This window comes from Gopherus flavomarginatus, chromosome 14 (genome assembly GCF_025201925.1).
Source record: "Gopherus flavomarginatus isolate rGopFla2 chromosome 14, rGopFla2.mat.asm, whole genome shotgun sequence".
NCBI lineage: Eukaryota > Metazoa > Chordata > Testudines > Testudinidae > Gopherus > Gopherus flavomarginatus.
In genome coordinates, this window is record NC_066630.1 from 27,692,445 (window position 1) to 27,919,926 (window position 227,482).

The 227,482-nt window shown below is 41.3% G+C and overlaps 2 protein-coding genes across 6 annotated transcripts; one reads left to right on the forward strand and one right to left on the reverse strand.

Annotated features, from left to right (window-relative positions):
- The first annotated feature begins 30,679 nt into the window (after positions 1-30,679).
- ADCY7 (adenylate cyclase 7) lies at positions 30,680-153,487 on the forward strand. 4 transcript variants are annotated; one of them, XM_050922531.1, is made up of 28 exons: positions 30,680-30,713; positions 89,720-90,270; positions 91,452-91,661; positions 93,703-93,867; positions 102,360-102,509; positions 106,992-107,140; positions 110,526-110,637; positions 115,393-115,520; positions 117,257-117,415; positions 124,285-124,417; positions 128,901-129,086; positions 130,238-130,281; positions 131,544-131,597; positions 132,789-132,869; positions 133,940-134,012; positions 135,482-135,579; positions 137,209-137,293; positions 139,372-139,509; positions 140,498-140,560; positions 141,396-141,458; positions 144,017-144,189; positions 145,644-145,725; positions 147,567-147,722; positions 148,491-148,637; positions 149,168-149,275; positions 150,663-150,777; positions 151,477-151,601; positions 151,721-153,487. In XM_050922531.1, exons 2-28 carry the CDS (start codon positions 90,100-90,102, stop codon positions 151,865-151,867), a joined length of 3,315 nt encoding a protein of 1,104 aa, XP_050778488.1. In that variant the 5' UTR covers positions 30,680-30,713; positions 89,720-90,099; the 3' UTR covers positions 151,868-153,487. The 4 variants fall into 4 exon arrangements, with proteins under 4 accessions (XP_050778488.1, XP_050778492.1, XP_050778491.1 ...); XM_050922533.1 differs by lacking the exon at positions 30,680-30,713 and adding an exon at positions 31,440-31,522; XM_050922535.1 differs by lacking the exon at positions 140,498-140,560.
- Positions 153,488-157,908: 4,421 nt separating this feature from the next.
- Positions 157,909-193,720, reverse strand: BRD7 (bromodomain containing 7). 2 transcript variants are annotated; one of them, XM_050922545.1, is made up of 17 exons: positions 193,597-193,720; positions 186,549-186,757; positions 186,018-186,147; positions 185,516-185,573; positions 184,299-184,443; positions 181,263-181,373; positions 176,389-176,570; positions 174,854-174,977; positions 173,744-173,819; positions 169,963-170,070; positions 168,050-168,182; positions 165,780-165,891; positions 162,541-162,597; positions 161,313-161,421; positions 160,998-161,141; positions 159,342-159,485; positions 157,909-158,132 (listed from the first exon to the last, which is right to left on the reverse strand). In XM_050922545.1, exons 1-17 carry the CDS (start codon positions 193,643-193,645, stop codon positions 158,068-158,070), a joined length of 1,956 nt encoding a protein of 651 aa, XP_050778502.1. In that variant the 5' UTR covers positions 193,646-193,720; the 3' UTR covers positions 157,909-158,067. The 2 variants fall into 2 exon arrangements, with proteins under 2 accessions (XP_050778502.1, XP_050778504.1); XM_050922547.1 differs by lacking the exon at positions 169,963-170,070.
- Positions 193,721-227,482: the final 33,762 nt, after the last annotated feature.

Sequence of the window (227,482 nt, forward strand, 5' to 3'; positions counted from 1 at the left end):
ACTCTTCAGTTCCCGCTCTTTGGGTACTGGTGCCAGGGCATGCCTCAGACTCCAGACTTCAAGCCTCACAATGGAGGCAAGAAGCCAGTGCTGGTTAATGACAGACTCTGGGTGCATAGGAGGAACTCAGATCTGGGATTGGTGCTAAACCTACAGGAACTTTAAACCAAGAATTAAAAAGGACAGGGAGATCATGTTGAAACACTTTCTGATGGAGGCAACCCTATGCCATCATCAGAGCCTCCTTGTCTTGGGCATGCACTGAGCATGTTCGCTTTGAGTAGGAGCACTCCTCCGGTCTTGGCAGAGGCTCGACATCAATCTTTTCCAGTACCGAAGAAGAGGCACCGGAAGACGGCATCAAAGAACACAGTATCCAGAACACTGGGATCCCCAGCACTGAAGTCCAGCAAACATGCTGGAAAGGAGGGTAGAGTGCATTTGATACTGCCAGATAGCACCTCACACAGGGTAGCTGACTCTGGCCCTTGTAGAAATCAGCCTCTAAGGTGAAACCATTTGGCTCAGCTGTGCTGTCTTCATTAGCTCAGCAACAGCAAGAGACTGTCCCAATGCATTCAACACCTGAGGCCATATGCCATGGCACGCAATCTGCCAAGTTTCAGTACCAGCATTGTTGGTGAATCAAGAATCATTTTAACCTACTTTGGATGGTCATTCATGAGGATTTGCAGACTACTGAAGTTTAGCACCTGGTACCATGGGCATCTCTGGGCACTCTAGTACCTTGTACAGTGTTGCTGAAAGACAAGCCAGCAGTTATTTCACCAATGACATCCTCTCCGGACCCCGGCACCAACAGGAGCTGCACTTCCTTGGTCAGATGAATCTGGTTCATCAGAGTTGGAAGTTGGCACTTGTGCCACAGCTCCATCACATTAGCCATGTATTTCAGTAGCAGCAAGAGGCCCTATTCAGGACTGGAGCTCTCTGTGCTATGTGTTGTAGAAAGATACAGTACAAATCCAGAGATGGTCCTGTAGCAGAGATTAATTTTGATTGGGACCAGGGCAACTGAACTTCAGACTTTTTTCCTAAACAGATCAATGTACTGTACCAATGCATGATCCTACAATTTTAAATACAAAAAGAGGAGAAAACCAGCCACTAGGTAGGTAGATACTTTTTGAAGATACTTCAATGCCCGTTCTTTTGTGAACCTTCCAAAATCCAGAATAACAAAGGTCTTTCTGTTTTCTTGCTGCTTCAGCTACCAAGAACATCTAAAGTATTTAGAAGAAAAAATAAAACATTTATAAAATATTCTTTCATAGGATGTCAGACTATTGTTCCTTTAAGTTTATCTTCCATACTGATCATTTTAAAAAAAGTTTGAGTATTTTTACAAGGATAGAACTTATGTAAACTGTTTGTTCTCATACTCATACCATTCTTGTAGTGTTATAGAAAAAAGCGTGATTCTTTTCCATGGAGAGTTCTTACCTTATAATGAAACAAATTAACCAGCCAGTAAACAAACTTTCTTTGAGTGATGGTCCCTGTTGTGTCCCACTGAGGGTTTTACAGTTGTGCACAATGCATCCTGACCTGGAGAATTTGAAAGTAGCACCCAATGATCTGCGCATGCACGCTGGATCGCCTCATGATTTCATCTGAGGTGATAAGGATGGGGTGGACTGCCTGCGTCTCCAGTTCCGTCTCACCACCGCATTCTTCGGATCAGAACTTTCAGTGTCCTAGTTTGTGACTCACCTTTTAAAAATTATTGTACCTAGTTTTAGAATTTTGCAATTTTTATAGTGTGTTAAGCTTTTTTTATAGTAGTTTTACTGAGTAAGGTAGACAGTGGTTTTTTGTTTTTTTTTTTCCCCAGTACCCCCCACACACCCATGCAGACTATGCTGAAGACCCCAGGCTTTAAAATCTGTGCCTGCTGCCCATGTTCCTTCTCTGTCAGCGATGAACATCAATGCTGCGTCTACTGCTTGGGAGAAGCCCACATTGCATCCAGGTGCTGTATCTGCCAGTCATTCCCCAGCTGTACCTGAGAAGGCCAGGCTCTCCACCTCTGGAACTGTGGTGCAAGATCTGTCTCTTCCTGAACTTCACATTCTATGCAGGCTCCTGAGGATTTACAAGGCTTGCTTCTTATTTTAACGATTTTTTTCCTAACACCTCTTTTTGCTAAACCTTGTGGGAGGTAATTTGTAGAAAAACAAATGACTTCAGAAAATATCCCTGTGTCAAGTTCTTTGCTACATCTGATATTTTAAAAATGGACTCTTCCCATGTGTATGTGGGGCATTCCTTATGACCCTGAAACAGATCACAAAACTATCAGAAGTTACTCAGCCACATTCCAGTGATAAACTGAAAATAAAAAACACCCAGTAATTTAAGATGATTGACGTTACATAAATACAGTGTTTTGACTCCAGCTTGAGTCTCAATAGATTGACTCTTCTGCATAAAAGTGAATAACTCTAGAGCCAAAGGTCTTTAACTGATAATTCTGCATTACCCTTCCACTCTGCTCTGTGCTATCTCTACAGTACTATGTAAAATCTTTGTTTGACATTCTTTGCTATACTTAGTTTTTCCATAGACTGCTGTATTTTCTGCTTTTCCATTTTAGTCACATCATCTCTTATTAGTGCATCACTTGCCACTCCTACAGCTTACTCATGTCTGCCAGCCCCACTGTGGTTACTCTGTATCTAGTCAGACTGAGAGGCAGAAGCATGCCAACCATTTAATCTCGGGTCATGTCAGATCCTTCTGCTTCCCTCAGCAGCGAGTGGGCAGGTCTAAATCTCTTCTGTATTTCAAAGTCCAAGTATTGTAATTTATTCTTAAGAGGGGCAGATGGCATTAAGTTTCCAAATGATCTTTTGGTATGGGATCTGGGTGTTGCATTTCTGAGAAACCTCTGTGGATATGTTAGGCTGCTAAGAGACACGATTAGGTGAAGAGACCTAAGCAGCACCTCAGGAAGAGTTCAGCCTGCAGAATCCCCTCCGTGTAGCTACTGCTTTAAATCACAAAGTAGGAATGTCTGCCAGGCATATGCTAGAGAGAGATTTGCATTACTTAATGATTTTTTTTCTAATGTGCAGGTTTGGCACACGTGCATATTTTCTGTTCAACTTGCATTGCTGATGGAATAGCTGGATAGATCTTCAAATGCTCTGCTCTGTGAAATCATAAACACCAACATTTATTTATTTAGCATTATAGCTCTGGGTGAATTCAAGAAAAGATCTAAAGAAGCATGGCTGAGCCCCAGATTTTTCTGGTTGTGCTCTCCAAACTACGTGGAGGGGAGATTGGATACATCTGTTGCATCTCGGGCGGAGCTGAAGATTTGGAGAAAATTATCAGGTAACGCACAAGTTTTGTTTTTCAATCCTGCTGTCAAAGCTTTTAAACACTGCATATTGGACGGAAAGTCTTGTGTGTCACAACCTAAAGAAGCTACGTTACGTGGCATAGGCCTGCGCTTTGGGAGCCAAAGGTTATGAATGCTATTCTCAGTGCTACATATGTGATTTACATTACAGGATGCCTGAGAAGGTGTACATTATACAGCACTGGCTCATTAAAGATTACTCTGGGCAACTCCCAGCATAAGTTTAGAATACAGGCCAATGATGAGGTCTACACCCCACTCAGGCCCTGAATAGGTTAATGTGGATCTGTGAGGCCAGTTGTGTTACCTGGCTGCACCTGAAGGGAGAGCCATGCTTACCTGGGGCATGAAACCCATCTGGGTAGGAGCAGGCCAGTTACTGTAAAGAGTAAGTTCGTAGCAGAAAGGAGCTGCAGGGAGAGTGTCTGCAGTCACTTTTTGGCAACAGAGAGGTGAGGAGGACGAAGCCCAAGGGAAGGAGAGGACAAATAAGTTCAGGGATTCTAACCCTGAAAGAAGCGTCAACCTAGGGAAACTGCAGGGAAAGCCTGAGAAAGTCTGGGTAGGAAGGAGCCCAGGGAGACTGCAGTGGGGAGTGGGACTGCACCAATGTTGGTTGCTGGTTACAAGGTCCCTGGGGTGGAACCCACGGCAGTTGGAGGGCCTAGGTTCTCCTACTTGCCACTGGCAAGGTGGCATAAGTCTGGAAAAAGGGACAAGGACACTAGAAAGCCCTGAGGCAAGGGTCTGAGGAACAGAGGCCTAGAGTTGGGGCCAAAGATCCTCTGGTGAGGACACTGGACTGTTTTTATGTGGCTGTTCTGTTCCCACAGAAGAGGTGGGCTAAATTGTGACTTGGCTGGTGACCCAAGTTATTGAAGAGACACCATCGCAGTGAAGGCGTGACTGTCACCAGGGGGAACCTGAGTGGAAGACAGCTTCTGTGTCACACCTGGCCATGAGGAGACGCTCCTGCAGTGAATGAATTCCTTTACAAGGCTATTTAGGATCACGGCAAGTGATCTGACATCTTCAGACAATGGTGAATAGCACATGAAGAGCTCTTATAGAAGCCCCTCTCCTAAGCCCATTGCATGCTAAATTTTCCCTCTTCATCTTTGTGTCAATTTTTTAAATACTGGTGTGTGTTATACTGGAGCTCCCTTTCCTCATCTGTTAGATCCAATTGCGGATTATTATATTTTCATGTACTTACCTTTATTTTATTAGTGTTGATTCTCAGTCTATCAAGTGCAGAATCCTTTGAAATATGACAGGTCTGAAATACCTTGAAAAACTCCTGTTTCATTGTAACTACAGAGACATTAAGCAATAGGGAAAGCAGACTTCTTAATTAAGAATAAGACACAATTTCTTGAAGCCACATCACTGGGCACTAATAGTGCACAGACCTTTTGTTTGGTCTGTAAGCTTCATTTTGTAGCCAAATAGTGCTTCCACAGAATTGTAAATAGTGTATCTCAAGAATATTTTCCAGTTATCAATGACATAAACATTGGAGTTTTTTACTGTGTTTCTATGCAAGTCATTTTTCAATGGTTCTGATTCATAGTTTAGTCTATAAGTTTAAAGTTCTGGTGCTTTGATGGTTTTTAAATATAGTCCTAGGCAAACACTGAGAGTGAATTGGCTAGGATTTAAAATCCAAATAGCCGTCTTTACTCTGTATCCCATTGTACCTAAGCAGCTCAGCCCAATGTTTGTGGATCCAAGAGGCTCAAAATTGGATCATCAGCAAAAAGGGGCTTTGAGCTGCTAACTGTGCTGGTTAGCATTTCAGCATTAGATTTTAACCAAATCCATTTTAATTTGAACTGATGTCTGTGGTAGCGTACATTAACTGGTAGAGCACGATTAGCAGAAAGACCCTCAGCCTAGAAGCCAGTCTTCTTCACCATTGGCAACTTTTCTTTATCAACTGCCATCAAAGCTGTTCAAACTAGCAGGGGCACTCTATACTTAGGCAAATTGGCTTGCCAAAGAACCACATACTGAGGGACTGAGCAATTAATCTGCTCACTTCCCAAATTCTGCAACAGATTCAAGGAGCTGGAAACTCCTGCCATAAATACCTTCTCTATAGGATTGGCAAAGAGCCTGAAATCATGAGTCCTTTTAAAAGATTTTTCTTTATAAACTCAGGCAGTCAAAGTACTCATTGCCTCAGCATGACTTCTGTGGTCCTTGGTGATACAGCCTCCAGCACTGCATCAAGTCACTTCCCAAAAGCCTGGGATGGGGTGAGGGAGAGTTTGATTGTGCTCTGATAGAAAATCTCCCTCCACTACAACTCCAATCACCTCCATCTTAGAATTTTTCAGGCAGATTTTGAATTTTGGGTTGTAAATGGGCATGCTCAAGGGACAAACGTCTGCTCTTGAGGTAATATATCTCTCAGGACCATGGTCAGCTACTCCATCGGAACCTCAGATCCCTTCACCTGACCAGCTGGAAGCTCTATGGTTAAATCCTGGAGAGCTGGTTTGCTCAGAGCAGGTTCATCAGGTCCTGTTAGGGAGCAGGAAGCTCTCCATCAGGGCTACTTACCTCTCAAAGTGGAAGCAGTTCTCTCTCTCTCAGCTTCCCAGTGCGAAGTCTTCTCGCTGCAGGACATCCTTGAGTACTTACTACATTGAAACAGCAAGGTATAGCTGTCTCCTCGATCAAGCTTCACCTTGCAGCAATATTGGCTTCCCACCCTTAGCTGGACAACCAGTCAGGCTTTTTCATGAAGTGTCTATCCATTTCCTCAAGGGCCTAGAAAGATTATACTTCCAAGTGTAAGAGCCTGTCCTTCCCTGGCACCTAAACCTGATCTTATTGAAACTTATGGGTCCCCCTATTTGAGCCATTGGCAATGTGCCCTTTTATACTTTCATGGAAGGTGGCTTTCTTAGTGTCCATTACTTCAGCTAGAAGGGTCTCGGAAATCCATGCCCTCATGTCAGAACCTCCGTAGTCATCCTTACGGATAAGGTGCAGCTACGTCCTCACCGTAGTGTCCTTCAGAAGGTGGTTTCCTGCTTTCATAGCAATCAGGCAATCTTTTTCCACTTGTTTTCTACCTGAAACCACATGCAGATAGGGAAAAACAGCAGCTTTTTTCATTGGACATGCTCTAATGTCCTATATAGAAAGGACCAAACCATTCCGTAAATCCATCCAATTGTTCATAGAGGTAGCTGACAGGATAAAAGGTCTCCCCATCTCAGCTCAGAGAATTTAGTCTTGGATCACATTGTGCATTCGCACATGTTACAAGTAGGTGGGTGTTCCGCCACCAGCCATCCTGACTGCCCATCGAGAGAGAGGGAAATCACCCCCATCCCTCTATTACTTGGGCCTTCTAAGATATAAAGTGTAAAACTGGTTATAGGGGTGTTAATTTCCTATTGTTTCTGTGAAGGGACACCTTCCGTGTCAGAGTAAACCAACAGAGTATTTATTGTAGTGAATATACTAAAAAAAGATAGAGATGAATTCTCTATTTCATATTAAGAGTGTTTAAAAGTGAAGAAAGGGCAGGAGTAGAGTCTGTTGGAGTTGCCAGTAGTCTGGCTTTAGAAAACTTTGCCAGGAAATATATTCAGGAACATGGAGGAGGTTTAGAACAGCTGAGAAATAAAGAAATTATTTCTGAGCAGAGAAACCTATGGGGTTTTGTGAGCAATGTATTTGAGGAAGAAACGGAGCAGAAAAAGAAAAGGGCTAAAGTAGTGAAGGGAATAGCTGTTGAATACTTGCTTGTGGCTTGTAGTTCATTGGGAAAGAAATTGGATAAAAAGATGGAGTTACTCAGGGAAGTTCAGCAAATGCTGGTGGCCTATACAGTAGACCGTGATCGGATGTTGGAAAAGATTAAAGAACTAGAAAGGGGAGAAAATATAGTAGAGGAGGATAAAGAATGGATTCCCATCCCTATTAGTATGGTGGAACTGACTGAGGTAGAAAAATCTACTGGGCCAATAACTAGAAGTAAAACAAAAGAATTAGCTCAGGCTGACGCAGCACCTTTAGAAGCAGAGTTGGAGATTAAATCTGAAGAGCCACGAGAGGAGTCAGAAGAGGAAGTTAACAGTGCAGAAGTTACTAACAATCTGCAGAAAAAAGGAGGAAGTCCTGAGGTGGCACTCCAGGAGGTGAAGACAAGTGTCATAGAAAAGGCGGTTAGTGACACAAACGAGGAAATAAGTGAAGCAAAGGGGGAGGAAAAATCCTCTTCTTTGTTAGTGCCAGCTTCTGATAGTGAAGAAGCAGTGCCTTTTAGAATCGGTCATTGTTCAGGGATTGGAAGATGCTGTATCACAGGTAACACGCGTAGCTAGTGCTTGTGATGTAGTAATCTCTAAGTTACAACAGAGAGAGCTACAACAACCAGGGAATAGAATTCCTGCTCCTCCACCCAATACTACCTTAGCACCACATAGAGTAGAAGATCCAGTCCCTTTGGGTGGACATTCTAAACTTGACACACAATACCAAGAATTTCGTGGGTCCCCTACACCCCTGTGGTATATGCTGGTATCACCTGGTGTACCGGTAGAACGCCCTACTACACCAGACTTTTAGCGGACTAAGGGATGTCCTGCGTCAATGTGGAGATGCTCCGAATGTAAGACACATACATTTTATGGAAAATTATCCTACATATCCAGGATTATCTCCAGTGGAAAGTTTTGATGGTTCAGATCAGGAAAATGTGAATCTAGGTAGAAGGAGTCAAGAAATAGAAATTGTAGATTCAAGCTCAGATGAAAGCCTAGATCCTGATCCAGAAGAAGGAGCTTCAGGTTCTAATTCTGATTGTCCTGTAGCAGTTGTTCCAGATATTAAGACCTTAGACCTAGTAGCTAAGCAAGTAGGAATGATGGAGGATTCTTCAGTTGCAATGCATGCACAAGGTGTGCAAGAGACAGCAAAACTGTTTGGCTTACCAAGGGAAGATTGGGTTAAAATCTTACAACTCACAGTGAATTGAGCATTGTGGAGTACTTTGCCACTTGAGTATAGGATAGGAGAGAGAACTTTTAATGAAACAGTAGCCCTATTGGAACATAACCAGCACCCAGGGCAAGCTGGAATAGCAATTCTGTCTAACTTAAAGCAGAAAACTAATGAAACTCAACAGCAGATGAAACTGATGTGAAGTGCAGCCTGGCGGAGTCACATAAAAGAGGAAACAGATGAACTGCCATACATCAGTTTGCTGGTTAATAACTCTCTTCTCCAATTAAGGGAAATGGTTAATATGCATATAACTGATGAGATTTCTTTAAAGAGAGCATTAGCTTTATTGGCTAAGGCATATGCACAGGGAGGCTATAAATTAGGTCGGCGTGGAGCCCCTGTTGCAATACTTCGGGAACCACAAACTAATCCCACGGTGAGGATTGAGGGACCTCGACCTCAACCAGGGTTAGGACGAGGAGCTCTGAAATTCCCTAGGTATCAACACTGGCAAAATGACCCTAACCCATGTAATAACCCTGGACCTTCGAGTGGCCAGGCCCCTTGACAGGGTTATGCGTTTGGATCCTATGTAGGGGCCCGGGACCATGTTTCTTTCTTTTCAGATGCTGCACAGAACAATTCACGTCTGCAGAGACCTAAATCACCATCTCTGCATAAAACTGAGGACTCAGTTGTAAGAATGTTTAGGACAGTGCATCAGATGCTTGAAGCTCAGCGACGGGATATCCGAGAACTCCAAGCCTGTGTGAATGAGCTGATGATGGAAGGCCAAGGCCCAGCAACCTTGAACTGTCCAGTGGCCTCCGTTGATCCATCCCCTTTTCCCCAGTGGACAGCCACTCCTCCAGAATTGGCTGCCTCTGAGGAGATAGAGGAAGAACCCCTAGACTATTTTTCTGCATATGCTGCCTGACTACAAACAACCCCAAGTGTAGTCATAACCCCTTTAGGCAGGGATACAAGTGGGAGACCCACAATATCTGCAGTGATAGAGGGCCTCAACAGGAATCTTCTTATAGATACTGGAGCAGCAATTCGTATTCTCCATGTCGAGGATCCTAGATCCTCTCCTCTGTCATCAGGGTGTACCAAAACACTTGCAACTTTTGCAAGTAATCAGGTTACCACCACACTTTCTATACCCTTTGAAGTACAAATAGGTCACCTAAGAAAGGATCATATCTTCGCATTGATGAAATTAGCAGATCCGAAGAATTGTCTATTGGGAACTAATTTCTTATACAAACGAGTGTGTTCTTGATTTGTGTAACCGATTATTGTGTCTTTCAGTAGAACAGGCAAAGGATGACTCTCCAGTAGTCATACCTGAGTGTGGCATGGTATCTCCAGTGGAGGACTCCGAACCTGAGGGGTATGATTTGAACAAAATAGTGGCTAAGCATGCAGACCAACCTGAATTACAGACGTTAATTCACAAGCATGCAGATGCCTTTGCTAAACACAAACATGAGTGTGGATGCATGGCAGTCACTATTGTTGTAGAAGGAGGAGAAATTTCAGCCCAAAGACAGTATCCTTAACCAGAATAAGCAAATCCATACATAGAAAAGACTATCAAGTCTTTTCTGACACAGGGAGTACTATGTAAATGTGCTTCCACTGCAAATTCACCTATTTGGCCTGTCAAGAAACCAGATGGTTCGTGGCGCCTCACAATAGATTACAGATGCCTAAATCAGGTCACACCCACTTGTGCCCCCACAGTGGCTAAAATGCCAGATCTAATCAAATCCTTTGATCCAGAGGCTATATGGTTTACTGTATTAGACATCAGTAACAGCTTTTGGACATTGCCATTGGCACACATTTCACAGTACTGTTTTGCATTTAGTTTTCAGGGAGTGCAATATTCTTGGACACGTTTACCCCAGGGATATAAAAACTCTCCAGCTTTATTCCATGCACAAATGAGGCGGATATTGTCACAATTTTCTAAACCAAATGTTCTATTTCAATATGTAGATGACCTGTGTTTAGCAACACAGACAAAAAAGGAGCATTTAGAAAGACTTGACGAGCTCCTGCAAATGCTAAAGGAAGCAAGGTTAAAGTGCAACCCAGCCAAGGCCCAGCTAATGGCTAATTGTCTCTCTTTCTTAGGCCTCACCCTGACAAAGTGGGGTAGAACACTAGCGCAACAGAAGGTGGATGCAATCCAAACATTGCCTTTACCACAGGAACCAACGGCTTTAAGAGCTTTTCTAGGTTTAACTGGGTACCACAGGGATTTCATCCCTAATTTTGCTTCTATTGCAGGTCCTTTGTACCAACTACTAAAGAAAGATGTACAGTGGAAATGGTATGAGCAACACACGGAGGCAGTATCCCAACTAAAACAGGCCATTATCAAGGCTCCAGTGTTGATCACTCCAAATCCTGAAATACCCTATCACCTGGAGGTAGCGGTGGGTGTTAATGCATTAGTGGCTGTGGCTTCACAAGAAAGGCATGGGAAAATCAGACCTGTGGCCTATGCCTCATGTTTAATGTCATCAATTGAACTTAAATATAACAATTGTGAAAAGTATCTACTGGCAACCAGTTGGGCCATACAACACTTATCTTTTCTTTTCTAAATGGCCTCAGCCTGATCATATTACACTCATCGCACACTTCCCTTCATAGGGTAAAAAAAATGGGCAAGTCTCAAATGCTCGCCTAGTCCACTGAGCATTGCTACTGCAAGGGAAAGATATTGCAGTCAAACCTATTAGGACACCAACCTTGTTACCAACTGCTCTATTGTATCAAGGAGAGCCACACAAGTGTCCCAGTTTTGATCAATTGGATCTAAGGGGGGAGGAAAAACAAAAGCTCTTTCAACCTTTGATCCAGGAGACAGATTCAATTAATAGGTATAATTTCTTTGTTGATGGTTCTAGTTATTACCATCAAGGCAAACCCTATACTGGGTTCGGAATCTATGCAGTTCCCCCTGAGGGGAAAGGAGAGCCCTGGGAGAAGGCATATTCGTGCACTCCCCATTCGGCTCAATATGCTGAATTAGCTGCAGTGGCTTGTGTTGGAGTACTGTGTGCAGTTCTCCATCACCACCACATACCAAAATATCTGTCTGTTTTCAGACTCTGCATGAGGATGCAATTCTCTCACGGAGTTTCTACCATACTGGGAAACAAATGGATTTACATCTTCTGATGGCACACCTATTAGGTATGCATTACTGATGAAATATATCCATTGGTTAACAGTAATAGTTACTGTTTCAGAGCAGCCAATTAAAGTAAAAAAAGTGAAAGCTCACTGGAAATTGGATCCTTATGCTATGGAAGATGAGAGAGCTGATAAATTGGCTCGAGAAGGAGCCTGATCAGGAGAATTTTGGGAAGGAAAGGATCAGGAGTATTCTGTTTTTACCCCTAGTCCTAAATGTCCTAGAGCTGCAACTTAATTGGTACAACCCAATATACCAGATCTAAAAGAGATGCAAAAATTGGATAAGGATATAATGAGAGTAATCCTAGAGCTTTCCAAAATAGGTAAAGAAGGGTCATTAACAATAGACCCTTTGTACTAACGACATCAATGGCATTTACAACTAGTAGATGGAGTTCTCATGTATACAGGAGGTCCTTTCCCTGTGTGGGTAGTTCCAGCTCACCTTCGGAGGGAAATGATGTACATGGTCCATGACACTCCTACAGGAGGACATCAGGGAGTGGACAAAACTGTCCAATGTCTTGCATCTGTAGGATGGTGGCCACTTCTAAGGATGGATGTGCAATAATATTGTGAAAACTGTCTGGCATGTGCCCAAGCTAATCCTACTCCATCCAAAAGAAATGCGCCACTAAAATCCCAGGTGTATGAAGGTCCTTGGATGGCTTTGCAGATTGACTTTGTAGGTCCTTTGCCAAGGACTCAAAGAGGTAACCAATATCTATTGGTTGATTATTGATCCTCTCTCAAAGTGGATAGAGGCATTTCCTCTTAAAGCCAATACTGCAAAAACCATTGCCAGGGTCTTAGTAGAACAAGTCTTCTCTTACTGGGGGATCTCTGCAAAGGTAGAATCAGACCAGGGATCACACATTTCACAGGACAGTTCTTTAGGGACTGTCTTAAATTAATTGGAGTCCCGCAGAGACTACACATCCCATACAGACCACAGTCATCTGGGATGGTGGAACGAACCAATCGGACTATAAAAGTGATGTTGAGGAAACTGGTTGCTGCCAATGGACGTAACTGGGACATCCTCATGCCTTTAATTTTAATGGCATTGAGGGTGACACCAGCTGCATTTACTGATAAAACACCTTTTGAAGTGATGACAGGCCGAACAATGAGATTACCAGAACATTTAATTTGGCACACTAGTGGCACTCAATTAGAGGGAATAAAAACGGATACCTACCTGCAAAATCTGCAAAAACATTTAAATCACATCCACTTGCTGGTAGCTGCCAAATTGGGAAAATCTAGATGTAAGGCAAAGGCTTACTTTGACAAAAACCAGAGAGAAAATACTTGGGAGGTAGGAGATCCGGTAATGTTGTGGTCATATAAGTCACCAGAACATGGGTTGTGTAACCGATGGATCGGACCTTTCCGAATCATTGATAAACTCAGTTCAGCAGTATATAAGATCAGAATAACAGGAGGAAAGCATATTAAAGACCAAATTTATCATGCTAACCAGTTAAAGCTGTATCGATCGTCCACGTCGCAGGAGCAACTTCCTCCTCAGGACTTAAGTGAACAGCATCAGATGAAATCGTAACAACTGGAGCCCAGCAGATTGCAACCATGAAATGGACATTGATATTTCTGACTTACTACACCCTTATTGTTGCTCTAAGGGTAGGACCAAGCCAAAATCTTAAGTATGAAACTGAACTATTGCAACCCCAGGAAACCAGCCGACCCAGTCATGCTCAATTGCCTGAGCCCAAGCAACAGAACGTACCAATAAAGAAGGAACGGACTATTATACTTAATCCAGAACTTATCAACAACCCGATTCAACAGGTTAAGGGAATTAGGGGCAAGGATATTACTTTTGAATATCAATTGGTGGAAGTAACTGCATTACCCTCTAGTGGTTGGAAAAAGATGTGGCCCTTAGATGAAAATTCTAAGGGAGGAGGATGCAAGACATTTACAAATTCAACTTCCCTGAAACATGGTATATTTTATGGAACTTGGAAAAACAAAGCTAGCTGTAATAATTTGATAACAGGGGGAAGTTTAACCTTGTGTAAGCTTGAATATGAGGATCAAGAGCGATATGAGGTACTCATTATAGCTACCTTTCAAACCAAAACAGGAAACAAAAGATATGTCCAAAATATTACATTTGAACTTAAGGTTCAGGACCCAGTTATTGATTATGATTATGATCAGTCAATAACAAATGATGTAAATTGTCCAGTGTTAAACCCAGGAACTGCTAGTGGTCTTACCACAACGCCCATAGTGGGGAAAATAATTAAGTTCAATTTATGCATATTCCTGTAGTGCAAATTTATCCAATTGGTACTTAGGAGAATTTAGCTATTGACAGCATACTAAAGTAGCTTCCTTTTTCTCAGTACGACGTGTGGATAGAATTGTGGCCTATCAGCAACGAGTGCGAGATATTGTTCTGTTGAAGGATGATAAAATCTCTAAGTCATAGACTCCTAGGAGAAAGCATAGCTTGAATCTCCTTGGAGGTTTAGGATCCCTAACAGGACTATTTGGTGCAGGAATGTCAATTTGGAACCAAGCGGATATTGGGAAAATCCGCAAGCATATAGATTGTGTTAAAAGAGGAAGCTAACCGAGTAGTCAATCCAGTGTTACAGGGAATAAAGGGATTGGCACAGGAAGAACGATTTACTGTCTATAATATGCATGATATAAACCAATTGTTTAATGAAATTCAACAGAAAATTAATCAGTTAATTGCTTTAAACAATGATCAGAAAAGGGAGCAGCATTTGGGGAAAGAAATTATATGCTCTGCATATGGAGAATATGTCATAAGTACAATTACTGATGCATTACAATCCTTAAAATTAGGAGAAGTTCCTAACTTAATTAAAGATGAGCAACTGTTAAGTTGGTACTGTCCTAAATGTTTTCAAAAGCTGGAAAAGGAAAGATCCACTTGTTTGGATGCAAGCCAGCATTTGTCAGTGGATGCTATGAGAGAAATAGGATCTGTGACACCTCACTCCAACCGAGACAGTTGTTCTCTTGCAAAAGATAGTATAATGACACGATCTTTCTATGTTTCATTCACGGTCTCGTTACCAGTGTTTGACCCAGACAAGGATGTGTATAATGTGAATACAGGGGTACATTCTGTCACACTCGCCCAATATTAACCATGAGGAACTGTAATTTTCATGGGAAATGTAGGGTGCATTGCGGGGCTGACAGCCCAAGGCCCAACTGCCCAAACTGACAGCTCAAGACTTGTCATGCCAGGAGCTGACAGCTCACAAACCCCACGTAATAACCTCACAACCCTCCGTTTGAGAACCCCTGTGTATTAGAACCTGCTCCTGTATTCCTTGCATGTTCAAACATCCCTGTGATGTGTTCACCCCACATTTGTCCTGAAGGGGTTAATTAAGCTAAGAAAGGGGACAGGCCACAGCTGAGGGGAATCAGGTGGTTTAAGTAATCCCCTGACTGAACAATGAAGGGAGCCTAGCTGAGGAGGAATGAGCTGGGCTGTGTTTATGAAGACAGGAAATTGGAAGCTGGGAGAAGGGAGATGGGTTTGGGGGGTGGCAGAGACAGTCACCTACAGTTACTCCCTAGGAGGAGGAAGTTTTGGGGCTGGCAAACCCAGGAGGGTTGGGGAGAGCTAGAAGGTTAGGAAAGGCTCAGGGAAAAGGCAGTAAGGTCCAGAATGGAACAGACCGTGTCTGCTGATAAGAGGGTCCTCGAACTGGAACTAGGAGAAAAGGGTAGGCCTGGGTTCCCCTACTAGCCACTGGGGAAGTGGCACCATCTGGGCAGCAAATGGGAAGACTGCCTGAGCCTGTTTGTAAGAAGGGGATACCTCAGAAGGGGAGCAAATATGTGACTTGGCTGGAGGGCTAAACTGTGAACCCAGAGCATCTTGCCTTGCTGAGAGCCAGGAAGAAAAATAAACAGTGTGCAACAAGAGGTGGAAAAGAGGTGTCAGACCTGGATCAGCTAATCCACAGAGGAACCAGGAAGAGGCGCACTAGAGGTGAGTAGACCCCATGATAATCCCACAGATGTTTGGCACTACAGTGTATGTTAATTGTAGACACACATGCTTCATGGATGATGAAAAGCCCATAGTGAAAGTACAATAATAATGTGGAAAGCAAAAGGTGTAGAACCACCCCAGACAATAAAAATCCTGAAATACTTCTAAACTGGACACACAGTATCAAGACAAACACCCCTCACTGTTACCGTAGACTGTACCTGAAAAAATGCAACTTCTGAACTAAAAGATGGCCTAAGTGATGACAAAGAAATTGTAGCTGGGTTGTATAGCTGTTACTGGTTCAGACTGGTCTCTAAATTTGCAGGAAAATCTTTTGAGGTTTATCTGTAGGTGGAAGATAAATACCCCTGTTTAAAAATATTAAATCTCTGAAACTCTTGAGTTCTGAGCCATGCTGATGAATCATCCATCAACCACAGTGCAAACTTCTTGGACAGTATATTGAAATATAGAGGTTGAGAACATGGAAGCTGAAGAGTTAGGAAAAAAGGGAAGGAACTCAGTTTTTTCCAGTTACTAATGAAAAAGTGATCTGCTTATCTTACGCACTGATAGTTTATTTAAAAAAAACAACTTAGTGCAATGATAGCATTTAAAAATTATTTCTGTTGAGTAAAAGTAGTAATGTTTTACATTACAATAGCGATTTGAGGGTTATTTCTGAAGTACAAAACAACAGAAAATAATTGATTCTTGGAATAACACTAGTTTCATAGCTTTTCCTGCATCATTAATTTCTCTTGTTATCAGCACTCAGAAGTAAAATTTCTCTGTGGGGGGGAAAAAAAAAGTTAGCCATGTTCTCCACACTAATTAGAATATTTGTATCTTTAAAGACTCTGTGCAATGTTACTTATTGAAGCAAAATTACCACCATGTATTTGGGAGAGCAGTCACTAGAAGGATTATTTATTAGGATATGGTGTTCCAGTTTAATTTTATGGTCCCATTATTCATTATTAGAAAGCGAGTCACCTTTCATTTTTTGTCCATTGTGAAATCCTGATTGCTTCCTCTCTCCCCCCACTTCAAGACTTCATGGAAAATCACACTGTTCACACCCATGTTCTAGCTGGCCATTGGGCTGTGCTTCAACTCCCAGACAATATGCAGTTTAGACCTCATCGCTGGGGCTGGCTGGAAAACACGAATTCAGTTTTGCAAAAAATCTTGGGGCTTTGACAGTTGTTTCCAATCCAAAGTGGAACAAACCTAAGACCTTTTCAATTTTGGGAGGGTGAGATGGAGGAGAGAAACCCCCACTGCACAATAACCAGTAGCACATTGGTGAGGGCACTTACTTGGGCTGTGGGGAGACAGGTTCATCCCTGCTCCGAATCAGGCAGGATACCCCTTTTAAAACTTCTCCATCAGTTTAGACTAAACTTTCAACTGGAAGTTCTCACTGGTTTTGACCAGAAATTCCATCCTAGACCTGAGAAAGAGACTACCAGCCCCAAATAAACAATAGCTCAGTAGTTAGGGCACTCACCTGGGCTGTTCCAGTATCTGTTTCAAATCAGGCAGAATGCAGGGACTTGAAAACACCCCACACATACACACCTGCCCACACACATTTCCATTCTGCTCCTCAGAAAGTTTAGTTCAAATCAATGCTTCTATGAAAAGTTTTGGTTTCGATGAATAGGTATTTACCAACAAAAACATTTTGCCAAAGTGCATTAATAGCTCTACATCTTTAAACAGCTCTTAATGAACTGGAAGTATCTATGCCTTGGTCTTACTTCCAGCAAGACAGTTCCACCCCCAGTTTCTCCTCCTTCTTATGCCTTGTCTAAATAGGAAAGTTCTACCAGTTACACCAACGTAGTTACATCAGCATAACCCCTCACAGATACTCTTATACCAATATAGGAATCACTTTTTTTCAGTTTTGCTCAGCCCCTTTCTTGCACAACATAAGATAAGACCAAATAAAGACACTTTTATATTGGAAGAATGTCTATGGGTGAGGGTGGTGATCATATTGGTAAAACTGTATCACTTTAAATTCACTCCTTAGCAAAGGTGTTTATATATAACCTATATAGACGGGGGCTGTGAATTACCTCCTCTGGAATTGCTTTGCACACACAAGATACACGAAGAGCCAACAACACTTTTCTTATCAGCTCAATGCCTGTCACTGTAATTTCAGAGACACCTAGCCCCTTTTATTTCTCTAAGAACTATGGGTGAAATTCTGGCTCTGTTGAAGTCAATAGGAGTTTTGCCATTAACGTCTATAGAGCCATGATTTCATCTCTTTTTTTTTCTAGCATTATAATTTTTCAATCTCTGTTTTTCAGTGCTTTGAACACTTGTAATTTGTTGATAAATACAACTTAATGGACAGTAGGAGGAATAATTTGAAGTACTCACACTCTACATGAACCGTAACCACTCAGGAAAGAAGACTGAGGTGTCATATGGGCCATTCAGTGAATACTCAGTAAGCAGCAGCAATCTAAAAGCAAATAAAAATGTCAGAAGCAATACCAGAGCCAGGAAATGAAATAATCAGAAGCATGGAAAGATGTCCATATGAAGAGAGGATGTAAAGATTGTGCTTCAGTAATATCTAGTGATACTAAGTTCTACAGGTTAATTATGTATTGTATACATTATTTTTTTATCAGTATTCAATTCTATGCTCTTCATTTTATGCGCCCTTGCTCTTGTATTATAAGTAAATAGAAGAGGCTGATCTACCTCATTCATAGTATTAATCTCTTTGTATCTCTCTATCCTATTCCCTCTTACTCTTGATTGTTGAGATTTTTAAAAGAGTGCAGGAGATTTTGCCACACTTCTTCCATGCACAGCTGAATCTCTTCCCTGGCTTTGAAATTTAAATATACTTGGGCCTCCAGCATCTCTTTTTGCCCAAGGACTGAATGGAGACTTGAACAATCCTCTTATCTTTGGAAGCGGTCTTTTCATGTCAGGTTTGGGGCACTTCCGTGTGTTTGATGATGGACATGGCATAGAGGCTATAGAGTCCCTGCTCAACAGAGGCTGGAGGATAGGTGCAAGCCTACACCTTGTTGTATCTATTATTATCTTTTGGGATTTTTTTAAAACAAAAAAGGCTAAATTAATCTCCAAGAAGCCAGAACCTTTCATAAAAAGAACAAGAGTACTTGTGGCACTTTAGAGACTAACAAATTTATTTCAGCATGAGCTTTCGTGAGCAACAGCTCACTTCTTCAGGTGCACAGAATGGAACACACAGACAGGAGATATTTATACATACAGAGGACATGAAAAGATGGAAGTATGCATACTAACAGTAAGAGTCTAATCTTTCATGAGCACTATAAATTCACACACAGGGCCAGACTGCCAGCTGATATAAAATCAGTGTCATTCTGTTCATTTGATTTTTGTAATGGAACTATGTTGAGGGATACCAGCTGAAGATCTGGTCCACTTTTTTTAAATGATTTAAAATAAACTAATCAAAGCTTGGTAAGTTCATATTATCTAGTAAGGAGAGATTTCACCAAGAGCTTTCTGCAATATGCTAATTAGATCTAGGTTTCTGCAGCTCATCTGACTCATGATTAAATAAAAGTATTTTCCACTGGAAAAAATGTAGACAACCACTTTGTTTCTTTCTGATTATTCTACATAGCTGCGAAAAAGCCAGTGTTTTGTTTTAGTTTCTATGATGTGTTTCTGGCTGCTACCTCAAAGAAGATTTTAGAAGTGTAAATCAAACACAGTTTGCAGTATAATTTTGTCATTCTGTGTGAAAATAAAGAAATCTATTTGGTTCTCTCTCTTGCTTAAATCCCTAACTTCTTTCATTTTATAATAAATTTAGCCTCAGTGTTAGGGAGCCAAACAGAAGGTTAATTTTTCTCTTCTCATTTCTTTCTCCTGACTCTGTGTCAATTATTCTCTTGTTCAACAGGGGCTTGCTTTAAGGAAACTAAAAAATATCCTTTCATAGGACCTCATAAGAGTTTTTTTAGACAGGGAAGGGCTAATTCTTCAGCATTTAGAATTGCTGACAAGTGTTCAGATTTCAGAAGAAAATGTTACATTTTAATACAGTCAAAATAGCTTTAGAGTAGTCAATTACTGTAAGAAAGGGATAACATACTATTTGCAACTCTCTCTATAGAATGAATACTAATTTGTGATCACTTTGGATCAAATTATGTAGTTCTTACCCAGGCAAAAATTACATATGTTTAAAAATAGAAGGGATTATGCAATTAGCCAGGCAGCCTCTCTCAAGGTACAGCCCATGAAAGAGCAAAGAACCAGTTCTTGTTTTACCTTTTAGCCTGCCCATGACAAAGAATGTTAAGCATGAGTGGGAGGGAAGATAGGGAGAGATTCTGGTTCTTAAGTCCAAGAAAGTCAACAAAACATCCCAGTCAAGGCCACGGTTAGAGAACAAAATTTTAAGATCCAAATATGACCCACATGCTTAACACTGTCTCATCCACTTTATGGTGTGAAAATTGATTCTTTCTAATCAGCACTATAAATGTGTTGTTTTGTCTTACTGTAATAATCATTAGTGCACCTTTGCAGCCTCGAACAGATCCATCATGCCCATGGCCCATCTGCCACTCTTCATGATATTAGGCACACTACAAACAAAGAGGGGGGTAGGACATGTCTTTCCTAACATGCTTTGCTGTGAGGCTGCATGACTTCAGATGAACACTATAACGGGATGTCTTGAAAATGCATTGTGCATTTAAGAGCACATTATTGTACTTATTAAATAATAACCACCCCACAGCAAAATATTTCAATGCACAATCAGTTTTCAAATCACCTCTTTGGCTTTGAAAAAGTTCTCTCAGAAGTTGCAGCCCCGTTCCTGCTGTGCCAACAAAGTGCTGCAGCAGAGCAGTCTGCAATCTAGGAACATTGCCTATGTTTATTTGCACAGCAGCACTTTTCAAAATCCTGGTATAGATCTGTTTGTATGTAGAGCAATCAGAATAATCTAGGGGAAGCGCTTTAAATAAAATCTGCATATAAAAAAGTCTGCAAATAAAATAATGTGGAAGTGGACTTGTTGGGACCAAGTTCTCCTCTCAGATAAGCACTGATTACTTTTACTGAAGTCAGTACCTCAGCTGTGCCTGTTCTGAAGGCAAATTGAACCCACAGTGATTTAGCAGTAGGGCCTGGTCTACACTATGCATTTATACCGAATTTAGCAGCGTTAAACCGATTTAACCCCGCACCTGTCCACACGAGGCTCTTTCTATCGATATAAAGGGCTCTTTAAACCGGTTTCTGTACTCCTCCCTGATGAGAGGAGTAGCGCTGGAATCAGTATTGCCATGTCGGATTAGGGTTAGTGTGGCTGCAAATCGATGGTATTGGCCTCCGGGCGGTATCCCACAGTGCACCATTGTGACCGCTCTGGAAAGCAATCTGAACTCAGATGCACTGGCCAGGTAGACAGGAAAAGCCTCGCGAACTTTTGAATTTAATTTCCTGTTTGCCCAGCATGGAGCTCTGATCAGCACGGGTGGCCATGCAGTCCCAAATCCAAAAAGAGCTCCAGCATGGACCGTACGGGAGATACTGGATCTGACCGCTGTATGGGGAGACAAATCTGTTCTATCAGAGCTCCGTTACAGAAGACAAAATGACAAAGCATTTGAAAATCTCTCCAGGCTATGATAGACAGAGGCCACAGCAGGGACTCAACACAGTGCTGTGTGACAAGCGTAACAGAAAACCAAAGAATCAAATGGATGCTCATGGAGGGAGGGAGGGGAGACTGAGGACTCCAGCTTTCCCCCATCCCCACAGTCTCCGAAAAGCATTTGCATTCTTGGCTGAGCTCCCAATGCCTGTAGGGTCAAAAACATTGTCCAGGGTGGTTCAGGGTATATCTCATCAATTTACCACCCCTCCCTCCCATGAAAGAAAAGGGAAAAAAATTGTTTCTTGCCATTTTTCAATGTCACCGTATGTCTACTGCATGCTGCTGGTAGAGGAGGTGCTGCGGCACTGAACAGCAGCATCCCCTCCCCTTCCTCTCCTGATGGCAGACGGTACAAAATGGTGGAAAACTGTTGTCATCCCGTGAGTGCTCCTGGCTGGCCTTGGTGATGTTGGCCGGGGGCGCCAGGGTAAAAATGGGAATGACTCCCAGTCATTCCTGGCAGACGGTGCAAAATGCGAGGTAACCGTCCTCATCCTAACAGTTGGAGCCTGAGCTCCATCAGCACCCCCCACCCTCCTTTGTGTCTAAAGAAAAGATTCTGTACTCCTTGGACTACCATAGCAGCTGGAGGCTGCCTCCCCATCATTTTATCTTGCTAAAAAGTCTGTTTCTTATTCCTGCATTCTTTATTATTTCATCACACAAATAGAGGGAGACTGCCACGGTAGCTCAGGAGGGGTGTGGGAGGAGGGAAGCAACGGGTGGGGTTGTTGCAGGGGCACCCCTTAGAATAGTATGCAGCTCATCATTTCTGCAGGATCTCTGGGGCTCTGACCCAGAGCGGCTGTGCTCTCTGGCTCTCTAGTAGACTTGCCCCATATTCTAGGCAGGACTGACTCTATTTTTAGACAAAACATAAAGAAGGGAATGACCTGGGGAGTCACTCTCATTTTTGTCCATGCGGCCCCGGCCGACCTCAGCGAGGCCAGCCAGGAGCACGCATGACAGCAGCAGACGGTACAAAATGATTGATAACCGTCATCTCATCGCCAATTTACAATGGCAGACGGTGCAATAGGGATGGTAATCATCTCCGCTACCTTGCAAGGCAAATGAATGCTGCTGTGTAGCACTGCAGTACCACCTCTGTCAGCAGCATCCAGTAAACATACAGTGACAGTGACAAAAGGCAAAACAGGCTCCATGGTTGCCATGCTATGGCATCTGCCAGGGCAATCCAGGGAAAAAGGGCGAGAAAAGATTGTCTGCCGTTGCTTTCACGGAGGAAGGATTGAGTGATGACATTTACCCAGAATCACCCGTGACACTGTTTTTGCACCATCATACATTGGGATCTCAACCCAGAATTCCAATGGGCGGGGGAGACTGTGGGAACTATGGGATAGCTACCCACACTGCAACGCTCCAGAAATCGACGCTAGCCTCGGTACATGGACGCACACCACTGAATTAATGTGCTTAGTGTGGCCGCATGCACTCGACTTTATACAATCTGTTTTACAAAACCGGTTTCTATAAAATCGGAATAATCCAGTAGTGTAGACATACCCTAGGAGAGGTTTCCTTTCATCTGTCACTCACAGTTTTGATGATTAATATATTTTGCCATTTCAGCTTTTTAAATTATGGACCTTTGTCTCTTCCATATTTTAATCTTTGTTGTTTGGCATTCCAACAGTTTAAATTTGAACAGAAATGTCTGTAAAACTGAGAGACTTTTTGCATTTTTTCCATTCTGATTTTTTGAATGACAATTTGCATTTGGAATAAAACAGCATCCAAGAAACCTAGTCTGAATTTTAAACAGTAAAACTTGCTGCTGTTTACTGTATTTATTATAGTACACTAATAAAATAAATTTATCAATTTCAAAGCATTTTTAAAGGAATTATAATTTTTAAAATCATTAGTTACAGTTGCTTTTAATGAACTCTGGAAACATGAATATTAAATTTGTTTCTCTTCTATTTGCATACTGATTTAATTATTGTAAAGTGAGACTGTCTTAATTTTTAAGATACTTGGTTAGAGAAACAAAACTTGCCAATAATAACTTTGTTCACAGATGCAAATTAAAAACACACACACCACTATATCCAAAATATGGTCCATGTAATTTCAGATGAGTTCTGATGACTAAGGGCCTGCTATTTAAAATAAACACCTACGGCCAACAACTGCACTTTGCACACTCAAATGCACAGTTACATATCTATATGACTGTTTGGGAGTGGAATGCTTTTCCTATGCAAACTAAAGGCTAGATTCTGCCACCCTGCTTCATTTGGGGTAGCCCCTTATTCTGAGTTCAATGGCACTACTGTTACTTGTCAGTGTTCTTGGGGAACCAGGGCACAGTATCCAGCATTTCTGACTCACATACCGGCAGGGCTGCCAATGTGGGGGTAGGGGGAGGGGAAGGAAGGGGCAGCAACGTTAATGTGCTGCCCCTTCCCCGTCAGCGGCCCTGTTGGTACGGACCCTACCAGTAGGGCTGCCGCGGGGGGGGGGGCGGGCACAAAAGGGGCAGAGAAATTTAATTATAATAAAATTAAGCAGGGTCGTTTAACATTGTTGCTGCTTTTTCCCCCCGCCGTCAGTGGCCGGGAGGGGAAGGGGGCAAAAGGAGCAGATGCCCTGGGCGCCAGTGATTTTAAAGGGCCCAGGGCTCTGGCTGTCACTGCCGAGGCAGTGGCTTGAGCCCCAGGCCCTTTAAATTGCCACTGGAGCCCTGGGCAGAACAGGCCAGGGAGTGTGGAAGGGCTGGCTGGGGGTTGCTCACCCCTAGCCCCGCCCCTTCTGCCCGAGGCCACCCCCCCTCCCCCAGGAGCCAGAGCCAGAGCCAGCTCCTGTACCGCTAAGTCTTCGGAGTTACTTTCATACCTGGTGTGTGTGTTTATCTGGTTCTGGGGCTGGAGGAACCCAGCCCTGCGGAACCTAAATCCTGCAGGACAGCTCCATTGGGAAAGAACTTGCACAAGGGAGAAGTAGAGCTCCGTATGAGAACACAAGTGACACAAGCAGTACACTGATAGAAATACAAACTGCCCCCCCCAGAAGAATAACCCTAATAAATGAGCATACCCCAAAGTACCGGGCAAATCTGGTAACACTACTCATCGCATGATGAGATAACTGGCTCTCTGGATGTGGGGAAAGCAGTGGATGTGATGTATCTTGATCTTTAGCAAAGCTTTTGATACGGTCTCCCACAGTACTCTTGCCAGCAAGTTAAAGATGTATGGACTGGATGAGTTAACTAAAAGATGGATAGAAAGCTGGCTAGATTATTGGGCTCAACGGGTAGCGATCAATAGCTCAATGTCTAGTTGGCAGCCGGTATCAAGTGGAGTGCCCCAGGGGTCAGTCCTGGGGCCAGTTTTGTTCAACATCTTTATTAATGATCTGGATGATAGGATTAATTGCACCCTCAGCAAATTTGCAGATGACACTAAACTGGGGGGAAAGGTAGATACACTGAAAAGTAGGGATAGGAGTCAGAGTGACCTAGACAAATTGGAGGATTGGGCCAAAAGAAATCTGATAAGGTTCAATAAGGACAAGTGCAGGGTCCTGCACTTAGAAAGGAAGAATCCCATTCACTGCTACAGGCTGGGGACTAACTGGCTAAGCAGCAGTTCTGCAGAAAAGGACCTGGGGATTACAGTGGAAGAGAAGCTGGATGAGAGTCAGCAGTGTGCCCTTGTTGCCAAGAAGGCCAACAGCATATTGGGCTGTATTAGCAGGAGCATTGCCAGCAGATTGAGGGAAGTGATTATTCCCCTCTATTCAGCACTGGTGAGGCCACAGCTGGAGTACTGTGTCCAGTTTTGGTCCCCACACTACAGAAGGGATATGAACAAGTTGGAGAGAGTCCAGCAGAGGCTGATTAGCAGGCTGGGGCACATGACTTACAAGAAGAGGCTGAGAGAACTGAGGTTATTTATTCTGAAGAAGAGAAGAGTGAGGGGGGATTCGATAGCAGCCTTCAACTACCTGAAGGGGGGTTCCAAAGAGGATGGAGTTAGGCTGTGCTCAGTTGTGGCAGATGACAGAACAAGAAGCAATGGTCTCAAGTTGCAGTGAGGGAGGTCTAGGTTGGATATTTGGAAACACTATTTCAGTAGAAGGGTGGTGAAGCACTGGAATGGGTTATTTAGGGAGGTGGTCGAATCTTCATCCTTCAAGCCTTTTAAGGCCTGGCTTGACAAAGCCCTGGCTGGGATGATTTAGGCCATGTCTACATCTAAAATTTTGCAGCGCTGGTTGTTACAGCTGTATTTGTACAGCTGTATAGGGCCAGCGCTGCAGAGTGGCCACACTTACAGCAACCAGCGCTGCAAGTGGTGTTAGATGTGGCCACACTGCAGCGCTGTTGGGCGGCTTCAAGGGGTTTCGGGGAACGCAAGAGCAAACCGGGAAAGGAGACCAGCTTCGCCGCGGTTTGCTCTCGCGTTCCGCGAACCACCCTGCAAACCGGAGGGAAGGAGACCTGCTTGCTCGGGTTCGGGGAACGCGAGAGCAAACCGGGAAAGGAGACCAGCTTCGCCGCGGTTTGCTCTCGCGTTCCGCGAACCACCCTGCAAACCGGAGGGAAGGAGACCTGCTTGCTCGGGTTCGGGGAACGCGAGAGCAAACCGGGAAAGGAGACCAGCTTCGCCGCGGTTTGCTCTCGCGTTCCGCGAACCACCCTGCAAACCGCAGGGAAGGAGACCTGCTTGTTCGGGGAACGCGAGAGCAAACCGCGGCGAAGCTGGTCTCCTTCCCCGCTTTGCTCTCGCGTTCCCCGAACCCCGAGCAAGCAGGTCTCCTTCCCTGCGGTTTGCAGGGTGGTTCGCGGAACGCGAGAGCAAACCGCGGCGAAGCTGGTCTCCTTCCCCGGTTTGCTCTCGCGTTCCCGGAACCACCCTGCAAACCGCAGGGACGGAGACCTGCTTGCTCGGGGTTCGGGGAACGCGAGAGCAAGCCGGGGAAGGAGACCAGCTTGATTACCGGAGGCTTCCTCAGGTATGCTGGGATACCTGCTTATTCCACGGAGGTCAAGAAAAGCGCTGGTAAGTGACTATACTTGATTACCAGCGCTGGATCACCAGCGCTGGATCCTCTACACCCGAGACAAAACGGGAGTACGGCCAGCGCTGCAAACAGGGAGTTGCAGCGCTGGTGGTGCCCTGCAGATGTGTACACCTCCTAAGTTGCAGCGCTGTAACTCCCTCACCAGCGCTGCAACTTTCTGATGTAGACAAGCCCTGAGTTAGTGTTGGTCCTGCTTTGAGCAGGGGATTGGACTAGATGACCTCCTGAGGTCTCTCCTAACCCTAATCTATGATTCTATGAGGTGCCAACCACTAAAACTGGCAGAATGTTGCCGTTTGAAAATCAAGCCCTAAATGTACATCAAGTATAGTGACCTTTGCCTGGAAGATAAGCTGGCAACAATAAACAAGCAGAAAAAAAAAGCATGAGGGGACAATCTCAGAGTAATATCTACAATGAAATGGCTTTTGCATATTAACTAACATGACTCTATATCTAGCATTTCCCCTTTTATATTGGTCAGATCTGTCTGGCTAGCACACTTTGTTATAGAAACTAGTAGCAGACACACTCAACATTTATGTATATATAGTTTTTGTTTATAGAATGGGTTAATACAATGATAGAACTACCCAAAGACAACACTATATTGATTGCATTGGCAAGTACAGGGCATTTAGATCTTAGTTTATGATGGTGTATAACAACAGTATATATATATGGCACTGAATAGTCTGTCCATTCTCAAGTGCCTCAGAATTTTGTTGAAGTGGTAAATGAAGTCCATCTGTTCTGAAACAAGGCCACTTATGATCTCAGCACAGCAGTATACTTTCCATTTCCCGCATTTCTTTAATCTTGTAATCTAATCCAAGTTTCAGTAAAAGAAAGGAGTCCTTTTTAACAACTTCTTCACTGAGAGATTTTATTTTTCCCTTGCAGTGATCAGGAGACTATAAAATGGATATTTTTCATTGTTATTGAATAATGTGCACTTATATAGCGCCTTCTGTCTGATGGTTTTAATCTTTTTCTAATGCTTTTTAGATGTGATGTATGGAAGTATAATTAATCTCATTTTACCAATGGGGAAGCAAGATACAGCAAACTTAAGTGGCTTACTCCAGCTTGCATATGTAAACTGTAGCAGAGCTGTGAATATAACCAAGCTTATTGATGCCCACTCCTAGGCTTACGCCACAAGATCACTCTTTCTCCTCTATATCCTTTTTAATATTCCCCTAAATAGGTAAAAGTGGATTGTAATTTCTTTCCAAGACTAATTTAATTCCAGAAATTTTTTAATCACTGGGCAGCCTCAGAAAATCCATGACTTTATTTGCCCACCAATCTTCAATGAGACTCAGAATTCAGCCAAAATGTTGTGTGTGTGGTATGTGAGTTCTGTATTAACAGATTCATTCTTTTGATGATAAGCTCAGATAAAAGTACTGTAGACCAGTATCATGTATCTGCTGGCTAACATCAAGCGTACTCTTCAAGAATTCACTATTGAGTGACCCAATTTCTGCAACGTGGGAGGCATAAACAGAAAAGATACTTATTATGCACTAAAAGTACAATTTTACCTTACTAACATGGTTTAACAAGTCCCACTGTCTTTTGTGGTTTTCTTATCTCTGGCGGGGGGGTTGTCTATAGCATTTCTGCTGCCTTAGGGAAACTTGCAAATATCCTCTTTTCATAGTCTGAGTGCAATCACTCCTGACTGGTAAATATTCTGCTACTCTGTATACCCCCCAAGGATCTGATCCAATGCCCAGTGAAATCAGTGGAAAGACTCCCATTATGGCAAAGCCAGCCTTGGTCTGAGTCAGTTACCAGATGTACAAAGAGCTAATTAGAGCTGCAAAATCCACTGGAGCACCAAAATAGTGCCCACTGACTGGACACCTTGTGAGTGAACAAGCACTCCTTTGGCTACTAGAATAGGAAAGCAGGCTCTGATTACATCACAACCCACCCTGATGATCTCATTCTTATCTCTCGGAGAGATCCCAGAGGATGTTCCACATGGATGGCTCTCATCATGAGAGTCTCATGAAGGGTTCCAGCTTTCACTCCTCCTCTTCCAAGTTTATATATGGAGCTACTAGAATGGTGAGGGAGGAGGCCTGGTTTAAAGTGCTTTCAATATATTGATGATACTCTGCTCTATTTCTTCATTTTGTCTGATTCAGAGGGTGCATTTGTACACCTTTCTCAAGTGTCTGGAGGAAACTGGGGACTGGCAAGTGCACATTGGCTGAGGCTTAGTCCAAAGACTGAGCTGATGGAAGATTACGAGAAGCAAATAGGGGACAGGGCATTATCACTCCCTTTTAGCAAGAATGTCTGCCCACAATTATTCAGTTGAGTTTGCATTTTACGCACTTAGTTTGTCTAACAGAAGAGTGGAGCCTATAGCACAGAACTAGTTACTAAAGCTGCTTTTTTTCCTTCTGCATCTAGTCAGGGTGTGTTGCAACCCTTTCTCCCAAATGCTGACCTCACTTACAGCCATTCAGCCACTCATGCTCTGTCACTTCAAGTTTAGGTTGCTACAATGTGCTCCAGCCAGGGCTACTCCTGAAATCAATTGCAGAATGTGGCAGTCACTTGATAGGAGGTATATATTACAGAGCACATGATGTCAGCGCATCAGTTGTCTGCACTGGCTGCCTGTCGGTTTCCAGGGAGGTGGCCCATTGATTTCAATGGGCTTTGGATCAGGCCCTATACTGGAGATTAACAACTCAGTGTAACTATTATTTTATTATTAGTAAAGCACAGGCAACATGATTGGCCCTGTGCAAGGCAAAATGAAAAGAGTCCCTTAAATCAATATTGTTTCAAAAAAATGAAGAAAAGAATTCATGATAAGAAATAAAAAGCCCAATTTAGAAAGGTTTATTTCTATGATCCTTGAAAAGTCAGGAAGCATTGCATTGCACAAGGGTAGGGTGACCAGATAGCAAGTATGGAAAATCTGGACACTTTTTTTTTTGGTGGGTTATAGACCTAAACTCATAGTGTAGACCCTGCACAAGGGCCCCAGAGGCTAACACGAACATTAACCTACCTGTCACTTTTGCAAGCCCAATACCCCCAGACTATACAGAGGAAGGTGGTACATAAAGATTCACATTTGTTATTTTGTGACCACATGGCACTCCATGGTGCCCAGTCCCCTTTTTTATTTTCACTATAAAATACTTACCTTTGCTTTGAGGAATCTTCCCTGGACTGCTATGATGCCCAGGTGCAGGGAGTTTGTTAATTTAAAAGAAATCCAGAAATTTTTAGTTTGTGGAGCAACACTAAATTGGTAAGGGATCAAATTAACATGTCCCTTTTCAGGAGTCTGCTCCCTGCTCCCACACAGACTCACTGTGTGCACTTGAGCAAATCTCTAAGGGCAGCATTTTCACTCCTTTCTAAAGTTAATTATTCTGCTTGAGCCTATTTCAGAGACACTGTGCATCGTCCTCCAGCTGAAACCAATGGGAGCTGTGGGTGCTTAACACTGCTGAAAAAGTAAGAGCCACAGAGTCTGGGTACACGCAATCAGTGTCCAGTTTTGAAAACATTGGCTGTAAAGTCTCTGTGCTTTCAGGATGTGCTCATGTATTCAGTGGGAGTGAATGTCCCCAGCCCTGGACAGGATTAGTCCTTTGTTTTCCCAGCTGTAAAAGGAGTGAACAAAATATTCAATGTTTTCACAAGGGTGTCACCTAATTTATTGGTAAAATGCCTTGACACCCTCAGCTGGACATCACTAGAAAGGGGCCCTGCTTTACTGTTTCCATCTCTAATTTCTGTGACTCTGGGCATGTTTCCTGAGCCATCTGACTTCTGTAATAACAAAGCAGTTTTTGAGAAGCCCAAGCTGATGAAATTATATATCTTATCCCCAGCAGAAGAGTCTGCAGAAACAGGAGAGGGAGAGCAGGTTGCAAAGGTCAATAGATAAAGGAGCCTGTGTTTAATGCACTCCAGCCCTGGTGGGCAGCAGGGGAACAGAGTGGAGTGGAGAGCAGGCAGCACAAAACAGCATTCAGGCACTTCTAGTTTTATGTGTTTTTAGAAGTGATGCAAATCAAAACAGAAAACAAAGCATTTGGATGCATAAGGAATGGGACAGTAAATAATGTTGAACTATAATACCCCATATAAATCTAGGGAACACAGTGCTCAGTTCTGGTAACTCTCTGTCAAAAAGGATCTGGCAGAATCAAAGGAGATTCAAAGACGAGTGAGGAAAGCAGTTAGAAGCCTGGAAAAACTACCTATGAAAAGGCATGGGATTGTTTAGTTCAGAAGGCAGCTAATAAAAGGAAGATATGATCAAGATATACAGAAAAGGGAATGGCATGGAGGTGATGAATTGGGTGTCCTGTTCGCTCCACACCACATGAACAAGGGTCATTTGGTATAACTGCAAAGCAGCAAATTTCAAAGGGAGCCGAAGAAGAACTTGTTCTTCTACACATTGCACAGCTAGCCTGTGGGATGCCTAGCAACACGGCATCGCTGAGACCAAGAATGCAGCAGGCTTCACCACTAGGCCACTGCCATGGATAACAAGGCGATCCGGGGGGCGGGGGAGAGACCGGCAGGGCACAGCCAGAGCGGGTGCCTGTTTGGGAAGAGAGAGAAATCTCTACCCATAAACCAACTTCTAGCCCGGACTGCTGGGCTGGCACGTCCCTTGCGGGCAGGCCCTTTGTGAATAGCAGGCTACTGGCGTTCCCCTTACCTGCACTGGCTGAAGCATGCGGTGCTGGCCGGGGATCTGAGCCAGGGTGCTGAGTCCTGGGCTGCCGTGAGCAACGCCTCGAAAGAGGCCGCTCCAGTGTCTTCAGTCTCTCTCCTCAGCAGGCTCCCAGCCAGCTCGGGGGCTTTTGCCGTTCCCCGCCCCTTGCTGGCGCCACCTGTTCCTCTGTCCCCTCCAGCCCCGCGGGCAGGTCCCCGGGGTCCTGCGCCACCCAGGGCCTCCTGCTGCTCTTCGCACGGTACCCGGCGTCCGCCCCCGGGAGCGAGCCCCTCCGCCCGCCCCGTGCTGCGCTCACCTGGGGGAGGCGGCGCCGCTAGGGGGCAGGGAGCTCGCGGCGCCTTTCCGCCCCGGGGAGCCGCGGCTCACCCAGGAGACTTCCCGGAGCGAGGCGGGAGGCGCGATCCGCCGCAGGTGAGTGGCCGGCGGGAAGGGGCTCCCGGGTCCCCAGCCGCGCCGCTGCCCGGCCCCGGGGCTCCGCGCGGGCTCGCCGGGCGGCAGCGCCCCGCCGCTTTCGTGGGTGCGGGCAGGCGGCTCCGGAGCAGCCCGCGAAACTCGCTTCCTCGAGCGCCTGGCTCCGCTCCGCCCCGCCCGGGCAGCTCCCCTGGCGCGTGAGCTGCCCCCTGGGGGGGACGGGACTGGACTCTGCCCTTCCACAGCGCCCCGCAAGCCGGCCCGTGCCCCCCTGGCGCGCCTGGGGCGGTACCGGACCCTGCCCTTCCACAGCGCCCCGCCGCTGTCCCGCAAGCCGGCCCGTGCCCCCCTGGCGCGCCTGGGGCGGGACTGGACTCTGCCCTTCCACAGCGCCCCGCAAGCCGGCCCGTGCCCCCCTGGCGCGCCTGGGGCGGGACCGGACCCTGCCCTTCCACAGCGCCCCGCCGCTGTCCCGTGCCCCAATCCCCTGGCGCGCCTGCGGGTGTGAACTGCCCTGGGCCGGGGCCCTGCCCTTCCACAGCGCCCCGCTGCTGTCCCGCAAGCCGGCCCCTGGCCACTGATCCCTGGGTTGGGCCAGCCGGTGGAAAGGGGGCTGTAGCACCGTCGGGCTGGAGCCGCTGGAAGGGAAGGCGAAAGGGTCTTTTTTAACATCTGCCAGAGCTGACCGGTGCTCTGATCTGTTCTCTGTGCAGCTGTGTGTTTCCTCTGCTTTACCAGCCCCTCTCCCCCTGTCATGTGTTCTATTCAACTCATCCTGGGGAATAGAAGTTAATTTTGGGTAATAGGGCCAGTTGTTAGTTGGACTGAAAGTCAGCCTCTCCCTAAAGCAAGTTCAGTTTGAGACACCTGTGTGTATATTTGTCTAGTTTCTTCCATTCTCCTGTTCCCCAAATGTTAAAGACAAATCTTCCAGTTCTAGGCCTGGGTTCTCCAAACACACCCAAGCCTAATTTTACTATGCTGAGTAGTCCCTCAATGGGAGTAAAGTTAAGGAAGTATGTAAGTGTTTGTAGGATCAAGGCCCTAGAAATAAGACTTTTAGCTGACCTATGTCAGAATCCTTGTGAATTTCATACAGTTTAAAGATAAAAAAAGTGGTAATGACCAACATGTAAAATATTTTAAAACAATTTATTGCTTTACAGTAACCCAGGCATACATGGAACTTAGTGAGTCAAGATGTCTCACTGTATGACAAATAGCAGACAAACTGCACCCAAGGAAGCTGAATAGAGATGATGTAAGACTTGCCAGAACCTGTTTCTGAAGTTGATGCACTTGATGTTAGCAAATTATAGTAAAACCAATTGTGACAAAAATATATGGCGAAGTATGATTGAGAACAGAAAAATTGAGTGAGCCAGATCATACGTTCCAATATGCGTGCAAAACTTCCATTGAAGTCGATGGGAGTTTTATGTGTGTGCTGGAGAGCAGAAGTTGTCCTGTGTGTTTAAATATTTTCTTAACAATAGAAATTCTCAATCCATAATCAGTGATTGATGGGCCTTTCTCTGCAGAAGAGAACAGCAGCAGACAAACAGTATTATCAGCATCTGAGAGTGGAAGTTATGGTTCAGCTGGTAAATCTTACTTGGGTCAGGAAGTTCTAATAAAACATTGAAGATATAGAACCTTTTGGTCCTGATCAATGTGTATTTGTAGGAGGTTGGTGTTAACTGAATGGAGATATTGAAATCTGTGGCAGGTAGTTCTACCAACTACTTTCTGCAAAGACTTACACATGTGTTTAACTTGATTGTATTGTGAGTAGTCCTGTTGAAACTGCTTGCAGTGTGTGAAGCTAAGCAGCTGTGTAAATCTTTGCAAGATCAGGGCTTTCAGTTAATGTTGGCTCATTTAAGGTATAAATGACTTTTCATTAAAAGTAGTCTTCTTGAAGGGAGTTACCACTAATTGCATTTTTCAAGCTATAGCAATCAAAAAGCCTACATGCTTCTGATAATAAAAATGCCTTGCTTTTGTAGATGTGAGGAGATCTGGTAAACTCAGTGGTTGATGATTGTTCCTTGTTTACACAGGCCAGATGATTGAAAACATAACTTACTGGCCTTGTCTTTTGCACCACCGAACAACATAAAGTCAGGAAGTTGTCTTAACAGTAGAGGAGTCTTCTGGATGCCTTTTTCTAATATTTCTACATAATGTGGCCTGACACATCACTGAAAGGGGTATTAGGAAATCACAGAGAAAACTTTTAAACATTTCTAAAGAGATTGGTCAATGCTTGGTAGGCCAAAATAATCATATATCTGTGATTCACTACCAATTTCAATGGGAAAGTTTTACACTATGGAGACTTATGTGACAACTTCAGCTTAATAACAGGATAAAAACATTCTAAAATGTTTACCATGGCAATCAAATGCTATTATTGATACTTTCTATTTGTTTGAAATAAATCAAGTACAACATTTTGTAATGTCATATTGTTAACACTGAAGACAAGGATCTCTCCAAAATCTATCAAACCTAATGCTTATTTCATAAGTAAGTCTCTCTATAACTCTGTGGTCTTTGGAAGTAATTTAGAATCTACTGAAGAAACCAGGACTTGGTCAGCAGGAGTTCTGACCATTGGAAAATACATTTGAAAGCAATTTTGAACTGTTTTAAAGTAAATACTAACTACAATATTTGAATTTGTCTCAGTAAGGAAGAATCTGCTGTTTTCTAGTCAGATGTAAATACTAAAAACATTTAGACAGTGTTTTGTGATTATGATTCGTTACAGGAAAAAAGTGTCCTGTCTTGTAACAGGGACACTGGAAGACATGCAAGCATTTTGAAGATCATTGATTAGAAAGAGAAATAACGAAAGTCTTATTGTGTATACACACACAGACTAGCAGTCTTAATACCCTGTTCTGTATTTCAAAATACTGAAATCAACTCTAAAGAGCGGATATGCACTTTAAGGCCAGCACCAAAATACAAATTTAGAAGACCTACAGCTATTACAATAAAATATCTTTTGAAGAAAGGTAGAAACTGACAATATTGTAATATTCTTATTTATGTTTTAATAACGTAAGTACTGAGAAAGAGAAAAGAAACTTTCTAAGAGACTTAAATTATGTCCAAAATCAAAATGCCTTTTATTTAAGGCATGCTGGTTTAAGAGTATTGGCTCATGAACTTTTTATTTGCTCTTTCCATCTCCTTTAATCAGAAGATTAGATTGGTGTTATGTCTGCTGTAAAAACCCATGATGGATTACACTTTGTGTGTGTGGTGACACAAGTGCTTAGGTTTTGAAGATATTTACTTTGCAATGGTTGCCATTAAAGTCAGCAAGGGCCAACAATCACCATGTGTAATACTGCAATTTTCCATTGTACTCAGAATAGAAAATAACAGTGGTGTCCAGAATACGACTGTCTGGTCATAGTAAGTTAAAGTTGACTTTTAGTGGTTACCAATGTATGTCATGTAGGATGCCAGAGGCTACGGATAACAGAACTCAGGATCCATGGGCATTCTTGTGAAACAGCCATTGCATTTTTTTAAATTGTTCCTAGTAGGGCTGTTGATTAATCACAGTTAACTCACATTAACCAAAAAAATTAATCATGATTATTCACAGTTTAAATCGCACTGTAAAACAGTAGAATACCAATTGACATTTATTAAATATTTTGAATGTTTTTCTACATTTTCAAATATATTGATTTCAATTACAATACAAAATACAAAGTGCACAGTGCTCACCTTATATTATTCTTATTACAAATATTTGCACTGTAAAAATGAAAAACAAAAGAAATAGTATTTTTCAGTTAATCTCTTACAAGTACTGTAGTGCAAGCTCTTTGTCATGAAAGTGCAATTTACAAATATAGGATTTTTTTTGTTACATGACTGCACTCAAAAACAAAACAATGTAAAACTTTAGAGCCTACAAGTCCACTCAGTCCTACTTCCTGTGCAGCCAATTGGTAAGACAAATAAGTTTGTTTACATGTACAGGAAATAATGCTGCCTTCATCTTATTTACAATGTCACCTGAAAGTGAGAACAGACATTCACATGGCACATTTGTAGCCAGTATTGTGAGGTATTTGTGCCAGATATGCTAAACATTCGTATGCCCCTTCATGTTTCGGCCACCATTCCAGAGGACATGCTTCCATGCTGATGATGCTCATTTTAAAAAAAAAAGTGTTAATTAAATTTGTGACTGAACTCCTTGGGAGAGAATTGTATGCCTCCTGCTCTGTTTTATCCAAATTCTGCCATATATTTCATGTTATAGCAGTCTCAGATGATGACCCAGCACGTTGTTGGTTTTAAGAACACTTTCACTGCAGATTTGACAAAACTCAAAGAAGGTACCAATGTGAGCTTTCTAAAGATAGCTACAGCACTCGACTCAAGGTTTAAGAATCTGAAGTGCCTTCCAAAATCTGAGAGGGATGAGGTGTCATAGAATATTAGAGTTTGAAGAGAATTCTGGAGATCATCTATCCAATTCCTTTCTCAAAGCAGGACTAACACCAACTAAATCATCCCAGCCAGGGTTTTGTCAGGCTGGGCCTTAAAAACCTCTAAAAACCACCACCTCCCTAGGCAGAGCTGTAACAAAGAATTTTTGTGCCCGAGGCAAGGGCCGGCTCCAGGCTCCTCGGCGGCAATTAAGTGGCAGGTCCCGCAGACTCTCTCAGAGGGATGGGCCTGCCACCAAAGAATGAATGAAGCGGCGGCGGCAATTCGGCGGCAGCTCCTTCCCTTTGAGAGGGACTGTGGGACCCGCTGCCGAATTGCCACTGAAGACTGAAGCGGCGGCGGTAGGACTGCCGCCGAAGCGCTGTCGATCGCAGCTTTTTTTTTTCTTTTTCCTCTGCCTGCTTGAGCGGTAGAGGTACACCCCTCCGCTTTGCGTGCCCGAGGCAAGTGCCTCGCTCGGCTCACCCTTGTTACGGCACTGTCCCTAGGTAACCCATTCCAGTGCTTCACCACCTTCCTAGTGAAATAGCGTTTCCTAATATCCAACTTGGACCCCCCCCCCACTGAAACTTGAGACCATTGCTTCTTGTTCTGTCATCTGCCACCACTGAGAAAAGCTGAGCTCCATCCTCTTTGGAACCCCCCCTTCAGGTAGTTGAAGGCTGCTATCAAATCCCCCTTCACTCTTCTCTTCTTCAGAATAAATAACTCCAGTTCCCTCAGCCTCTCCTTGTAAGTCATGTGCCCCAACCCCCTAATAATTTTTGTTGCCCTCTGCTGGACTCTCTCGCATTTGTCCATTCCTTTCTGTAATGGGGGGGACCAAAACAATGCAATACTCCAGGTGTGGCTTCACCAATGCCAAATAGAGGGGAGTAATCACTTTCCTCAATCTGCTGGCAATGCTTCTACTAATACAGCCCAATATGCCATTGGCCTTCTTGGCAACAAGGGCACACTGCTGACTCATATCCAGCTTTTCATCCACTGTAATCCCCAGGTCCTTTTCTTTAGAACTGCTGCTTAGCTAGTTAGTCCCCAGCCTGTAGCGGTGCATGGGATTCCTCCTTCCTAAGTGCAGGACTCTGCACTTGTCCTTTTTGAACCTTGTCAGATTTCTTTTGGCCTAATCCTCCAATTTGTCTAGGTCACTCTGAATCCTACTTTTCAGCATATCTACCTCTCCCCACAGTTTAGTGTCATCTGCGAACTTGCTGAGGGTGAAATTAATCCCATTATCCAGATTATTAATAAAGATGTTGAACAAAACCGACCCCTGGGGCACTCCGCTTGATACCGGCTGCCACTTAGACATTGAGCCATTGATCACTACCTGTTAAGACTGACAATTTAGCCAGCTTTCTGTCCACCTTACAGTCCATTCGTCCAATCCATACTTTTTTAACTTGCTGGCAAGAATACTTTGGGAGACCGTATCACAAGCTTTGCTAAAATCAAGATATATCACATCCACTGCTTTCCCCATATCCACAGAGCCCGTTATCTCATCATAGAAGGCAGTCAGGTTGGTCAGGCACGACTTGCCCTTGGTGAATCCATGTTGACTGTTCCTGATCACCTTCCTCTCTTCCAAGTGCTTCAAAATGGATTCCTTGAGCACCTGCTCCATGATTTTACCAGGAACTGAAGTGAGGCTGACTGGTCTGTAGTTCCGTGGGTTCTCTTTCTTCCCTTTTTAAAATATGGGGACTATATTTGCCTTTTTCTAATTGTCCTGGACCTTGCCCCCTCTCCCCCATCACTACGAATTTTCAGAGATAATAGCTAATGGCACTGCAATCACATCAGCCAACTCCCTCAGCACCCTTGGATGCATTAGATCTGGACCCATGGATTTGTGCATGTCCAGCTTTTCATAATAGTCCTTAACCTGTTCTTTTACCAGTGAGAGCTGCTCACCTCCTCCCCATACTGTGTTGCCCAGTGCAGCAGTCTGGGAGCTGACCTTGTCTGTGAAGACCGAGACAAAAAAAGCATTGAGTACTTCAGCTTTTTCCACATCATCTGTCACTATGTTGCCTCCTGCTTTCAGTAAGGGGCCCACACTTTCCCTGACCACCTCCTTATTGCTAACATACCTGTAGAAACTCTTCTTGTTACCCTTTACATCCCTTGCTAGCTCCAATTGTGCTTTGGCCTTCCTGATTACACCCCGTCTGCTCTAGCAATATTTTTATACTCCTCCCTAGTCATCTGTCCAAATTTCCACTTCTTGTAAGCTTCCTTATTGAGTTAAAACTCACCGAAGAGTTCATTGTTAAGCCAAGCTGGTCCCTGCCATATTTGCTATTCTTTCTGCATATTGGGATGGTTTGTTCCTGCGCCCTCAATAAGGATTCTTTAAAATACAGCCAGCTCTCCTGGACTCCTTGCCCCCTCATATTAGCCTCCCAGGGGATCCTGCCCATCAGTTCCCTAAGGGAGTCTGTCTGCTTTTCTGAAGTCCAGGGTCCGTATGTTGCTACTCTCCCTGTCGAGCATCCGTTCAGAAGTCTTAAAAGAGCAACACTCCAATGTCAAAACTATGAAAACCAAACCACCAAAAAAGAAAATCAACCTTTTGCTGGTGGCATCTGGCTCAGATGATGAACATGAGTTGGTCTGCACTGCTTTGGATTGTCAATGAGCAGAAGCTATCATCAGCATGGACCCGTGTCCTCTGGAATGGCGGTTGAAGCATGATGGGACATATGAATCTTTAGCGCATCTGACACATAAATATCTTGCAAAGCCAGTTAAAACAGTGCCATGTAAACGCCTGTTCTCACTTTCAGGTGACATTGTAAACAAGAAGCAGGTAGCATTACCTACTGCAAATGTAAACAAACTTGTTTGTCTGAGCGATTGGCTGAACATGAAGTAGGACTGTGAGTGGACTTGCAGGCTCTAAAGTTTTACATTGTTTTATTTTTTAATGCAGTTATTTGTACATAATTCTACATTTGTAAGTTCAACTTTCATAATAAAGAGGTTGCACTACAGTACTTGTATTAAGTGAATTGAAATACTCTATCTTGTTTACAATGCAAATATTTGTAATAAAATAGTGAGCATTGTGCACTTTGTATTCTGTGTTGTAATTGAAATCAATATATTTGAAAATGTGGAAAACATCCAAAATATTTAAATAAATGGTATTCTATTATTGTTTAATAGCATGATTAATCACACGATTAATTTGTTTAATCGCTTGAGAGCCCTAGTTTCTAGTGAAGCTAACGACAATGGGATTAAAAGAAAACAAGAAAAATACTTAAGGACTGAGTTATTGGCATGTTGACACCCACATGGCTTATGCTAAGTGAAAGAGCAGGTGATAATTTGGAGATAATTAGTTTAGATGCTAACCTAAATAGAAAACAGACAGCAATTTCTCCACTTAATATCTATGTTTGTGTGACTGGGAGTTGTACATTCATCAAAAAAGACACTCTATCTTTGGGAATTATAGAAAATCGTGGGGCCTCCCACTCTGCCTGGCTACAGATTTATTTCTTGAGTTACATCTTTGATTTAGGAATAATATAATAGATAGTACTATTATGATCATCTAGTCTGACCTGTATAACACAGGCCATGGAATTTCACTTAGGTATTCCTTTGTCAGTTGCGTACTCCTGGCTGAGCTGCAATTTTTCTTTTAGAAAGCCAGGCAATCCCTTTTGTAGTTGGGAATGGGTTTTTTTTGTTTGCTCGCTTTGGTGTTTTGGATTTATATAATATAACATATATGTATATCTATATAATGCATATCAGACTTCACTAAGCACCTAGGGAACTTTTAAGTTGAAAGTCTGTTGTGGAGCTTTTGATGTAAATGCTTGTATTTTTTACTCTGATTTTATTTTTAAAAAGATTGTTTTATTGATTATAGATGTCCAGGTACCTGCCACTGGGCAGGGATATAAAATTATAAATAAACCAATACTGGAGAGACAGGTTTCTTTTCTTGTCATTTGCTCTTCAGAATATCAAGGGCTGTCTGTGCTGCACAAGCACGTAGACTGATTAAGGAGTGATAGCGGTATATAAGTAAGCCCCTGCGTTTGCAGACTAAACCATTTAAAAAAAAAATCCTGGGTTTTACAAAAAATATTAATTTTTCACTTTACTTTTGTACCATTCAAATATATACAAGAACCTTGTTTTATTAGGAAATTACAATACATTGCATGAGATAATGTAGGGCCCTACCAAATTCACGGCCATGAAAAACACATCACGGATCGTGAAATCTGTTCCACCGGACCCTCCATGAAATCTGGTCTTTTGTGTGCTTTTACCCTATGCTATATAGATTTCATGGGGGAGACCAACATTTCTCAAATTGGGGGTTCTGACCCAAAAGGGAGTTGCAGAAGTGCACAAGGTTATTTTAGAGGGATTGCAGTATTGCCCCCTTGTGCACTGCCGTCAGAGCTGGGTGGTCAGAGAGTGATGGCCGCTGATTGAGGGCCCAGTTCTGCAGGCAGCAGCGCAGAAGTAAAGGTGACAATACCATACCACCCTTATTTACTTCTGCACTGCTGCTGGCAGCAGCTCTGCCTTCAGAGCTGGGATCCTGGCCAGCAGCTGCCACTCTCCAGCTGCCCAGCTCTGAAGGCAGCGCTGCCACCAGCAGCAGCTCAGAAGTAAGGGTAGCAGTACCACAACCTCTCCCATAATAACCTTGTGACCCCCCTCAACTCCTTTATGGGTCAGGACCCCTACAAGTACAACACCGTGATACTTCAGATTTAAAGAGCTAAAATCATGAAATTTATGATTTTTAAAATTCTAGGACTGTGAAATTGACCCAAATGGACTTTGCATTTGGTAAGGACCTAGATATATGTATTACAATAATATATTAGTCTGTGTGTATATGCAAAGCTGCCTGTTGAAGTAAGGCTATGTATTAGTCTAAAAGATGCACACAATGAACAAACAGGCACGCACGCAAACTCTGAAGTGCGTGTGCATCTGAACGTACTGATGAATCTCACACCCACCATGTGCGTATTTCAAGCTGTTAGCAGATAAAGATTTAGCATACTAAAATGGGAAGAAAATGAAAATGGATATCAGAATATGTTTCAGAACTCAAGGAAGTACACCTTTATCTCGATATAACACTGTCCTCGGGAGCCAAAAAATCTTGCTGTGTTGTAGGTGAAACTGCATTCTATCAAACTTGCGTTGATCCACTGGAGTGCACAACCTTCCCTCCCCGCCCCCTTGAGCACTGCTTTAGTGCGTTATATCCGAATTCATGTTATATCGGGTTGCATTATATCAAGGTAGAGGTGTATTCAAAAGTTTTCAAACAACAAAAAAGGAGAAAAGGGTGAATTTGAGTATATGCGCTACAAATGGTGTGACCCAATTATTAGATGTAAATATTTATAGGCTAATACTTCTGTGTCTACAACATTAAACTGTTTATTCAAACAAAAAGTTTTATTTGGGGATTAGAGAGATATCGTTTTCTTAAACTCAGAGGTGGCATTGTGTTTTGAGTTCTGTTTTAGTTCTACCACAAACCACACTGATGAACAGAATTCAGAGCATTAATCTACTGAACAGTCCCCCTCCCCCCGTCTTTCCATCCATCAAAATAAATCCTGATATTGATCCAGAAAAATTATTAATAGTTTTCTGCACTGATTTTTACCTGTTTGTTGTGGTGGTAATAAACACTGATAAGTCCTTGGGGGGAAAAATAAATACAATTAAAACTGAAAATGAAGGGCCCCATATATAAGAAGCACTGCATACCAGCTGTGGGTATTTTCTGGCTCTTCTTAACTAGTATTGAAAATGGTTTGGTTATTGTGGAGATGTAACACCTGATATAATGCTGATGCTTCATTCTGGGTTGACATGGAGGAAGGTTTTCCAAAGGTGGGTTATTTTTCTATCCACATGGGGATGTGGATCCAAAGGAGAGAACATGAGTAGAGATGCAGTGGTTAGGGATTTTCAGAGGAGATTGTAGGTGTTAGGTGCAATTCCTTGAGGCTTCTTCTGAAAATCCCAGTTTATGGTTCTGATTCAGCACACCTTTACTTCCACGCATAATGCTTAATACTGCTACTATTATTTAGAACAAGATTTTGATACCTGTACTATCACTCATTTGCACCTTACTTCATGAATTCTTCCATTGACTTCAGTGTGGTACACTTTTTAACATGGGTTAAGATATTAGAATCTGCCCTTCAGTGAGTAGTCCCAGTTGAAGTCACACGAGGACTGGACTCTCATTGATCTAAACCAGCTTTACTATCCTCCTCTCCTTCCTGGAGAAGGTGCCCGATCATTACTGAAGTTCTTCAGGAAAGTCTCTTTAAACGTCTGGTCTACAATATATTTCATTTAAAAAACTGAGTATTTCTTCTAGGGATTATAAGTGGTGGACAGTAAATATTAATAAAAGAAACAGAGGTTCTGTTTTTTAAAGGAGATAAAAGCTGCAAAGATTCAAGATAATTATTTGGTAGGTAGACAGGATATTACAGCTGACAAGCTTGTATTTTTGCCTGTTAGTCAAATCAGATCATAATATATTAAAATCAGGAAGTGCACTTTCATCCTCAGCCTAATACATTTTCAGAAACAGAGTAATTTGTAAGTAATACCTCCATGAAACCCCGAAATCTAGTATTCACTGATACATACATTTTACTGTTTGAAATGGGAAAAAAGAGGAAACATTCTGAGTATTTCAAAACTACTCAATAGGGTTCTTAATGGAAGATATGTAGCAACATACTTTTTAAAAATGCACCATTGTAGCTTTTCCTGTGCATACAAGTGATACTGAAGATATTAAATCTCTATCATACTTGAATTTACTGATCTTATTGCTTAGTAACCATATTGGAGGAGTCTTTTTTTTCTTCTTCAGGAAAGCATTAAAATCTGTAAGTTTGGATATTTTTGTAGATTTTAGATCCAATCCTGTGAAGACTTATGTACTGCTTCTCTTTGCGCTCTCTGAATAGCCTCATTGACTTGATGTGTCCAAACTAAGCGTGCATGCAAGTCTCTGTGTGATTGCGGACTTTATAAGGAATATATCTGTATTTTGACCTTCATCTTCAGATGTATTGCTTATCTTCTTTCCAACTGTCAACTTGCAAAGAATGGAGCTTTAAGTAACCAGGTGAACAATTTGAGTACGCTAACTTTGAAGTATGTGGTGAATTGACGTAAAGACATTACAAGCGTTCATCTATTGAATGTCAGAATCCTTTATGCAATAGTTTGCAGATCCAGGCAGCTGCCAGTGCAAATTATGACTTATGCTGATGGCCTGTATTCAGATGGAATTTAACTTCAAAGTTAAATTGTTTAAAAAGACAAATTTTCAGTCATAATCCAGTGAAAGTTCATGGTGAATTTCAGAATTTATTAGTATTATCCTAAGTATCCAATTTTTTAAAAAAAAGTGGCACAACTTAAACTTGACTGTGCAGTGTACACTAAAACTGATATTTTAAAATTGTGCATATGTTCTCTTACGTAACATAAAAGGTTGAGCTTTTGAACCTTATAGTTTAGGTGAGTGGCATTTTGATTGATATTTTATTAGGGTTGACTATAGTGTTATCAGTTGTTTTGTTGAATTTGAGGAGTAAATTTCCTTTATTGAAATTTTAGTATGTAAGTGGTTTAACACACCTGAGGTATAAATGAAACTATGAAACTGTAGTCCTGATTCTGCAGTGAACTGTGCATAGGCAAAAACCCAGGGCCGGCGCTACCATTTAGGCAGCCTAGGCAATCACCTAGGGTGCCAGAATAATTGATGGGTGCCGTTTTGCCAGAGGGGGCGGCAGGCAGCTCCAGTGGAGCTGCCGCAGTGGTGCCTGCAGAGGGTCTGGAGCTCCGCAGCTCCGGTGGAGCTGCCGCAGTCATGCCTGCGGACTGTCGGCTGCTCGCACGGCTCCGGTGGACCGCCCGCAGGCATCACTGCGGCAGCTCCACCAGAGCCATGGAGCACCGGACCCTCCGCAGGCACCACTGCGGCAGCTCCAGCGGAGCTGCGGGACCAGCACGTGGGGCGGCGAAATTGCCGTCTGCCTAGGGCGCTCAAACCCCTAGCGCCGGTCCTGCACAAACCTCTGTCTATGCAGAGCCCCATTGAAATCACTGGGGAATATATTGGAGGATCAGGGCCTTTATTGGTAGGTAAAGTACAAAAATAGACTCTCTTCTGATTTGATAAAATAATGTGAAGCTCTTTGTGATCTAGTTTGGTGCTTGTGGCAGTTCTTAGTTGATTTTCAGTCTCTTGGTGCTTTAGCTAAAAGAAAAGAGCTTCCCCCATGCTTACTGGATCATTGTGGTTAATTTCTTGATCAGTTTGGAAGTTCATTGTTAAAGTTCCATGTGGGAACTTGTACTTTTCTGTCATTGAAGAATTCCAGAAGAGGTACTTCGCAAAGCATTTGGAGAGGGGCATGTTTCCAGAACATATGAAACGTAAATGGAAAATAATAGCAGTGTTACCATATATATCGCAGTAGAATTATAGAAAATAACCAACTGATATTGGTTAGATGCATGTGGCAAATAGACATTACTGTTATGGTTAATATTTTTGTTTGTTTACACCTTTAAAAAAATTGACTCAAAACTACAGACCGTGCAGATAACTTAGGAATCTGTGGCTATGTGCGCATTGCTGTGGTCTTTCTTCTAGCTCCAGTCTTTTTGGGCAGGTCTACACGTAAAAAGCTGCAGCTGCACCTCTGTAATGCGTTAGTGAAGATTCTGCTATGCCGATGGGAGAGCTTGTGTCCGCACCAGGGATTAGGTTGGTATAACTGCATCGCTCCGAGGCATGGATTTTTCACATGCCTGAACGACGTAGTTATACTGATATAAGTTCGTAGTGTATACCTGGCCTTACTAAGCCCACTTGTTGCATTGCCTTAAATTGGACAGAAGGCTCTTCAGAATATAAACTCTTTTATTATGTGTAGGGTCCTACCAAATTCTTGGCCATGAAAAACAGGTCACAGACTGTGAAATCTGGTCTTCCCCCATGAAATCTGATCTTTTATGTGATTTTTACCTTATGCTATACAGATTTCACAGGAGAGACCAATGTTTCTCAAATTGGGGGTCCTGACCGAAAAGGGAGTTGCAGGGGGGGGTCACAAGGTTGATTTTTGGGGGTCACAGTATTGCCACCCTTACTTCTGCACTACCTTCAGATCTGGGTGGCTAGAGAGCAGCAGTTGTTAGCCAGGCACCCAACTCTGAAGGCAGCGCCCTGCCCGCAGCAGCGCAAAAGTAAGGGTGGTAATACCATACCATGCCACCCTTACTTCTGCGCTGCTGCCTTCAGAGCTGGCCAGCCAGAGAGTGGCGGCTACTGACTGAGCAGTGCAGAAGTAAGGATGGCATGATATGGTATTACCACCCTTACTTCTGCTTTGCTACTGACTGCGGTTCTGCCTTCAGAGCAGGGCTGGCTCCAGGCACCAGCATCCCAAGCAGGTGCTTGGGGTGGCAATCTGCCAGAGATGGCAGTCCCTATGTTTTTGCCCCCAAGCAGCGTGCGAATTGCTGCCCCAGCAGAGGGCGGGGGCAACCCATGTGCCTTTAGGGCGGCTCATGCATTTCCACGGTGGCTGCAATTTGGCGGCAGCTTCTATGTTCAGCTGTCCCCTGCGGCGCAGCTTCTGTCTTCCTGCTGAAGAGAGAAGCTGCCTCTGAATTGCCACTGCCGCGGAAACGTGCGTGCCGCCCTAAGGGCACAGGGACTGCTCCTACTATCCGTGGCAATTCGGCGCGCTGCTTGGGGCAGCAAAAACAGTAGAGCCGGCCCTGCTTCAGAGCTGGGCTTCTGGCCAGCAGCCGCCACTCTCCAGCTGCCCAGCTCTGAAGGCTGCATCACCACCAGTAGCAGCGCAGAAGTAAGGGTAGCAGTACCGCAACCCCCACCAACAATAACCTTGCAACCCCTCCCCCCCACAATTCCTCTATGGGTCAGGATCACTAAAATTAAAACACTGTGAATTTTCAGATTTAAATACAACTCTTCCTTGATATAACGCTGCCTTTGGGAGCCAAAAAATCTTACTGCGTTGTAGGTGAAACCGTGTTATATTGAACTTGCTTTAATCCACCGCAGTGCGCAGCCCCACTTCCCCAGAGCACTGCTTTACCGCGTTATATCCAAATTCATGTTATATCGGGTGGTGTTATATCGAGGTAGCGTTGTAGCTGAAATAATGAAATTTATGATTTTCAAAATCCGATGACCATGAAATTGAACAATACGGACCATGAATTTGGTAGGGCTCTAAGTATGTGGTTGTAAGAGCATTGATTGGGGCCTCTGGGTGATATTATAGGCACATTGAATATATACTAATGTGCCTGATGAACATAAATATGTGTGATTGGTAGAATTGTTTTGTTCAGTAATACTTCTAACACTTTTCATGTGTAGGTGATTACCAAGGCAAGTATCATCTCCAGTTCAGGCATAACATGTTAAGTAACTTTCCCACACTCATGTGATGATGAAAGGCAAAGTCAGGATTAGAACATGGGTCTCCCAACCCTCAGTTCATGCCCTATCCACAGGATTGCTCTATCTCATAGCTTGGTAATGGAGTTAAGATATATGTGTTTATGTTGTAGAGTATCCTTCAAACAGAAACCTCCTTTGTTTTCAATAGTTTTAATATAAACCAAACATTCTCTTCCATAATATTAGCCTGTGACAATTGGATTGCAGTATCACTGGGTTATGTTGGAATCCGAATAGTTTACTGTGCCTGGATTTTTCAGTGCTTTCAAACAAACAAAAAGCAATCTGATTCAAGGCACTGTTTCCTTCAGAATCAGTGGCAAAAACCCTTCCCTCCTCATGCCACTGTGCACTGGCTGCTGTTCCCCGAGTCAAGAGATGGCTGTGTTTCATTTCTACTATGTGTACATATGAGTAGCTGTAAGGCATTTCAGGATAAATGTAATTATTATTCTGTAACTAGAAATGAGGATCAAACACAATATGTTGCATTTAGCACATTCTTTTCTTATGTGAATAATGGCAGATTTTGGGTAAAAATAAAAATAACAAATTCCACCAAAATTATAATGAAACAGTTAAATAACAGATAAGAACTAGTTGTTCCTGTGAACCTGACTGAACATACTCCTGGCAATGAAGAATCAATACTGCACTGAACTTTCCATATGCTGGAGGTTTATAGGGTGTATTTGCTGGTCATAGTTAAGCAGCTTTCTGTGTCCTTCTGCTAACAAGTTGCTGAAGCTGCATCTGAAGTTGACCTTGCTATGTATTCATTCTCACTAATCTGTGTATTGCTTTTTGCTAAAAAGTAATACAGGGCCTTGTATCTTTTCTGTTACAAGAGTAATGTAGACAACTGCCAGTTAGCATGTGAATTGTACAAGCCAGAGTTTTCTAATTCGCAAGATTATAACACTTTCTACTAGGGAATCAGATCATGGCTTTGTCAGTAATTTAATAGGACAACACTGAATCTTTTCCTATGCATCTAGATATATTGCACATGTCAAGGCACCAAGTCTTGTTACCCTGCTGTATAACCCAGCCAAACCTGTGTGGTTCTACTGCAGGAAGAGTGGGCAGGAGCTGGCAGAGGTGTGCCTGGAAATTAAGGGCATCTGGTGGTGGTGTGTAGAGACAGATGCCCTGATGGATCTATTCTGTCATGAATCCACTGGAGATTCACTCCCATGGAGTGGGAGCATACCAACAGCAGGGGGCTGTTGCATGCCTAGGACTGAAGAAGTGGCTTTAAAGTACCTCCACTGCTGCTTCTCAGCCAAAGTGGTGGGTGAAGGGAGGATTTTTTCATGCTACTGTGCAGAAGGCCAGTGGAAAGCCTGGTCCCTCTGGGGTGTGGCTTGAAATATCTACCATACAGTATACTTGTTACAAATTTACTGAAAAAATATCCCCTAAAATGGCTTGTCTAATTTCCTGAGACTTTACGGAAAAAGTCTCCTGGACAAATGACAGGCCAAAAGAAATGTGTGTGTGTGTGTGTGTTGGGGTCAAAAACAGGGCTTAAGTGTGTGAAAGAGTACAAAGGGTCAAACCACATAGCAAGCTGAATCAGCAGCCACATAAGAACAAGAACACTTCTGTGCACACCTAAACATCAGACTTTTTTCCACTCATTGGAAGTGCAAATAAACTGAAAGGTGGTTGACTAAACAAGGCACGTTGTTAGCGTTTCCTCAGCGACATTGTATTGTCAGGAAACCTGCCAGATGTCTCTTGGCAATACATTGTGGCATCATTGGAATAGCAGAAAGTGCTAATGAGACAGACATGTATCAACAGCCTTTTGTAGGTGTGTGAGTCACCACGGGACAGTAAAGAATTTACAAGAGTGAAGGAATCATCCAATGCACCATAAAACACTCTGTATTTCTCTGAGACACTTAGTTAATAAAGTAATACATTCCTGTTTATAATACTCTCTTTGTAAAAGGCTGGTGTTCAGAGCCAAGGGCTTTGCATCTAATCGCAATAGAAGTAATGTAAAGAGGGTTTTGTAAAAGCAACTTTGATTAAGTTGGGAGGTCTTAGAGTACGTGTCTTGTATCAGGAGTAGCCTTATCATAAATGCCCAAGATAGGCAGATAAACTTGGAATGAGAATACATATGACTGATGACTATATTGGTAGTGATTTTAATCTGTTTTTTTTAACCAGTTCAAGGGTTTATTGTAATGGTATTTAGCAACTCATGGTCTTCATTTGCACTGTATTTGCTGGATGCTGGGAGTTTATTGTGGTCCAAATTATTGTTAGTTTTGATTTGATATGGAATTCATTTTAGTGATTCTGGAGGCTTATTTTCAAAGAATTTTGGTGAATGGTCAGACGCCGCCTAGTGATGACTCACTTTAACTCAGACATATAGTTTTCTATCCATATAACCTGCATGATGAAGAAAAAAATAATTCCAATACAATGGCAAAGTAAACCACAAAAGATTAGATAGGTAGGCAGAAGTCAGAGGGTTGGATCCAAGCCCACTGAAGACAACGAGAGCCTGTCCATTGACTTCAGTTGGCTTTGGTCAGGCCTTATCGTCCTGATTCTTCAAGGTGTTGAATACTTCATGCAAGGCCCCAAACATAGTTAACTGCTTTTGCAGTTAATTGGAGTGGAGGGCACTCAGCACCTTGTACAGAGTGAGCCTAACAGCTCACAGGATCAGGCCCTAAAGGAGGACTTTCATGCTGAAGCAAACTCGAGTTGGAGGCAGTGAGAGGAGAAAAACATTTATACAGAGAGAATAGTTGGCAGGTTGCGTGTGTGTCTCTCTCTCCCACCATCCAGTTGAAGTTAGATGGGGTTTAATAAGAAATGTGTCCTAACAGCGAAACACAGATCCAGCCTAAATTTCCTCAGGTTGAGGGAGAGTTTGGATCTGGGATTTGGATTACATGCTTGTTTCTAGCCCAATAAAATACCTGCCTGGTTTTGCACTTTTTCAGTCTTATTTTATAATAGCTTCAGCTGTTGCCATGAAAGTGAGTGAAATTTCACTGCATGGTCAGATAGGAGCAATGATCTCTTGGCAGTAAAGGTTTGTTTATACCAACAGCTTTAGTATTTAGCAAATATGCAAAGAGAAAGGTTGGAAAACATGTGACAGGTGCATATATTTGTTTAATTTTGATAGATTTGAAAATTTTGTTCCAGGGTAAAAGCCTTTCTTTAAAACAGCTTTAAAAGAGGAAAATCACATGGATTGAGTCAGATACTTTTTACTTTAATCTATGTAAATTCTTAGCTCTACATCTCGAGATCAACACTGGTACAGCTACCCCCACTGATGGCTGAATTGAGGCTATTTCTGAGCACAGTGTCTCTTCCTCTCTGAAAGTGGAACCTAGATGTGAAGAAATTCCGTTTTTCCCCAGAAATCAGCAAGATCTAAAAGTAATTTCAGATGTTCACGAACTTGTTTAAGTTTGGCCTCTTGGGGCCCAAGTCTGCCCTTTTATACATCTGATGTCAGGCCATGTCTACACTACCACTTTTGTCAGTATAATTTATGTCTCTCAGGGGTGTGAAAAAAAATACCCCCCTGAGGGACATAAGTTACACAGAGAGAAGCATCTGTGTGAAATAGCTACCACTACTCATGGCAGTGGCTTTATTATGTCGACGAGAGAGCTCTCTTCTTCCCACATTGCTTGCGTAGTCCCTCTATTGCACAGCTGTGCTGCTGTAAGCTCGCTAGTTGTAGACATGGCCTCAGTCTCACGGAAGTCAACAGGAGTCGTGCATGTGTATGAATGGGCAGAACTGGTTCTCTTTGAAATAGCCTAGAAGCATAAATGTGGCTTTGCTATGAGAAGTGACTATGTAAAATGACACCTTTTTTACTCAGGTTTTGTATTCAGAGCTACACCTGCATGTTTTAGTGACCAAAGTAAGGTTTTATGTCTGCTGGCACTGCAGAAATACTACTCTGAGCAAGTGAAAGTGAACTGGATTGTATTCTGGCTCAAGTATCATCAACAGAATTGTCAGCAAAATTCCAGTTCTTCTGACAGATAAAAGGATTTGTGTATTTAACTCTGCCTGTACAGCAGGAAACTAAATGTAAAACATATTTCAGTGTAGCCTTTCAAATATGATCTGTACTTTTTTTATAAGTTCCTGATGAGTATCCTGTTTCAGATTTAGTCATTTTTATTTTTTTACTTTTAGACTGCGCTCTGCTTAGCATTTGCACAGTAACAGCTGCAAAAAAAAAACAACCAAAACCAACCCCTAAGGATAATACAAACAACCCCCCCCCATCTTTGTCCCACTGCAGTGACAAATGTGTTGGTTCATATTGTGATGCAGGTTAATGAAATGCATTTTGTGTTTGGATGTAACATTCACTTTTTCAATGTTCTTTGCCTGCATGCATTTGAGATTTCTACATTTTGGAAAGTTAATTAAATTTAGGAGTTACTCTGAGATTGTGATTTTTAACTTTACTTTGGTGCAGACACCACTTCAACTTCTAAGGGAAGTGGAAAACAATGCAATTATCTGAAAAATCAAAATGAGATTCAATGGAATATTTTTATTTATAGTCCCACAAACTTGCATAGTGCTGGACAGACAAAAGGTCCATTCCCCAGAGAGCTTACACACCATTCAATTATTTATGTATTCAGAACTCACTTAGGTTTTTAGAACACCCCGTGGCTGTATGGTAGATTCCTCCAACAAAACTGGTTGAGGGGATTAGCTGGATGATTCTGGTATGATGATGACCAGTGAGACAGTTTCCATGCTGGTATGTAAATTGACTTACACTGGAATTCACAAATAATGTACAGTAGAACCTTAGAGTTACAAACAGCTTGGGAATGAAAGTTGTTTGTAACTCTGAACAAAATATTATGGTTGTTCTTTCAAAAGTTTACAACTGAACATTGACTTAATACAGCTTTGAAACTTTATTATGTAAAAGTAAAATGCTGTTTTCACTTTATTTTTTTTAGTAGTTTACATTTAACACAGTACTGTACTGTACTGTATTTGCCATTTTTTCCCCCCATCCCTCCTGCTGCTTGATTGTATACTTCCATTTCCAAATGAGGTGTGTGGTTGACTGGTCAGTTCGTAACTCTGGTAATAGTAACTCTGAGGTTCTACTGTACTGAAAAGGATGGTTGGGGAAATCCTATGTTTCTTCATGCTAGTGTTGCAAAGCTCTTGGTAGATTTAAAACACATTTGTGGGTTGATTTACACTGGCCTTGTCTTCATTTGCCATGAGCGCTTACAAACCATATTCAAACAGAGTTCAAACGTGGTTGCAGCCAAACTGGTTTCTCAGACTAGCCCTAAATACTGGTTTTGAGCATGAGATTAACCTAGTTTGGTCTCCATCCACACAGGCTGGCCAAACCATTTTATAAACTGGTTATTAACTAATGTCTAACCCCAACCTTATGTGCTTAGAACAGTTAGAACAGCAGAACAATTAGACCAGGGGTCGGCAACCTTTCAGAACTGGTGTGTCCTGTCTTCATTTATTCACTCTAAGGTTTTGCATGCCAGTAATACATTTTAATGTTTTTAAAAGGTCTCTTTCTATAAGTCTATAATATATAACTAAACTATTGGTGTATATAAAGTAAATAAGGTTTTTTAAATGTTTAAGAAGCTTTATTTAAAATTAAATTAAAATGCAGAGCCCCCTGGACAAGTGGCCAGGACCCAGGCAGTGTGAGTGCCACTGAAAATCGGCTTGTGTGCCACAGGTTGCCTATCCCTGAATTAGACAATTAAGGAAATAGTAATATTGACACAATAATTGGATAGATAACTCATTCAGGTGTTAACCTATGTTCTCTTTCCAGTGACATTCTTAAAAAATAACTCTAACATCTGGATATCTTGGACCGATTCCTTTGTGCATCTAACATATTGCTCTTGTATGTCCTTCTAGCTTGAAATCATGCCAGTCCCCCTGTATGTAAAACTAAATTTTTGGAACCAGAATACATTTTTGGAGTCATGTTTTTCCAAGGTATTTCATTATGCTCCCATAGTTCTGTATAGATGAGTAAAGTCCCTACAGTGTGAAAATATAGCCTTGCAGATTTCAGGGCAGAAAATTAGGCAACAGTAATTTAGTATTGGTTATTTATATGTTTTTCTATAATGGAGGAAATGTTTTACAAAGCAGTGACCTGGGAGGAGAGTGAGTTGAATTACTTTGTTGAAAAAATCATGAGTCAGGACCCCAAAATCATGAGATTATTTTTTTCTAAAATCTCATGGATTTTAAGACAATGTTGGTACTTATTTACCTTCTGTTTTTTCTGCCCTTTAGGGAACACTTGGCCCTCATTCAAGGTTTTCTCCACTGTTCTGAGAACTAGAAATTTACCTTTTTTTAAAGTAAAAATTTATCTTTAAATAATTATCTTTAAATAATCACTCCAGGAGCTTGTCCTGTAAGAAAACTGCCACATATTGCAGGATGCACTATAAAATCATTTGATTCTCCAGCACTGACCTTGTGAACAATGTTAATGTATTTTGTGTTAATGTATTTTCGTCACAGAGGAGTCAACTGATTTACAAGACACGTTGGTGTGACACAACACTGCTAAATCTTTTAGCATATGAAAATATCTATGCAAATATATACAACTTGAGTGGTGCATGAAATAGAAATATTTGGCAAGGGACATATACTCTGTTTTCTGTAGCATGTGAGATGTCATGGTATTGATATTGCTACTCTTTTGTACTTGTAACGTAGCTCATAGTGAGAGTCGTTTATGAGAGTATCTGAGCTCTGAACAGGAACTGGGGCTGTGGCTTGTCATGGGTTGTAGTGCAGAAACTAACATCCGTTTGTATCAGCGAATTTCATGTCTAGCATTTTGCAGTAGTTCCTCCCAGCTTAGTGCTGTTCTTTTATCCTGGATTTACCAGCCTGAAACAGTGAAGTTATTCTGGGCTCAAAAAGATTTCCATGCACTCCATTTTCTTTAATGTGGCTTCTACTGAATCTTCTCCAGCCTCATTGTACTTGTATCAAAGATAATTGCAGAAGTTCTTTCAGTTTGTACTATGGTAGATCAGACCTACTTCAAAACCCAGAAGCCCACAGAGAGTGATAATGAAAAGGTAAAATGGGAAATAGTTTCATTGTTTGCGGTGGGGCTGGTCACGGAGCAAGGTTCTGCATAAAGCTAGGAGGATCAGAACCTAAGACCTGGAACTTGCATTGGACAGTGTGAGGTTGGATGTTGCCCATACTACGAGGAGCCCTGTTGAAGTCAGTGGGACTCTGGAGGGGTTCAGTAGTAACAGTTGCAAGATCAGAGCCTAATCTCCATTCCTCATGGCACAAACCACATGCAGAGACTGGAGTTATAAAGTTATCTACAGGTGTTTATAGCTGTGAGCAAAAATGCCCTTTTAAAAAAAGTCTGTTTATATATTATATTTAATAATAAATGATATATCATTTGTATTATTGTTTTCTGCTCATCTCACTGAAAGAGAACAGATTTCTCATATTTTCAAAAATATTTCCCTCTGGGCTGAGATTAAGCATGGAAATGCCAACACAAAAGGAGAGGGGGTTTTCTTAACCCCCCCCCCGGGCCCCCACAAACCTATGAGCAAACAAAAATTAAGATGAAAGTTGATTTGCTCCCTTAACTATAACATTTAGTACTGTAAAGGTTATATCTGTAAATCTTTAATAATTCTATATTTGGTCTGGATCATTAAACATGTTGATTTGTATTCATCGTGATACATCATGATTAACTTTTAACCATGACAACTGTAGTGTGTCGTCATTATCTAGTTTCCACAATACATGCAAATATATTGTGGAAATATATCTTTATCTTTTGTGCTTGGAGATTAGGACATTGCAACACAGCTTTTACTATCATGCTATCTAGTAAGTAGGGTTGCATAAATCTATTTTTAGAGTGGAGATCCCAGTTTGATTCTAGTTTATGTATGTATATATATGGTACCATTATTGGTTGTATAAAAATTAAGCTTTTACTTCATATAGCTTCCTTTGCATTTACTATCCTGTGCTGATGTAGTACGGGGTTTTTTTTCTTCTCTTTTCAACATACCAATTTTACTGTACTGGTTTCTGTAATATTGCCATTGTTTTTAGTAGAGTAATTCTTTCAGATCTCCTGCCACTTGTTTTTGGCTTTCATCTCCATCTGACAGTCTTGTGTGAAAGAAAATATCAATCTTTGGTTGTCATTGAGCACATTCAGACATTTTAGTGTGTTGCTTTAAAATTAACAGCTAGTTTTAAAATCATTAAGTTCTTTGTAATTTTTATATATAATAAAACAGGTTTTGAAAGTCCAGTTGGATTTAATTTCCATTTACTTTTTCAAATGTGTCTTATGCCTTAATATGCTTAAATGGATTCTTAAACAAACTTTCATGAGGTAATAGCACCATTTGTGTCTATGTACGTATAGCAAATGGTAACCCACTTTCAGTCACTTGACGAGCAGGTCAGAAATTGTTGACAAAATAAACAAACAATGGAAATGAAAATGTCCCTAGTTGTTTATGGATTTTCCCCGCCATTTTCTGTTCTGCTTTATGCTATGCTAATATAGGCCGGTTTTAAAATAGTGTTCGAGAAATAAAAGGCTGAGTGTCCCATTACCAAACTCCTGAGACATTCATTTCTTTTAAATGTTTACAGTTTTCTTTAGTATGTATAGTTAAGAAGGTCGTTTTTACTGGTTTGATGTAATGAGTTAGGTAACTGAGGATTGCTTATGGATTACTTTTGTCAGGGGCGGCTCTAGGGATTTTGTCGCCCCAAGCACAGCAGGCAGGCTGAAGCCTGGAGCCGCCCCTGACTTTTGTCTCTCCCTCTAGAGCACTGGGTATTTGGCTTATTGCGGAAGCAGGATGGTCTGATGCACCTATGAGCATAGGATTTGTCATACTGAATACAGTGGTTTCTGCTTGAATTGTAAATGTTTGCCTTTGAGTCATCACTTTTCTTTTGGGTACCACTGAATTTCCTAATGTTGCTTTGTCATAGATTATGGTTAAATTGTCTAACTTAAGACGAGGAAAACATTCAAGGGACACCATCAATTTGAATATTACATTTTCCTCTGAAATCTTTTATGTGTGTGTGTATGTGAGAGAGAGACACTTAGAAACAAATGAAATTTCAATTTGATGGAACTATACATGACATCTCATGGTAGGCTGTGAAGTAAATGTAAAATTCTTGTAACTAGATGCTTGCCTAGGGATGCTATATGCAAAATAAATGCTATAAGATTTGAAATCATATTAAAAACTGTTGATAACTTCCACTTTGTGGGCAAAACTTCCATTAACTTAAATGAGAGCATGACGTAGATCAGCTTTTCTCAAATGCGGCCACCATGGCTGCATGCGACCACCAGGGACTTTTCTTGTGGCCACAACCTCATGGTGCTGTGATGGAGCTGAGGGGCAAAGTAGTGCACCCCCCCCCACCTTACCTGTTGCTTCTGGATGCACCGCCTTGGTGTTGGTTGCTGGGGCCACCAGCAGGGTGGGCCCTGCTCCCCTCTAGAGACACCTGAGGCACAATGCTGGAGGAGCAGGCAGTTGGTGAAATCCCCACCTTCCCAGGAATGTTGAGACCCAGGCTTTGGGCTCCAGCCCCGGGTAGGGTGACCAGACAGCAAGTGTGAGAAATTGGGATGGGATGGAGGGTAATAGGAGCCTATATAAGAAAAAGACTCAAAAATTGGGACTGTCTCTATAAAATCGGGACATCTGGTCACCCTAGCTCCGGGGCGTTGTGGTTTGGGCTCCAGTGGTGCAGTGGCAGGCTCCTGGCTCTGGCCAGGCAGCTTCATGGCCCATCCCCAGGCCCCATCCCTCAGCTGCAGGGCTTCGGGCTCCAGCCCCCCGCTGCCTCCCATTGCCTCCCGCCCGGTCCCCGCTGCCTTCCCCAGCCCCTCCTCCCCCCAGCCAATCCAGGGCTTAATTTGTCTCCAGGCTTGCCAGGGCTGAGTAAATCTGCTGTGAAAAGTGATACTTGTATGTTTGGTAATATCACTTTTAATAACCAACTTATTAGCTAGAAATAAATACATTAGAATGATTTGGATGTGTTTGTTTTTCCTAAAGGTTATTAAATATTGTAAGAGTGTCCACCAGCAAGAGTCGATGGTCACACTCTGAGGCCACCAAAAGAGTTGTCCTGAGAATCCCTGAGTTGAATAGCACTGTTTAGCTCAAAGGATCCCAATGAAATTTTACAAACTAAACAGGGATCTCTGTCTCCTTCGTACTGAAATGCAGATACTTCTGGAATGCAACACATGGACAATTTGACAAGTCATACCATCATACTGCAGTTTAGGACTGGAAGTGAAGAACACTCTCCACTTGGAATTGCAAATATAATTTCAGGTGGGCAGTAGAGAGGAAGCATTATGTAGAGGTGAAAGTGTAAACTTGGCAATCAGGAGACTTAAGTTCTGTTCCTGGTGTGACTTAAGACTCTTTGTGTTCATCTTTCCTTATCTAAAAAACAGGGACAATAATTCGCCGTGTGTCAAAGGAGTCTTATGGGTCTTTATTCATTGATCTTTGAGATCCCTGGATAGAGACAGGTGTTATAGAATGAAAATATTATAATTTGCTAGAGGTGGAATTTATCCAGGATACTGGCTTTGTGTCCTTATTCTTTGTGAAAAATAATGTGGGATTTTTAACAAGCACAAGTGGTCAGGTGAAGTCTCAGCTTTATGTGCCATGTGAAAGTCACCACCTATGGCAGCACAGTGCCTCTGCTCTAAGGCACTGATTTAGTTCCTATTCAGAGGGAAGAGAGCTACTCCCAGAATCATGAAGACCACTCAGGGCTGGTCTATACTTGGGGGGGGGGATCGATCTAAGATATGCAACTTCAGCTACGTGAATAGCGTAGCTGAAGTCGAAGTATCTTAGATCGAGTTACCTACCGTCCTTATGGTGCGGGATTGACGTCCGCGGCTCCCCCTGTCGACTCCGCTACCGCCGTTCACATTGGTGGAGTTCCGGAGTCGACAGGAGCACGTTTGGGGATTGATATATCGCGTCTAGATGAGACGCGATATATCGATCCTCGAGAAATCGATTGCTACCCGCCAATACGGCCGGTAGTGAAGACGTACCCTTAATGTAGAAAGGTGACCTAATTCTGATTCTGCCTCCCAGACTGTGGATTATCCTCATTCACAGCTTTCACAACTGAGGACAAGTTATTCTCCATTCAGGAGCTCCCTCTGTTCACTCCCCTTTTTGCACTGCATACAGTATATCCATCAGACTCTAGCTTGTTTTCAAGGCTGTACGCAGGGACTTTTCATTTGACTCTGCTGATCTCTGACATTTTTTCCCCCATCCCTTTCCCATCATCTCTCCTCATTTAAGTTACTATTTCTTTTCCTTTCTTTGGCAGAGCGGTCTCCTTTTGTCTGAGCCATTGAGTAACTATTTTTGTGTTCTGAGTTAAAATAGGGAATTGCAGAACTACCCTGACAGCATGCTTGGCAAATCCATACTAGAGTTTTCTCGAGGAGGTGGGAGGCGGGGCTGGTCCTTGTTGCTGGTCTTTGTCCAGCAGCTTTTTGAACAATATCTGGTCTCACAGGGCAAACAAGGCCTGTGGAACTGGTAGACAGATTCTCCTGGAGAAAAGCGACTGATGGGGAGGTGACAAAGGTTTCCTCTTTAGATTTCTGTTAAATTAAAAAGATCAAATCACACAGGTTTCATTTCCCACCTTATCACTGAATCAACATGCATTCACCACAGTTTGAATACTTCTTTAACTGAAGGTCCATACAAATGAAACTGTCTCTCACTTCATTAGCAGGCTGCTTTTAGTGTAAATTTGAGCAATATAAAGGGATGAATTATTGATGATGATTCATGTGGTGGCCAGAATTGTACCTAGCAGAACCGCTGACAGCAATTCCGGGCCCCAGGGCAGAACAGTCAATGGCCCCCCGCATGCACAAGCCGTGCCCGAATGGATGCTGTCTGCCTGACATTTGGGCAGTGCTGGGCGCACTCTTCCGGCACGGCCCGGGCTTCCACATGCCTGCCCAGTGAGGTTGCCAACTGTCTAATTGCGCAAACCCAAAGCCCTTGCCCCACCTGCTGCCCCATCCTTGCCCTGAGACCATGCCCTGTCCCGCCCCTTCTCTGAGGCCCTGCCCCTGCTCGCTCCATCCCCTCTTCCTCCGTCACTCACTCTCCCGCATCCTCACTCACTTTCACCAGGCTGGGGCAGGAGTTTGGGGTGCGGGAGGGATGTGGGGTGCAGGCTCTGGGAGGGGGTGAGGGGTCCAGGAGGGGGTGATAGGGTGCGGGCACTGGGAGGGGGTGCCGGGTGTGGGAGGGAGTGCGGGCATTGGGAGCTGGGGAGAGGATGCAGGATGCAGGTGCTTGGAGGGGGTGAGGAGTGTGAGAGGGAATGTGGGCACTGGGAGGGAGTTAAGGTGTGGGCTCTAGGCTGGGGCAGGGGGTTGGGATGCAGGAGGGGGCCAAGGGGTTAGTGCTGACCTCTGGCGGCTCCCGAAAGTGACCAGTGGGAGCAGCAAATTTGGTGCTCGGGTTGGGGGCAGCATGCGGAGACCCTGGGGCTGCAGGGATGTGCCAGCTGCTTCCAGGAGCGGGGTGGAGCGAGGGTGGGCAGGAAGCCTGCCTTAGCCCTGCTGCACTGCCGGCAGCGGCCAGGTGCCCCAGGCCCTTTTAAATCACCTGGGCCCCTGGGCAATTGCCCCCTTTGCACTTCCGCCTGCCCACCCCTGTTGGCGGGCCTGATATCTAGAGAAGTTGTGGCTTCCATGTCATAAGGTTGGAAGGAAAGTTCTAATTGTATCCCTCACCCCAGGCTACCTACATGTCCTATTAAGTTGTACTGATTTGCTTTGCTGTTGCAAAACCAAACTTTATTTTCCAAAGTACTATGTAACAAACCCCAAATGAAAGAACTTGGATGTCCTGGAATAGCATTTTTGATGTAGGCTCTGACATACTGCTATTCCATACGTAAAATCCTCAGCTCTTGATGTCATAATGTCAACAGGAGAGCTGCATGCACAGTAGGGATAGCAGAATATCAGTCAACAGCCTAGTGTAGAATGTTTTAATTGTTATTTCACATGGTATTTTAAAGGCCAGAATTATTTTTTCATGAATTTTCCTCAAGGGATAATTTGCATGAGCCAAAGTAAGAGAAATTGAAATGCAGTTCAATGCAATTATAAAAGTGCCAAAAATGATGTTTACTATTGTGTTAAGAACAATCTAAATTATCTGTGCATAATAGATAATTATTTGAACTTCTATGCCCCTCGGAAGTGTCTTATGAATATTAAGCTCGCCTATCAACACCAGTATGGAAAAAGTGGTGTTACCCCATTTTACTGCTGAGGGTAAAGAGACACTGAAGCTGGGACATGTCCAAGGCCTGTGGCACTGGCAGGAATTAGAATTTAGCTCTCTTGAGTCCTTTGATTTAACCACATGGGTCGTTCCTGCTCCATGTGGTCTGGTGGCTTCTGAGGTTGTCAGACCTCATGTGTGTGTCCAGAATGGAAAGACTGGATTACCAAGAAGTTCATTTGGGAATCAGTTACACACTAACCACAGGATGTAATTCTTTAATAATTTCTTGAGGCATCTGTGTGTGCTTGTTTTTGGGAAGGGTGGTGGTTTGGGGTTTGATCATGCATGGTGCTGAGCAGTTTCATGTGGGACATTAAATTGTGTACTTAAACAGTGTCCCCTTCCATGAGAGGCTGTATGGTGTAGTGGATAAGGCAATGGACTAGGAGTTATGCAAGTGGGTTCTGTTCCTAGCTCTGCAACTGATCTTATGTATGACCTTTGTCAAGTCACTTCACCTCTCTGTGCCTCTGTTACCCCACTCTTTGTGTTGTCTGTTTTAGATTGTAAAATCTTTGGGTCTTTTAGGAACACAGGAATTACCACACTGGTTCAGATCTGAGGTCCATGTAGTCCAGTATCCTGCTTCTGACAGATACTTCAGAAAAAACAATAAGAATCTTGCAGTAGTCAGATGTGGAATAATCTTCCATAATCATTAGGCCACATCCTAATCTTTTCATAATAACAGAATGATTTAAGCCTGAAGTTTGAGGTTTAATATCCCTTCCAGAATGTTTGTCAAGCAATAACAACTATAACTCTGGGTATTCTTGTTATCCACAAAAAGAGCCAATCTGTGTTTTAAGCTTGCTAAGAATGCACTATGATGTCTTAACTACTTCCCATGGCAATGAGTCCCAGAGTCTAATTACATACCATGTGATAAAGTGTTTCCTTTTATCAATTTTGAATTTGCCATCTTTTAATTTAATTGAATGTTCCCTTTTTCTTGTGTTGTGAGACAGGAGGCCAAAACTCTTTATCTGCCTTCTGTTATATCCATCTTATTTTAAATTCTTGAATCAGAACCACTGTTGTTTGGTAAACAATCCTGATCTTTTTAATTTTCAGATGATAGATTTTTTTCCTTAGTTCTAATAATTCTTGTTGCCCTTCTTCGTCTGATTCTGTGGTATCCTTTTTGAGATGGTTGGGGTGGGGAGTACATAACATACTTTCAAAAAGAGGACAGAGCATTGGTTTATATTATGGTATTATGAGACAGTTAATCTAGAGTTTTGTAAGGAGTATGACTACTTTAATTTTTCCTTCCATATCATATATATGTGTTCATATATCAACATTTAACTTCATTTGCCACCATATTACTCAGTGACCTAGCTTGGTTAGGTCTCTCTGAAGTTCTTCACAGTCCTTTCTGGTTTTGGACAACATAAATAAATCTGTATCATCTCCAAATTTTGCTAGCTCATTACTCACTCCCATTTCTAAATTACTAACAAATGTATTAAACAACATTGGACTTGGTATGGAACTTTGAGGTACCCTACTGGTAACCTTTTGGCATGGTGAAAATTGACCATTTAATCCTATTCTTTATTTTATATCCGAGCTGGTTTTTGATCCATGACAGTACTTTGCCTCTCACCCCATGACTGCTTAGTTTCTTTATTAGCGTCATGGGAGAGACCTTATCAAAGCCCGTTTGAAAGTCTAAATAAATTATGTCAACAATTTATTTTATCCACTACTGTATTGATGTATTCAAATCAACTGTAATAGATTAGTGAGGTGTTTTTTTTTATTTGCAGAAGCCATGCTGGTTAGATCTTATCATAATCTTCCAGGTGCTTCATTATTCTATTTTTAAATATTATTTCAAACAGTGTATCAAGTACAGATGTAAGGCTGGCTAGTCTGTAATTCCCTGGGTCACCCCTTGTGTCCTCTTTTAAATACAGGGACAACATTTGCAACCTTCCAATCCTGTAGAACAGCAGCTGATTTTAATGAGAGGCTATATTGTTAGCATCTCAAATACTTCATACCTGAAGTCTTTCAAAATTGTTGGATATATACCCCTACCCCCACTGCCTGAAAGACTGAGGCACCTTGACCAGGAAACAAGGGGCCCGAAGTCAGGTGAACCAACCACTAGGCCCTCGAAGCACCCAGTTACAATCTGTACAGATTCAATTGCGTGGTCCTCTCCACTCAATGTTTTTTGGTATGCATCTATACAGCGTCTCACACATTGTGTCCCTGATCTCACTTGCAGCCTCTGTGCCCTACGGTAATACAAATAATTAACAAGAACAGTATGTTAGGTGAGGAAGGGTTGGGCTTCAGTAATTCTCACACTAAGTTTATAGAAAATGCTGCCATGAAATCTGTGAGGGTGAATAATGTATTTATTTCTTAAAATAGCCTAGACTGACAGTGTTGCTTAATTGTTGGTGTTTCTTAAATAAAAGCATAGCAGTTCATAACCTTTGGAATGTGAGCTAAGTTTTGCTCACTAAAGGTTTAAAAATGAACTCTCCAGTATCTAACCTTAGACATAAAATTGCAAACAGTAGGTTGAGTGTAAACAAAGCTCTGATTTCAGTTCTTGTGCCATGTGGAAAAGCAATAATCATTGAGATTTAAAAGCATGTCAGCAGTGCCGGATAAACTGAAACCTACCAGTGCACTGGAGATAATATGAGAAAATCACAGACTGTTCCTGATGTCACTCTGAGGTTGACTATAAAGGAAAAAACACATTCAAATTTAAACTTCCTGTGTTTAAGAGAATGGATCAACAAAATATTGCTCCCAAGTGACCTGTACTCTGTTCAGGGAGTCAAGTGATGCAGATGTATCTAGGAGATGAGCATATAATATATTACATTTGTGGGCAAGAAAATAAATAGCTCAAGGAGTTCAAATGGAACAAAAAATGGAAATGAAGAAAGGAAGATATTGAAGGCTTAATGAGTTACAAGAAGTGGGAGTAGGGTTGCTCCGTAATACTGTGCCGATCCTTTTAAAAATAGCTTAAATTGTAGAATGTGATGGTCCTTTGACTTGTCTTGTTCTGTCTTGTGCACGTGTAGTGTGTACAGAGCAACATTCTATAGATGCAGTTGTAGGTGCAAAAGCCATTTCAAGGCCACCTCTGTGACGTTGTGGATATCCTTCATTTCAGCTCTGAATCCATATATGGGGCCCCCACTAAGTTCCCTCTATGCTGCACAGCCACACAGCAGGCTGTCAAGGGCCACACAGATGCGCAGCCACGAGCCTGGAGAGGAGAGAGTAGTGGGGTGGACAGGGAGCAAGTTGGGGCATGCAGGGCTGCGGTGGGGAGAGGAACCCTGGAGCTGCCTGCACCCCAAACCTCTCATCCCTGGCCCCACTCTAGAGCCCGCTTCCCTAGAGTGAGAAAGTTGCAGTGATGTAAAATCCGGTGTAGACAAGCCCTGAGTTTTTCTTTTCAGTTTCAAGTTGTTTCAGTGTTTTTCTCATTACTTTTAATGGTCAACCATTGTCTCTACCTAGCTGGACAGTGCTAAGTTCTTGGAGCTGATTTTGTGTAAACACCTGGGCTGGGAGGTGCCTTCCCTGCCAACTGACTCACCACGCTGCTGTGAGGTGGTGCAGCAGTTGCACTACATTTACAATTTTCTACGCCTATATACATGCATACATTCATAACCAGAACATATATACATCTCTCTTAATGACCATCAAGTTCAGGGCATTACAGCCTTTCACAAAAGATCTTATTTGGCATATTTTTATAACATTGTCTACAGTTGCTTGATTCAGTTGTTTATTTTTGGGATTCAGACCACCCTGTTCTCCCATTGAGGTGACTGGACCTTGACTGTCATACCTCCTCTTGTTAGTTTGTTGCTGGAGTTTTGTTCATTGGCCATGACGTAAGCTTCACCTCCGTCCCCTCTTTTCTGGACAGTGTGTCAGGTACCTTGTTCTCCAACCCTCAGTAAGATTAATTTCCATATCATATTCCTGCAAAGCTAGGCTTCAGCGTGGCAATCTGAAATTGGTTCATTTTGTTTCATGCAGAATTCTTTTGTAAAATATTTACAATTACTGTTGCTGAGAATAATTTTGTATAGATAGTTGAATGGGAAAGTGTATAACTTTATCAGGATATGGAAAAAGTATGTTTTTGAGAGCCTGCTTTGGATGCTGACCAATGTGTGTCATTAGTGTGCATATTTAGTATTTTTTTGTTTTCCAAAATGTTTTGTGATGTATATAATTTGAAAATACTGCTGAAAGAATAGCATTTATTTTTTTCAGTGTTAAGCTTGTTATGGTAAAATATACTACATACACCCACGTGCAGGCACACACATTTACACTTGATAAGAACAATATGCCCTGTGCTGTTCCTGATAAACCAAATGAAAAACAATGTTTTATCATGATAGAGACAGACATAAGGTAAATATCAACATTTTTATTCAGAGTAATTTTTTAATGAGCGCTAGTTCAAAAGCTACTGTTTCTGCAAAGACTAAAGAAAAGCATTCTTCTTTGAACTCAGTGTAAACCTTACAAGTCTCAAGCCAAAATGATGGGGTGCTAAAATTGGGATTTATCACAGAAGTTGGCTGATACCACAACTATACAGGGGTAGCTGCTTCTCCATAATACTGAAGATAGCGTTTGGTATGGGAGTCCTGTTATTGTACTATTCCAGTGTTATGTAAACTGTCCATACATACTTTCTTTGTGACTCAATCCCAACTTTTATATATACTGGTTTAAAAAAAAACAACAACCTTGTAGAACTGAGATCAGTTCTGAAGTAGGCTTGAGGGGAGCATGCTTTGAACTAATGGGAAGATTCCACAGCTGGTAGCCATGCAGTGCCTGAGTAATCCTATTTGTATTTTTTTTATATTTTTAAACAGTTATTACAGCAAGTATCTTTCAAGGATCATTCATGTTTTGAATAAAAAATGAACTTGCAGGTCAGGATAGCAAATACATCTCATAACTGGTTCTGTTTGACTTTACTCTTTCCTTTTTTGCCATTTCCTATTCCCTTTTTCTTCCCCTCCAATGTATTATTAACACTATTGACATAAATACCATATAATGAAATTTGTGTTTCCAAAATTTAGTTAATACCATGCCAGTGAAAGTTCAGTCAGTGACCTGATGTCTTGATTAGGTCTGGTAAGGATCAAATAAGTTTGGAAATGTGTATTGTGAATCAGACAGATGTTATAATGGTCCAGTATAAGACTAGGGTTTCTTAATACAGACAGTATCTATCCTGTATTCAGTATTGTAGCTGTGTTGGTCCCAGGATATCAGAGAGACAAGATAGGTGAGGTAATATCTTTTTTTGGACCAACTTCTGTTGATGAAAGAGACAAGCTTTTGAGTTTAACAGAGCTCCTCTTCAGATCATCTGCATAGTTTGGGATTTCTACAGATTTTGGATATTAATGGTTATGTCAGATTTGTTCATTTCTTTGGCTAGTAAAATATCCCTAAAGTTAACATATAATTGCTGTGTTGTCTTGTCTTGTTCTTTTGCTATCTAGTCCGATTCTTAAAGTCTCAAATCTCGATGGACAAAGGAAAGGTTTGCTCTAATAAGTAACAGACTAAATGTGCTGTTGAAGATTAAAGAGAAATCTGCTTTATATTAAAACTTGGCTAAACAAAGTTTGTATCTTTTAGCTTTATTGTTTAATATGGATTAGTCACTTTTATTTGTAATTTTTTGGCTTAGGTTCTGTAATTGCAGCAAAGTATTGGCCCATTCAATACTATGTAAATAACATTTGGTAAGTGTGAAAAGCAGCTGCTGTTACAGCACAACATGCAGTGCTCCTTATGTAACTTGTTAAATGTTCTTCAGTCAAAATGAAATTGGCCTGCAAACTGTTGCTAAGGAAATAGGTGCCTGTGGTTAGTGCTGAAAGCAGAGGGGTTTGTGTGACTTGCAGATCAGAAAGTGGTTTAAAGTACACAGGCTGCATGTCACTTTATTTCCTGAAACTCACCTCTCTTGTTGAGCAGCAAGAGACAAAATGCTAACGTTTCTTTGACTCTTGAAAGCTGTTCTTCACAAACATACATAAAAGCTTTTTTTCTGTTCTGTCCTGTAAACCAAAATATTTTGTGTATACTGCTCACACTTGCTACCTTTTTCTTTTCAGTGTCTTTATATGCTGTTAAATACTTGTTGGGTCTGATCTTGCAAACACTTTTAAGCACATGAGCAACTTCCCCATTTGAACATAAAGTTGTTCACATGCGTAAGTGTTTGCTAGATCAGAGGAGCCAGTGAATATTGTATTTTCAGTTCATCATAAAAATTCAGTGTACTGTAATGAAACTGGGTGCAATCTTGGCCCTACTAATATCATTGAGAGTTTTGCCATTTATTTTAATGGGGCCAGGATTTCACCCAATAATATCCTTTTCCTAGAGGTAATTTAATGTTACAAGTAGAGGTTGCTGCATTAGCTCCCTTAGGAAACTTTGAATTTTTCAACCTTGGGCTTGGTCTACACTACCAATGTACGTTACGTTGGTATAATTACGTAGCTCAGAGGTTTGGAAAATCCCCATCCCGAGTGACGTAGTTGTACTGATCTAACTCTTGGTGTAGACAGTGTCAATGGGAGTGCTAATGGGAGCTCTCTCGTTGGTGCAGATAGCATCTTCACTAAGCCCTCGTCCAGACTAACCCGCGGCATCGGCGGGTTAAAATCGATTGCTCGGGGATCGATATATCGCGTCTAGTCTGGACGCGGTGTATCGATCCCCGAGCGCGCTTACATCGATTCCGGAACTCCATCAATCCGAACGGAGTTCCGGAATCGACACGGAGAGCCGCGGACATCGATGCAGCGCCGTCCAGACTGGTGAGTACCTCGATTTTAGAAATTCGACTTCAGCTACGTTATTCACGTAGCTGAAGTTGCGTATCTAAAATCGATTTTAATTTCTAGTCTGGACGTGGCCTCAGTGCTACAGCAGCACCAAGCGGGGATGCTGTAATCATAGACAAATCCTTAGATACCAGCTCTTTTAGGATGTTTTGGAGAGCCCATACTAAAGTGTTACACTGATTTGGAAAGATTTCTTGTTCCTGGAGTGACAGAGAAATTTATCACTGAAGCTTTAGCAAAATGCCTGAAATGTGGTTAGCCAAATAATGGGCCACTTCACCTTGGATGGTCAATTGAAATATGTGTTAACTACTTATGCTAAACAATCTGTTCTATCTTGTATTTCACTGTGACACTCTGTGTAAGTTCCCCAGACCTGAAGAAGAGCTCTGTGTAAGCTCAAATGCTTGTCTCTTTCACCAGCAGAAGTTGGGCCAATAAAAGACATTACCTCACCCAGGGCTGGTGCAAGGATATTTCATGCCCTAGATGAAACTTCCACCTTACACCCCCCTTCTAGCCCGGGAGCTGGGGCCATCCCTAGCCATTTTGGTGCCCTACGCAGCCCCACAGGTCTCCACAAGGGGAAGGGGGGGCCCAGACCTCCATGGGGGTGCTGTGTGTGGCCCTGCCCCAGGCCTCCATAGGAGTGGGTGGACTGGTCCCAGGCCTCTGTGGGGGACGGGGGGCTGGCCACTTCCTGCGGGAAGTGGAGTGATCTGGCCCTAGCTTGGTCTGCTCCCCTGGCTCCCAGCTGCTCCCCCACATGGAGGCCTGGGGCCCCAGCCTGCTCTGCTCCCCTGGCTCCCAGGCTTGGAGGGAGGGGGGACCGCCCCTCAGCATTCACCAGCAGCGCGGCTGGGAGCCATGGGAGCGGACCAGGCTGGGTCTGGGTCGCTCCACTTACCATGCGGTGAGTGCAGGGTTGGGCCTGGCTGCAGTCTTCAGGGGGGTGGGGTTGGGGCAGAGTGGGGGTGAGGCTGGATAAGAGCAGGGGCAGGAAGAGGCGGGGATAGGGCAGAGCAGAGGGGGGCCATGGAGAAGAGCCGAGGAGTCTCCCCTGCGGCATCTCCCCGTCCTGTGGCTCTGCCTCCGCAGCAGCTCCCCCCCACTCCGCCCGGGCAACCCCGCTCTGCGGCAGCTCCCTGCCCCAGCTCACGTCCGCTCCACCTTCTTCCATGAGCACGCCGGAGCCGCTCCACTTCTCCCACCTCCCAGGCTTGCGGTGCCAATCAGCTGTTTGGGGTGGCAAGCCTGGGAGGGGAGGAAAATTAGAGTGGTGGCAGCCTGTTCAGGGGAGAAGACGGAGCGGAGGTGAGCTGGGGCGGGGAGTGGTTACCTTGCACCCCTGCCCCCCTGTTACTTGCTGCAAGTGGCCCTCCCCACACCCCCCTGCCCCAGCTCACCTCCACCCCACCACCTCCCCTGAGCGTGCTTTTTGGTGCCCCCAACCACTTGGCGCCCTAGGCAGCTGCCTAGTTTGCCTAGTGGTTGCACTGGCCCTGACCTCACCGACCTTGTCTCTCTAATATCCTGGGACTGACTCAGCTACAATAATACTGCAAGCAGTTAGCCAAATAAACATTCTTAGCACAGCTCAGTGAGTCCTTTTGCAGTAACAGAACTCAGAAATAATTTTCCTCTAGGGAAAAAGGTTAGTCCCATGAAGTCTAATTTCAGAAGTTCCATTTAAAAATAAAAAATCAGGTTCCTACCTGACTGCTACAGGGGTTAATTCCTAATCTGTTCATCCGGATTCTTATACCTTTAATGTCAGTACATCTTATATACTCTGCTTAGGATGCCACAGTGTCTATTATACCTTGACAGATTTTAGCAGTGGAGAATCTACAGCCTTTTCACCAAATCTTAGTTCCATTGATGTTAGTGGGAGTTTTCCTGTTGAATTTAGTGAGATCAAGATTTAGTCTGTTGTGTATACTGCTGACGTTCTGCCTGATTTTACATTTAGAGTCCACAGGCCAATGCACTTAGGTAGGCTTTAGATTTCTTTATCCATTACCATGCTCATCTCACTACTGTTTTGTGTTTTCCCTACTCCTCCTGTTCATGTGATATTCACCCTCTTTTGCAACCTGTAAGCCATGCTATGTGTGCTGGCAGGGAATTTACCTTTACTGAAATCTTCCGGCCTGAAGAGGCAGAACCTAGGAATGTAGAACATGGGCTTTTAATAAATATAAATTCGCTATCAACACACGAAGCAGAGTGGCTCTGCTGTGGAGAGCAACCTGAGAAGGTAAATCTGAATAAAATATCTCAAGCAGACCTTGGGTATCATGGGACTGGATATTACGAGTTACTGGAAACACGGGGGAATGCCACAATAGTTAAGTAGAGAGACAATTGGAGGTTTGAAGTAATATCTTTTATTGGACCAACTTATGTGGGTGGGAGAGACAAGCTTTCGAGCTTACACAGGTATAAATTTGAAAGCTTCTCTCCCACCCACAGAAGTTGGTCCAGTAAAAGATTTACCTCATCTCTTGTCTCTTTAATACCTTGGAAACCAAACAACTACAGCAGCACTGCATACAACAATAGTTACCATTCAGATGCCTATTCACAGTGTCTGACTAGCTAACCGAAGTCTGAGAGCCAAGGATTTAGTCTGTGGGTATAATTAGCATGTGAGTTCTTTGGCTGCATAGATGGAATTGTCTTTTACACACTATCAAGTAGCTCAGCAACACAGTATTTTGAGATTTAGAATAAATCTCAATGGGAAAAAGCCAAACGTGGGGAATGGTGGGAGTTAGTTTTTGGTAGAAGAGTCTGTCTAACTTGTTCAGTGTTAAGTGTAAAATTGCAGGGAGGATAATATTTGGCAGCATTGCCATGACTGATCCTACTGAACTGTAACTGGAGTGGCCACAGGGACCACAACCCCAAAGGGGAAATGGAAATGTTGGTGTGCTACGTACTGCATGTGTTACAGTGCTCCATGGAGTTTATCGTGAGACGCTGCTCTGGAACTGGGGACTGACAACTTCTGTGTGAGGTTCTCTCCACCTTCATCTTGGCCTTGCCTGAGCATGTTGCTGGTTCTGTCCTATTAAAGAAGAAACTGGGGCTCTATCTTCTGTTTCACTAGCTCTCTTTGTAAATATACCTGCCAGTTGCCTCTTGTGGGCTTCAGTCATGCTTCCTCAGCTAGCATAGGAGTTTGCAGCTGGCAGTGGGGCAAAGCAAATTGTACATTATAGTTGGGTCTTGCAGTGGGTAGCCCAAGCAAATGGATTCAATGAGGGCTCCAGAGATTCTTGAACTGCCTGGGCGTTTAAATAAATCTAAAAGATGTAAGGTTACCTCATCATCTTGCATACAGCAGGAGAGGTGACCATATACTGGGTTTACTACACAATTATAGGAAGAAGGAGGATCGAGGAGAGGCAGAAGGTAGTTTTGTTATGGCCACTGAGCCTAAAATAACAGTGCCATTAAAAGAATGGTGCCAAAGAGAGAGTGTATCCATTTTCTGTGGGATTGGGATGGGCGCAAGGCAATTTTTAACATTTGATGTCAAGTTAAAACAATGTTATTTAAAATGAAAAAAAGCTAGAATTAGAAAGGAAGAGAGCAGGTGCATGGGTTACATTGTGGTGGATGTGTGAATACCCACCCTTAGCAATTATATATACTTCTAACGTTTCTTTGGTGCTAATTCTAACATTTCTCACTTTAACTGGCACTTATGTACACCTCTATGTTAAACTGACACTAGTGATATGCTGCCATGTAAGAATTGTGATATGACCAGTGAATAAGTCATATACAAAGCCAATCTTTGGCTACAGTGAGATACCACTGTTCTTTCTTTCCTTGAAGTATAGGAAATTTAATGTCTCAGATACCTCTCCTGGTAACTGTTGGTAAATACTTTTGAATATTTACTTACATGCTATATTTATGCTGCCTTCAGAGTAACTAAGCTTGGGAATCTAATCTTTCAGCGAGAATATTCTTGTTGCCAGAAAGAGTTGTCAATACCAAGTTCTTACAGTTCTCAAATTAACATTAGTATGTGAAGTTAGGAAGTATTTTGAAATAACACTAAATTTAATGTTTTACTGTAAATCTTCACAGCTATTAAGTTTGACTGAGAAAGTGGGAAGTGCACAGAGCTTTGCATCCTGTGGCCTCTGGGTTTGTTTGCACCTACTGGGGGGAAAGTAGCTTTCCAAAAACACGTTATGTAAAATTTTAAAATCAATCATGCTGGTTTGGCTGTTATGCTATGCTGTGAAATCATGTTGAACTGCAAAACTTCTGCTCCTTAGCAGAATAACTCACTCAAGAAAGCATGCTCTTGTGCCACTTGATTTTTTTTTTCTTCACCTAAGAAAAGAGAAATACTTGCTTAAGCGGAGGTTGTAGTTTTAGTTTCACTTTTTAGTTTTGACTGTAGAGTACAGATGTTGTGGTGTAACATGTATTGCATGGTTGTGCTTTGATAAAGGAGCTTGTGGGCGGGGGGAATTAAAATGTCGTTCTAAATAAACGCTACTCGTTTACAAAGCATATTAAAACCACACTTCAAAAACATTTACTTCTTTTTTTTTGGTGTTTGTAACAGTTTACCTCAGAGGTGATTGTGTTCCATGGTGATTGAGGGATTCTTTTCGTATATTGGAGTATCTTTTTCTTTCCTGTTTCAGGAGTGTATAAATAGCAATCAGGCTTTTTTCTGTCGGGAATTGGAAGGTATTTAATACCTTGATGATACAAAATATGTATCTGAGGGCCTCCTTATGCTAGGAAGCTTTTTGGTCCCTGCCCCAAAAAGCTTACAACCTGATTTGAGATAAGATGCAACAAGTGAGTGTGACTGGCACTAGCAGTGAACAAGCAATGGAGGGCACCGATAATGATTATGTGCTTACGGGATTTCATAGATTATTCACTATGCAATGTGATGGCTTCAGATAATTCAAAACTACTTTTAAGGGCGAAAAGTTATCCCCATCAAGATCCTTTCTCAGCAAAGTGGCATTTCCTTGCAGACACAATAAAATCATGTTATACTGATTTACCATGATTTCTCTTTTGGGGATGTCTTCACTGCAGCAGGGAGCAAGTCTCCCACCCAGGTAGACAGACTAGCACCGGCAAGGCTGGAGCTAGCATGTTAAAAGTAGCAAAGTTCCAGTTTGGGCTGGAACTTGGGCTCTCACGCTATGGGGTTGGATGGACTTGACAGTCTGATCTTCTGCTCAAGCCTCAATGTCTACATTTTGTTATTTTTAGCACACTAACTTGAGTCCTGCTAGTGCGAATCTGTCTACATGTGCAGGGAGACTTGCTCTCTGTGTCAGTGCAGGACATACCCTTTATGGTTTATGGGAGTTGTTGATTCATCTTGCAACTGACTCATGTTTTGCGCTGCATAAACCACATTATTGCCAACACCAACCATTCAAAAATCAAATTGTGGGGTCAGGCCTCCATAAATTATGAGATTGACTAAAAAATCATGGAATTTAAAAAAATAAACACATTTTGGATTCTTTTTATTTACCTACCGGTTTTTTAAACTTTAGGGTGTGCATAGTCATGATTTTCTTTGCAACCATGAAATTCACCTTACTTTTCATTTGAAAAAAGATTTTCATACATTCACATGAGTCCGGGAGCTGAGGCTTTATGAAAAACACCAAATATTCTGATACTTGTGATTAAAAAGTAAGAATTGGCAACATTTTTTCAGTATAAGAGACCAAGATCTGGACAACCCAGAAACTGGCTCTGTTGGGTAAAGAATAGCTAATGTAGACATTGCAGCAGCTGTGGGACTGTCCCCTTTCTGTTGTCTATCATATTGACCCTTGGCTATGGCTGATTTCCATTCGTGACTCATTCCCAGCATAACTTGTCTCCCCAGGTTCCTCTGGCTAAGCCACTGGTGAAATAGGATGCTTTGCTGTAGTACAGATACTGTGATAGTATAGCCTAAACAGAAATTTAAATTGAAAGAATTATTTTTGCGTTTGGCAATAGACTTGGCTTATTGTTCAGCTTTGTTCCTTTTTGTTTTGCAAGTTAAATTAATGTATTGTGCCTGAAAAATGACTTGTAAAAATGCTTGGTTCTGCGGTAGCAGTTGGTGCAGTGGCAGAGATGAGGTACGGTGCTGTTTTACACTCTGGAGTAGTGGCCAGATTAGGCCACTTTACTCCTGAATGAGAGGGTCCATGTGGGCAGGGAAGTTGTGCATTGATTTCACATCTTTAGTTGATTCACCTTAACTTTCCTGAGCGTCCCCATGTAAACATTCCCTTTGTACTGCAGCTTCAGTGGTCAAAATGCCTGCTTTTCAATGTCCATATCACCTACCCTTCTTCTGAGTACCCTTCCTTTCAGTGTGCCTTCTCCCTTCATTTTTCTTTCAAATTATCTTATCCCCTTCTAACTAAAGCCACCTTTTAAAAAAGAATCTTGGCACTAACATAACATTTGCTTCATCACATTGTTCGCTGGGCTTGTGTGTTCTACCCCTGCTCTTTGTCTGTCTTGTCTGTTTTCGCTTGTAAGCTATTCAGGGCAGGGACTATCAACTACTCTGTGTTTTTATCGTGTCTAGCACAATGGGGCCCCATTTTTGGTTGGTCCTTAGAGAAATACTACAGTATTACTCCTCTAATAAACTTGGTTGTTAATAATAATAAAAGTCCACTTGTGGAAATTTGGGGACAGATCTTGAGAGGTGGCAAGCAACTGCCCTCTGAAGTCATTGAGTTGTGGGAGCTCAGTTGTGGAATATATTGCTATTTATTTATTTTGATAGTCTGGAGGTATTGTAGATAGTGAGAGAAGGTTTTGCATTTGAGCACTTCCCTGTTCTCTTGCTCTTCTCAGCCAGACCAACAACAAACACCAAATGATCTCTACTTTGCCTCAGGATAAGATTTATCTTCTCAATCCCTCATATGTACCCCTATTCCTCTCCCACATTACAACCACACTTCACTAAATAAATACGTATTCAGTTCCACCTGAAGCTGCAATGGTTCTCCAAAAATAGCTGAAATGTAATGAGAGATTGGTGTATGGTATGTGCTGCACTCTTGCTCATGGAGACTTTTTTAACGTCTCAGCCATGCTCTCATCTTCTGGCCACAGGAGGAAGAGTCGGGTTACTTCTGCTTTGTCTGGGTCTCTTATGGTAGAACAGTGGTGCCCAAACTTTTTATCTCATGCCCCTCCCTGCCCCCAGGGGTCAGGAATAGGGTTGCCAAGCCTCCAGGATTGTCCTGGAGCCTCCAGGAATTAAAGAGGAATCTTCAATTAAAGATTATGTAATGTGATGAAACCTCCAGGAATACATCCAAGCCAAACTGGCAACCCTAGGCAGGAGCAGGGGCCACGACTCCAGGAGGGAGAGAAGCAGACAGGAGTAAGGGGATTGAGGTGGGGGCAGGACTGAGGCTGGGGTCCCAGGTGTGGACCTGGCAGCCAGGAGTGGAGCTGGGTGGCGTTCCCTCCCTGCCCTTCCCAAACCTTCCTCTGTGACCCCCTAAGAGGGCTGTGCCCCACAGCTTGGGGACCTCTGTGGTAGAAGGTTGTGCTTCCGGTTTCCATTGCTGAGAGAGGGAATCCTAAAGCCTGCTTACAAATCAGAATGGGGTTGGGATTTACTGAAGCAGTATCACACGAGGAGAGAGAGAGATTTATTCCAGATGCATTTTGGGGCATTGTATTATGTTAGTCTTAATTTTCTGGTTTGCTGTATCCTTAAGACTCAGGCTATGTGTACACAGCTGTGCTGCTAAAGCCTTGCCACTGTAAGGCATGCAGGGTAGCTGCTCTTTGTCGGCAGGAGAGAGCTCTCCCGCTGACGAAATAAAACCACCCCCAATGAGGGGTAGTATCTTTGTTGGTGGGACGAGGCACTGTCCATACCAGTGCTTTTCATCAGCAAAACTTTTGTTGGTCAGAGGGATGTTTTTTCACACCCTTGAGTGACAAAAGTTTTACTGACAAAAGTGCAGTGCAGACATAACCTAAGGCTTGGTCTGTGCTAGCAACTTATGTCACTATAACATGTCACCCTGAGCAATGCAGTTATTTGGACCTAACTCCTGGTGTAGACAGTGCTACGCTGACAAGAGGGCTTTTCCCCCAGCCTAGCTACCGCCTCTCGGGGAGGTGGAGTGCCTGTGCGGATGGCAGCAGCCCTTCTGTCAGCATAGGTAGCATCTTCACTGAAGCATTACAGTATCAGTGCTGCACCAATGCAGCAGTGCTGCTGCGGCCTTTTAAATATAGACAAACCCTAAGTGTACAATGTGCAAAACCACCATTTTATTGGTTGAATATTCCTGTCCCAAAGTAATTTTTACCAATTAATGTTTCTAAATTAGGAGAAAATGTTGGCATTTTTCTCCTAATGAATCCAGTTTTTCCTAGAGAAAATGAAACACTTCTCTGTCAACCTCCTGGAAAAAGTCAGGGATTATCAAGTGTGTTTTTTTTTTAAACTTAGAACTTTCTAATTGAATCTTGGTGCCACAGAACACATTTCTGTCCTCCTCCCCCGCCCCTGCGGAAGTAAGAGTTTTTTTCGTATCATTCCACTTCAGTGGATTCTGTATTTCAGAGTTCAAGGAAGGGAGTAATTATGTTTTTTTATTAGATTGGTTGATCACCAATATAAGGCTGATTGACTATAACTGGCTAAAGTGGCATTAAAACCAGTAAGCAAACTTGTGAAGAGCATCTTTGTGACAGCAGTAGCTATTGACTAATATAGGCAATGATTGAGGGCACAATGTTCAGCCAGTGGAAGACCTGCATCTTTGGGCCCAAGTGTTCTGAAATATTGGACCAATGGGGGAGTAATCAGGAAGAGGCAACAGTATATTTCAACTTTGTGAGTTAATCTCCGTTTCTGACAGCGTCTCATCTTCATTACCTGAAAAGAATGGAACCGAGGTGGATATTTCCCCAACATCCTCTGTTGTATGAACTGATGCAACAACTCATTTGTCTTCTCTGCAATATGCTTATCTTCCTTAGTTGCTCTCTTTACTCCCAGCTAGTCAAACAAATCCAGCAATTCTCTCTCAGGCATTCTGCTTTGGATAAAATAAACTATGACTAGATTTGGAAAAACCTATACAATGAAAAGTTGGCTAACTATTAAGGACACTGTGTTTGAAGAAGAGAATTTTAAATAGGTCACTGAAAGTTTGAAAGAATAAATTGGATATTGATTTGTACAGTGGTAAGATCCGTTTCAAACTAGCTGTGGACAGAAAAATCTATCCATAAGGCCTGATGGGAAGTCTGATAATCATGAATTAATCGCACTCATGGGCTTTGAAAGACAAAAAAGCATAGCTAAATTTTCCCTTTGGTGTGAAGTTTCATGGCAGCCTAGAGTTTGCTTCTTATCAAAATCAGTATTATGAAAGGGGTATTTTTCTGCTGGGATAAAAACTAAAGTTAATTATAAGGCTGAACAGACTTATCATTTGAATTGTGAAGTTTATGCCCAAGAGATGCTTGGATTGCATGGGTTGTTTCAATAATCCATTCCAGTTCAGTTTATGAACTAGTTGTAGATTACAGGTTTTCTTCGCAGTTTCCTGACCTACCGTCTAACTCCTATTCTATCCTGCTTGTACTTTAGAAATTTTGTCATGACTGTTTGGTTCACCTCACACCCCAAGCACATCACCAGCTTTGTCTGTAATGCAGCCATGCCATGGTTCCCCTCTATATTTCTTAAGAAGCTTTCCAACGTGGTAGTAATGAGGGAATTGCCACTGAGGCCCTTAGTGTCAGATTCCTGTTGAAATGGAGATTGAATTCTGCCTTCCGTAACTAAAATGTCCCTAAAGGGAGCTGCAAATCCCCCAGTTTTTCTTCCCTCATTGGAAAATATTTGCCACATAAGGGCACTGTTTTTACCCCCCCCCACTGCTTACCCTAAGATGATGATCAAGTTTAGGGCCAGTACAGGCACATAGTCCCTTCTCCTCCCCTTCCCCTTTGTGGGTGTGGGGAGGGGAAGACTAGAATACACAAACTTAGATTTGTGATGTCCTGGAAAATACTTGTGAGGCATTGGATGTAACGTTTCCCAGGATCACTATATAAAAATTGAGTCAGACCAGTGGGTCTTATTAGCTTGGTCTACATTAGCAATTTACGTTGGTATAACTACATTGCTCAGGGGTGAAGAGCCCACTGACTTCAATATTGTGGTTGCTTTTTTAGAAATCTCTTTCCTTTAGCCTGTCTGAAAATAATTTATATCTACTTCCACCGAGGAACCCCCATATTATATTTTGTCCCTTATTCATAATTATCAGTTTATTTAAAGCCTATGATGTTAAATACAAAAAATAGGAAGTGGTTTTTAAGTAAAGATCATATGCAATAGAGAAACGGACCATTTTTGGGTTAATGACCATAATATATTGTGGTGTTTAGATGTTGCTTGTGATTATTAGAACTGGGAGCACTGGCTGTTAGGAGTCTGAAAGGACAGGAAACAGGAAGGAGAGGGGAGGAGTTGAGGAGGCAGAGTGAGAGTTATAGAGGGTGCAGCAGCAGCTTGGTAAAGAGGTTTCCACTTTAAAAATAAAGCCCTGTTGAAGTTTGTTAGTACCTTGCCTGGTTGATACAACGTTTTGGTGATGAAGATGGATCTTCTGGCTCTGAACCCACCTGCACCTTTTCTGAAAAGCCCAGGTGAGCCTCCAATTGCTTTTACTGCCTGGATCCATATGTTTGAGACTTATTTGCTTGCAATCAGTGCTACAGAGATTTCTGAAGTAAGAAAGCAAGCTCTGCTAATCCACTGCCTTGGAGCAGAAGGGCAGCATATAGTTTACACTTTTCCCCTTGCAGATGATAAATATGAGACTGCACTCACTGCGTTAAAGAACTTTTTTGTGCCAAAAGTGAATGTAGTAGCTAATACCTACAGATTTTGCCCACGTGAGCAGAAACGGGGGGAGACTAGAATGCAATATATTGCTTCCCTGAGGAGTCTGATTGTAACTTGTGACTTTTGGAATATGACAGATGAGATGATTAGAGACCAGCTCATTGAGAAAACAACCATGGTTTGTGTAAGAGAACACTTACTTTTAAAACCACAACTTACAGTAGAAAAAGCAATAACTATTGCTACTCAGATTGAGTCAGCTACAGCTGAAGCCAAAATAATGAGCAGGGATACAGGAGGCACAGTCCAGGCTGTGACTTCTTTGCAGAAAATTTCACTATCTCTGCAGACAAACAGTTGCAAGAGGAAGACTAATGAAAAGCCACTGAATCAGCAAATTCAAAATACAGTAAAAGCATGCTTTTGCTGTGGATCCCCACAACACCTTGCAAGCTACACAGGATGTCCAGCAAAAGTAGCTCAGTGCAATCATTGCAAAAAAATTAGGCATGTTGCTAAAGTATGTTGCAGTAGCCATTTCAATCAATAAGTGTATGCAGTTAAAATACCAGATGTTACTGTGCTGAGTGTGGACAAAACCACTACTGCACATATTCCAGAACAGATAAAGTGCACTCTAAACATTTCCGCCATAACCTCAGGCAAATCACACTCTATTCAACTAATGTTGGACACTGGCTCAGCAGTATCTATACTATCTGATTCCATTTATTTGCATTACTTTAAAGATGTGCCTCCTACTGAACCCAAACTTCAGTTGGTGTGCTATTTGAAAAACCCTATTCCAGTACATGGCTGCCTGCCAGCAATAGTTACTTTTGGTGATTGCTGTGTAACTGCAGAGTTCTACATTGTTCACAAAGGCACTCCTATCCTTGGCAGAGATTTATTGGCTGCCTTAAATCTCAGGGTAGTTAATAGACGAATTGATCTTCCTCAGCAAAGCACTCTTGCGGTACACACACCAGTTTCAGTTGGGACCCAACACCAGGTTGAGGAGAAACTCGGCTGTGCTTATGTGTTTCTGCATAAAGTTAACATGCGGAATAATGTGATGCCTGTACGACACAAATTGTGGCGCTTACCATTTTCAGCCAGGGAAGCTGTTTCAGAGGAACTTGGAAAATTTGTTCAAAATGACATTATTGAAGAGATGAACTCCTCGGAATGGGTTTCACCTATAGTAGTAACACAGAAGAAGGGTGGAGGCATTCGCCTTTGTGTGGATTTAATGGAGCCAAATAAAGCTATTGTGATTGACAGCCATCCTCTTTCTCACACAGAAGAAGTATTTGCAGAGCTCTGTGGAGCAAAGATGTTTCCTACTCTTGATTTGCAGAGTGCATACCACCAGGTTATGTTGCATGAAGACAGCAGAGACCTCACAGCAATTGTTACACATGACGGACTATTTCGTTTTAATCGTGTTCCATACGGTCTTGCATCAGCCCCAAGTGACTTCCAAAAATGATGTAATTGATTATGAAGAATCAACATGGAGTTCAGTGCTATTTGGATGATATTATCATATTTGGAAATACTACTGAGGAGCATGACGATAACCTGCAGTCTGTACTAAACTGTATCAGCAAAGCAGGCCTCAAGCTCAATAGGTCCAAATGCAAATGTAGACAAACTGAACTCTCCCAATTAAAATAGGTTTCCACTTTAAAAATAAAGTCCTGTTGAAGTTTGTTAGTACCTTGCCTGGTTGATACAACATATATATTTATATAGCTGCTGTCATCTGGAATGATCACAACATTTTGTATAAACTACTATGTATATGTATACAAAAAATCATTTCACTCATCATTGAACCTCTGGTATGTAAAGGGTAGATGTTAATAGCACCTAATAGGGTAAGGACGTAATAAAAACCGATATCTTTTACCTATTTGAGTACTACAAACTCATGAATGCTTTAGATTTGCTGTATAAATGCTTACAAAATATTCATAGGCCAGAGTACAGTATTTTTTTCTTAGCTATTTTTAATTTTATTTCTACAGCTTGTAGTTCTCTGTTTCTGCTAGTTGCTAAAGGAGCAATTTTCAATTAACACTATATATAAATTTGAATACTTCCGGTTTTAAGAGGTATATGGTGAAAAGGGTCTTGAGCTAAACAATTTGTTAGAATTACAACTGTGAATATCTACAAAACCAAGTTATATTAAGTTTGAATGTTTACTTGTAAAGCATTTAGTAGTCTCACAGTTGCGGTTCTTAAAATTTAAACACATTTCTTAAGAATGTGGAAAGTGTCACATGTTGTTTCATCCTGTCCTTTTACTCACAGGCAATGGTGGTCTCAACTACACATGTTTTGTCTACACTTCTGCCTACTTGTGAAATATTAAGTTTAATTATAAGACACACAAATATTTTGTAGTACTTGGTATTTATTTTAAAAGGTGGTACGAGGAGATGAATATGCTCTTAATGTGTAGGAAAGTGGAAGGTAAATAGAAATACTGAGTTTCCTAGGAATGCCTTCTCTAATGAGTAATTAGGTTTGCTTCATACGTGATCGTGAAGTGTCACGTAGGTAACCATTCTGAAGCAGTGCATGAAGCAGGTTAACTTAGAAAGCTGCTTGTCTGCACTCCTGATAGCAGGTAAGCCACTAAATACAAAATAGGTATTCCTCACTATGCAATTTTGGATATGATTACTAAGGGTTGAGGTAACTGCAGGATGAGGTGCAAATGCTAACCCTAAAAGAAGGAGCACATCCTGATGTGAAGTCTTTTTAACACAATTGTTGCCTTCTGTGATGAGCTGCTACTAAAACAAATTCTGTATTGCAAAAATAAATTTTCATAAACTGATTCAGCTGTGGGTTTTAATAGCTTCTAGATGGTTACTTTTTCCTGAGGTTCACAGTTCATGTATTGATGTTCCTTTTCAAGTAATTTTATTACTGCCTGTATGGGTTCCTGGATTTCTTTTGCTTTAACATCTGCTTGTGAGTAATTATAGTAGATGATAACCTTTATTATGGAAATAAATAGAAATTACTAAAGACGTTTCAGAAACATTGTAGTAATTACATTTGGGTAAAACAAAAGAAAGGAGGAATGGAAATTTAAAACCATACTATTTCCCTTTTGAAACTATGGGAGCTATAAATGGACAAACTGGTTCTGCTTTCTTTTGTCTTGCAGCTATTGAAAAAAATAGGGCAGTGAATCCTGCTTTACTTTGGTTCTTGTTATCTGGATTTATTTTCATCTTTCAAAGATGAGATTTCACAGATTAGCTTTTAGAACACAAACAGAATGGCTTTGAGTGAGTGAGAACAAATTCTTAGCAGGTAAAGGCCCAGGCCAAGATGAAACAATGTGTCCACAGAAGTACATGTGTGATTACCCAGGTAGTTACCACGAGTATGCACACAAACCATTCAGTGACTTCAAAACGAAGATCAAAACAGAAGCCTTTTCAGTCTCCCACTCTGAAGGGAGTTAGTTTGGCCAATACCTGTCCTGTGCGTACAGCTCAGGTAGGGAGCTCTTAACCCTTCCCTTGTCTGTGGAGAGAACTGCCTTATGGAGGGAAGAAATACCCCCTCATGCCCAGCTCCTCTGAGAAGGAGGAGCCTGCACACTCCTCGGAGGAGTCTTGACCCACCTGCACACTCTGCTTCATCGCCAGGGGAAGAGAGGTAATGTGGTGGTGCCCCTGACCACCAGGTCTCTTCACTATCATTTATTATAGAGTTGGAGGTAGCACCTGGAAAATGCCACATGCTCTACAGACACAAGGAAAGAAGTCAGGGTCCCTGTCCCTAAGAGCATTCTGCTTCTGCCTGTTCTTACTCGATTTTCCACCCACCAAACCTCTCTCTCTGTCTTGGCCTGCCCTGCATGTTTTGTTTTGGGAGGAGCTTATGAGGATCCTTATTGCTGCCACAATCCAAGGGTAGGCTCTTCTGAGGTAGGGAGCCACCCAACTCCTGATGTGACAGCACCTTAAATACCCCTTCCATTCCTGCTGTCCCTTTTTGGGCACTATGTGAAGGCAGAGATTCTGGAGTTTTCCCTTAGCTCAGTGTCCCATGGAGTATGTATGTATATAGTGCTTAAAGTGACAGTGCAGGGAGACTGGGAAAAGGGTTTTCAATGGGCCTTCTGCTGCTGGATTTGGAGTGTGTGTGTGGGGAAATGGTGGGCCTCCCACTCACTCCCAAACAAGATGTGAATGAGAAGTGGGTAGTTTGCCTGCCCCCAGAAGATAATGGAGACTGGGGAGAGTAGACCACCAGCCACTGCTCCTGTCCTCAGATATGTCTGATAAGTGGGGAGCCCAAGCCCTTTTGGGGTCTCTCAGGCATCTAGAGAAAAGGACAAAGTAGAAATTGGTGGATGGCCATCCTCTCCTGTCCCCTTGTGAAAATAGCCAGGGGACTTGGATTGAGCCCATTCAATTATTGTTTTAGAATATTGGCTTGCACAGAATGTGAACTCATCTTTGTTAGTCTCAAAACAATAGATCGAGAGGCTCCTTGAGAAACCTCAAATCCCAAGGAGTTCACCCTTGATGTTGTGTGAGGGAAGTAATAATTCTAGGGTCAGAGAAAACTAGAGAGAGCTCAGGATGGCTGACCAGATACATAAATTGATATTTTAAGGTACTGAATATAATCCTAATCTCATTGATTTCAGTAAGGCCAGGGTTTCATCCACTTTGTATAGTCTGCTTCATTGATGCCGACCATATTATATACACGCAAGGCAGGGCAATTCACTGTTGGAGGTGGCTGAAACCCACCCTAAACGTTTTCTTGCTAGAGTGAGTAAGGGGTCAGAGAGGGTCAAGAACCACATGAGTCCTTTCAGGGTTAGTCACGCTAGCTGGGAAGAATGTTTGGTGTGTGAAATTTGGTGCAACAAATTGATGATCAGCTCAGCACACATCTGAATCTATCTGAAACACTGTACTGATCCACTTTATGAAATATTAGACTGTCTTGGAAAATAAGGCTTCGGGGAGGGGGGGAAGCACTCTGTTCAGTAGCTCAGCAATATTATGAGAGGTGGCTGCTACGTGCAGTGCAAGTGTCGTTCAGTAATAAATTGTTAGCTGTTAATACGTTATATACTGAGCATTTTGTTCACCTCTGATTTTCGCCAGGCTGAAGAGAGACAAGGAGTAAGAGTTCTTGCTGCTTTGGAGGCACATCAGTCAAACTCCTAAATCATGTTATCACACCATAAATTGACTCTCCTCTTGTCTCAGCCAAACTTTCTGCTTTTGCATTGATAAATAAATTGATCTGCGTGGTATGTGTCCCATGCCAATTTTCCCTGTGAAATGACTCACATTTTCATATATTTCTTGCAGCTCATTTAAGATGAGTAAAGAGGCCTCTTTTCATTTCAGAAAATGACTTGCTGAGTATTGTCCTCAATTTCACGTTTCTGTTGGTCTGTCCATAACTTTTTCTACTCATTCTCTACGAGGCATTCTGCAGGGTAGTCAGTCCATTCTGTGACTGGCGAGTCCAGGCCCAGTCTTAAGAAAAATTGTGTGATGACATGAAGCACTATAGATGGTTTTAATAAATCTGAGAACAAATGGGATTCAGTCCGTACCCAGCAGCTTAGTTATAGTTTTACCTTTTCATTTGTTGCAACACACCCCTCTGTCTTTGTAACATGGAGACATTACAAAGTTTGTGTTGGTTATTCTGACTTTATGGGCAGGTCTACGCTAGAAGCGTTACAGTGGCACAACTATAGTGCTTCTGGTGAAGACGCTCTATGCTGATGGGAGAGTGGCATAATTACTCCACCTCTGCAAGTGGCGGAAGTGATGTTGGCGGGAAAGCATCTCCCACCGACATAGCACTGGTGTCCACAGCGCTTAGGTTGCTGCAACTTGCCTTGCTCGGGGGGTAGGGTGGGGGGTGGCTTTTCACACCCTGAGCAACATAAGTTAGATCGACGTAGGTGGTAGTGTAGACCTCCCCTGTGAGCGACAATGTATGTCAGTCAGGAATAATCAAACCTCAATACCGAGTGAGATACAAAGATTACAGATTACAAAGACTGATGTTTTAAAATATGAAAAGAGAGGAGAAGAGTTTCCTTTTAAGAACTTAGGTGAGCATCCTACAAATGGAACCTTAAAAAAATCAGGGGAACTACACGCACAAGATTCCTCCTTTATGTGTTTACTGTGGCTCTATTCAGTGTACTTGTTGCTGTGTCAATCTAAGGATATTAGAGAGATGAGGTGGGTTATATCTTTTATTGGACAAACTTCTGTTGGTGAGAGAGAGAAGCTTTTGAGCCGCACAGAGCCCATAGACTATGTGCTGCCTACTTATGCTAAACAATCTGTGCTATTTTGCATATTAGCTGTGACGCGCAGAGTATCTTTCCCAGACTTGAAAAAGAGCTCTATATGGCTCGAAAACTTGTCTCTCTCACCATCAGAAGTTGGTTCAATAAAAGATATAACCTCATCTACATTGTCTCTCTAGTATGGTGCTAGTTGAAGCAAACTGGTTTCCATTAAAAATTTAGCCTTGTATTGGTTCCCATTGTAGACTCTGGGCCCAATCCTGCCCCCACTAACTTAAATGGGAGCAGGTTCTATGGGTGTAGCAAGCTTTGCTCTTCTGTTCTGGACTGGAAAGAATCTTGTCATCTTGTAAAGGGAGTCTTTCTTTTCCTTTCACTGTCTGGGCAACCGTTATGTGCTATAATCTCAGTGGTCTAGTTTCTTTACTTGGCCTAACTAGTCACTACACTAACTGGTGTATACAGTTGACTACAGAGCACACACAGGTCTTGGCCAAGTTGCTGTCACTGGTCTGTAAAGACTCTCTTGCACTGTTTTGTGGTGCGACTCCTAACCCTCCCTACTCTGCTTTTTATAGATATGTATTAACCTAGAGGTTAGTAACCAATTATTCCTGCTCCCGTCTAACCAATTTAAATACAGCTTTTCTGTCAGCTGCTGCTCTTGTAATGGAGTTATGGGACACCCATAGCAACATGGCTTCTCCTCGATCGTCTGGTGGTCAGGATTTGGCACTTCAACTGCAGTAGTGCTTGGGTTTGATTACAAGTCAAACAGCCAGGGGTGCTGTGGAGAGGTTGGTTATATGTGAATATTTTACTGTGACACAGGTCCCAGGTTCATGTCCTGCAGCAACCATGGCTGGAAAAATGAAGGTTTGTAACATGAGCTCTCAAATTGATGCTGTGGCAGAAGGGCTAATACACGAACATCTTAGGATGTATAAACAAAAAGAGTGTAGTGAGTGGGAGTAGAGAGGTGATTTTACCTTTTTGTGTGCCACTGGTGAGACCAATAAAGGAATACTGCGTGCACAGTTCTTAAAAAGAGGATTGAAAAATTGGAGAGGATAAAGAAAAGAGCCACAACAATGATTTAAGGACTGGAGGAAAATGCCTTACAGTGAGGGGCTTAAAGAGTTCAAGCAGTTTAGTTTATCAAACAGCAGATTGAGAGGTGACTTGATGACAGTGTATAAGTACTTTCACAGGGAGAAAATTCCCAGTACTAAATGGCTCTTTAATCTAGTGGAGAAAGACAGAACAAGAATGGCTAGCTGGAAGCTGAAGCCAGGGTGATGAACCATTGGAACAAACTACCCAGGGAAGTGTTGGATAGTTGACCTGGATGCCTTCAAATAAAGACTGGATGCCTTTCTAGAAGTTATACTTTAGCCAAACACTAGTCATTGGGCTCAATAGAGTGGTAACGCAGTGAGATTTAAAGCTCTGTAATATACATGAGGTCAAATTATATGATCTGATGGTCCCTTCTGGCCTTTAAAGTCTTTGAATCTGTAAGTATAATTTACTAGATAATTGTGTGTGTGTGTATGAACGTATGTGACAGGAGGATGCGCAAAGGTGGCAATTAGGCCTTTGATCAGCAAAGCACTTAAGCATGTGCTTAACTTCAAGCTTATGCTGAAGTCCCATTGAGTGGGAAAAGCTGTTGTCCATGTTGTTTCCTGGCTCAGTAAGTTCGAGAAAAGAATCATAAGCTGAAAATATAGGAAGACTGATGAATTGCCCAGCAAAGAAACATAACCAGAACTTTGAAAATGTGGAGTATCCAGGTGGATTTTTTTTATGGGCTTTAAGAAGGATTATTGTAAGTAGCCATGACATGATATGTAGGTAATTTCCTAGTGTCAGGGCTGAAAATGGGATGAATAATGCTAGATCAACAACTCATTACTTTTATTTTTGTTGAGTAGAATCTAAGTGTTCACTGTAATTATCTGCACAAATTCAACATCTGTGAATGGGAGAAACCTCTCTCAAAATTTAGTGTGAAATACAAGCCACTCTGACTAGAGTGGTACCTATAAAGGATTATGTATGGGTCATTACAGCAGTGTTTGTGTACTGTTTCCTCAGACACTGCAGTAATTACTGTAATTATTGTACAATAAAACTGCTTATTCTGATAGAACTTTACAGCCCCAATTCCACAATCTGTCTGTTCAGTAAAACTAATTTATTGCATGTACCTGTAGTGAGTATGTATTAATAATACTGTTCATTCCACGCCAGCTGTAGTGTTCTGAATCATCAGACTTATACTGGAAATTTTAACAGATCTCTGTTTGTAGAAAAGTTGACATTAGCTGCTTAACATTAGAAGAGAGAGAAGAAAATGTAAAAATGATAGAACTTTTTCACAGTGTGTACAATCTCTCAGTCACGTTCACTGTTCAGAGCCCATTTTATCAAAGCATGTAACCAAGCAGATTTTTTTTTAAAGGGGGTGGGGTGGGGTTTAGAGGCACATGAATACAAATAGTATCTGCAGTATGCTAGCAGGCGTTAATAACAACCAGGGCTATCTGTACTCAAGCTTCAGATCATAAACTGATCATTAGCAGTTCAGAATACGTTGTATGGGAAATTTCTGTCAGCTCCATTATAGGAATTGTCACCTTCCACTGAGAAATGCAGTATAAACTATTGTTGGAGAAGGCATATTGGAGTAAATGTATATTGCATTTCTAACAATTGTGTGACTCACAAATGTACTTGTATCTACTCTCTTGTGTTGAGAAAAATCTGTTACCATATTTCAAAATATTTGACCTGATAAATTGTCATTTTTTTGACAATTCCAAAGGAGGGCCAGAGGCAAGGCACAAGACTCAGTGTTGAATTACCCATATCAGTTTAGTCTCAAAACTAGTTGTGTTATCAGTATGTATTTGGTAGCTCAATGAAAAGTAGACATGCATTTACAAATTTATATTACTTCTGTGAGAAAGTGATATGTGTTATCGTGTGCATATATACAAAATCTCTTCCTGCCCCCTTTCAGTTTGATTTTGAAAGATGCCTTCTAAACTACAGCTACAGAACTTGCAAATAGACAATGTGTATATGCAAATGGGTATCTGTGAGGTTACTAATTTCACAGGTAAAGTGCAGGAGGCTTTTTAAAACTTGTCCCTTATGGTAAACCAGGTTTTGACAATTACAGTTAATAAATTACATTTATTTTTTCTTAAAAATGACTTCCTTTCATTTGCAAAGTGTGTGTATAAACGTTGTTGTTGTTTTATGATGTTTGATAGGAATCACTTCTTTTTCTTTTATTCAGCAACAATTCACAATCCAATATATTCTGTTCTTCTACCTTGTCTCTTGTTTTGTAAATAATGCAGATTTACAGAATGTTGTGGGCAAGCACTCAAGGTGTTTGTAAATGGGAGTTTCATACTTGCTACAATTGCAGGATTGGGCCTTCTGCTTTCACCTGAGGCTAATGTCTGGAAAATTCACTTGTTAATTTTCTAATGGGTAACGTTCTAGAATTTGGTTATACTGGTGTTGTCTAAATCATTTGGTATGGTTTAAAAAAAGAAAAAAGCCCCAGCACCATCTCCAGTTGCCATGTGTCCACTGTGTTGCTTGAGAGTTACTGATCTAAGTTGGCTTTTCGGCAAGTTTTCTTGTTATCAGGCCATACCTTTTGGGAGAAAAGCCAAGATTAGAACTCCATGGTGATGGTAATCTAGTAAGGAAGTAAGGAAGCTGTAATTATTTTATCAAGTCCAAATAAAACATTTTTTGAAATCCAGTTTTTCACACTTCACTGGCTCTTTTAAAAAACGTCTCCCCTGTCATTGAATGAACTATATTCAAGCTGCTATTTGAAAATCATCAGTCATTACTAGTTAACAGTGTAACTTATCCCTTAATGTTCATTGTTACCTTAACATGGCTGTTGCCATAGAAAAAGTATAAGTTAGATTTGAAAGAACTAGGAGCTATAGTTTTTTGGTTTCTGTTTTTAAACAAATCTGTGCTTTAAATATTAATGTAATAGGTTTTGGTTTTGAGAGCCTGAACTTTATTTTCCTATTTTATTTTTTGTTTCATATTTTTAAGGAGGTAAATTTAATTTAAAGAAAATTTAAATTAGGGTTTTTTATTATGTTGCAAAATAAATGGAATGCCAACAAGATATTGTGAATAAAAACAGAATTGTCTGTATGCATTGGGCCATATCATACTGTCAGTTTTAGGCAGAAATTTCCATTGATTCAGGGGAGTTGTCCTTAAAAACTGATGATCTAGTATGGCCTGTTGCTTTTAACAAGAAGAAACAAAGCTGCTTCAGTCTGAATAAACTATTACATATTTAAGGTTCCAGAGAATTTTGCCTGAGTCAGAATGCAGGATTGGATCCTTCAATTAGCAAGAACTGAAATCAGTTCTTAGCACTGATTAGGAATATTTTAAAGTACTGTTTTCAAAGGACCATCACACTTATATTGAGTAGTTGCTTGCTCCACAAACTGCTAAATCTATTTCACTGGGACTGTTAGAGGAGTAAGGTATCACTTATTGTAAGGATAGCAAAATCCAGCCCAAAGGGATTGTGTGCTTTACTTATTTGTGCTCTTTCTGCTATCTAAGTGATGTACTGTGATTTATGCCCACATCTTTAAATACATGTCATGCAGACTTGTAAAATGGGGCAACTCTCTGCAAAGAAATCATGAAAGAGTTTTTGGAAAATTATTAATCTGATCCTTGGAAGGACCTGTTTTGTTAGTTTTGGGTGGGAAACAATAATTTGGGGTACAGAGGAGAATTCAGACATTGTTTTGGCTTTAAACAACCAGTTTTTGAACATGAATATATTATGTTCCTCATTTTTAGTATGACCATGAACATGATTCTGTTATATAGTTAAAATCCTTTTGCAACTGAACATCAAAGTCAAATCTGTTAGCCTATCAAAATATTAAATATGCATAAGTAGTATTCCATTGCATTGCTCAATTTATTCTGCCTGTTTCAATCTCAGAAGGATTCTGCATGTCTATATTTACAGTCAGTTTCAAGATTAGACTGGAATTAAGCTTTTATTAGAGGTGGGGGAGGGGTAGCAAACTTTTACATATGTTCGTCACCTCTCTTGCCATTTTTGATTGCTTGGACCATCTCCCCTGGCCATTCACAACTGCATAATGTGCCTGTGGCAACTGCCCCAATTGCTCATGTGAAAATGTAACATTAGAAAAGTATTTAATATATATTTAGCTCTTTTAAGTGTTTCAACAGCTAGAAAAAGGTGAGCCAGCGCAATATGTCCAGCTTTAGCAAGTGCTCCATTGGTCACCATTTGAAAACCACTGCTTTAGAGTTTGTATGTTATGTTAAACAGAAAGTACTGTTATGCCTCATTCTCATGGCCAAGGAATATTTTTTGTCCCCTTGTTAAAGGTTATTTACAGTGAGGTTGAAGAATATACTTTTCACAGACAAAAATGCATCCACTTAACTGAAGCCTAATTTTTAATCATGCTTTCTCTCCACAGAGTTTATTCCATGAAACAGCACTGGGAGGGAATTCCTGACAGCTTGTGGAATGGAGTTAAAATGATTGTAGCAAAATAAAACCTCGACAGCAGCAGCACAAGTATCAATCAATTTAGAAAAAACTTGCATGGAGCTGTTGAAGGATAGGATGTGGCTCTGCAGAGGAGGGCTCTTCCCTTTCATTTATATTGAGATCTGAACTTTAAGCTCATGAGGAGAAGCGCAAGTGCAGAATGTGAGTCACTCAGTGTGGTCAAGCAAGTCAGAACCAAGGGCTACCTTAGAAGACAGAAGTGCTCTTCAAAGAAGGACAGATTTATTTTTGCTTTGTTGTCATCACTGGGAACTGAGAGAGAAGTCAAAGTCAAACTGGAATAAAATGCCAGCTAAGGGCAAATACTTCTTTAATGAAAATGAAGACTGCAAGATAACAGATCCACTTTATGAGAAGTACCGCTACACAAGCCAGCAGCACCCGCTTCTTCTCCTGCTGCTCTTCATTGCAATTACTTTCTGTATTACACTAATTATAATATTCTTTCTCTACCAAGTGAGTATAACCAGGTTTCTTGGTTTGTACTGTACATTGTGTGAGGTAAGAAGGAACTTGTATCAAAGCTCACAGAAACTCACTGGGCAAAAGTTTCATTGGGTTAGAATAGTGTAACCCTTACTTCAGGTTAGTGATAGTTGTGTCCATGGAGTTACCAGCATTTTGTGTGTGTGTGTGAATTCTAACTTCAGATTCAAAAATATGAATGTTTTTAAAAGTACAGCAAACTAAAAGATGAAATAACATATGGGTTCCTTGGTTATGAAATCTTGTGATAGATTTTGTAGGCGGCAGTTTTTAGAGTTTAATTATTTGGAAAAAACTATTATGGAAACTCCTTTGGGACGGAAACAGTAAAATTGTGAAGTTAGCCGGGTGTGGGATCACTTTGCTATGTGACAGATCCAGGTTTAGGAAATTACTGCTTGTGGGGGTTAGGAAAAATATATTGTGCCAAAATCTATATGTGAACAGGCTACCAGAATCATTTGCTGGCTAATGAAGGAAATAGACGTAGGGTTTGGAAGGAGTGTCTGCTTTTCTTAAATAGAACCAAAGACTCAAATTCACAGGTGGTAAAAAGGAAAAGGAGCTGATTGTAAAGATGGTTATAAAAGGGCTGGTAAATCCTCCCTGTCACTTTTTTACACTCCTCTTCAAGTGCAGGTTGAATCAGGTGTTCAGAACTGAGGACCTAGACTGTGTACACGTGATTTGTGGTACTTCTAGAGGGAAGTTCATCCTGAATTTTGCTAATCACGCTCTCCCTCCCTTGTTGTTCTTACAAAGAACAGTAGTAATGACTTAACAATTTTCTTTACTTTTAACATAATTTAATAGAAAACTGTGCTCTGTATTAGATATTAATAAAAAATGTTAATGTAATGGATGGCATTCCCCAATATTAGCAGGTGAAATTGCAGAAAGAAGTTGGGGTGTTTTTTCTTTTAATTTGAATAGGGATTTTCCTGTTTCTGGGATTCTGAAAACATGCATGGTCCCACATATAATATGACAGAAAGTACATCTGAATAGACATTGCTGTAGGAATAGCTTTTTATCTCTAATGTAATATAGTGACATCATAGCTGCATGGGTGACATTAGACACACAATTAGGTTTTGTGCTTATTAAAAGGAAAGTTCAGTACTAATATAACACTTTTGTTTTGCTTTTAGCCGGTACCACATCATCATCTTGCTTTCATTATTACAGTATGTACTGCTCTTGTAATATTTGCAGTCATGTACTTGCTTGTATGCATTGAATCCTTATTTCGGAGATGGCTGAAATTATTTGGAATTTTGATTTGGATCTGCTTCCTGACCATAGGATATGTGTCAGTTTTTGGAAGGGGAGCTACCCCATCATTCTATGCATGGGAACAGGTATGTATTTCCTGTTTGATGCACTTACATTTAGAAGTGGTAATCAGTATATATTTGTTCTTAAAATTTTAATTATGTACTATTTATTCTATTTGTTTTAGGTTTACTTCTTCCCCAAACTAGTTATATTGGATTATAGGATAACACTTTTTGTTAACTCCGTCTGTCCCTGATCCTGCAAAGACTTACGTGCATACACTGCTTGAAGTTTAGCATCATCACATTGACTTCACTGGGACTACTCCACACAGTGTGCAAAATTAAGCATGTGCCGAAGTCTTTATAAGATCTTGGCCTTAGGCTTTTAATTTAAATTACCCAAATAAAAATATTACTTGTCATGAATGTACCTTATAAGTAAATTATTTCTTTAATAATTTTCAGTGTTTTGATAGGGTCCTGATTAGGATCCTGATTACAAAGTGGCGTTCAAGTATTTTTTAAAGACCTCTATAGCTGGGTGTGCCTAGTGAAAGTGTTTTCAAATCAAGTAGAGACGGTGAAGTGAACAATGAAGACTGATGATGCATCCTGGCATTGCTGGGTGCGGCTGGAGTTGATTACTTGGTATCTCTGACCAGAAAACTGACAATTTTATGAAGCCAAAAAGTCATAACCTGTAGGAAACTCCTCCTAAGCTCTGATAGCATAAGTGGAACAGTTTTTAAGAAAAGAAAAATTACTTTTTTTCTAATTATACTGACCCTTCCCATTCTGTCCATCCTTTTATGAATAATGAAAATTAGAAATTATCTACTAGACAATCAGAATGGATTTCCACTCTGACTGCTGGCCAGCACAGTGATATGTTGACTGCAGACTTCAGCTATTGCAGCTATACAACAGTTAAAGGTAGCAGCATGTATAGTATAAAGCCATAGATCCCCAGGTTTATTGCTTAAATTCCCTCTGGTGAGATTTGGCCTTCAAAATCATTCTACTTAGTAGTGAAATTTTAATACAAAATTTATGGGGGGAAAAAAAAATCTCACCTTAGACATAGGGAAAATGATGTTGCTTGTTCAGGGTTGGTTTTTTTTCACTCCTATAACTAAACAAAGATCTGGCTTTGTTTCTTTAAATGTTGCAAGACATAATGAGAGCTGATACTTTGACTTTTTTTTTTTTGAAATGTGAAGACCATATTATAGGAGTCAGCTGGAACAGGATTTTTTTGCGTTTAACCTTCCGATGTGACTTTGGTCACAAGTGAAGCTTGTGTGTTTTCTTATCTGGTCTCCATTTGTCCGTATTACAAAACCATCATATGGTATTTAGCATTTGCCATGGGTGAGAATCTCCCCAAAGGAGGCTGATGTCTGGAAACAGCAGGAAGCTGGGATTGAAATGAAGCGGCAGAGCTGAGTGGGCAGTCTTGCAGTGTGTCTGTCACAGTACTTGACTCAAGTATTATGAGGCCTTATATATAGGTACCATAGGCTACAATAAAAGTCCATAAATATGGATTTAATGGTAGACTTTAATAGCACTTTCTGAACCATTATGCTTTAGTGGGCCAATGGACATTTGTTAACTCTTTAACTGTGCCTTCAAATGTATGTTTATATGCAGTAGTGATTACTCTGTTGTATCAACTCCATGAAGGATTATTTGGTTTTAGGGTCAATAAAATATCAAGCAAATAAACACACACAAGCTCTTGATATTAACATTATAATGAGAACTTAAAGCACTTGTGAAATTTAAAATTAAAGGAGATAGCTCCATCCTTGCTTCGGACTGTTCTTGGTACATAATTCAGATGTAAGTTGTGTCATGTCATGTCTGTGGTTATAATGTCTGCAGTATATCTGCTACTTTACCAAAGGAGAATGAGACAAATTAAGGGTCAAGTGTCCTCTTTAAGCAACTGGTTTGGCTACATTCATATTATAACTTTATCCAGTTTCCTCAAAGCTTTTATGAACACTACACTCATTGTGATTTTAATTGTTCCATTGAAATGTCAAAGTCAGAATGCTTGTTTCCCCTCTTGCTCTGCTGGCACCTAATAACAGATTTCCCCTTTTTCTTTTTGAAGGTGCCATTCTTCTTGTTCATAATCTTCACAGTTTATACCATGTTACCCTTTGGGATGAGAGATGCTGTCATCATCAGCATCCTTTCTGCAGTGTCCCATATTGTAGCCCTAAGCATTGCAGTGACACTATATCCTGAACCAAGTCAACAACTCACTACATTTCAGGTAAGGAAATGCTATTTGTTAGAATATTCAAATGTCTTAGGCAGCATTTCCATTAGAGCTGGGAACAAACTGCAAAGTTCAGATATGGATGCAAGCTTCCACATCGTTCAAGGATTTGAGTCCACCTCGTACTCAAGGAATTAACTTCGGTATAGCTATGTGAAAAAATCCACACCCCTCAGAGACAAAGCTATACTGATGTAACCCCCAGTGTAGACAGCGCTAGGTTGACAGAATTCTTCCATTACCTAGCCTCTCAGGGCGGTGGATTACCTACAGCACTGGGAGAAGCCCACCCGTTGGTGTAGGTAGTGCCTATACTGTAGCGCTACAGCAGCTGCGCTGTATCATTTAGAATGTAACATGCCTTCCTTTGCACACAAATGACACCCATTGATAAATACTTACTTTTTATATATGATACATATCTATTTTCAACACAAATGAGGAGACAGAAAATGAAAGGGACAACAAATTTAAAAAAAATAATCTTGGGACAACATTAAGAATAGAATTTTTAAAAATAATGAAAGGTATTTCTGTTAGCGTTATGATTTCCAGACTATTAAGAAAAAGCTTAATGTTTAAGGTGTCTTTGATCATAGACCCTTGGGAGATAGGAAAAGTGCAACTTTATTTGCAGTTTAGTTGCATTCATTCCATGGTTTTAGAAACTATGCTGCAGACTTCATGGAAGATTTTACATTAAAAAAATCCTAGTTACTGGCGTGTATTTAGTAGCAGAATAAGTCTGTCAAATGAAATTCCCTTTTTGAATAAATGAAATGTTTTTATTAGTGACTGGAAGAAATCCCCTAAAACTGAATGCTGTACCTTTTTGTGATAAAATTATATCTAGATCAGTGGTTCTCAAACTGTGGGTCAAGACCCCAAAGTGGGTCATGACCCTGTTTTAGTGGAGTTGCCAGGCGTGGCTTTAGACTTGCTGGGGCAGAAGCTGAAGCCTGAGCCCCACTGCTTAGGGCTGCAGCCCAAGGACTTCAGCCCTGGGTGATAGGGCTCAGGTTACAGGCCCTCCTGCCTGGGGCTGAAGCTCTTGGGTATTGGGTTTGTCCCCCTACCCGAGGTGGCAGGGCATGGACAGGCTCTGGCTTCAGTCCCCTGTGCTGAGGTTGTGTAGTAATTTTTGTTGTCAGAAAGGGGTTGTGGAGCAATGAAGTTTGAGAAGCCCTAATCTAAAACACTCGGCAAAAATGTGGAGTTCATGAATCACTGTATTCATGTCCTCATGTTGCATGCTTCTCCAAAAAGAAATTGCAATTTGTTGAATAAACGTGTGCCATATATTAGTCACATTACTTAATAAACTACTGGAAGTCACTCTGATACAATGGTGATGAATGCAGTATAAGAACAGTAGAATAGAATATTAGCACTCAATACTATATGTGATTGGCTGTATAGTAGAATACTATAGTATAGTAAGTGGCCCCATTTGACTATAAAACAAAAAATAGACGTGTAGCCAAAAGGTAGAACCATGATTTTAAAAACTGATAATATTATGATAAGTTTCGTCCTGCAAATAACTTTTTTTTGTTTTTTTTCATAAAGATAACTTGTGAAATTCTAGAATTTCCTGAGATATTTTCCATGAGAGAGCTAACCCATATAACACATTAAAATGAGAAGCAGTAAATTACCAGATGAAATAAGTATGTTTTAATAAATATATACAAGATATCAAATTATCCTCAGGCAATCTAATGTAGTTACACCATGGGCACCTGTGATTTGCAGCTGTCCTTCTGGGAATCTTCTTTTAAGGAAACAATCTTTTTGTTTGCAATCTGCCTCAGCTGTGCTTATCAGTTTTTCCCTGTAATCTTGTGTCTTACAGCTGCAATATGTTTTCATGTATCATGATTGTTTTAATTTTCACAAACAAACATTGTTAGATTATAGTCTCTCTCCCCCTAACCTCCATTGCTACTTTATGCAAATTTTCTTTTTGCCCCTTTTAATTTAATTTAATTTAAACTTGATTAGCACAGTCCAATACTAGCAGTTTTGTTAGGATTCTAAGCACATCATCCTAGTTTCATTATTGCATTTAAAAATAATTAGATTTTCTATTGCCTCTCACAGCAGGGGGAAACATTAATTACTGGTGGAATGACCTAATGCTGTAACTTTTTGGCTATTTTATTGTCAAAGGGACACCACTATTTAAGTTTAGCACAGTCATCCTCTATTGAAAGATAAATTAAGTCTTTATGGTGCTGCCATTCAGGATATTTTCAGTTACTAAGGGAAGGGATGGTCTGTTACTTCTAAAGGAAAAGTTTTTTGATCGGCATTTGCTGTATTTCCCCCCACTCATGAAACACATGAGCCTGGTGGGGATTTTGCATGAGTGGTGAAAGGGGAGCGTAGGTCAGGCAAAGGCATTTTGGAAATTGACGAGCTCTTTTCTCTTAGTTCTAACAGTCATTTTACATGTCTTAGGGAACAATGTGGGAAAACGCTTAGTACAGATTCCTTCAATTTATTTGCCTTGTAGATGACGTGTACTTTAAATATCAGGCTTGTTTACAAGAACATGCATCACACATTATGAAACTGAATTGATGATAAAATTATATTTCTTCCCATTTGTACTTTGTATGGTTAAATCACTATGTCAGTAATACTAGTGGTCTTCGTTCAAGGACTTGAAGTGAATATAACTAATTTGGGGGCATCCTTATCAAACAGTGAAAACACCTATTAGTGCACTCCTTCCCAGCCACTTTCTTTCCATTCCAAAGCCATGAATCTACTGTCCTGTCACAGTTTTGGAACAAAGGTACTGAAATGTAGCCCTGCAACTGCGCATGATCCCTCTACTGTAATTAAAGAGAATACAAAACGCAAACCTGAATTTGTTTCAACTTACTCAGGAGAAAGCTAGTGCTTAGCACCACTTCTTTCCCTCACCAGGAGGAGCAGAAATATTTTATAGTGTATGTTTGATTAAGTGCCAGAATAAAAGAGAGAGGGTGTGCATGTGTCTGTCTTGGAAGGTGAGGGGAAAGATATGTGTTCCCTAAACTGCTGGGTTGTTGGTGGTGGGGGAGTTGGGTGGGTGGGAGGGGATGGAGGGGAGAGGTAGCAATCTGAAAGTTCCTAACAGCATATTGCATGTACCAGCCCCACCTTGTCAGTGAGTTTCCACAATCATTTGGCAGGCGCCACCACCAGTCTTTCCTTCCACTTTGAAAAAAAGATAAATAGCTAGAATAAGGAGGGCAAGCACTGTGGTTGAGGCTCTCTGCATATTTTATGCATGGATGTCATGTCTCAGTAAATGAGGTAACTTATGACAACCTTATTTCCTTCCCAGACAAATGCTTGTGGTAGAGTGAGGTCACTGCTCTTTCTAACATTTGATACTCATTCCATTGTTAGCAGTAGATCTGTTTTCAATACACTAATCACAGCCCAGGGCAGCTCCTGTGTATTAAAAGCTCCCATAGTAATGGAATCAGAGTCTAATCTAAATGACTTCACTAACTGTACTTGGCATACATTTTCAGAAGTGGCTAGTGATTTCAGATATCTCAGGCCTTGTCTACACTTGACATGCTACAGCGGCACTACAGTGCTGCCTGGCACTCAGTAAATCCAGATTGTTTCAGAGCAGGGATCGTAGGGCATTGGAGAGGCCCAGAACTCTTATGGAGAACAGCCTTCCAGCAGACTCTTTCTCTATTATTTCAAGGGGAGTTTAGTGGCCCTGCAGACTGCAACTGTGGCAATGTTCATAGGGAGACAGGATCTTTCAGGCAGCTCAGGATGTTTTCACTGAAGTGGAACAGTAATTGCATGTTCATGTTTTGTTTTTTCTTCAAGTAGGAAGCATATCTTTGGTGGGGGCTGGCATACATGGAGGGTGGGCTCAGTGTTGGCCTAATGGGAGCAATGTTAAGTCATGCTGCGTGCTTTTGAAAATCCCACTTATAATGGGCTGGGGAGTGAAATAATGTAACTTAATTGGTGTTTTACTTTGGGCTAGATTTCAGATTTTGAGACTGATGTAATAAAACTCAAGCACTTGTTTAAAACTTTTCTAACACTATGCCCTACTTATACTCGAGATATCAAACATTTTTAACCCAACATTTCTAATTGTTTTAGGATAAAAGCAAACCAACACCAAATACAATATTTTCATTTCCAGTGCACGTAGCCATAAAGTGACTTCACTGCAACTGGAGCTTTAATTCTCTTAACATTGCCCCTTTTGCAACATTTGGGGGATGGGCAAAGAGGGAGAATTTTATGTTTTTTTGGTCCTGATACAACTGCCGTAGTCAAAACAAAAAAACATCTAATTCAGGGTTTGGCTTTCTAGATGGATGTTCAGATTTTAAAATTAGCTTCAAGGAAAAAAATCTTGCTGCCATAACTCTTGAGTACTGCTCTACTCTGTATCAATATTAAAAACAGACCTGCTAGAAGGAAGCAGAAGTTGGAAGGTACTCTTCCAGAAATATTAGCTGGTGTGGATGACACTGGATAGATCTGAGAAGTCTCATGTTTGGGATCTTTGCTACTTTACCCCAGCGCCCTGTCTTCTGTGAAGTGGGGGCCTCTGCTGCTCTACCTCTCCCCTACAAGGAGACATGAGGAAAAAAAGTTACTGTTGCTTCACTGCCCTTACAAGGCCTCTTTGGGTTTTTTGGGTGATTCCACCCTTTGAATAATTCCATGGCCATCATCGGCTACAGCCTGTAGCTTCCCTATGTTGTTGCAAAATAAAATAGACATGTTTGATAGTGTGGCTGCTGCCCATACTTTTCTGAATAGCAGCAGTGAAGATTGACCAAACTTTAGTTAATTTCACAACCTTAAAGGCTCGACAATTTAAAAAAAAAACAAAGATGCTTGCAGTCTGCAAAAATGATTGCTTTAGCCCTAGCTTTCTGTTGCAAGCATGGAGTTTGGGGGGAACATTTCCCACTTATCTTTGGCTAATGGATTTTTTTCAAGCCCAATCAGTTGGATTGCACCTGTCCAAGAGACAAATGTTTCAACCTTATAGCTCGCCATCAAATGGATTTGTCTATTAGCTCCTGCTGGTTCAATATTCTCCTAGTTAGGCCAGTTCCTCTTTGATCTTTAGTAGTTACAATTGAAAGGTATAATTGCCTTTTTCATGAGTCATGGTGCCTATTAATTCTTCATCAAAATGCATCCACTTAACATGGTTAATTTTCTTTTATCAGTTATTAAATCATGCCCCTTTCAAACAGGGTCTCTTGATCTTCAGATGTTTTGCCAAAATAAACTTACCTGTGATTTCCTTTGTTTTTTCCTGGTACCTTCCATTCAGGTAAACACATAATTTTAAATTACTACCACTCTGGTGTTGCTTAATGAGTTCAGGTAACACCTGTCCTAGAAAGGACTCGTTGACATGCAAATAAAGTTCATGCTGGGAGACTGTGAAGAGCTCTTAGTTTATAGTTTGGACTAGGATACAAAATTAGATGAGTAATATACTGAAAGGATTAAACCTGCTATAACCTGTCACATGAGCTTTGGTTACTTAGGGCACAGCTACACTAGAGAGTTTAACGATGCAGCTGTGCTGCTGTAAGCTCCTGGATGTAGCTGCTCTAAACTGACAGGACTCATAGACTCTAGGAGAGAGCTTTCCCGTCAGCTTAACTACTACAGCCCCTGCAAGCGCCAATAGCTACGTCGGTGGGAGACGCTCTCCCGCTGGCACAGCGTTATGCACGCTGGCGGTGATTTCGGTGTAATTTATGTTGCTCAGGGGTGTAATTTATTCTTCCCCTTGAGTGACATAAATTGTAGTGTAGACCTAGGTGAAGGCATATCCTGGTGTTGTGAGACTGATTCATTTGAGATGAAGAAATCAAGGCACGTATTTTCAGACATGTACACCTAAGTGTATGACTGACAGAGAGCCAGTAGCACTTTCTTGCCCTTCCCCCCACATATCTCTCCGTCCTAAACACTGTGAACAAATGTGCTGATTTGGATCAAAACTTGCCTGCTTCCTGAGGTTTGGCTTTATTAACCAGGTAACTTTGGGTGGGGGTGGGACGGAGGAAGCCGCAAGGGCTATATCCATATCAAAATGTGCTTAGATCCCCTGTAACCACTCTGTAGCAGCTCCCGCTCTCCCGCTGCCCAGCTCTGAAGGCAGAGCAGAGAGAGGAGGCTGCTGACCTGGCGCCCAGCTCCAGTAGCAGAGGAGAAGAAAGCCTGGGTGGGGGGCTGGGATACCTGAAAGCACCCCCGGCCCGTGTCTCTGCCCTTGGCAGATGGAGGGTCTAGGGTTCCCCACAGTGGCCTAGACTGACCTGCTCCAGCCTGGTCCTGGGCCCTGCCCCCAGAGGCTGCTGCTTGCTGTAGGCTTTGGTCCCCCAGCCTGAGTGGCTCTTGCTGGCTGCGAGCAGCCAGTGCCTCACACTGCCCAGCTCTGGCTTCCAACCAGCCAGGCCAGGGGACAGGGCTGTGGATAAGGGAGGGGCCTCGTGGCAAGGAGGGGAGCAGCCCACTCCATTTTCTATCTGGTCCACCTGAGGTCCCACACCGGGAAGTGGTTGGTGCACCTCTGGGTAACTCAAAATATAAAAACAAACTCCAGCCCAGAAGTTTGAGGTGCAGGAGGGTGCTTCGGGCTGAGATTGAGGGGTTCGGGGAGCAGGAGGGGGATCAGGGCTAGGGCTGGGGCAGGCAGTTGGGGCATGGGGAGAGGCTCAAGGGTGCAGCCTCTGAATATTGCTTAGCTCAAGCAGCTCCCAGAAGCAGTGGCTTGTCCCCTCTCCAGCTCCTACATGTCCAGGCAGCTCTGCACGCTGCCCCATCTGCAGGTAGCACCCCTGCAGCTCCCATTGGAGTGGGTAGGAGCCGGAGCGGGGCCATGCTGCGGCTTCTGCGAGCCATGTGGTGCAGCCTCAACTCTGTGCCCCAGCTGGAGCACCAGAGTGGGGCCAAGCCGTGTGGTGCAGCCCCTAACCTAGCACCCAGCGGGAGCTTGCGGGCCAGCTTAAAACAGCTTGCAGGCCGCAGTTTGCCCACCCTTATCTAGTCTGACCTCTTGTGTATCATAGATCACAAGCACTACCCAGCACTTGCACACTAAACCCAGCAACTGAAATGAGACCCAAGCATTACAGCCTGCAGGAGACTAGACTAGTATGTGCCACAGGGAGAGAATAGGAGTGACTGAGGCTCCTGCAATGCCAGGGAAATGATTGAGATACACCGAGATCATGCTTGCAAGTGACCTGCACCCCCACCCTACTGGGGAAGACCAAGATGCTGCAAGATTACCATTGCTCATCTGACCTCAGGGAAATTCCTTCCCAACCCCATATGTGGCTAACAGTGAGCATGTGAGCAAGAACCAGCCAGCCATGCAGCTGAGAGAGCGAATGCCCAGTGCCACCTCGGAGCCCAGGCTCGCTCTGCCTGATATCCCATCCCCAGTAATGGCCATTGTTGATGCTTTAGAGGAAAGAGACCAACCCTTCCCCCTCCAGAGTGCATTGTGGATATAGGGAAATCTGTGCCTGATCCTCGCAGTGGTTAGCTGAAAACTTGAAGCATGATCTTTTAGGAATATAAGATATAAACTGGAAGTCATCCCTAGGGCTGCCTGCCCCCTACTATTCCGAGCAATCCTGTCCTACAGTTGCACTCAACAATTGTCCAGCTCTCTCACAGCTAATGAAGTTAGCCCCCAAGCTGTTCCATAACCTCTCTCCACTGATGATTAGAAACGTTCTTCTAATTCCCAGCCTGAATTTGTTCCTGGTCAGTTTATACTTGTTTGCTTCTCTGATAACTTTGCCCTTTGACTTAAATAGCTCTTCGCCCTCCCTGGTGTTTACCCCTGTGCTGTACTTAGAGAGAGTAATCATATCCCTCTGTTAGCCATCTTTTTTGTGAGGTTGAAGAAGCTATAGTCTTCCAGTCTCCTCTCATAAAATAGGCCCCCCATTCCCCTGACCATCCTAGGAGTTCTTCTCTGCATTTGTCCAGCCTCTAACATGGGTGATCAGAATTGTACACATTTTAGTATTGTAAATGAAGTCTTATCAGTGCCTTGTACAATGTCATTAATACCTCCCTCTACTGGAAATGCCTCGCCTGACACATCCTAGGATCAGATATACCTTTTTCACAACTTCATCATATTGGAAACACGTGCCCCAATGTCAGGCACATGTCTGCAAGCATGGGCCTTAACTAATGTGACTGAATCCCTCTTGTGTTTTAATGTTTTAACATGAGTGAGTTAAATAGAAGCACTCATGTTATTGAGTTAGCATCTGTTTAACACACACAAGTTGGCTAACACAAAGTTTGGTGGTGGTTTGCTTGTATGAAAGGATGGAGAAAACTTGAGCTTTTTGTTATGTTCTGGACAAAAAACATTTTAAGTTACTTCAGTATAGAATACGAATCCAACTCTTTTGCAGCGCTTGAATATTTTTCTTCTCTTGCAGTTACTTGCCAATGCTGTAATTTTTCTTTGTGGTAACCTAATGGGTGCATTTCACAAGCATCGGATGCAAGATGCTTCATGGGATTTGTACAGATATACTTTAAAGTGCATTCAAGTCCGAATGAAACTGAAGATTGAAAAGAGGCAACAAGTGAGTAAAAGCCTCTATTACATGAGTTATGTGTTTTCTTTTGGGTGATGTGTGTCTTTTTTTCTAAGTTTGTGACTAATGCACACTGAAAGGCTTGATTCAATTCCTATGAAAACCACCTAATGTCAAAAACAACTGTGCCATTGACAATAGAGAGGGGAAATTAAAGAGAGAGAGCTTCTTTATGTCTTAGTAAAAAATGACAAATATGTACAGTACTAGACATAGTATTTGAAATCAGAAATTGATTATCAATCATTTACCTGTTTTCCTAAAATAGTAAAATGTAAAATAATCTCAGGAATTTCGGAAGAAAAGTAAGTCTTAGTCTTCAGATTTGTATTGATGAGAAATCTTTTTAATTAAATTCAGCAACGATTCTGCCTTCTTTATGCAGATGTTGGATGTTTGAAATTCTGTAATCTTACTCTTTCCTGGAAGAGCGCTTGTAAGATGTTCATTTTCTGCTAATGCAGAGACAGATAGAAATATATTTTTAAAATAGCCAGCCAAATAAACAAAAATTTTGCAGTGTTATGTAAAATAAATACACTGACAACATTTTGTAAGTGCCAAATAATTACTTGCTTTGGCACTGATAGTTAGAAGTGAATAATGTTAAACACTGTGAAACCTTGACATTCATACTGATGTAAGATGTAATTTTGTATAATTCAGTCGTAAGCTAGCATTGATGGCTAGTTACTGTAAAGATCTAATAGTAGGAGCAACCCCTCATGGTAGGCAGAGAAAAAAATTTCCGCCTGGGTTTGGCGTTTTTCTACCTCGATCAGCTGCTATAAAGGTTCTTTTGTTCCTGCCTCGGCATGCCCATTTTACTTACCCAAACTCAGCTGTTGCAGTCTCCTCTGGCTGCTTCACCAAGCAAAGACCATTATTGCCAGACTGTTAGTCTTATACATAGTGCACTTTCTTTTTCCCTCTTGTAGGCTGCTTAAAACGTTTTTGTGTTTGTTGCATATACAGTGAGGCCATTCCTGCAAGAGGGCTCACTGCTGACTCATTTTTAACAAAACTCACCCGAGTGGTATTTTTGCAAACAGTGTTTCATGATAAAATGAGGGTTTGGAAATTGCAGATGGGAGAAGAAGAAGAAAACCTGTTGAAATGTTATTGCAAGGGTTGGATTGTAGGGGTGTTTCTTTAAATGCTTGTGGAGACAAATGATCTAGAAACATGGGTTTTCCTCCTGAGGGTTGCAGACAGTTATCTTGAGGTCACAACTATCCTGCCTTTCCCATATTGCTAAGTGGAAGGGGAGGTCCCAGTATGGAAAATATTGAGAACTGCTGATCTAGAATGCGGCATGTATATGGTGATCTCAACTCATAAATTGTGAGCTAAAAGGAGAAGTCTGAAAAGACTGAATTGGAAAGAAGATGACACCACATTACTAGTGTCCAGTCTGCCTTTTATTGCCTGTCTTACCAGATGAGATGACAAAGCCCTTAAAAAAAATCTTGATATGAATGCTAATTTTTTTCACAAATAGCAGCTAGGGAAGCATCTAATCAGCTTGCACTAGTATCAAGCTTTCTGTAACCCCCTAGACTGATCCTACTATGGTAACTTGCATTTTTCCTTTTCTTTTTTCTTTCTTTTTTTTGTCCTGGCGCCCTACTTGAAAGCTAGCTGTCTTGCAGGCTATATATAGTTTTCCTTGCCACCTACATTGTTTGTCAGACTCCCAGCTTTCCATTTTCCCTGCCCCACCAACCAGGAAGATGTGAGAAGGTCAATTTTATTTCTGAAAAAATAACACCGACCTGTAAAGTCACATTATCTCACACTAAAGAACTATTCTGTCATGTTCAGCATGGAAAGGGGAAAAAGTGAGGTGGCAAAGTTTGCAGATGATACTAAACTGCTCAAGATAGTTAAGACCAAAGCAGACTGTGAAGAACTTCAAAAAGATCTCACAAAACTAAGTGATTGGGCAACGAAATGGCAAATGAAATTTAATGTGGATAAATGTAAAGTAATGCACATTGGAAAAAATAACCCCAACTATACATGCAATATGATGGGGGCTAATTTAGCTACAACGAGTCAGGAAAAAGATCTTGGAGTCATTGTGGACAGTTCTCTGAAGATGTCCACGCAGTGTGCAGAGGCAGGCAAAAAAGCAAACAGGATGTTAGGAATCATTAAAAAGGGGATAGAGAATAAGACTGAGAATATGTTATTGCCCTTATATAACCCATGGTACGCCCACATCTCAAATACTGTGTACAGATGTGGTCTCCTTACCTCAAAAAAGATATACTAGCACTAGAAAAGGTTCAGAAAAGGGCAACTAAAATGATTAGGGGTTTGGTGAGGGTCCTATGTGAGGAAAGATTAAAGAAGCTAGGACTCTTCAGCTTGGAAAAGAGGAGACGAAGGGGGGATATGATAGAGGTATATAAAATCATGAGTGATGGGGAGAAAGTGGATAAGGAAAAGTTATTTACTTATTCTCATAATACAAGAACTAGGAGTCTTCAAATGAAATTAATAGGCAGCAGGTTTAAAACAAATAGAATGAAGTTCTTCATGCAGCGCACATTCAACTTGTGGAACTCCTTACCTGAGGAGGTTGTGAAGGCTAGGACTATAACAGCGTTTAAAAGAGAACTGGATAAATTCATGGTGATTAAGTCCATAAATGGCTATTAGCCAGGATGGATAAGGAATGGTGTCCCTAGCCTCTGTTTGTCAAAGGATTGAGATGGATGGCAGGAGAGAGATCACTTGATCATTGCCTGTTAGGTTCACTCCCTCTGGGGCACCTGGCATTGGCCACTGTCGGTAGACAGATACTGGGCTAGATGGACCTTTGGTTTGACCCGGTACGGCCGTTCTTATGTTCTTATGTTCTTAGGGCTCTGTTGTCACCCTAATTGTTCACTAACCTCAAGTCTCTTAAAATACCAGGGAAGGGGAGGGAGACTTTGACTTCTTTTTCCTTGGGGAGGCAGTGGAATGTAGGTTTCTCCATAACAAGATCAAACCATATTTCTATCTAATCCTCCTGCACAGCAGGAGGAAGAGGAGTTCTTGATGCTTCAGAAATAAGGTGACCTTTCCCAACACCCATACTGATGACATACACATAACTAATTATGCAATGTTGTACGTGACAGAGAGAATATCCTGCTCCCTGCACAGGCTACAGATTGGTACCCAGAACCATTTGTCAATCTCCTAAACTCACGCTGCTGTGGCTTTCCATCATCTGCTGTATTTTTTCATTTTTAAAAGGAAATCAATATTTTATTGAAATTCGACTATATTTTCAAAGTGATGGGGTGTGGTAAGAATTCCTGGCTATCAACCTTGGTCTACCAGGCCAAGGAGGCTAACTTAAATCCATCCTTTAATTGCTTCAGCAAAGGATTTCTGCAATCTGTGGAAAAGAATGTTGGATCAGTTCTGAGTATGCTCATTCTTTGAAGGATCTTATGATCCTTTTTATTCCAGTAAGCTCTTCAAAGTATTCCTCTGCGGGGAGCAGCAGATGACTTGAAAGCAATGATACTCCTGCTTTTCTTTTATTCTTGTTCACGGACTCTTCTTCCCTGGTCAGAGGTGTAATTTCATTGCCATGTGTTTGTTTGGGCACATGGGACAAAGCTTTATTGATCTCCGGTTAGCCGAGCAACATTAGTAATTTCTGAGGAAAGGATTCCATTCTTGCCAAAATTAAAAGGCTCTACCTCAATAGCCTTGAGTAACTCAGTTCTCTTAACTCTTGGCATTTTGGCAGTAGAGTTTTCTATTTAGTCTCTTATCCAGTATTTGAATTAATCAAATGCTTCCTCTAGCAAGGAAGGCAATTAAATTTTTCATGTCATGTGCTGAGAATTAAGGTGGTTTGAATATTTTATAGTCTATGCCTTCTACAGAGTGAGCTTTTGAGTCTGAACTTCTGTCAAAAGATGCTGGAAAACTGCTGAGAAGAGGAAGACTGCAGAAAATTGAGAGAAGAATGTTTGTTTCACACTGACTGGGCAAGCTGTGCTTTAGACCCCGTTTAGTCCGTCTCAAGTACATGCCTCAGGTGATAGGCCTGGCTTCCTGCATCTCACTCTGGGTGGAGCCATGTGGTTCAACCACTCTGGACTGCCTCTCTGGGCTGCAGCCTCTATGCCCCACTTCCCAACTGTATTAACCCAACAGTGTAAGGATTTGCGGATCTAGACTCCAGGGTTGCGGGGTCCTCGGCAACTAATGACTCCACTGTAGAGCCAGGCAGAGCAGCATCCAAAAATTACTGCAAGGTTAGGCACAGCAGGAAGTACTGCCTGAAGAGAGAAGCAGAAAAAAGAATCCTTTATTGAAAGCTGGAGCTGTATCAGAAACTGCTGAATAAGGAGACTTCTTTTTTTTTATCTTTCCCGAATAATTTTCAAAAACACTGAGATTCCTAACATGGCATTTCAAATAACTTTACTTTATTCAAACTTTTTTTCTTCCTAGGAAAGCTTGCTTTTATCTATACTGCCAGCTCATATCTCAATGGGAATGAAACTAGCCATCATAGAGCGACTGAAGGAAACCAATGATGATAGGCAAATGCATGATAACAACTTCCATAGTCTGTATGTGAAAAGACATCAGAATGTTAGGTAAGTAAAGAAACTTGACAAATAGTTACATTAAGACATGCTTCTGTCTTTTAATACTTGGTTTATTTACTGATGGTAAGAAGTGTCATGGCTGGGATCTGACAAGCTGAATGAAGAATGTATGTTCAGATGCTCTGAGCACATCTGCCAAGGTGAGAGGAGAGAAGAGAACTGGTTTGAAGTTATTTTGCCAGATGTGGGATTTCTTTTTTTCATTGCAATGGTAAAACCCCCCAATTAATTACCTTATTTACTAGTCCAAATACACATACTGGGCTGTTTAAAGTCAGGGGTTTTTTATGTGTTTTCATGCAAAAGTGAGCTTGTTTGAAGACTCTGTGCCCTAGACTAGCGTGTTGTATTTTAAACTTAAATAAAAACAAACCCAAACACATTGCCCATTAGGTCACTTCTGTAGTTGATTTCCAAAGAGAGAGAGAGGTGCTCTGTTTAGAGATCTTTAGTATTGAACCACAGTGCAATTAAATGTCCATGTTTGTATTAGAAAACAAAGATTTGCCTATATACAAATGCGAGAAGTATGGGTAATAAGCAGGAAGAACTGGAAGTTCTAATAAATAAGTACAACTATGACATTGATGGCATCACTGAAATTTGGTGGGATAATACAAATGACTGGAATGTTGGTGTGGATGGGTATAGTTTGCTCAGGAAGGATAGACAGGGGAAAAAGGGAGGAGGTGTTGCCTTATATATTAAAAATGTACACACTTGGACTGAGGTGGAGATGGACATAGGAGACAGAAGTGTTGAGAGTCTCTGGGTTAGGATAAAATGGGTAAAAAACAAGGGTGATGTCATGCTAGGAGTCTACTACAGGCCACCTAACCAGGTGGAAGAGGTGGATGAGGCTTTTTTTAAACAACTAACAAAATCATCCAAAGCCCAAGATTTGGTGGTGATGGGGGACTTCAATTATCCAGATATACGTTGGAAAAATAACAGTGCGGGGCACAGACTCTCCAATAAGTTCCTGGACTGCATTGCAGACAACTTTTTATTTCAGAAGGTTGAGAAAGCTACTAGGGGGGAAGCTGTTCTAGACTTGATTTTAACAAATAGGGAGGAACTCGTTGAGAATTTGAAAGTAGAAGGAAGCTTGGGTGAAAGTGATCATGAAATCATAGAGTTTGCAATTCTAAGGAAGGGTAGAAGGGAGTACAGCAAAATAGAGACAATGGATTTCAGGAAGGCGGATTTTAGTAAGCTCAGAGAGCTGATAGGTAAGGTCCCATGGGAATCAAGACTGAGGGGAAAAACAACTGAGGAGAGTTGGCAGTTTTTCAAAGGGACGCTATTAAGGGCCCAAAAGTAAGCTATTCCGATGGGTAGGAAAGATAGAAAATGTGGCAAAAGACCACCTTGGCTTAACCACGAGATCTTGCATGACCTACAAAATAAAAAGAAGTCATATAAAAAATGGAAACTAGGTCAGATTACAAAGGATGAATATAGGCAAACAACACAGGAATGCAGGGGCAAGATTAGAAAGGCAGAGGCACAAAATGAGCTCAAACTAGCTATGGGAATAAAGGGAAACAAGAAGACTTTTTATCAATACATTAGAAGCAAGAGGAAGACCAAGGACAGGGTAGGCCCACTGCTCAGTGAGGAGGGAGAAACAGTAACAGGTAACTTGGAAATGGCAGAGATGCTTAATGACTTCTTTGTTTCAGTCTTCACTGAGAAGTCTGAAGGAATGTCTAACATAGTGAATGTTTATGGGAAGGGGATAGGTTTAAAAGATAAAATAAAAAAAGAGCAAGTTAAAAATCACTTAGAAAAGTTAGATGCCTGCAAGTCACCAGGGCCTGATGAAATGCATCCTAGAATACTCAAGGAGTTAATAGAGGAGGTATCTGAGCCTCTAGCTATTATCTTTGGAAAGTCATGGGAGATGGGAGAGATTCCAAAAGACTGGAAAAGGGCAAATATAGTGCCCATCTATAAAAAGGGAAATAAAAACAACACAGGAAACTACAGACCAGTTAGTTTAACTTCTGTGCCAGGGAAGATAATGGAGCAAGTAATTAAAGAAATCATCTGCAAACACTTGGAAGGTGGTAAAGTGATAGGGAATAGCCAGCATGGATTTGTAAAGAACAAATCGTGTCAAACCAATCTGATAGCTTTCTTTGATAGGATAACAAGTCATGTGGATAAGTGAGAAACGGTGGATGTGGTATACCTAGACTTTAGTAAGACATTTGATATGGTCTCGCATGATATCCTTATCGATAAGCTAGGCAAATACAATTTAGATGGGGCTACTATAAGGTGGGTGCATAACTGGTTGGATAACCATACTCAGAGAGTAGTTATTAATGGCTCCCAATCCTGCTGGAAAGATATAACAAGTAAGGTTCTGCAGGGGTCTGTTTTGGGACCGGCTCTGTTCAATATCTTCATCAACGACTTAGATGTTGGCATAGAAAGTACGCTTATTAAGTTTGCAGACGATACCAAACTGGGAGGGATTGCAACTGCTTTGGAGGACAGGGTCAAAATTCAAAGTGATCTGGACAAATTGGAGAAATGGTCTGAGGTTCAATAAAGACAAATGCAAAGTGCTCCACTTAGGAAGGAACAATCTGTTTCACACATACAGAATGGGAAGAGATTGTCTAGGAAGGAGTATGGCAGAAAGAGATCTAGGAGTCATAGTGGACCACAAGCTAAATATGAGTCAACAGTGTGATACTGTTGCAAAAAAAGCAAACGTGATTCTGGGATGCATTAACAGGTGTGTTGTAAACAAGACACGAGAAGTCATTCTTTCGCTCTACTCTGTGCTGGTTAGGCCTCAACTGGAGTATTGTGTCCAGTTCTGGGCACCGCATTTCAAGAAAGATGTGGAGAAATTGGAGAGGGTCCAGAGAAGAGCAACAAGAATGATTAAAGGTCTTGAGAACATGACTATGAAGGAAGGCTGAAAGAATTGGGTATGTTTCGTTTGGGAAAGAGAAGACTGAGAGGGGACATGATAGCAGTTTTCAGGTATCTAAAAGGGTGTGATCAGGAGGAGGGAGAAAACTTGTTCACCTTAGCCTCTAATGATAGAACAAGAGGCAATGGGCTTAAACTGCAGCAAGGGATATTTAGGTTGGACATTAGGAAAAATTTCCTAACTGTCAGGGTGGTTGAACACTGGAATAAATTGCCTAGGGAGGTTGTGGAATCTCCATCTCTGGAGATATTTAAGAGTAGGTTAGATAAATGTCTATCAGGGATGGTCTAGACGGTATTTGGTCCTGCCATGAGGGCAGGGGACTGGACTCGATGACCTCTCGAGGTCCCTTCCAGTCCTAGAGTCTATGAATCTATGAATAATTAAAATGTGACTAAATAGTATGTCCTTGTCCAGCATCCTGTACGCAGACATTGTAGGATTCACTCGTCTGGCTAGCGACTGCTCTCCGAAGGAGCTGGTAGTGATGCTGAATGAACTCTTTGGGAAGTTTGATCAAATTGCTAAGGTAAGCGTTGCTCTTCATTATGTGAATGGGGCTAAATGCCACTGTTAGAAAACAACTAGCTCCAAGCTCCTGGGAGTCAGTTCTCCTGCATTTGGGAAGTCTGGCTGATGCAAAACACAGGGTAGGAAGTATCCATTGGAGAGTCTGCTTGACCTGCTAGTAAAAACCCCAGCAAAAGGCAAAATGGATTTAAAAATCTCTAAAAGAACCAGGAAAGCTGTTTGAGTGGCAGGAGGAGGGTTATAAAACCAGGCTGGCTCGCTGAGATTTTACTTTCAGCTCTTCTACTGAATCACTTTGGGACTCTAGGTGAGTTCCCTAACTCTTTTTGTGTTTCGGTTTACCTACCAGGAAAATGGGAGCAGTAATACTTATCTGCAATACCTCACAGGGTGTTGTGATGCTGAATTCCTTAACATTTCTAAAATGCTTTGAAGTCCTTTAAAGAACACTGTATGAAGTGCAAACTATTGGGATATTTTAGTTATGTAATACAGCAATAAAATTTAAACATTGGGAACTGTACAATATAAAACCATGCCAGAGACCATGTAGCATGAAAAAGGAGTTTGTGCTATTTGATTAATTTTTTTTAGAATGGAATCATATTTGCAATATAATGTAGTGATTGAGTTACATTATAGAATATTTTGTCCTGTTTTCTCTGTAATAAATCGTTTGCATATATACAGTTTGACCTTAGGCTGGCAGAATGAATCATTGTAACATCTGCTTTTGATACACTTTTATGAAGCAAATGGGTAAAGAATTTCAGAACAATCTATCTTTGAATATTGTGCCAGAAACATCAAATTAATATAGCTAAAGGGAAACTATGTTGGTAAAAATACTGCTTGTGATGGTATGGGCTGTCTGCCAGTGTTCTCATTACTTTCTATCTGTACCTATGATAGATACGGAACAAATTATAAAATGTGGATTGCAGTGTCCAGCAAGAACATCCCTATTAAAACTGAAGGCTCAGAAGTCTGGAGAATGTATGCAAATGACTTCTTGCCCTAACGTGCATAGTTGATAATCATGTCTGTAAATAAAGAGGTGTTTATCAAACGTCCTGATGACCAGAACTTAAAACTGTAGCATAGAATGTGCTTAACGTGCCTAGGAACTGCTATGTTCCTGGCTAGCTCTGACATCTCCCTGGTCTGCTATTCAGCTAACTCTGGCAACTCCTTTAAAGCTGTGCCACTTACATCTTCTTGTCATGGACTGGGTGGAAAGCTGTTGAGTCTGTCTAATGATCGGGGCGGCTCCAGGCACCAGTGCTCCAAGCGCGTGCCTGGGGCGGCAAGCCGCGAGAGGCGCTCTGCTGGTCGCCGCTAGGGCGGCAGGCAGGGTGCCTTTGGTGGCTTGCCTGCTAGGGTCCGCTAGTCCTGCGGTTTCAGCGGACCTTCCGTGCTTGGGGCGGCAAAATGTCTAGAGCCTATTGTCAGTGTTATGGAGCTAACATAGCTTCAAAAGAGTAAAGTTGTATTTTATTTTGTCCTGTAATGTACAAGAAGTAAATGCCAGCCAAGTTCTGGTTCTAGAAATTTATTGTTGATGAAGAATAAGGAAAGAACAAAGCCTGGCTTTCAGAACTCCCAATCCTTGATTTTTTTTGGAGATTGTAGTTTGATTTATAAACTGAGCATATTTGGGTATAGGTAACTAACTGAAGCATAGAAGAATTTAATGGGGTTGGAAAAATCTCATTTAGTTTGTAAAGTTCTAGAGCTTTCCGGAAAGTAAGCAGGAGAAGTTGTAAATTCTAGAATAGGGGATTATGCTGCTGTTAAAGTATTGTGTAATTATGCTATAAATAATTGAAAGAGAAGAATCCTTAACAAAGTATTAAATTAAATCTTGATGGATGTGGGCAAATTAGATTGTTGAATGTACTGTATCCCTTATACTAAAACAGCATACATTAAAGCCTTGTAAACAATAAATTATCTTTTCCCACACTTCTAATTTTTCATATAGTATTTCCAGGAGTTGAGTTGTAATTACAGCTTTGCAAGCTCTGGAGAATAAGAGGGTCATACTAACCTTCTTATTAGAGCTATATTTTTGTATGACACATGGCTTATGACCACAGGGTTTGATACAACTTATGGGTTTTTTATGCCACAGGATAAAAATATATAAAATAAGTAAAATAAAAATGGATTTTTTTAATGAAAGTGAATTGAAAGGATAACTATGGGCATTGTTTGTAATGGTTCTTTAGGTTCAGAAAAAGTAACAACTGAATTGTCTTTATAAAACAGTATAATTTATTTTTGTACAGTATTTCATAAAAATAATCTCAAAATACTCTACAGCGGATTTATTAATATAATTTACAGGTTACCTTATGTCCTGTGATTAGCACCTGTCAATATGAAAGCTCAGCTGAATACATACATATTTTGGACTTCACAAAATTGTGGAAATGTTTTAATTAAACTTTCCCCAATGTTGTTTTGGCTGTTTTCATTTAACACAGTAAATCACCCTGATGTTTTTATGATATTTTGTGAGACCAGTAATATGGCTGCACAAACATTTCCAAACCAATTTTTGAAGCAAAACCAATTTTCTTACAAAATGGTGCAGAAATGTCAGGAAAATCGGAGTGATTTTAATTTCACAAAGAAATGCAAAAATGCACAAAATTTGAGCTGCCTCCCTGGCTAGATGAGGATGCAGATGTTCGGAGCAGGTAAGGTGAATCCTCCTGGAAAGTAGGAAATTGTCCGCATGCCAGATGTACATGGCGAAGTGGTCCAGGTTCTCCAAGTGGGTGAGTGAGTGGGGAGTCTCCCCTTCCTCCGCGCCTCTCCAGCTTGTCCTGGACTACCTCTGTCCCTTAGGACTCAGGGACTGGCACCCACCTCCGTCAGGGTACATTTGGCGGCCATATCGGCCTTCCGCCCACTGGTGCAAGGGTACTCGGTCTTTTCCCACTCTATGACTTCCCATTTCTTGAGGCGCTTTGACTGTTCATTCCCATACGCTAGACCCCCTGTGGCGCAGTGGGACCTGAACCTAGTTTTGTCCCGACTCACGGGTCCTCCCTTTGAGCCCCTGACCATGTGTTCATGGTCTTACCTCTCATGGAAGGTAGCCTTCCTTGTAGTGATCACGTTGGCCTGACGTGTCTCGGAGCTCAGGGCCTTGACCTTGGAACCGCCCTACATGGTCTTCCACAGGGACAAAGTCCAGCTTTGCCCACACCCGGCGTTCCTTCCGGAGATGGTCTCTGCCTTCCGTATAGAACAGAGCATCTTTCTTCTCTTCCCTAAGCCCCATTCTTCCAATGAGGAATGCTGCCTCCATACACTAGATGTATGTAGAGCTCTGGCCTTTTATCTGGATTGGACCAAGCCATTCCAGAAATCTTCGCAACTTTTTGTTGCCTCGGCCAAGCAGGTGAGAGGGCAATCTATCTCCACCCAGCATTTTTCCTGATGGATCACCTCATGCATATACACGTGCTATGGCCTGGCAGGGGTTCCCCCGCCATCGATCGTCAGGGCACACTCTACGAGGGCTCAGGCCTCATCAACTGCCAGTGTAGCCCATGTCCCTATTCTAGACATTTGTAGAGCAGCCTCTAGGGCCTCTGTTCACACATTTACTTCGCGTTATGCGATCGTCTCCCAGTCTAGGGATGACGCCAGGTTTGGCAGGGCGGTACTCTGTCCCAGCCTATCGTGAACTCCTACCTCCAACAGGTATGGCTTGGAATCACCTACTGTGGCATACACATGAGCAATCACTCGAAGAAGAAAGGGCAGTTACCAGTTCTGTAACTGGCGTTCTTTGAGATGTGTTGCTTATGTCTATTCCACACCCCACCATCCTTCCCCTCTGTCGAGTTGTCCGGCAAGAAGGAACCAAGGGTGTGGGGAGTGCACGGTCCCCCTTATAGCACGATATACAGGCACCACTCCAGGGGTCGCTGCGGTGCTCCCCCAGTACAGGTACTGCTAAGAGAAAAACTTCCGGCACCGGTGCACATGGCGAGCACGGCAGCACGCACACCTACTGTTGAATAGACACGAGCAACACATCTCAAATAACGCCAGTTACGGAACAGGTAACTGTCCCTTTCCATCCTGCAGTTGGCAGGCGGGCATTCTCTTGTGAAATTGCATTGCTGCTCTATTGCTAGAAGTATCAAAATTGTGGTTCTTGCTGGCTTCTCTCTTCAGGCAACTGAAAACATCCTCAGTAAACTGTTGGGCTGAATATCCAGACCCCTGGTTCTTTCCCCAAGCCTTGGCAGGTCTGGTGACAACACACAGTGCTTTATCCACTAGAGCAGCCTTGCAAAATGCTTCAGTTAGGGCAAGTAATTTATTATTGGCTTCCAATTTATGAAAAACTATGGTAAAATGGCAGACTGGCAGATTTTGTCCATCTGGTGGTAAATTCCATGACAATTATGCAGGACTACGTAAGTGGAGTAGCCCCATAAGTAATAAAGCCATCTCACTGACTTCTTTCTGGTTTAATTTTATTTTTGGTTTCGGTAAGACTCAGGAGTGAAGCAGGTGACAAGAAACATCACTCACAAACCCCTTTGGGTTTTGAATGTAGAAGGAGGGAAATTGTTTTGTTGCTTCAACCAGGATTAAATGGGGCCTAACTTTTCTCAAAATGACATTGATAAGTGATGTCTCCTATGTTATGTACTCCGGGTATGTACTGATGCATATAAGCAGTGCTTTTTTCCTGTTATGTTTCTTTCTCTTTATTTTGCAGGAAAATGAATGCATGAGAATAAAAATTTTGGGGGACTGTTATTACTGTGTCTCAGGCCTACCTGTGTCCTTACCGGTTCATGCCCGGAACTGTGTGAAAATGGGACTTGACATGTGTGAAGCTATAAAGTATGTATTGTGTAAAAAGGACTTTTTAACTTATAGACACTCAGAAAATAAACAGGCACCTTAGAAATGTAGGGCTGGGATTTTTTTTTCTTTTTGGGTAAGATCATTCTTAGTCTTTTGTGTGGACAGTCTAGAATGCGTTCACTAACTATTGTATCACCTATGCTATTTCATCTTGCATGTGTCATGTCAGAACGGCTCCAGCCTCTTTTCTATGAACAAAATATCTATTATGAGAGCAGAACATCATGGGTCTCCATAGCTTATGTAAAAGGGGATGAAATCAGAAGAGAATAAAATGCTGAATGAAATACTTTGAGGCCAATTTATTATTTTTAGTAATACATGATTTATCATAAATCCATAAAATCAAAAATTGTGAAGTCTGCTTGATGGTGTTAGTATTCCTTTGGGCTCGTCTGCCTAGTGCAGTAAAGTGCATCGGAGAGGTGTAATTTATAAAGCACTCTGACCTGTTGTGAACTGCCCCATGTAGACCCTGCTGGAGGGTCTACGTTAACTAGACACCTTTTAGAGCATGCAAGCAGGATCTACACAGGGCAGTTAAAGCACTCTGATGTGTTGTGCACTACAAATCACACCCGTCTAATGCACTTTGACAATGCTGTGTAGACAAGCCTTTTTTTGTTTTGTTTTTTTGTTTACAAAAAGTTGTTTCCACACATCTAGGAGCAGTCACCACCCTTTTATTATTTCTATTGCTTAGCACACAAAATGTATTGAGGAGGAGGAGAAGAGGGTAGTGTACCAGGCCTGATTTTGCATTCCTTGTGTGCAGAAGGAATGCAGATTTGGGTGCACAAGGAGTGCAAGGTCAGGTGTCAAGGTGGTAATGCAAAGATACGGTTCCATCCCCACAATAATGTGGGATTCTGTAATGTTTCATTCTAAGGTTACACAGTACGAATGGATTGACTGCTTATTACATTCCAGCATCATCTCATGTTCAGGCTTAAATTTCAGTGGTGAAGGTAATTAAGCTATGCTGTTGCTTATATTAAAGAGAACAAAGTTGGCTAGGACAACTGAAATTACTGCCAACTCTTTCAAATACTGTCGTGAGACCACCTACAACCTCTATTAACTCTAGCATACATAGAAAGGACATGTATTTAAGAACATTTCACAACGTTTAAACTCTAGCTGCAGCCTAACATCCAAATAACACGAAAATGGTTTATTTGTGTGTAAATTATATTTAAATTCCTAAGATTTAATTCTCCTTTCTTGTAAATTTTAGCTGTGTCAGTGCCAAGGGAAAGCCAAAAGTTGGCCTAACTTTGTACCCATTGACTTCAGTAGGAGGAGAGTTATACCACTTCCTATGGCTTTGATGGTCCCATCCTAAGTTCATGTTTCTTTTCATTATGAAACTAAGCCTTGTGTGTATTCTAATCTTAATTGCTGCGCTGAATCGCTGTGCCATGAGCTGAGAATCAGTCCATTTGTCTACCCTTTATTTGGGAGACCATAGTAACGGTATTATTCTATGCAATAAAATTAGAAAAGCTTCTGATGCACAAATCAGAGGAAGTCTCCATAAAATCTTTGGATACTTTTAATAAATCACCACATTTTCCCCTCCTGTGTTCAGCAATTCTAAGTTTCACATCTGCTTTTTGTTGAGTGGAGTAAATCGAACTTCAGTAAGTAATGTATATATGTGGGGCAGTTAGCTTTTCTGATTTTTCTCCCCTCTTCCCCTCCCCCCCAAGACAAGTGAAAGAAGCCACTGGAGTGGACATCAGTATGAGAGTTGGTATCCATTCTGGGAATGTACTTTGTGGCGTGATTGGACTCCGGAAATGGCAGTATGATGTGTGGTCTCATGATGTTTCCTTAGCTAATCGTATGGAATCCTCAGGAATACCTGGGTAAGAACATTTGTTTTGGCTGCTTCTTCAGTTCCACAATGATAATTTTTATATTATTTCAATATTTCATTATATTATGTTGGGCCTGGAATCCATACCTGTGCTGCTGCATTTATTTTAATCAATGAAGGTTTGAAATGGGCAAAAATGTCTGTCCACTTCTACTTTGAAAAATGTTTGTCTCTTGATAATTTCTCACCTGATCCATAGAACTCTTATCTTCTGTGAGTAAATGCTGCTTATATAGCTCTTCACCTTCCTTGCATCTCTGAAACTGTTCTATTGTATGCTGACTGACTTGATTCAAGTTGTACATAAAGACATATTATATATGTATTTGTAAATTTAGATGAAAACACATACACAGCTTCTGTAGGCAATAGAAGGCTGTATACTTACTTAGTGTTTCTACTGATGATTTAAATCAAATGTGAGTGATACATTTATTTAGAGAGAGCTCCAGAAAACCAAGATAAAATGCAGCCTTATGATGTATAAACAGTAGGTTTGTGTGTAGTTTGTCTATAATAATAATAATAATAATAATAGCACTTTCTATCTATAGATCACAAAGCACTTTACAAAGGAAGGTAGTAAGCATGTTTATGTATTTTTATAGTGGGGAAACTGAAGCAGAGGTGTAAAGTGACCTGCCTGATGTCACACAGCAGGGCAGTATGGAATTTGGGAATAGAACATGGGTCTCCTGGCTCCCATTGCAGTGCTCTATCCATGGTTCAAGATGCCTATCTTAGATATTTACTAAAAATAACATGAAATGTAAATATTCTTTAAAACACAACTATTTAGTATTTCCCTTATTCAGAAATGTTACCGAAATATCGGATCTGCCTAGCTGAGAGCCAATTAACAGCCTGACAGGGATAAGGAAAAAATGCTTTATTCTGCAGAAAAAGGAGAGCCTGTACCTTGGTACAAAAGACTCTATCTTACACAAGTTTCACAGACCTTTTATACACATTCAGACAAAGACCCTTGCGTGTTAATACTTGATTGGTAAGTGTAAAATCTCATGCTCCTTTTATCTAAGTAGATCTAACTGGTTTGGAGCAGGATCTTCCTGCTTTGAGGCAGAGGAAGAGAGTGTGCAAAAATTCAGGCTACTGTGTCCATGAGCAGTACTCACTCCCCGCCCACCTACTGGCCACTTGTAGTCTATTAAGGGGGGTCAGCCAGCTTTCACAATCCCCCCTTCGGGCCTGGCAAGCCCAGATTGCCAGGCCCGTTACGTAATTTACGATCAACCTGAAGAGACAGGTACTGAGTTGTTTTACGGACAGCAGAACCTTTGGTTACAGCATTATACAGACATTTTGCGCATTGTATTACTATCCAAACAATACATAGGTAGAACAGACAGAAAATAATCCATTTAACAATTGTACGGAAAAGGCCAGTAAACCATGACCCAAGGTCTGGGAGAAGGTCCTCAAAATTAAAGGTGTGATCAAGAGATACAGCATGAAAAACAACAGCAGTGTTCTTAATAGCCTGTAAATCCTGTTCAATTAAGCCAGAGTGATTAACCTAAAAGCAACATTTTTCACCGATGCAAGCACAAGCCCCCCTTAATTCAGCATTCATGGCATCTAGCACACGTCTATTTTGCATAGCTACTTCTGCTATTTCATCAATCTCTCGTTGCAACTTTTGAAAAGCGTCTATTGGTGCATTAGCTGCTTTTTCAAGCTCTGCAGAAATATTTACAACTGCTCTCTCTAGTTCAGCTACCCCCAACCCAGGAATGAACGCACAGACAAAGGAATGAAATCCTGTCTGCCTAGCAACTAAGGGATTCTCGGCACGCTTGGTTCTAGTCCTTATGGAGGGGGTAAAAAGCTTGTGAGAATAGCTTCCCAGGTTGAGGATCTGACTAGAATCTAACGTGGTGTTAATTTGAACATCAGGCAATACCCAGGCCACGCCACACCGACCCCGCCAGCTGGGAGGGAGAGCTTTGTAGGCGCTATGGCCACAGATAAAATACAAGCCAGGGGTCTCTAAATAGAGGGTAAGGGTATTACCCGCGACTCGGTGGCATTGGGTCACTAATACATTCCACTGCTGGGGGGCACCTACCATGCGGTCTTGGCACCTCCAGTGGGAGATATTTAAGCGTCCTAGGGCATGGGTAGCATTTAGGATACCCCCACAATACATAACAGCAAACAAATTAGCTGTAAAACTTGCAAGCAATCCCATGGGCTGTGGGCATCCAGACATTTTTTGAAGGGATGGGTGAGGCAACACAATGCCAGAATAAACATCCATATAAAAGGTATGAGTACTATTCACGGGGCCCAGCGGGAGAAACGAGGGGATCCATTTCCCTTGATAAAGAATGCCTGTTGCCTTTACAGTAAAGGCCCTGTCTAGGAGTCAAAGGAGTTTCTTGGCGTTCTCAGAAATATTCACAGGGGGAAATGTCCCAGTCTCAATATCAAACCGAAGGGTTTGGTCACAGGCCTCAAGGGGAAGGGTCCCAATCCCTTTAGTATTTTCCAAACAAAGGAGCAGGTTATACCCAATCCCAAGGATATCAAAAAGAGGGACCCCCTTAGCTTCCCAGCAATAATACCAAATTTCAGACACCTTCCCGTATTTATCATACTGGTATTCCCCTGCCCAGGCCCATTCAGTTTTTTGTACTACCTGCAAGGAGAGTACTTCAGAGAGATTTGCAGGAACAGCCCACAACCCTATTCCTTCTTCAGAACGAGTCTGGTGGCACAGCCAGCAATCAGACAGGTGTCCCAATATAGCCAGTCGCTGTAAGGACTTAATCGCTGGGTGGGAGTTGGCATGTATAAAGGGCAAACTGAAAACAAGTAATAATTGTATCACTCCCCAGAAATTCATAGTCAGTAAAGTCTCAGGACTTATTCCGTCGGAACAGGAGCTTCAGTCTCTCGAGAGGCTCAGCCTTCCAGGTATCGTCTGCTTCTGGCTCCTCCGAGTCGTGGTAGGAATAGAACATAGGTCTCCTGACTCCCAGTGCAGTGCTCTATCCATTAGTTCAAGATGCCTATCTTAGATACTTACTAAAAATAACATGAAATGTAAATATTCTTTAAAACACAAACATTTAGTATTTCCCTTATTCAGAAAGAATAGCAACTTAATGTTTTTCTGTGTTGCAGTATATGTAATATTTGAAATTGTGATTATAATATATACCCCAAATGCTGTTTTAAAAAATAAAACAAAACAAATAAAGATGTCCTGGGCTTGCACACACTCATATTATTAACTATTTGAATTACAGTAGTACCTAAATGCCCCAACTGAGGGCAGGACCCCTTTGTGCTGGGCTCTGTACTTACGTGTAGTAAGAGACATGCCCTGCCCAAAAGAGTTTCAAGTCTATACAAACGAGATAAACCGATATTGAAGAGGGAACAAAGGCATGAGGAAGTGCAGTGACCTGTCCAAACTACACAACAGGTGAGTGGCAGGGCTAGAAATGAAAGCCTGGTCCTAGCCAATGAACGATGCTGACTTTGTCTAAAATGGATTAGAACAGCAGTTTTATTACCTTGAGTCAGATGCTCGTGTAATCTAGAGATACACTCATGGGGTTTTAGTTTTGTAATTTACAGCGTTATCTCACAACAGGATACTTTATAGATGCTGCTTTCAAAGAGAGAAAGAGCTCTATGGACAGGATTTAGCAAAGAAACCTGTTTTTTTTTTTTCCCAGCCTGTACAGGAGCAAGGAAGTTGATTCTATCTGTTCCCTCTTCCACCCCAAATGATTCTGTAATTTTTTGGGGACTTTCATAGCCTATGCAAATCTAACAATGTTTTGTGGAGTGGCAATAAATCTACGATTGTCATTTAAACCCTTAAAGCACAGCTTGGTCTTCAGGGGTGGTTCCTTGTTACCACCTACCTGAGTGACTACAGATCGGTTATCAGTTGTGGTGGTGACATGCCAGCCACAATAGAATCGAGCACACTGCTCGTGTGCTGTCTTAACTCTGCAGTGCTAAGAGAACTGTACAGAATTGTAAAGTGTTCTTTTTTTCCCCCCTGTGAAGCGAGCTAGAATGACTCTGAATACAATGAGGGAATCAGAAGGTGCATTTTTACAGTCAATTTTAGGACCATAACCACTTTATAAAGCTTTGATGGCTCTGTTCCCTTCTACATGCTTATGTTTAACTCTCTGTTAAATATTATGACTGATTTAGGTTGGCCTGCCTGTGCTGAAGCGGCACTGTGCAATACTGCACTTTCTACACTGCCTAGCACTGGGTCGTCATTGAGTTCATAATTTACACTGTTTGACTGAAGGGGACATTTTGTGTCACAGGAGTTATGGTGTGGCCTCACAGAGAGGCTGCTTGCTACACAGCTCCTGTGAAAAAAATACAGCGTGGGTGAGATTCCCATAAGCACAGTGTTGGCTAAGCTTGCTGTCACTGCTGTCCATGGAAGTTTTATTTCTTTGGGAGCAGTTAGGCAGACATTGAGCACTGTGGAAAACCCCACACTATAACAGAATGATATGCAAAACTGACCATGTTTGTTCATTTTACTGTAAGGTGTGATGTTTCTTTTTTGTTTTGCCATCTGATTTTTTTTCTCGCTACAATGTAATAGATATTGTAAATGATCTGCAGGTGTATTCAGTTTTTAGTTTACTGGTGAAATTTTATTGATGTGCACCCAAATACCTTTCCATAGAAAAATGGCTGAGCTTCTGACCTAGAGCAGAGTTATTTGTACCATAGTAATGTGACCTCACTTCTTTTCTGTGCTTCTGAATAATATTTTAAAAGCATTTGGTGTTGCTGAGCTGGTTACTGATGGTCATTTCTGCATGTGTCTGAAAGATCAGAAAGTGTTTTACTGTAACCTTTGAAATGTCACTCTTGTTGTAATTTAACTTAATAGCTTTTTTTGTTCATCTGAAGAACAGGCTGACTTAAGCAACATTTACTAGTTTAGGCCCAGCCCTGCAATCCTTACTGCAAGTAACCTGTTTGCCTTCAAGGCTGGGTGAGGAGGGGACAGTATATTTACCCTTGTCTGGAAATGACCAAAAATGGCATTGAGGCAGCAGTTGGCATTATATACCTGTCCCTTTTTCAGTGAGGCTCAAGTAACGTCCATGAGCAAATAAAGCTCCTTTAATCATTTCAGAAATTGTCGAAACATTTCCTTTTTTGTTTCTAAATATTTAGAAAAACTTTTTTTATGACCAGCTCTTGTTGTGACCTGATGATTGTAATCTTATAAACAATATATCCTTTATGGTACTGACCTTTACTCTACAATGGGATTTAAGTGAAGGAGAGAAGACGTGCTTGCATCAAGGTCTGAAGTGTGCTGCATTTATTGTGTAGACTTAAAAAAAGCATCTTTTGCTGTTAATCATAATATGCAGCTGAGCAAACTCTTGAATCAAGATACTGTCTAACAGAAGTTGTATTTGAATGGTTCTAATATATTGGAAATCCCTAAAGAATTTGCTGAATGGGAGACTGTCTCTAAATAAGCCCTGGTTAATTTTGGGGTGTCACCTAGCATTTTACAGTTGTTACTGGACACAAATAATAATGATTAGGGCATCTTATAAAATTTCATTTTAGAAAGTCCTCTTAGGCTGGTTACAGCTGAGGTAAGGATTGCAACAAAATAATCTCGTAAACCAGTTGCCAGGAAACAAAACAGAAACATCTCCAGTCACTGTGGGGCTAAGTGCAGCCAGGACGGGGGTTCAGCCCTCCCTGCTCCAAGGCATTCTCGCCTATTGAGTCCCAAAGAGCTACCTTTCCTCCTGGGAAATCTGATTGGTCAGCAGTCTCCGACCCTTCCGTTGAGCACATGTGCAGGGAAAGGGAGTGGGGAGCTGCCATTAACCTATTTCTTGCTGCAATCAGCTGAACCATCTGAACTCTCTCACAAATTCCATTTTAAAGTCAGTGACTGGATTCTCTTCCCAGCTCTGTAGCTGATTAATTGTGTGACCTTGGGCAGATTATTTAACCTCTCTCTGCCTGAATTACTCCATCTATAAAATAGGGTAATCTATAGCTACAGAGAAGCATATAAGTGAAAGGATCGTTGTTGTTGTTATATTAACACATTTAATTATTCGGAATGTCTTTTATTGAGCAATTCTATAGAAAGGGGTTGCACAAACACCTGATTCCGTGTGATTATCTAGTGCAACGAAATATTCAAGACAAGGCTTGTGATCAGAATGAATGCGTGGGAGTATTAGCAGATCCTGTTCAGAGACCTGCACTGTTGCTGCTGTGCTTCTGATTGCTCTCTCCAGAAAAAAATACATGCTCAGAATTGCCTTCCTTGTTGTTAAACCTTCTATGGATTTGCTCTAACCCACTTTGCTGATATTCCCTCTGCCTGTCTAGCACAGGACTCATCCCTCCACACAGTTTAACTATTGGTGTGTGTGTGTGAGAGAGAGAGAGCGAGAGAGCGAGCAAGCATTCTTTGACGCTCCTGTCATCTAGAACAACCTTCCTCTGTCTCTTTGCCTTGTCAGTCATCAAATCTTCATTGACGATATTTCTTCTGCTTGCCTGCACCTCTTAATTTCTCTGTCCTTCTGCTATTTACTTTCATGTATTACTTAGTACTAGGAAGCGTTTTGGGATACACATGCTATGAAAGACGCAACACAAATAAAGTTGCATTGTATAATGTACCATGAAGGATCACAATGCTGTTTGAACTGCTGGCAGTATCCTGGAGTCGTCTGCCAAAGCTGTTGAAAAGCACAGACATGTCAACGGGGGCCATTGAAATGTAAATGAGTTGCTTAAACTGACCTTTCCCTAGATGTTTAGGCCTTTTATTCCTTTTCCCCGCTCTAGTCGTGTACACATCACTGAAGCAACACTAAATCACCTAGGCAAAGCTTACGAAGTGGAAGAAGGGAATGGACACCTGAGAGACCCATACCTTAAAGCAATGAACATCAAAACCTACTTGGTGATTGACCCGAGGGTATGTGTCTACATTTAAAATATATATATATGCGCGTGTTTTAGTTCAGGAATATAGTGTGTGTGTGAGAAAGAGAGAGAGAGTATGTGGTTTGAATGCAGGACTGCTGGATCTAAAAGCATGTGCCTGTACTGTTTGAGTTAAAAATCCATTAGCTTGAAGGCAGTAGCAAACTTACAAATGTCTTACATGGTCCAGCCACTAGAGAGGGCCAAAAATGCATGCTTATCTATTATTTGGGGAGGAAGTGTGTTTCATGCAAAGCAGTTTATGGAGAAAGGCTTGACGTAAAGCTAAACTATATAATAATCCTGAATTTCAAAGGAAAAACTTTGCAGTAAAGTCCATTTAAAAAAATGTCTGAAGCTCCTAAAGCAAATACTTATTAAATTGATCTGCCTGCTCTCTCAGGAGGAAAGCTTGTTTTATCTAGTGTTCAGTGTAGCATATACAAGTAGCTTCACCATAGATACCTCAGTAGCCAAATATTAAACATTCATTTATTACTGCTGTCCCTAGAAAGGGATGTTCGAGGGTGGTGGTCACACATGAATATTTGTTAACTACTGAGACTGTCTGCCCAACAGAGATCCTCTTTGTTCCTTAAAGCCTTCCTCAATCCTCCCCTTGTGTGCCAGAAGTGGAAAATACATCCACATCTACAAGGGTTCTCTAGTGTGATTAATCTCCGAATTAGCACCAAACTGGCTTCATCACCATCAGCCATTCCTCAATAGTTCACTCTATTCACTGTCTTTCATTATTACCCCGATACACTCCATTTCAGGATGAAGTGCTAGTGTTACAAGTGAGACAAAGGGATGCATCTAATTCTCCTCCCTATAGTTCATGCTCTTCGCTGGCTACCTATAAACAAACAAAACAAACCACTTGGGTGTTTAACAGTTTTGAGAGTTTTCTAATGAAAAGCAAATAAAGAATCAAGAGAAGAGACTCAGGGGCACTACTGAAATACTGTCTGAGATTAGGCTCTGCTAGTCACATCCAGAGCTTGGCTTGTGAAGTGTATTGCAATGAAGTCCAGTTCCTGTATTTCACTGGATTCCCTGAGTGTGGATTATGTGCCTTTGCAGCCAATCCTGAGCTTCCTGGGTTTGCTAGTGCAGTCAGGGCTGGCTCAGCCCTGCAGACAGAACAGGCATCCATCTAGGGTAGCAAAACATTAATTAACTGTTAATTAATAGCAAAACTGCTAATTAACTGGATGACTGTGAGTGAACATTTGCCATTTTGCTTATGGAAGTAATATGCCTAAAGCTCGGCTTCTGTAGTGTTTTCTTATGCACAGACCTTGTTGACTGGTACCACTGATCCTTCTTTGTTACGCCCTCAGAAATATGAAAGTTTTGTTCCTGTTGAAACCCAGCTCTTGCTGTTCTTATGTTCCCCGATAGGAGTTCTGTGGCTCAGGTAGTAGAGACTCTGAAGAAGCTTGTGTTATCTGATTTGTTGTTTTGATTAGGTTTCCTGTCTAGGATGCTTTATATAACCTCCATATATAACTCACTCATTTCTGTATTCTGGATCAATAGCCCTGAAAGCCATTCTTCAAACACCGATCATACTGTGGTGCTGAAGTTTGCTATTAAATTCCCATTTAACAGATAGAAATAAGAAAAATGAATAGCAAGACAAGTACAGGCAGACACTTAGAGCATTCATCAGAAACTTTTTAAACGTGCTAGGAGCCACCTTCTCTCTTGACCCCTCCTCCCACCACAATTGTTTCTTTGTAGGTCCCTCTGCTCTGGTTACTTCCCCTCTTTTTTTTCCCCTCATTCCTCCAACTCAGCTGAAATCTATATGCACCTTGGGGTGGAGTTATCAGTTGGTGTATCTCATGGTTGAGCTGAGTACCTTGCGAGCTAGAAATTTATGCTGGGAATGAAACAGCCGTCTGAGTCCCCAGCCGGGTCCCATTAGTTTCTACTGTGGCTAGCTACATTAGGCATTACTACTAGAGCAGGGAGGGAATGTGGGCAGCTTCAAGGAGCTACGTGTCACTGCAGAATGTATTTGAAGAGTATGGGAAGGGTGGATCTGATGGACTCTGTCACTATATGTTCCAGCAGTCTTACTGGCTGAATCTTTCAGCCAAGATCTCTCCCCAGTCTGATGATGCTTCATTTATCTTTCAAGTGTTGTCGATGCTGTGAGTAGAGATGAAGGGAGAGATCTGGGGAGTTTTCTCCTCTTTCTTATAGCAATTCTCTTCTTTGAAAATCCTCTCCAGCTGCGGTTCAGGTGATGGAAAGTCTGATTGCATGGGAACTTCCAGCTGTTCCTTTGCCAAGCTGTACATTTCTTGCTCTCACCCTTTTTCCTGCCAAAGAATGGCCACTTAGCCGGATGATAGTCCATTTGATTTTGTTGGCACCTGGCTGAGGCATCAGTTTCCCTTTTGTCTCTGAGGAACTGGTTTGTGCCTGCTTTTATGAAATGGGAACACGTCTCAGGAATGTCAACAGTAGACATGCAACTTTACATACAATATTGCCATACATATTTTACCAGGACAATAATGACCAACAGATTATGAGTTTTCAAATGATACCTCATAAGGCATGCTTTGTACAAAATTGTTTTACAAAATAGTTTTGCAAAAAGGGTGAACATGGGGATATGGACTATCACGGGCAGTTTTTCAAATTTCTCTCTTTAGCGATACCGCCAGAAAAGGCCATTCAAAGTGTTTGTAATTTAAAGAATGTGATGTTTGCCACCCATGGTAGAATTAAACTTGTATTCTGAAAAGTGTTTTGAAAAAAAATGGCACCACATAATGTTCGAGGTATGCATCATCAGTAATAAAGATTCTGCAGTTAAAATTTAGTTTACAGTTAATACCTCAGCCAGAATAGAGTAGAATTGAATTCCCTCTTCCATAGCTCTAAATTATGTCCTTAGTTCTGCTTGTGTAAGTGCTGTTGCTTTCTATGAAGGTGGTACACATATAACAGAGCAGAATTTTATCTTGATCAGTAAGGCAAGCAGATAGGATTGAGAATACACAGAGCTGGATGACTGCTCTATTGAGTAAGAAAGATGCCTTTTTCACAGATCACATTTCTGACCATAATCACGCTTTTTTTTTTCCTGAGAACAAAATATCAATGTATGTTCAGCGAACAACTGAGAGTTAGAAATTCTATGAAATGTTGAATAAGTAACAGCCTGCTTTTTGTCTTGCGTGCTTGGTGTCTAGTACTTATTATCATAATATGTATACAAATACAACACAGTTGTCAGATGTGCTATTTTTTTAAAAGGTACATAACATATCTAAGGGAATTTAATATTCCCCCCCCCCCCGCACCCACACCAGTTTTATGGGAGGTGAAGTTGTTTGTGTGCTACTTATTTTCACAACTTCCAAATAATCACAAGAACCCCTAAGAACATAAGAATGGCCACACTGGGTCAGACCAAAGATCAATCTAGTTTCGTACTCTGTCTTCCGACAGTGGCCAATACCAGATGCTTCAAAGTGAATGAACAGAACAGGGCATTCATCAAGTGATCCCTGTACAATCTCATTGATTAATAATAGCTTGAAGCAGTATGCAAATTTTTATTTCCCTGTCATTAGGAATCATGAGGCCACATAATTCCCTTTAAATCCAAGTATCCAAAGATTGGAAAGAAAAAGAATTAGCAGAAAACAAATCAAATGATCTTCTTTAGCTGTTTTAAATTACAGACTCGATACTGTGCAGACATGCAGGTGATTGAGTGCTTTACACTATTCTGTGATTAGATTTTTACTGGCATGCTATGCTGTGTGTGTACTCATCAGCGTGATTTGATATACCTCCGTTAAAATGGCTCTTGTGCTCCTGGAGATGCCTAAAATGTGAGGATATGATTATTCATCAGTGCACAATCTTAAGATCTGATGCTTTATTACCCCATTTATTCCTAATGTCAGCTGCTTTTGGTCACATGAAGGGGCGTTATGAGGCTGATATGTTCCTTTGCTACACATCCATGGCAGAAGGACATAATCTCTGTTGCAATCCAGGGCTTTGTTGAACTCTGTTAAGGTTCCTCCCAACCATTGTGTGGATCCCTCTGTGTCATGTACCCAAGACCTCATGCTTATGGTCTTGTCCAGCCTTGACTTTCCTCTGACAGTGAGGAAACCCCTTCATTTGTCTGCAAGGGTCTGTGATCTCTGATGATGCTACACATGGTCCACAAAGCTAGAAGGTTGAATCAGAACAGTTTTCCAAGCAGGGAACCTCAGGCAATTCAGTGTGTTATGATTTTCTTAAACTGAAGTCGAACAAGACAGGGGATGGGGAATCAAGGATGGCACTCTGTCTGATATATGTAGTGCCATATCCCTGGAGACCAAAGTCCTCCATAGTTGTGTGTGGGGCTCTCAGGTACAAATCCAACAGAGCTTCAGAGCACAGTGTACTTCTTTTTTTATATGTAAATGTGTGTCTCTTACTTTTAGTCTAAACAGCATACGTTGAATAATCATCTCCCTAAAACACGAGTGAATGACGGACTGAAGATGCGAGCCTCTGTCCGTATGACACGTTATTTGGAGTCCTGGGGAGCAGCCAGGCCCTTTGCCCACCTGAACCACAGAGGAAGTGTCAGCAGTGAATCTTCAGCTCCAAGTGGGAGACAAAGAAAGGTGATGGATGGATTGGCACTTTTTTTATTCCTGCATGGGGTGTGGGTGTGACACCCACTGTTATGCGCGCACACAGCCTTAAGCAGGAACAGAAACTCTGAGTTCAAGGAGCGCGCACACGCACACGCACACACACACACACACACACACACACACACACACACACACACACACACACACACACACACACACACACACACACACCCCAGTGATCATATAATCACACCATAGAATCAACCCAGAAATGAACAGGCCAATGCAGATAACAGAGCACAGGATGAATGGAAAGGTTAATCACATAACAAGAGGATTGCTGCATCCTGCACCAGCTTCAGTTTCTGGATCAATTTAAAACGTAGCCCCAGTCTGGAGGGGGCCACAACTGCTTTTCTAAGTGTGAACCTTAATTAGCTTGACAGTGCTAACGTGAAGAATGAAACAGGATTTTTTCTTCTCCTTTTCGTACTCCTGGAATTTCAGAGACGATTTTAAAGGTAGAAGTTTAGGTTTTGACTCTGCAAAGTAATTAAGCCCATGCCTAACTTTAGTGCACATGTAAATTCTATTGATGTCCAGCCTTTTTTAATTAAGTGCTTTGCTGAATCCAGGCCATGGTAGTGTAGTGACTGTAAATAAATAAATCAGCCATTAAGCTCATCTTACTGAGAGAGGTGATATTGTTTCCAGTGCATCACAGTTATCCTCTGTTCTTTTTGGATCTTAACTTTCACCTAAGGACCCACTAGACCCAAAAGAGATCTCACTTTAGTGTCTCCTCTGAAGGATAGCATCTCTCATTCTGCAGCATCCTCCTTTTCCCCTCACTGCTTACATAACACCACGTTATGGTATGGTGTTTGAATCTTAGATCTTCTGGCCCTGAAAAGTAAATGAAAGAGGTGCATCTTGCTGTCAGCTAACCCATACTTATATGCTAATCAAATACCATGTAATGCTCAACACAACACCTCTGCAGCTCCTCTGTGTCTCCTTCCCTACTGGGGAACAAAGAGCTGCAGTATGAGTTGTCAGCTGAGATCCTCCCACTTGTGCTGTATCACTGTGTCTAAGTAGCTTTCTCTTACCAGCCATGTAAAATATTTTTTCTAGTTTATGAAATGTATAACTCACTCACAAATCCTTTTGTTTAGGAGATACCATTGAATTCTACAGGTCGTCAGAAGACTTCAGATAGGTAAGTCCAGCACCGTTGTTATGTTCTGTGCGGTCCCATTACAATTTGACATACTGTAATTGTGTGACTTTATTAAAACAAAAAAACAAAAACCCCTTGGTTGGCAGGAAGACCTATTGTGGTAGGCACTGTACAAAGAAGTAGTAAAACAGTACCTGCCCCAGAGAGCTTTCACTCTGGATCAATTTCAGATACACTGCACCTGTTTCTGTTTAGCAAGAAGAATATTGGATCTTGGCTGAAGAATAACTTTGGTAGTAAATTAGACCTGTTTAATGAAGTCAAATACAGTGGTTCTATGAGCCTGCAAATCTTAAAACTAGTTTTGAGCTCTGCATGGTTTACTTGTTCCCTACTGGTTGCCCTGCTTGTGTTCTGCTGTGACATACTCATCCCACAAATTGTCAGTGACAGAATTTTTCCTTGTAGTCATTCTACACCTCCTTTTTATTCTCATTCACAATAGCAAGCTTTGGCCATTTCTTTATACATACTCTGTTACATGAAGTTATTGTCAGGGCTGGCTCCAGTTTTTCTGCCACCCTAAGTGGCAAAAAAAAAAAAAAAAAGAAAAAAAAAAAAAAGACAAGCGGCAGGACTTCGGCGGCAGCTCAATTGCACTGCTTCTTTGGCAGCAATTCGGCGGCAGGTCCTTCTCTCCCTCTCCTACTCTTCGGCAGCAGCTCAAGGAGGAAGAGAGGGAATGAGGGACCCATTTCTGAATTTCCACTGAAGACCCGGACATGCTGCCCTGATACCGGACGGAATGCCGCCCCTATGCGTTGGCCACCCCAAGCGCCTGCTTCCTTAGCTGGTGCCTGGAGCCGGCCCTGATTATTATATTGTTCTCCAGCCAGCAGGGTACATCATTCCAAGATGAACTGGTGTCTGAGACATTTAAAATATCTCATGGTTGCATATACAGGCCTCATATTCATCTTCAGTGGAACAATTTGTAAAGTCCAGTTTTTAAATGTTGCATTTAATCACAAGATGCTTCTTAGCAGCGCTTATGCTTTATTAAGTTAGAGCTGACTCTTTCTCAATGATGGATATTGCAGCTAATGTCTCTCATGAATATCCAGCCACACCAAATTTGGTATTTCAGACTTCTCATGAAAACTTCTCTAGAAAGAGATTTTTCATCTTGACAAAAGACTGCCTTCAAAATAATTTGTGTCTTGAATGATTGATTTGATTGTTGCTAATTAATCTGCTAGAGCTGTTGTATTACATTAAATGTGTATTTCTCTCTGTGTTAGTCTGCATGGATCTAGACAAGAACAGTTATGTCCCTCTTCACTTGTAAACTACAAGTGAGTTCCTCCTTTCTCCTTTTACTTCTGTACTTGTGTCACTCTGGATGCCCCATATTTCCTCACTGACTCCATATCCTTCTTTTTATAGAAAAGTAAGTGAGATGCTGTTTGTGTAAGGAGGGAGGGTAACTTTCGAGAAATGTATACTTTTGTGTGCCATTCCTTTTTTATTTTTGTATTAGCAGTACTTGAGAATGGATATAAACTGGACACTAGGAACTTTAGACTTGAACTTAGACAATAGTTTCTAACCATTAGAGAAGTGAAATTCTGGAACAGCCTTCCAAGGGGAGTATTGGGGGCAAAAGACATATCTGGCTTTAAGACTAAGCTTGATAAGTTTATGGAGGGGATGGTATGATGGGATAGCCTAATTTTGGCAATTAATTTAGCAATTGATCTTTGATTATCAGCAGGTAAGTATGCTAAGTGGTCTGTGATGGGATGTTAGATGGATTGGGATCTGAGTTACTATAGAGAATTCTTTCCTGGGCGCTGGCTGGTGAGTCTTGCCAACATGCTCAGGGTTTAACTGATCGCCATATATGGGGTCGGGAAGGAATTTTCCTCCAGGGCAGATTGGCAGAGGCCCTGGAGGTTTTTCGCCTTCTTCTGCAGCATGGGGCACCGGTCGCTTGCTGGAGGATTCTTTGCAGCTTGAGGTCTTCAAACCACAATTTGAGGACTTCAACAACTCAGACATAGGTTAGGGGTTTGTTATAGAAGTGGATGGGTGAGATTCTGTGACCTGCATTGTGCAGGACGTCAGACTAGATGATCATAATGGTCCCTTCTGACCTTAAAGTCTATGAGTCTATGAGAATGTTCCCAATAGTTTTTAAAAAGTTTTATTTGAAATTTTTCAGAAAATTGACATGAGGTAATTGTATTTTTGCTTTAATAAGACCTGAGTTAGGCTTCATTGTGTAATAAAGTATTGGAATTATTTATATTTGTTTAAATAGTTTCTTGGGTTTATTTTGGAGATCTTGTTGTTGTTGTTTTGATATATTTTGAGGATATTTGTAATTAAGTGACAATGATGAATAATCATATCAGTATGTGACATCTACACTGTGCATATATTCTACAGCACATTTTGGAAGTCTGAATAGAGATGCATCACATTTATAAGCCAGAAATTGATTTGATGCTTAATAGCTTCTGTGTCTTTCTCTCTATATTTAGAAATACGTCCCAGAAGGGAAGAATGGAAGAAGATACTTATGATGAAATGATGTCGACCATTGAGGGTCTCAGTTCAACTAAGTGTGTCATGTTTTTATTGTTTTTGTAGATTTTAAAAGCAGCTCTGCTTTTCTCCAGAGAGAACCTGCATTCTCAATTTTAAAGCTAGATGCAAATGTCATCTTTGAAAAATTTGCTTGCTTGTGTGCCATTTTGCTTGCTTTTAACATAAGTACAGTGGGAATTATTTTGCGTTAAAGTGCAGCTTAATAATATAGTTCCATTGTGAAATTCTCAGGTTACAGAAAAATGTTCATTTGTGAGAAAACAAAAAATTATTACTGAAAACAGATAATGTCCAATGTTCAATGCTACATTTCAACTGTCCCAGCACATTCACTATTCTAGGCATCTCCCAGCACATTACACAGTAGTGGGCCGAATACAGGTCACAGGAAATGTGGGAAGGTCAGAGGGTGAGGCAGCTGGGGCACACATGTAGGCAGAGGTCAGGAGCACATGGGTAACTGCTGGGAGCACTGCAGATATGACTCCCATGTCTGGTTCATGGAAGGTACATGGAGTATCAGTGCTAATAGCAGGCAGAGAAGTTGGCACAGTATATCTGTAAAAAATGGATGAGGGCTGAATTTTATATCTTTTAAAATGAATTCTAACATAGAAATTCCTATGATCTATACAAACATAGAATCATTTCAATTGGGAGGGAGCCATCCATCCCTTCTACTGGGTTATGGCAAGGCTGACATAATTGTACTCAAAACATCCCCAGTAGATGGCAGGTATTTGCAGGGTGAAGGCTAACTCATCTCTATCATCCATCTCTATCATCTCTAACCCATCTCTATCATCTCTAACCCAGCCAAGAAGGTTTCAGACTGGATTCCTTTTGCCCTGATAACTATACTACCAAAGGGATGACTAAACTGGTGCAAAACCATGAGAGCCAATAGCTGAAATGTAAAGGCTCTTAGAGTGCTTTGCCAGTTGTTCAGAAAAACATTATGCTGTGATAAACAAGCCATTGGCTATGTGAACCATGGAATCCAACCTGAAACATACGATTTTTGCATTCTGTTGTGTTAGTTTATTGCATACATTTCGTAAAACCTATTTCTATTTTAATGCAGACCATCGTGTAGTAACTCAGATGACTTCTGTGGATGCTCACTGTTTTTTGTAGAATCAGGATTGGAAAAAGAGGTTAGTAAGAGATGAATCTTTTTTGTTATCCTAAGTTGCAATTAAAGGACTATGGCTACATGGGAGCTGGGAGCATGCTTTCCAGTCTGGGTAGACAGACATGCATTAGCTCTGCTTGAGCGTGCTAAAAATAGCAGTGTGAGCATTGTGGCACAGGTGATGGCTTGGGCTAGCTGCCCATGTCCAAGCCTAAGCTCTGGGTCTGAACTATTTTTATCACACTCGTCTCTGTCTGCTGGGACTGGGAGGCTCACCCCCAGCTGCTGTGTAGACGTACCTTCATAGAAACATGGAAGGACAATTGAAACTGAAAGTATGTTCGTTCCTATATTGGGATTCCTGAGGTGACTGCAGCCCCAAATGAATCTTAGGTGATGTGATGTAGTGCAGATCTCTTGGTTCACTTGGCTTATTCGCTCCTTCTTTGTAATGTTAATAATATGGACCAGTTAATAATCTAGAGTTAAACCTTGGCCCTTTAAAGTCAGTGGACGTTTTGGCAGTGGGTCCAGCATTAGTCTGAACATCTTTATTATTAAAAAGCAGTAAGAGGTATTTAAAATGTGTCTTTACATGCATTGTAGCAAATAGGACTCTGCTTTCAAAGCTCATTATATAGCCGTATGATATTTGGTAGGTACAGTATATACTGTCTATGAATGGTAACATTATCCTTTATACTAAAACATCCTGAGTCATGGCTTAAATGGAGGCAGGATTGAATTTCAAATCTCCTTATGTATACAGTATTTCACCATTCTATTGCTCGCCCTTTCCCAAAGTCAGTAGGACCCACAACCCATCCCTGTACCCCCAAAAAAGAAGAGCCTTCACTGAACCACTCCAGTCTGAGGAGATCCCTCATTAAACCCAGAGTGATTTATGCATATGGACACATTCATGATGAATATGTATATTTTACATGTGTGTGTGTATATATATATAGTAAAACTTTCATAGTCTTCTCAGTTTGAGGCTGCATCAGTGTCGTCAAGGTTTCAGTTGAGTTTTGGGTAGCATTCAGTTAAATGAACTTCTGCTAAAACTTTTTCTTCTAGTGTCTCATGTGGTAGTTTAAAACAGATTTCACTGTGTGTGTATTAATCTACTCACACAGGACGGGGCCCCCAATTACTATGATAATATAAATAGTCATGTAATCAACTCTTATAGTAAGAGTTGGTTTGGAAGCTGTGCTGACTTTCAGGTTGTGTAATAATCTGTTGTGCAGTTACTGCACCTCGTTAGGTGTCCCCAGCTGGTTAGAAACTGATTCTTTTGGACTGGAGTATTTTTCATCAACGGTGCCTAAATGTACATATTCTCTGGTTGGTTGGTTTCTCTTCACATTCTTGGCTTAACAGTGTGGTGCAAAGATATTTTGTGGTAGAATTAAAAAACACAAGTAGTAGATTACAAAAACTAACTCTAGAATTATCCTTATTAAATGATTACAATCTTTGTTTCAGTATCGCACCATCCCCATCCCCAGACTGAGGAGTTACTTTGCCTGTGCCAGTATTGTGTTGCTCTGTATATTTGTGATACAGATGTTTGTCATGCCAAAGTAAGTGTGTGGTGTTTTGCACTTCTTTACATTTTAAATGGATTCTCTGGATAAAATATTGCTTGCATGTGAGCAACACCTTTAACTCTTCCAGATCATCTTTAAGGGCTGAAGTTAAGGCTGTCTACATGTAAACCGCTATAGTAGCACTTCAATGTAGAGATGTACTACTGTGACGGGAGGGGTTCTACCTTAAACCTAGAACTGTCTACACTACGGGTTTGATAAGTTTACCTACGTCGTGGATTTCTCATATCCCTGCATGACATGGCTGGGTTGACCTAACAAGTTACATAGACACAGACATATTCATTCTTCATTGTGACATACTCTTTGTTAGTATGGTGCATTCATAGGTAGTTTTGCACCTGAGCCAGGACAGCTGCATTAATCTAAGTGGATAGTATTTCCATAGTAGTGTGTTTTAGTTGTGGTCACTACACACAGGGAGAAGATCTGTTAAGTAAGGAAGTGCATTTTAGATTGTTTTTCTGACCATCACCTTAATAACCGAAGATGAACAAAGGAGAGTAGGGTTAGGCAGTTCAGGAGGGTTTGAAGCCTGATTTTGATGTGGAAAGAAAGAGAAAATCAATGAAGGGGTTTGAATATGTGAGTGAGTAGCTCAACGATACAGTGTAATCTTAGGAGAGTACTATAAATTCATATTGGGAAACTACTAGAAGTTCTTAGTGTTGCATTCATTAGAGGAAGTTAGTTGCAGCAGTGGCATCTCGTATAGACTGGTAATAAGATTTGCAGAGGCGAGTGAAGACACAGGAGATCAGCAGAGATGGCCCACATTTTGACAAAGATTTAAGCAGTCAGGATGGAGACACCTTCAGAGATCCTTGGAGGAGGAAGACCAAATATGGTAAGAGTCTGGATAATGGGGGAGAAGGACGAGACACCTGTAATTGGCTGTGAAGCACTAAGGAAACTCTCACCACAAACATCTCTTGTAATGACGTCAGGATTATGAATTGGGTTAGTAATATTAGCTCTAGTATTGCTATTCGATCATGGATACCATTATTAATATAGTTGCTTAATGTGACTCTAAGGCCAGAGACTAGGCTGTTATTCAAATACAAAAAAGCATCACTGAAGAATATTTGAGCCTAAAATACAAAGATGAGAAACTGTTAAGAGGACAATTACTAATAAAAGAACGATATCTTCACTGAGAGCACATGGCGAATATGCCTCATGCTCCCTTTTCTTTGAGAGGAAAAGGAGACATGATAGAGGAACTTGAAAAAAGGTTTGTTAAATGGCTCTTTGTCACAGCTCGGAGACAGCTGACTTTCCCTGATCTTTTAAATTTTCTGCCATATCTGGTTTTCTCTGCTATGACACTAATGATGGCTGTGTGGTTTATACACGAGGTAATAGCACATGATTTGAATGAGAGAGTGGAATACCTGAAAGTGAATCTTTGCCAAGAGAGGGCAATAAACATCCATGGAAGGCCCTTTTTCATGATCATCTAATGCCAAAAGAACAGCAATGATACTTATTTTAGTCATGGGAAACTGCATTAGTGAGTGTTGCTTGGTCAGTTGCAATTTGACTAAGACAATATGCATAACACTTCGGTTTAACTTTGTTCTCCTCTCTCTTTTTTAGAACTGCAAAACTAGGACTTTCATTTGGAATTGTAGGAGTCATAATTGGGCTTATTTTGTGTGTATGTTTTGCTGATAAATGCCTGGTAAGTAAAAACATAGGCCAACATTTTCAAAAGTGGATGGCTAAAGTTTGGCATTTACATGTAAATGACCTGCTTTTTCAGAGGTGCTGAGCTTTCATAAGAGTTGCTGATGCTCAGCACTTCCCGCAGTCAGGACATTTGTATTTAGGTACCTAAAATATAAATTTATGGGACTCAACATCTGGCACCTGCATCTGAAAATTCTGATCATAATTCTTACATGCTGTTATACAGCTGTAAACACACTTCTAACTGTATTTTTAAAAAGCCCTTTCTGTTCTTGCATTTGTATTTTCTGGGGGTTTTACCCTATGTAGTGGTAATCCTGGTTATGGATCCTGTAGTTTTCTATGTTGAAACTGGCATTAAAGTGAAAGGGAATTTTGAGTGCATATTGATTTTAGGACTAGATTGACTATAAGAATTCATAAGCAATAAGAAAAATGCAAATCCATGAAAGTTGTAATGGTGGCTATTCCATAGCTGGCAGAAGAGTAACGCTTTTAAAATTGGACTTAAGTAAACCTAGAATTCTAGAAAGTAAAATGTCTGGTTTTTGAATTGACTCTGCTGTGGTGCACAGGTACATTATCAAAGATATGCAAACAGTGTTTTAAATAAAATTTAAAACAGGCTGCACAAAAACAGAGTGCAATCCTACAATGTACAAAAAGAGATAACAGTCCAGCCTCCCCATTGCCCACCCCCAAATCAACCCTCTGTTTTGAAAATGTCTGGGAGAACGGGGGAGCATTACTGTGTGTTCTTAAGGTCACTGAACTTGGCTCTGGTGGACCAAGGAGGGAAGTGATTTTAAAGCTTTGTTGAGAATTTCCTGCCATCAGCCACTCCCTGCGTGGTGGTGGTGTCCTCAGCATTGCAGAGCTCTGCTACTATGAAAAAATACGTGGAAAGAGATGGTTCTCTTAGGCAGCCAGGGCCTAAGCCATTTAGGGTATGTCTACACTGCAATTAAAAACCTGTGGCTGGCCAGTGCCAGCTGACTCAGGTTTGCAGATCTCGGGCTATAGGGCTGTTTAATTACGGGGTATAGACGTTTGTGCTTAGGCTGGAGTCTGGGATCTAGGACCCTGTGAGGTGGGAGAGTCCCAGAGCTTGGGCTGCTACCCGAGCCTGATTGTCTACATGACAATTAATCAGCCCCTTAGCTGAGCCCGGGGAGCCCCAGTCAGCTAGCACAGGCCAGCCACAAGTGTCTAATTGCAGTGTAGGCAGACCCTTAGGCCAAAATACTGTATTCACTGCACCCTGATAAAAGAATGGTAATTTTGTTACAGGATTAAGTAGCAGACCCTTCTTGAATTGCACGTGTTGTATTATGTAGTCTGCTGAGCCACAGGAGGGAAAAAAAAAGGAAGAAATCCATAATCAACATTGCATTAGGCTTGATTTTGCCAAACGGGTACTACGAAAGGACAGTTTGGATTCAGTATCCCAGAATAAGAAGCTTTTGTTCCATTGGCATAATGTTTGCATTCTGCATAGATGTATGTGTTAGCAAGGAGATTATTTTTTGCATAATAGGAAGTGCCAGTTTGGGGGTTTTGATGTTTGATTGGTTTATTTCATTTGGTCTCCTTTAAGTTGTTTGTTTTAAGTATAAAAGGAAAATTAGCAAATTTTAGTGTAAAGAATTTAATACTATTCTCTAGCATGTTTCATTAGGTGACATGAGGCTATTTTGAAAACATAAATTAACTGAGTCTCAGAAAACACCCCCCTGTGGAATAAGGAAGTATTTATCTCTGTTTTATTAATGGGGAAACTGAGGCACAGTTGTGATTTGTCCAGTATCTTTCAGTGAGTCAGTTCTGGAGCTGGGAATACAACCCAAGTGTCTTGGCTCTGGCTCTTGCTCTGACCATTAGAGAACAATACTTCTCTGTTTTTAACAGAGATAACATTTTCTTATGCCCTGGTGATTGTTTAATACTGTATTGAGACTTTTGTGTGTGCAATGGACAAAGTGTTTTTTCTTGTATCTAGGATTATGACTCTTGGCACACTAAAGCCTCCATGTAATGCATCTTGTTAAGACAAACTTGTTTCCTTTACAGAAATGCATCTCTGAACAATGGCCTTTATTGCGCCACGTTTGTGCTATTTCGGATAAGGTAGAAACAATGCCTCTAGTGAGACTCCCTTTAGCAGTCGTCACTATAGGTGTGTTGCTGGTTATCGCCATTTTTAATTTGGTAAGTACTTGCATTTATTTTTATTCTGCGCATTTCTTTCATTTTGTAACCTTTGCAGACTTGACACCCCACTCCTCTCCTAGCTCAAGTACCATGTTCTTGGCCCTATTTTCTGATGTTTAACTCTTCACTACTTGCTTTTAACATTGAGCTGATGTTCAGAAAGATAATGATGTATGTTGGGCAAAGTAGAATGCTGAGGAAAGACACCCAATTTGTAGAACCAGAAACCCATATATAATATCACATTCTCTTTGTTTCAGGCTGTTCATTTATAGTATCCGCTGGTTGTAATTACTATTGCTATAAGAGAACTGCAGCTTTTTTATAACACAAAATTATTTGAGGTGTGAATGGGTAGTGGTTTTATGAAGTATAGGCAATACAGCACTTCATCATTGCACTAGCTAAGGTCACTGAGGGGGAAAACCAAGGAAAGTATGAATTGGACCCCTGTTTTAAAACAAAGCCATTATGGTATATTTATGGTCCTATTCAGGAGTGTTTACTCAATTGTTAGTCCCATTGTGGGAGTTCAGCTTGAATAAGGACTGCAGGATTTAGGATCTGATTCAATTCTCATTGAAATCCAAAGCGAGTCTTTTTATTGACTTCAATGTACATGTTGTATTGGCCTTTTGGCCCATAAAACTGAAAAGCAAAAATCTGTTTAGAAGTCACCAAAATATTCATTAACAACTCTTCTCGCTTGGTCACCCAGCTCTGAAAACAGGTTCACTTTTGAAAAATGTGTCAAGTTTTGACATGACCTTTTCTTGCAACCCCAGATCACTTTGCCGATGTGCCGCATGTGTACAGGGCATCATCATTGATATTTAACATTTATGGTACAGTAGGGCCCAGAGAGCAATCAGAGCAGGGCCCCAGGGTGCTGGTGCTATTAGTTATGTAACCAATGACTGTCTCCTCACTCGCCCTCCCCCCACCTGCTAATCAGCTTTTATATTCTTTCTTGGCAATGAATCAGCCCGCTGAAAAAAGTAGATCCATAAACGCTACTGGATCAAGTGATGAGGTTGTCACCTTCGTGGTGAGTAGAGCACCACTTCCATTTCCTAGATAAAAACAGAGACCTGGAATGCTCTGTGTAATATTGACAGCTGGCAGATTCTCTGTAACTTCCCTTCTCTTTATGAAAATAGAGCTTTTAAATGATTGATAACACAAAGGTTAACTCCTGTCAGTAAGCATTTCCAGCTGCTCTCTCTGACAGGAGATGTAATTCCCTGCATTATGTGGGTTCTACATGAGGTGGTTTTGTATCTCATCTTTCTGGATTTTCCAGAAGTGTTGAGCACTCCTGACGCCAGTTGAAGTCGTTAGTTGTGGACATTCACCACCTTTTGAAATTCAGGTGTTCTTAAGGAACCAGTCTGGTACAGTACAATAGAGTGTATATTATTATCTATCTTTTAAACTTTATATAGAATCCTATTGGGCAATTTAATCTTTTGTTCAGTCTTGTAGATTTTTCAATTTATAGCCCAAACAGACAAGAATGTGCTTTAAAGGTGGGAAATATTTTAAAATTAAAGAATAATTAGCACTTACTTAAGGACTGACCCAATTCCCATTGACATTCAAAGGGAGTCTGTTCATTGATTTCAGGGGCATTGCATTCAGCTTTTGGCACTTAATGTTCAGAAATGAAATTCTATTGAAGAGTCACCAGAATGGTCATGAACAAGTTTTCTCACTTGATTGCCCAGCTCTGAGCTAGGTCCGTTTTTGAAACATACGCTGCAAGTTCTGACATAACCTTTCTGTGCAAGCCCTCATCGCTTGAATGATGTGCTGTTTGCGTATGGGGCACATCCCATTCTGCTGCTAATCAACTTTTCCATTCTTTCTTGCCTGTGAATCAGGCTACTGAAAAAAGTACAGCTGTGGACTTTACTGGATCCTGTATTAAGGATGTCATCTTGCCTGTGAGTAGAACACCAGTTTTCTTCCAAGATTAAAACACACATATCTCAAATGCTGGGTTTAATATTGACAGCTGGCAGGTGCTTGGTATCTTCCTCTTGCTCTTTAAAAATATAGCTTTTTAATTATTGAGTGCACAGAGCTTCACCTCTGCAATTCCAGCTGTCCTGTCTATGATCAATCATACTAATTTTCTGCATTAGGTAGAATCTAAAGAAGATGCTTTTGTAGCTTCTTTTTTTGGAAATTTCAGATTTTAAAAGAGCAAAGCTGGAATTTGAGAAAAGTAGTAAGAACACAAATGGTGGCTATGACTGAAATATTGATGATTTATTGTACTGTAAAGTGTATTTGGGTATACTTGTAGCATGGGGGGAAAGGATTTAAATGGTACATGGATATGCACTGACCTTTTGCATATATGATGTGTCTACCTGCAGCTGGAAAGGCGCTGCCTGAGTATAAACCCATCAAGACCCCCAGTTTGTACTGGGCAGTTAGCGCAAGCTGCCACCCATGTTACGCCGCTACTCTTAGCATGCTGGCTCAAGCAGAGCTAGAATCATAGAATATCAGGGTTGGAATGGACCTCAGGAGGTCGTCTAGTCCAACCCCCTGCTCAAAGCAGGACCAATCCCCAGACAGATTTTTGCCCCAGATCCCTAAATGGCCCCCTCAAGAATTGAACTCACAACCCTGGGTTTAGCAGGCCAATGCTCAAACCACTGAGCGATCCCTCCCTCCAGCTAGCATGTGTCTGTCTTCCTGCACCGAGAAGTACCTTGCCTGCTGTATTGTTCACAAACCTATAGTGAATTTCACTCTTAAAGACCTGATGGAAACCTTGAGTGCTCAGCACCTTTGAAAATGTGACCCTGGGGTGCGTAAACAGGGGAATCTTAAGTAGGAGTAGAATGGTTATTTTACCTCTGTATTTGACACTGGTGCGACCACTGCTGGAATCCTGTGTTCTCAAAGAGCTCTATCTATTTAGCTTAACAAAAAGAAAGGTGACTTGATTACAGTCTGTAAGTATCTACCCGGGGAACAAATAATTTAATAATGGTCTTCAATCTAGGAGAGAGAGGGTGTAACACGCTCCAATGGCTGGAAATTGAAGCTGGACAAATCCAGACTGGAAATAAGGTGTACATTTTTGTCAGTGTCCATTGTAACAATTTACCAAGCGTTGTGGTGGATTCTCTGTCACTGACAGTTTTTAAATCAGGATTTGATGTTGATCTAAATGATCAGCTTTAGGAATTATTTTGAGTTTGTTCTGTGGTCTGTGTTATACAGAAGGTCAGACAAGATGATCACAGTGGTCCCTTCTGCCCTTTGAATCTATGAAAATCAGGCCCAAGATCTTTTAAGAGGACAAGTTTGGCCCCATACAATATATCACATGCTACTGAGCAGATCCTCGGCTGGTGTAAATTGTGATAGCCCTATTGATCTGCCCCTATATCTTTGTTATACCTGTTATCACTGTTATGGTACAAAGAGCTTAGTAATTTGTTCAGTGCCTTGTATATATTTTTCTCTTTTATACTCAAAAGAAACAAAGAACGTGATTGTAAAACTGGTGAATATTTTGAAACAATACTTAGGATTTGCCTAAAGTCTGATATAAAGCCCATTGAAGTGAATGGGAGTTTTTCCATTGACTTCACTGGGTTTTGGATCAAGTCATTAAAATTCTTTACCACATTAATGAAACCACCCAGCAGGTAGGTAAATAAGTAGTGGTGTATCTTTGTTTCACAGATGAGGAAACTGAGACACAGAGAGGCTGTGACTTGCTCAAGGTTGCAAAGGGAGTCACTGTCAGAAATCAGATTAGAACTCTGAGAGTACATCTACACTGCAAAAAACTCCCAGCCGCTGTGAGTCCCAGAACCTGGGTCAGCTGACTCGGGTTTGTTATTTCTAGCCACTCCTGCTAGGGGGCTAGAAATAGCAGTGGAGAGGTACCTGCTCAGGCTGGAGCCTGTGCTCTGAGGCCCAATAACTTGCTCAGTTTCGGACCCAGGCTCCTGCCTGAATGGCAAAGTCTACAATGGTACTTTTAGCTCCAAAGCACAGGACAGTCAGTTGACCCAGGCTCTGAGAGTCACTGCTGTGTGGTATTTTTTTTATTGTGTAGTTGTATCCTGAAGTTCCCGGTTCCCAGCCTTGTGCTTAAGTCACTAGACTATGTTGTTTCTCTAAATTAGTCTTGATCTTCAAAACATTAACAGAAATCCATTTTTAAAACTAATAAGTTATGGGAAAAAAGCCTCTTGTCAAAAGCTCTTCACTTTCATTTGTACAAGGTGTTGCTTAACAGTTTTTTATATAATGATGTTTTATGTTGGATAAATCAAAGGATAAATTGGTGAAAGCTTAAGTTCTGTCTTTTAGTAGATTTTCCAAAAAACAGATTGTCTGACAACTATTTTAATTCTTTACTGGATCTAAATTATGATAGCCATAAAATTCCTAGCCTTATAAGCAGTAAAATATACTTTGTCCTAAGAGTGTGAATTATTCAGCATCTCATTAATTTCTTCTGTTACAGTATTATACTTACTGCTGCATATTAGGGTTTATTGCTTGCTCTGTATTCCTTCGGATGAGCTTCGAACTCAAAGTTCTCCTTCTGTCCATCGCTGTTTCTGTGTACATCTTCCTCTTTAATACCTCAAACAACTTCATTGCAGGCTGCAGCAATGACAACAGTACCACTCAAAGGTATGCTATGAAGTTCCCAGTAGTAGACAATAATTTTCCATGAAAAGGGTTGGTAGATTCCTTCACTTTCATTGAAATTTTGAAGTACTGCAGCACTTTGAGTCAGAAGCCATTAGGACATGTTTTTATATATCATCTTAGGGGGAAAAAAATCTTTTTCCAGACTTCCCATAAGAATTGTACCATGCATGGGTTGAGATGTGGGATGTGAAATTTCAGGGAGGCTGGTTTCTTTTTGGGGATTCTAGTGAGGGGAATTTAAAACCGATCCTATAATGTGAAGCTGGCCTCAACTTATAAACTATGAAGGAGGCCGTTCTCCTCCATAAAATTCCAGTATTCTCCATAATATTGAGTTATTCAGTCAATGGATCTGCTTTAGCTGGTTCTTAAGTGAGCTTACTATAGCAGCTCATTTCACTCATTTTAAAATAGTCTTTTAAAATAAACTTCACAGTGTAATAACCCTAAGATGTTTGGTACTTTGTACGCCACTTTCCATAGGGAAGTGTGGCAAAGTGTGGCACAGTCTAGGGCACTTTGTCTACATCGTACATTAAATCTTTAGAAAATGGTAGGACATTTAGATTCATGCTATATCCAATATTTGTCCGGAGCTGATGGGGAGTAAGTATTTGTGGAGAACATGTGTTTGCCAAAGCAACACTAATCATAACTCTTTTATCAGCACAACAGTTAACTGTTGTGAAATTACTTTCTTGATTCCAAATACTTTTAAAAAACAAACATTTAGCTTCTCCAGTCTAATTGAACAGGGCAAAGAAGCCATAAAATAAATGGTGTGTACCATATGGGAAGCTTGGTGTGCTCATTTGCAAATCTTCTGGGTACAATCTTACAGTTGTTTCATAGCATGGCAGTTGTCTGAGCTGTGAGATCAAGCCAAAAGATAACGTGAGCATGCTGAGACTTCAGGCTGGTCTAACACAAACTGAACCAAAATAACTAAACCTGTTGTAATTCCCACTTTTAGTTATTTCAGTGAGTGGATTGGAAGTGTGACATGGAATACTCTTATTCCAGAATAAGTGCGTCCACTCAGACTTGCACCGAAATATCTAAAGGTGTGAACTACAGCAGATTTATTTATTTCAGCTCCAGATGTCTTGTAGACAAGCTCTTAGTCTCTGTCCATCACAAGCAAGTAAACTGTTTCCTACTTTAAGCCTCTGTGGTTACGTCTTGCTGGGCAAAAAGGGGTGTGATTTTCAAATGTGTTAGCTCAGTATGATTGAAAAGCCCCATTAAGATGCAGGCAAACAGCTAGGAAGACAGGACCCATAAGCAGAGGGACTACATTAAAATTGGGGGACTGTCACTTGTGTTGTTTCTGTTAAACAGTACTTTGGAATGCCAGGGGGTTCTGTTTCTAAACATCCAGAGATTCCAAAATATTCAAAACGACAATTGTATGTTGCTTTTCTGTATTCCAGGCTTTTCATGAAAAATCCAATACTGATGTCTAACTTATACCTGGCTCTGTTTTACGTAACTCTGATCCTATTTTCAAGACAGGTATGGATAAAAAACAAAACAAAACTCCCACAGTCCTTTTCAATCAGTGGTAGTTGAGTTAAATAAAAGACGCCTGTTTTCTATCTCTGTAGTTTGTCCCAGACACCAAAAAAATCATTTTTATAATGTTTGGGAAAGAAGGGAAAGATTTTTATACATTTTTCAATAGTATTTTGGATTCTAACTCTGAAGACACAAACTTTTAAAAGTGGCTTCTGATATTCAGCTCACAAAATGGGCACCCAAAATCTACATTGTTTAATCACTTTCAATTGTATTTATAAATCATCTTCCACCCTTCTGGCAGGGTGGTTTGGGACAGTGCAATATTCAAAATAAATATACTTATTAAACTAATCAAAGTGTAATTATTAAATTGAATTATAATGATTAAATAAAAATACAGATTGCTTTACAATGATTTAGATAATGGCATAGAGAGTACGCTTATAAAGTTTGCAGACGATACCAAGCTGGGAAGGGTTGCAAGTGCTTTGGAGGATAGGATTAAAATTCAAAGTTATCTGGACAAACTGGAGAAATGCTCTGAAGTAAATAGGATGAAATTCAATAAGGACAAATGCAAAGTACTCCATTAAGGAAGGAACGATTAGTTGCACAGATACAAAATGGGAAAAGTTACAAGAAGTCCAAAATAATGTTTAGTATCAGGTGACAAGACCTCCTGACCTAGTAATGTCAGAGTTACATCCCAGAATGCCTCCTATGAGGGAGAGAGATTAATATCTTCAGTCTTGTTGTTCCTTTCTCAATGGCCCATCAAATCTGGTGGCCTGTCATCTGGTGGGTGTCTTCCCAATACACACCCGGTTGTAATTGTTACCTAGTCCGTATTCCTAACTTTAGATATAGAAATGATACATGCATACAAATTGGATAATCACATTCAGTAAATCATAACCTTTCCAATGATATCTTATATGAGCCATCTTAGATAAATTACATCTCAGTTATATCATATCCATTTCATAAGGCTATTTCCATAAAAGCTATGGAGTGTAATGTCACAAGGACAAGAAGCAATGGGCTTAAATTGCAGCAAGGGAGGGTTAGGTTGGACATTAGGAAAAACTTCTTAACTGTCAGGATGGTTAAACACTGGAGTAAATTGCTTAGGGAGATAGTGGAATCTCCATCACGGGGCATTTTTAAGAGTAGGTTGGACAAACACCCGTCAGGGATGGTCTAGATTAGTGGTTCTCAAGCTTGGGCTGCCGCTTGTTCAGGGAAAGCCCCTGGCAGGGCAGGCCGGTTTGTTTACCTGCTGCGTCTCCAGGTTTGGTGCTCCAGGCCAATGGTGGCTGCAGGAAGGGTGGCCAGCACGTCCCTCAGCCTATGCCGCTTTCTGCAGCCCCCATTGGCCTGGAGTGGCGAACCATGGCCAGTGGGAGCCACAGTTGGCCAAACCTGCGGACGCGGCAGATAAACAAACTGGACTGCCCTGCCAAGGGCTTTCCCTGAACAAGCAGCGGCCTAAGTTTGAGAACCACTGGTCTAGATAATACTTAGTGCTGCCATGAGTGCAGGGGACTGGACTAGATGACCTCTCAAGGTCCCTTCCAGTCTTATGATTCTATGTGCAAATTGAAATAGAGTACATCTGATGCCAGTTGAGTTGCATGCACAAATGGCTGTTGGCTTGTATAGATGTGACTTCTGTTTTGTGCAGGTTTTCAGTCACAATTTCAGTGGCCATTGGGTCTGAAGTATCCTGACAAAACTTGGCTGTCACTGCCCCCCTTTTCACTTGGTTTGAAACTTGTAAACTCTTATCTCAGAGCCATGGGGGGATATTTTACTGTGTGAATTCTTGTTTTCAGATTGAGTATTACTGTCGACTAGATTGCTTGTGGAAGAATAAATTTAAAAAAGAACATGAACAATTTGAAACCATGGAGAACGTAAACAGGCTCTTGCTGGAAAATGTCCTTCCGGCACATGTTGCTGCTCATTTCATTGGTGACAAATTAAATGAGGTATATTTAATCTACTCAACTGGTAAGAAGAATGGTAGATCAGACTCCTGTGAGAATGCCACCTCACCGCCCACAAATAGGTTACAAGCTACTGCTTGCTTCCTTTGTTCCTCCCTCTTCTTGGTCCATTATATGAGAATCCCATGGCCTTCCCAAGCCCAACAAGCTGCTACCCCTATGGCATTAAGAGGACTTCAGTTTAAATGAATGCTTGCTTTTAGCACTGACAGGAGTGGGGCATGGAAATCCACATCAAAGATGATCATTAGCTTTGGCACTGATAATTGGTTTAGAAGTGATGTTAGGATTCACCTCTCCACCTTTTGACAGAGCTGATTCATTTAATTCCTATAAGGAGCTAGCTGAGGGGCAGACAGCATCCACTTGACAGCACCCTGATGGCAGATGAGAAAAGGGCACTGATAGCGGCGCTTCTTAGACCCTGCAGCTCACTCTGCCAACACCTCCATAGTGAGTCACTGGATTGACTGAGCTGGGAGGATGGGGGCTATTGGAGCAGAGCAAGCAGTCACTGTGCAGAATGGAGGTGGAGGTATCTGGTTGGATTTCATTCTCAGCCCTTAGAATTATGATTCAATACAAATAGGAAAATGTGGTGGCCCTGTTAATTTTGCTGAATTCCAGTAGCTTAGCTTGGTTCATTTCTAGTCATAGTTATTTTTTAAAGGTACTAAAAGCTGAATGCAATTTTGGTTACACATTGTGGAGTTACAGGCTAACTGTGAAATTACTATTGCTTTCCAACAGGATTGGTACCATCAGTCTTATGACTGTGTCTGTGTCATGTTTGCATCAGTACCTGATTTTAAGGTGTTTTATACCGAATGTGATGTCAATAAAGAGGGACTGGAGTGCTTGCGGCTGCTGAATGAAATCATTGCTGATTTTGATGAGGTATTTCAAGTTTCAGGCAAACCTAGCTTGGATGTACATGATTACAATATAAAATGTCTCTCTACAGCGGTGTTTCAACGTAGGAGCCATGAAAAGTGAAAAAAAAATTTAGTAAGATGAACCAGGATTCTTAGTTCAGCCTAGGAAAGTGAAATTCTAATCATTTCCATCTGATGTACTCATGCGGTTAGACCATCTCACCCTTTAATAGTATGGTATAAACAAGGCCTAGTGTTTTTCCTCATGATGCAAATGCTGATCTGTCTCAGATTTCATTACTGGGTTGCAGGATTTACTACATTTCTATAATGTGTGTCCAAAAAAGGGGGTGCGTGGAGGGAAACAGCAGCAAAAGAAATCTTCCACACTCTGTTATTTAAAATGTATGTTTTCTGCGACAAAGTGATGTAGTGTATCTAGAGATAAATCTTAATGTATATGGTAGAGAATACAAGAACATTGGTGAGAACACATGGGGATATAAGACATTAAGGTCTCAAATTATAATTCAGTTTCTTTCTTCCAATCAGCTGTTGTTAAAACCTAAATTTAGTGGTGTTGAAAAAATCAAAACCATTGGAAGCACTTACATGGCAGCAGCAGGCCTTAGTGTCGCACCGGGACAAGAGAACAACCAGGTATGATACCTTTTGGAAGTATAAACACATTTAGAATTCTACTTGTCCATGTTGGGGTAGGTGACAAAGTGTAGAGAGATGGGAAGGAAGATGAACGTTATCAGCAGTCATAGTCTCAGGTATGGAAGAAGAGGATAGGAAATATATTCTGAGGCTGTATTTTGTATTTTCACATTATTTATAATATATTTCTGAAATGTTCCAAAATTAAGGCTATAATTCCAATATTTGGGTTCTGGTGTAAAGAACAAATACTGTGGTTTAAAATGTCACCAAGATGACATATGTAATGGAATTACAGCCCTACATACAGCAGAGAATTCATCACTCCTTAATACCAGGCCAGTGAAGCTGGTGTCAGCTTATTTCCTTTAAGCTCAGTTTGCTGTTTTCTTGTTTACAGCTGTTCCTACATTATTCTGCGAGTCAAAACACTGTGATTTTGACTAACTTTCATTTATCTGTAGTTCTATTCCTCAAGAGCAGATATTAAATTCAGATATTCTCTGATTTTGTTTAGTTGGGGATTGGTCCTGCTTTGAACAGGGGGTTGGACTAGATGACCTCCTGAGGTCCCTTCCAACCCTCATATTCTATGATTCTAAATCCAAAACCAACGTTGTTTTTCTTTAAATTCTCCAGAATCTTTGGCTCCAGGAGCTTGAACGTTCCTGGATACATAACAGAATAGCTTGAATGGTGGGAAAACCAAGCGGCTGTTGATACCAAAGAATGAACAACCTCAGCCATGTCTGATTTGGATTCAGAATTTGATGGCAAATTGATTAATATAATTGTTATCTATACAGATAACACGGTGTAACAATAAACTCAGGTAGCAAAAATCAGATCTAAATTTCAAACACCCTGTAGCTAAGAGGTGTTTAAAACCAGGCTTTTGGTTCAGGCCCATCATAAGGAAGAAGTTTTGGTGTGAGGAGTGAGAATACATGTGCTGTACATACAGGACACTTAATTTTAAATCTGCACTAAAGTATGAAAAGAGATGTAGAGCCAGGTTGTGAATACTAAGCAGAGCAGGCTCTCTGTTTGCCAGCCAGACCCAATTTACTTCAATATTCATTTTAATTATTGTGCATGTTCATGTGAACTGAGCTGATTGTGTAATGGTATCTTATTTCACCTGGGACTTGACATAGATTTGGACTCCAGTCTTTATAAATTGATAATTAATTGATAGTACTGGACTTCATCAGAAACCAGCATTACAGTGACCACTCGTGATGCAGCAGCATGACACACAATAACTGAACTGCTTTGGTGCTTACATCATTGTTCTTTGAGATGGACAGTTGCCATTCATTATACTGAGAGCTTGACATGATCTTGCATATTAAGGCATTAATATCCATTATAAATTACCTAGGACCAGGAGAGACAGCATGCTCAAATTGGGATCATGGTAGAGTATGGAATTGCCTTGATGAGTAAACTGGATGGCATCAACAGACATTCCTTTAACAATTTCCGCCTACGTGTTGGTAAGTTGAGTTTCATACGGATGCGAATGCTACACGCTTTGCAAAAACTAGAGCTGGAAAAGGATTATTAGATGGTCAAGCTACTGGTCAGTGCTGAATTATTCTTGACACTGAACACTGATATTATGGTAATAAGCATAATATAAATACTGAGAAAGAACATTGTCTAGTCTAGCTTTTAAATGCGCCAAGCTGTGAGGTTCCACCTCTAACCTTGGAGTGTGGCTGTAGGCTCATCATCCTGATATTCCTGCAGTATTCAGGGATGTTTCTGGTGCTGGGTGTGGGAAAAGGGTAAATAATGCTGCAGCTGCAAATGGGGCAGAGAAGGAGAGCATGGTGTGTTTGCTGGTTGGATATGGGGGTGAAGAGAGCGCTGGGTAGCGTGCTGCTGTTGGCTCATTACATGGCAATTCTAGGATTGTTGTTAGACTGTTAACATTCTACATGAAGGAAGGGTGGACTTCTGCTTAAAGCACAGGTCGGTGAGATAGGAGATCTGGATGACACGCTCAGCTCTGCCACAAACTTCCCCTTACCCTGGGCAAGTCCCTTCCTCTGTGCTTCTTTATCCCCAAACGGTGGAGTGAGGCTTTATTCGTTGCTGGTTATAAATCACTAAAGTGATCCTCTACTGGAAGGAGTTACTGAAGTGCAAAATTATATTAACTTTAATGGCACATACTTTTATTTCTGTAGGAATAAACCATGGGCCTGTAATAGCAGGTGTGATTGGTGCTCGTAAACCCCAGTATGATATCTGGGGCAACACTGTCAATGTCGCTAGCAGGATGGAGAGTACTGGTGAACTTGGAAAAATCCAGGTACAAAGTTGAGCATTCAGATGTTTCTTAAAAAATGCTTTTAGCATTTTTATTGCTCAATGCTCAGAGTTAATTTCCATGGTGTTTTACAAGAATTTCACTATTTCTGTTTCACTCAGGTTACAGAAGAGACAAGCAAAATATTACAGGAACTGGGATATTCATGTGAATGTAGAGGACTCATTAATGTCAAAGGAAAGGGAGAACTAAGGACTTATTTTGTGTGCACAGACACAGCCAAATCCCAAGGTATTGGACTGAATTGAGTCTGTAACGAAGTTTGTCAAAATGTATTTTGAGCCACCACTTCCCTTCTGTGAAGTCTTAGAATTTCCCTCCTTATGTGAAGGAGATTATTCCAAATGTATGTGTCCTAATGGTTCCTCTGCATCTTAAGGTAGGAGTGTGACTTTAAATGAAGTCTTAAAGTGCCTGGAAGCAATTGTTGGACTGCCTGTTTCTGGAATAATTTGACGATTTTTCTGGAATTGTCTTGCAGCATTTCCTAATATTTCCTTTCCTACATCCAATCTGGGAGACTAAAGGCCTTAATAGCACATGCAGATGCACTATTGAACTAATTTCCCAGTTAAAACAGACATTAGGAAAAACTTCTGACTGTCGGGTGGCTAAGTACTGGAATAAATTGCCTAGGGAAGTCATGGAATCTCTGTCATTGGAGGTTTTTAAGAACAGGTTAGACAAACACCTGTCAGGAATGGTCTAGTTATTCAGTAGTCCTGCCTTGAATGCAGGGGATTAGACTTGATGACCTCTTGAGGTCCCTTCCAATCCTATACTTACGATTCCACTGCCTCATTCTTTGTCAGATCTGCTAGCAGTGTGGCACTTCAGAGACCTTAAGAAAAAGTGACAGTATATTTGGACCCTGCATATATGCATGGTCTTTAGTGCAAAGCTGTTTTCAGGACAAAAGGAGGAGAGACATAAGCGAACTACAGTTTATTATATGGTGATTATACTCTGGCTCCTTTTGGAAAGAGTAATTGCGCAATAATTCATGTTCCCCTGTCCCTTTTCCACAAACTCATGCCTCCCTCATACCTATAGCTTACATTACGTAAAGCTTTTCTTGATCAGCAGTTGTACAGGAAATGATTTTTGTCTGAAATTGGTTGAAAATACCTCTATTATGGATACAACCCATGTTGCTCTCTTTACCCTGCTTTTCACTATACCAAGGGACAAACCATATTTCATTTCTTAGATGAGATGAAAACTGTTTTAGTACATATTGGAAGTAAGCCACTTTGACCTTCAGAATTAGTCTTTTGACTTTGAAGAAATCCAGACTATTTCCAGAGAGTGAAAGCCCATTTAGGGATGTGCATGTTGCAGTGAAACAGTAAATGTTAGCAGCACAGAAATGTGAGTATTGCATTCGCTGCAATCATGCCCTTTGACTGTGTGTATTTATACTGTGTTTTGTGAGGTTCTCATTTGGTTTCCATTGCCTGTATGAGGCCAGTCCCTCAAACTGCTGACTTGTTTCTGAGGTATACAGAATTGCTATCCCAACTTTTTCTTGTCATTAACAAAATTTGCATTTAACATGTTAGTCAGGATTGGTGCTTACGAAGGTGAAGTATAAACTGCATTGGCCAGTCAGGCAGGATACCAGCAGCTGATGTGAAAACTTCGCTTAACAGAGCTTTCAATGCACCTTAATTCTGACCTGCCAGCTATTCTCCTGCCCGGACTTTCTGTTGACAAGAAACAGCCACTCAAATTGTGTAGGTTTCAGAGTGGTAGCCATGTTAATCTGTATCAGCAAAAAGAACGAGTGGCACCTTACAGACTAACTTTTATTTGGGCATAAGCTTTCATGGGCTAAAACCCACTTCACTGGATGCATGTGGTGGAAGATATAGATACACAGAGAACATAAAAAAATGGGTGTTGCCATACAAACTCTAACGAGACTGATCAATTAAGGTGGGCTGTTAGCAGCAGGAGAAAAAAAACTTTTGAAATGATTATCAGGATGCCCCAAATGTGTAGTGTTTTTTGTAATAAAGACAAATACAAGATCAAATTTATTTTTCCAATTTGTGATCTGAGCCAAACTTGAATGTAGGTGGCAACCCTGACAACCCTTCCAAACTAATCACCTATGCCTCTGTTCTCAGAGCTGTGCATGTTTCTAAACATTTGCCATGTCTGATATCTTCAGAAGTTTGTCAATGTTCTCAATACAAATTTTTTTCTTGTTATGTTCCCTGTGGAATAAATGCCCTCAACGTGTTCTTCTTTTGACCATTTTGCACTAGCATTCATTAAAGGCTTGGGACAGCTCTGGAAATAATAGCTAATCAAACTGAGCTCCATATTGCATAGGTTCCCAACAAACCTGAGGCAAATGTGACTTGGGGCCACTGTTTCTCTATAGAGTAAGGATACAGCTGATCTTCAGCATTTTACCACTCGTGAGGTGTGTATCTCACAAGGAAAGTACAGATATAGATGTATATAAATATACATTAATTTTTAAGAAATATACAAGTTTTTAGCTTTAGGCTAACTAGCTATTTGCCAGAAATGGCACCCCTCTTTAATTAGCTCTTCAGAACCAGAGCACAAAACATTTTAGTAGTAGGACTGACATGAAGAAGGGGTACATCTTTATTGAAATTCTTGGCAAAAAATTTTTTTTGGACTAGGTAGAATCTGACGTACTTTATTATAGCTATTTTACAATAGGTCAAATAAAAAAATGTTTTTTCTTTAATCTGAGTTAGTGCAATGAGCCAAGGGACAAACTTTCAAAACAAGATAGCCAATATGATGATCACTCAATTTGTATTTTCTGCCTATGTTTTGTATGCTCAATTTAGGTAACTGTTTTATAACATATTACAACCCTGAATTTTGTCTGATTTTTCTATGTGATTCACATGTCGCTGGCTGGGTTTTTTTAAAGCCTTGCTCCTTTTCAAAGGCAACATAGGTTATAAAACTAAAGGATTCTATTATTTAATATTACAGAAGGATGTGTGAAAAAAATCACTTTTATAGTGGAAATATTTCATCAGAGCCTGTATAATAGAACCATGCTCCTGAGAGCTACTCCACTTAGTTTATTCCATGGTGGGTGTTAGTTATTTATAGTCAGTCCAAATTCTATTCGTTTAATGTTCAAATTTTTCCTTTAAAGTTTATTCAGGTGAATGTAATTAGCTTTAGCTATGGCTTTAAATTTTCAACAAACAACTTTCTGCTATAATCATGTCAAGATAAACTACTACAACATTTTGGTTGTGAGGAAGATATCTTTCTTTTTGAGACACTAACACCCGGTGTTCAATTATAAACATTTATCAGGAAAGGATTTTTTCCCTCCATTCCCTGTATATATTGTGACTAGAAAGTAAAGCGCTTAAAATAAATTCAAGCGTTGTTTTGTTCAGCAGAAAGTGCTATGTTCCGATAATGATTTATTACACCAGCCAAAGCAGCGTTTGCTAATATTTTAATTTTAGTATGAGGGATATGACTCCAAAGTGTCTCGCTAACAATAGTTGTTGCCTGCACCACTGCTGTTTTCTAATTACTGTGTAATTTCTTGGGAAGTGCCTATGTTTCATGACAGGAACACATCTGAGTTATGTCCTACTGTGGATTAAAAACTTAGTTTTTAAAGCCTTAGTGAGGGTTGTGGGTCAAAAATACTTTTGCTGCAGTCTCCTACAGAAAGTGGTATATTACACACCTATATTTGAGGTAGGCTGTTTCCTTTCTGCCAGCAGATTCATAATGTATTAATATTTAAACTTTGTGCTAATAAAAAAGGTCAGTGTAATTTAGTATCCTTTTGTATATTTCTGTCAAATAGCTTTCAGTTCCCTATTGCTTTTATACTGTGTATGTGTGATGGTAGACATTTAACAAGCATGTGTTTTGAGATGTTAATTTATTTTGTTTTTATAAGATGCTTGAATGCTTCTGAATAGAAGGCTTCATTCAGCAGCCTTTGATACAGTACTTCAGTTTGACAGACCACACTGCCTCAATATTTTGAATCATGAAGTTTGCTTATGGACAGAGCCAGTTCTGAAATGATGGCATTGTCCACAATAGTGCTAGAGATTTAGATATAATTAGGATTGTGGAACTAAACCATATCTAACAACATTCTGAACTGCTTTGTATTGCCATTCAAGCTAATAACATGCTGCTTGGGTGTAGCTGGGTCTCAATTACGGAAGTGGTGTAAAGTATTTTTCAGTAGCTTGTAGCTCTTAGACAATCCTACTTCATCTAGTCCTTCTGTTGCCGGTTGTATTGCTATATTATCTTAAAGGGACATCAACTTAAGTCATACTGCTCTTTGAAATTTTGTACAGTATTTTACAGCATTTTGTATCCTCAATTCACCTTGTTATATGAAAGACTCACCCACAGAAACATTGGAAAGTGAGTGTAAAGCCATGAATATGGCCGGGGGAGGCAACACCTGGAGTGACTTAATATTTTTTTTAAATGATTAGATTGTGTGTGTGAACGGTTATTTCTTTGGCTAAAGTCTTAAATGGAGCCTTAACAATACAGAATGCTTTTACCAGAACTGTGAAACTTACCTATTAGGACTTAAAAAAAAAAAAAAAAAAGTATAGAAAATTAAAGAATTGTTTTTAAAAACTGAAAAGTCTTTAAATTAGATAAAATGGCATTTTGTGTTTAAAGCTGATTGTATACTGTAACTTTTAATGATGGAGTAAGCTACTGCACAGAAAGACCAATTTTTTTTTTACTTTAAAATAAAGACCTTTCTGAAACTTGCTTGCTTTGTAATTATTTGTTGCAACGTAACATCTAAAGCAGATTCCTACATGAGCCTTCATATTTCATTAGCCTGTAATGCAACTTAATTACAACTAGACTCTTCTCTTACATGCTCTGAGTTAGTCAAGATAGAAATCTTCACTTGAAAATATGTAGTCATGAACTGATGGTTGATCTTTTGAGAACTGGGGTGTAGTCTCTCTAATTTATCCAAAGTGGGCTGAGGCCTCCATCATCTCCTACACACCATGTATCTAAGCAAATACTCTAAATTAGAGTATGGAGTAACTGCATGTCTAGACATACAGTACTTTGCAGCATTTCTGGTAGAGCTGTCAGAGTAGAGCACTTGAACACTCCAAAGTAAATTCAGCCATCCCCAATTCACTTAGATCATGTGCAGCCCATCTCCACTAACTCTGTAATTGCTGATTAGGTGCAATTCAAGCATTTTCTTGTCAAGATGGTTGGGACTGCTGGGAACCCGAGACAGGTATGTATAAGAGAAAAGGTGAGAGGGCAAATTGTATTCCCAAAGTAAAAAGGAGTAAACAATGTATTATTGCAGGATTATGGATAGTGGAAATGAGAGAAAGGAACCTGGTTACATTCAAGAGAAGTTGTGGAAGAAAGGGGCTTGGGAAAATCTGGTGGCTGTGAGAAGGAGTGGGCCCATGATATGCAATGACAGTGCAAACCTACCTTGGGAAAAGAAGTGGGACATACTTAATCAGAGTGATGCTGGGGGCTGGCAGGTCTCACTCATCCTCAACTTAGTCACCAAAGATGGAAGCAAAGTAGACTAAGGATCAGTGGAGAATGGCAGCCATTAAAATGGTACTGGTACAGTATGTACTTTTCTTGTCTCTCTCCTATACCAACTCAGCTATTCTAACTGATTTAAGGCTGTCCAGCTTAATTAGCAGGTACTTCCTACGTGACTGTTTTAGTGGAGTCCACAGTTTGGGAGTTTGAAACTTAAAATGGTCAAGCCCTCTTAAAGGTTTATGGAACCTTTTGGCAAGAGATTTGTTAACGTCACTGTTTAATTACCTTACTCAGAAGAGTAATCCATTTTGCCTGTTTGACACTTGCCCTATAAATGGCATCTTGGCTAGGCATTCTTAACCTATAATCCTGATAGCTGCAATAAGTAGCAGAAACATAATCACTTTTAGCCAGCTAGAGTTTTTATAAACAGAGGAAGGTTATGAAAGAAGCCTCGGCTACATTTATACAGCCTCAATATAGCATCTTCCACTAATTATCAAATTATATCAGCTTCTATTTAGAAAGCTGTTTTTCCTTTGCACCCATAAAGACTATATACTTATGCAAAAGGAAGTTTGCATGCATTCAAGTACTGAAATTTTCAAGTTGGCCAGCTCTGAAAGTTTGTAAATGGCTTTAGAATACTGCTAGACAAGTAGTGGTATAGTCCATCCAAATTCAAGATCAGATGTGTATGTATTAGAAGTAACTGACGTCTAACATGAAACCATCATGACTTTTGATTTAGTTTAATAAGTTCCAAAATTTAATAGACAAAATATTTCCTCTAACTCACAATGTACAAATGTTCAGTGAATACATCCTGAACAAAATTTAAATCTAGCAGTTTAATAGGACCAAATAGAAATATATAACTTAAACAACTGACGTTTCAAATCGCAATTGGACCAGATTCATTTCCACTGAAGCTGGCAGCCTTTTTAGATTCCTGACAATCTGAAAAACAAACAAACAAAAAATTATTCCACACAGATTGGTCAGTCAATTATCCCATTCAACATCCCTTAAAGAAGTGTATATATAAACAATCTAATTCCCTTACTACTCCTGAAGTCAATTTCTTGTGTCAGCATGAATCAATTTATGCAGTGAATCCAGTAGTATTAAGGAGTTAATAATTATACTAGGATATTAAGACGTATTTCTAGCTCTATTCCTGTTAGTAGGTGGGGTATTACTCTTGCAGTGTACATCACCATAAATATACTCATCTCAGAAGTATGAGTAATTGATGTCCGTTTTTCATTTAAGAAATATGCAAAACTGCTAGAAAAGTTTGCTTCAGAGTAAAAACCATCAAGAAATGGTTTTACTTTGTCACTCAGTAGCATAGCTTAACTAACACCTGTTACAAACAAGGGATGGCGTCTACAGCATTGTACTCTATAACACTTTGCTATTCATCGTTTTTTCCTGCTATTTGTGTAGTAAATGTTTTTTTGAACAAGACTGACCTAAAAATACTAAATGAAATTGAAAGACTCGCGTTTAATGCGGTGTCCACGTTGAGAAATCTGCTCATTCAAAAAAGTCAGTTTCTGTTGCAGTGTCAATATCCATGTTACATTGTATAGCTTAGGCTATAGGGAAGTATGTATTTAAGGCAAACAAATGTAAAATAGTATAAATACAAATACGGCAGTAAGTTGCAGTAGAAAACTTTAGTGGTTTCATGACTGACTTGCCAACCACAACATGACATTACTGAGGCTTAAATCTTTAATTCCTGTTCTTTTCACTATTTTCAGTATGTGGCAGCTTCATAACTGAGCGCCCTTAAATGGAAAGCTTAAAAAAGGAAAAATTCTAATGCATATATGCTAAATTAATATTAAAAATGCTTTTCTACATGTGCTGTTTTCATCTCCAGTCAGCTGTGCAAATGCAAAAATCGCAACATGCACAAACAGGAAAACTAAGTGGTTGCACCAATTCTACACACTTTTCTCTAAACAAAAAAAAGTTACCTTTGGGCTAAGAACCACCATGGCAAATTTCCACCCAAAAATTATTTTAAAAAAGAGAGAGAGACCAGAAGTTGGGACTCCACCTTAACTTCTGCAGTTGCTACCAACAATACTACGATGACTTGCAGATGTAGTTTTGCTCTACTGCAACACATGTCTAAATACACTCTATACTCACCATCTGTTAAATCCACAGAGCTGGCTTCAGTGTCAGGTACAGGAACTGAAATTCCCATTGCTTTTCGGATTCCATACGTGCTTACAATGTCCCCTGGAGTCACTTGTTGCGCAAGTTCTTTTAAATTATTGGTCACTCTCTCCGCTAGAAAGTGACAATAATGTAAATCCATTTTGTGCTTTTACAAATTGCCCAGAAGAATTGAAATCTGCCTTTCAGCTACAACTGCACAGCTGTAAATAGTATTTAGCTTTGGTGAATTTGTATTTATATAAAAACTAAATCAACTCCTATGATAGCATATATGCAGAGACATCTTAATGTCACTCAGACAGTTAAATCTAGTGGCTCTTGCTCCTCCAGTATTGCAGGGGAGCAGATGGGCATTAATCATATATAAAAAGTCACCACGAACCAGAGGGAGAGAGAATGCAGCATTTTCCTTGAACATTCTAAAACTTTTACTTACCAGCAGATTTTTTTAAGGGCGAAAGGAGTGTACAAGTGAGCTGGAGAAAGGAAGGAGATGAAACAGCTCCTTACTAAGAACCCTTTGAGAAGCAACAGAAGCTAGGCAGATTTAAAGCACAAGGTAATGCTGCTTCAAGCATCATTAACTGTGTGCTCCATATCAAAAGAGTCACAGTGCAAGCTGCTGGTGGAAAACCAATGACAAATGATCCTGTGGCGCTCAGGGCACTGATCTTTGGGTTTGGGTATTTTGCCTTTGGCTCTCAATCCTGCATGTGAACTAGAGGCCATGGCTACTGCCCCTTTTCCACTTTAAATGCTGTAGTTCTCAGATCCCACAGATGTAAAGTACTTCACAGCAGCTATTTTCTCCCCTCAAGAACGGGAGGATTTGGTCTACTTTAGACTTGCATGGAATTGGTAAGATATATGTGGCTAATGGAAGAAGAAATGCACTACAAGAATGCACAAGCACAAGAGCTAAAAGCCTCTCAAACTGACATGACATTTTAGAATTAAGCTATAATTCTCATATTTACTTGACCTTAGCTAACAAACAGAACACAAAAGTGTATAAGTGTTTAGATGCATTGCACACAATAACCCCAGAAGGCAGATAGTTTTACAGATTAGTAATGTCTAAATAGGGAAATAAAGCAGAGAGGAGACTTGCTTCTAGGCAATATCAGAGTTTCGATTAGTACCCAGGCCCTCTATTTTGTGCTTATCCCACACTTCTGAGAATTTAACACTAAAATGATGCAATCCTCATCTGTACAAGGTTTTTAATAGCATAAGCAACTAAATGTTAGAGTTCGATCATAACTTGTTAACATCTAACAATCCAAGGCGGTGCACTGCATATCAATTGCAATCTCAACTGAAGGAGCTGGAATGCCACTATCTGAGACCGTGTTATTCAGAAGGAAAATCAAACAGGAGCCACCTGATTAATGTGCTCCTTGGCCAGAATTGACAAGTGGGGCCCCTAATTGTTCTGACTGTCCTATTTCAACAAATTCACCTCCAGTTTCACACAAAGATTACAGGTGTACCCAAAAAGTCACTCTTAAGGACCTTCACCCAATGTACAAATTTACTAGGAAGTTCTTTACCTGTAGTAATTTTATACAAATTCCAACTGACCTAATTGTTTTGTAATCATCAATACAAAGTTATACTCACCCAGATGCATTTCTTTGTAAGATGGACCCAAAAGACAAATCATATTGGGAGGTGGTTTTGTACTCAGTCGTTCATTTTGAGCATCTTGGAGCTCTCTGAGTAACTTTGTGGTTTCATCAAGTTTCTTCTGGAAAATTTCAGCCTCTGATTGATAGAAAAGCCTGTGTCAGTGAAAGCAGGAGGACACACGCACTCATTTACAAACCAATTACAGGATAATACAAAATATGCCTGAATATGCCATGGAACTGAAATTGTGATAAATGCCTTTCACAAAAATAGCACTTGTGTTCCTAATTGCAGTAGATTACTTACCTTCAGAGTCAAATTCCTCTACATGAATGCCAAAATTTGTTACTGCTTTCAGTGCTGTAAGCCTATCATTATTAGAGTCCAACTTGTTGGCCGCATCTGTTTCTATAATCTGCAAAAAAGCAGCAAGTAAGTGTTTAAATGACGTTTTTAAACAATCCATCCAGAATGCTTTTGCAGTCTTCTTATTGTATGCGCAACGTGCCTCAGTTGGCACGTGACCAGGATTCGTCACCAAATTTGGTCTGCATCAGTAGCTTCCCTGGCTTGGGCTGGGAACTGACGGGGAGTGCGATGCAAATGCTGATGCATGTCGCTTTTGCAGTGTGAATTAGAAAACTGTCACAGATTGGGGGGAACTAATTTAGATTTACCCCATTTGTTCTTCACTTCAAAGCAACCACAATCTTTCACTGTTCAATATAATTATTCCATCCCATTTATGAGTTGCAAGTATCCAGAGTGCTGGGCACACATATAAAAGTAATGTAACAAACATACAAATTAAGACCCGCCTTCAAATATAAACTCTTCCTGGACTCTCCCACAACCCACATTCTCCTCCCCTCACCCCCCCCCCAAAGCCATTTAGCATAATAAGCTGAAGATCAAATAATTTGGGCTCTGGAGCACCAAAAGAAGAAGAAATTCTAAAGTACGGTCCATTTGCTGAAAATACTGGCTCCTGCCCCCTCCCAACTGAACAACCCCTGTTGAGTTAAGTTCCTCAGCTGATTCTAACTGGTTCAGTAACGCAAGGAGACAGGCAGTTTGAGGTAACCAGGCCCTAAGCAATTTGGGGCACTGGAGGTTTAAAATCCGTATCTTAAATGGCACAACATTACTGTAGTATGTTCCAGGAAAATATTGACTCCTGTAATCAAAGTTCTAAATGACACACAATAACAAATATCAATTTGTACATGTCTCATTCTGTGCATTGTAAACGTGGAAGATTTTACTTAAGAATTCATGCTTCAGGTTTTTCTGTCACACAGATGGATATCAAAACCAATCAGACCTACATTCTGATGTGATTTACACTTTTTGGATTTTATCCTCACAACCTGGAATACAAAACAGTTACAATAAAAAGCATGCAGTTTTGTATGGTGCTACACAACATCTGTTTATATAGCTGCACACATTTCTCCAGCTTTAAGCTATTTTGCAGTTAGCGGTTAAAAATGCCTTTTGGAGTAGCTGCTTGGAAAAAGATAGAAAATATCACCTCCACATCTTTTATTGTATCACTTCTCCCATGCTGACCTTCTGCATCCACCATTGGCTGAAATTGGGAGAGAGAGTATATAGTATGACATTTAAAATGAGTTCCTATTTTAAAATACAAAGCAAAACCAGAACCTTACAATGGGATGTTCATAAATGGAGGGAGACAAAACAATATTATGGGTTTTCATTGGTAACAAAAACTACATAGTAGTCTTTTCGGAGAAAGCATTCCTTATATTTGTCTTGTACAAGAAAATAGCAGTAAGGGGTTTTCCTTCTATTAAGTTGCTTGGAACAGGCTAGTGTAATTACTACAATGACAACCACTTCAGTAAATATTGCACAATGTCTTCCATTATCCACTGTACAAATTCCTTTTTGGACCAAAACTTTCCATGCATGATCTCAGACCAAATGTTTTTTGTTTTGGGGGTTTTTTTTGTGGAAAATTTGAGGAAAATTCTTTTCTAAGTTAGAAACAAACATGTTCTATTCCAAAAATTATAATCATATTTTTCTTTAGTCTAAAGCAAAAGTGACTGAATCCTGTAAGTGGTCCTGAGATAACATCTCTGGGCTTAAAGAAAAAATTAAAACTAAATCAATAGTATTTCTGGACAGAGGTTCACTGCCCAGTGTCCACGGGTATAAAACTGACTTATTTGCAGCCAAAAATTATCTTCAATCATAAGGGAAGCCAACAATTTTTCAAATGTTAATCATATAATTTGTTAATATCTCAGAGCTATGAACTCCCCATTCCTTTCAATGGTATGAAACTCTAAAATAATACTTTAAAAAGGGGAATATAGTTAACAACACCGATTTTTTTTAAAAGGTTTTCAGCTAACTCTGGGACTGTGGGGAGCATTGTCTTTCCACACTTCCTTCCTGCCAAATCAGCCCTTCTGCTTGGTGATAACATTCAGCATGGGCACTTGCTAAAACTTCACAGGGTCTAGGACGATGAGATGGTTAATGTTTATCATGTGCTAAATAACTAAGTATTTAATTAGCAGAATAATAATGCCCTTTCCCTTTATCCAGGTAGGAGAATGACTCATTCTCCTAGGCTAGCAGATGGGCTGCTGCTAAGGGTACACTAAACGTTTAATGGAAACAGCAAAAACCTCCTGCTCCCAAAAATGCAAAACAAATGATCTATACTATACTCCCTTACCAGTAAAGACAAAAGAAGATTGTGGGCAGACTCTACACAGTCTACAATAGGGAGGGGCAAGGACTTGGTTCATTTTGCAAGTTTTCACTTTGTTACAAAACTTCAGGGCCAAATTGTCTCCTACGCTGGAAAGAAGAAAAAAAAAGCATAAGGGACAAAAGACATGCCACTCAATTTCCACCTCAACCTTTTATCAAGAGAAGGTAAACCCATCACTGGGGTCAACTCCTGACTCTGCTAATACCATTGATTTTAGGGCACAACGCCAGAATGAACAGCAGTCTCTGAGTCTTTCCTGGCTGCAGAGCTGAATACCCCTCCAAAGTGCTTCATTAGATCTGGGGATGCACCACAATCAGATCCATTATCCTGCTTATGGAAATGGAAGTGACAGTGACCTACTCCTATATTTTCCAATTGCAAAGACGCAGTCGTCATAATATAAAGCTTTGATGATGGCTGGTTAAACCCTACAGAAAACTATTTCCAGCCATTCACCAACAGCAGAGGCAAGAATCCTCTCCTCCCCTCCCATTCATCTTAGAGACTTGTGCTTTACTGTGATTATTTAAATATTATAAGGAAAGAACAATCTTTTTTCTTTGGAAAAGTAGAATTTAAATTAATTAATTGTTACATCAATGCAACATTAGGGCTCAATGTTACAAAAGGAGAATGCACTTCCTGCATGTTTTATGACATACATTAAATACATTCACCTGCCCATTTGCACATCTGTAGTAAGTTAACATTATTACAGGAGTCTTCACTTCTGCCTTTCCTGGCTTTTATTGTAACTGTCTGACTTAATGCTGCTTTAGATGTTGTAGTACAAAAACTGTGTTTGGAATGACTGCATACAAGTGGCAAAATACACAGTGTGTTTTGTTTGTGCTACAGTTCACAGAAGAGCACTTTTAGTTTCTCATTGGCTTTTTGTACTTCCTCTCTGTAAAGCCAGGTTCACCGTAGTATCATGAATCAAACCACACAGACAGAGGGACAAGTAAAACTAGAATCAGTAAGTTGTGAAAGCATCTAGAACTAATGCCTTTTCTATATGTCATAATGATCAAATTTTACAGTTCTAAACATCATGGGATGAGACAAGAACTATATTCTATATTTAATCATCAGCTAGCACGCTCAGCTCTTCAAAAGCTGTTATGCATATAGAACAGACTATACCTGTGTTTGCTGTCCATCTTCTGAACTGAGGAACTATTCTGCTTATGGTAAGTTACTACTACTTATAAAAATTAATTTTGAAAATGTTCACCTGCAGAGTTTCAACTGCGCACTGTGGAATTATTTGTTAAAAAAAGTAATTGACAAGTCTGTGTCAATTTATACTATGAAGCCATGTTTTATGAGTATGCACTCTGCCCATCCTGTGGTTTTATATAAAGTTGGGTAACGGTTACGTGCTATAAGGTTATAAAAGTTACTGTGTACAACAATACATAAAGCTGAAACAATTTTTGCAAATCAAGATGGCATAACTGCATTTTTGCCTTTGGAAAGAAGTCAGTGTTTGCTACTAACTCTCTTTCCAGCTTTTTTTGCTGCAACGATCTTCTGGAAAACCATACCAGTTGTCAAACTGTTATGATGAGATTTCCTTCAGAACATGAATCTAACTGCACAGTCAATTTCCTGCTTCAACTTACTTAAGTTACTTTGCTGGACAATACCTCCAACTATTACATGTTGACTGTTTTCCCCCTCCCAGCATTCTCTATAACAAAGAGTTTAAAAATGCAAAGGCATACCTAGAAGTATATGAAATGATTCAACAGTTAGGATACACGGAGTTTAACATATTTCAAAACCCATTAATTTGTCAATCATCGACTTGAGGGTGGATGCATGTTAATTAAAACGGGATAGGACATATCTAGACTAAAAAAATGGGTCATGTTCAAAAACACATTAGCTAACAGTGAGAAATGCCAGTTTCTAAACCAAATCAGCCCAACTGGCTTCAGAACTTTTCATTTTCGTTCTCTTCTAGAGATAAAACAAGCATCAGAAAGTTCCCAAATCACAATTCTTACCGTTTCTAGTTCTCTCAGAGATCTAGAATGTCCTCCTTTAGTTAAAACATCCAGCAAACCATCAGCCATTACACATGGGTAGTCTTGAGACTTTGCCAAAAAATCATGAATACTGAAAGGTAATTACAAAGAAATCAATTTCACGTCAAGCACAGATGACAGAAAAAAACCTGTAAATGGTTAATATGTCAAACCACCATACTGAACTTTGAAAATGCTGATATTAGAAGACTGGCAAGGGAATCAATCTAACAGGTTTACTTTTTGTTTAATTAGCCAAGGCTTTTGTAGCCTGTGGACTAACTTAGATTCACAACTAGCCTAAAATGCAACTGAACAGTGCTTTAAGGAGCAAGCTCTCAAACTGTAATCAGTTTTGCATGTTTGATAGTCATTATTGCTATTGCACTTCTTTAAACAATTCAGGTATTTGAAGTGAGCTATATCATGGAGTATTAACAAGACTAGGAAGTTTTCTAAATTTCTTTCAGGAAATGCTTCTAAAGCACATCAAGACAAAGGTGTATTCATAACTGTATCACTACTCCACGAGCTTTATTTGAGGCATTAGAATCAAGGGTGGTTATAAAAGATGTGAGACAGTTACAGCCATTTTGCTCAGTATAATAAATCTGATCATTATCATTTCAAGCACTATATACATTATATTTGAAACTGAAGTTTGTGTAGCACTGAGATGTCCCATAGTTACGACCATGGTTCATGAACTGACATTTGACACCAGTAGTAAAGGTGCCTCATGTCTAAGACGATAAAATCAGGTTCCTTAGAAGTACTGGAATAAAAAGTATTCTGTCTAAACACCTGTAGCCATCAACACTATTCTTCAGTTTCTGAACGGTATTAAAGCAGGATGGCACATTTTCGAAGATTTCAAAAACACGGTGGTTTCACCAGTGAAATAAGTGCAGGTGAGTGGATTTTCATTTTTTTATGAACATCTTTGTACACTAAGCAACTATCTAGGGACTTCTACCAAGCATATCACCATTGCATCCAAGTGCAAAAATACCTTTAGTAAGTATTTAACAATATAAGCATACAGAAATATAGTTAACTGAAAGAGAGCTATTAAGTTCTAATGATATTAGGGTAGGTATGACAAAGTTGTTATTTTTTAAGTCACTATTTTATTTATACAGTGGGGGATGGGGGGGTGAGAATTAAGTAGTATTTTAAAATTAAACATGCAGATGTCCCTCAGACCTTCTGCACATTTATATACTTTGGATAGACAGCTTTAAAGAGTAGCTGTTAGAAAAGGTTGTGTCTTATTTTAAAGTAGTTATGGAATTACACATTGTTGGATTATGGCATGGCAACTAAGCAAGTCAGTACAAAGATGATTCAGTTATTTGCACAGAGCAATCAAACTGGTTAAAACAAGAGAAAAACCATCATAATTTATGGCAGTCTGAAGAGCCTGAAAAATACAGTCTTCCAGCATCAGTCAGTGTTACCTTTGCAATGGAATTTTTGATTTCATGCACTTCATGGATCAAGAGTATCAAACGCCTTAAGATTGCTCTTCCCTTGCTAATGGCACAGATGCGTTGTTATTAAAGGAGCTATGTCTTAAAATAGCACCCATTTTAAAAAGTAGAGTGGGTGGACTATGAGGAAGTACCAGAATCTTGTTTGGTTGCATTCAATATGCAAGATACAGCCTTAACCATAAATATTTGACTACCACAGCTGTTTTATTCAAACTACTTCAGAAACTTTAACTTAAGATAAGTCTGCCTTATTTCTAAAGGGAAGCATACAAGATGAAATGGGATCTCTTCATCACAAAGGAAAATTCTGCTTTGCATGAGGAAAAACTGATTATCTAACGAGTACAAGACGAATGGGGAATTAGATGCTGCAACTGCTACTGGTACGGAAACAGGCAGGGGTGAAAGTGAGCCGGTATGACGTACCAGTAAGAAGCCGGTACCGGCCCATATGCAGCCCGCATTAAAGCCTCCTCTGTCAGTGGCCCTTTTAAATCACTGCCGGGGGCAAGGTAGCAGCGCGGATGGGCTGGCTGGGGGAGGCTGACCCCCGCAGCCTCGCCCCTGAGGCCTGTCCCTCAGAATTGGTAAGAATTTATTATTACTGTCACCCCTGGAAACAGGTATATTTATTTTTTCCTAGATATGCATATGTTACGATAAACAATCTTTAACAAAGTCTATACAAACTCTTCTTACTCTCAAGATAACTTCAGTAATTGTCAAACTGGAATACAGCTCTTTGTTACTTACCTGAAACACTCTGGATTAGAATCTTCCCCGTACGTTGAATAGATTAAGTCAGAATCATCCTTGCTGATGTTTGCAAATGTGGAGTCATAGGCTGGAGCATAGGAACTGTAGGGCCCATAATTCAAGTATACCACTGTTGAATAATACAATATCACTAATTAGTCTTATCTTACATATGCAGAATATCAGATTCTAACATTAGGAGTAACATTCAGCATCGTAAAGTTGTCCCAAACAGGGAACCTTTAAGCAATGCATTTCTTACAAGTTTTTACTAATTTGTTGTATCAATTTAATTCCAAGAGTTTCTTACATACAAACATTCTATCAACTATATCTGGTTAAAGCACTAGAAAATATATAGAAGTACAGTCCTGCACTGGCAGGGATACAGACGAGATGACTTAAAAGGGATTTTCCATCCCATTTCTTCCCTTTGTAGAAGTTATTTGGCTTCTATGTGATATAGTCCCTACATAAAGCTGATTTCACCAAACATTAAGGTCATGATTTTCTAAAAAGCATGATGTAAATATTCATGCTATCACTAACTGTGCACAAATCTGTATTTCCACATAGACTTTAAGGCCAGAAGGGACCATCGTGATCATCTAATTTGACCTTGTGTACCCTGGAGGCCACAGAACCTCACCCATCCAGTCCTGTAATAGACTTGTAACCTCTGGCCGAGTTACTAAAGTCCTCACATCATGGTTTAAAGACTTAAAGTAGGAGAGAATCCACCGTTTACACTTGCAAGAGACCCAGGCTCCATGCTGCAGAGGAAGGTGAAAAACGCCGGGGTCTCTTCCAGTCTGATCCAGAGGAAAATTCCTTCCCTACCTCAAATATGATGATCAGTTAGACTCTGAGCATGTGGGCAAAACCAGCCAGCCAGACAACTGGGAAAGATTTTGTTGTAGTAACTCAGAGCCCTCCCCATCTAGTGTCCGATTACTGACCGAGCTATTTGCTGCTATTAGTTGCAGATCAGCTATATGCCACAGCAGGCAGTCTCATCATACCATTCCCTCCATAAACTTATCAAGCTCAGTCTTGAAACAAGTTAGGTTTTTGCCCCATTGCTCCCCTTGGAAGGCCGTTCCAGAACTTCACTCCTCTGATGGTTAGAAACCTTCGGCTAATTTCAAGTCTAAACATGTTGATGGCCAGTTTATATCCATTTGTTCTTGTGTTCACACTGGTGCTTAATTTAAATAACTTCTCTCCCTCTCTGGCATTTATCTGTCTGATATGATTGTTCTCTCTAAAAAAATCTCACTTCAGCCTCTCTCTGGTCAAACTAAACAAGCCAAGCTTTGAGTCGCCTCATAAGGTAGGTTTTCCATTCCTTGGATCATTCTAGTAGTCCTTCTCTGCACCTGTTCCAGTTTAAAATTCACATTTCTTAAAAATGGGAGACCAGAACTGCACACAGTATTCCATATGAGGTCTCACCGGTGCCTTGTATAATGGTACTAACACTTTCCTATCTCTAATGGAAATACCTTGCCTGATGCATGCTAGGACTGCATTAGCTTTTTTCACAGTCACATCACATTAGCTGCTTACAGTCCCGTGATCAACCAATACACCCAGTACACGTGAAAAGGAACCACTGTGCCGACCTGACCATTTGCATCTGTGCATGTAAGTATGTACATTTTTGCATGTGCAGTTTAGAAAATATTTTAGATCTGCTTAAGTAGTTATTTGATAGATAATACATGAAGAGGATATGTAATATTCTGCTTCAAAGAACAAATGAGAATACTATGATTTAGCTCTAACAGCTGCATAAAACCCAGTTCCAAGCTATTTGGTTGGCTGTCGTGAGGTTTAAATACCTAGCTTAGAGGAGCTACTGCTGTTTTTAAGAAAATAAAGGTTTAAAGAAAATATGTAGCATTCACCTGGAGTAACTTTGTTCCTTTTGTCTTCTTTGAACCCCTGTAATGTATTAACTCCTGACTGTAGTCTTCCAGCTGTCATACCTAACTTCATAGGGCTGTAACCTGGTTCTACAATACAGCACATCACAACACAGAAGTCACCAAGGAATAGTTAACAACATTAAACAGATGCAAAATGTCCAACTTAACATGGGAGTTCAGTGCACGAATTCTGTCAGTCTGCAATTTCCAAAGATTTAAGTTCAAACTGTATAGATACCAAAAAAATAAAATAAATCAGGTGTTCTCAAAATTGCATTAGCTCCCTGTTTGACTGAGGCCATTATGGACAGCTACACCACTGCAAAAATTTAAGTAAGACAGACCCAAATAAGACCAGTCTCTGATTACACTGGTCTACAATTTTTGAGAAGTCGTCTGCTTCAGAGATAAAATGTGATATTTATTATGTATTTTGATGTGCTGAATTCAAATATGACAATTAAAACAACTGATTGGCTACTGTTTCTCAGATATTTAAGTTTTTACATTTTATGTCTATGTATATTGTGTAGATAGTAGAGTTTTAATCATAAATTGTAAACCTAGGTCTTTTCATATGTTTACGGTTGCTTTACATGATAATATTTCACCTGTCCTGTTTATGTAACACTTTAAAAATCAGCAAAAGGGTTATATAAATAAAATTTATTATGAAACAAAAGGCAAACAACTATTCTGTACATAGTTTAGTCCTATTCAGTGTCTACTCGGCGCTTCTTGGCTTGTCTCTTGTATTCATTAAATGAAGCATCTCTTGTCACTGTCCAGCAATAGTCTGCAAGCATTGATGGGCTCCATTTGCCCTGATAGCGTTTCTCCATTGTTGCAATGTCCTGGTGAAATCGCTCGCCATGCTCGTCGCTCACTGCTCTGCAGTTCGGTGGAAAAAAATCTAGATGAGAATGCAAAAAATGTATCTTTAGTGACATGTTGCAACCAAGGCTTTTGTATGCCTTGAGGAGGTTTTCCACCAACAACCTGTAGTTGTCTGCCTTGTTGTTTCCGAGAAAATTTATTGCCACTAACTGGTAGGCTTTCCATGCTGTCTTTTCCTTGCCACGCAGTGCATGGTCAAATGCATCATCTTGAAGAAGTTCACGAATCTGAGGACCAACAAAGACACCTTCCTTTATCTTAGCTTCACTTAACCTTGGAAATTTTCCACGGAGGTACTTGAAAGCTGCTTGTGTTTTGTCAATGGCCTTGACAAAGTTCTTCATACGACCCAGCTTGATGTGTAAGGGTGGTAACAAAATCTTCCTTGATTCAATAAGTGGTGGATGCTGAACACTTTTCCTCCCAGGCTCCAATGACTGTCGGAGTGGCCAATCTTTCTTGATGTAGTGGGAATCTCTTGCACGACTATCCCATTCGCAGAGAAAACAGCAGTACTTTGTGTATCCAATCTGCAGACCAAGCAAGAGAGCAACAACCTTCAAATCGCCACCAAGTTGCCACTGATGTTGGTCATAGTTTATGCACCTCAAAAGTTGTTTCATGTTGTCATAGGTTTCCTTCATATGGACTGCATGACCAACTGGAATTGATGGCAAAACATTGCCATTATGCAGCAAAACAGCTTTAAGACTCGTCTTCAATGAATCAATGAACAGTCTCCACTCATCTGGATCGTGAACGATGTTGAGGGCTGCCATCACACCATCGATGTTGTTGCAGGCTACAAGATCACCTTCCATGAAGAAGAATGGGACAAGATCCTTTTGATGGTCACGGAACATGGAAACTATATCACCACCTGCCAGGAGATTCCACTGCTGTAGTCTGGAGCCCAACAGCTCTGCCTTACTCTTGGGTAGTTCCAAATCCCTGACAAGGTCATTCAGTTCACCCTGTGTTATGAGGTGTGGTTCAGAGGAGGAGGATGGGAGAAAATGTGGGTCCTGTGACATTGATGGTTCAGGACCAGAAGTTTCATCCTCTTCCTCTTCCTCGTCTGACTCAAGTGAGAGAGATTCTGGTGCATCAGGAACTGGCAGTCCTTCTCCGTGGGGTACTGGGCGTATAGCTGATGGAATGTTTGGATAATGCACAGTCCACTTTTTCTTCTTTGACATACCTTTCCCAACTGGAGGCACCATACAGAATTAACAATTGCTGGTATGATCTGTTGGCTCTCTCCAAATCATTGGCACTGCAAAAGGCATAGATTTCCTTTTCCTGTTCAACTACTGACGAAGATTTGTTGCACAAGTGTTGCAGCATATGTGTGGGGCCCACCTCTTGTCCTGATCTCCAATTTTGCAGCCAAAATAAAGGTGATAGGCTTTCTTAACCATAGTGGTTATACTGCGCTTTTGTGATGCAAAAGTCACTTCACCACAATAGCAGAAGTTATCTGCACTGTTCACACAAGTACGAGGCATCTCTGCTCACTTTGGCTAAACAGAAATGTGTCCCTTTGCAAAATCAAACACTGACAAATAAGAGAGCACGACACTGTATGATTTCTAGAGCTGATATAGGGCAATTTGTTCAGCAGAGTGATGGAAGCTTCGTTATGATTGCATCATCCATGACTTCTAGGAATAACAGGATGCAATTCATATCATGTATGACGCAATACCAGCTTCAGATTGCATCATTCATTGTTTTGCCTCAAAAGCAAGTGCTGTCCAAACCCAGTCATAGATTTATTCATAGATCCAGTCAAAGATGTATTTCAGTCATTTCTGGTTTAAATTGAGATCCCTTCCCTTTATAACTCACTTATCCTCTGCCATTCCCAAGTCAAGGGTCGTATATACTGATCCAATAGCATATCTTGAAAACTAGTGCCAATCAACAATTTTAAGCATCATTTTCATTCTCAGTGACCCAGAATTAGTTAAGTTTGACTGCATTTATTTCAGCAGCATTTTGGCTGTAGAGCAGTATTATGTATTTAATGTTAAATATGTTTAAACAAACATGAATATATTTACCAGTAATACCAGAAAGAGTTACTGAGCAAACAATTACCACCACCTTCCATGGAAAATTCATTGCTAATAAAAAGTTCTTCTTTCCCTCCTCCCCAAGCTACACTATCTGAGATAACATAAAAGAAGAATTCACATGGAATATAACAGAACTTGGACCCCAATTCTTCACTCTTGACAAGTTCTGCTTGATCCAGAAACCTGGGGAGGGGAAGGGACAGCTTTATGTCATCTTTATACTTCCTCCCATTCTGGGGCTAGCCAGGGACTAGTGCAGCACTGGCACAAGGTGGGAATAGCTAACAACTCTATCCATGCCCCCTTTCGGCTGGAATGCTCCCTAAACCACATGGCAGGGAGGGAAATAGCACTGCACATCTAAGCGCAGGGTCTACACTATAGCGAGGATCAACGGTCCGACATCGATCCACCTGCCAAATCGACTGCAGATCACTCTCCAGTTGGTCCCTGTACTCTATCCCCGACGAGAAGAGTAAGGTAAGTTGACGGGAGATTTTCTCCTGTTGACCCCCCGCGGTGTAGACCCTGCGGTAACTTGACCTAAGGTACGTCGACTCAAGCTACTTTATTCATGTAGCTAGAGTTGCGTAGCATAAGTAGACTTACTGTGGTAGTGTAGACATAGCCTAAGTTATCCAAGGATTCCCTAATGGCTTGTGCCAGCAGGTTTGCAGCTCCTCTACACTAATGGAGACATGTATATAATTGGTGGCAACTGAAGCACACACCAAGAGTGGGTCTAGCAATTGATAATTAACATGCTCAAGAGCCAAACATACCTCCTGCATTAGGGTCAAATGGATTAAGAAGTCCCAATGTTGTTGTACCATCTGGTTTTCTTCTTTCAAACTCACACTGAAATCAAATTAAATTATTAAAAACATTTGATTTTACAAACAACTTTGGATTCATAATATCTGAACTGATAGGAACTTAGTTTAAGAATTTTATATGGTATTATAGGGAAAAATTTCAGTGATGAAGGGAGGAGTAATAAGAGATTAGATCTGACCCACAAATGTAAATGTTACAGTAGCTTTGCTACTCTTACGCTTATTCTTCAGTTGATACCTTCACAGCTGGCCTAAACCCAATCATTTAAATGGTAAATGTCAAAATTCATCAGGCTTTAAAAAAAAGTCTATAATTTGTAACTGCCCCAGTTACCAATTTGTGAAAATTTCTAATTTCATTATTAATAGGGCAAATAGAAATTATTGTTGTGAACGACTGAACAGATTTACTGTGTTAGATATGACTAATAATGAAAAAGAGCTCTGTATAGTTCAAAAGTTTTTCTCCTTCATCAACAAGGTACAAGGGAATAATATATCTAGGAGGCTGCACTCAAATATTTGGTCTCAAATGAAATGGGCCTGTTTGTGTTAGTCTAGTGTCTTTAACACTTGTCTGCAGCACAAGATCCCTGTATCACTGGATTCAGTTAGTAGTCTTTGCTTAGAATGGACTATTCTGAAACAATGCTTTTTGCATGCTACGGTTAAAATGTTTTGAGGTTCTGCACTGCACCATTTACTATAAACTTCAAGTGACTCAAAATGTAATCTTTGATTAAAACTGTTTCTACCAGTATTGCATGACTGAGCTCTAAAATTCATTCAAAACTTTATTTCAACTGAAGTCAAGAAGCGTAAAGGCCAACAGTAGAGATCTTATTCAGTTCATCAAGTTCAGTAAATATTCAGCTAAAAAGAACTTTTTTCAACTTCCTGTGTTTACAATGTTAGATTCAAATCAAGATTAAACACGAGTAAAACTCCATGCAAATAACAACACTTTACACTCAAAATTTCAAATGCTACACAACGTTAAATGGACATTTCCCAAAAAGTAAACAAATTGGTTTCCAAATCCACCCGACTATTCACCTGACTGTTCACAAGTCTTCTTGTTAACTTTCCTCCAGATTCTCTAATGATACGATCAATCTGCTCCTGTTCCCTTTCTAAGTTGTTATTCCTTAGTTTTTCTTCAAGTAGATCTTTGTCTTTCCTGCAAATAAATACAGTTTTTCACATTATCTGACAAACTAGCAAAGTCACTGAATCATAAGTATTGGCAAAGGTTCAATGGAGAAACAGTCTCATGTGTCAGACCATTACACCATCGGTTTAGAATGTCGAGTACCTGGTATGTACAAAGGATTCCAGTCTGAGCAGGTTTAAACAGGAGAACATATGCATTAGGAAGCTGTGTCTATAAGTAAAGATGGTTGGTAATTTTTCGCCAAAATGTTTTTTCACTCAAAAATGCCAGTACATCAAAACTGAAACTGTTTGCAGGAAAGAGTCCGTTTTGACACATTTTCCATCTTGAAAAAATTGGTATGTTTCAAAACTGTCCAAGTGGCCCATTTTGACATTTTCAAAATGAGAAATGTTAGTTTGGTTTGGATTGAATTACTTTGTTTTGAAACTGAATTCATATTAAAAGAGTTAAGAAAAGTCAGAATTGAAACAAAATGTTTCGATTGATCCATTATGGAATTTTTTTCAGGTTGTTGGATTGTAAAAAAATGTTGAGATTGACTCTGTCGTGATTCAGGATGAAAAATTTTCGAAATCTCAAATTTTTGCTGGATGGGAATACTTTTTCCCACCCAGCTCTATCTATAAGCCAGAGAATGGACTTATACAAATAATTTGGTTCTCCGTGTGCTAGTCTCTCTACAGTTGTCTTCACGCATGGGTTTCTCCAGTTAGAGATTTGTCAGTTTGGGGCACTGCCATGTTTTACAGTTGCATTCCCATAAACGAAAGAGAATAGTTTTGGTACATTTATTACAACAGTTTAAACTCTGATTTGCTGGAGCTATGTTGTCATATCTTGAGTACCAACATTCAGAAGAACGAAGTCACAGCTTGGCAAATATTTTTAAGTATTTGAGGATATTTCAATATAGCAGAACTGCTGCTGTTACACGCACCCTCTGCAGCGTTTAAGACATATCTGACAGCAAAAATAGCTAGTAGTTGCCAACTGAAATTCTCAATAGACTACATTTTGTAAAGTGCATCAAAACGTTGCAAAGTCATATTTGCCAGCTTGCACCAAACTGGCATTACTTGAGAGTGAGAACAATTACACAGACACACAAAAAACCCTGCAAAAAATCTTGAAATGAGTTAGTCTTGGTGCAGAACTACCCTGATAATGCAAAATGAAGACCTTTTACAAAATGAAAAAAATACATTCATTATTATTTTGGCCAAAGGAAAGGGCTAGAAAAAAAAGGAATAGAGGAAAAAACAAAAGTAATTTCTAAGAGTCTAAGAACCAGAGTTTCTTGGTCCATAAACAGTGCCAGAAGTGCAACAGGCCATGTCCACTGCTGTCTAAGAACAGTTTCTTTCAATGGAATTAGAGTGGGTAACTTTAAATCATTACTTAAACAATACTTTACTTTTTATGCTCCTTGTTGGAGGTTTTGAATGCTTTGATGTCAGCTTCCATAGAGTCTTCGTCTTTCCCAAGAAGATTGTCATCCTCACCATTTCCCTGTAATTCCATCTTATCTTTTTGCTTTCTGCTCTGCTGCAGGTCTGCCATGAAATCGATACTCTGTTTTAGGCTCTGTATTCTCTCCTAAAAATATACAAGGGATATTTTCATTTCACATCTACACTTAATTCTTTCCTAACTTGTTCACAAAGATTTCAGTTAAATGCTTTTCTTCCAACACTATCAACTAGAGAAGACAACTTGGGTCATTAGATGGTCAATAGATTAATATGGACACTGTGTTTAAAAGGTGATCTGGCAACAGTACTGAAGCATGATACTCAAAATAATGGAGTGAGACTCAATTCCAGTATAGCATTCAGTAGAGAAATATTACGTTTTCACTAATTTACGGGAGATCCATATAATGAAAAACATGGAGAAAGTGGTCAAGAGGAAATGTGTACTTAAATGATATCGCTGTTTACAGATGGCTGCAATGCTAGTAGCCACAAAAAGTTATCAGCTATAACAAAGTAACGCCTGTGGCCGGTTAAATTTTATGTCAAGGTGTTTCTTTAAAATAATAGTCAATGTTAAGAGTGCTATTTTACTTATCATTATGTAGTGTTAGCAACTAGCCAAGAGCAGGTCTACACTAGAAAGTTTTACTGGGATAGTTGTGTTGGTTAGGAACATGGGGGAAAACCCACCACCATCCCTACCAAACATAGCTGTGCTATGCTGGCAAAAGCCCTCGTGTAAATGCAGTTATAAAGAAGTTATTTTGCTCATATAGCTTATTCTGAGTGGGGAAATGGTTTAAGCTATTGAAGTAAGAGTTCTGTGTCTCCATTTTGGGACGACAGGCGTGTCTATACAGCTCTTCTAATATATCTATACTCACAAACCCTTTTAAGTGTAGACATTGAACATCCATCCCGTGCATCATTAAAATAAACTGACATCTTACTTCAGCATGGAGAAACCATCTTAAACATCGTTTAACCTTTTGCATATGAATCAAGAGCAGGATGTGTTTTTTTTTTAAACAAGTTAATTTTGCAGGAATTTACGAAAGAAAATACAGTGAAGAAGCTGCTATTTAATGAACTCCTGAACATGATTGTAGAGGATGTTCTTGTATGTAATTTCATGTTTTGTTATAAAGTAGCATATTTTTATTAGTTCCATTAAAGAAACCAACCAGGAACTGTTACAGCCTTCAGAAAAATAAAATGATTCCACTCTCTTCACGCAACTATTTATGGGAGTGTGGAACACTTCTCCCAATCTCCAAGGTGAACATTAAAGCAATAAAATGTTGTGCAGTTATGTCACTATAGCGTGAGTGTAACAGCTGGGTTTTGTAGACAAAGGGAAAGGGGATTTTTAGCAGTGACACATTTTGATGTTTCTATTTCCATCCTATTGCTAAGAGCTGAACAAGAACAGAGCTATTTTTCTTTTCAAATTTTCAGTAAGATGATGAATGCTTCCCGAGCAGGGTCAAGAAGCAGAAAACAAAGTAATGCAGGAAGGGTCGGACTCTTGAGCAAGAAATTAATCAACAGTGTTATTAAATTAAAAAATTGAAAACAATGACGACAGTAGAATCAGCCTCAGAAAGAAAAAGACTGCATAAAGGTGTTGAATTTCCTGGCTTTTGTTTGTTTCTTATCTTTAAACTTTTTTTGCTGTACACTGGAAATCATAGTTTGCTCAGAGCAAAACAAATGTAGTGACTTAACGGATGTACCATAAAACAGATTTTAATCAGATTATATTTAAGAAAATCTCAAAATAGAATTTTTCTATCACTATTCCTTTAAGAAGCAATGTTATCCAGTGAATAGGGCACTAGACTAAGACTCAGGAAACCTACCACTGACCTGGTGCGACCTCAGGCAAATAACATCACCGCTTTGTGCCACCGTCTCCTATCCCACCCTTGGTTTATTTTGTCTATTAGACTGTAGACTCTTTAGGACAAGGACTGTTATTTTGTGTTTGTAAAGAATCCAGCAGAATGGTTCTCTGGTCTAGTGTGGAACCCACAGGCACCACTGTAAAACAAAACTTACTTTAGATACCTACAATTTGTAAAGCACTAAAATGATCTAATACTAAACTGAAAACACAAAGGCTATACTATTATTAATGTTCTCTGTAGACTATTTTAATTTATATCAGTACAGATTTCTGTACTCCTATATTTCAGGCACATACCATCTGATCCATCTCTAATGTATCCAATACTAGATTTAATGTCGTAATATTTCATAGCTCCTAGTAACAAGTGTGCAAAAAAGCAACTCTTCCTTCCTATTTATAAGTTAAAGGGTGTGTTTATATTCCCCTCCCCAAGATGTTAGCAAAGGGTAGGTGGTCTGACGGCAAATGGTACAAGGAAATATCAGGGTAGGGATAGAAGGGAAGCAATAGTAGGAATAGGAAAGTTTTTTTATTTTGCCTCTTACATCTCAAAATTTTCTTTAGAGCAGCGGTTCTCAAGCTTTGGGTCGGAACTCCAAAGTGGTTCATCATCCCATTTTAATAGGGTCTCCAGGGCTGGCTTAGCTCTGCTGGGGCTCGGGGCCAGAGCCAAAGCCCGAGCTCCGAAGCCTGAGTGCTTCAGCCCTGGGAAGCGAGGCTCAGGTTACAGGCTCCCTGCCTGGGGCTGAAGCCCTTGGGCTTTGGCCTCCTCACCCAGGGCAGCGGGGCTCGGGCAGGATCAGGCTTCAGTTCCCTCTCTTGGGGTTGTGTAGTAATTTTTGTTGTCAGAAGGGGGTCGCAGTTCAATGAAGTTTAAAGCAATCTGCGGAGATATCAAATTGTTTCACTGGATCCTGTGAAAAACATTTTTTCTAGCTCTCTCATCTTGTCTCCCACAAAATTATTAGTTAAAAGGGATATGTTACCATCACTAATGATGCTCTTTGACATCCTTTCCCCCCTTCCATATCCTACCCACTAGTGTCTGAATTTCTCTCCTTTCATGCTGCTTGTTAAGTCGTCTTCCTGTCTTATCTCACTTTTGCTCTTTATTCCCCCTTTTTTTTAAAGAAACAAATAGCATTTTACATTGAAAGGCTACAGAGGAGAACCTGCGTGATTGTAACTGATTTCCTTTTGTGGTCACCTTTATATGTAAACAGCAAATGTGCTATTTTGGTTGCTTACATGAGATCTGAGGGACGAAGGGCAACACTGTAGCTAGAGTAACTGCAAGATCCCATGTACTGTAGAAAACAGAGTATGAAATATTATCAATAGTTAAAATCAAATACATGTAGAGTGCTCCCTGCCGTAAATAAGGAATTCTATCCTTTAACATGTATCAAATTCAAGTTAATGGGTTGATATTTATTTTTTATGAAAAAGATTGGGCATTACTTTGACAAGTGCACTTTGTAAATTAGAAGGGACAAGCAGTATCTCAGCACAAATGGTTTCCGAGTGTTTAAAATTTTTCATCCCTCTTTTATAGTGGTAAGTAGCTTTGGGAACTCTGTCTTCTTCTAAATATAAAAGTGAAGTAGATACAAAGCAAAATAGCTTTTCCTAACTATTCTGTATTATATATAATAAAGGACAAAGTGCATTGCATCTAGAAGTATAAACAGGAGTAGGGAGGTAACTTTAGCTCTGTATTGGTACTGCTGAGATTGATACTGGAATATTATACACTTCTGGTTTCCCCGTTTTAAAAAGGATACTGAAAAAAATGGAGAAGGTAAAAGGAGAGAGCCACAAAAATGATTCAAGAGCTGGACAAAAAGCCTAATAGTGAGACTTGAAAAGCTCAATCGGTTTACCTTTTAACAAAAAAGTAAAAAAGAAAAAAAAAAGGTGACTTGGTTATAGTGTATAGGTATTTTTCCAGGGAGAAAACCAAGTACTAAGGGCTCAAGGAGAAAGCACAAAAACTAGTGGCAGGAAGCTGAAGCCAGACAAATTTAAATTGGAAATAAGGCACAAATTTTTAACTGTGAGGGTGATTGATTCCTGGAACAAACTACCCAGGAAAATGTTGGATTTTCCATCTCTTGGAGTCTTCAGATCAAGACTGGATGCCTTTCTGGAAGTTATGCTTTAGTCAAACGTAAGTTATTGGGCTCGATACAGGGATAACCTGGTGAAACTTAACGGACTGTGATATACAGAAGATCAGATTAAATGATGTTGTAGTCCTTTCTGACCTTAAACTCTAAGAAAATGGATCCCACATATTTCACAGTGAAAGCAAGACTTCTCAATAACTAAGTTTTGACCAATGAAATCAACCTTTTTCCAGTATTTAGTATTTGTGTTCCATATACAAATTCCCTACAACTAGAGTGGCTTATGAGAAAATAGTAAACCGTTTTCACTAAAAAGTTATAATGAAGAAATTATGTCAAAGAAATACTATGGTTCCTTCCACACTGTATCAGGCCCCAAATGACACATCTTGCACCCCTTTACAATATTATTCTAGTCCATCTGGAAAACAAAGTTTGAGGATGTTCATGCAACCGTTAAAGTACAAAAAAACCCAAAACCAACTTCACTCTTTCATTGCACTTAACATCCATATATATCTCAATGTGCTTTATAAAAGATAGTAACTATAGTTTCACCACTTTACACATGTGAAGATAGGTCAGTAATAAACCAGAAATAGAACCCAGGTCTTAACTACAAGTCCAGAGCCCTATCCACTACTCGTTAATGTTATCCATTTACTATAAACCAAAAACCAAATAAAATCAGACTGAATACAGCCTGTTCTATTTCTCAATTAAAGACAAAAAAACCCAAACTAAACAAAATTTTATTTAAATTTTTCATTACCTGGCTAAGTATTTTCATCCCTGAGTGCAGTAGTTTCTTTGCAGCTTTATAATAAATAGTCTCTGGTTTGTTGTAGATCATGGCATTAGTGCACATCAATCTGAAGTTGTCCTGTACAAAAAAAATTAATGAATTTTGAATGAAAGTTAAGTTAGATCATATAGGATGCTATACTAAAATAGCTGGCTGCCATACAAGTGGTGTCTTGAGTTGAAGGTAACAAACAAATAGCTTCAAAAAGAGCCTGTTGCAATTTCAAAGATATTTAAGTAATTAAATATGAAAAATACACTTCTATCTTGATATAATGCTGTCCTCGGGAGCCAAAAAAATCTTACTGCATTATAGGTGAAACCGCATTATATCAAACTTGCTTTGATCCACCGGACCGCACAGCCCCGTCTCCCTCCCCCCCCCCCCCGAGCACTGTTTTACCACGTTATATTCGAATTTGTGTTATATCGGGTCACGTTATATTGGAGTAGAGGTGTATTAAGGTCAAACTTTTTAGAACATATGCACAAATTGTCTAGATCCCTATGTTGACACCTACATAAGCAGTCTGATATAAGATTTGTTGGGTGCTCAGGACTTCTGAAAAAAATCAGGCCATTTAAGTACTTACTTATCGATGTAGGTCTCCATTTTTAAAAATCTTGGCTCAAATCCTTAAAACAGAGTTTTAAAATATATAAATCCTTGACTGAATTGCACTTAGTCATTAAGGTGTCAGCTGTGTCTCACTAGTATTTTAATGCGAAAAAGAAATACAGAATCCTAAGCTTTAGCAAAGGGTATCAAAGGACTGTCTAACAAAGGATGAACTATGTCAGACCTTCTCTTCATAGATGTGCTAGACCTCCCATTCAACCATCTACACAGAATGTCAAAGTTGAAATGAAAACTGAAGTTTTGGCACAAAATATCTTCCACTATGAATCAGTGCAGTTGTGTGTGAAAGGCGAAGAACTCAAAAAGGCAGAGAGAAATAGATTCTGTAGATCTGTGCGCCAGACTAATCTGAAACAGCTGAAACAACAAAGGAACGTTTTCTTCAGCTTCAAAGCTTTGAGTGAGAACATATATTTGGGAAAAAAAATGTAAAAAGTTAGCAGTAATCCAGATATTAGCTGCACAAATTGCAAACACGTTACAGTCAGAAATTGCAACTGAGGGCCCCATTTAAACCCAGTCAGGCAGGTGAAGGGCTACAGACTATGTCTTCCTACCAATGAGCAAATGGTATTCTGTTCCATTACAAAAGTAAAACATATTATGCTACACTGAAAGTGACACTGATTCTGCCTATATTGTTTCCACATCCTGATGAATAAAAGATGTTTTATAGCCTCACAGTTTTCCAGGAAAGGGGCACAAACTAGAAAGTTAGCAGATCTTAAAAGGCGACACGTAGCTCAGAGTTTTGGAACCCAAGCTTGCATTCCTCATTCACCCTAAACTGCTGGGAGTTTTGGTGTGCACGGAATACATGATCATGCCCTGAGGGCTCAATTTTGTCAAACTGAGCTTCTATGACTTTTGGCTCCTGGAAACTAATTACACTTCTTCAGAGGAAATCCTCTTTGGCAGGAACAGGAGCACTGAAGAGCCATCATAGCACTGCAGCCTCTTCCCTAGAGGTGGGTTCAACTTTACTCATCCTAGTTATGTCAGAGTTATGGCTGTTATCTGTCCCAGGTGTTTTGGATCACTGATATTCTTTGGGGGTGATCCAATGTTCCACAAGCAATTATTCTGGGACATTTACAAATGCCCAATTCACTCTGAGAAGCCATGAAATATCAGTATGTCAGTTCAACATGGACTGTCAGAAGTAGCATCTTTAACCAATTTCTTGATAACAGTGAATTCCACTTAGCACAACAGTTCCCCACATATACCAGCAAAAGGGCAGGTTCTTCTCTAACTCACTAGACATCTTCAAAGGACCAAGGCCTGCAGATTGGAACTCATCTCTTCTTGAGATGACAGGTTTGTTCTTGAGGCCAAAGCAATTTGACAGACATTTGACTACCTCTTTATTATTAATGGGAAGGTAAAAGCAATGCCAGGCATAGACAGCTTTCCCTGAAGATCATACAGTTGTACTTGTCAGACAGAAAACAGCTGTAAAGGGGCCATATGTGTATTATGTTTTTTTTTTTAAAGACTTGCCATTTCGAGGGTTGGGAGGGGAGGGGAGTGGGAAATCTGATGGAGTAGTAACAGGTAGGCAAGGATGACAAGTTCATTCATCTCCATCCTTACATTTTCTGGTTATATGCAGTCCATTGTAAATTTTGCAGTTTTATTCTGAAATAAAGACATTAAATGGTTTCTACTGACTTGCATGTTGTGTTGTTTAAGACTATATTTTGGGCTGAGATAAAGTGGGTGATTTAATATCTTTTATTGGAGGAACTCCTGTTGGAGAGAGAAAAACTTTCGAGTCACATGAGTTCTTTAGTTTTGGTACTCGAATTACCTTTCCCCAATAAAAGATATTACCTCACGTCCTCTCTTTAATATCCTGAGACCAAGATGGCTATAACTATATTACATATTTTGGGTTCTAGAAGAGCTGTAAATATTTAACCCAATTAGCACAATTCTGAAAATTCACTGGGTTACATCCTACAAGCAAGCAGCAGACATAGAAGGGAAAAAAATTCCACTCAGACCAATAGGCAATCACTCATGAAACTGGATTCCAGTTATATCATATTAAAATACATATAACTTGTTTATATTTGTTTTCTAACCAATACTATACATATTTGTTCTTGCCATCCAGTTTACTTTTTTAAAAACAGAAAGTGTAATTTCTGTATTTTCAGAACTTGTTTGCTTACAAGGTCAACAGAAAATATTGCTAAAGCCACATGTGCTGATTTCTGCCAATTTCATATATTCATAGAATATGAACATTTAAGGAAATGTGAATAAAAGGGAACAATCCCGTACAATGCAATTGCTTGTATTTCTATGCGTTATCATTTAATCCCTCTCTGTAGGAAAAATATAACTTATAAGCACCTTTAATTCTTCTATGGACTGGTAGCCATTGTTCTTGATCTTCTCTTTCATGGTACTAAAATCCATTGGGTGTTTAATGATCATAGAGTAGCCGGGAGCAATAAAGTCAGTCACAGGAAATGAAAAGAAGGCATTTGGATCCTTTCTGTTAAGATATGAAAAGATGTGCTCTTTATATTTTATTTTTATAAGAAAGAATATATTGAGCTTGGAATTAAATAGAAGAGAAGACTAAGTTAGATATACTGTATATCTAACTCTGAGTTTGGAAGAGTGGGAGAGAACCTGAAAATTTAGGGAGGTTAACAAAGTGAGCTCTTCAACCTGATACCCCGTCATCTGCATATTTGTATGCCAGGCATAGACCGTGAACCTCTCCCCCAAATTCAGAGTTAGCTGGAGAAGGTTTAAATTAAGAGGATTTATGCTTGATTTGGTCCTTCCTGCAAAACTGTAAAAAAACCAAACCAAACCAAAAAAATAAAAACACCCAACACCTTCCCCCCCCGCTCGCTTCACCTGGGAATCTGAATCTCCTATTCAAAAGATGATCGCTGTATGCCTTAGAAAGCTATTAATTTTTATGTGCATTTACCTTTTTACTTTAAAGACTGAGACTATACAAATTCATATTCAGTTAGATGAGATTGCAATTTTGACAGAACGCTAATTAAAAATTTTTGCATTTTTCTGAAAGCAAATATTTAACGACATACAAGGGACACATTTGTGTTGTGTTCAGTATATTTGCCATGCTGTTTCCTTTTAATAGTCTTTAAAACTTAATAATTAGAGGTATTAAAAGAAAGTGCAAGTGCAAGTCTGAGGAGAAATTACCAAGCACTATGACATTCTGCTATTGGTAGTTAAGTTTATAAAATAGCCCTGTAAGTTCCCCTCACTTTTGATTTGTATGCAGCTGTAACCCTAGAATGCATAGGTAATATTACCAACAAAAAGAGGTTCACTGTCAATTTATGTCTTCTTTATAGAATATCCTACAAATTGCCAATGAAAGCAAATAAAATGCTGACATTTGTATGCTTGACAGTTTGTAGTTCTGCTGCTGCTGCCAGGCAAAATATTTATCAAGCACTTTAAAATTGACCAAGCTTGTTAACAGGCCACATAGCTTAAACATTTTCAAAGCTGCTATACCCTTTAGCAACTAATGTTTTGAATTTCCATTTCATAGTTCTGATAGAGCAAGTACTCACCTCTGCAGCTGTCTAACGAGTTGATTCAAAGCTTCTTGAAGTGGTGTTTGTTCCACTTCTAGGGAGGGAAAAAGAAAGATGGGGGAAAAAGGAAACAACTACAAAAAAATTGAAACCCTCCACCCCAGGATTATCATCTGATTTTACAAAACTGCTGTACATTAGAGGATTCTGTCAAATATTAAGTTTACTGCCCTAAATGCACCACAGCAAAGAGAGTATGGGGTTACCTTTCTAATTTGCCTTATTAAACATTGTAGTGATGCCTGTATACAAGCAATGAGTCTCACTTTGAAAATGCCACCATAGTTGCAGTATTTCAAAGTTCAGCTATTTTTGGATAGTATCAAAGGTCAAGTCATTTGATATGAAGATAAGAACAGGTAAAACATTTTCAATTCAAGAAAATACTAGCCATCTTTTACAGGACATTATTTTTAAGGAACCAATTTCAGCTTTTAAAGCATCTCAACAAAACCAATTAATTCTTAATTATTTCTACCTTCTTGTTTTGCTAAACTACTCGCCAGTGGTTTCTCTGGTGGCAATTCCAGTCTCACAGGAGTCTGACATTTCAGTTCTCTTTCTCCCTCGCTTTCAGCATGTTCCCGATCTCGCTTCTTTTTATCTTCCTAGAAAGAGAAAGATAAGCAATTTCAGTGAGGCTGTAGAAACTGCATTATTGTTGGCTAACTAATGCTTTGTTCAGATTATTTAAGATGGGAAACAAAGGACAGGAAGATTTCACTTTTCTAAAGGCACTGTCTCCACCTGCTGGAAGATAGAGTAATTCAGGTAACAGAATAACTACTATTTAAAGAGAGTCTTTTTACATTGTATTTGTGATAGAATTGGGATTTTTACAGAGTGACAGGAGCAACTTCATACACAGAGAATTCTCCCCAGAGTACCCCCACCCCACAAAAAACAACCAAACCTTCATGATTTAACTGTTCTCTTACACCTTACTGACTTAGATATTTGGGCAAGGTGAAGATTTTAACACTACATTACATAATCTAACAGTAACTACCTTTACTTTTCTCTTTCTTTTTTCTTTTTCCTCTCCAGGAATCTGTTTTTCTCCTTTCTTTCTTTTTTTCCTTTTCCTGTCTTTGTGTTTTTCATGTTCAGTTTTGTCTTCGTAGAGGCTTGAATCATGTCCTGAGCTTCCAGTAGAGAGTTCAGTGACTTCATTTCCTCCGACTTTTAGTACCAGCTTTAAGGGTTTTTCTACATATTCTTAAAGCATCAATGAAATGAGAAATATGATTAAAGCATAGAAATCAGAGAACATACTCTTATTTAGTCAATTTGGATAGTGTTCCAATATTTATTTCTGACATTACAAAACTACTCCTGAACAGGTCTATAATTAATCAACATAAAATTACAATTAGAATCTGTCAAATTCAGTATATGGACCAAGGCTAATCAAAGCTCATATCCAATGACTTCTATGAGAATCAGTTTACACCAGGAATGACCTCCTCCCCATCCAGTATTGCACAGTTGTCTAAGACATTGTGGATGTTTTCCCCTTTCCCATACTCACTAGGTGTTGGCTACTGATAAAGGCAAACTAGATCCTGGGGAACAGATGATCGGATCCAGTTTGGTAAAACTGGCACTCCTATCGGTCTTTATTAAAATTGTTACATTTCATACAAATTAGGCTAAATCAAAAATAGTTCCAGATGAAACTTACTACAGTGTTTTAAAGTAGAATCATTATCAGATAACAAGTTCCAAAACAAAAATGCGTTTTGTCCTGAGTCTAAGTCCACTGAAGTCCCAGAGCAGACCTCCCCGCAATTTCAGTTGGAGTGAAGGCACTTAGGCCCAGATCAAAAGTAGTCAAGCACCTCTCTCACCTTATTTCCAAGTGGTTTTCTTTCCTATCTCTTCAGTGTGAGTCTCTACAACTAACGGTACGTCTACACTTAGGTTATGTCTCCACTGCGCTCCCTACAGCGGCACAGTGCCGCTACAGCAGTGCCATTGACAGGTACGTGCCGTAGCTGCTCTTTGTCAGCAGGAGAGAGCTCTCCTGACAACAAAATAAAACCACCTGCAACGAGGGTTAGTAGCTTTGTCGAAGGAAGAGCATCTTTTCCTTGGTAAAACTTTTGTTGGTCAGGGTGTGTTTTTTCACACCTCTGACCGACAAAAGTTTTACGGATGGAAGTATGGTGGAGGCATAACCTTAAAACTTAAAAATTTTATTGAGGATTAAAAAAAGTGAACACTACACAGTTTAAGCACAGAAGTTTCTGGTTATCAGGGAATAATGTACAGATTATCAAGGGTGCAAGGTTTGGGCTAAGATTGGGTGGCATAAGGAATACATAATCTACAACATTCCCAATTGGGGGTAAAAGGTTGATGGATCAAAGTACAGACATTAAGATATATGGGTATGAAGTTCATAAAGTGGCTATGTTCGGGTGTGGAGTATAACGAGTGGATATGATGAGGATGGACTGACCCTCATTTGGTGAGTTTTAATGTTCAGGGAGTTTATGGTTACAGCTCATATGATCCAACAGAGAAAGTCTCTTGGTCCCTTTCTCGTAGTCGAAGAACGATGTCACTCTGGCTCACACCTCCTGGTACTGTCAGTGGCCGGTGATGTGCTCGATGTAGATGACCCTGGACCATCGGATGGTGTCTGAGACCATGAGGCGCTGCATGAGCCGTGTGTAGCACTGACCGATCCTGCAGGTCTGCAGCACATGCTCGTTGCAGGGGTCCCAGGCGCCCACAGCTCCACTTGCTGGTCAATTCAAAGGCTTTACCCTGGTCCGGTTTATGCTTCAGGATTTCTATGTACAGCAAGTGGATGGCAGCTTCAAGGTCCTCTCCAGCAAGCCCCTGGCACTCAGGGTGACGATGGTGGTGTCGCTGGGCCTGATCTGCGGCACCCAGACTCCCTGCTCCTGGTGTGCCTTGCACCACTCCCAGCAGCAACCGATGTGCTTCCCCAGGTGACGCATGGTGCTGCGAGTGCGAGACCACAGTGAAGAGATGTCACGCCAGTCCTGTCCGAATTCCCCATCCAGGGAGCCGCTCAGGAAGGTGGCGATGTCTTGGTTGGAGTGGGCTCTGCCAAGCTGCTTCTCTGTCACGTCATGCAGGGCGTTAGCCGCCATGTTCCTTACTGTGGCATCGGGACATGTCAGCAGGCAGAAGGCATGAGTGATCACCGTGACGTAGCACAGATCACCCACGCGGGGGATGCTGGGGCAGCCGTGCCTGTGGGCGATGTAGACCAGCTCATTGCTGGCTTTCTGGGGAAGGAACAGCCACTTCTTCACCAGCTGCTGGATGATCTTGTCTGCCTTGTTGAGGGGCACCTTTGCCACGGCGGATCCCCTTAGGGTGAACGAGATGCGTGGGATCAGGAAGGTGTTCAGAGCATTTATCTTCTGCCACAGTGCCAGCAGGGAGGCGTCAATCTTGGTGGCATCCTGCAAGATCTCCTGGATGGTGTCCTCGGGTGTCTGCCGGACACGGAAACCTGTTGGCGTGCCCAGATGCTGGTATGCCTGCCCCTCTGCCAGAGGGATGATGGGCTCACCCTGGATCTGGAACCCCGTTGCCTGCACCGAGTACCTTTTGCTGCCGTCAATGTGCAGAGTTGCACTTCTTCACACTGAAGCAGAGCCCCATCCAGTCGGCAGCTCAACTGGTGACGTCTAGCATACCTTGGAGGCTCTCTGGGTTGTTCAGAGTCAGGACCCAGGTTGTCCGCATAAGCCAGGAGGTTTCAACCTCCACGGTGAGAGGGTGAGCAATCTGGGCCATTGGAGATAACTCGCAGCAATGGCTCCATGGCGAGCTTAAAGATGATGGGGCTGGGGGGACAGCCCTGCTTTACTCCGCTCCGGATCGGGATCTTGACAGTCTACTCTTTGATCGATCAGATGGTGGTGCTGCACCCCTCGTACAGCTCTTGGATCACACGAAGGAAGTTCTCTGGCATCCTGAACTCCTGGAGCATGGCAAAGATGTAGTGGTGGGACATGGACCCAAAGGCGTTAGCCAGGTCGAGCCACAGTACCAATCACTGCCTCCGTGCCCTTCTGGCTGTTTGGATGGTGGTTTGGAGGACGAAGTTGTGTTCATAGCAGCCTTTGCAGGACATGAAGCCATTCTGGATGGAGCTGATGGCTCCCCCGCTCACCGACCACTCCATGATCCTCGATGCCAGGCAGCTGGCATACAGCTTGTACATCATGGAGCAGAGGGAGATGGGCCTCCAGTAGCTGGGGTCATCCCGCTCACTCTCCTTGTACACCCGTACAGTCATGGCCTTCTTCCAGGAGTCCAGCAGAACCGCTTGCACTGGTTGAAGAGTGTGGCGAGGACCAGGCAGCCAGGGTCTTGCTTTTTCAGGAGGCTGTAGGGGATGCCGTCTTTCCCAGAAGCTGTGTTTTTTGTTTTGGAGAGTCTGGCCATCACTTCCTTGGGCGTATAGTCAGTCTCCCGGACACAGGACAGGGGGTGGAGGCACTCTGGGAGCTGTGCATCGTTCCAGGCTATGCGGTCAAATACGTCGTGGAAGCAGCTGTAGAGACACTCAGATGGGATTGTGCAGTAGGTGAGGGCCCAGCTAGGATTTCCCTCCTGACCTTGGAGTGGTTCGCCTGGTAGTTTTTGGATCCTGGAAGCCACTGCTGGATTGTAGCGGCGGCTGGCGTTTCTACTTCTGGTTCCCCTAGTGGTGGTGGTGTGATTTGGAGCAGGCGTTCTGTGGGCAGGTGGGGTGTTCTCCTGGTTCAAACTCCTTCTGGGAGCAATTTCCACAGACAGCTCTCGGGTGAGCCTGTCTACGAGGAAGTCACAGTCATCAAAGGAAGCTGCTGCTTGTAGCTCCTCAGTCCAGGCAGTCTGCCATGGCGTGGCAACCCTCACCATCGGCTGCTGGTCCTCAGGGTCCTCGACCTCATTTGGTGCAGGCTTTGAGCCTGCTGTGTGGTCGGCCTGCTGTCTCTCTCATGAGTCAGGATTCCCTTCGGTTGGGTACTGGGGCAGGATCTCTGGCAGGATGGTGGCGTTGCTAGTAGTCGGACAGATGTCTGGCTCGGGGGTTACTAGGACATCGCTGGTCCTTCTATGAGTGGCTGCTACCTGGGCAGCTGCTGCTGGAGCGTGAGATCTCTCCGCAGGCAGTGCCCGCAGGATGGACTTGGGGGCCGTGCTGGTCCGTCTGGCGATGAAGGCCTGGTGCTTTGGTGTAGTGGCGGGGCTGGTTCCTCCAGTGACGGCTGGAGTTTGTAGGGTGGTCTGGGGTGTGGCGCTGGCTCCTCCAGTGGCTGGAGTTCGCAGGGCAGTCTAAGGCATGGTGCTGGCTTTTCTGATGGCTGGAGCTGGCAGGGCGGTTCAAGGGGGCGGCACTGGCTCCTCTGGCTGCTGGAGCTGGCAGGACGGTCCGAGGGGGCAGCACTGGCTCTTCCAGCAACAGGATCTCGAGCACTTATGCAAGGGGGGGGGGGGGGCGCTGATCCTTCTAGGGACAGGGACGTGCAGGACAGGTGGTGAGACAGAACTGAGACGTCTTAGTATGGAATTCTGCTTGGCGATATGTGAGGGTGAGACAGGCCTCCTGCTGGCGAGGACCTGGGAGATGTTCCCTGAGGCAGCAGGTACCTTCTCGATCGCATCTCGTTCCACTGGCCTGGTGATGGGGGCAGGCTTCTAGATGGCAGCTTGCATGGTCGGCTTTCTCCATTGAGGCTCAGGAGCAGCGGGACGGCATGCAGCGGGAGGGCTGGGAGCCGGGGCAGGAGACTGTGTTGTTCCCTTGAGGCGTTTCTTGCAGGTAACTTGGTGCGTCTTGCATTGCTTCTGCATCTCAAAGGGCAGGCTGCAGAGGGCACAGCTGAAGGCGACCTGCTTGTTGTGGCATCTCTTCAGGTGCCTGGTGACACAACTGAGGAGGTGGAAGCTTCGGGGCAGGGAGCAGATGGGGAAGATGAGCACATCCGCAGCAAGGGGATACTGCAGGTAGATGGTGTCCTCATTACCTTGCAGTGGGAGAGATCCAGCAGCCTCAGCGGAATCGCTGGCTGGTTCTCCCTGGTGTCGACGGGTGAGGTCGAGAGATCCAGCAAGGTACTGGGGTCCCTCTGGGTGGTGTCTGAGGCCGGGCAGGCATCCTGCGAGGTGCTGGTGATCCTCTGGGTGGTCTCTGGAAAGATGCTGGTCCCATCTGTGGAGATTCCTCCCTGGATAGTGTGCAGAGCAGGGAATGCATCACCACCGTCAGGGTCCTGGGCAGCTGGGGCGGTGGTCGTGTTGGAGCACCTTGCAGCTGGACAGCTGGGGGGGCTGTTTGTTGGTGGCTGCTGGAGAGGGGGGGGCTGTCCATTGGTGGCTGCTGCTGCTGGGGAACAGGGTGGATGTTCCTTCTGGTTGTGATGTCCCGACAGACGGGCCTCAGGATGCAGGATCTTTCTGGAGCAGCATTTCAGGCGAGATCCTTTGAAGAGGCACCATTCTTTCTCTTCATGCTGCTGGTCTGCGATGTCCTGGAGGCGCCAAGGATCTTCTTTGTAGTCCTTGTTTGAGATACCTTCTGTGGAGCAGCAACAGAGGCATTACAAGTGCAGCTGGCAGTGTCTCAGGAGCAGAGAGAGAATTTTCTTCCAGAGTGTCAGCAGAGAAATACATCTTCAAAGCAGCATCGATTTTTTCAAAAAATGGCAGCAAGAGAATCCATCTTCAGAGCAGGTGTTGCATATGTCCATCAAAAGAAATTAAACTGATAAGAACAGATAGTACACTTGATCTGAGCTACAGTGGTGCAGCTGCTTCAACAGAGACATTACCTACCACTGTACCGCTTAGGCATAGACACTACCTACACCAGTGGGGAGGGTGGGAAGGTGGGGGGATAAGAGGGTTCTCTCGCTGGTGTAGGTAATCCACCTCCCCAAGCAGCACTAACTAGGTCAATGGAAGAAAGTTTCTATATTGTCCCTATTCAATGCCAACTGTTTGCGACCCTCCAAAAAGGTTATGATGTACATGCTCTCAATCTGGGTAGGTAACTAACTTCCTATGTCTCAGAACAACTTGGTGGCATAAACAGTCTGCTCTTTAACAAAACCAGGCCATCTACACTTCTGAGCTGTCTAACCTAATACACAACACATGAATAGTCTGTTCCCGATATTTCTTCAAGGGCCTTTAACAGAAATCCAGATCTTTTGTACCCAGCCCAGCCACCCAGAACTCCAGAGGTAAGATGCGCTGAACACAGGATCTGAAACGTATCTGCAACGTGGAGCCTCAATGAATCCACTGACCATATAGAACAGAGCAGCCACCCCAGTATCTCCCCCCTCGCAAAAACACTCCCCCACCTCCCCTCTTACTACCCCACCAATTTCTCATCTCCCCCCCAAACTCCCCACCTCCCTTCCCCCAACTTACTATCCCTCCCATACACACTCCCCATCTCCCCTCCTCCCGTTACTATCCCCTACTTCCCACAAACCCACTCCCATCTCCCTTCCCCCCAACTTACTATCCCTCCTCCCCACACTCCCCCTCTCCCCTACAAACCCACTCCCCATCTCCCCACCCCCCAGTTACTACCTCCTACTCCCCATCTCCCTTCCCCCCCAACTTACTATCCCTCCCATACACACTCCCCATCTCCCCTCCTCCCGTTACTATCCCCTACTTCCCACAAACCCACTCCCATCTCCCTTCCCCCCAACTTACTATCCCTCCTCCCCACACTCCCCCTCTCCCCTACAAACCCACTCCCCATCTCCCCACCCCCCAGTTACTACCTCCTACTCCCCATCTCCCTTCCCCCCCAACTTACTATCCCTCCCATACACACTCCCCATCTCCCCATTCCCCAGTTACTACCCCCTACTTCCCTTCCCCCCAACTCCCCATCTCCCCTCCCCCCAATTACAAGCGCCCACTCCCCATCTCCCTCCCCCCTAACTTACTACCCCCTTCCCCCGCACTCCCCCTCCGAACACGGGGACGCTCCTTTCGCCCTTAGACGCCCCCAGTCTCTCTCGCTCCCCGCGCGCCGGAGCCAGGCGGCGCGTCACCTTCATACGGGTGCTTGTCGGACTTGTGCTTCTTGTGCTTCTTGCCCATGGCGCCCCGCGGCCGGCCCGGCGCCCGCTCCCCAGCCAGCTCCCTCCGTCACCCCGGGGACGCGGCCGAGTCGGCCCGCCCGCGCGCCGCGGCAAGAGGGTAGCCGGCAGCGGAGAGCCTGCGAGCGACCGCGAGCGGCGCCCCCAAGCGGCCGCAGGGCGCAGCGCCCTCCCGGTGCTCTGTGTGCTCCGCCCGCCCCGTGGGTGGGAGGCAGCGGGTCCCGCCGGCTCTGGGGTGCACTCCCGTTTGAAGGGGGGGAGGCAGTAGGCGGGCCCTGGCGTAGGAAGGGTGGGGCACGTCTCTGCCAGGCCACAGACAGGGTGAGCGATCGGCGCCCCTCCGGTGCCTTTTGGCCAGGGCCGCCCAGAGGGGGGGCAAGTGGGGCAATTTGCCCCCGGGGCCCCACGAGAGTTTTTCGGGGCCCTGGAGCGGGGTCCTTCACTTGCTCTGGGACCCCTGGAAAACTCTCGTTGGGCCCAGGCCCCCAGAGCTTCTTCCGCTCCGGGTCTTCGGCGGCAATTCGGCTGCGGGGAGTCCTTCTGCTCCAGGACGGAAGAACCCCCCCGCCGCCAGATTATCACCGAAGCGGGACCGCCGCCGAAGTGCCGGGTCTTCGGTGGCAATTCGGCGGAGGGGGGTCTTCGGGGCACTTCAGCAGTGGGTCCCGGAGCAGAAGGACCCCCCCCTCTTCCGAATTACCGCCGAAGCGGGGGCCCCCCACCGCCGAAGACCCCAGGCCCCCTGAATTCTCTGGCTGGCTGCTTTACAAAGGGCTGGTCTGGGCAGCAGTAAATTAGAGCAACCCCTGTGGCTCCCATGTGTGAAACATACACATAGTTAAGCCGACCTCAATCCCCCTGTAGATAGCACTAGGGTGGTGGAAGAACTCTTCTGTCAACATAGCTGCTGCCTCTCGAGCAGACCTGTTCCTTGGGTACAGCCGATTGGGGGACTGCCCCTGCCTCTGCACTTTGGAGGTGGGGTGGGGGGGAGGCAGACGAGCAGCAGGCGGGTGGCGGGGGGGGCAAGGAGGAGTCCCCTACCAGAACCTCCCGCTCCCTTCAGTGTCTCCTGCCCACAGGCGGGCCTCGCCGGTCAGCACCTTCGCCTCCTTCCCAGCGCCTAGTGCCTGCCACAGATCAAATGTTTCGCAGCTCCAGGAGACACTGGGCAGGGGGAGGGGGAGGAATGGGGGCACAACATGCTCTGGGGAGGGAAGAAGCAGGTTGGGGGTGGGGCTTTGGCAGAGGCAGGGGGAGCACCCTCCGGCAGTTGGGTGCCGAATTTCTAATGCCTCGGGCTGTGCACCCCACTAGGGATGGCCCTTGTCTCAGAGAGGTGGATTAACTATGCCAAGGGGAGAGAACCCCTGCTTTTGCCACTGATACTGTCTACACTGCAGCTGTTCCGCTGTAATAAACAAGACCAAAGTGTGGCTTGGCTCCTGTCAACATTTATCTTTGTGCTGAAATTACACAGGTGAGTATTCCCAGTGAGCTCCAGACCATCAGGAGACAGGTCTTGCTGCTCATATGAGTTCAACAGTGTCTGTTTCTTCATTGATTCCTAATTCCTACTCCTGTCTCTCTTTTTGCTGTTCCTCTCCCAAAAAGATTATAAAGTTCTTCTCTAAGCCATTCCTTTCTACACTACTTTTATTGCTGTTGGCATTTCACCCTGTCACAGATCCCATATCTATGTTGCTGGATCTACTCTCCAGTGCCACCTGGAATTTGAGCTATGCAAGATACAGGGAGGTGATCATAAAGGTGTTGCTAAGAAATGGATTCTGTTCTACCAAGAAAAAACTTTCATTCTGAACATCACAAACTGGTCCTATTAATGCTTGTCAGATTTGTTAGCTCATATACAACTTTTTATGGACAAAGGGATTATTTATTTTGATTTTAATTAGACATCTGTGGGTGGGTGACAGAGCACCAGCAAATGGTTAATTCTGAAAGCCAGCAGCTCTGAGGAGTTATAAGTTAACAATCCTGGCCAGAGCCAATGAGAATTTGGTTGGATGATATGATGCTTTTGTGTTTCACTGGCTAGATTTGTTGTTATTCAATATTCTACCAGGAGAATTGTGTGGGTGGGGGCCTGGAATAAACCACAACTTCCCTGCTTGATCTTATTCCAGTAGTTTGAAATTTAGCTCTAATAAAAGCAGTTGTTTTTCTAATTCACATCTGGACTTTTTAATACTCTTATTACAAACACAACAATATGTTCCTAAGTATATTTCAGTGGGAGGGAAGAGAGTTTTTGTCTGGGTATAAGGCCATATGTAAAAATACAAGTCTAGTAGATGTTTAAAGGACATGTTTCATAAAATGCAAACAAAAATATGTTTGTATCCTCCATTCCCCCTAGGAGACTGGTAAACTTTCTAAGGTTTCTTTCATGTTACATGGCAAGAACATTTGTCCAATTGTTCTTCTGAATTTCACTGACTAACCCTGTCCTGAATCTGCTTAAATTTGAGAGAATTATAGGATAGCCAAGTAAGTCTGACTTGTTGCCAGCCTTTGAGAGTGCAATATACCCTTTTAGTTGTCAGTTTTATTGACACATCCTGCATCTTACAAGTAGAAATTTTATCCATTGACACAGATACTCGCAGCCCGAATACACCTTTGTTTCCCTTTATCTCCAGGTCTCCTTCGCACTCTCAGCGTAACATTTCCTTTCCTCTCCAAAACACTGAGAGCTCAGTGGTGCCTTTAAAGTATAGTCTTGCTTTGGGGGGATGTGGGAGAGCTCCAGGTTGGAGCATGTGTCTCAGAGATCCCTTGTGCCAACCATTTACAGGAAGCAGAATGTGCTCTCCTTCATAACTCACTAACTGTTGTGTGGAGGCAGTGGGGAGCGAGGGAGAGGAGTTATGGTCCAGCATACTTCCCATACACTATGCCTTTTCAGCACTGCTAGCTAGGGAGCAGTCCTTGCACTCTTTGCCTTCTGCTGAAAATGGTTGTGCTCGGCTGGTGTGTTGTGTTGCAGAGAGAAAGGGGAAAGGCTCCTTGACCCCTGCATGCCAACACAGAGGCTGGGCACGATCTGGAACAAAGCATTCAACAAAATGCTAACAGGGTGGCATTATAAGTATTTGAGAAGTAGGGCCCTACCTGAACACTTCAAATCCAGCTTCCATACAAGAGATTCATCTTATGTGCCCTTTCTCATTGAATCAGCATCTGTCCTACTGAATATTGAGTCTGTCCAACTGAAGGCCTGTCATATTAAAGGCTCAAAGCTGTGAGATGCTGAGCACCTCCTGTTCCATCACATAGTTTGTAAAAGTACGTTTGGTTTCCCTAATGAGAAATGAAGGCCACGTGGTGAGCTGGACAATTGGAGATGGTTAGGAGACTGACTAAAGATCTCTTACACTTAAAAGAACGAAGGGATCTATATTACCTCTTGTTTTGGGGAAAGGAAAGGGTTAATGTAGCCTTGGGTTTCATTGGAAAGTCCCTCAGAGTAGCACAGTTGTTATGTCAATGGGTCTTAAGGGACACGTTTTCTTCCACTCCATCCTCAACATCTTGTCCTTCGGAAAGCCATGGCATTACAGGAGAGCTGCCTGCATTCTGATATAGCTTGCTTAGAATACTCTTTGTGGTGGTTTTGCAGAACAAATGGAGCAGCAACTTGAGGAATGATTTCTACAAATCTAAAAGGATCTTTTGAAATTGACTGTAAGGTTTAATAGCCCAGCGTAACATACTGAACTAGATGATTAGAAATGGTCCCCGAATAAAAACTCTGGATCTGAATCTCCCAAACTTTGGGTGTGTTAAGAGACCATATAGGAAATTCAGATCTGGATTTCTATCTTTATACTAGACAGATCCAAAACTCTGGGAGTCTGATTTTCTGTTGACCTGCTCCTTATTATCCACCACGCAAGTGCAAAATGGGGACAAAATGCTAAATTCTGCTTTGATAGTGTTACATGCACTCTGCATAGGTGTAAATGACTACACAAGATGCTGGGTAATGGAGAATCAGGCCTAACTCAGCGCTGTCTCAAACTCTGCAGTATTCACAGTTTTGCTAGCTCTTGCAGTTTTATCGCAAGTCTCACATCTGGGTGCTGGGCAACGGTTAATTAACCCAGAAACCTCAGGAAGCGCCAGTGGCTTTGGGCTGATGAGCGCCTGAGAAGGGTAGTGGAACCCTTGATGGAAGAAATGCCATGAAAAGGTGGATGAGCAAATTCACTCAGTGTTTTTGCCAATGACATCCACACAGGACAGATTGGGTCCTTCAGCGGTGGCTGATAACCAGTCTAGGAATGGAACCCCAAAAGGCAGGCAGATGGAAGATCTTCTCTGCTCTGGCAACTCCTTCAGCATAGCTGGTTCCAAATGTATTGACTCCCGTCCTTTGGTCCAAACCAGTGAAGTCAAGAGGGGGACGCTGACACATGGGTAAAGCATATCAACTGCCCAGGCTATTGCAGTCACATCACATGGAGAGGACACTCCATCCTTGCTGGCAACATAGACACAACATAGAAGGTAGCAGACGCATACCCAAGGACATGCTATACGGGGAGCTATCAGAGGGAACAAGAACAACAGGACGTCCCAATCTTCACTATAAAGACACATGCAAGCAAGATATGAAGGAACTTGGAATTGATCCTGACCAATGAGAAACCTTGGCAAGTGATAGTAACAAGTGGCGTCATTGTCTCCATCAGGTATTGAAGACCATGACAGGAACTGGCTCCTACAGTTTGAGGAGAAAAGAGCCTGTCGGAAGCAAGCAACTCCCAACCAAGATACAGACATTTGCAATAACTGCCAAAGATGATCCAAGTCTTGGATTGGCCTATTCAGTCACATGAGACATTGCAAACCATGTACATCATAGGCTGCAATTCCCACCATCTCTCACAGAAAAAAGGATGCCAACACATTATCTGATATTTTTTCTTAAAGCCCCAGCTGCATTCATGTGATTGCATTGGAACTTCAGCTTTCATTTAAAACACAAACAAACAAAAATGTTTACAGTCCTTATAGTGGTGGGGGAAAGCTTGAAAACACAAGCCAACTGCACTCTAGAGGCTCAGATGCCAAATAAAAATAATCCAATTTTTATTTTATTAAATCTCATGCTTTTTAAGCCAATCTAATGATTTGGGGAGGGTGTCTGCCTCATGAGTTTTCAGTACTTGGGTTGATAATATTGTTCACAATCTGACTTGAGCCACCTGTACAATCAACGTATGTTAAAAAGTTCCTTTATGTAGCAATAATCCTTGAAGTGTCCTGCCATCCTGCCTCTTCAAATTCCCATAGCTAGTGAAATCACTTAAAGTTTGTATTAGTTCAGAATATGGGGCACTCCGTTTTTATTCTTTGCTTGACGGCCCTGAGTAGATTCCCACATGCCAAGAATATATGGGTTAAGAATATGTATAGGTACAAAACCTCTGACATCATCTTCTGTGGTGGTCTTCTTCTGGACTCCCTTTTTCACCTGACTGTTCCCTAAAGGAAATGAATCCTAACCTTGCGGGTTTAAAAGTTTTAGAAAATGTTTGAATATTGGGGTATTGGTCCAAACTGAACTTTGAGTTTGAAAAAATATTCCCTCCCCTGCACACTGCTCTGAATCTTTTTTGTTAACAAAAAAATCACAAAAGGGAAAATGTATTAATCTCTGCAGCACATCTCTGCTGATGTTCATAACACAAGTCTTTGTTCTCTGAACTTTGCAATTTAAGTTGTGTCAACACGCAAAGGTTTGAGTCAAAATCTTGGTTTTGATCAGATGCAGATCCATGTTCAAGTGCTGAAGGACTTTCATTCTTCCTAGCAAACTTTGCTTTACAGGCAAGGTGTTTGAGTTCGCACATTGATTTTGTTTTTCAAAAAGAAACATTTATTGATCTATACTTGCACTGAAACTGGCAAACCTGAGAGAGGTTGAAGATATTTATACTGTACAGTTTCTTAACAGTGAAAAACAGCTTTGTTTGGTGAGAAGCACGCTTTGACTCCAAATTCAGTAAGATCTAGTGCTGAGAAGTTTTTGACTCTACTGTCGTTGATCAATCTTGAATGCAATCTGGATAGTAATATTTTATCATGCCACTTCTCTATTACTAGTAGAAATACCATTCTGTAACTTGCTAAGTCATTATTTTCTGCTTAGCCAGGTGTCATGGATTCTTCTAGTAATCTCCTTTTACCAATAAGTTATTAATTACTTTAAGATTTTTTTATATGATTGATGCAGTATACTTGCAAACACCAAGCTTGCCCTACTCCCATTTTGGCAAGTAGTTGTGACATGTTTGTCCTGTGGCATTCCTCACTTTTATGCAAAGTGTCTGAGACTAGTAATTACAAAATTAAATTACTGAAATGCCGTGTTCCAAGGCATGCAAGCACATACAGGATAATTGTTACTTTCAAAATGGGTTCAATGGCTGTAAAGGATGTTTGAGTGTACTTCTTTGGTATGCATGAGTTACTGTACAATATTGCTTTCTAGTGACTACCTCATGAAGAGGTTAGGGGAACTACTGCTGTTCCTACCAGCTACAGAAACTTTCCTTTGGTTCAAGTTGTAAAAGTCCTGACTCCTCATGATGTGATTTATTCAGCAATTGTGTCTATTTACAACATATGTGTGACAGGTGTACTAGGCCTGGAGGCCACCTCCTGGAGGCCTCAGGGTCCTACCACTCTCCGACCCAGAAAGGAGCAGTAGGGAAGTCCTCCAGGCTGCCTATTGTGGCTGCAGTGGAAGCAGCCAGTTGGAGGGAGGCTGTAGGGAGCAGCCAATTAGGCCCATCAGGACTATCTAAAAGGAGCTGCAGTATCATAGGAACTGGAGGAGTAAGGACTGTGAAGCTGTCTGTGAAGCTAGCTGAAGCAGTGGCAGGATGATGGACAGATCAGTTGCTGGCAGGGACTGTAGGAACAAGAGATAGCTCTTATCTGGCTGCTGGGACTGAGGACAAGCCTTCAGCCCTACGAGAAGGGGAAAGTGTTTGTGAAGGTGCTGGGGCCATGGCGAAGTGGCCCAGGGAATTGTAGGAGTGTAGTGACTAGTTAAAGGGGAAGCAATATGTGGCTGCTATTCATAGGGTCCTTTCTGCTGGGACCTGGAGTAGTGAGTGGGTCTGGGTCCCCCCTACCAGCCACCAGGGAAGTGGCTTAAGCCCTGAGGAAAGGAGTTGAGAAGGCCCGGACAAGGGGCTGAATATTGAACTGTGAAACAAACTTGGAAGGGGATCGGATGGTTCAGGGCTCAGCTGGAGAGCTGGAACCAGAAAGGCCCAGAGCAGGTGGAGACAGTGTCTTCAGGGATGAAGACCAGTATGTTATGGCCCTGTACCAGGAGCAGGACTACTTAAAAACTGAGCCCAAGGAGGGCTACAGAGGTACCAACAGAGGAGTACTGGGATAGGTCACCCCAGAAGGGGTCTGTTTTGTTTCACATACAGACTGTGTGCATGGCTTGGTCGGAGAGCTCAGTCATTGAAATCTACCTGAGAAACCACCAACAGTGATCACTGCAGTCTAAGTGTGCAGGCACACACACCTGGCCAGAGGGCGCTCGCAAGAGGTATGTGTCACCCTGTTACAATATTTTTTTTTTCAGGACTCCCAAGAACAAAATGTGTGGCGTAGGCCCTGTAGTTCTTTCTTAGGAAAAGCTCCCATTAATTTTAAACAGAAGGCTCGCCGGATAAGCAATGGTGTTTTTTTACCTTAAATTATGTACAGCTTAGTGTTTCCTTGAACATTCAAAGGTTCTGTAAAAAGAGCACATGGCTGTCAACAATGAGTGCACAAATGTGAGATCTGGCTGAAAACTAGTGATGAACAATGGGAAGTAAAAACAAAGAATTAAGACAGGTATATTATTACACTATAATTAGAACAATTTTGTGCCAAATATATTAATGCTCCAAAAATTAATCATATGTCTATATGTAATAAACATAATATTTAGGATGAGAGTGCTGATGTATGTAATGTTAAATTGTATACAATGAAGACACTATTAGAAAGGATTTTCAAATTTGTATCAAAAGTCATCAAAACAACCAGATACAAGATTGTACAAGAGCCATATTGGGACTTATTCCAAAGACCTTTGTGTCTCTATTCCCCATACTCTTCATAGAAATATTATTACAATATGAATATGGCATAACTAAGAAGTAGGGTTGTCAATTCATTGCAGTTAGCTCACGCAATTAACTCAAAAAAATTAATCGTGATTAATCACAGTTTTAATTGCACTGTTAAACAGAATACCAACTGAAATTTATTAAATATTTTGGTTGTTTTTCCACATTTTCATATGTCTTGTATTTTGTGTTGTCACTGAAATGAAAGTGTATATTATTTTTTATTACAAATATTTGCACTGTAAAGATGATAAACAAAAGAAATGTATTTTTCAATTAATCTCATATAAATACTGTAGTGCAATCTCTTTGTCGTGAAAGTGCAACTTGGAAGTGTAGATTTTTTAATTTCATAACTGCACTCAAAAATAAAACAATGTGAAACTTCAGAGCCTACAAGTCCACTCAGTCCTACTTCTTGTTCAACCAATCGTTAAGACAAACACGTTTGTTTACATTTGCAGGCGATAATGCTGCCCTCTTCTCATTTACCATGTCACCAGAAAATAAGAACAGGTATTTGCATGGCACTTCTGTAGCTGGCATTGCAAGGTATTTATGTGCCAGATATGCTAAATATTCTTATACCCCTTGATGCTTCAGCCACCATTCCAGAGGACATGCTTCCATGCTGATGATGCTCATTAAAAAAAAATGTGTTAATTAAATTTGTGTCCGAACTCCTTGGGGGAGAATTGTATGTCTCCTGCTCTGTTTTACCCATATTCTGCCATATATTTCATGTTATAGCAGTCTTGGATGATGACACAGCACATGTTGTTCATTTTAAGAACACTTTCACTGCAGATTTCACAAAACACAAAGAAGGTACCAATGTGAGATTTCTCAAGATAGCTGCAGCACTCAACCCAAGGTTTAAGAATCTGAAGTGCTTTCCAAAAGCTGAGAGGGATGAGATGTGGACCATGCTTTCAGTAGTTTTAAAAGAGCAACACTCTGATGCAGAAACTACAGAACCCAAACCACCAGAAAAGAAAATTATCCATCTTCTGTGGCATCTGACTCAGATAATGAAAATAAACATCAAGTATCAGAGGGGTAGCCGTGTTAGTCTGGATCTGTAAAAAGTGACACAGAGTCCTGTGGCGCCTTATAGACTAACAGAAGTTATGCTCCAATACTTCTGTTAGTCTCTAAGGTGCCACAGGACTCTTTGTCGAAAATGAACATGTTTCAGTCTGCACTGCTTTGGATTGTTATCAAGCAGAACCTGTCATCAGCATGGATGCATGTCCCCTGGATGGTGGTTGAAGCATGAAGGGACATATGAATCTTTAGCACATCCCTACCCAGCTCTGACCCACATGTCACTGTAGCGCCTAGGGGGGTTCCGTGTGCTCCATCTGCCACAAGCAACAGCCCCGCAGCTCCCATTGGCCAGGAACTGCAGGGATGTGCCAGTAGGAGCCAGGAAGCCCCCACTCCCACCATGCACCCTAACCCCTGCCCCAGCCCTGAGCCCCCTCACACACACACAAACTGCTGCTGCTGGCCCAGGGGCTGCCTGGCTCAGGCAGCCTCTGAGCCAGCGCCGGCCGCTCCACAAGTCACAGAGGTCACGGAAAGTCACGGAATCAGTGACTTCCATGACCCTCCATGACAGACATGCAGCTTTACTTATGATCACTTAAAATCTATCCTTTGTAGTTAATAAACTTGTTTTGTTTTCTAAAACCCAGTTTGTGCAATTCTTAACCGGGAGTGAGGGGAGCAAAAAGGTGCACATATCTTCCTCCACATTGAGGGAGGGGGCAATGTTCATGAGTTTTTGCTGTACAGATTTCTGTGCCACACAAGACAATACAAATTTGGGTTTACGCTCCAGAGGGGGTGTGCACTTGAGTGTTGGGCAATCCCTGAGCTGAGTCTTCCCACACAGAGCTGATCTCAGTGTCTGTGTCTTTCTGCAGCTGTGTGTTTCTCTACCTGTGTGTGTGCTGGAGGAGGCTGGAGGAGCTGGCGCAGTTGGACAGGGTGAGGGAGCCCAGGCTGGTGGAACGGGCAAGCTCAGTGGGGCATAACCTGTCACAACCTTGATTACAGAAGAACCTTCACACAGACTATTGACTAAATTGTTTATAACAAGCCAGATGTCTGTTAACTAGCTGGTGAAAGAATGACTATGCATATTACATAACCTGGGTATAAGAACTTGATTGCAGAATTCTGAGACAAATTTTATGGAAAAGTAAAAGTGCATCTAACAAATGTAGGTTTTTGGCCTTCATAAGGGGACATGAAATTCAACTAAAAGGGAAAAAGAGAGATCTTTGAGGTCTTGATGTCTCAGAGTCTGGTTGAGGGGCCTAGGGGTGGGGAATTTAGTAGGGCTCCTAAGCATTGTTCTTTGTTACTTCAAGGCTTGATTTACACACAGTCTAACTATGTAAATTGAGAGTGGTTTGGTTTTTTTTTTGTTATCCAATATAGTTATAATGGTATAACCCTTAGCGTGGAAGCAGTTATAAGTGTGTAAATGTTGTTATACTGGTATAGCTTGTTTATAGTTTCTTTCCCAAACTAGAATGTTATGCCAATGTAAGCACATTTATGCCAATATAACTGTGCCCACACTATGGCAACTGTACCACGTTAACCATACTAGTACCAAACTATAGCAGTATAGTCAAAGTGGTACAACTTTCTATTTAGACAATACCCAATAAAGTGAAATGATCTAAGGGGTCAAACTACTGCATTTTAAATGAGTAAAGGTGAGCCTGTGCATCCTCCTGCCCTTGAAATATGTAGTGTGTCTTTTCCACCTGCCCAATAGAAAACATATATTTATATTAACCCGCTTACTACTAATGAGCTCCGTAACTAATGTGAGCTCTCATTCTTGTTAGTTTTAGTATGTTGTGGCAATAATTTCAGTCTGATGCATATTTTACAGAGCTTTGTGTTCTTTAGTTTAGTCGGTGTCATAGCAGCTAGTGTAAGAGTGCTAGATAATAAATGAGTCATTATCCTTCTATAAATAGAGCTGATGTTTGAAAATATTAAATAAAATCCGGGTGTATCCTTGGGCAGCCTCTTTTTCCCCTTGAATTAAGTGAGATTATTTTGCATTTAAAAATATGGATAACCTTAACTGTTTTATATATTTCGGTATATATTTATTTAGCTAGACATCAGATAATGCATATTATATGGGTTTAATTAATCATTAAACACACTTTAAATTGGTCTTAAGTCTTCTAAATCAAGAGGGAAACAAACCCAGTGGTCCAGCAGTTTGAGTCACTGGTCAGTGCATGGAAGGTAGCCAATGTAATTTTATGAGTTAGTACAGATGTGAACAACTTTACCAAAGTTACCTTTGCCGTACTTTCACAAATAGACCTAATAAAATCCCCTTGAACTACATGGGGGAACAAAATTTGTACACTAGGCATGGCTGTTCTCTGCCCCATCCTCTGATAACCTTTAGCTGAGTGATTAGGCCATTCAAGTTGAATTCCTACTCTGGAACAGACCTGAAAGGGGCTTATTTGATTCACTGAAAAATCCCATCAGATTTAATTTTACCCCAAATAACGTTTTTCCTTTTTTGGAATTGGCATCAAACCAAAAAATCAGTTGTTTGCCCAGCTATACCAAGTACTAGGGCACGGGAGAGGACAGGGAATTCAATGGAGTTCACACCTCTCTTCTAGCATTCCCTCAGGCCCAGAAGTATTCAGGGGAATCTCTTTCCAGGGTACTAGAATTCAGGTAGCATCCCAGCTCCCTCCAGCCACGTGGCCTTGGGAAAGAAACTGCAGTGAGAAGTAAGCCAGAGACTGAAGCTGGTAGAGCAGTTGCAGACAGCAGTTCAAATATGGACCAAGGGATACCGATGCAGTCATCAGACTGCTTTCTGCAGTTTGTACTCTGAACATTCCATCCTCTGTGCTGATTGGCTCTTTGCTCCAACTCCTCCCTCACTCTGTCTGTCCCCTGCCCCATCCCTGCCTTGTCTCTCCATCTCGCTAATCCTCTTTAACATAGCCCCAGTGAAAGGATTTGAATAACAAAGGAAACAAAATTGGAACTCCATTGCATTGTTCGCTTTGCTTTATGATAGCCTTTCCCCCTAACCACTGTCTGTCTTGTCTGTTTGGATTGTAAACTCTTGTTTTATGTTTGTACAATGCATGGCACAATGGGTTCCCAATCTCAGTTGGCCCCTAGTCGCTACTGTAATAATCATGATAACAAATTCCTCAAACTTGGCTTGATATTTAACTTTCAGTGAGATCTTCAAACATGACATTTTAGCTGTTTTTAAAATACAAAAATTCTGATCCAGACATATGGAAGTACCAGTCTAGAACCTCAGTTAGTGCAAATAGTCATAGTTCCATTGCTCAATGTCTATTTATACCAGCTGAGAAATGGGCCTATTATATTTCTCCTCATGCTCAAATAATTCTAAAATTGTTCAAAGTATGTTACTCACATTTTCCAGGAAAAAGCATATGAATAGAGGATTAATTATTTTTTTTTAAAAAACCATGCCTCTCTCCAGTGAGCTTATTGTTTTATGCAGTGATAAGAACCTCTAGATCAGGGGTAGGCAGCATACGGCACAGGTGCCGAAGGCGGCACGCGAGCTGATTTTCAGTGGCACTCACACTACCTGGGTCCTGGTCCGGAGGGCTCTGCATTTTATTTAATTTTTAAATGAAGCTTCTTAAACATTTTAAAAACCTTATTTACTTTACATACAACAATAGTTTAGCTATATATTGTAGACTTATAGAAAGAGACCTTCTAAAAACGTTAAAATGTATGACCGGCATGCGAAACCTTAAATTAGAGTGAATGAATGAAGACTCGGCACACCACTTCTGAAAGGTTGCCGACCCCTGCTCTAGATGGACCTCCAGGCTCATGGACCATTTGGATGTATGTTATTATCTTAGAAAGATAACCGTTCAGCTCTCTTCTTTATTTATATTTTCATTCTGTCATTAAAGGAGGAAAGTGAACTCATGTACCCAGAGAAAACACATGGTAAACAGAAGGAAACACGAAGAGCTATTAGGCCACTTGGTGGTGTAATATGCAAAGGAAAATGGATTTGTCATGTGCAGCATAAACCAAGTTAATGAAATGTAGATGAGAAACTTGGCTTTTTCTTTCTTTTAACTCGTACAATAATATTGTTACCTTGATTTACAAAGGATATGGTGCTTGTACAAACAATTGTTTGGGCAGGAGAGATCATTAGCTTTGAGTTAATTCAAAAGCAACATACAGTTGAGGTAAGATTAAAGATCAAACTATGATCTGTCATTTGGTACATTGTGAGTTCTCTGAATCTTCAACTGCATGACTTTCTTCTGTCCTTAATAATGATGGCTAGTTCTTGAGTCCTTATGACAAACAGTAAAGTTTACCCACTTTGGTCTCTCAGTTTCCCTTTACTAATGGAAGTAACAAGTCTACCAATAGTCACTGAAATGACTGGGTAGTAACCACTATCATGTGATAGTAAGTACTACCCGTTTGTAATGTTAACTCAGGTCAGGTGATTAAGGTCAGGAAATTAAGACCATCCTCTCACTCATCTGTGTCATGCAATGACTACAGAGAAGAACAAAGTTGAAGCCAGAAGGGTGTGTGGAAGGGAAGAGCAGCAATTTTGTAGCCTATTTTCCTAAATCCCAGGAAACCTCCCTACAGCTCTAATCTGTGAGTGTTTGTAAACAATTTGAGACAAAAACCATGTAATACAATGTTTTGTAGGGGTGCTAAGCTCACTTGAGTGGCTGAGTATGCCTGGCTAGGAACAATATTGTTTGCAATACTCACCGTAATGGGCCAAATTCTTCCCTCACACAGATGTGTGTGTATATATCTCTTGACTAAAATAGGAATTGTGCATATGTATCTGAGCGGAAAGTTTGGCCTAGTTTGCAGAAGTAAGTGTTTGTTCTCTGCCTATGTGTTTTAGGTTGCTTGAGATAAACTGCTTTCTATTCTACAGAATGGAGTGGTATTGTAATTGGGTCCTCTGACCCACTTGTAATTGTAGCGTAGATGGGGCTTTCATCGTTTAATGTGGGTCTTGTGTTGTAGCAGGATTTTGCCTGAAGATGAGTCTTGGAACAGATATGCTTTTCCTTTAGTGTTGTACCCAAATGTATTGGAATGCTGTGGCTCTGTAGAGTGCCTTGGAATTTTCTGTCTCCAGTGCTTTCTCTCTGTTACCCTATACACATTACAGATTTATTCAAGTTTTTTTATCATATCTTGGGGTTCTGATTCCATGAACTATTTTATTTAGCACCTCTCCGTTAAGGGTTTATATTGGCCCTGGAGACTCTCATTGCAAATAAAGGCATATCCTGTAGTCAAGCAGCTGTGAAAATGGAGTTCCCCTGCATCAAGCTCAGAGATGTTGCAAGAGTTGAGGTGGGCTGGATTTGTGCCCCAAATATCTATTTCATATGTCCAGGACTTGAGGTGAGCTTGCAAATATGGGAGTAGAATGTCCTTTTAAGGCACCGACATTTGGAAATTGGGCCCTATGTCTCTCTTTTTGTAATGCTGAATATAACTAATAGGATTAAGGGAAAGGAGCCAGGAAGGCCTAGTAGTTTAAAGTACAAGATATATGGGTTCTGGCCTATGTTTGCCAACATTTCAGTGTTAGCCTGGGCATATCGCTTCTCCATGCCTCAGTTTCCTTATCTGTAAAACAAAGATGATTTTGATATTCAAGTCTTTGCTGTTTGTGTTTATATAGAATAGTACAGCACTTCAAAATCCTTGTCTGGGAGGTGCAGCAGAAATGTAAAATACTATTATAAAAATACTATTATATAAAACACTCTCCAAATTTGTCTATCCTTGGATCTGTGTTTATCATTTGGAACCAACTGCATTTGTTATTGTGAATTGGGTGAGACTGGGAATTGGCAGGTAGTTGCAGGCACTAAATAAGAAGAAACGATGAGAGATGACTGGCAGACTTGCCTTCCAAAACACCCTTTTGATTTCTGCTCCCCAAGATATCCAAGGATAACTTGTCTGGTATGGGCTGGTAGGGAGATACATTTAGTCTATACGGGAAGTAATAGGGCTATATTGATCTTACAATGCTACTTTGTGGTTTTTTCTATTGACAGGCTCACTGCAGTCTGTGATCTTTAGCATTGCGGTACCCTTGTTCTGACCAGGAAAGCAAAGTCACTTTTGCTGTGCCCACGCTTGGTTGTGATAAGGACTGTCAAAAGAACTGTACTAAATAATAATAAGCATGTGACAGATTTTATTTGGCAATATTTTGGGGAAAAAGTCAACCCTCCTCCCACAAATAAGATTGAGTCTGTTTAGAAGACATAACACTGTTGAGATGGGTTTATGAAATCTGTTTGGTTAGACCTAAATTCCTTATGTCATTGCTGGTTAATGTTGTTGTGCCAAAGTATTTAATGCCTGAATGTCTGAGAAGATCTAGATCTGAACAACTCAAAAGGGCCTTGTCAGACTGCATGAGGAATACAGTCTAAAATATGCTTTCTGATTTGTTCTGACAGGATACTCACATTGCTTCTTTAAGTATTACTCAATATTTTTCAATGTTGGTCAGCTAGGGCTTTCCTTCTTTTTTTCCTTAAAACATGAAAACTAAAGCATACAGACTTCTCCAGCATTTAAATGTTTATATTTCACGTATATTGGAATTGCCACTGGATCAATCCAGGAGTTCATCTAGTTGATCATAATGTATCTGACAGTCAAAGATCAGAGGAAGGTGCGAGAAACCATGCAGTAGACAGTTACAGGGTAACATGCTCCTAGGGACAGTTTCCTGCTAATCCTCAGTAGTTGGAGGTTAGCTTATGCCCAAATGCATGAAGATTTACATTCCTTAAATTTTTTTTGTCTCTTAATATTTACTGTTATTACCTAAGGCATACTTATTATCTATATAAACAGCCAATATTTATTTGAATCCTGCTAAGCTCTTGGCCTTGATGCTATCTTGTAGTGATGAGTTCCATAGGCTGTTTGTGCAATATATGATAATGTATTTCCTTTTTATCTGTTTTGAATTTATCCCCCTTTCAGTTTCATTGAATGTTCCCTTGGTCTTGTGTTATGAAAGAGGGTGAATTTCAGTCAAATTTATACTAGTGCTACATAACAGTAAATTCCATTCTTTTAGAGTGTAAAAGAGGTAGCTCAATCAGTGTTTCCAACACGTATGACTTTATAGTGAATACTGCAGTATTTGGTGCTTTTTTCCTCAAATCTCCAGCTCTTGGAGTCCTATGATTGTCAGAATCTTAGCTTTAATTTTTCTAAGAAAGTAATTTCTAGCCTTCATGGTTTCAGAGCAGAGCTTGAAAATATGAACCCAAGAGACTAAAAAATCAACATGAAATTAAAAGAACCCTAAATGTATTTATTAAACTAGTCTCCTTATTTTTGGGATCCTGGCTCATGACAGTGACAATATTGACTATTTCTTTTTGGTATCTTTTCCTACTTCCATTGAAATAAATGAATGTGAGCTGCCTCCAAACATACCTCCTATGCAGTGGTGAAGTAACTGATCTCAGTTTACTAAAAGCGTGGTTGTTCCGAGTAAAAGCCCGTATGGGAGACCTCTCAAGAAACACCTGTCTGATTATACAGTAGGTTTCACTTTAGAAGTCAATGCTCAATTTTATTGTTTGACACTGCTGTTGAGGTATGTATTTTAGATTAATTGTAAATCACTATCTCAAACACTTTTTTGCTCATTAGAAAACCCATATGTAATTTCCCAAAAGAATGGGTCCTAGCCCAACAGGTAGTTACAGTCTTAAAGAACATAATCCTGGTTCTAATGAAGACATTGATTAAACTCCCTTGAATTCAATGGCAGCAGGATTGGGCCATTATATTTACTCAAATGAAACCATAAGGAGATTTTCTTCTATTATTACTTGCCCAGAATTCTTGTTTAATAGCACAGAGCAGCACAGACTCTCAGTTGCCAAATTTTATCTGAAAGGTATCTGGATTTCACTGGGGATGTAATGATGATCTGTGTGTGAGCTGTAAATTGCTTTGTGATGCAAGGTCATGTATAAATATAAATTGTTACAGTATTACTCATAAGTGTAGTATAATATGGCTTTCAAATTGTTAGCAAATATCTTTTCCATAAGTGTGATCACTTTAGAGAAAATTGAAGACATTTTGTAAATTTCAAAAATTGCTGTTTGTTTGACACATGTTTACAATAGAACTAGCTATCACCAAACATTATGTTCAAGAACCAGAGGAAAAAGTGAGATGAGGTTTTTGCTGTGTTCTTCATTACTCTGTTTAATGTGTTGATTACAGTACCACTTAAATGCTTCAGAAAACCAGAAGGATAAGCAAAAGTAATGATTAACGAAGTCTGCCAATACTTATTTCAAATTAGTACTGCTCATTTGCTTATGTCTGTTCTACGACCACACACACAAGTATAAGAAGACAGAGGATCAACATTTTTGATTTTACACATCAACAGGAGAAGTTGAACAAGACGAGAAATGATTATATATTGTTATTCACAAAGGGGGAAAACATTCTACTTAAAATGCAGGCATATAAATTGGGGAAACCATATTTATTGTACCCTCTTGGTTATCCGCATGAGGCTTGTTTTCCTCCCCCCCCCCCAACCAAATATACTTAATTTTTTCAGTGGAAAAATTAAAAAATCAATGAGATCATAATTAACATGAATTTAGCCACATAATTTGAACTGCCCAGTAACCTGAAAGATTATATCCAATTCTCATCAATCTGCATTAGTTTATAGAAATGTTTGAGTCTTGATTAAGGCCACAAATAGAATTTATCTGAATGGTTGTAAGAACTTGAACATGCTGTTTTAACTAGTAGTTTCATGTGCTTAGAATGTCTTTAGTAAATTTATTTTAGCTAAGGAGGAACTGAAGTAAACAGGAGAGAATCAAGCAGGAACTGTTTAGGGAGGAGGCACGTGAATAAGGAGAGGCTGCAAATTTTTTACTTTGGACAGGAAGGAACTGATTGAAAAGTAGGGAAGAGAAGAGAAAACATCAGGGATTAGGAATATCTATGTTAGGTGTGAGAATCAGCAGGCAGAGTTGGTGGGGGGAGGGAAAATCATTATGGTTCTAACTAATGGCATAAGACATCAATGGTTTGGGGAAACTTTTGTCTGATCATCTGAATTTCTAGCATGTACCACATTGTTTCATTCTATGTTGAAATACTCTGCATTATAATGTGTACTTGCACTTTTTCAAGTATAATTCATGAAAGGCTACCACACATATAAATGAATGATGTATTATGCATGAAATCATACTTGCGAAAAAGCCCAAACAGAATCTCATAAGAAGTGTTTTGATATCTGGTAAACAGACTATCACTGTGTTTGGATTTGATGTATAACAAATGATGTCAGGATAAGAATGTAACACAAAAGAAGAAAATAATTGTAATATAGCAATGCACAATCTTGGAAGAAAAATGAAAGATTATGACATTTTCCAAGAAACAGACCTACTAATCTAGTATATCTGAAGAGGAATGGCTAGCAGTAAGCTCTCCACAGTAAATTCCTTACTCAAACACAGAAAAGAGGAGAGCAGAAGTTACGTATGTTTTTTAATCTGGCTGGTAGCAAGTTATCATGTCTATTTTTCAATATCCTGGTGGGAGCAGCAGTGACTGCTCTAGTTAAGGTTGTGTAACAGTTTCTGTCTTAACATAGTTAACTGCCTTATCCCCAGACCTGCACCTAAAGACTGATCTGCTGCTGGGTGAGGAGAAAAAATTGTAGAGATGCTGACACATAATATCTAAATTAGGCCCTAATTAAAGCTTATGCACCAACTTCAATGAGTCTTAAGCACAGGTTTAAGCAATCTAAGGTTGTTGGACAAAATGATCTATTTTATTATTTGAGGAACGGTATGTGATCATGTAACTCAAGATTGCATATGTACAAGGGTGCAGAGTTGCACATGTCATTTTAACTATGGTGTTATCTGACTTTTCAGTGCTTCATTGTGAAATACTAAAAGGGCTTTTTGCATGGAGTATTTCATTATGATTCAAATATATTCTATATGCTAGAAATCTTAATGCTGTTTTACACAAAAATATCTATTCCATAGTTTCTAATTTTTAGATTAAAATGAATATACAATAATGGTGAAATTTGCCCTTGGGAAGAGGTTCCATTAATGTCCTCCATATCTCATAAGTTCCACAGTGGGGTTAAAGAGAGGAGCTGTGGGCAAAGTGGAAGTGTAAGGGAATCTCTGTGCTAGCCCACCATAGACTAGTACTCTCACTAAGTACTAGAAGACAGCAGCAATGTTTTTTAGATTACTTTATTCATTTTTTTCATTACTATTGTGTCACACTTGATACGATACTGTGGCAGAGAGTGATACAGAAATGTCATTAGAAAAATACGTTGATATACTTGGGTCAACAAATGCTTGATTTTCCTATTCTTGATATAAAGCATTTTAAAAGCTCTGCATAGTGTACATATCTGGCCTCAGGTCTTTAAAACTACAATTTTGCTCAGCCTGCATTTGTTCATGTTCTCTCACTGTGATAGCCCCAGATGGGTGTGGTAGTCCCAGCACAACCACGGGTGTTCTCAAGGCTGCTTGTTGATGTCTGATCCTGACCTAACCGGAATGCAGGATTCGGCAGGTGTGGAGAAGTCTGTGAGGTTTCAGTGGGCACTAAACCTCTTCTGCCAAAGCGAATGGACTAAGCCTTATTTTTGAATGAGACGGACTTCCCACACTTGCCGTGGATCAGAGTTCCTTGCCAAGGACAAAGAAAACACTGGAAATGAACAGAGTTAGCCCTCTCCAAAGGGAGCCTGTACTTAAATTATTATGTGTCCCCATCACTCTAGTATCTGAGTGCCTCACAATCAAAAAGTGATCCTTTAGCACAATACATATTCCAATACCCTCCCCTGCCTGCTCCATATTTGCTTTAACACAGTACCATACTGTTAAGGAGGGACAGGCAGGGCTGGATTAACGCAGGGGCTTAGAGGCTGTGGCCCAGGGCCTCGAGCTAAAGAGGGCCCCGTCACAGCAGGGCTCAGGCAGGCTGCCTGCATGCGAGGGCCCTACGCAGCTCCTGGAAGCAGTTGGCTGCTGGCACGCCTCTGCGGCCCCTGATGGGGGAGGTGGCTCTGCGTGCTGATTCCATCCCAGACCCCAGCACTGTCCCCGTAGCTCCCATTGGCCAGGAACTGGCCAGTGGGAGCTACAGGGGCAGTGCTTGCAGGCACAGGAAGCTCATGGAGACATGCTGTCCCCCTCCCCCAGGGGCATGCAGAGACATGCTGGCAGCGCTTCTGGGAGCTGCGTGGCGCTATGACAGGCAGGCAGCCTGCCTGAGCTCTGCTGTGCCACCAGCCAGGAGCAGCTTCTGGTAAGCACCTTCTGGCTGGAGCCTGCACCTTACATCCCTCCTGTACCCCAGCCCCAGGTCAGAATCCCCTCCTGCACCCAAACTCCTTCCCAGAGCCCACACCCCTCACCCTCTCCTGCACCCCAACACCCTGCCCCAGCCTGGAGCCCCCTCCTGCACCCAAACTCCCTCTCAGAAAGAAACTAATATAACAGCTGTTCTTAAGGTAAGAAGTAAGCTATTTTGAATTAATTTAACTATATTCTACATGTTTGAAGACTGAATTGTAACCATAGAACAGCTTTATATTAATTAAAAGGCAAGTTTATTATACGTTAATAGCCTCGATGCCATAATTTTGATCATTTTGTTTTAAATTAGGAAAGAGCCTTGTATACAGGGCCCGCACGAAATCTAATAGCACCGGGCCCACAGGAATGTTAATCCGGCCCTGGGGACAGAAGAGGGGCAGGCTCTAGGATTGCTTTATTTAAATACCTTGAGTCACAAATGTATAGAAAACACATTTATTGTTTTTTACAGTCATTTTAGAAAAACAATCCAGATGGCCATGGTGCAGGCATTTCATGGTAATGGCTGATTTGCACAGACCAGCTGATGGCCTGAGCCGTATCCAACACACATTAGTACTACAATAAGAGTTGCATGGGCTGCTCTTTCCTATGATCCATGAGAGTAAGTCTTAGCTGCAGTAATGTGATCTGAGGGTTGGCCGATGCTGTTGCATTTTCACACTGCGGCTCTTTGCAGATTGGGTCAGTCTGTTTCCACCCACTGAGTGCAGCATGAAACTTTAATTGAATGTGGGATTTCCTGTTTTGACTTTGCCTAACAAATAAAGTAGGTGGCAGTGATGGTAATGGAGGGAGACTGAGAGAATCTATGCAAATAGTATATAATTTTATCCTGAAGAATCCCAAAGTACTTATAAACGTGCTAGTCAAAAATGCCTAAGTGACTGAGGCACCTATATTTCATAGAAAGCCAATGGGATAGACTCCTAAAACACATAGGTGCTTTAAAATATTTTAGTGTGGATCCTCAGCTGGTGTAAAATGGCATCGCTCCACTGGCTTTGCTGATTTGCACCAGCTGGGAATCTGTCCCACTTTATACATACTCTGTAAGAGAAACAAGTGCATACAAGGCTAGAATGTGCTCTTATCATATTCTGCTGACCAGAACAATAAGGGGGTCTAAGTGTGAGAACAATCATCTTGTTCAATGGGCAGCATGTTGGCCCAGAAACCTCTCGAACCAAAAGCTCTCTACAGCTTGAGCTCAAGAGCCAGGCTTTGGAGCTGACAACTATGACATCCTCACAGCCCCTGAGGATCCAGCACAGAGATGAAGCTTTTGTAATACACATTGGCCAGTAGGTTATGTACTTCCTTTAGACAAAGGAGGCTCGCCTGAAGTGTGAAACTCAAAGCAGTTTGAATCCTAAACCAGACCCCAAACTTTTGTGATGGCTGCCATCTTGGCTAACATACTGAGGTTTGAACTTTGAAGTGGAGACCTCCAGAACTTAAAAACATGAATTGCTGAAGCATGCACAACACGTCAGGGTCTGTAACAGACTCTCACCTCCTGTGGATCAGGTGCTGAATGGGTGTGTGAAACCTCTGACCAGCCCCAGCACCATTGAGGAGCCTACCTGGGCCTTCTCTTTGGATCTGCTGAAGTAGTGCAACCCCTGCTCTTTGGACTTTGAACCATGGCCTCATCCCTGCTCTCTCCAGTTTCTGTCCAGATTACTTGACCAGGCATGAGAGGGGAACCAAGCTGCAGATTTTCAAGGGCAACAGTTACTTACTTTTTGCCCAGAGTGACCATTTCTTCCTGCTCCTGAAGGCTCCATCTAGGCCAGAATCACTTCAGTCGTTGCAGGAGTGCAGTCACTTCTAGGATGAAACATGCCAACTGTTGAACAGGATAGCACATGGCACAACAGGTCAGGAAGTGAAGAAGAGTCATTCATCCAACTGCAGCGGGATTCAAGTAGGTGGAATATAACCCAGAAGAGAGACGTTTACAAGAAATTTGTGTATTTGCAGCAACCTAAAGGTTCTTCTACTTCATGTTCTCTTTAAATAGCTTGTAGAGAAAAAAATAAGGTTTATTACAATTTGTTCACATAAATCCTAGTGAGTCTGGGCCAAAATTTGTTCTCAGTTGTTATACAAATGTAATTCTTGAATAACCTCATGGAAATAGTGCTCAGAAGCTCTGTTGATTGTAATGGCATTGCTCTGGACGTATAGCAATGTCACTGAAAATCTGGCCTCTATTTTGGCTTTTATCATTCCAACACCTTGTTCACATTAGGTCAGCTCTGCAGCTGGTGTAAACGGATATGATGTCTGGAGATTGACTGCAAAAATGTTACTCAAATGGCTACAGCTCAGCTGGTCAAATAAGAGTCAATGAGTAAACCTGGCAGAGTCAAGCCTGGTGCCATTCTCTACAAGTTAACAAAGTGAATGAACTGCAATAAGCTTTCCTAATGACTTGTATTTTGAACTCCCACATCTGTGTTCATAAACATGTACCCATATGAAATTTAAATTAATAAAAATGCTGCCTCACTGATTTTATTAATTTCATTTATTTTTAATGGGGGGAAAATTAAAAAAAAGTTCTTTGTGAAATCTGCTGGGGGAAGGAATCTGGGGAAGAACTTAAAAGTTAATTTTTTTTTATCCTGAAATCCTGTGCTAAGTAAGTGTTTAAAAATTTCTGGCCATCCTGTTAGTAAAAATAATTATTCACAGCCTTCTGGGGGTGGTGGATCTTTTCATTTTATATGTTCAAAAGAAAGGAGGATTCTTCCAAATCCTCAAATGTACAAAATTACATTAATTTCATTTTCATCAAACTTCTTCATTGCATTAGATTTGCATGGATTTTAAACTGAGAAATTTAGCAGCAGGCTGGAACAGAGGTGAATAGAGGGTTCTTTTCAGGACAGCATTTTGAATCACTTCAGACAAATAGGACTCCTTAGTTCATGTCATGGTTTCTTGAACACTTGGGTTTGGGTTTTTTGGCAAGGAAGAAGATTGGTAACTCCTTGGACCTCTGGAATTTTTTATTTTGGGATAGATTGTGCCAGCCTCCAGTGGGTAGCACTCCCTCCTCAAGAAGTCCCATTAATTTGGGAGGGAAGCAAATTGACTTCATTGGGACTACTTGAGGATTGAAGTACTGCACAGCAGGACTAAAGGTGGAAGAATCTGCCACTTTGATTTCATATCACCAGCTCTAAGTACGTTTATTCTCAGAAACGTTCCCAACATTTAAATAAATTCCAAATGCACTTGATGATAAATCTTAAAAAAACCCAAACAACCAAATCCTGATACCATAGAGCGATTCTCTGCTATGCCCTCTATATATTGTGGTGGTGGAGTACGAGAGCTACAAGTGCCCTGCAGCCAGCCAGGGGAGAATTCACCTGACGCATACCTGATAGCACAGAGCCACTGTAAACCGGTGTACATGTGTGATGCTTTGGAGGTTCACCTAGACCAGTAAGGGGTTGTCACTGCCTGCCCTGTAACTCTGGGAGCGCCTGTGCTTGCAGCTGTGGCTCAGAGCCCTGACCCCAGCAGCCTGCTCAGAGCACAAAGACCTCACTCTGGCTTCTACCACTTCATTGCGGGGTGACCCCAAAAGCCCTTCAAGGCCCAAGTCTCCTGCAAACTATCACCTCTGCAGTGTTCAGACCCTGTCACTGTGGCACTTGCAACACATTATCCAGTTTGCTACTCCTTTAAAGAGACAGTACAAAGCACCAGCTTGTTAGTTTGGCTGAGGATTTCACTCCTGTGAGTTTGAAACGCTGACTTGAGATGGTTGTGAAATAAAACAAGATTAAGTTAATTGACAAAGAACAGAAGTGCTCTTAGGGACACATGTTCCCCATCCCTCAGAATAAGGGGTCCAAGACAGGAGGGATGTGTTGGGGGGTGGACACATAATGCAGTACCATAGGATTCTGGGTAGCACCATCCATAGTTGGCCAGAGACAAGCTGCTGGGGATGTCTGAATTACACAATGCCATTTCAGCCCCCAGAGTAGCCCAGAATCAGCAGTGTGCAAAGCTACCTTTGCTTCCCCTTCGACTGTGAGTTCTGTGCTGTGCCACTTGGAAGCACAGTACAAAAATCTCATCCTGGGTGGTTTAGTAAACTACTCAAATGATCAGATGGATTCTTGAGCTTCTGCATGGCTACATACAAAAAGGATCATCCAAAGGAAGAGTTTGATAACCTGAAGTGTTAGCTCTGGTGTCCTTATCAAATTCCAGTGTTGTTAACTATTGTCTTTCTAGCCTATTTCCCTTTTGTATTTTTAACTGAATATAACTTTCTGCTTCACTTTCCATTTCAAACTGCTAGCCACTTACTGCAATTTTTCATTCCAGAGTTGGGTGCCTTTCAGTGAGGGGTGTGGTATTTTGGGACTCCTTCAGGATGACAGGCACTATGTAAATGCAAGATGTTCATGTTACTCCTGTATAGTCCAGGCGGGCAGCCAATATTCAGGGTCTTGCAGGTTGTTCCTGGCAGGGGGAGAAATTGATGATGCAGTCAGATATTTCTTTGGTGCAATTTGGTTCACTTACAAAAAAAAGTATAAAGTCTTGTTTCCCTGAACGCAGTATGAATCAACCTACGGGAGGTAGTTTCTTTGCTCGCAGTTCCAAGCCTCTTTCCAGCCACCACACTACCCAAAAAGCTCTCTTTGCTTTCTCTCAGGACCACGTTACCAGTACTTTTCTTGTTGTTCCATTGGCTTCTTGCTGCCTTCTCTGCGCCTATGTGCCTCTGGCTGCTTCTTGCTCACAAACACACACAGCTGCACCATAAACCCCAGCTTCCAGCATTTACATAAAACTCGGACTGCATGACTCAACTCCTAGTCCAGCCTTTTCTGTGGGTGGCAGAGCTATCTAGAATCCCTGTCCACCCCCAACATACTCCTTCTGCCCACATGGGCCTGTATTCTCAGGGGTGAGGGAACATGCACAGCCTTGTCATGCTGGTCTGTGATTTGGGTGGTGGCTTCTATTGTTACAGGCATTACTAAACAAAGGGGCATTTAACAGCTTCCTCATTTAGCCTCAAAGAAAGATGTCTATAATGCCCACCAGTCTCAAAGACCTACTCCTTAGGAACTGCCCAGCCTTCCACATAACATTAATCATGTTATGTTCTAAACCCACAGCTCTTGCATGCACATTATGTCCACTGAAAGACAAGGGGAGTTTTTTGTACACAGTAACTTTAAGATAAATCGCTTATAGTTTCATTGCTTGGGGCCAATTTGAACATTTACTTTGGTAGAATACAACATCCCTCTGCATTCATGATGTAAAGCTGCTACCTTTGAAATGAAATTCATTTTTTAAAAAACACTGAGATTTAGATATAAATGCAGCAATATGGGACACAACTTCGCAATAATATAAAAACTCCATGTTTAAGTCCAACATTTCATTGTTTTTGTTCCTTCAATCAGTTATGATTTGCTTGACGCCCAGCAGAAACTACTGTGTAGATAGTACAAGTTGTGCACGATGCCAGAATGCATTGGCCCTATGGAACAAACCCTGAAACCATCACACAAAAGTTACAAGAGTTCCCTAAACTTACGTGCTGATTCCACAATGATGTTAACATCCCAATACATCTATTTTAGACATCTAATTCACATGGGATCCACACTTACCTGCTGCAGTTGCACAACTCCCAGAATCTGACAGCGAATGGCTGTTTTTTATTATATCTCACTGTTTTCATAGGTGTAGCGGGGTGAACACCTGCTCCAGCCTGGAAGGGGTTGGAAAAGCCCTGCAGAGGGCTGGGGCTGGGCAAGGGAGTAAAACCCCAGCTGACTGGGGAAAGTGGCTGCCTCTGGGGCCACGTCCCAACCTAAGCAACTGGGCCTTATAAGAAGGCCAGGGAAGCCAGAGGGAGCAGTCTCTCTCTGACTGGAGAGGGAGACAGGCCTGGCTGCTGGGGAACTCACCAGGGGACCTAGAGGGAAGCAGGACTGGGGAAAGGCCTTAGGAGCTGGGAAGCCCAGCAACTCCCCAGACTGCAAGGCCTAGTTCTAGGCCTCCCAGGTATTGGGCTTGCAGAGGGGCAGCCGGAGGGTGGGTAAAGGCAGCCAGTCCAAACCCCTTATTGCCTGTGATGATTGGCTGATAGACTGGAGTCTGCCCGAGGGCGTGGGGGCTAAACAGAGACTGGCAGTAGCCACGACTGAGACGACGTTGGGATAGGGGGTGGGGGGTCCCCTGGCGTGGGGAAACACAGAGAGAGACTGTGGGGTACTGCAGGAGGCAGAACCCTGAGATAAGGGCATCGGGGTCCTGGGAGGGAAATGGGGGCCAATAGCAAGCGTATCACCTGCCTGCAGAGGATGGGTCGAAGAGCTAATTCCTGAGGACGACCAGCAGGAGGCGCCACAGGGGTGAATCTGCGCTGTGCTACAATAGGTATTGCAGAATGTCACAAAGAAAGACCTGCGTGTTCATCTAGTGTGTACCCTCCTTGTTTGTTTGTGTTGCTTAGTGCCCGGAAGCCATGACATCATTGTGCTGGCTACTGTATAAACATAAACAGATGGTTCCTCTTCCAAAGAGTTTACCTTTTAAGACAACCCAGATTGGCTCTACAACAACTTGCATCGTCTCTTGGGGAGACTTATTCTAATAGGATCCATGGTTAAGGGATTTTCTTGCAGTTCAGACTAAATTTCTCATTGCTTCATTTCTTAATTGCTTATTGTACTTAAATGACTCATGACACATATATAATAAATAAATAATGAAAATGTGGACAACCACTTTCTGGGGGGAAAACATATATGTATATTAATATTTGCACTGGTCATATTCTTTTAGAGTGTTGAATCATCAGTGATTCAACCCCTTCTCTGAATGAGGTTGCACTGATGTAATTCAGTTCTTTTAATCTTTCAGGCTTTTCACTAATTCTGACCTGCAGTTATTAACTTATTCTATTATGGTCATTGTAGTGTTTTGGCTAAGAACTCATGGAAAGCATGCTCTGCTAGTTGGTCGATCTGCTGTATTCTAAATGCAGAAGCAGCACTGACCCTAATACAAAGAATATGTAACTAGTAGAAGAATGTTCTGAAGAGAATAAAGATAAAGTGGTAATTGACCTATGAAATCAATGCATTATAGCAATAGTGTATCTTGTTACATGTCCCTGTGCAAATTGATACATAGTTATGTTGACGCAGAGTACTCACTCATATCTTGATTACTGTCATGCAAGGATGCATAAAAGGCTTTATTTTTAAAAGATCTAGTAGTGTTGACTGAAATAAATGGAAACTATATACAATAATAACCATTCCTAGTTTTCAACATAGAAACTATGCAAATAAATACAGTATATACTCTAAAGATGGCTTGATAATTTGAGTAAGAAAAGTCATATGTCTCAACCCAGTGGAAAATATGATTGTTCTAGAAGTAAAGCTAGATCCAAATGCTGCACAGCTATAAAGAGCTAGAGTCAATCTTTCTTTGGTTGTGATTGAGCTTGAACAAGGACCTATCAATTCCTTATTTGAGAGATTTTAATCTTGCTCTCCCAAAGGGAGGAATTGACAATTTCTAACAATAATGGATCCAACACCGCTCCCTGTTTGAAATCTTTCCAGAAGGACCAAATGTTGAAAGCAAATGTCGTTGGCTTCCACACACTAGCTTCCCTGCTGCTGATGCAATTTTCTCAAAGGTACTCTTCTCCATGCGTAGCTGCTATTTACAATTATGTACAAATTTGCAACTGTTTACAGTGTAAATTATAGGTGGGCAGCTAGAATAGTAACATCAAATGATCTAATATGAGAATTAGTCAGTCAGAATATCTAACATCTTCACACAGTGTTAGGGAAACTATGAGCTCACTAGAGAAATTGCAGGCCAGCACAATGGCCTTGTATCTAGAGATCTTCCAATTTCTGGGTCTCGTCTCTCAATCCAGTGATGGTGGAAAACAGCATTTTATGTTCATTGCAATAAATCAATCACTGGCAATACTGACTGTAGGATGATGGTGGAACCAGAGATGTGGAGTGAAATGAACCTTCTATCCAGAAGGAGAACTTCAGTCTTTCAACCATTCCTTAGTAAGAAGGTATGGTGCAGCAAGAAGCTGATGAAGTCAAAACAAGGGTGAAGGGGATCCGACAATGTAATCCAATGTGTCACCTGCACAGTGGTGGTGTCTGACATTAAAGTTTGCATGTCAAAAGAAGAAGATAGAAAAAGGAAAGAACTGCATCAAAGATAAAACCTTGTGGCCTTCCATGGAGGAGGAGAAGTGGTACACTCTTTATAACCACTCCTCCCCCCCCCCCCCCATTTCTGGTAACGGTCAGAAGAAAGAGAGCAGAAGATCCCAGACTTTTGCTCTAGAACTTTGGAGTGAGAGTTCAGAAAATGTACTAAGAACATAAAGAGAGAGCAAGACTGAAATAATTAGCCACCCAGAGTAAAGCAGTACAGTAAAATATGTGTACATTCCTTTTTCTCATTTAGTTTTTGCTCACGAGAAAATATTATGAATTACCCATTATTGTATAAATTACAGTGAATGTTTGGAAAGAATGCCACTACACATTTTGCTTTCCAAATATAACGTGTTTAAGCTGCATGCTGAAAATGTCATGGACAGGAATTAAAAATAATTATTACTTGTATTATATCATGTGCACGGCTTGGCAGTGAGGACTATATTGTGTGGAAACTATCAATACTTTACAGGAAAGATTTCATCCACTGTCAATAGCTGTTCCGAAGTCACAATCTATAATCTATTTGTCTGCTTTGTTAATCTGGAAACCAACCTTATCATTCTTCACTCATGTTCTACAGCCCAGAATCCAAGAGAGCTTTGGAAACTCATAGCTGCCATTGTAATGGAAGTATGGTTTACCATAGTGTGAATTCCTTTTAATGTCAGTTTCTTTATGAGGGATTAGTCACCGCAGATGTCACAGTTCCTGGGAATATCTTCCAAGATAAAAAAGGAAAGTTGACATCTCAACTGTCATTTAATAATCTACAAGACCCACTAATACATATATTTTCTGATATCTGATACCCATAGATACAGCGAAACTTCTGATTTAAATGGTTGCCAGTTTGATTGGAAAATTATGTTAATTTATGTTCTTGTAGAGCACTTGGATTATAAAACGCCATGTGTCGTCTTTGCATTGAGTCCTTTAAAACACCAATGGATAGAGGAAGAGTCCTGATTTTCCCATGACGCATCTCAAAGCAAGTCTCTGTGACTAATAGAGGAACCCCTTCTTTCCCACCACAGAAAGTTAGTCCAAAAGGCTGGTTAAGGTCAAAAAGAGTTTGTCAGTTAGAAGCTGACACATGGAAAGATCCAGCACTGAGCTCCATAAGGTATTAAGGGGAATTTATAGCCTTGAAGTGCTCCCAGTGCCTCCTCTTTAATTAACTACTGTATGCATCCCAAAGTTCTCAACAACACTCTGCCTGACAACAAGGAGCCATCTAGCGCAGGGGTCGGCAACCTTTCACAAGAGGTGTATCAAGTCTTCATTTATCACTCTAATTTAAGGTTTCGCGTGCCAGTCATACATTTTAATCTTTTTAGAAAGTCTCTTTCTATAAGTCTATAATATATAACTAAACTATTGTTGTATGTAAAGTAAAAAAAGTTGTTTAAATATTTTAAGAGGCTTCATTTAACATTAAATTAAAATACAGAGCCCCCCAGACCGGTGGCCAGGACCCGGGCAGTGTGAGTGCCACTGAAAATCAGCTTGCATTCTGCAGGTTGCCTACTCCTGATCTAACGCCATGTATGGTAGAGGATCATTAGACATGTGTACCTTAGAGATGTGTGTCAGTTCAGTGAGCAGCCAACAAATTGTTAAACCTTTTCTGGTTTTCACTGTTTTCCACTCTGTTGTGTAAAAGCATTGTAGATATGAGAAGTAGCAGGTTTTCAAGGCAGTAGCGTGAATCCTGATTTCTGCCTTGTCAGTTTCACTACCAAAATGTTTCCATTTATTAAAAATCCTTCAGAATTCCACAGTAATTATTCAAATACTACAGCTGCTAATAGTAATACTACAGGCTTTTTGAGGGGTGAGGATGGTTACATGTACTACTTTTGTTCTAGGTATTCTTGTGCAGATTTTCCTGTATTCACCACAGGTGACTAATAAATTAATTGGCCTTTTGAAGATGCTAAAAAACAAAACAAGCACAACTACAGAATCCATTTTAAAGTGTGGTTACCAAAATTGGTCACAGTATTGGTCTCACCAGCAGTATAAAAAGAGATATCATCACCTCCTGGTTCCTACTCAATATTCCCGTGTGTGTACCTCCAAAGATCTCATTAGCCCTTTTAGCCACAGCCTCACACTAGGAGCTCATGTTCTTTCCAAAGTCTCAGCTTTCCAGGATACAGTCTCCATCCTGTAAGTTTGACCTACATTTTCTGTTCCTAGACCTAAGACTGTGCATTTGTCTGTATTAATGTGTATTGTTTGATTGTGTCCAGCAAAACTAGTGTAGAATGCTGTGTACAAGTGACCTAACCTTATGATTGATTTCTTCTCCAATCTCTGTGTTATGTACAAAATTTACTATCACTTATTTTATATTTTTTCTGTCATTTATAAAAATATTGAATAGCACTGGGCTGAGAACTTCTCTTTTTCTATCAGTCATTTAGTTTTTAATCCATTTAATATGTGCATCCTGACTTTTTTATTTATTTATTTTTGGTATAGTGCTACTTTTAAAAATCAGAATGTTCTGCGGTACTGAATCAAACACCTTAAAGAAATCTGAGAGTATTATATCAACACTCGATCAACCAAACTTGTAATTTCACCAAAGAACAATATCAAGTTAATTTGGCAGGACTTTAATGCTTTCTCCCATGCTGTCCCTCGTGCTTGGGAGGAGCTCCCCTGAAACATATGAAAACCTACCTCATTATCTTCCTTCAAATCCCTACTTGAAACTTTCCTTTTGCTGTCATGCCTACAAAAACTTTTACACCCTGGCTGCTGGTAAGCTGATACACTCCCTATCGTGCTGATCAATAACCACTCATTGTTTCCTTGCACTGTCTATCTGTATCCATCTATTATCTCTTGTCTGATAAGTAGATTGGAAGCTCTTTGAGGCAGAGACCATCTCTTTGTTCTGTGTTTGTACAGCACCTAGCCCAGGGGGGTCCTGTTCCATGCCTCAGATTCCTAGGTGCTACAGTTACACACATTATTAGAATTTCCATGAAAGCATGTTGAATGGCATTAATTAAAATTCTGTCCTTTTCATCTTTTTTTTTTTAAACAAATTATCCAGAATTTTGGAACACTATATGTACAAAGAGTGTAACCCTTTAACAGGTTTCAATATGGTGCCTTTCCAATCCATTGAATGTTCTGTTGTTCTTGTATTTGGTAAATGGACACCTGACTTACTTCCTCCTTAACATTCACTACTTTATACTCCTCACTCCTGTTACTCCATATTTATTGTCTCTCAAAACTAAACAGTCTCAGTCTTTCCTCCTAAGCAAGCCTGCCTTTGACTCTCGTCACTTTTCATCATTGCATTCCTTCTACCTCTGCTATATATTCTTTGAGACCATAACTGAACATGGTCTCACATGATGGACTACCATTGATTTGTGTAATAACATATATGAAGGAAGGATTTTCAAAGGCACAAAGGGCAGTTCGGAGGTGCTGAACTAGCCCTGACTTTCAATGGGAGTTGGGTGCCTAACTCCACTCTGGACCTTAAATCTCCTCCATTAATATTATTTCCTGCTACAGTTCTCTGAATGGAGAAGGTAACCGAGGTCTCTGTGTCATGACTGCCTACTCAAAAAATTGCTGAGTAAATCCAGTAAGTGGGGATCAAGATACATTGTGGTATCCTATACTGTGTCAGAACAGTGCCTAAATCTTTTTCAGTGAAAGGGTGATTAGAAAATTATATTCAGTGTGAACAGTCCCTAAGCAGCACTACAAAGATGTGAGATTAAATTACATTTGTTTGCGCTATGTGCTGTCTGTACTACAGCTTAAAGTAACATGCATTGCTTAAGGATTTTGAATTAAATAATTAGTGAGAAAATACCAAATTTCCAGTGTATTAGCATGCTGAAATGCCTTTGTGCATTCTAAATCTCTGTATGCCAGTGATTGGAAAAAAAATAGTTAACTGTTCCCTAAATTAATATTATCCTTTGAGAAATGAGATTTTTTTCTTCCCAAACTTGCTGGTATTCTTGTCTCAAGTTTACTTGGCTTAAAAAAACAAAGAAGCACAGGTTTAGTAATTGGGAAAGAGGAGCAGCCGCCAGAGGGTACAATTTTCAAAAATGCTTAAATGAATTAGGAGCTTAAGTCTCATTGAAATTTAGTGGCATTAAGTCTATCTAGGTGCTTATGAAAATTTTTTCCCAGGTATTGAGAGTTCTACTCCTTGCTCTGGTGCTGACTTAGGCCTGATCTACACTACGCGTTTAAACCGAATTTAGCAGCATTAAACCGAATTAACCCTGCACCCGTCCACACAACGAAGCCCTTTATATCGATATAAAGGGCTCTTTAAACTGATTTCTGTTCTCCTCCCTAACGAGGGAAGTAGTGCTGAAATTGGTATTGCCATGTCGAATTAGGGTTAGTGTGGCCGCAATTTAGACTTGAAATTAGACGAAGGTTTCTAACCATTAGAGGAGTGAAGTTCTGGAACAGCCTTCCAAGGGGAGTAGTGGGGGCAAAAGACATATCTGGCTTTAAGAATAAGCTTGATAGGTTTATGGAAGGCATGGTATGATGGGATACCATGGTATGATAGTCCAGCTAAGAATATGCTAAATTGTAATCACATGAATAATGCCAAAATTAAGCACATACTTGAGTGCTTTGCTGGATTAGGACCAGACTGCTGAGCACTCTGCAGGATTGCGCCTATACATTTCTTTTGTATCTCTGTTTACGCATTTTACAGATTGGGTAAAATCACAGGGGCCAGGATTGTGAGCCTTAATTCACCAATGTTTGTAAATCACTTGGGGATCCTTTGCTGAAAGATGCTGTGTAAATGTAAAGTATTTTATTGTAGCAAGGCTGTAGA

Coding starts and splice junctions, on each gene's coding strand:
- BRD7 (XM_050922545.1), bottom strand. CDS start 193,645: ATGGGCAAGAAGCACAAGAAGCACAAGTCCGACAAGCACCCGTATGAA. Junction 162,598..165,779: donor CTCTGAGAGAACTAGAAACG/GTAAGAATTGTG, acceptor TCCCAATTTCAG/CCAATGGTGGATGCAGAAGG. Junction 161,142..161,312: donor AGAGGAATTTGACTCTGAAG/GTAAGTAATCTA, acceptor TCTATCAATCAG/AGGCTGAAATTTTCCAGAAG.
- ADCY7 (XM_050922531.1), top strand. CDS start 90,100: ATGCCAGCTAAGGGCAAATACTTCTTTAATGAAAATGAAGACTGCAAG. Junction 148,638..149,167: donor TCATTGCTGATTTTGATGAG/GTATTTCAAGTT, acceptor TCTTCCAATCAG/CTGTTGTTAAAACCTAAATT. Junction 151,602..151,720: donor GTGAACTTGGAAAAATCCAG/GTACAAAGTTGA, acceptor TGTTTCACTCAG/GTTACAGAAGAGACAAGCAA.